At 40.6% G+C, this 288,358-nt stretch overlaps 1 protein-coding gene and 1 pseudogene across 6 annotated transcripts; one reads left to right on the top strand and one right to left on the bottom strand.

The window, feature by feature from the left end:
• Positions 1 to 127,100: 127,100 nt before the first annotated feature.
• Positions 127,101 to 130,091, bottom strand: LOC135269716 (small ribosomal subunit protein eS4, X isoform-like; annotated as a pseudogene).
• Positions 130,092 to 150,880: 20,789 nt separating this feature from the next.
• Positions 150,881 to 281,523, top strand: LDAH (lipid droplet associated hydrolase). Of its 6 annotated transcripts, none has more exons than XM_012453347.3 (7): positions 150,881 to 150,945; positions 171,311 to 171,466; positions 184,203 to 184,346; positions 199,499 to 199,668; positions 232,867 to 233,101; positions 265,122 to 265,204; positions 279,495 to 281,523. In XM_012453347.3, the coding sequence occupies exons 2-7, from the start codon at positions 171,313 to 171,315 to the stop codon at positions 279,684 to 279,686; spliced, it is 978 nt and encodes a 325-aa protein (XP_012308770.1). In that variant the 5' UTR covers positions 150,881 to 150,945; positions 171,311 to 171,312; the 3' UTR covers positions 279,687 to 281,523. The 6 variants fall into 6 exon arrangements, with proteins under 6 accessions (XP_012308770.1, XP_012308771.1, XP_064219957.1 ...); XM_012453348.3 differs by lacking the exon at positions 150,881 to 150,945 and adding an exon at positions 151,448 to 151,664; XM_012453349.3 differs by lacking the exons at positions 150,881 to 150,945; positions 265,122 to 265,204 and adding an exon at positions 155,964 to 155,981 and having other exon boundaries at positions 279,495 to 279,612.
• Positions 281,524 to 288,358: the final 6,835 nt, after the last annotated feature.

Genomic DNA, 288,358 nt, shown 5'->3' with positions numbered 1-288,358 from the left:
GGGTAGACTTCAGAAGTGGCCCCCATAGTATCACCATCATCATCATCACCATCATCATCAGGAATACTTTAACAGGACTCAGCTCTAGATCGCTTCTTGCAAGTTCATGTTAACGATACTGCAACAAACGCACAGTAACATCCTATGCCTTTATTTTACAGATGGGGAAACTGAGGCTCAGAAAGGTTAAGTACCTTCACTTTTAAAACTTATGAACAGCCGCATCCTTTGTAGGGACATGGATGAACCTGGAAACCATCATTCTCAGCGAACTGACACAAGAACACAAAATCAAACACCACATGTTCTCACTCATAGACGGGTGTTGAACAATGAGAACACATGGACACAGGGAGGGGAGCACTACACACTGGGGTCTGTAGGGGGGAAATAGGGGAGGGACAGCGGGGGGTGGGGAGTTGGGGAGAGATAGTATGGGGAGAAATGCCACATATAGGTGAAGGGGAGGAAGGCAGCAAATCACACTGCCATGTATGCACCTATGCAACAATCTTGCATGTTCTTCACATGTACCCCAAAACCTAAAATGCAATAAAAAATAAATAAAAAATAAAAAAATAAAAATAAAAATAAACCTATGAACAGCCAAGTAGACCTAAACTCCAGATCTGTGTGATCTCCATAATCATACCCAGAAACATTTACTATGCCATTTTATAATAAAACGGATGACACCAATAATAGTAACGACTTCCACAGGCCAGGCACAGAGCATGGGTGTAAGCTCATTCTGTCTTTACACCAACCTTACACGAAGGTGGTAGGATCATCCCAATTTTTCAGGGGGATTAAATAACTTGTCTAGAGCCAACAGAGTACTTGAACTTATCAGATTCAATTGTGTCATTCCTTTTGTTGAAAGTCAAACATTAACCAGGACACATCTTCCTAATCACTTACTCAGGTTTATTTCCGATGACAGAAGAACTGATATTCTCCCAGTTAGCACAAAGAAGGCCATGCCAGCCATTAAAGTATTGAAATACTTTTGGACCAATTGGTATATAGGGGCTGCCCCCAAGCTCCCCAAACTCCCACACATACCCCAGTCATTCTGGCTCCTCCCATGGGACCTTCTGGCCTCCCAAGGCTCCAGCCAATGCTGAACTACTGATAGTGTTTATTCTGATTAGTCAGTGACTGTGGTAGGCTGGGTACTAAACATCCTGAGTAGGTCCCTTGGTAACGGTAACCAAAGCACATAGACACAAGCATGTAGGTGTCCACATTACATTGGTCCCTGGCCCAACACATGCATACACAAGACACAGAAATGCAGAAATTCCTACATACAGACACAAGCCTATGCACACACAAACACATGCAGTGCAGATACACATATTTGCATGAATGTATGTATGCATGCATGCACATATACATGAACAGATGCACCTCCACACATGCATACCCCCAATATCCTCCAAATTTCAACAGTTTGATCCTATGACAGGAAGAGCCACCCCATGGACCTGCTCAGGAGACAGAGGGTTCCAAAGAGCTCAGCACACAAAAATCACTGCACTAGAAGTCTAGCAACCGGGCTCTTGCTTGTTATATGACCTTGCGCAAGTCAGATCCGTGGGACTGTAGGCTCCAAAAGTTTTACAGCATGACTTAATCTCTTCAAGGGTGAAACAGAATCATAGCCCCCATGTGCCAAACACCATCCTCGTGGTGTTTCTGTGAGATGCCAACATTTTGTTATCCCCATGTTTTCTTCCCTACCTTTCGTCCTCCCTGGGAAAAAAGCAAAAGAAAGTAGGGCTCCAGATGGACAGAGAAGGGTGAGCAGGGGAGCAGGGGACTCTTGCTCCACACCAGAGTGGGAAATAGAAACTGAACCAGCACCTCTCTAATCCTCCACTTGGTCTCTTTTGCCCAAAGTGAGGTCCAAACCATGAGGATTCAAGAATGTGCCTCACAGGCATCCCAAGAACCCAGCTCCTTATTAAACATTTCCATACTCATTTGGGCACAATCAGAATTTTTTAATCATCTCCTGAGCATCAATTTATGGGGATAGATCACTTCCAGATGTTATTCAACATACCAAGAAAAAACTACACTCATTGATTAACAAATGATTTCTAGATGGAGAATAAATGTGACCAGCAATTTCCAGTGGAAATTCTTGCATCCAATTTTTTTTTGAGTGGTAGAAAAGCCAGGAGTCTCCTTGGCCTAGCCTGTCTCCTTTAAGCAGAGCTTTCTTCCCCAGGCTGAGTCCAAATGCATCTGTTTCTGACCAGATCAAACAGGAGCTGAGAAAGAACACTGGCCTTTACCAGATCCTTCCTCTTTCTTCTACCCTCCTTTTGTTGGTGATTTCTCGCAGGCCCCATGCTTTGAGTCAAGAGCTAGAGCAAATCATACAAGGGGAAAGAATTCACAGCTGCCAATCCAAAGACTGCCATCTAGTCTATGCCCTCGACAAACTGCTCGTGTGACCTGCATCAATGTTGACACTGAGAAAGCCTCACCTGTCTGTTTCTACTCTTTATTCATTTATTTGGTTTTTTGCTCTACAAACATTTCTAAATCACTTACCAGGCACTAGTTCCTGGCTAACCTATGTAGTGTGTGCCCCAAACCATGGAAGATATTGCTAATAGAGGATTGCACAACTTTCCCAGAGGTCCTTCACTGGATGTGCTAGGCACCCACTAAAAATTTGCTCTTGCAGCACAGTTTACAATAGCAAAGACCTGGAACCAGCCCAAATGCCCATCGATGATAGACTGGACAGGAAAAATGTGGCACATATACACCATGGAATATTATGCAGCCATTAAAAACGAGGAGTTCACATCCTTCGTAGGGACATGGATGAACCTGGAAAACATCATTCTCAGCAAACTGACACAAGAACACAAAATCAAACACCACATGTTCTCACTCATAGGCGGGTGTTGAACAAGGAGAACACATGGACACAGGGAGGGGAGCACTATACACGGGGGTCTGTTGGGGGGGAGGGGGGATAGTGGGGGGGTGGAGAGTTGGGGAGGGATAGCAGGGGGAGAAATGCCAGATATAGGTGAAGGGGAGGGAGGCAGCAAATCATACTGCCAGGTGTGCACCTGTGCAACAACCTTGCATGTTCTTCACATGTACCCCAAAACCTAAAATGCAATAAAAAAAAAAAAAAAAAAAAAAAAAAAAATTTGCTCTTGTCTCAGGAATCCAAGTCTGGGTGAGACTTGGGGTCTTTAGCCTGGGCTGGCAGTCCAGTGGAGAAGCGACATCCAGGTGCACCTGCTACAGAAGACAGCATGAAAGCAAAGCTTTCCTGGGCAGATTCTCAGGATTCCAGAAAGAGAGGAACTGGGCTTGGTATTTGGGCTCTGATATAGGAACTTAATTTTTCAAAGAGGGATGTGCCCATCCTAGAACAAAAATAAGAAGAACTTAGGAGAACGATCCAGATTTCGTCAAAGCCACTAGAGCTTTCATTCTGGCCACCCTTTGGCAGCAGACTTCTGTCCACGTGGGGATCATTTTGCTGCTTTTCTTGGCTTTTCGGAGCCCCTGCAGTTCCCCTAGATGCTCCACATTCCATTAGTTAATTGGTTTGTTCCTTATACTCTGTGCGTAGCAGAGATCACATGACATTCGCATTGTTCTCAACCCTCTTTCAAAGGGTATCAGTTCCTCCAATGACCATAAGTGATTCTCAGTTCCTAAATGTTTTACTGGGCCACTGGAGGGGCGAATATGACTATCAAAAAGGAAAATGTCTGTATCTTATGCTGCAACCAAGCCGCAACTTAATTTTCTCCTCTGGCTGTACTTCTTGAGAAGTAACAAAGAAAAATGGGTTGGGGGTGTCTTTGTCTCTGATAAATAGGCCACACTCTGTAGCAGGACAAACAAGGTGCTGGGCTGAAAATAAGATGTTTTTTGGCTGGCATCTCCAAAATGTGACAGATTCTTCACGGATGTTATTTAAAGTACGCAGCTAGCTCTCCTGCCTCCATGCACTGCTTATGCCAGACTTTGAGAATCTAGCAGACTGCAAATGTAGCACCAGCAATGTTGACACTAAGAAAGCTAATGCTTTTTGAATGCATACTAGAAGCAGTATTTTGTCTGCATTTTTTCCACTTAATCTGTACCACAACCCTCTGATGTTGTGTTATTATTCCATTTGACAAATGAGAAAACCAAGGCTCAATGAGATTCAGCAAATTGCCCAAAGACACACAGCTAGTAAATGGTGAAGCAGGGATTTGAACCCAACTCTAACTCCAGAATCTGTGGTCTTAATTGTTCCAGGCTATGTCTATGGACTCCCGGTCCATCCCCTGCCATCCACCTCATGCCCAGTGGCTTGAGCTCATCACCATGACAATAAGCATTTATTCAGGCCACAGCAATCCCAAGATGCTCAACCAATCAAAACTGCTTTTTGTTCTTCTTCTAAAAGGTTCTGGGGCTGAGTTCCATAGGTGGAGCTTCTGCCTGGCCAGAAACGCAGAGGGGCTCCAATCCAGGCCTCTGCCTCAACAGAATTGTCATGACTCCGACAGAGGGACAGGAATGTTTCTGATCAGCATGGAGCAGACTGAGAGGGGGTAGGTGGCTAGTTACTGCCTCACAGCAGGGCAGGAAATGCAGCGTGAAGGCTGAAACACAGACAACTGACAGTCTGTCGCTTTCACAGCCAAAAACTACTTTCTCAAACAGAGCAGGAATTCTATATTGACTATACTTCTTTGTCACAACCCAGGATGATGACTTTCAAACACAAATATAAGATAATAACATGCAGAAATTTGTCATGAGGTCTCAGTTAATAATTCACGTTGGCCCTCCAGACAGATCCATTACCACCGACAGGCATTGCTAGCTAGAGTTTCCTTACATCTTCCCCTACAAGTCCAGGGCCCTGGGGAGTTGCTCGAGCCAAGAAAGAGTCAGGGCTGGTGTCTGCGCAGGTGCTTCTGGGCTGGATGCCCAAGAACTCCCAGACTGGGGGAAAAGCTGCACCCATTTTGCCCTCTGCATTATCATTACCTGAACTGGGTGGATTTTTCCAGGAGACAAATAGCTGCTCAGTGTGCCATTGGTTTTCTTCATGATACCAGTTCATTCTCTAAAATGTCTTCTGAGTTAAAGTGGGCTCCTCTAGCATGGGGCAAAGTTCCTCCTGGACAGTGTTTTGAAGGCATAGGCTCAATCTTCCCTCTGAGTTACTTTGGTCTTGGACGTCACTCCAGCCCTAGAGAACAATCCCAGTGACCTGTGACCCTGGGCTCCCATCCTGGAAAGTCATGGATTCCAAGCCCTAGGACTTTCCCTCTTCCTCCAGGACCCAGTGGCTCACACGCTCTTCTTTACAGTTGTAGATCTTGCCCTGCTCGTGATTCCTCGATATCTCTCTCTGCTTCTTGGACTTCTTCCTTGTCGTTACCCTCTTACCACCAAATTGGCCTTGAAACTAGGGTTTCCCCAACTGTTAGCTGGGCTTCCAGCCACACTTCAGATGACCTCAATGAGTGGAGGTCTTCTGGGGGCTCCCAAAACAAACAGACTGTTTCCATTTCAACGGTCTCTTCTCTTAAGGAACTCGGAACACGTTTTCTGAGACTGGACTAGATTAAACCATGTGGCCTGATGCTCTCCCCACTCACAGTGAGTGATTGTGGTTTAACCTTTTCGAGTCTACATTTCTGTGTCCTGGGCCACCTGTCCCAGGTTTCTGTCCTGGGAACCCTGCCCTTATATCCCAGCATCCTCCAGAGGGGAGCGTGCATGCAGCTTCTGCACCCCCACAAACTTCACTCAATTGAATTAAGCGCCTATTTCAAGAGTATGTCAAACTCAGTGAGTCCCAAACTGACTTTCCCATCATCCCCCAAACACTAACCCCTGAACCTAGTGAACTTCCCACTCTCCATACTCCCCATTTCATGGGTTTCACACTTCGGAGTCCTCCCACCATGTCACAGATCAGCCAAAAGTCCTGGGAATTCCCCTCCCTCATTCAACATGCTTTTGCAGTGTCTCTTGCATCTGTCTTTGCTGAAATATTCCCACTGCCCATGCCCCTTTCATATGAGTTTCAACATAGCCCCAGCTGTGGGCCTGGGTGACTGGGATTGGTAGTGGGAGGGGAGGGGGCAGCATCTGATCAAGGTAAACCAGTCTAATAGATCTCTCTCCTTTTTCCTACTCGCTCCAGAATTTGAACTAAGAGGTACAGAAACTATAGCGCAAAAAGCTCAGGGCACTGGCACAGAACGATCACGTAGAGTTAGGGCCACACTAGGTGCCAGAGCAACCCCTAATCCTGAAAGCACTGAAATTCTGAAATTCTAAGAGCACAGACATGAAGTTCCTTATCGAGGAAGCCCCAGAGAAGGAGCCTGAGCTGAAAGAAGCAGAGAAGGGTGGCAATGTCATCCCAGAGGGAGACAGAGGGACAGATGGACAAGCACCACCTGATAGTTTGCCACATTCCAGGAGGCCTGGTAGCACTTCAGCAACCCTCTGTTCTTACTCTTTATCCCTCTGTTTTGCCTCAGTTCATCTGAGTAGTTTTCGTTTCTTATCATCAAATAATCCTCAATGGAGCCAAAAGCTTAGTGTGACTATTTAACTTTTTATGTGCTCATGATCTGACTCCCCAACTAGGATGTACCTACCTCCCATGTCCCATGCATCCCAGTCTCCTCCAACCACACCCAGGCCCGGGAAACCACAGAGGCATTTGCCAGCAGCAGCATCATTCTCTGAGAAGACTTTCACCTCTTCAAATCTGTTCACTGTCCCGACAGTCCTGGAATATTGGCCACGGCCCAGCATGGTACTTGGCTCTCTTCCTGACACTCCTTCTCTTCCCATTTCAATCCTTCCTGTCACCCAAAGATGCCCTGGGATGGGAGTTACCAGGAAAAGGAAGCAAATATCATACACCCTGCAGGTGGCCAAGAAGTGTCTTGCAGAGTTGTTCATTCTTTCATTACAGATGCATCCATCCATCCATCCACACTTCCACTGATCCACCCATGCATCCATCCATCTATGCAGTCTTATATAGAGCACCATTCCTGGACTAACTGGGCTTGGAGACACAAAGTGAAATAACACTGAGTCCCTGCCTTGTACTCAAACAATTCACAATCTGACCCCACATGACATCCCTCAGGGGCCAGTGTTCTTAAATCTCACCCAAGAGGTACAGCCAGAAACAGAGGAGAGATAAGCTACTGGGGTCTTTCCCAGGAGTCTTCATGCTGACACTGACTCTCTCTAGAGTAGGAAAGGATTTTCAGGCAGCAAAAAGGAGGGCGGGTGTGGGAGCAGGGCACTCTGCATCTGCTGACACCATACGTCAGGGTGACTCCTTTCCTTGTCCAGGTATAAGGCCAAGCCCATGCATTCAAGGGTTTATAGTGCTGGTCAGTCTCTATTTGCAAGGTGGGCCCTGCAGCTTCCTAACCTGCATCCCCTTCCCAGAGGGACAGGTTCTGAAAGCTCATTCTATGTGGTACCCCAGGGAGTTGCTAGACCAACCTCAGCTGCTTCTGTTTCTGCAGGAGGATGAAGGGGAGAGGAGGGATGCAGACCTGCAGATGTTGTGTCCTTCATGTTAATTAGCCTTGCATGATGAGGCAAGTCACAGAGGAAGGGTTATAGAGTCCATAGTGGTGATGCCCCTGATGTGATGGTGGGGATGGTGACACAGGCGGCGGTGGCAGTAGGAATACTTAGTATACAGATGACAGCAGGAGGTAAGCATTCTATAGATGACCCCCCCCGACTTAAATGCACAAGGAAGAAGCCCTTTAGAGCAGAAATGCAGCAAAGAAGCCCTATAGAGGAACTTTTTTAGCTTGCTGGTTGTTGCTGCCATTATCTGATTCCCAGGCACTTCCTGGATTAAATCAAGCTTGAAATGAGGAGTCTTCATTCAGTGCAGGCCCTCGGGAGGAAATGTGAACTCTAAAATGCATTTTTGGAGGAAATGTTAAAGCCTCTTTTAATATCCCAGTTGAAAGAGAAAAATGAAAGTTACATGCTGCTCCATATTTTATGATAAACTGATGCTAACATGAGTTTGGCTGACAGAGGTGGCATTAGAAGTGGGACTCTCCAAGGAGGGCTGGAGGGGATTCATTTCCCCGGTCTTCATAACAGCCTTGTGCTTTAGAAGTGTGTGGTTGCTCACCTGGGGAGAGCACTCTGCAGCCCCCAGAGCTTGTCCCACTGCTACCCCAAACATCTGACAGCGTGCTGGCCAAGTCACGTGGTTGGATGATGAGTGTCCCAACACAGGAACGTTTTTACCATTTTTCATTTTTGTTCCCAAACATTTGTCTTTGCTTATAAAGCGAGGGATATCTGTAGGTGGTGGACGTGAAGCGGCAAAGATGGAAACCATTGATGAAAGAGGCCTGTTTCTACCTTGCTTTGATTCCAAAAGTCTTTTTGTTCACTATTGAGAACATTTGGCAGGAATGTTTTAAAGAGTGCTATTTTACAAAGCGGTAATGGTCTTTTGTCAGTTCAGATGACAACACTGTTCAATTGTATGCCTTTGCTGGAAATATAGGAAATGAAATTACATCTGTCCCGATCTCTGTAATTCAGCAGTCATGAGCCATGAGCAAGCTTGGGAAGGTTCTCTGAGCAGCTCTTGATCACCTGGCTCTGCTAACCTGACCTAAGCTTCTCAGCACCTTCACTTGCCTTCATCTACCAAACCCCCACACCCGTGAGTTCTGAGAACTGCTGCTTCACAGCAACTTGTTTGTGACCTTACTGCTTCTGTGGAGCTCCGGGTGGTCCATCAAACCCGACCATCTGACTCCTCCTTCCCTGTCTTTCTTCTCTTCATTAATCTATGACTCCCCTATGCCACACTTTTTCACTACACTATAATTATCTGTTCATGTGTTGGTTTCCTGTACCAGATTTTATGTTGGGAGAGCAGAGACCGTGACTTCAACATTGCAGCTGCCAGAGCCTGGCACGCACAAAGGTCAAATGAATATGTCTTAATTTGTTAAGCTAATGTGTCTTAATCAAGATTGCCAGAAAAAAAAAAATCCACTCAAATTGGCCTAAGTCAAAAGGGAGATGATTTGGACAGTAATAAGTATCTCATAGCATCAAAGAGCAGAAGCATAGCTTGGCTGCCAAGACAACCGAGAAGGGGAACGCCCATGGAAATGGAGACCCCAGCTCTTTCCTGCTCTCTTCCCAGCTCCTTTCCTGTGGTCTCCTGCCTCTGCTTTGCCCTGCATATGTAAGGAGGCTGCACCACAGGGTGACTAGGCCCTAGGCACTCACTGGGATGCCCTGTCCTGGAGTTGGAGGTTCCTAGAGCATTAAACCCACTGTCAAATTCCCAAATGTGAAGCAGGGATGTGCCAGCCAAGGTTTTTCAAGGGACGTGCCTCTCACAGTCAATGTTTTTCCAACTGAGGAGGTGGCTCTACCACTGCCAGGAGATTAGGGAGGGGCAGAGCAATAAGATCAAATAGAAAGATGAAGGAGAAAGAGACAGCAACTAGATTTTATTTGTGCCTGGCCTGGAAAACACATCTTTTTATTGCCACTCATTTCAGCCTTGATCTTCCTAAAAGGGCCTTTTCAATTCTCATTTCTTTGCAAGAAACCAGAAGCCCAGAACTGGGGAGAGGACTTCCAGTCTCCCACTGCTGTTCAGTGGGCAAGCAGAGCTGCTTCCACCTCCATACTCTGGTGAGGGGTTGCAGAGTAAGCCACCAGTAGTGACCACACACTGTGTTCCTGCACCCAGGAGAATTGCATCTTAACCCTGGAAATTGTAAACTTGAGGTGTAACTTTTCCATAGGGGAATTTCAGACCTCACTGACTGGTTTGATGGAAAGATGGTTTGGGAGTCAAGAGAGTGGATATAAAGGACCCAAGGCAGTTTCTAGTGCAATCTCCACAAATGGAAGGTGCATGTAAGTGTCCATGGTCCAAGGGGACTGGGATGCATAAAATTCAATGACATTAGATCAGTTCTTCATTTGGTCTAGAACCGTGGTTCCCACCCTAAGAGCTCTGGATTTTTATCATATCTCAGAGCTATTATTAATACAAAGGGCCCATGAGGCTATTTGCACATTAATCTATGCCTGTAGCCTTACTATATCTTACTTGATATAAATGTTAACTACTACTTTTAATACATACTGATGATGCTATGATTAAAAGATGCAAATTTATTTCAAAACTTCCTCAAATGTACAGGAACTTTCGGTTATTAAGTAAGTTTTCAAACTCTAGGAGTGTGGTTCCAGAGTTCATGTAGAAATTCATGAACTATTCTAAGGGTCTTGGAAATATTTTGACATTATAAAGGAATTCTTATAATCTCTCAGACACAGGGGTTCTCAGATTTCCCTTTCGTGAATGATCTGATGGACTTCAAAAGGCTGGAAGTAAATCCTTAAAGCTAACAAAAGCACAGAGGACACCTGTGATCGATTGCAAAAAATTGCCACAATTCTTTGCAGCCTCTCCCATCGAGAAGTAGGATCTATTTCTTGACTTCGTAGTTTGATTTGGATAATAGAATGGAGAGAGTGTGACATTGTACAAGTCCCAAGCCTGGGCCTCAAGAGTCTTTGCACGTTTCCACATGTTCTCTTGGGATTCTACCACCACTGTCATTTAATAAAGTCTAGATTTGCCTAATGGAGGATGAGAGACCACATGGAACAGAGTCGAGCCATCCCACAGAGCCATTTAGACAACCAGCTCAGGCTCTGATCGTAGATGCATGGGAGCATCCAACCAGAATCCACCAAGCCGAGCTCTGCCCAGATAATCCCAGTCCAAACCGCTGATCCACAGAATCATGAGGTAAACAAATAGTTGCTGTTTTGAGTCACATTTAAAATTTAAAGTTTCAGAAGCTCTGTCACAACTTTGCCTGTACTTCTCCCATGGGCATTTGTGACCGCTCTTTAGTGCATTCACATCTTGCTGCCACTATGGGAAACTACTCAAACAGGATCACTGTCAATCACAAAATGCCACAGATATCCAACCATACCAACAAGAGCTCTGCAACGCTCTGGAGAGCAGCTTGTAGGGCCCTGTCACAGCCAAAAACACTATTTCCTTTCCTTTCCTTTCCATTCCATTCCATTCCACTCCAGAGACAGAGTCTCACTCTGTAGCCCAGGCTGGAGTGCAGTGGTGCCATTTCAGCTCACTGCAACCTCCACCTCCCAAGTTCCATGGATTCTTGTGCCTCAGCCTCCCAAATAACTGGGATTACATGTGTGTACCGCCACTCCTGGATAATTTTTGTATTTTTAGTAGAGATGTGGTTTTCCCATGTTGGCCAGGATGCTCTCGAACTCCCGATCTCAGGGGATTTACCTGCCTCGGCCTCCAAAATGCTGGGATTAAAGGCGTGAGCCACTGCGCCCAGCCAGGAACACTGTATTCTTAAGGTTGGCTCACACTAACCCCTCAAGACAGAGCCTACACAATTGCCAAGAAAGAGTCCCCAAGATTTTAGAACGAAGTTATGTGATTCATTGCACTTAATGTTGGACATCTCTACTTGCTCACTGTCTAATGGGATCAAAGCTGCATTCAAGCTAGCCAGACCAGAGACTCTGCTTCAGAAAAGTCAGCATTATCTCCTCCTCCCCCTGGTCCCATACATTTCACCTGCCCTTTCCTGTGACTGTGCGTCTCTTTTTAATTCTCTCATCCCTCTTTCTGGGATTTCCTTTGTGACGCATTGTGTCTAAGGTTGAGATTATCCCAAGCCATTCCCAGGAACATACCTCAGATTTTCTCTCCATAGAAGACCTTAACTCCATAGAAGTTAAAGTCTCTAATGCAATTCTGAGCAAAGTAGCTGGGGTCACTGGACCACAGCAGAGTCTTGGGTCCCTGGAGAGAGCTGAAGTCAACACAATACACATAAATTCTCTAATCAATTCAGGTCAGTGTTAGTAAGAAATCTGTGTCCCCCCAGATTGTTCACAGGCCATATCCTCGCTACAGTCAGCTGTTGCAGGGCTAAGAACCAGAACACAGCCTTCCTGGGGAGAGGCCACTGCAGTTCTCAGACTCAGGCCTGGGTCTTACTCTAGGGCCTTCTTGCCTAGATGTTCCGAATGCTTTGTTTTCTCCCACGAGGTCACTACCCACCCAGCAAATCCTTGAGTCCAAAACCCACAACATTTAGGAAAAGTCTGTTGTAGAAGCAAATAAGAATTTGGATCAAGCTTGCTTTAATTCAAAACCAAAAAGAGCTCTGGGGGGCCCCAACCTCCCTCCATGGACCCCCTGCTCACTTCCTCCCACCATGTTCACCCCTAGCAGGACACAGTCCCCTCCTGACACAGGAAATGGAGTGCCTTTTTGTAACTTTTTAATTTTTCCCCACCAAGGAAACCTGGCAAGCTAGCTCTGACCACTGTTCTCAGGACACAGAGCCTGGCAGTGGGACATAACCATTCTTTCCCAGCCCTTTGACCGCCCTGGTCAACAACTTCCAAATATTTGGATAGAGAGATATTTTAGTTATTCACACAATAACACAGGCAGCCTACTCCCAGGAAGGAATGAAAGTTCATAGCCAAAAGGAAAGAGTCCCTTATGTCGTTGGAAATTTTACCACGTGAGTCAGTTCAGCATTACATGGGCCTCCCAGTGGTCCTCCTACGCTTCACAGATCTTTTGAGACCAGCTCTGTGCCCAGGCCTGTGCTGGATGCTGCCAGGCACAAGAGAAGAGATTATCTTCATCTTCCTCATCACATTGTCATCATCGCCCCCACAAAACGTTACATAGCAACTGCTACATGCCAGGCAGAATTAAATATTAACTCATGTAAGCATCTTTATGAGGCAGAGATCATCAATATTCCCACTTCAAAGATGAGTAAGTTGAGGCATGAAAAAGCTTCAGTAACAGGCTCAGGGTGACCAGTTTCCAAGGGATGGAACTGGGGTTCAACTCTATGTGTCCATTTCTCTGCATCTCGAGACAACCTTGAGATAGATTCACGAGCAGCTCTGAGCCAACAAGACCTGGGGTGGGAGATGCTGAGGGAAGATCCAACACCAGAAAAAACAGTTACTAAATAAATGGCAAACAGGAAGTGCTAAATAAAGACAGTGTGCACTCTTAAGACTCAAGTTGGTCTTTTGAGAAACAACACAGTGATTAGCATCCTAACTGTAGCTTTGTACAATAAAAGTTGTAATTTTATTTAAGAACTAATGTTTACCAGACACTTAGCTAAGATTTACAAACAAAATAGCACTTAATCCATCTATAACCCTCACAACAACAGCACAAATTGGTTCTAACTTGAATAAAGTCTGGTTTTCTGACACCATCCTAACACAGAAAATCTTTGAAAATCATCTTCTTCTCCTTCCCTCTATTATCATGTCTCGCATGCTTGGCAGATGCCCCCAAATCCTCTCCCTTGCCTCATTCCCTAGTGCCAAGAAAATTGCCCCCAACTGAGCCTGCCTTGGCTCTTTCTCCTGTTCACCTTCCCCCTCTGGCTCTGTCTTTGTTCTCCATTTGTAATAGAAATCCTCTAAGCCTCCATGTTTTGCTCTCACCCACGCTCCCGATCTAGATAATAAAGACCCCAGAACTATCAGCAAAACACAGACGCTTCTCAGCCAGGAAGGGCAGGACGCAGGGAGCCATCTGATGGTGGTATGCAGTAAGCTTCTGATAGTTCTGGGACCGTTATAAATAAATTCTCAATGCTAATTTTCAGATCAGGAAACTGAGGCTCAGAAAAATTTATTAGCTTTTCCAAAACAAACAAATGGATTTGAAACTAGGTCGTTTGCAAATAAATTATAAAAAGCTACAGATAACTGTGGCCTATCTCCATGATATTAGTTCATGTGACCAACACTAGATTTGTGAAATGAGCTCCTCTCACTGACTTTCCCTGGGTGATCCACAAAATGTCCTTTCCCATTTTCAATCTTTGACCTCTGGGGTATATTCATAGACACAGATATACGCCTGAGGCACACATACAGACCTGTACACACACACTCACCGTGATTCACACTCATGCAGAAAAGGAACACTCACCCAGCCTCGCCTAGTTGCATGGGTGAAACCTCTGGATGCTTCTACACTGGCAAAGGAGAGCCTGTTCATTAAAATGGCTCCTGAGAATCCAGCGCTTCTGCATTTAGCCTTCTCTGCTAACTTGCAAGAAAATAAATCCTGTTCACTAATGCACAGATAACCTTAGGTAATGTTTGCACCGCAGGGAAGCAGGCAGCTGACTATCTCAGTTACCAGGGTCAGTGCAAACAGGCCAAGCAGCTAAGGCAGGTCCTGTCACCCACTGGGAGAAAAGAAGGGAGAGCGGGGTTTGCCTCTTGGAGGAAGTGATGTTTCCTTTACATTTCATAATAAGTGAACACTTTGTATGTTTCCACTTGCAACAGAGCACTATTTTGAAAAATAACAATTTAAAACTATTTTTATTCTTTTGCATTTTCCTGTACATGACCTATTTCTTATCCAGCTAAGGCAAGTATTTACTGGGTGGGATGGGGTAGGGGTGCCCAGCATTGCTAGAACAGTAATGCATAGAGGGTTAATATTCAGCTCATATTACTGAAATAAGATTTCACAGTAAAACAATTAGCCTCAAAGCAAGGCATTGACAAGAAAGGATATGCTAAATCACTTTAGCTTCTGTTCAACATATTAACAACCAATCAGTCAAGTAGTCAGCAATATTCATTAGGCCCCTTCTCCACACTATTCCAAAAGAAGAGTCTTATTCTCAAAAAACTTAAGGGAGAAAGACAAACCACAAATGAACAATCAAAAGTAAGATAATCTTAGCTGTTGACAAATGCTATGAGGAAGATAAAATTGGGTCTGTGGTGGGTGAGCGTGTTTCCAGAGAAACGGGCAGAAGGGGCTGATTGATTAACATAGGAAGGTCGGAAAGATTCATTGACCCGGGGCCTGAGTTATAAGACAGAAACCAAGCAAAGGTCTGCAGGACAGTGTTCCAGGAAGAAGTGGCAGCAAGTGCAGAGGCCTTGAGACAGGAAGAAGTTTAGCAAATTACAGAGGAGACAAAGGATCGGTGCTGCTGGAATACTGTAAATAAGCAGAATGGAGAAGAAGAAAAGAGAAGTTTAGGCCGGCGCAGTGGCTCACGCCTAGAATCCCAGCACTTTGGGAGGCCGAGGCAGGCAGATTGCCTGAGCTCAGGAGTTCGCTACCAGCCTGGGCAACACAGTGAAACCCCATGTCTACTAAATACAAAACGTTAGCCAGCATGGTGGCATGCGCCTGTAGTCCCAGCTACTTAGGAGCGTGAGGCAGGAGAATTGCATGAACCCAGGAGGCAGGGGTTTCAGTGAGCTGAGATCGCACCACTGCACTCCAGCCTGGGTGACAGAGCGAGACTCTGTCTAAAAAAAAAAAGAAAGAAAAAGAAAAGAAAATGGAAGTTTATGGGGGTGGGTCCTGTAAAGGCCTTGTAACCAGCAAATGTTTTCAATTATATTCATATTGCCATAGAAAGTTTTATTCTTTCCAGCATGGGAATGACACAATCTAATTTACACTTTAGCAGACCAGGAGTTTGAGACCAGCCTGGGCAACACAACAAGACCCCATTTCAATAGAAAAATTAAAATAAAAATTAGCTGGGCATGGTGGTGCATGCCTGTAGTCCCAGCTACTCGGGAGGCTGAGATGGGAAGATCACTTGAGCCCAGGAGTTCAAAGCTGCAATGAGCTATGATCACCCCACTGCACTCCAGCCTGGGTGACACAGCAAGACCCTGTCAAAAAAAATGTTTTTTAATTAGAAAGAAAAATCCCCCTGGCTACTGTCTTGGGAGAGTAAATTCCATGGCAGTTGCTTGGTTCTATTGACCTTTTGGGCCAGTTAACTCTTTGTTGTGAGGGGCTGTCCCTGCCCTGTCCACTGTAGAATTTTTAGCAGCATCCCTGGCTTCTATCCATTAGCTGCCAATCGCCTTTCTTCCCCTTTTCTTCAGTAGTGACAGCCAAAAATATTTCCAGATATTGCCAAATGGTTCCTGGGTGGCAAAATGGCTCCTGGATGAGAACCTCTGCTTACGGGGACAAAAGAAGAAGTAGGAATCCCAGTTAAAAGGCCGTAGCTGTGGTCCCAGTGACAGAGGTGGTAGCTTGGAATAAGATACCAACGGTGAGTATGGTGAGAAGTGTTCTGGATTCACAATATATTTTGAAGTGCAGCCAATGGGATGTGCCAACTGGACGTGAGATGTGAAAGAAAGAGAGGAGTTGAGGGTGATTCTTCCATTTTTGGCCTGAGCAGCTGAGTCGATGACAATGCCATTCACCAACACTGAAAACTGCTGGAGCAGAGGGAGGCTGTGGGGTTGCAGGGACGGCAAAGCAGTCTGATTTGGCGATGTTGAGGTTGAAATTCCTGTTAGATATCAAGTGGAAAGGTCAGGAAGGCAATTGGATATTCAAATCTGGATTTCTGAATGGAGATTTAGGCAGAGGATATGTATAAATGTAAGAGTGATCCACATATCCATTGAAAAAACAGATCATGCAATTTTTTGGCAGAAGAATTGCTTGAACCGGGGAGGCAAAGATTGTAGTGAGCCGAGATCGTGGCATTGCACTCCAGCCTGGGCAACAAGAGCAAAACTCCATCTCCTGTATATATATAGGCTACGAGACTTGCTGCCCAATTCAGGAGGAGAATTTATGTGGAGGAAAAGAAATGCCAGAAACCCACCCCTCTTGTCCAGAAGGATTAGGGACAGAAGGAGGAATATGCAGAAAAATCTGGGGCTGAGATGGGTGGGTTATAATATGTTGGAAATTTGGAGAGAAAGGCCAGGAAGAAGAGACTTTCGCCTTATTTCCCATTGCAAATTCTGGATTACGTTCCTTGCAGTCTACTGGTGCACCAACATGGTGGCAACTATTTGTCAATCTAATTGTGCTGTGTGCTAGAGCTGAGGGACACCCAGACATGGATTATCTTCTCTGAGCCACCATGTTTCCTTGTGGCATGTCTGGGACCAAGACATTCTCACAGGCCCTCCAAGGGGGATTATACAGCAACGGAGTTGGGAGCCAGGGAGTCTGTGCGGCCACATGGCAAGTGGCACAGCGACCCTGCAGCAGTAGCACATAGGTGGACCTTTTAGGCTTCAGCTGGATGAGGAAGGCAGCAGACCCTGAGTCAGACAGGGAGGGCAACCAGGAAAAGAGAGGTAAAAGTTGCAAGCTTTGTCAACTGCTGACCTCAGCCACCAAAGCCAGCAAGGCAGGCAGTGACCAGGCTAAGGGACACTGCCTTGGAAACCAAAGGCTCACCAATGCCTCGTGTTCCTCCCTCCTCACACACCCAAATGCCATGTGGGGTGAGACAAAGGGCAAGGGAAGAAGCTGAAGGACAGGGCATGTAGCTAAAGAAACTCTTCAAATAAAGGAATCAATTTGAAATTCTTGAATTAAACCAAATTTTAGTTTTGTTTTGTCCCAATACCCAGTGAATAGGAGTTCATGTGGAATATCAGGTCAGTTTTAGGAAAATAAAGAAAGAATCACGTCTTTTGTTAGTGTGGTTAGTATGAATAAACTTATCGTCCCATGACATATTAGTCAAATGTCTAATCCAGTGCTGTTTAGCAAACAATTTTTTTTTTTTTGAGACACAGTCTCGCTCTGACGCCCAGGCTGGAATGCAGTGGTGCAATCTCGGCTCACTACAACCTCTGCCTCCTGGGTTCAAGTAATTCTCATGTCTCATCCTCCCAAGTCGCTGGGACTACAAGCACAACCCACTATGCCGGGCTAATTTTTGTATTTTTAGTAGAGGCGGGGTTTCACCATGTTGGTCAGACTGGTCTCGAACTCCTGACCTCAGGTTGATCCACCCACCTTGGCCTCGCAAAGTGCTTGGATTACAGCCACCACGCCTGGCCAACAAACAATTTTTGAGTGCCACCTGTGGCAACTCCTGTGTTCGCTGAGGAATTAACGGGCTTCCCATCATTTAGCAGGGATCCCATCATTCAGAAGCATGCAAGACGCCCACCTTGGTAGGAGAATGTTGTTCAGGACAGTCCAGGGAGAAATGCCAGGCTGTGGGGCACACCTGTAGCTGAATGTCCCTGAACCGCAAAGCTCTCTGAAAGGGCTTCACACCCCCAAGATATGAGGTTCAAGTAGAAAAAATTGTCACCATGAGCCTATTTTACTTTTCAAATAAGAAAAACAAATACACAAAATGATAGAGCCACAGATTCCAAGAACGATGGAACTGGAAGAGATTTTGGCACTTTCCCCTCTTGTCCCTCATTTAACTCACGAGGGCACTGAGGCACAGCAAAGGAACCAGACGCCTTCTTTTTTTTTTTTTTTTTTTTTGAGAAGGAGTCTCGCTCTGTTGCCAGGCTGGAGTGCAGTGGTGCGATCTCAGCTCACTGCAACCTCCGCCTCCTTGTTTCGAGCAATTCTCCTGCCTCAGCCTCCCGAGAAGCTGGAACTACAGGCACGCACCACCACTCCCAGCTAATTTTTGTGTTTTTAATAGAGACGAGGTTTCACACTTCTTCTGTGTGAACAAGAAGACACCTTAAGTAAGTCACAGGTGGAGCTGGGACTCAAAACAGTGCACCGCTCCTCAGCAATGGGTGGAAATAAGCCAATTTTAAGGAGATACTGAAAAACTAACTGAAGCACACAGATGTTAAGGAGATAAACTTTAAATAACACCACCTCTTTGTGGTTCTCTGGGGCTGGGACTAGGTTGAAGACAGATGGTCTAGGAAGACATGGTCAGAGAGGCTGGGCACCCCGCCACCACTCAGAATCGTGGGACCATCCACAGAAGCATTCTGCCCCCATCGTGGCAGAAGCACCTCTGTGCTCTCATGGCTCTTTCCCCAGCAGCAAGCACCAGCCTAGCTGGATTCGCTGGAGGAGGGCAGGGTATAAATGGAACTAATACTTGGAATGCTAGCTCCCTTAAGCTGCATCCTACAAAATGTGTACCACCTAATTATTTTGATTTATGACTTTCTATTCTTATTCTACTGAGATACCTTCTCTGTTCATAATATGGAACCAACTTGCTGTTACATGCCAACAGTTACAATCTTTCAAAGAATCAGAAAACCAGAGCCCTGGTTCCTTTCTTAACTCTAATACCAACTTGCTCTGGAACCTTTGCGGTGTTCTTTAACCTATCTGGATCTTTCCTTCTGGGCAATGAAGGTATTAAACCTCATACTCTCCACTAGGCTTGCAGCTCTGCAAACCTGTGCTTTGATGAATGATGCAAGAGCTGGCATCCCACCTACCCTGTCTTAACTGCACAGACAGCAGATGGGACAGCAAAACCAGCTGCCCCCACTCTTGGACTTAATTCTTTGGCCTTCAGGAAATCTTGGCTCTCGCTTCTCTCCTCAATGTCGTTTGTAGCCCTTCAGTGCTGGCCTTGGGGGCTGGGAGTGGTAAGGAGTGGTAAGCCAGGAAGACTTGAGAACATTTTCCCTGGCAGTCAGGAAAGCACATCAAAAAGGACACTGTTTTCCTTCTTCTCTTTCCTCTGTGCTTCCTTAAAGCTGAAGTGAATGACATCACAACAACACAAAGTTGCCAAGACATACTCTACAAAAATGTCCTCACATGGTTACATTTTCTGCAAATTACAGCGTTTGGAGTATAAATCAGAGTAATTGTTTAAATCAGAGTGACTGTTGAAACAGATTTCCAGTGATCAAATCAAAAACACAATCATTCTTGCGGTTCCTCCGGTGCTTGGAGCCCCACGTACTTCTGAAACTGTCGGTTGTCAGTTACATGGAGTGTTTATATTAACATACTGCCTGAACAGAGAAAATATATATTTTAAGAAGAAAATGGGAATCCAGGGTTACAAGAATATTTCTGAAACAGCTAAGTCATCTTGTTTCAAGTAAAACCAGATGTTTGCATCAAGAGAAAGCCAATCATTTCTTTTAATTATGCTCAATGGCCAGGCCACCAAGAATACCCACATGTGTACACATAAGCCGGTGGAAATCAAAGGCTTTGCGACAGAGAAAGCAATCAGCAACTTCCAGACCACCAAATGGCATCCCCAGCACCAGCTCTGGGCACTGTTTGAGCTCCTTCTCTAGGAGAGCACTCAGTGAGATGAGACCTCCACTTACACCCCCCAACCCAGCGTCAACATCTCATGTCCCACCTCTCTCTCTAAAGGGTCAAGCACAAGGTCAGGGGTGAATTCCCTACTCAAGATTCAAGATTCAGGATGAGGATCCACAGAAAAGGAACTTGGACAGTTAAGCTGTCTTCTTAAATGCCCTCCTAGGCGACTTCTGTATCACGAAAGCCTCAGGAACGTCTTTATGCTGAAAGAGATGCAGTGAGGCTCATGCTGCAGCCTGCATGCCCAGGTGGTAGAGGAGCCCGAGTTTATGGGAAACATACCTGCTAGCTTGGCCTGCACTCTGAAGCACTGTGGGGTTTGATGGTACTGGTGGGAAGTCACACCTCTTGCAGGTGGGCAGAGGGACATCCACCTGCCAGGCAGGTGGACAGGGCAGGGCTTTGGGGATGTCCACTTCCCTCTGAGAGCTTCTGGGCTCAAGTCTGGGAAAAAGCCCACTTTCCAGTGTGGAGACTCCAAGCACAGTCATTATTGTCTGCTGGGGTCTTCACTGGTGGAGCACAGAGACTCGGCACTAGAAAGACTGTATTGTCAAAAGGTTCCCTATGAAAAGAAGAGACTGGCCATGCCCCCGGGGCTTCCTCCCTGCGCAACCACAGTTCCTGAGCCTTCCCTATGCGGTAGTTTTGAATGTCTGTTCCAAAAGTCACTGCAGAATCATACTGCAGAGTTGCTCCTAATAATACTGCAAAAACATAATGTCCCCTTTGAGTCTGTTCCCCGAACCACATTCTTTAAGCACCAGCTTCACAGTTTTTACCACCAACTATTATTGGTCTTAAGTTAAAATATCTTCTTTTCTTGTCTTTTCTTTTTTGTTTTGTATTATTTTTACTCAGTTTATTTAATCTTTTCTTAAGCAAAATTATTCATGAAATCACAGGTAAGGTGTGTTAATTGTATATATTTGTAATATGTGTTAAATACATAACCATTAAAATAAAAATATTTATCAATGTTTTGGCTAAAATCATCTCACAAACCACTATCAGTACTTGATGGTTTTGGGAAATGCCGCTCTAAATTATATTGTAGAATTCTAGTATTTCTTTCAAACCTTTAATCAGATTCCTTTAAATGACACAGCAATAAATGATGTTCAAGGCAGTAACACTGATCCATGCTCTGTGGGCACTGGAGCCGGCTCTCAGTATATTGATTTGTGTAAGGGAGGAAGTAAGCCCCCGCTTTGTTCTGTTCCATTATAAGCAGTGGCCATTTCCTATCAAGCAAATAAGGGAGGGACACTTCTCCAGGACGCATTGTAAGGATTGTGGACAGGAACGCAAACATCCATGTAATGTTTTCTCCCCATCTCATTTGTTTCCCCAAACTTCCATGGTTATTTCTGTTTTTCTCAAAATAGTTCCAGCATAGGAAGTTTTCAGGGAAAGCTAATCCTGTATCATTATTAAACTCTAAGAACTCTGCTTTGAACTTAGCCCAGAAGTCAGACTCATGTCTATGGAGCAGGCATTTACTAATCACTTCTTGGCTGTGGTTGACTGATAATGTCCTCAAAACCAAACCATCATGGGAATTCTTGAAGTCAGAAGGGAAGCGAATTGTTTAAAAATAAAACGCTCCCTACTTCGGGCCCCTGACTCTATAAGATAGCAGTTTAACAGTCTAAATGATTGTTTTGAAATGTGTTTTAACTCCGGTTTTACTAAATGTTTACTTGGGTCTTTCAACCTCATCGATTAAATACGCTGACTTGATTCCAGGCCAACCAATCCTACCACATAATAGTGGGGTTCCCTTGCCCGATCTGCTTCGTGCATGGTGCACTGTACACTGTTACTTCATAGCTCAGAAACTCCATCTGAAGTGCCATTTCTGAGACTCCACTCATTCATTCATCCATTCAAACTTCTAACACACCATTATTAGGCAGCTATTAAATGCAATGACCCAAGATATTTGCTATGGGTGATTTGAAAATGCATTGACCATGAATATGAAACCTCTAACCTTGGAGAGACCTCAGGTCTATATTTCTGCAGACAACTGACCTTTATCAAACCCAGGACAATGCTGGGGGACATTCAGACCCCTTTTGATTTACTATAAATAAATCTCAGAACAATGCAGCATGCTGTTTAAGTAAGAATTTTTTTTGAAAGTCACTTCTCTTGCCTCTTGCAAGAGGTTGAGTCAAATACTGAAGGGAATTGCACTAGAGTCTTAATTGGAAGTGCAAAGAGGTGCTGATACCATCAAAAAAGGAAGAGGCTGAAGGAGTGACAAGACAAACTCCTCTTTCTAAACATCTGGTTCCACTCTCCCAGCAGCTTCATAAAACACTATTCAGAGCTGGCAGATGCATCCAGAGTACCTGGCATACGGCTAAGTACCCTGAAGCAGGTGGACCTCATCAAACTTTGGCTACAAAGTAGCTCCCTATTAGCTATGCCCTTTCCTCTACACTCTCACGAGAGTATCTCCAGGCAGGGCACTTGAACAGCAGGGGCCTTTGCAGAAAACTCACAACACACATGTGACATGCTACTCCACCTAGGGGTAAGGTTTACCTTGTTAGAACCAGAAGACCAGACCGGAGAATCTGGACAGCCACAAGCCAGTCAACAAACCCAAGCTGGATGTCACGGTTGCAGTGAAGTGTGGCGCTCACCACCAGAGGGCAGCAGTGCACACAGACACACTGGAACCTCCCCATTGGAGGAGAAAACAGGTGGAAGAGGGATTAGCAACGTGCCCAAGGCTCACAGTAAGTACACACAGATGGAGGCTCCGAACCCTGGCCTCTTGCTCCCAGCCAGTCCTCCTCCACTTGCCCTCAAGGTCTCAGGAGGAGGTCGTTGTGGATGGTTAGGCATCTTTATTTCACAATTGAAGTTGCCTGGTCAGACCTCAGCATCTCCCCCCAGGAAGCATGGGAGCCCTGAGCAATTCTGAGATGCTGGATGCTCTGACTCTTTTGACCTTGACCCATGGTAAGAAGCACATTTCACATTGCAAACCACTTTTAGTATACTATCTATCCTGTGCAAAACTGCAACACATTTTTACAAAGCAATACCCTTATTCCTCAATTCTGTCTTTTTTGGTTTTTTAATGCTAGACTGGTCTTGATCCACTACTCATATCACACCACACTAATTGGTCACCAGTGCTAATTAAAAAGTGGCCCTTCAAAAAAAGTAGGCTCTCCCAGTCCACTGCTCTGTTATCCCTAGACTTATCGGTGGAAAGTATCACAGATAACCTCAACGGATAATTTAGCTTCATTTCGTCTGTGTCATTCCTTCATTCATTCCCTCAGCAAACATTAACTCACCACTGAGAGTTTAGTCCTGTCCTTAGCCAGCCCCTGCCAGGAAGTGGTGACCTCTGATTTTAAACATCTGCAGGCTTCCCCAGCAGCCTGTGAGTCCCAGGGCCTCTGTGGGGTCCTGATCCTGAGGCTCGTGTGAAGGAGAGGATGGGAAGAGTGAAGGGGAACAATCTGAGGTAAGAGGATCAGCAGCTGCTCACAGCTCAGGGGCTGGACCAGGCAGAAGCTGCAAGAGGAATTTTCTGACCAGAGGCCGGATTCTCAATGCATAGGCTCAGAAACAGAGGCTTCATGATGCTCCCTCCTCGAGCCCATGCACCTCCCAACTCAGGAGCAACCCCCTCCCCCTGGAGCACAGCTCATAGATCTACTCATAACATCTTTTCTGAGACTCTGCCAAGTATTTCACTTGCTCAATTTCATCCCCTTGCTCCCTGCATGTTATTTTATGAAGAAACTCAAATGAGGAGACATCTATCAATAATCAACCCCCAAGTGATCCTAAAGCCCTGCTTGAACTCAAGGGCGGGTTTTTAAATCTAATTCCCCGATGTCTGGGGTGAATTCCTGGTGAGGTCCCACAGCTAAACAGAGAGCTTCCTGCTTCAATTTTGGAATTCACCTCTGCCAGGGGAAGAAAATGCATGACAATGAAGAAAATCTGCCAAGCCCCAAAGCTAGTGCTCTGCCCTGAGGATGCTAGCTCAGCCCTCTGGCTTGACATTGGTCTTTCATCTTTCATCTGCAACTGTAGCCAGAAGAGAAAAATGACTCAGATAGAACAGAACTGGATCATTGCAAGTGATATTTATTGGGTGTCTACAGGTTGCAAAGCAGTGAATTTAGCATCAAGGAAAAGAAGAGGATGAGTTATACCCAGTTCCTTCTTCAAGTTTTTCCACAGTCTGGTAGAGGAGGTAAGACAAGCATTGGCTTGAGTAGCAGCCCTCTGAGAACCCATCCCTGACTCACCCAGGGTACTGGGCCCTTGTTTAGCCATGCTTCCTTTCTGAACCTATTCTTTACTTACCACATGAGATTGTATTCGTTGGCTCACCTGTCAGCTACTCAAATAGAATGCTATATCCTTGTGAGCAGGTTACTGGCTTCAAGAACGGAAGAAGGGGCCAGGGGCCCAGAAATGTAGGCTCTTTAAGGTGGAAAAGGCAAGGGAATGAATTCATCCCTGTATTAGTTTGTTTTCTCATTGTTGTAAAGAACTACCTGAGACTGGGCTATTTATAAAGAAAAGAGGTTTAATTGACTCACAGTTCCTCAAGCTGCGCAGGAAACTTAACAATCATGGCAGAAGGTGAAGGGGAAGCAGGCACGTCTTACACGGCCAGAGAAGGAAGGATGGAGGTGTGAGATTGCTACATACTTTTAAACAACCAGATCTTGTGAGAACTCACTCACCATCAAGAGAACAGCAAGGGGGAAGTCTGCCCCCATCATCCAATCACCTCCCTCCAGGCCCCTCCTGCAACACTGAGGATTACAAATCAACATGAGATTCGGGTGGGGACGCAGAGCCAAGCTGCATCAGTCCCAGAAAGGAATACAGCCTTGCCAGCACCTTAACTGCAGCCCAGTGAAGTGCGTGTCAAACTTCTGCAAAACCGTAAGATCCATTTAAGTTGTTTGAAGCCAACAAGTCATGGTGATTTGTTACAGCAGTGATGGGAAGCTAATACGGATTTTGGTCATCTTCTTTGAAATGAGTACTTGTGATTCTCTTCTGTGCTTCAAAGGAGATATCACCAGGTGAAACAAAGATGATCTTCTCTTGGAAAATCAAGGCCATAAAAAGAATTGTCAGGTTCTGACCTAGCTGGGAAGGAATTGAAGCTGGTTCTTTAAGGGGCAAAGAGAAGAGGCCTGCCCCTAGGGAGCAAGATTCTGAGGCTGGATGATGAAAGGGTCCCCATCCCAGTTACACGCAGAACCGGGGAGCAGCTGGACCTACCAGGGGTGCCATGGAGATGTGGCCAGGAGCATCAGGGCTGAGCCTACCCTGGAAGCACCCCTTGCAGAGTTTGGCAGAGTAAACACAAGGCTGACAGTGGAGCCAGCTGTCTTCTAATGAGCCACATGGCCTGAGCAAGAAACCACAGCCGTGCAACCATTCACATCTGCAGCCCTGGGCTCTTCCACACTTCTGAATCACAAAGCCCTGAGGTTCTCATATGACAGTGAGAGACAGAGAGCCATGAAAAGTAACAGATATTAGACATCGACTGTGGTACAAGGGGTCCTTTTACTAGACTTAGTTGTGCTGTAGAAAAATAAAGAATTACCACCTTTTCGTAGGGGGCTAGGGAATGTACACCTGATACATAGTCCCCTCTGATCTTCACAGGTGTGAAGCCCGGTCCGAGCAGAGCCACGCTGAGCCCAGGAGAGATGGTAGGTACAGGGGCGCTGTGCCTCTGGGGTGTCCAGAACCTGCAATGCTGCTGCTCGCACCCACCCTTGCCTTTCTCCAGACACCGGCCCAGGGCACATCACGGAAGGACTCAGCGAATAAATAAAGCGGAGCAGAGTGAGCAACTCAGTTTTGACTCTGAGCCCTCACTGAGCTTCAGACGTTCTAGGGCTATGCCTTCCCCAGCATTGTAAGCAGCATCACAGTGCCAGGGAGGACCCTGTGGGCATCGGTCACCAGCCCTAGCTGGCCCTACCCACATGCCCACCACACCAGGCCACTCTGCTGCTCTGGTGCCGCTCCCACCCCTGGAGAACCCCAGTGCTTGGTCCCTACCCCCTCTGTATACTGGCCACCTTCTCAGCATGCTGTCTCATGGGTATGTGGGCATCCGCTGCTGCTCACAGAACCCTCGGACCTTTCTCCTGCCCTATCCATCGCCAGAAATCTTTTTTTGGATTCAAGGAGGAGGAAGACCGGAAGTCCCTCTTTCTTCATGTTGCTTCCAAAATCTCTCTCCTTCTCTCTCATTTTCTTTTGCTCCTTAAACCTTCCAGACAACTAGCACAATCTTTTCAATAATTTCGGACTCTTTGGGAATGAAATCCAGGAAGGAAAGTATCTTGCAGCAACTTCTGTTTTTAAGCTAGCCACAAACATCCCCTGAGACAAGGATGCCCGGGGCCTCTAACTGCTTGAAAAGGGGATGGAAAAGTGGGAAAACACAGGGAAGGGTAAAAAACACCAATACATACGTTAAAAAGTTACCCTGACACAATAAAAATAATAGCCGTTATTTCTGCACTCACTTTTTCAATAAATCTTTCTCGAGTGCCCTCTCTCTGCCAGCATCGTTGGGCGCCGCAATTGCAGTGTTCCTGCTCTGGCAGTCTTTCCTGCTAGGAGCAGGAGTCAGACAGCACACATAAACAAACAAGCAAACATCCCACCATCGAAAGGGAAGAGAGGGACTGATGAACCAGAGCTGGCCACTGCATTTAGAGGGGGCATCACACCCCTCTGGCGTTTAAGCTGAAACCTGAATGGGAAGAAGGACACATAGATAAACCCTGTGCTGGACACCTGCGATCGTCTTGCTCATCCTCCCAGCCTATGTGTAGAACCTTATCTCCATTTCTCAGACAACAAAACTGAGGTTTGTAGAGATGAAGTTTCTTACCTTAGATAACACAGCCAACCACCAAAGAGCGAGAGCCGACCTGGGGTCTGTCTGGCTCTGAAGCCACAGTCCCTTTGAAAACACTAGGAGAGGGAAGGGGATCAGTTGCATCCCTCTTGGACTTTTCCCAAATGTTCTAGGCAGAAATTTTTTTTTCCCCACCAGGTGCTGATATTTCAAACTTTCCTCCCTAGTCCACTGGCAAAGGCAGCCGTCCCCCATGTGAGAGGATAAAGTTGTCCAACAGCCCCCGGCTGGCCCTGCTCTGGCTCTGCCTGGCCACGGGCTCTCCCTCCCCAGCTCTGCCCTGTGGGCTGGCTGGGTGGGGTGAGAACCGTGCAGGCCAGATGGGCTGAGTGGAGCCCAAGGTGGCTGGCTGGGGGTATTCAAGCCTATTTTTATTCACAAAAATCTGTTCTGGATTTTATTCCGCTTTGGGGCAAGGAGAGGTCAACTCTCTTCACCTTCGCTGTAAGATGAGAATACGGCAGGAAATGAAGTGACAGGGAAGCCAACCTGGGAGAGGGAGAAAGGGCAAATTACAGGGAAATTAGAAACCTGTGTTCAGATCAGAGGGGAGGGTGTCAATGCTCCCCTCCCACCATGGCCCTTCTTCCCAAGGCCAGGGACGCAGAGACGCTTGACAAACTCCAAGTGAGGGGTCAGTGGCTCTGGTGCTGGCAGCAGGGCACACACATCAACCCAGCCTAGGCCTCCAGAAGGAGGTCCCAGCTTCCACCTGCTGCCCAGTTGCCTGTGCCTCCCAGCTCCAGTGGGGTCACTGGAAGAACCTCCCCTAGAGAACAGAGTCAGCCGCCCAGGGTTGCTGGCAGACCACCCGTCTCCAACCTCATCATGTGGTTAGAGTCCCCTGCATGTGCAAGGCTCAGTCAGTGTTCAGGTCAAACACACATGCAGTTACAAGGAAACTCAGATACACCAGCTCTCTGCTCCTCGCTGTCACTGAGGCGTGACTTCACCTCTTCTGTGCCCTTCAAAACCCATCTCAGAAGCTCCGCACCCCACAGCTCCCTGAGCCAGGGCAGAGACTGCAGTCTGGGTCCTGGCATCACAAAAGCTGGAAGATGCCAGGCAGGCACGAGGAACAGTGGAGGTATAGTTTTCATTGCGTCTGGGACATAATTATTGAGTACCTCTTAAAAGTGGCAGGCATCGTGCTAGGAACTGAGACATAGATGAGTTCTGCCCCAAGAAATCCAATAGTGTGGTGGCAGGAGCCACTGACCTTCCACAGGCACAGAGAGGGACTCCCTTCAGCTGAACGGGCCAGGGAGAGCTCATTGGATGAGGAGGCATTTGAGCGAGACCTTAAAAGACAAGCAGAATTGTATTTTATGATATGTTAGTTTTGCTCGGTTTTTGCAGAAAGAAATAACGGTGGCAGAGCACAGCATCCCAGGAGGAAGGGATCATAAGCATATTATGGGATGGAACACTTTGGGTCCAGGGTACCCTGGGGAGTGGGCGTGGCACAGAGGGATCAGTCAGCACTAGCTGCCATCACAGAGTACTGCAGACTGGGGGGTTTAAACAACAGAAACTTCCAGTTCTGAAGTCTGGATGTCCAAGATCAAGGTGTTGCAGGGTGGGATCCTCTGTCCTCGCCTTGCAAATGGCCACCTTCTCCTGCATCCTCCTGGGGTCTTTCCTAAGTGCACATGCAGACCTTTCATCTCTTTCTTTGCCCTAATTGGCTCGTCTTATAAGGACACCAGTCATATTGGATTAGAGCCCATCCTAATGGCCTCCTTTTAACGTGAACACCTCTTTAAAGGCCCTGCTTCCAAATACAGTCACATCCTGATGTACTAGGGGTAGGGCTTCAATGTGTGAATTTGGGAGGACACAATTCAGTCCATGACACACAGCATGCCCAAGGAAGGGGGTCCATGGGGCCTAGGAAGGAGGGGCAATGCAGGGGGTGAGAAGGGGAGAACCTTAGATTGAGGCCAGATTTTATGATCAACTGAATGCAAGACCACTTTGGCTTTTTTTTTTTTTTTGAGATGGAGTTTTTTTCTCTTGTTGCCGAGGCTAGAGTGCAGTGGCTCAATCTCAGCTCACTGCAACCTCCACCTCCTGGGTTCAGGGGATTGTCCTGCCTCAGCCTTCCGAGTTGCTGGGATTATGGGCACCTGCCACCACGCCTGGCTAATTTTTGTATTTTTAGTAGAGACAGGGTTTCACCATGTTGGCCAGGCTGGTCTCAATCTCTTGACCTCGTGATCCGCCCACCTCAACCTCCCAAATTGCTGGGATTACAGGTTTGAGCCACCGTGCCCGGCCGACTTTGGTTTTTATGCTATGGGTTACTGTTATCAAACTATACCCCATACTCTGCCATATGCAATAGGGGTTAAGAGAACAAAAGACAGGAGCTAGCGTCCCGCGGTCAAGCTTGGGAAACCCATTCCGCTCCTGCAGGACTCCTCAGAGCCCTTGGGTTACATCCTCAAGAGGGAAGCACTCCCTCCAAAGCCAGCTGTTAAGGAACATCTCATGGGACAAATGTACCTTGGCATATACTCCAGGAAACACAGCTGAAGCTACAGGGGACCCTACAAAGGTTTTTGAACAAGCGGTAATACACTCAAATCTTTCTGTGTCAGGCTATGGCACTGGAGTTGGTGCCTGTCGAAGAATGTCAGACAGCAGCTTCTGGGCAATCATACGTTTCAGGAGGCCAGGCCGCCACACACAGGGTAGCCTGGTGCCTGAGCAGAGCTCACTGGAATCCAGGGAAGCCCCTCTGCTGCCTCACCAACTCTCTTCCATTCAACCCTTCCAATAAGGGTGTGACTTAGGCCCATATTGCGTGCAGGCACGCTGGTCTGCACAGCCTGCTAGTCCTCCAGCCTGGACAGCTCTGCCTGGTGCATACCTCCTTGCTCCTCACTGTCTTCGTCTCTGGGCAGGTTTATGGTTCCAATGAATGAAGGAGCTCCAAGGAGTGGAACAGCCAGAGCAGGCTGGGTCTGATGCCCAGGACAGTCTATCTTGCCCTTCAAGTGTATGCCAAGTCCCAAGCAAAGACCTAGGATGCTCAGGAGGGGGCTAGGGCACACCCAGTGCCACAAGGCTAAATCTGAGGCCCTGTTGCTCTGACTCAATCACTTTACCCAAATACAGTCCTTCCTGAGATGAAGATCTCTGTCATTCAGTTCCAGGGGCCCAAGCCCAGTCAGGCCACATGGACATATCCCTAGAGACAGTCATTCTCAGTGATTCTCTTCAGAATCAGCCGAAGGTCCAGGACATATCACTAGTGCTGATTTTGGAGAAATGGAACCTAAGAATCAGATCTGTGTGGCCCTACAGCCAGCAGAGGAAGGGTTAACCACCACAGTAGCCTCAGGCACCCAGGCTGACATGCTTGTCCAAAGTCTTTCACGCCCCCTCGCCCCACTGCCTTTCCAACTCACAGCCTCCCTTGAAGACCCCAGTGAAAAACCAATCAGAGGAAGGAGTCCTGCGGTAAAGGAACAAGGGCTTAATGGGGTGAGTGGGGTGCAGAGGTCTGAAGAGGGAGGTGAGAGCCCTGCTGCTGGGCACCTGCCTATTGGTAATGGACCCAGGAGGGCTGTTGGGCTGCAGCCTCTCAATTGGACTTCCCCAGAGCTGCCAGCAGGCTGAAGCCTGAAGCTAGAGATTTAGATGCAGCTGTTTGGGACTGCCGACTTTTGGATGGAGTCCCTTCCAATATATCAGAACTCCATTTTCCATTGTCTTTTTTGTTTTGTTTTTATCAACTAATATATGTGACTAACACCTCTGTTTAATACCTAGGTTCCAAGCTTCACCTCACCTGTGTCTGAGCATGGGTACAGATGAGCACTGTTACACACATGTCTCAGGAATTTAAAATCAGAAAGGCTATGCATTTCATGGTATTTTCTTAATGCCACTGCAGCATGTCTCTATGTCAAAATGGCCCCATCAAAATGTCCTGTGCCCTCCATTGCCAAGGGGAATCTTCTTGCCCTGTACCAACACACCCCACACACACCCCACACACATTACACACATACATACACACACACCCCACATGCACACATACATATACACACATGCACATACACACATACCATATATATCACATACACATGCATACACACCTGCACATACCACATACACCACACACACACCACACACAAACACATACACAAACACCCACACATATACACATACACACACATCACACACGCACACCCCTACACACATGCCATACACACATTACACACAGGTTCGGCTCTGTGTCCCCACCCAAATCTCATCTTGAATTGTGCTCCCCTAAGTTCCGTATATTGTGGGAGGGACCCAGAGGGAGATACCTGACTCATGGGGCAGTCGCCCCCATACTGTTCTCGTGGTAGTGAATAAATCTTAGGAGACCGGATGGTTTTATCAGGGGTTTCTGCTTTTGCGTCTTCCTCATTCTCTTTGCCTGCTGCCATCCATGTAGGACAGGACTTGCTCCTCCTTGCCTTCTGCCATGATTGTGAGGTTTCCCCAGCCACCTGGAACTCTAAGTTCAATTAAACCTCCTTCTTTTGTAAATTGCCCAGTCTCTGTTATGTCTTTATCAGCAGCATGAAAATGGACCAATACACACCCCATACCCATACACCCCCAACACACATACAACACGACACACACAAAGACACCACCCAGACACCAAACACACACAAACACACCACACCACATACACACAACACATACATACATACACATACACACACATACACCACACACACCACACTGCATATCACACACACACACCACACACCACATACACATGCACACCACACTGTACAAACACACCACACATCACACACAAATACACCACACACACCCTACACCACATACACACACACAAAGATACCATGCAGACAACAAACACACATGAACACACCACACCACACATCACACACACACCACATACATGCCACAAGCACCACACACACATACATACACACACCACACCCATACATTACACACATACGCACGCTACACACGTCATATATCACATGCACACACACCACACAAACATTACCAACACACATATACAGCACACACATGACACACGCTGCTGGGAACTGGCTGATGCTCTGGGGACAAGCCTGGCTCTGAGGCACCCGAGCAGAGGAGAGCCACTCCCGCTTCCCTCATGGCTTTCCTCCTTCTGGGCTTCCTCAGCCGTTTCTGGGCAGCTTCCTGTTGGCAGGAACAGTCTGCTGCCTCCTTGGCTGCTTCACAACATGCCCTTTCCTTGCCCAGTGGGCACTGGCATTTGCTGGGGACCATCCGCAAAGTCTCAAATGTCAGAGACTTAACGGAGCTTTTTCTTCCTAGTGGGACCCATCTTCTCTCTTGTTCTTTGAAAAATGAAAATAGAAAAAGTACCCTGCTTGTCAGCACAAGCTTTTCTCTACCTTGATCAAGACAATGGCTGAGTGCCCCAAGTGGCCTGGAAACCTAAGGAAACAGCAACCCCCTGGGCTCTCATTAACCCCTGGCAGTCTGTGACCAAACCACTTGCAGTGTTCAAATGGAAGGCAGCAACTGCCTGGACAATTTCATATGTGAGTCCTCCTGAAATACAGCAAGAAGGCCCCAGAAGATCATGAGTTTTTATCCTGGCTACAGCCAAACAGCATCCCTCCTTGGGCCTCAGTTTCCTCATCTACAAAATAAACACGAAAATTGCTTCCAGTCCCCAGATTCTATCATCCTGTGCTCTTACTGCGGAGTATATGTCATGCTAATCTGAAGGGGAAGGGGATTATATTTTCAGGCACTAAACGTTGTAAGCTCAAACTCATAGTAATTTTGAATGATGTCACATTAATTCATGTAAGTAAATAGCTACACTACTTCTTTAGTGTGTTTTCATAGGGAAAAGTGAATGATTTGGGAAATTTCCCATCCCTAGAAATGTGTGTCTTGAGCACATACCTTCCTTCTCATCTTTACAACTAAAATGGAATTTTGTCCATTTCTTTCCAGACTAAGGGGCCAGGCTAGGGGACCCCCTCATATTTTCCCTTGACATGCAGAAGCCCACAGTCCTCAGCAAATGGGCCAGGGGGAAGCAGGTGGTGAAAACAGAAGGCAAGGGCCTCTGTGGGTCAGAGATCTGGCTTCTCCCTAGGCAACAGTGCCCGGGGGCACGGGGAGAGCTTTGGGCACGGAGGGATCGTAACCGACAAGCTCCACACGCTATTTGGGGCCATGACAGGTGATGACAGCTAGCCTTTTAACCCTTAGTGTCAACTTAACCTTTCAGCTTTAAGTTCTGATAGATATGGCGGTGGAGGGAGTAAACTGCATGAAGAGTGCCAAAAACACCTGGAGATACCAGCAAATAGCAGCTAAACTAGTATTCTTGTGGGGAAAGAGTTGAAATGAAATAGAGTGAGATTAGTGTGGTTCATATTGGGTTGGTCCAAAAGTAATTGTGGTTTTCGCCACCACTTTTTAACAGCAAAAACCGCAATTACTTTCACACCAACCTAATACATTTAAAAGTTGCTCCTGAAGGCCTCCATTTCTATGCAGTGTTTTAGGGTTTGATGTTGAATCACTGCTTTTGAGAGGCAAAGAATGGACTGGGTATTTAAGAAGTGGACTGGGGTGTCCCAGATGGGGTGAGTGACATCCCCTAGGGCTTTGGAGTTTCATCCTCAGCCCTGATTATAGGCTGTTCGATGGGCTGGCTGGGAACCCACAGGACATAAAGCATCAGGTGCTTCAGAGCTCCAAGTAGGGCACCTTTGCTGATGTGTACAGAACGGGGGCTCTTGAAGGTCAACGAGCTGTTTATGGGGCTTTTCTGACGTGAATCCAAGCAACGATTCCATGTCTCCTCTGTTTCTCTCCGCAGCCGACCAACACATTAAGTCTCAGCAACAAACCTAAACCCACATTGTGAATTTCTAGGTCACAGGAGGACAGGGCTTAATCAGACTATTTGCAAAGCCCTGTCAACACACACCAGAGGGAGCAGGCCAGCCGATGCCAGTGACATTTTGTGGATTTCTTGCGGCATGTCTGGTCCATTCTTTTCCTATTAAGCATTCAAATCCCCTTCATATTCTCTAAAGCAGGATTCTGCCATCTGCTCACCCACTGAGGCTCAGTAATCGAAGACACATGCCTGGAGCCACACTAGATTGGATGTCCCCAAGGCCTGTTTCCACCACATCATACACAACACACAGACACACGCACCAGGCATGCCTCACGCAGAGGCTCCAAGCATGCGAAGCTAGGAGCTCCCGAGACCCAATCCCTCAGCCTCAGCCCAGAAGTCTTGAGCTCTCTCTGCAGGGCTGGCTCACCGTGACCTCAGCACAAAATGCCTGGTTCTCACAAGAGCTCTCTGATGTTAGCATGGCAGGTGTCAGCCCATTTTTCTGTATGGAAAAACTGTGGCATAGGCCGAAGAAGCAGCTCGTCCAAAGTCACAGAATCCTATTTAGTAGACAAAGTTGAAGGCAGAGGCAAAGACAGATTTCCTCCCTACCTGTGGAGGAAAGAGGCCCTTCCTAGCATAAAGGGTTGCCCAGCAGCCTGGGTCTTACACAACTCTAACGCCCCGTTCACAGCCTGAATGCTGCTCACCACTACCCTTCTTGCTCTCTGTATTAGTCCCTTCTCATCCTGACATTTTGCTCTTCTTCCCTTGATTCAGCTTAACTCAGAGAGTAGGAGTAACTCTTAATCACATGCATGAGTGGGAGAATCAAGCATGGATAATACAGAACAGCAGGTAACCCCAAAAATACCTCCATGTGGCTCTGGGATATAACCTATGAGTCATTAATTATACAAAGGAATTGGAATTGCTTATGTAAATTGTGACCACACGATGGATGGAAGGAAGCAGGGCTGCTATGATCCTCAACTCCAAAGATACCTTCCAGCATATAGATTATAAAATCAATGGTACTCCCTGGAGTTGTGCAGTGCACACCTTGTGCAACTGTATATAGAGGCCTTGGTGGAGACTGGTCAGGGCTACCTGAGCAGAAAAGGAAGATAGCAAGGAAGAAAGAACGACCAGAGGTCACACAGAATTGATCACTGCACTTGGAAAAGAAAATATAATATTTCAGGCTGAGCATGGTGGCTCACGCCTGTAATCCCAGGACTTTGGGAAGCCGAGGTGGGCAGATCACAAGGTCAGGAGTTCAAGACCAGCCTGGCCAATGTGGTGAAACCTCGTCTCTACTAAAAATACAAAAATTAGCTGTGCATAGTGGCACAGGCCTATAGTCCCAGCTACTCAGGAGGCTGAGGCAGGAAAATTACTTGAACCCAGGAGGCGGAGGTTGCAGTGAGCTGAGATCGTGCCACTATACTCCTGCCTGGGCAACAGAGGGAGACTCCATCTCAAAAAAAAAAAAAAGAAAGAAAGAAAAAAGATAAAAGATTTCATACATAAAATGTAAATGTATTAAAAAATTTAAATACAAGATTTAATACACACAGCACATGAACATCTGTAATAAGGCATTATCACATCATGCAGACTCATGCTAATTTACATAAAAAGCTTCGGAGAGCAACCAAAGAACTCAGTGTTTAATTATGCTTAGGAAAAACAAAAGGTTAGGTATTATATTTTTTTATTCAGGGACAGGCCAGTGGGAAGAGTAGGGGCCTGCTAGTACCATGTGAGCAGCTACCCACCGAGCTGCTCATCACCTGTTCTTCAGCCTATTGAGTACCCAGGACTGAGAGGAGAGAGGCGCACAGTCCACTCTGCTTCCCTGAAGGTGTGCCCCTTTATAACATGCGAAAGGAACTTAGAGCAACAAGTACCTGACACAGGAAGACTTTGGTCTCTAAATGATCCCATGTTTGCGACTTGTTGTTGATTTTAGTCAGAAGAGAGGAGCCACAACACCCCTTTCCTCTTAGAGGCCGCAGGTCGCAGCCTGGCCTTGGTTTTCTGGTTGTCACACTGGAATCAGCATCCACAGCAGGAGTCTGAGGTGGGCGAAGCCCAGGCCATAAAGCAGGACTTCCCAGGGCATGCGATAGGGCCCATCAGCCTGAAAGCTGGGCCTGTTGTCCCCTAAGCTTTCGGATTTAACTGGAACCAAGCTGGGTTTAGACTCCAGTGAGATCGGAAAACAAGCCCCAAGCCACACACCCCGTGTGTGGTGTGTGTTAGGAGACCTAGGCTTTAGTCCTGCCAGCACCCCAACTCACAGAGTGGGTTCAGAGAGCCCCTTCCCTTTCTGGGCTCCCGAGGGAGGCTACTCAGGCTTTGCATTCCAACTACAGCCGCCCGCCAAAGTGCCCAGACAACTCCAGAAGCTGCACCTGAACACATAACTACATATCACCAACCCGAGCTCTCACTAGACCTGGCTTGCCCCAGCTGGGCGAGGGAGGCAGGAGAAGTGTCCTGCATGACCAGGAAACAAGGGTGTTTCCCTCGGGATAGTGTGTCTTCCTGGTGGCACAACAGTCAAGCCAAAGTGAAGCTTCCAAGGGACAGCCAGTTTCCTCTCCTGAAGCCAGTCCAGGCCAGGCCAAAGGAGCCATAAGTGCAGAGGGAAGATGAGCAAAGTTTGGCCACAGTGTGAGTGGCCTTTGAGTTTTAGAAGGTTCTAGAAAGTGTTACAGCAACTCAAGACCAGTTGTGATCATAGACCCACCCAAGCCCTTCATTCCACCACCCCACATCTATTCTTCCCACACTTCTTCCTTTCATGGTTGACCCGCGAACAACACAGGTTTTAACTGCACAAATTTTTTTCAACAAATACACTAGAAAATTTTTTGGAGATTTTGCAACAATATGAAAAACACCCAGACAAACCGCATAGCCTAGAAATACCAACAAAAATTAAGAAAATGTTAGGTATATCATAAATGCATAAAGTATATGTAGATACAAGTCTCTTTTACAATTTACTGCCATAAAACAGACACAAATCTATTATAAAAAATTAAAATTTATCAAAACTTACACCCACAAACTCTTACTGACAGTATATGACACCATTTGCAGTGGAGAAAAATGCAAACAAATGTAAAGATGCAGTATTGAATCATAACTGCCTAAAATTAACTGTAGTACATATTGTACCACTGTCATTTCACAGTCACTGCCTGTTGCTGTTGTGGTGAGCTCAAGTGTTGCAAGAATCCACTTAAGATGCCACGTGACGCTGTTCACCTCTCTCCAGTAAATTGTGTATTGCAATAACAAGTGATCTCTTGTGGTTCTTGTGTATTTTTCATCACAGTTAATGCAATACCATAAGCCTTGTATAACACCATGGGACCCATACAAAGTGTCACTGGTGATGCTGGAAGTGCTCCCAAGGAACAGAGACAAGTCATGACATGATAAGAAAAAGCTGAATTGCTTGATATGCACCATAGATAGAGGTCTGCAGCTGTGTTGTCCACCGTTCAGACAGACAACTCATCTTGCAAATGGGAGACATCAATTACAGTATCAACAACTACAGTACAGTACTGTTAAGTGTGTTTTCCTTATGACTTGCTTAATAACATTTTCTTTTCTTTGGCTTACTTTATTGTAAGAATACAGTATATAATACATACAATATAAAAAATATGTGTTAATTGACTGTTTATGTGATCGGTAGGCTTCCGGTCAACAGTAGGTTATCAACAATTAAGATTTGGGATAGTCAAAAATTATATGTGGATTTTTGACTGCACCGAAATCAGTACCCCAAACCCCCAACACTGTTCAAGGGTCAACTGGACTTGGTTCTGCCACCAAAAACCTCCCTAGTTAGGATCCATTCCATTGATCAATCTCTAAAGGTTACAAGGCCTCTTAGGATGAGTAAAGTAGGCCATCTGTCCTTCTCTGCTTAGTGTAAGTTTTCTCCGATGCCTAGCTGGGCTCTCTTGCCATCAAGAAAGGGAATATGTGCAGGTTGATTGGGGAAGAAGCTTTTGGAGCTGAGGCACTTGGGGGAAGAGGGCAGGCCTTATGGGGCATCAAGATGGTGGGTTTTGAGCAGCCAGAGGCCAAGAATAAGCATATGGGAGACAAAGCAAAAATATATATATATATATTCAAGACAAGGACAAATCTTGCCAACTAAAAGGCAAGGCCTTTTATCAAATTCTTATGGAAGAGACAGACACGTCTGAGGAAAAGGACGTGCCTATGCTGCTTCCCACAGCCTATGATTCAAAGCTAGCAATGAAGACAAAAGGCCTTTAAGCTCACCGCTTCCTGACAGTTCACTTCCCAGCTACTGTGGCAAGTGTTGAAATAGTCTGTCCATCCTACTAGAATCTGGAAAAAATCAGCCTCAGAGGAAACCACAGCAAAGAGAAATTACTCATGGTGGGCCATTCATCAGCAGGAAGCTCCAGCCCTAGAGCTCCACGCCTGGAGCTGATGACTGCCCAAAAGAGAGAGCACCTTGATGTGGGAGCAGCAACATCCATCACCACCAAGGGATCAGATGGAGCCACTGAAGAAGTCATAGAGCAGCATGCAGCACCCTGGGCTGGGGATGCCATTGTGGGGGCACGGGGGCATCTGTGTGCATGTGGGTGCATACATGTGAGCTTCTACGCCCAGGCAGCCACTGCTTGCAGACTCTTCTGGCTCCTGTCATTTCCGCCATGGGCACTGGGTGCAGCAGCAGCAGAAGAGGAAGGGATCTGGCCTCACTTTTACCGTGGTGCACTCCAGAAATGGCTTCACTGACTTTACTCATCGCTTCCCTTGTCAGAGATCTTGCACCCATGAACACTATGTCCTCTTTGGTCCAGTTTAACTCCCTAATAGACCAGAAGTCACAAACCTACAAAAGAAGGGCCTACAGAGAGCCTAGCTGGTAATGTAAGTGTCAAGGAACTATGGCAAGCCAGAGAGTGTGTGTCCCATAAAACACATTCGAATTCGGATTTGTGTTAAACCCTATGTTGACAAAGTAGAACAAACCATGTGTACCCTCTAAAGGCTATAAGCTCTCCAATGCTGGTTACAATAAGCACTAAAGTTCAGATAAATAAAATGGCAAATAACACTGCATTAATAACCAGGACTCTGAGATAGGCAGAGAGAGAGATAGAAAAAGAAAGAGAGAGCGTGAGATAAAATCCTCATGACAATCTCATAAGGTAAGTACTACTATTATTCATTTTACAGGTGAGGAAACTGAGACCCAGAGATGTTAAGTACCTTGCCAAAGTCACACAGCTAGTAGTACCAGAGTCAGAACTTGAACTTAAGTAGGCTGTCTACAGAGCAAAACTCAGGCTTCCTGTGAATTAAAAAGCTACATGGGGGCTGGGCACAGTGGCTCACGCCTGTAATCCCAGCACTTTGGGAGGTCGAGGCAGGCGGATCACGAGGTCAGGAGATTGAGACCATTCTGACCAACATGGTAAAAGCCCGTCTCTACTAAAAACACAAAACAATTAGTGGGCATGGCGGTGCAAGCCTATAGTCCCAGCTACTCGGGAGGCTGAGGCAGGGGAATCGCTTAAACCTGGGAGGCAAAGGTTTCAGTGAGCTGAGATCGTGCCACTGCACTCCAGCCTGGGCAACAGATGAGACTTCGCCTCAAAAAAAAAAAAAAGCTACAAGGGAATTGAGCTCTGCTACGTAGGGGCATGACCATTTATGTCTCTAGCTGTGTCTCTACTAAGTAGCCTGGAATCACAAGCACAGACCCAGGAATTTCCAATTTCTATAGAAAACAAAACCCTGCCAAGAAATTCCCTCTTTCCTCCATGGGGTTTGCTTGGTGGATTTGCTGGGTAATTGTCTCTGTTCTCTCCTTTTCTCTTGTAGATGGACTTGGTGACCAATGAAAGCCATTGACTTTCTGATTTAAGAACTAAGGTCTTTCCATGCAGTCCACATACACTGTGGAGGGAGTTCTGTCACCTATCAGCTGTTTGACCTTGGGCACATCCCTAAGCCATAGTGATTGTCACCTGTAAGAGGGCCAGGCTGTAGGAGATGATCACTTAGTTTCCTCCAGGCCTTCAAGACAAAGTAAAAATGGGGTCTTAGGGCTTTTCTTAGCTCAGGCTGCTATAACAAAAATACATAAACTGGGGTGGCTTAAACCAGGGGTCCCCAGTTCCCAGGCCATGGATCACTGTGGTTGGTGGCCTGTTAGGAACCCAGCTGCACAGCAGGAGGTGAGCGGCGGGTGAGTGAGCAAAGCTTCATCTGTATTCACATCACTTGCGTTACCACCTGAGCTCTGCCTCCTGTCAGATCAGCAGTGGCATTAGATTCTCATAGGAGCAGGAACCACATTGTGAACTGTGCAAGCAAGCCATCTAGGTTGCATGCTCCTTATGAGACTCTAATGGCTAATGACCTGTCACTGTCTCCTATCACTCCCAGATGGGACCATCTAGTTGCAGGGAAGCAACCCCTGGGCTCCCACTGATTCTGCATTATGGTGAGTTGTATAATGATTTCATCGTATGTTACAATGTAATAATAATAAAAACAAAGCACACAATAAACGGAATGCACTTGAATCATTCCAAAAGCATTCCTCCACCCTCTGTCCATGGAAAAATTGTTCCTGGTAAGTTGGGGACCACTGGCTTAAACAGCATACATGTATTTATCACAGTTCTGGAGGTTGGGAAGTGCAAGGTCAAGGTGCTAGCAGATTCGGTGTCTGGTGAGGTGATGAGGCCTCTCTTCCTGGTCTTCAGGTGGCCATCTTCGTGTTATATCCTCACATGGCAGAGAGAAGGTATGCTCTGCTCTCTTCCTATTCTTACAAAGGTGCTAATCCTATCATGGAGGCTGGGTTCTTATGACCTCATCTAAACCTAATTATCTCCCAAAGGTCCCACCTCTAAATGCCATAATATTGAGGATTAAGACATCAATATATGAATTTTGGGAAGACACAGACATTCAGCCCATAGCAGGGCTGATAGATATGCATAGCCCAACAGCTGCTGCACAATGCATCTTAAAAGAGCATACGTGGTTGCTTATCACACAGCCTCATTACAGCACCCCCCTTCCTTTCTGTCTGACCACCTGCTTGCTGGCTGAAGGCATGTATTATAATTGTGAAGAACCTCAGTCCTCTCTTCCAAGTCTCCATTCCCAGACCATTGCGTAGCCTGAGCCTTCACACCCATTCTTCAGGGAGAGTGAGGACTTTGAACACAAGCCAGAGGGTAACTGGAAACCCCTTTACTCTTGTGATTTGCAGATTCACCCCCTGAGGACCTGCATATTCTAACTTGTTATTGTATTCATTCGCTAAAAGCCAAATAAAGAACATGCACCTGAAAAACACTGAACCTTGTATGGTACTTGGAGTTCCAGGGTGTGAAACTGGAGGTTAATCCTATACTCCTGCACTGGAGAGAGAGCTGAGGAACTGAGGGGCAGCCTTCCAAAGCACACAGCTGGCCCTGGATTCCTTCCCAGCTCTGCTGGAGAAGGAAGGGTGGGTCACCCCACAAGGGCCAGGCAGCCAACACCTCCCTAGGCCAGGGGTCCAGCCAGAGGAATCCCACAGCCCAAGGTCCCTGTCAGTCCTGAGGCCTGGCATGCAGTCAAGGCAGGGGTGTTGCTACCACCTGGAGCCACCACCCATCCCCAGCTGGTGGTGGCACTTTAAGCCTCTCCAGGGGGCATGACTTGTGACTTTGGTGACTATGACAATAACAAAAGAGCTGTTTAAGTGATCAGTGATCTAGGTATTTATTGCTGTTCAACAAGCCACACCCCGGCCTGATAGTACTTAATGATGATCATTTGTTATCATTATTCCTCATGTTTCCAGGGGTTGGCTGGGCTCAGCTAGCAGGTTCTCATTCAGGTCCCTCAAGCAGTTGGTCAGGCACTGGCTGGAGCAGAAGACATACTGGAGGCTTCCTTATTCACAGGTCTAGCAGTGGAGGAGACAGAGACCCCGCACTGTGGCTGCTGGCCTGAGGACCTCCAACATGGCCTCTCTTCATGGCCTGGGCTTCCTCACTTCGGTCTTTATTAAGGTTCTTCTCGGTGACAGGAGATACAAGAGGTTTAAACAGAGAGGTTTAGGCCATGGTATCCACTTCTCACTAATTCATCCTCACTCGGGAGATGGTGCTCCCAAATCAAGAGAAACTGAGGAACCCCATGGGAGCTAGCACAAGCCAGGCAATGTGGACAAAGAGGCTGAGATGAGTCGACGTCAGCACAGTGGAAGGCGATCCACCAGGAAAACGCACCAGGAATGCATCATAAACGTCACAGCACTGGCGCTGGCGCTCGTGCCGTCATTCTTCCCGTGGCTGTTAGCAAGTGGTTTGCTTTCTTTGTGTTTGTTTTCTTCTGCCTTGACATCAGACTGCAGTGAGTAAAGCAGGTGATGAAAGAAGTGTTTTGACCCCAGAATAGGAGCGGAGGGAAAAAATATAGGATGAACTTCTCCCTCTCCACCTTTAATCATTTATTCCTCCCATCAGGTCTTGAAGTTGATCCCACCCTCATCCCTGAGGGCAGCTGAACAGACCAGAGCTGGTATCTGGGATGCAGGGAATGGAGCTAGCATGGAAGGGAGGGAAGACTCTGGCTGAGGTATAGGAGAATGACACAGCTGGGGAAATCCAAGCCAAACCCTTAGACAGTCTTGAGTCACTCAAACATGGTAAAGCCAACTTGTAGGCAGAGCCCAATGCATATGAGTTGACCAGGAAGTGAGAAACAAGCCCAGGGTTAGTGATGGGCTGGAACTGGAATTAAACAAGGGCTTCATCACGAGCAAGGTAAGGAGGGTATGGATGGCTTGGCTTTGCTTTTATTGGACTTTAGCTCATGTGGTGTTTGGGTGAGACAGACTACAAAACAGCCTGATCTCTGCTTCAATAATAGCGAGAAGAGTAAAGGTTCGTTGAGCTCCCACTGTGAGGCAGGCAATCCGCTAACACTTTCTGTATGTATTTCCTTTCATCCTCTTAATAACCCTATGAGGGGTTATTATTCTTATTCTATAGCTGAGGAAACTGAGGCTCAGAGAGGGGAGAATGTCTGTTCAGAGATCAAGGATTCAGTGGTAGATCCAAGATTATGACCCTCAGCAGCCTGGCCCTGCCCTAGCAGTGGCTGCCACCTGGCCCACTTCATGGAATGCCAACAATGAGCCTGTGATGTTAGTGTCTTTCCTCCTTTTCTCCCAATGAGAACATAGAAGACAAATGACTTGTTTGGTAAGCTGGTAAGTGGCAGAGTAGGGATTTGAACCCATTTTAACTCCCCAGTCCAAGTTCTTTTCACTGCTCCAAAGGCTCTTATTTGGGGCTGGGGGTGGGGCATTGAGATATGGAATTAAGGAAGAAAAGACTGTCAAACAGAGCTCTGCATCATCCCAGAAAAAGGAAGAAAGCAGATTGTCAACAGAGGTGAAGGCCAGGGCAGGGAGCAATGCTAACCATATGCCATCTCCTATTTCTCATTTAAAAAAGAAAATCTCCTATCATTTTTTAAAAATTACCTGTCCTGAATGGCTGAAGGTGCAGGCACTCGGAGCTAGACACCTGCTTCCCTCACAGTCTGCTTCCAAACTGCTATCTAGCCTGGCACATGTCTCCTGGTCCCGGGACATCTGAAAGGGGCCTTCCTAGCTGGGTCCAAAGAAAACACTCATTTTGATTACAGAAAGAGGCGCATCTGCTAGCCTGGATTTGTGGGAGAGCCCGTAATCCCTGCATTTTACCTCCTATTAGCCTTCTTCTCCGGGAAAGAAATGTCCTGCTCTTTAAAGTTGAGGCCATAAAATTTTGACAGCTCGCTTGCAAACAGAGCCGATTCTGGAACATGAAACAGCCCTTCAGATAAAATATACAACTCAGGTGTGGGAGTGAGAAGGCCGGGGTCTTAAAACTGAATCAGTTGTTAGTTACATTTTGTTTTATGGATCGAGCTGGGCAGTTCCCTACTGTACAGCATCACTAATTCCAACATTTTGGACATATTTCCCATTAGACCTTTATTTGAAATTTTATGCTTCCCCTCATAAAAACCTTCAGCAGATTAATGTGCTTGGGATGTTTATTTATAAGTACAGCTGGTCTCCCTTCGAGTTGTTTTTATTATTGGGTTGCCTGAACGTGCCCTTTGAGCAGGAGCAAAAGGGTGGGACTGCAACCCAGCAGCCGGCATTATCTCAAAGAGATGCAGAAACACATGATGGGGGTGGGGTGGGGATGATGGAGGACATGAGATGGCCGCTGAGGTTTGCCACGCAGTGAGGCACTTGATGGCTCCCTTTTGCTGGTTGCCGTCATATGCATCAGGAGCAGGCACGTGTGTGTGGCAGGTACAGAGGGGATCTCAGCCAGCTTTCCTGGTCTCCCAGGGGGCCTGCCTTGTAAACCTTTCCTTTCAGGAGCCATCAGGACTGGCTTGACTCTGTTCCAAGAGGAGCTCTTCTCCTTTAAGCTGAGAAAGAGGATCAAATTCTGATCAAGATTGCCAGTATCTTACTCTAACCTTGGATGAAAAATCATTGCTTCTTTAACAAGAGACAAGATAATCAAATGTCTTGTAAATTTCTAAATGTGTACCATTCTTTCCTCTATCCCCCTCCTTCATTATTTTTGCACTAAAAAGGAACAATACCATTAAAATGTTTAAAACCAGGTGTGTGTTGGGGGAGGGGTGGATTTTACTTAGGTTCACCAGACTGCATGTTTTTATTGCACATTTGGCTTTTTAGGTCTCTTGCCTTACAGGAAAACTCTTTCGAAACATCACTAATGAATATTCCTCCAGCTTCTGTTGTCTTTTCCCAGGACTGGAGGTATCCCTGCTCTTTGATTATTGGGAAGTTCTGCTTTCCATTGGCAATAGATCAGCCTCTCTCCAAGTTTCCTGTCAGCCCTACCCCTGCCCTCTGGGGCCACATAGTCTACTTCCTCTCCTTCTTCCCCAGGAGAAATCCAAGGACTATGACTAGTCCCCCCAAAATCATCCTTTCCCCAGGCAGTATGTCCTGGTACCTTCCCATCCTCTGAGTGAGAACCCAAATGAGTGTTTGCCAAATTAAATCTTTTTCGTCTTCCTGGGACTAATGGGTTCCACTGTCAGTAAGACCACTAAGCATTTGCTACACATGCCAGCCATTAAGCAGTTATGTACTCTTGGCAAAAACTGTCTTTGAACTCATGATTCTGGGCTTCAGGGAGAATTTTTTTTATCAGTCAGATGTCCTTCAATTACAGACATTATCCAAAGCAGAAGTTATTGAACCCAAAGAAAGAAGGGGAGAAATCTTCCTAACAACTGGCAAGAGACTGATATTTATCCTGCTCTTACTTTCGAAGATGTTTGGTGATGTCCAATAGCATAAAAAACTACAGTCCAGGGATTAAATATTAAATGTTTGTCGTCTTTGGAAGGACAAATGCCCCAGTCCCCACTGCCTTATATTCTGTGAGCCCTTTGCTTCTAGCTAGTCATCAGTGCTCAACAGCCCTCTGAGTGTTTGGAAACTCTGGCCAGTCCCTAAAATCCCAGAGGCTACAAGAAAGCAAGCGTAAAAGCAAGTATGGTCATGGTGTCCAGTCATTTAGGGGAAAAGCTGTACAGTTGGTACAAATGACCTCTTGAAAATACTAATGATGTTAACAAAAGATGTAGCCCTGGGACCTAAAACTTTCTGTCATAACTGTGGCGAGACAGAAAGCTCCGGGAGGTTGGGAAGAACCCATCCATCAAGCAGCTGGGACCTGGCTTATGCTACACTTTTGAATTAAGCTGGTCAAGGCAGTGCTGCATTCCTGAAGAGGTGTTCTGATTTACACACAGCCTCATTTCTGTCGGGCCCCACCTACCTGGGTAAGCTCCCGGGTCCAAGTCCTTTGTTTCCCCCAAACTGACCAAGCTTACAGATGACAGCTGCTTAGGAGAGAGGAGGCCTTCGGTAAGAAAAGTCCGAGAGAGAAGCTGGGCTATTTCCTATGCTCATCACCAAGATGAGCACTCAGAGAGGTGAGAACTCCCACCAGTGAGGGCTTGGGATGGACAGGGAAGACTTCCAGAAGAAGAAAAGGATGAGTAAGGAGGGAAATTGAAGAGGCAGTGCTTGGGGAGTGGAAAAGTGGGAAGACTCTACTCATCAGTTCACAGCATATTTGCAGATGGGGAAAAGCATGGGTCCACTGTGTAAAACGGTCTGACTCAGAAGAAGATTTGGAACACGCAAACATCTTCCTGTACATGGCTAGGTTAGGCTCCATGACACAGGACTCCAGTCTCTGCCATCCCCTCTGAAAGACCAAAGTCTGTTTTGGTCCTTCCCACCCTGCACCAGGGTTCATACCTTGCCCTCCCTGCACAGGATGGCACCTTGGAATTCTTGGCTTTGATTTCAGGTGAAATGAATCCTGGGAGGCTCCTTCTTCTAGCTGGTACAACCCAAGAACTGGGTCCCTTCCTTACAAAAAGGAACAGAACTACAGTTCTATAGTTCTGGTGCTGTGGAGCCCTGACCAAAGTGGTCTCCACCAAACTCAGATGATTCATCCAACTCACAGGAAGAGAGATGTGTAAGTAGGGAGAAATTAAGATCTTAACTGCTGGCCCTGCATACACAAGCCTTTTTTCCCGAATTGCTTCTGACTGGTGGTATTTCTTCTGAGAGATAACTTAGGACAGAATTTGATTTTTTCTGATAAAGATTTCATAATTTGAATGTAAGGACTTTTATTATCTTCCACCTGGCCCTGAACCACAAACTGCTGAGCAGGAACAGGTCTTTATAGACCATCAAATCCTTCCCCTGCCACTGGGCAAATCGGGGGGCCAACAAACATTCCCAAATACGTGAGAACTTTTTCCAAAACTGGGATTTATAGAATGAGAGATGTCTTCAAGGAGAGGTGTCAAGGTTCTCACTCTCTCCCAGGCCTCAAACCCTGCCATGTGTCAACTGAAACATCTCATCCAGCTTTCTGCATGTAAGTCCACTCAGTGAAGGCAGAGAGGGTTCCCAAGGTTCCCATGAGGAAGTCACATGCACACACACACACACACACACACACTCACGCTCAGCTCAGTGTGTCCTAAGATCAATGGCATTCCCTCAACTTACCTTCGGGGAATTCGTTCATTTGCTGAGCAAAGGTAGTTAGTTGATGTGTCTCAGTTATGAGAAAGATGCCAAATGAAAAAAAGCCAAACATCCTCCCACAAAAGATTCCTGTAGCCAATACAGAGTCTCCGTGAGTAATGTGGATTTGTATGGAGTGAGGAGGGGTGAAGATATGGGAGGCAGGGTGACAACATGGCATGAAGACCTGTGGAAAGCAGGCTCCAGACAGACCTCGGGACTGTATATGTTCTGCATAACACACCCAGGCCAAGCTCTAGGGCTCCCACAACCTTGTGGACAACAGGCTGGTGCCACAAGACCAGGAGGAAGGGAAAGGACAAACCTGTCTTGGGTTCTGGAAGGAGTGGCTGCAGCCCTTGGAAGTGGCCTGGAAATACCCTGTGGGGTCCGGATGCTGCCCATCTTGATGTCTCTCTCCTCCAAGGAGGGGCAACTAACAGCTTTGGGCTTCTGTCCCATGCAATGCAGTCCATTGTGGCGCTATTCTCTAAGAGGAGCCTTCTCATCCCTGATTCAAGCTCCCCAAACCTCAGACCCCTAGGCCTGTTCTCATGACCTTGTCTGTACCCAGCACATTTGTGTTCTGATTTCACATAGTCAACGTTCTAAAAAACAGGTTATGGCCTTAATGAGACTGGAGGTCTTGTTTGCTTGCTTTTTTCCATTATATTGTCCCTTTAACATGTACGGGCCATTAGATGTATCATTCCTTCCCATCCAGACAGACATATTTGAAATGATCTGTAAACTATACACAATTAATGGAATATGAGGATGTGTGTCAGTCTCAGAGGATGTTGGGGTTACCAATGGGATTACACATGTTGGGCATGCTGAAAGTGTAGGCACCATTTTTCCCACCAGGCCTGCGATCTGGTGGGAATCTCCACCATGGGCTCTCTTTCCTGCCACAAAGTTCTGCCTGGACTCCAAGTCCCCTTCACAGATGGTTGACCAGAGGAAGTACCACCAAGTTCTGTGAGGTCTTGGGAAAGCTGCTACACCTCACCAGGGCCGTCTCCTCTCTGAAGCCAAGGAGGGATTCCAGAGCTTCCAAAAGATGGGACAACTCTGAGTTCCCTTCCAGATGCATGTTCTACAAAGCACTGGTCCTGTTTGGTCCATTGATTCCCTGAGGGATCCTGGAGTTTTCGGGTATAGCTGGCCGGACCTTTCAGGTAAGTGCAACCAGATCTGAGTAGGACATATAACGTTCACACATGTGAAATAGTCACCAGGCAGCAATAAGGACCAATAGCACCTCCCTTGCAGGTTCTGGGTTGCAAAAGGTGAAGGGAACTCCGCGAATTCTCTAGTTCACATTTCACTTTAGATTAGAAGAAAAACCGCAGAAAAATAAACCGTGTCAATCAGCCCTGCTGTGTAAACAAGTGGTTGATGATAAGTCATGAGACAGTTCGCGTTTCTTTACGGAGTGGCCAGCGACAAAGATCCAAAAACAAACCTACTCTTTTACGGTTATTTGGAAAAGGAACAAGAAAAGCATTTGTTTCACCCCTGGGAGCGGCAGCAACCAGCCCCTGGCTCCCTGAACAGCCTCTCTTGAGAAACAGGCCTGTGACTCTTCTACTGCTTGGAACCGGCTTGAGAATCCAGCAATAGCCTGCAGTGGGCTGGGGTGAGGCCAGGCAAGCCCTGGCTCCCCTGAGGCTTCCACCGTGTCAGGGGCATTCCTGGGATCTCCTCCTTAAGGCCTTGCTAACCCCTAAGGCACCTTTGTGCAAATTAGAAAAGATGCAACTCGGAATTGGCAGGAATTGGCAGGAAGAGAGCACCTTTTGCAAATTAGAAAAAGATGCCGCTACCTCAAGATCAGTTATCTGCAAACTTTTTCTGCTAAGGGTCAGATAGTAAATACTTTGGACCTTGGGGACTATAAGGTCTCTTTCACAACTACTCAGCTGTGCCACTGTAGCACAAAAGCTGCCATAGACAACACATCAATAAATGGGCCTGAATTCCAAAATACTTTTGTATTTACAAAACCAGGTGGTAGACCTGATGTGACTTGTAGGTCACAGTTTGCCAAGCCCAGCTCTGAATAGATGCCTAGCCCCAGGGCTTAGCAAATGGAACACAGGTGAAAACTTGTCCATAGCTCATCCTTTTGACCGGATGTACTTGTATATGACCTTCACAACTCTACATGGCGGTCCTGTTCCTGAGTCCCCAAGAAGATGGGGGCTTAGGAAAACAAACTCCTTGCACCCGAAATGGACCACCCCTGTGAGTCTCACCATTCTTCATCCCTGCAATTCTCCCTTGCTTCTTGCTCCAACACCCTCCAGATCTCAGGGTTGTGTCAATCAGAATGCCAACTCCAATAAACCCTGAGTCCTTTTGCCATTCCACTGAGTAGCCCCAGTGCAGTGAATTGCTCTAAGCTTAGCTTTAAAAATCAGACTCATTCGAACATACAGACACAGGGAGGGGAACATCACACACTGGGGCCTGGGGTATGGAGGGCTAGGGGAGAAATAGCAGGGGTCAGGGAATTGGGGAGGGATAGCATTAGGAGACATACCTAATGTAGATGACGGGGCCATGGATGCAGCAAACCACTACCATGGCACATGTATACCTATGTAACAAACCTGCACAATTTGCACATGTAGCCCAGAACTTAAAATATAATAAATAAATAAATAAATAACAGACTCATTCTATTACTTGAAGAGGTAAAGACAAGATCTGCAAAGACAGGATGTCCAATAGAGCCAAATCACTGGGATTCTCAGATGAGCAAAGCAGCCTGCCTCCTTAAGCCTCTTCTTTGGCCAAATGCCAATTCACCAATCAATAACTGGTTAGAGTGGAAGATTAAAACCATTGGCAGAAACGAGTTATTTCTGGACATTTTTCAGCTTGTTTTCCCCAACCAGTCATCCAATTATAATTAAAATATGGTGGTTGTTTCATGCAAACCATAAACAGCCCACAACCTTGTAATACAAGCAAAGTCTACGGAAAACCCATTTCTTACAGTACTCAAGAGCAGCAGCAGCAACATTTCCCAGGAACACTGGTATGACTTTAAATGGAATACTCTGTTATATTACTCACCCTTGATTTGACCTTCATAAATACCAAAACCTTGCCATCCTGCATCGTGACATTTCATCTAATGAGGCCATATTTTGTTAAAAGGTCGTTGTCATTTACAACTCTGAAAAAGACATATCATTTTAATGAAGCTCCTAACTCAGACTGAGCAATGAAATTGTGGACAAGATTACAACACGTGCTGGCCTGGAGACAATGGAGGCCCTTGGACTTAGCCAGGCCTCTGTGAGATCGTACTAAAAGAATGAAAAGCAAGAGAGGGAGGCTGGCATTCCTGCAGAAGCCGCAGATTCTGGCTGGTGTCACCCTAAATTCAATTATCCAGAAGAAAGTGTGGATTCATGTTAATATATTTTACAAGGTCATATAATTTATCATCCTTTGTTTTTCTTTATGAATAACAGATTTTTCCCTCAGTTACAAAGCACATTGGGGGTTGGTTGAATGGAGAGAGTCAAAAAGTCACTTCGTTTTTTGTTTTTCCTGTGCTGAACAGAAGGGCATGCAAATTCTTCTCCCTGAGACAGTCTGGCAAGAGTTCTACAGGCAGAGGTGCTAGGGGAGTGCGTGGCAGGGACATGGATTGCAGACGCACCCATACTTTACACTGGAAGGGCAGAATGAGGCTAATGAAATGGCTATAGACACTAAGGATGGTTGGCGAAGACCCCAATCCCTGCCCTGGCTCATGGAACGTGAGGCAACAGCCTTTCTGAGCAGCAATGGGAGCTGGCCAGACACCTCTCAGAATGCAGCTTAGATGGGCAGGAACCTGCAGGTAGAAATGAGGATTTAATTGCACAGATATGAAGCTTTGACTTGCTTAGGGAATGCAAAGTCCTTTCAGATAACTCTTTCATGACACACTATTTCATCATCATCTCAGACCCATTTCTCTGGCATGGACCAAAGTTTGTCCTAAAACCTCTGACAGCAATGCTTCCTGCCATACTCCCCCTCTCTGTAACATTCATACAGGAAAAGAAACTGCACACTGGTCTCCTTCACACCTCTGAGGTTGGTGTCACCTTCTGTTTTGGTCAGGAAACGGCATGCCATGTTGTAGCTGATGCAAATCTGGCCAAAGTGTCTGCAGAGGCCTTTAGTATAAGAGTGTGAAAAACTGCTGGCAGCTCTTTTCTTGAACAGAGAGGTAAAAAGGAAGGACAGGGAGCTTCAGGGAAGGGAGGAGACTCTCAGACCCTAGCTGATGAAGACCTTCCAGGGAAGGAAAGGGACAGGACTTCAGACAGCCTGATTTCCAGTCTGGTGAGGTTTTCCAGCAGTGATAGATTATCAAAAAATGAATATCTCCCACCTGATCTGCTCTTCTGCAATGTGACCTTGACCTTGGCACTCTCCCATGCCCTTGAATTTAGGAGGGCTCTTGACCACTTTGACAAGTTGAGCACAGTGGAAATGACACAGGACCAGCTCTGCTTCCTGCCTTTGGCATGTTGGTTCTTGGGATGCTCTCTTTCTGGAAAATCAGGTGCCCTGCTGTGAGAAGCCAAAGCTACTTGGAGAGGCCAAGTGTAGATGCTCCAGCTGACAGCCCCACTGAGCTCCCACTAATAGCCACCAGCAATGGCCAGCAATGTAAACAAGCTCTCAAATGTCCAGCCCCATTGAGCGTTCAGATAACTTCAGTTCCAATCACCATCTGACTGCACTCACATCAAAGACTCCTATGGGGAACAAGCCAGCTGAACCTGGTCAATCCACAGACCTTTAAAAGATAATCACAAATAATAAGTTTCAGGGCAGTTCGTTGCATAAAAAGAGTTAACCAAAACAGTGATATTCAAAATATATTATATGATGGGGCACCAACCATGCTGAGGAGCAGTGGGCCTGCAGCAGGGTCCTTAGAGACCTCCTGCTATGTCAGATATTTCTCCTTTAATTTCTGTATTGTGAAAAGGTCCAACAATCACTGGTGGAGGGGCCAGGGTGGCAGAAGGGCACTCAGAGAATTTGGGGCAGCAAGTGTTGCAGTTTTTAACAATTACAGACATAATCCTGAGCACCAGCTGGGCATCAACCCTGGCATCCCCCACCCTGCAATTCACACCCACGTTGTTGCTGAACGGCATCAAACACGAAAGAGCAACCTACAGCTGATCCCAGGTCAGGACATGTAAGTAGGTGCCACTAAGGCTCCAAGAGGCCTCTGAGAACCCAGCAGTGTCACCTTTTCAGAACCTTTATCATTGCACTTGATTTTTACAGGGGTCCTTAGAGGGAGATGTCACTGGTTCTCATTTGACAGTGGAAAAAACGTGAAGTCTAGAGAAATTAAGGAGGAATGGAGGCAATGATTGGGCAATACATAGGTTGGGATAGTTTACTTTTAGTTTTGCCTCTGCCGCCACCTCACTTTGAGACCTTAAGTCAGTCCTGTGGATTCCTGGAGCTCCCCCAACTCTAAAATAGGAGAAATAGAAAGATGATTCCCATAGGCACATCTGGCAATCACTATTCTCTGACTGAGTGACTTGCCTGAGGTCACCAGGAAGGGAACAGCAGAATCAGCACATGGTCTCAAGGCAGTTGACTTCATAACTAGAGCTCACATGACTATCCCCACAGCTGCCTGCCTGGGATACCTCCACCTCAATGTGCAAATCCTATCTCCAGTTGCTGAGCAGGAGAATGTTTCTAAGTCCAAGCTCAGAGACGATTTTCTCTGCTTGTGCTTCTGGCCATGGGGCTTCCGTCCAGACTGCCAAAGACTAAATCCTCACCCTCACTCTGTGAGCAGCTTTCAGTCATGCATATGTAGAAGCTAACTATGGGATGAGGAAAGAGGAGGGCTGAGGAGAGAGGAGATGAGGTGGGGAGTTCACTCTGAATTTCAGCCAGATCTGCCCAGGCTAGATCTGAATAACTCCTGCAGCCACCACACAGGAAGCCACTAATCAGGGCAGACACTGTCTCATTCAGGGGTTCAGGGCCCCTGTCCTGACCTAGTCCAAAGGCAGCACCGAGAGGTGATGGATCTCTCCCGAGATTGTGTGGTTTCCAGTAAAGCGTTCCAGAATGTGAAACCGGCTTCAAAGGAATGTGTATCTGCTCACTCCCTCCCTGGCTGGGAACCAGCCCAGGGCACCTTATTCTTATTAGGCTGGAGATGTCTGGGACACTAAGCTTGAAAAATGTGCTGAGGATTCTGACACAGATGGAGAACAGTGTGGCTATGTAGAAAACCCCACTGCTGGCAGCACGAGACTTGCTTTGAAAGATTTTGGGGGCAAGTAATATAATTCTTTTCCATTGGACATTTTCCAGCTTCGAAATGGAAATGAGAATTTTTCTGTCTCATAACCTTCCCATACCTGTGAGGGACAGTGTGGGAGCTGAAGAATCCATTATTTGCTGGAAGGGGCAATGTGTTCCATACCAGCATCAAATATGAGAGATAATTTCCAGGGAGAGAATGAAGACTGTCCAAAAAGTAATGTCAGAAGAAAGGGGTTTGAAGTGAGATTTGGGCTGGAGAATGTGGAAGGACCAGGTTTGAAGGAGCAAATGTGATTGGATAGGAATGTGGACAAATTTCTGAGAAGGGTATCAACATTTCCTGTTCTTCCATCCTTGAGTGCATGCCTGTGGTGAGCAGAGTGAGAAGGAGGGACACTTTGGCCCTTAAAGAACGAGGGAAGTTATTTACCCACAGCTGACATGGGTGTGAACAGGCTCACAGCAGGTGTCCCACCTGAGGATGGTTAATTTTATGTGTCAACTTGGCTGGGCCATAGTATACAGATATTTGGTCAAACAATAGTCTAGATGTGACTTTGATGGTATTTTTTTAGATGTGATTAACTTTTAAATCAGTAGGCCTAGCACAGTGGCCCACATCTATAATCCTAGCACTTTGGAAGGCTGAGGTGGGCAGATTGCTTGAGTCCAGGAGTTGGAGACCACCCTGAGAAATACAGTGATATCCCCACCTCTACAAAAAATACAAAACCTAGCCAGGCGTGGTGGCACACGCCTGTGGTCTCAGCTACTCAGGAGGCTCAAGTGGGAGGACTGGTTGAGCCTGGGAGGCAGAGATTGCAGTAAGCCAAGATCATGCCACTGCACTCCACCTGGGTGACAGAGCAAGACCCTGTTTCAAAAGAAAACAAACATTTAAATCAATAGACCTTGAGTAAAGCAAATTACCCTCCATTTGCTCCAGGAAGGACCAAAATGCTCCAGGAAGGACCATTTGCTCCAGGAAGGACCAAAAGGCAGTAGACTTTTTGCCCAATCCAATGGACTACAATTGGACTACAATGCCCAATCCAAAGCCCAAGGCCTGCAATGGTCCAGCTCAGACACAGCAAGGGATGAGGAGCTCACTGCCTCCAGAGGCAGCACTTTCCATTTTGGGGCAGCTCTTGTCATGTGATATGCTTTGCCTGTGCTCCCACCCAAATCTCATCTTGAATTGTAACCCCCATAATCCCCATATATTGTGGGAAGGACCCAGTGGGAAGTAATTGAATCACAGAGGTGTTTTCCCCCATGCTGTTCTTGTGATAGTGAGTGAGTTCTCATGAGATTTGATGGTTTTATAAGCATCTGGCATTTCTCCTGCTGGCACTTTCTCTCTCCTACCACCCTGTGAAGAGGTACCTTCCACCATGATTGTAAGTTTCCTGAGGCCTCCTTAGCCATGCAGAACTGTGAGTCAATTAAACCTCTTTTCTTTATAAATTACCCAGTCTCAGATATTTCTCCATAGCAGCATGAGAATAAATGAAAATAGTAAGTTGGTACTGGGAGTGGGGTGCTGCTATAAGGATACCAGAAAATGTGGAAGCAACTTTGGAACTGGGTAGCAGGCAGATGTTGGAACAGTTTGGAGAGCTCAGAAGAAGGCAGGAAAATGTGGCAAAGTTTGGAACTTCCTAGAGACTGTTGAATGGCTTTCACCAAAATGCTGATAGTGATATGGACAATGAAGTCCAGGCTGAGGTGGTCTCAAATGGAGATGAGAAACTTTTTGGAAACTGGAGTAAAGATGGTTCTTGCTTTAGCAAAGAGACTGGTGACATTTTTCCCCTTCCCTAGAGATCTGTGGAACTTTGAACTTTAGAGAAATAATTTAGGGTATCTGGTGGAAGAAATTTCTAAGCAGCAAAGCATTCAAGAGGTGACAGGGCATAGAAATTTAGATAATTTGCAGTCTGAGGATGAAGTAGAAAAGAAAAACCCATTTTCTGGGGAAAAATTCAAGCCCGCTGCAGAAATTTGCATAAGTAATGAGGAGCCAAATGCTAATCACCAAGACAATGGGGAAAATATCTCCAGGGCATGTCAGAGACCTTCATGGCAGCACCTCTCATCACAGGCTCAGAGGCCTAGAAGGGAAAAATGGTTTTCTGGGCTGGATCCAGGGTCCCTGCTGTGTGCTACTTGAGACTTGGTGCCCTGTGTCCCAGATGCTACAGCCATGACTAAAAGGGGCTAAGGTACACTTCAGGTCATTGCTTCAGAGGCTGCAAGGCCCAAGCCTTGGTACTTTCCATGTGGTGTTGGTCCTACAGATGCACAGAAGACAATAATTGAGGTTTGGGAATCTCTGCCTAGATTTCAGAGAATGTATGGAAATGTATGGATGTCCAGGCAGAAGTCTAAAGCAGGGGTGGAGCCCTCACAGAGAACTTCTGCTAGGGTGGTGTGAAAAGGAAACCTGGGGTTAGAGCCCCCATAGAGAGTCCCCTCTGGGGCACTGCCTAGTGGTGCTGTGAGAAGAGGGCAACCAACCTCCAGACCCCAGAATGGTAGATCCACTGACAGCTTGCACTGTATGCCTGGAAAAGCCACAGACACTAAACATCAGCCTTGAGAGCAGCCAGAAGGGGGGTTGTATCCTGCAAAGCCATAGGGATGGAGCTGCCCAAAGCCATGGGAACCATCCTCTTACATCATGTGAGATTTGCATCATGAGACATGGAGTCAAAGGAGATCATTTTGGAACTTTAAGATTTAATGGCTGTCCTATTGGATTTCAGACTTACGTGGGGACTGTAGCCCCTTCATTTTGGCCAATTTCTCACATTTGTAATGGGTGTATTTACCCAATGTCTGTACCCCATTGTATCTAGAAAGTAACTACCTTGTTTTGATTTTACAGGCTCATAGGCAGAAGGGACTTGCTTTGTCTCAGAAGAGACTTTGGACTTTGACTTCTGGGTTAATGCTGGAATGAGTTAAGACTTCAGGGAAATGTTGAGAAGGCATGATTGTGTTTTGAAATGTGAGGACATGAGATTTGGTAGGGGCCAGGGGTGGAATGATACGGTTTGGCTGTGTTCCTACTCAAATCTCGTCTTGAATTGTAATCCCCATAATCCCCATGTGTTGAGAGAGAGACCTGGTGGGTGGTAATTAAATCGTGGGAGTGGTTTTCCTCATGCTGTTCTTGTGATAATGAGTGAGTTTGCATGAGGTCTGGTGGTTTTTTAAGTGTCTGGCATTTCCTCTGCTGGCACTCTCTCTCTCCTGTCACCTTGTGAAGAGGTGCCCTCAGCCATGATTGTAAGTTTCCTGAAGACTCCTCAGCCATGCAGAACTGTGATTCAATTAAACCTCTTTTTTTTTTTATGAATAAATTGGTCCTGGGTATTTCTTCATATCGGCATGAGAATGGACTCATACACCATTGATGTTCTTTAATACACTGAAATCTGAGTTCATCTGACTGGTCCTGGAATTCATGGGCAAATGGGTGCTGAGGTGACTTTCATGCCCACAGAATCCTGGCTACCAGGAGGAAACCATATTGATAGCTTCCTCTTCATACATACCTACAAATGTATCAATATTTACTTTCATTTTAATCTTCCTCTCTTCAATCTCCAAGGAAAATGGCTCCCTCTTCCTTTTCAAAGATATCACAGTACTCTTGACTCATCCTCTTTTCATCTTCTCCAGAACTTCCCTCACTTGATTTTTCTTTATTCTCCCTTAATACCTGTCCACCTGGCTAACTCTGGCTCTTCAACCAAGGCTCAGATTCCTATACGAAGCCTTCCATGACCTCTACGGCCTACAAAATACCTCTCTTCTAAATTCCCATAGCTTTTGGCATTTATTTCTCTAGTAGAATGTCTCTTTTCAAAAGTATGTATTCATATCTATATCTCCCCCTTTGGATTATAAATTCCAAAGTTATAGAGATCATGTTTATTATTTATGCCCCTGTTATGTACTCCAATTCCTGACACAGAATAGGTGCTCCATAAGTATTTATTGAACCAAAGCTCACAGTTTCTGGTTTTCATTTCCCCTATAATGAGGTCTTTACCCTCAGGGGGTTTATACCTTTGTTGGGGAAAACTGATGGTAAGAATGTACAATTACAATCATCTTTCAATGATAATAGGTGCTACAGGGTAAATAAAGCGGGTTTCTGAGGTAGAGCAGGACTTAGTAGGATGAATACTACCTAAATAAGTTTTTCAGGGATGGTTTATTTGAGCTGATACATGAATAATGAGAAAGAACAGCTATGGGAAGCAATGCAGTAAAAACTTTCTTGGCAGAGAAAATAACAAATGCAAAGGCCCTGAGGCAGGAACAAGCTTGGTGTGTGGGAAAAGAAAGGTCTCTGTGGCCAGAGGAGAGTGAAAAGGAAGTGACTTGAATAGTGTGAGGTTGGCAAAGTGGTCAGTGAGAGGATGATGACAGCCCTGTGACAGTGTGAGAACCTTATGACAGCCAGAAAATGGAGACATCCCATCACAATCCTGTTCTCCACTGTCTTCTCCTTTCACTCAACACATTTTCCCTGTTTGATTTCTCTCCTAGCACTTAAACCATAACCTCTTTGCTGATGATTCTCAAGTCTATAACAGTAGTCCAGGCCTCTCTGCTGAGCTCCCTAACTGAATACTCAACTCCTATTGGACAATCCATCTGGAAGTACCACTGGCACCTCACACTCAGCAGTTGTAAATTTAATTTATCATTCCCCTCCCAAACCTGTTACTTCTCCTGCTGGATGGTATTATCATCTCTCCAGTTTCCCAAGACATTAACTTAATAATAAAAGGTCACTTCTCTCTCTCCCTCCCCTGCCACATCCAGTGATCACTAAGCCCTGCTGGGATGGGCTCTTAAGATCTTCCAAGTGATAAAGTCACTGTCCCTAATTCAGTGCTTGTCTCTGGCTTGAACTACTCAAACAACCTCCAGCTGGTTTCACTGGTCATGTCCATAGTCTATTGAGAGCATGCCCCAAGTATCTACCACCCTCTGCCTGGGTTTAGAGTCTCACCAAAAGCATCATTTTCCTACTTCTCAAAGGTGATGAGAATGTACTGGTGTGGACATAGCTGGCTCTAAGGTAGCTACTTCCAAGGCTTTTCCCAAGCCAGACTCCTCCAGGCATCTTTATAGGGCATGATCCTTATGTGCTCAGGTCTGCTCAAAAGCTTTGGTCAGTCTTCTTATAGCAACCTGGAATGCCTAAGTGGCCTCTTCTTTCACTCAAGCCTATCAGAGTGTCCTCCTTGTCACAAGAAGGGAGGCAAAGAAATGTCCCCAGGTAGCCTGTGTGGGCTTCAAGGCATAACTACATTGTAATGTGCCCTCTGGGGGAGTTGGCCTGGCCATCAGCACCTTGGAGAGCTCCAGCTCTGACCTTTATTGGGGAGCTGACTGGACCAGAATCCTGGATTCTTCTAAGAGTGGTGGGGGATGGGAAAAACAAAAGAGCTGAGGCTGATCACCTCCATTAACCAGATACTCAGCTCAGTGAGTTTAAAAATCTCAAAAATACTAATGGTCCCAACCTGGGTTTTGGAGGCTCCACAGCCTCTGTTTAAGTGGTCCACGAGTGGCTGGTGGTTATGATGCTGAGTCCTGTCTAAGCCAGTTTAATGCTAAAGACTAAGATTCTGGGCCTAGGCTGCACAGAAGTCATCAGCTTTCATGATTTCATTTCAGGGTAAGTGCCCATGGAAAAGCTAGCCACCCTCAATGTTACCCATCTTTCCTTTTCTGTGCTCCATACAGTGAGTCCCACTTCTGCTGCTCTCACTGTGGATGCACCAGCAACTCCTGCTCCAGCACCACAGAATGAACTGGGCAGCAGGAACTTCAGGGATGAGGAGGCTTCAGCTGACTTTCTAGGTCAGTGCAGCAGGGCCTTACCCATTTTTGGATGTTTCCTCTGATCACGTGCTCAGGGAACTCTAAGGAGATCAATACACTCGGTTGGTCTCAGCAGTGACCTTTTATTCCTATCGGACTAGAATCCTCTGAGCTGGAATAGAAGCAGGGCTCAGGTCTCTAAGTGAAGATCATGTACCTCTGTGGAGACTGAGAAAATGTCTCTCTCTGGAATTAATTCAAGTGTTCCTCCACTCCTCTTTCCTCAGATCTCACCCTGCATGGCTGCATTCCCTCCACCTTGTCCTGCCCCTGTAATTGTAGCCTTCTATTTGCTTATGAAGTGTTTCACATTTCTCCAGCAGACCATCCAATCTTCACAACAGCTCAGGGGTGTATGAAGAGCTTTTTCATTATCCCAACTTACAAATAAGAAAACCATGGATGACGCTTGGGTGACCTGACAAACAGGGCTTCTGACTCCAGGCAATTGCTCTTTATAATGTTTCAAAAACTGCCATCGAACCACGGTCCCACCATAGTGCCACGAAACTCTTTATCCCAGGGTTGTAATGCTGCCAAAGAGAAAACATTGCCTAAAAGTAAGAAACCTATCTTTTTAGGATTATGCTTATCTGTCTGGATACGTCAAAGTCCATCTGCTATTCTCTGTCTGCAGAACACAAACAAAAACCCAGTTCTCTGGAAGTCTGTCAACAGCTTCCTCTGAGGTTTTTTAAGATTTCCTGGGGACACTTCTACCCCCTCATACATAAAGGCCAACCAAGGCTCCAAGAGAAAGAGCAATTAAAAAAAAAAAACTCATTGGCAACATTTTGATCCTTATTTTGTCAGTTCTGCCTTTAACTCTTTGTATTCGACTTCCTCAGAAAGAAGATTCTGAATCCAGGAAAGGGAGAGGCATTCAGCTGTGCCCTTGTGTCCAAATTCCTGAGAGAGGTGGCCATGCAGGGAAGATGTTCCTAATTAGCCAAGGAAATTGTGGGTGGGTGGGGAAGGGCTCTATCATCTGCAGCTGCAGTCAGGAGCAGCTGTGCTGATGCACATGTTGGTCTCAAAGGATTCAGTTTTCCTCTAAGCTTAGTTACAGTGTGTCACTCCACATTGTAGCTATGCCATAGTGGACCACCTGAAACTTGAGGCCACATGGGGTACCTCAAGCTGAAGACCAACAAACACTCTCCCCTTTCTCTACAGCAACACAATTAAGAATTAGCAAACATTATTTGTATGGCAGGGACCCCTTATTCGCTAACAGGGAAAAAAATTATTTTTGGTTGATTACCTTTGAAGCCCAATTACAATTTCACTTTGCATAACAGACGTGTTCTTGAGGTATGAGGGTAAATCACCTTCTGTGTAGGCAAATCAAATCCTATTTGAAATTTGTTCTATAAGAAAGCTCAGCTCTCAACCCTTTTACGAAGAGAGAATCTCCATTGAAAGTTAAGGAATCACTCATCACCTTTAATAGTTAAGCCTCATCAGACAAAGAGCTTTCCTTTTCCCAAGGGGTACAAGACAGCCCCACCTCAAAATGTCCCGCCTGATTGGGCTCCTTCTTTACTTTCTTTTTCCTAGGGCAAAATAGGTCAGACAGCCCAGTCCATCTGAGCACCTCAAACTTCCCCCATTTCCTCTCCTCTCTTCTCAGGGGTCCTGCCCTACAATTGCAGCCTCCCAGAGCCCTCATGCTTTCTGCATTCTGTGGAAATGTCTGCTCTGAAAGAAAAAGCAACACCAGCCACTTACCGCAACAAGAGAGTCAGTCTCCCTCTTCTGGGGTATTCATTCCTACCCTGAATTCTAGCCAGGACAGGAAAGGTTGTCTTCTGAGAATTGGTTTCAAGGCTTGTAGGAAGATCAAGTGGAGGAAGAATGTCTGGGGACAGAGGAGTCTGCTGGGGACCGTTAGTCCATTCTCCCTACAAGTAAAAACAACCCCAGAAAGGGCTGCCTTAATACAAGGGGGGGCCATCCTTAAAGTGTTGTCTGGAATTGGGTGCTGAGCACTTGCCAGATGGAATCTGCAGTCAGGAGGGAGAGGGTGAAGAGAAGACTGCAGCAGTCGTGAGTGAGCACCCAACACCCAACAGCAAGGCCTTTTCTTGCCTTTTTTTTTTTTTTTTTGAGACAGAGGCTCACTCTGTTACCCAGGCTGGATTGCAATGACATGATCTCAGCTCACTGAAACCTCCACCTCCCAGGTTCAAGAGATTCTCCTGACTCAGTCTCCCAAGTAGCTGGGATTACAGGTGTCTGCCACTACAACCAGCTAATTTTTGTATTTTTAGTAGAGATGGGGTTTCACCATGTTGGTCAGGTTGGTCTCTAACTCCTGCCCTCAGATGATTCACCCACCTTGGCCTCCCAAAGTGCTGGGATTACAAGTGTGAGTCACCACGCCCAGCCTTGTTTTGCCTTCTTAGGTGAAGAATGGGCAGGGTGGGTCCCTCTCTGACATTCCCTCCCAGGTCATGGCTCACTGCATAGGTGCCGTCTGTGGACTGAGAATTCATGGAGGCCACTTCTGCAGCCTGCAGGAGGCACAATATGAGATAGCCCAGCCGGGAAAAGCAGGAGTTTGGGAAAGGAAGCTGCACAGCTCTTGATATTCAAGTTGAACACTTAGAAAATGACCCATCGTGTTCGCCTTAAACTTTTCCATACGCTCAACATCATTAGAATTTCTTCTTAACGACACAAATTATCCTCAGGATCCGGGACAGCTGGACGAAAAAATGTTCTGTTCCCCACCCTTTCCCTTGAGTTCTTATAATGAAGGTGCTTAGTTTAACACAAATTACCAGCTTTGCTTTCTACTTTTCTGACAGATGAACAAACATAAAGTCATCATTTTATGTAGGCCCTGCTGGCCAAATCCATTCCAATTATCTATCACTAGGGCAGAATCCTCCCGGTGAGATGGAAAGACACTGATGGAGGTTTCCGGGTTGTACTATTGACTCCAGTAAGCAGCCTGTTTCACACTAGAATGTAAGAAGGCCTCAGCTATAAACCAAACTACAGAGTTGGGATGTCTAACTTATTTTTTTAAATAACAACAAAACACTTTTTTACTAGCATAAATTAGGAAAAAGAGGTAGAGAATACAGTTGAAGGAGGCCTGGGGTAGGATGCAGGAGGCCTAAGGTCTCATCCCAACCCACCAACAATTCTCAGTGTGGCCTGGATGTGTCCTTGTCACATTCCTCAGTTTACTCATCTGTAATGTACAGGGGTAGACTCAATCAGTGTTTTTGTATCATGTGCTTCGGATCCCAAAAACCCATGAAGTTACTTTATGGGTTTCGGAAATGTTTCATTTCAAAACTTAATATTCAAAAAATATTTTTGTCATTGATAACACTGTGATTTAATACAATTGATAAGATAGCCAGTCCTAACACTGTGCAGATGAACAGCTAAAAGACTGTGTGACCAAGTGAACTCATTTTTTTTGAAGTCTCATCACAGAGCTCCTCCTGCCACTTATCTGATTAATGGAAGGGCCATGAGGTTGCAAGACAGACTGTCACAGAACAATAATCATCTACATCTACTCAGCACTGCAAATTAGGATTTTCTCCAAGCTGTGAAACAAAATAAAATATGCAAGCAAATTGGATTCTGAAACTGAAATAAGACATGGATCCCCATAAATGCCCCATTTCTAATTTTGGTGCTGATTAAAACAGCTTAATTGTGCTTTTCTATTTGTTATAAGTTCGAGATAATAAAATAAATATATTTGTCAACATGATAAATTAATTTATTATTAATCAATAATTAATATAAATAATAGATAAATATGCGTATCTTCATAAAATAATGCTCTGTTTTGGTAGTTTAAGATTCCGTATAAAATTTCATTTGCAAAAGTGGTTCTCGTCCTTTACGAAGTCTGAAAACCGCTGAACTAATTACCTCCTATTTTCCTTCCCACAGGAGGATACTTTATTCAAATCCTTCTCTGGGGATAGAAGAATGGTATGACTTCAGGAAGTTTCTAGCTTAATCAGCGTGTTTATAAGAAAAACAAACAAGCAAACAAACTCGGTCCCCACATCTCCAGCTCGCCCTGCTCAGCGTTGTTCCTTCTCCTTGTGAAGGACTTCAAGATGGCCCTAGCATAAGCCCGTGCTCTGTGCCAGTCAGTTACTGTACTAGATGCAGAAGATGCTAGAAACCTAGACTCCTCCGATGGCTCACACAGCCTGGTGGCAGAGACTTACCTGTCAATGCGGAAGGGAAACTATGCTCAGGAAGGGAGGCAGCCTAACCTTGTCTGAGCATCTCTTCCACGTGAGGCTTCGCAGTGAGCACATTACACATGCCATTTTTAAAATTCAATTTCTTGCTACTCAAAGCTCTTTGTAATATTGTTTGCCTCTTACAGAAGAAGCAATGGAGGTGGTCACACAGGCAGTGGGTGGCACAGGCAGATCTCAGGCCAATACTACCCACACTCCCCTGCCAAAAGTAAGCTCCAGGTAGTTGGTAAACAGCATCAAACACTCCCCAGTGTGTAGTCCAGAGGGAGGGCCATTTATGCAGACCCCAGCAATCAGGGAAGGCTACAAGGAAGAGTGGCATCGAGCTCGATCTTGAAGGATGAGTAGAAATTCTCCAGGGGGAAAAGAGAAAAACTTTTCCAGGTGGTGGAAACAATGTGAGAAAAACATAAAAGCTTTAGGAGAATGGCCGTTCAGCTGGGAAAAAAAAAAAGCATCTTGTGTGGCAGGAATGAATGACAGGTGTGGGTGAGAACACAGGGACCAACCAGGCAGGGTGGTCACAGCCAGGGTCCTCAGTGCTAGAGACTTAGCCCAGTATTCTGGGCCTCCACACCACCCTGGTCTCCCAGCCTCATTTTCTACTGCCTTGGCACAGGGACCCTGGCTACCAGTAACTCAGACTGTCCTCTATGCCTTTGTTTCCACTGCCCTGTCGACTTGGAGAGCCATCCCTAGCCCACTTCTGCCTGAGGAAGTCTTTGCTGAGGTTCCAGCCCTGCCAAATCCCACCTCTTATCCGCAGCCTTCCATAACTGATCTCCTCAACCAGATGTGATTTCTTGCCTTTGAAGACCCAGAGTTCTAATATTAGATCAAAGTAGAGCCTCAGTGGATGATCACACAGTGAATGTGTTGTCTTGGCAAGAAAAAGTCTTGGGGAAAGCGAAATAGGCTCTGGGGCATCAGCCTCAGTAACATCTTCAGGCCATCTTCACAATCCAGTTAGCATTTCAAGGCCAACAAGCTCCGCACCCAGACTCTCAGCCCCTGCCGTAACTCTTATAGCTTCAGACACTGAAATCCCTCCCCTTGAAGCCAGGCAGGACCCTCGTGGATTTGGGCATAGCCCTGGCTATAGCATCCTCCAACCCTCCTCTCTCTGCAATTTCAGGATGTTTCCTTTCCCAATGGCAGGGGTCCTAGCTTTTGGAGGTGCTTGGGAAATGTTTGAATGTTGAACCTAACTGAACTGGAGCTGGGGCCCAGAACTCTCTTCCACTGGCCCTGGGGGAAGCATTCAGAGCAGCCCTCCAGAACAAAGCCTGGCCTCGGTGGCCAGCTCGGTGTGCCCAGAACATCACATGACTGGACATGAAAGGGCTGAGGAGGATGCTTGCTGGTGAGGCACTTAGCCTGGAAAACCTGAAACCATCCCCTTGACTGAGAGCCGCTAACCACAGCCTCAATGAATGATTAATGATTCTGACCGGAGCTTATTGCAAACAGGCATGTGACAGCAGAGCCACTACCCACCCGCATGACCTGCCCATGTGATTGATGAGCCACCGAGGTGTGCAGGAGGCTGCAGGGGGAAAGGGCCAACTCAAGCTGCAGCCACCGGTGGGCACCAGTCCTTGGGGGGAGCCAGAGTGACACCAGCGCCTGTGTTCTGGGCTGCAGCTCATCTCACAAAAGCCATACCAGCCAACCTGCACGATCTACCCAGGCGACGACAGGAGGGCGTGGGGGCCCTGCCCCAACACTAATGAGGAGGGAGGCACAGAAATGGATGAGATGGCCTGGAGGGGTCCCTGGCTGGTACGTGCATCAGGCAGGATAACTGCAGTTTTGGAACTACAAGGAGTGTGCAAGGTGCTCTGAGAGAAAACTATATGCTCTGTACGGACAGAGTGGCTGCAAAAAACGTGTTAACTGTCCTAAGACACTCCCCTAGCCCTCCACACAACCACTGCCGGCCAGAGATAAACTTTCCTAGGACCCTATACCGCTTTTCAACAGGATCTGCAGAGAGGAGAGGGTGGCTGAAGTGAAGTCCCCATTTTGATGCTTTCTCTCTCCTCTGCAGGGCCAGGCCACAGCCAGAGAGTTAAGTTAGCACAACGTCCTCACACCGCTGCCCACTCCCAGCTAGAACCCTCCAGGATGCCTAAGCCGAGCTTTCTGTTTCTCCTTCCAAAGCCAGGTCTTGGCTCTCTGATGGGATTCAGGACAGGGGACAAATCAGCCACATTCATGGAGCAGGGACTGTGGGAGATGAAGAAGGCACAGCCCCTGCCTTCAGGAGTTTGTGTTCTTGTTAGCAAGACAAGCTTCCCTCCTGAGAAACAAGCTCAGACTGAACAAAACATCAGCCCTGAATGTGCTGCCGAGAGGAAGTGAGAAAAGGGACAGCAGCACTGGGTTGAGAGGCCTCTGGGAGAGGCCAGGGAATCTGAGAAAGGCCCTTGAGGCCTGTGCTGGGCTGCAGATCTCTACCCACAACAGAGCCACTGCCCAGTCTGGGCCACCAAAGTATCCAAGGCCACCATTCCCACCCAGGTCTCCAGAGGCACCTCTGAGTGGCCCTGAGGCAGTGGCAGCAGGCGAGTTCAGCAGGGAACTGAGACTTCTTTGAGACAACGCAGAGAGCCAGCCGGGAGCCCAGGGACGACCCTTGTGGGGGCTGGGCTGCTCTGCGGATCTGGCTCCGTTTCATCTTAATACACTCCTGCATGTACCTGATATCTGATACTCGTCCTAGAGCATGCAAATCTAATAAATTCTTGGCTCCTGCAAGTTTCTTCAAAAATATAAAAGAGGATCACATATAAAGAAGTTGATTAATATACACCCTGCTAAAACAGCCTGGAACATCTGTGTATTAAGTTCATTTATTAAATTACACCAATCTGTATTTTAATGAGTGAAAGATACAGTACTTATTCTGTCATCCATCAAAATAAACTCAGGAAATACTTAACATTATAATCATTTTTCTTGTTTGAACACGAGTTATGAAATATGAATCCCACACTAAGAATGCTGGGCTTGCCATCATGATCAAATATGTTTTCACAGGTGCAGCAAATATTCAGTTTTCATTTCTTTCTCCAACTGTTGAAAATATAAACCATGTTTTCTATTCCTTCACTGGGTAACGTTGCCTTCCCTCCACATGGCACCCATTATTGCAGACTTATTACCACACCGTCTTTTTTTTCTTTCCCCAAACACACTCCTCCTAAAGTTGCTTAGTAATGAAAACATGGGCTTCTGTGGGGCCCCCACAGTAAGAGCTCTTCCCTGATGGTGGGGGGGGTCTTTGGGCTCAGGCTGGGGCACTGTCCTTTACTTTTATCCTAATGGCGCCCACGTCCTCTTGGTTGGACCCTGAGTTCTGAAAGCTGTTTGAAACAAACAGTCCATCTGGTCAAAAACACAAAAGGCATGGAGCCCTCCAGTCACAGCGAAGCCAAGAGAGAAGCATGGAGGGTCTCCATGCCCACTGCCTGCCTCCCAGAAACTATCCCACTAAGACAAGGGGGCAACTTTAATAGGAGCTGAAACCTCAGGGGTGAGTCCAGGGTTTATCTGGGTTCAGCTATCCTTGGACCAGAAGTCCCAGGACCCTTGGAACAAAACTACTCACAAAGCAGCAAGTTTCCAGGAGCTGAGGAAGGCCAGTCCCTGTGTCCAGTGTCAGTGGGAGCTCACTGGGAAATGTTCAGTGGGAAATGTTCCAGCTATATAATCTGTTGAGCAGAACCAGCCCTATAGGAGGCAGATGAACCCAATGACAAGCTGACCAGGCTTCCCTGCATAACTCACTCCACGGTGCCCCATCACCAGCAGGGAAGTCACACTTCCACTGAATGGCTTCTGCCTCTCTTGGATTTCATTTCTGGCCACTCCCACTTGGTCTGCTCACACATGCATGACTCACACACTTTATCATCCAGCTCTCCTGAGCTACTGCCTGCTGAGGCACAAATCTTCCACACTCTCTCCTATCCCAGGTTTTGCTCATGCTGTTCCCTCTGCCTGGAATACCCTTCTTTGTTCTTCTTTTTCTTCACCTGGTTAATTGTTTAACTTTGATCCGAGGACTTATGCCATGGGAAAGCCCTGTGGAGACAGTCACTCATTTTAACCAATAGGAGTCAGAGAAACCTTGCAGAGAAGGTGACATAGACCCACAAGCCAGAACCATCCAGGAAGGAAGGATGGGGAGGCATTCAAGGCAGAAGAAAGCCCGTGAGCAAAGGCACAGGGTGCAGAGCACTAGAGCTATTTGCAGATGGGGGAGAGGCAGAGGTAGATGGGTGGGGCACAGGAGATGGGGCAGGGATGAGAGTTTGGGGCCAGGTTAGGGAGGATCTTGTGTGCTGGGCCAAGGGATCTTATGCTATAGATAAGGAGAAGCTTTTGAAAGTCTTTAAAAATTCAAGGGATGTGGCCAGGCACAGTGGCTCATGCCTGTAATCCCAGCATTTTGGGAGGTTAAGGCGGGTGAATTATGAGGTCAAGAGATCAAGACCATCCCCGCCAACATGGTGAAACCCTGTCTCTACTAAAAAATAAAAAAATTAGCTGGGCATGGTGGCATGTGCCTGTAGTCCCAGCTACTCAGGAGGCTGAGGCAGGAGAATTGCTTGAACCCAGGAGGCGGAGGTTGCAGTGAGCCAAGATTGCGCCCTACCTCTCACTTTCCCTCCCTCCCACTCCCTACCCACCTTTAACAACATCCAGAAACCTGAAACAGCATCCTCCTGGGTGATTTGAGAGTGAGCTTTTAACACCCCACAGAAAGATGGGAACAAGTCATAAATAGGCAATTCACAGAAAGGAAGCAGCAGGAGCTAATACTGCCTATGATTTTCTGAGTGGTTCACAGCAGATATGGCATAGATGCCAAGCAATTCGAATAGGCTCAGACTGCAGAGTTGTTGCAGGGTTGTGGAAGTGCCCCTCAGGGTCAGACACCCTTGTGAACACTGGATTACGGGGAGGCCCGGGGAGGGGGCGGGTCCCAGTGGAGGGGCTGGGTTGGGGAAACCAGTGTGGAGGAACATTTGAGGACTCAGACAGAGAATATTTTAACAACTGGCTCCTGCTGGCTGAATATCAGCTTTACTATTGAGCACATAAAGAGATGTTGAAGCTCACCCATGATTAGGGAAATGCAAATGAAAATAACAATGAGTTCCCACTTCCAAAGGTCAGATTGGCAGGGAGATATCCTCCAGATGCCCATTCAAGGAAGGGAGCACAAGGCATGCAGTCAGCAAATAGCCTCGCTGGGGGTCGGCCCCAGCTGCAGGGGAGAGATGGACTATGACGGCCTGGCCATCTCAGCAGTGCTCACTCCAGGGCCCCTCAGGGTCAGCCGAGGCTTTGCAGTGCCCACTTCATAGTTCAGCTTCTTCCTCCACTCAGTCTCACTTCCTCCCGCTTTTCCCCATAGGTGCTGATCCCTTACAATCAGCTTTTTGTTCACCAAACACCCTCTCAGTGTCTCCGGAGAACCCAGCCTGTGAACCAGAGGGAGTCAATGCTCACACATTGCTGGTGAGAGAATAAGCTGGTGCAGCCACTTTAGAGAGAAGTCTGACAACACTTAGAGAGATTAAGTGTGCATATTCTCTGAACCCCAGCAATCCCACACCTGGGTGTATGCCCCAGAGAGCCTAGCTCACCCACCTCACCCACTCACACAAAGAGGTGGCCAAGCATGGCTGGCCCAGCGTTGTGTCTGACAGCAGACAGGCTACGGGCAATCTTGGCATCTGTTGCCAGGGATATGGGTGTGTAGCATGTAGTGATGAGCACACGTTGGGATTCCGTGTGACAGTCAGACACACTGAAAATGTGTCTGCAGAGAGCAACATGTGGAGTTCTCAAGTACAAGATAACTCAAGAGCAGAACACAAGACAAGGATTTGAGTGCAACTCGTTTGCTCAGGTGATGATCTCAGGAAGCGTGGGTGGAGAGCTGGGTATTCTCGCCATGTTAATTGAGGGTCACTTCCAGCCTGCCTTTCTCTTAACACCAGAGAGAGCCCTCAAAGTCTCCTAGAAGTACACAGTAAAAGCCACTGGCACATCCAGAATAGTGAGTGACAAAGAGATGTGGGTGCAGCCCTGAGACCAGCGCTCAGATGAGAAACAGTGAGATGTAGAGCGCAGAACCTCGTGCAAGGTGCAAGCACGCAATGTATTTTAAATGGCTACGCAGATGTCTAAAGAAAGTATGGAAAATGGTCTGGAAATGCAAGCATTAACACCCTAGAGTAGTGCTCTGATCACCTACTACTCAGGCCTTTGGTGAAGGAGGGATCTCCAACACCAGACAGGTGATACTGACGCAGCTTAGCCATGTACACTCACAGCCAGGAGAAGAGGACATGGCAACCATGCAAGGCCATATGGGGGTTGTACTTGGGAGCTGAGTAACCCAGAGGGGCAGCTTTGTAGTAACAGGAGGCTGGGGTGCTCCCTAGTTACTGGGGAGGATGTGGTTGGCTTATTTGAATAATTTCCTGGGCTGGCAGGGAGGTGAAACTCCTTGGGCTAAAGATTGGGTGGGGCACAGCTGGTACAGTTGATAGGGGATCTAGCCAGGCAGGGAGCCTTTCTTGCTGGGTGGGGGCATATTTGGCAAGAGCAAGGGTCTATGAGGCTGAAAGGTGTCGATGTGAGACCTTACAAATGGGTTCCTATGGAAAGAGAGAATGGGACAGAAATGGGGACAAAATAAAGCAAAACAAAGACAGGTCTTGATGCTAGTGTCACTGAACCTCATTCTATGCACTTGAGGCCTTCAGAAGTAACAATACTATTTGCTTTAATTATAAGAAGGGAGAAAGAATGAGGTTCAGGTTGGGGGAAGGGACGGACTAGGCTCTCAGATACAAGCAGGCTGCAGGCCAGAGGTCTGTGTTCTCACAGAATAGAAAATGCTATTTGTTACAAAATATCCTGGGAGTGATTGCCCATTGAGATAGTGAGAATAGAGGGAAATAAAACTTCAAACAGAGTTTAATGGCTGAGCTAAGCCAATTGGGTGGTGAGGCAGGCTGCTCAGAGTGAGAGCAGAGCAGGACAAGAGTCAGAGGCGGAGGCTGCTAGGGGACGCAGTGGGGCTCAGAGCTTGTTTTCTCTGTCACTCAGACACTTTCCCCTGGCAAAAATGGTAGAGTTACCTTCTAGTATCCAGAGGGAGCAGTGCACAGACCTGGACACCTAATAAAATATAATGAGGCAAGTTATAATTACAAAGCTTTTAGACATCAGGACTTTTCAGAAACTTTGACAGGACAAGGCTGAGATCAGCAACTGCAGATACCTCCCGCTGGCCTGTGTCACCAGGGTGGAGGATAGCAGGAGGCCGTGTGTCCTCTGAGCTGTCATATCACTCTTCTGAAATCCAGCAGGAAACCGAGGTTAGACTGCTACACCCACAGACAGCACCCCCAAATCAAAGCCTGCTTTTCTATCAAGGGAGACCACTAATCAGAGGTTAGTAGCTCCCGGTCTGCACCCTCTGCTTCCAGATATGGCAAGGAGTATCCTGGGCTGGCTGGAAAGCCCTCCAGAACCCTAAAGAAGGTCTTTCTGTGTAAAATTGAAAGGGTAGCACTCTTCTGTCTCCTCTCTCTCTCTCTCTCTCTCTCTCACACACACACACACACACACACACACACACACACACACAATCATGGCCTAAGGAACCCTCAGAGCACACACACCTGGTAAAGCGGAGAGCTGAAATCTGGAAGATTCTACACTGCAGTCCCACATCCACTGCTGTCTGTGTCCTTGGAGAAGTTACTACAAGACCCTATTATGGGGTCTTGGGAAAAGGCTCTTCCCTTCCAAGCCTCTATTTCCTGGTGAATGAGAATAAAGTCTGCCTCGCTTAGCCTTCACAATTGGGTGAAAAATCCAACCGGATAACGAATAGGAAATAGCCTAGAAATACGAAGCCCTAGACAAATGCAGTCCAGACAGCGACCACAATCTGCCCTGTGTGAGATTCTCACGGAAACTGAGGCTAGGACTCCAAGTGGCCAGAGGGAAGAGAGGCTGGTTCTGCAGTTGCTCAGACGGGACCGGGCTTCCCCTGTCACCCAGCTCTTAGCCAACTGCAACCACCCTACCCCAACCATGTGGCCACATTTCCCTCGATGACACCTCCCGCTGACCCTCCAGCTATCGGCTGATCTCACTGGCAATAGCGCTGACAGACATTCGTCCTACCATCTGCTTTGATGTGGAAGCCTCAGCAATGTTCCTAATTGTTTCCTGAACCACTCGGTCAGCTCCATGGTGTTTCCCCTAAACGGGATGTGCAGAGATGCCATAAAACAAACCCGTCTTTGAAATCAACCCGCAGAGGCTGCTCTCTGGAAGTGGCCTGGTTCATTTTTTTTTCCTACAGGGTCATGGACATAACTCAAACTTAGATGTGTCCAAAATGAATTAATGTGTACATTATTCTTGAAATATGCAGTTCCAGATTGTGTTTCATTCACATAGGCAGCAAAACACCAAAGCCAAGACATTAGACTCTAATCCTACTTAATTCTAGCCTAGAAGTTCCTAAAGTGTGGTCTGTGAGGCTATAGGGTCCCCAAGACCCTTTTGAAAGTTCCAGGAGGTCAAGACTTATTTTCATGGTAATACCAGGACAGTATTTACCTTTCTCTGTGCTGACATCTGTATCAATGATGTACAGGACAGTTGAATTCTTCACCTCCACACATTCACAGTAAATTTTTTTAAGATAGCTTGAATTAAGAATGTTCTTGAAAAGCCCTATTTTCTAGGCTAAATAATACATTAGTCCTATGTGGCTGCTGAATACTTTTTATAGTCTGAATTTAGAAGCGCTATGAGAGCAAAATGCATAACAGATTTCAAAGGCACACAAGAAAAGAATGTCAAATATCTCATTAACAATGACTGTATTGATTATATGTTGAAATAACATTTTGAATATACTGTGTTAAATAGAATATGTTATTTTAAAAAACTGTTCTTGATGAAACCATAAAAGTTATCAATTTTATTGAAGCCAATCTTTTTTAACATTCTGTGTGATAAGACGGGAGATACTTATCTTTAACATTCTGTGTGATAAAATGGGAGATACTTATCTTGCACTTCTACTGTGTCCCCTCGACTATGGTTGGTCCAAGAGAAAGCACTTGTACCATTGTTTGAGTTGCAAACCGAACAAGCCTTTTTCTTTTCTTGTCTTTTTTCATGGAGAACTACCTTTAGTCTACAGGAAAACTGACCATGGGTATTCAAACTCAGGTTTTTTGCAGATATTTCCTTGAAAATGAATAAAGTAAGCCCATCATTTCAAGAAAAACTAATGGCTTCTTGTTGCTACTGATAAAATTCAAACTTTTAATTGAAAATTAAGAATTTGGAAAACTTGTATCAGTCGCTATGGGCTTGACAGCTTTCCAGTACTAAGTTTTCTGATGAGATGGTGTATTAGGGTTCTCTAGAGGGACAGAACTAATGGGATAGATAGATAGATGGAAAGGGGAGTTTATTAAGTATTTACTTACACAATCACAAGGTCTCACAATCGGCAAACTGCAGGCTGAGGAGCAAGTAGAACCAGTCCAAGTTCCAAAACTGAAGAACTTGGAGTCCTAAGTTCAAGGGCAGAAAGCATCCAGCACGGAAGAAAGATGTGGGCTGGGAGGCTAGGCCAGTCACTCTTTTTACATTTTCCTGTCTGCTTATAGTCTAGTGAAGTGGCAGCTGATTAGATAGTGCCCACCCAGATTAAGGGTAGGTCTGCCTTTCCCAGCCCACTGACTCAAATGTTAATCTCTTTTGGCAACACCCCCACAGACACACCCAGGATCAATACTTTGTATCCTTCAATCCAATCAAGTTGACACTCAGTCACATTAACAATCACAGATGCGTAGCAGTATTAATGAATGTGATTATTTTATATTAATGAAATATCTTGGTCAACATTTAGAAGATCTACGTAAGTCAGTGAACCAATAGTTTCAAAATAGCCAGTTTAGTATGGTACAAAATATACATGCGTAATATTTCTATTTGAAGCAAGATAAATCAATAGATTCTAGTGTAACAGACTAAAAAAATTTCATTAGCGTAGTTTCAGATTTCACATTGTAATTAACTCCTAGGTACTGGCTGAGTTTGGTATAGTATCACAGAAGAATATCCACAATTATCTGAAAAGATTAGTAAAACACTCCTCCCTTTCCAACTATAGATCTGCATGATACTGGCCTTTCCTCATGAACTGACATGTCTCTTAGAATAATAACTACTTAGAGATGTGCCCATCCCCCTGCCACCCAGATCCCGATGTGCTACTGTCTGGACATAGGATTGAGTTAGTGTCAAACTCCTCTTCATCTGTGTCTGCAACTTGATGGGGCCACAGAGAAGTATCAATGATAGGAGGAGAGAAGCTAAAAATACTGAAAAGTGCATAGAAAAGGTTAATTTTCTGCTAGCTTGTCTCCTATCCCTTATTACGGAAGCAGTCTCTCTCTTGCCCACTGTTGAGTCAGATTGCACAAAAAATATTTTACTCTATCAAACTTAGGAGGCACCAGGCTTAAAGAAAAGGCAGTGGGAAGGAAGAGCTTACATTCAGAAGGAGAAAATGTTGGCAGTGTGTGCACCAAATCCTAATAGTGCTTCTTTCTTGGTGGTAGCACTATCTATGAGAAGTATTCTAATACACCTGCATTCTACATAAATTTATGATATTTGACATTTGTAATTAGAAGAACAGCAAAAATTCTTCATGCGTGTGAAGGCATGGAGTGATGCTTAAAGTGTGGTCAGTCATTTGCTTTGGTCCCTACAAATGTGCATGGAAATGTGCATGAGAGAGCTCTTAGAGGACAGCTGACAGGGGACAGGGTGACTATGTGCAGTGGGGCCAAGGGCTGGCCCTGGGCAAACTCAGAAGCCTCTAAGGAAGAAAGAAAGAATTAGAAAGGCAATCAAGAAAGAAAGGAGAAAAGGGGCTCCATGACAGCAGGTCCTGAATCCGGGGACTCACACGGGCTCATTGACACGGAGATATCGTTTTAAGCTGGAACACCCTGTTCACATGGGAGACATTGCTGTTGTCATTATTAGGGGAAGGGGATTAAACCCATAGAAATCTATAAGTGTATAAAAGAAGCAACCCAAAAGAATAAATGTCAAATGTTGTCAGTTATAGACATTGAAGAGCTGAATGAAACCTCATAAATTATTCAAGGCCAATCCCCTCATTTCCCAAGGATGCATCAAGGACTTGAAGAAGTGTGGGAATGTGTTCTGACATACTGCAAGCCAGAGCCAGGACCACAGCCAGGACCAGAATCTCAGGGGCCTGCCCCTTGCCCTGGGCTCACTTCCTTACAGCCTCGGTGACAGCTGGTATGTACCAGCTCCAGTGGCTGTGAAGCCTGCCTGTGTAAAGTGACCTTCGTTTAGAAGCCAGAGCGGTGGCCCTGGATTCCAGAAAGCAAAGAAGCCTCATCCAGACCCTGGAGACAGGGCATGAGCCTCCACAGAGCAGATACCAGAAGTGGCAGGGGCTGGAGAAATCCTTGCTCCGTGTTAAAATGGCAGACCCACATCTTGTCCTGACCACAAGGTGAAGGAGTATGTGAAGTCCTGAGCTAAGCTGACCCTCCAGCTAGTTTTATGTTCAGTGACACCTGGCCTCAGATCTGTAGCCCTCACCCCACCCAGCAGCCCCACAGCACTCACCGGCTTTTTTCACAGATAGACTCTTAGAAAGGAGGCTAGAGAGAAAGGAGTGGGTGGAGTAGAAGGGAAAGAAGAGAAACGGACCTGTTTTATACCTCCCTCACCATACTTCCCAAACCCACCACTGAGGTGTGCAATTCATCTGTTTTTTGTAACTTTGTGTGTATTTGGGGGATGGTAGAAGTTTTAAACTCCAGCATTCCTTATGCCCCCTCTGGTTTCCCCAGGATTGTGTCTGTGTTCTGGGAAGCTCATGGTGCTGAGGGTCTGGGAGGGGAGGTAGCATCGTGCCCACGCAGGCACTGCTGAGGTGCCCATTGTCCCATCTGTTCCACAGCTTTTAGTCCATACCAGTCCCCAGGAGGGCAGCCCTCATTCCAGGCATGAGACCTTTTAGATCCGACTAGTCTCTCAGCTTCGCAGTGCCACTCTTGAGGGCACAGGACTCACTTTCTGCCATGTTGGAGCACAGAAATCTTCCCAGAGAGACTTGCCAACAGGTACAGCCCAGAGCTGCCTATTAACCCCTCCTTCACCCGGGGGCATCTTCCCCAAAGTGGGAAGGCGTGAAACCTCCGCTGTCACTCAGGATGTCCCTCCCATCTTGTATACACATGGAGTCTTTCCACTCCCTTAAGAATATCAGCTTCTGGAAATGCCTGTTAAGACAACTCTTTGTTTCCTGCTTCCTACTTCTCCCATATGTGTCCTGAGGGACTGAGCATCAAATGGCTTTGTCACTTAAATTGGTTGAGTGGAAGAAGAGGAAAATATGGCGGGGTAGGGGGGGAATCCCACATAAGTTAACTTAGCAAAATTTGTCATGCTATATTTCACATTCTTATAGGGTTTGGGTGTGCAATAAAATTCCTCATGTGTGCTGAATATCTGCAGGCAGGAATGTCAAAAAAGAGGCTGAGAATAAATAGAGGTGATCATAGACTTGGGAGAAGTGGCCCTAGAGGAGAAATTCCTCCACTTCCGGTCTTTTCTTCTTGGGTGGCAATGGAGAATTCTGAGAATCACCTGGAGGCTGAGGGCACTGATGATCCTGGACATGGTGAGGGGCGTGGTGGCCCTGCAGGGCTGCTTAGCACATGTTGTGCAGTGCCTCTGGGCAAGAAGTTGCCTCTTTGAGATTTCAAATTACAAAAGGATGTCCCGTCCTTTGGTCTGACACAGCTCAGGACCAAACAGCGGAGCCTGGCAAGCAGGAGAAGGGCTGCATTCCAGCCTGACAAGCCCCCTCGGCCAAGCACCGTTATGCCTCACACAAACTGAATGACCTTAAGTGGGAACACAGATCCTTTTCATTACAATACCAGGTTGTATTTTAGGTAAGATTACAAGGGAACCTGCAGGAGGGCATGGTCCTATATTCAATAATCATGGGTAGTTAGGGAAGTCAAAACCCAAAACAAGGCAATCAGGCATTGGTTCTGCACCTGAGTACCTAGCTTGGGTTTGTTGTTTTGGTTAAAGGAATCTCCACCCCTCAAGTAATATGCCAAAGCCTGAGAACGAACTAGTCAAGGAAAATCCCACACTCAAAAGCTCCCTTGCTAGTCTAAATGGTTTTCATGTGCCTATGTATCTTGCTTCTCAATGTAAATGTCATGGGACACTCTACAGGGACCACAGAGTTTTACAATTCACCTCCCAAGGTTAAAAAATGATATACAAGAGAAGGGAAAAGAATAAAGAAATTAAGCCAGGCCCCACATATGCCTGATTTTCTGGTAACACAGATCATATCTGAAGCAAAAGCTGCTTCCAATCAGAAATGGTTGCATAGCTGTTATAATACTTTCCACATTGGACATTTTAACTAGTGCACAGTGCATTAGGAGGCCTGTGCATACACTGACTGTCAGGGTGAGGAGATGTGCTCTCTAAGGAAAATCTGCATAAACACATATGGATCAATCAACCTGTAAGAAACACCTCCTACCCCTGCTCATCACAACCCAGTGCAAAGTTGTTGTGCAAGTTGCCAAGCTAACCCGATTTCAGGCTGCTGTTCACACTGTGAAAACAAACTGCTCTACCTGAGGAGCTTTCCAACATCGGCTCAGAGAGGCATTGGTAACATGGCCTCAGGGCACTAGACACTGCCAGGAAAATGCCCAGTGGGGCACGTCACTGGGGGCTCAAGTTGGAAGCTCTCTGGAATTCATATGTCCAGAAGATGGTTTGCTTACAGGGAAGAGGCTATCTGGGCCAGAGCTCATTAGTCTCATCCCAGATCCACCAAGGGCTCCCTGGTTAGTCGGTCTCTCTCAAGAACCTGTCCTGTGCAGCCAATGACTTCTTCCCTCACCTCCAGCTGACTCCTGGGCAGACACTGGGAAGAGCTGTCCATCTGTATTCTCAAGGTGATTGCAGCAGAAAAACACCACTGTGTTTGCCACATACAAGCCACAGCACTTTCTAGCCTCCCCTGCAGTGAGGGAGAGGCATGTGGCTGAGTTTATCCAGTGGAATATGAGCAGAAGTGAAATGTGGCACGTCTGTGTTAAGGCAGTCAAAGGTCAGTGTGCTTGCATCAGGGTTTCTCTCTTCCTTTCAGAGCCCACATATTTAAGATTGCAACATCATAAGGTAAAGGAGCCAGGATTCCTGAGTTACTGCATGGGGAAGTATAGCCAAGAGGAGCCATTTAATCCACATGCGACTTTGGAAGTAAGAAATAAAACTGTCCTGGCTGGGTGCAATGACTCACACCTGTAATCCCAGCACTTTGGGAGGCCGAGACGGGTGGATCACCTGGGGTCAGACATTCGAGACCAGCCTGACCAACATGGTGAAACGCTGTCTCTATTAAAATTACAAAAATTAGCCAGGCATGGTGGCAGGTGCCTGTAACCCCAGCTACTCAGGAGGCTGAGGCGGGAGAATCGCTTGAATCCGGGAGGCAAAGGTTGCAGTGAGCCAAGATAGCACTGCAGCCTGGGTGACAAAAGCAAAACTCTGTCTCAAAAAAGAAAAGAAAAGGGGAGGGGAGGGGAGGGGAGTAAACCTGTCCTGTAAGAAGCAGCTGAGTCTGCAGTATGCCTTGTTATAAAGTTAGAGCAGGTGATGTTGACTAATCCAATGGCTTTCTGAGATCATTAGAACCAAAAGTTAATCAGCCCTTCCTTCCACCTAGTCCTGCTTTCAGCACACTTTCACTCAACCCCAAGAATGCCCCAGGACTTGACACACTACAGGGCTGAAGAGGAGGTTTCCATTAGGAGGGACTTCCTGAGAAGGAGGCTTTCAGAAAATAAGAAAAATATGTGTTCTTCTGCCTGGGAAATTTTTTTTTCACTTCCTCCTCCTCCTAGAGGCTAAAAAGACAACTTGGAATAAATCAGTTTATATTGCCAGACTGATAACAAATAAATAAGTAACATGTGAGGTGTTGATAGAGTCTCTGAAGAAACATAAAAGAGGGTAATGGGATAAAGAGCAGAGGGAAGGGAATTACCATTTTATATAAAGCAGTCGAAGTCCCTCTGATAAAGTGGCATTTGGACAAATATCATAAGGAAGAGCATGAGCCATGTGAACACCTGTGGGAAAGGTGCTCCAGGCAGATGGAACAGCAGGTGCAAAGGCTCTGGGGCAAGGGCAGAATTTCAGGAAAATTAAATCATCTAGTGTAGCTGGAGCAGAGTTAAAAAGGGGCCAAGTGCTAAGATATGGGGTCAGAGGGGTGGCCAGAGGCAGATCCTGCAGGATCTCACAGGCCAGGGAAAAGATTTGGCTTTTCTCTGAGAGAAAGCTGGTTCTGTTCTTTCCCACTTCAAATTCTGTTTCAGTTTGTACCCAGCAGCCAGAATGACTCTGTTTCAACCCAAGTCATGCTCTGGCACCTATGTGCTCAAAATCCCCGCTGCATCTTCACTTCAGAGTAAAATCCACAGTCCTCACAGTGGCCTTAAGGTCGGTTCTTCAGGTCCTTCCTACACACTGTGCCCCCTCCCCCCACCCCATTGCCTCTCTGACCTCAACATTCCCCAACTCTGCCTCAGTCTTAGTGCCCCCTGGCTGTTCCTCAAATTAAAATAAAAGAAAAAAAGTGACATCACCAAAAATGGCAAAGACCTCTGAAAATTCTATCTTAGAAGCAATTGGGAAAAATGGAAAAATTTGTCAAAATCAGCTTTTTCATAACTCTGGAAATAAACTAAACATTGGCAGCAATCAGGGGAGTATTTATGTGAAAAACATTGAATTTTGAAAAAGAACAGAGTGATTTTAGGCATTTTAACCTGCCCTTTTTCCATCACTCTTGCTCCAGCTCCATGGAAACGTTGAAAACCACAGCCTTAAATCACTCTAAAAACCATCAGCCTGGCAGCCCATGAAGGGGTAGATTGGTGATGGAGTTCCCTCAAAGTCTAATTCCCAGACAATTATCATTACCTCACCTGGATGTGGTGGTTTTCTGGAAGACCCCATCTACAAAGCTGTCTTTATTTGACCTGACACAAAACTTACCAGCTACAAAAATCCTTCTCCCTAGGAATGTTTACCAAAAAAATTAGAGGCAATTGATCAACTTTGCTGCTTTGAGGCAGTGGAAACAGTTGGGGGAAATAACATGCTAATCAAAGAAGTTTACAAAGAAAAGCTTGGGAAGGAACTATCCATAGGGGAATTAAAAAGTTATGACATATACCTCAGATTCTAGAAGGTCATATGCATGTGTAGGGCTGTGCACATGCTCAGGAAAGACCTGAGAAAGCCTTAAACTCTCTGTGGGCTGACCTTGGGCTCTGGACAAGCATGAAGTGAAGGCAAAGACAGAGTCATCAACGATCTGACTGCGTTTTTGGAGACATGCACCAACACACACAAAGAGCCCCTAGGCAAAGGCTGGAAGAATTATTGGTTCCAGACATTTAAGAAAATCTCCATCCAATCATTCGCTGACATCTAAGCTAACCAAGCAGAGATATCCGTGTTCACACACAACAAAGAATACAGACTTTACAGAATTAGTTCAGAAAAGTCCCTGAAGAAACAACCACAAAAAGAAACAGCAACAAGCCAGAGGAAGGGGAGATAACCTGATTTCTAGAGTTGCCACATTGTATTATTTAATTTGTCTGGTTTTTAATAAAATATTATGAGAGATGCAAAGCAACGCGAAAAAATATATCCTATACAGGGCGAAGGGAGTAGGAAAGCAGCCAATAGAGAAAGTCCAAGCATTGTACTTACTAGACTACCGCTTTAAATCAATTATTACAAATGAGTTCAAAGAACTAAAGGAAATCATGTCTTAAGAACTAAAAGAAAGCATAAGAAACATATTGCCCAAAGTAAATAATATCTATAGAGATAGAAATTATTAAAAAGGAGCCAATTGGAGAAACTGGAAGTAAAAAGTGTAATAATAAATTAAAAATTCACTAAAGGGGCTCAGTAGCAGCTCTGAACAAGCATAAGAAAGAATCAGCAAACTTGAAGACAGGACAATTGAAATTACTCAATCTGAGAAACAGAAAGCCAAATGAATGAAGAAAAATGAACAGATCTTCAAGTCCTGTGGAACACTGCCAGGCATACCACCATATGCTTGATATAGGCAGAAAAAAATATTTGAAGAAATAATGGTTAAAAACTTTCCAAATTTGATGAAATACATGAATCTGCACATTCAAGAAGTTCAATGAACTCCAAGCATGATAAATTCAAACAAATCGACACTGAGTTACATTGTAGTAAAATTGTCAAAAACCAAAGATAAAGAGAATTTTGTAAGCAGAAAGAAAAAAAGTGACTCACCATGTACAAAGGACCCTCAATAATATCCATAGTTGATTTCTCATCAGAAACCATGGAAGCCAGAAAGCAGGGGGATGAACTTTTGTTTTTGGTTGTTTTTAGACAAGGTCTTGCTCTGTTGCCCAGGCTGGAGTGCAGTGGTGTGATCATAGCTCACTGCAGCCTCAACATCCTGGGCTCAAATGATGCTCTCACATTAGCCTCTCAAGTAGCTGGAGTCCCACAGGTACACACCACCACATCAACCAAATTTTCTTATTTTTTTGTAGAGATGGGGTCTTGTCATGTTATTCAGGCTGGTCTTGAACTCCTGGGCTCAAGCTATCCACCCACCTCAGCCTCTCAAAGTGCTTGGATTACAGGCATGAGTCACCATGCCCAGTCCTGAATGAACTATTTAAAATGCTGAAAGGGGAAAAAAAAAGTCAACCAAGAATTCTATAGATAACTAAACTTCAAGAATAAAGAAAAATTAAGATATTCCTAGATAAAAAAAAGCTAAGAGAGTTCGTTTCTAGTAGACTTGACCTATAAGAAATGCTAACAGGAGTCCTTCAGGTTAAAATGAAAGGACATAGAAACTCAGAGTCATATAAAGAGATAAAGAACACTAGTAAAAGTTACACAGTAGTTGTATGTGTCAATATAAAACCCAGTTTCACTTGCTTTGTAATACCTCTTATTTTCTATATTATTTAAATGGCAAAATTGTAATTATAAATCTATGTTAATGGGCACACATGTATAAAGATGTAATCTGCAGTAGTAACTATATAAAATGGAAGAGTTGTATAGGAATATACTTTTGAAACTAAGTTCATATTATTCAAACTAGGTTGTTATAGGTTTAAGATATTAATTGTAATTACCAGGACAACTACTAAGAAAATAAGTAATAATCCCAGCACTTTGGTAGGCTGAGGCAGGTGGATCACTTGAAGTCAGGAGTTCTGACCAACATGGTGAAACCCCATCTTTACTAAAAACACACAAAAACATTAGCTGGGTGTGGTGGTGGGCACCTGTAATCCCAGCTACTTGGGGGCTAAGGCAGGAGAATCACTTGAACCCAAGAGATGGAGGCTGCAGTGAGCCAAGATTGTGCTACTGTACTCCAGCATGGGTGATAGAGTGAGACTCCAAGTCAGAAGAATAAGAAGAAGAAATAAGAAAGAAGAAGAGGAAGAGGAAGAACAAGAAGAGGAGGAGGAGGAGGAAGAGGAAGAGGAAAAAGAAAAACATATGAATATATACAAGTATGAAATGCTTTACAGAAATAAAAGGGACTATTGGTAAAGAAACAGCAGGGAATTAAAATGAAACAGTAGAAAATATCTATTTAACATCAAAGAAGGCAGTGATGGAAGAATATAGGAAAATAAAAGACATAAGACATATAGAAAACAAATAATAAAATGACAGAGGTAAATCCCAACATAGTAGTAATTACATTAGATGTAAATATATTAAACATTCCTATCCAAAGGCAAAGGTTGTCAGATTTTTTTAAAGGATCCAAATATATGCTATCTACAAGAGTTACACCTTTTATTTAAATTTTCAGCTTTTATTTTGGATACAGAGAGTATATGTACAGGTTTGTTACATGGGTATATTGCACTCAGGTAGTGAGCACAGTACCAAATAGTTTTTCAATCTATTAATCCCTCTAATATTCTTCAGTATCTATTGTTCCTATATTTATGTCCATGTGTGCTCAATGTTTAGCTTCCACTTACAAGTAAGAACATGTGATAGTTTTCTGTTCCTGCATTTATTCACTTAGGATTATGGCCTCCAGCTGTATCCATGCTCTGCAAAGGACGTGATCTTATTCTTTTTTATGGCTGCATAGTATTTTGTGGTGTATATGTACCACACTTTCCTTACCCAATCCACCATTGATGGGCACCTAGGTTCCTTCCATGTCTTGCTGTTGTAAACAGCACAGCAATGAACATACAAGTCCATGTGTGTTTTTGGTATAATGATCTATTTTCTTTTAGGTATATATGCAGTGATGGGATTGCTGGGTTGAATGGTAATTCTGTCTTAAATTTTACTTATTTATTTATTTATTATACTTTAGGTTCTGGGGTACATGTGCAGATCGTGCAGCTTTGTTACATAGGTATACACGTGCCATGATAGTGGTTTGCTGCATCCATCGCCCCATCATCTACATTAGGTATTTCTCCTAATGCTATCCCTCCCCAATCTCCTGCCTCCTGCTATTTCTCCCCTAGCCCCCCACCCCCCAGGCCCCAGTGTTTGATGTTCCCCTCCTTGTGTCCATGTGTTCTCATTGTTCAACATCCACTTATGAGTGAGAACATGTGGTGTGTGGTTTTCTGTTCTTGTGTCAGTTTGCTGAGAATGATGATTTCCAGTTTCATCCAAGTCCCTGCAAAGGACATGAACTCATCTTTTTTTAAGGCTGCATAATATTCCATGTTGTATATGTGCCACATTTTCTTTATCCAATCTATCATTGATGGGCATTGGGTTGGTTCCAAGTCTTTGCTACTGTGAACAGTGCCACAATAAACATACATGTGCATGCATCTTTATAATCGAATGATTTATAATCCTTTGGGTAAATGCCCAGTAATGGGATTGTTGGGTCAAATGGTATTTCTAGTTCTAGATCCTTGAGGAATCGCCACACTGTCTTCCACAATGGTTGAATTAATTTACACTCCCACCAACAATGTAAAAGGGTTTCTATTTCTCCACATCCTCTCCAGCATCTGTTGTCTCCTGATTTTTTAATGATTGCCATTCTAACTGGCATGAGGTGGTATCTCAATGTGGTTTTGATTTGCATTTGATGAGCTTTTTTTCATATGTATGTTGGCTGCATAAATGTCTTCTTTTGAAAAGTGCTGTTCATGTCCGTTGCCCACTTTTTGATGGGGTTGTTTTTTTCTTGTAAATTTTTTTAAGTTCTCTGTAGAGTCTGGATATTAGCCCTTTGTCTGATGGGTAGATTGCAAAAATGTTTTCCCATTCTGTTGGTTGCTGGTTCACTCTAATGATAGTTTCTTTTGCTGTGCAGAAGCTCTGAAGTTTAATTATATCCCACTTGTCTATATTGGCTTTTGTTGCCATTGTTTTTGGTGTTTTAGTCATGAAGTCCTTGTCCTTGCCTACATCCTGGATGGTATTGCCTAGGTTTTCTTCTAGAGTTTTTATGGTGTTAGGTCTCATGTTTAAATTTTTAATTCATCTAGAGTTAATTTTTGTATAAGATGTAAGGAAGGGATCCAGTGTTAGCTTTCTGCATATGGCTAGCCAGTTTTCCCAACACCATTTATTAAACAGAGAATCCTTTCCCCATTGCTTGTTTTTGTCAGGTTTGTCAAAGATCAGATGGTTGTAGTTGTGTGATGTTCCTTCTGAGGCCTCTGTTCTGTTTCATTGGTCTATATCTGTTTCGGTACCAGTACCATGCTGTTTTGACTATAGTAGCCTTGTAATATAGTTTGAAGTCAGATAGTGTGATGCCTCCAGCTTTGCTTTTTTTTTTTGCTTAGGATTGTCTTAGCTATGCAGGCTCTTTTTTGGTTCCATTTGAAACTTAAGATGGTTTTTTCCAATTCTGTGAAGAAAGTCATTGGTAGCTTGATGGGGATAGCATTGAATCTATAAATTGCTTTGGGCAGTATAGCCATTTTCACGATATTGATTCTTCCTAACCATGAACATGGAATGTTTTTCCATTTGTTTGTGTCCCCTCTTATTTTCTTGGGCAATGGTTTGTAGTTCTCCTTGAAGAGGTCCTTCACTTCCCTTTTTATTTGTATTCCTAGGTATTTTATTCTCTTTGTAGCAATTGTGAATAGGAATTCACTCATGATTTGGCTCTCTCTTTATCTATTATTGGTGTATAGGAATGCTTGTGATTTTTTCACATTGATTTTGTATCCAGAGACTTTGCTGAAGTTGCTTATCAGCTTAAGGAGATTTTGGGCTGAGATGATGGGTTTTCTAAATATGCAATCATGTCATTCGCAAACTGGGTCAAATTGTCCCTATCTGTTTTAAGTTCTTTGAGAAATCTCTAAACTGCTTTCCACAGTGGCTGAACTAATTTACATTCCCATCAACAGTATATAAGTATTCCCTTTTCTCTGCAGCCTCACCAGCATCTGTTTATTTTTGTCTTTTTTTTTTTATTTTTACTATTTTTTTTTTTTATTGCATTTTAGGTTTTGGGGTACATGTGAAAAACATGCAAGGTTGTTGCATAGGTGCATACGTGGCAGTATGATTTGCTGCCTCCCTCCCCTTCACCTATATCTGGCATTTCTCCCCATGCTATCCCTCCCCAACTCCCCACCCCCCGCTATCCCCCCTCCCCCCCAACAGACCCCCGTGTATAGTGCTCCCCTCCCTGTGTCCATGTGTTCTCCTTGTTCAACACCCGCCTATGAGTCAGAACATGTGGTGTTTGATTTTGTGTTCTTGTGTCAGTTTGCTGAGAATGATGGTTTCCAGGTTCATCCATGTCTCTACGAAGGATGTGAACTCCTCGTTTTTAATGGCTGCATAATATTCCATGGTGTATATGTGCCACATTTTTCCTGTCCAGTCTATCATCGATGGGCATTTGGGCTGGTTCCAGGTCTTTGCTATTGTAAACTGTGCTGCAATGAACATTCGTGTGCATGTGTCCTTACAGTAGAATGATTTATAATCCTTTGGATATATGCCCAGTAATGGGATTGCTGGGTCAAATGGAATTTCTATTTCTAGGTCCTTGAGGAATCGCTATTTTTATCTTTTTAACAATAACCATTCTGACTAGAACGAGATGGTATCTCATTGTGGTTTTGATTTGCGTTTCTTTGATGATTAGCGATTATGAGTATTTGTTCACGTTTGTTGGCTGTTTGTATGTCTTTTGTGATGTGTCTGTTTCTTGCTTGTTCATTGGTTTAAGTTCCTTATAGATTCTGGATATTAGATCTTTGTTGGATGCATAATTAGTGAATATTTTCTCCCACTCTATAGGCTGTCTGTTTTCTCTGTTGATGCTTTCTTTTGCTGTGCAGAAGCTCTTTAGTTTAATTAGATTCCACTTGTGCATTTTTATGTTGCAGCTGCTTTTGAGGATTTAGACAAAAATTCTTTGTCAAGACCAATGTCAAGAAGGGTATTTCCTAGGTTTTCTTCTACAGGATTTAGTTTGAGGTCTTACATTTAATCTTTAATGCATTTTGAGTTAATCTTTTAATATGATTAAAGATAAACATATAGTTTTATTCTTCTGCATATGGCTACCCATTTATCCCAGCACCACTTATCGAATAGGGAGTCCCTTCCCCATTGCTTATTTTTGTCAGCCTTGTTGAAGATGAGATGAGCAGCTTTATTTCTAGGTTCTGTATTCTATTCCATTGGTCTATGTGTCTGTTTACCATGCTGTTTTGGTTACTATAGCCTTATAGTATAGCTTGAAGTTGAATGTGTGACTAGAACTGATAAACAATTTTAGTAAGCTTTCAGGATACAAAATCAATGCTCAAAAATCAGTAGCATTTCTATACAACAATAATGTCCAAGATAAGAGTCAAACAAGAACACAATCCCATTTACAATAGCGACAAAGAAAATAAAATATCTAGGAATACAGTTAACCAAGGAAGTGAATGATCTCTACAAGAAGAACAACAAAGCGCTGCTGAAAGAAGTCAGGGATGATGCAAATAAATGGAAAAACATCCCATGTTTATGGATCAGAAGAATCAATATCTTTAAAATGACCACACTGCCCAAAGTAATTTACAGATTCAATGCTATTCCTATCAAGAGTTACACTTTAGATTCAAAAATGAAAATAGGTTGAAATTGAAGAGCTTTTTAAATGTCAAAGGTAACAGAGAACTAGAATATTACACAAAAAAGAGTTTAAGACAAAAAAATGTTAATAAAGACAAGTAAGAACATTTACAATGATAAAAGGATAACATTGATAAATATCTAACAAAGCCCCATAAGATGTGAAGCAAAAATTGACATAATTAAAGAGGTAAATAGACCATTTAACAATAATGTTTTGAGACTTCCACACCCCACTTTTAATAATGAAAATAGCAACTAGATGGTATATCAAAAAATAAAAAATATAGATGACTGATAAGACCTGAATAGCACTATTAACCACCTAGACTTAGCAGGTATCTATAGACAATTTCACTCAATAGCAGAATACATAGTCTTCTCAAGTGCTCATGGAATATACTTCAAGATAGACCATATATTAAACCACAAAACAAGTCTCAATCATTTTTAAATGATTACAATAATAAAAAGTATTTTCTTTTACTATATGGACTGAAATTATAATCAATAAAAGAAAATGTAGTATGTTTACAAATACACGAAAATTAAATACACTCATAAATAACCAGTAAACCAAATAAGAAATTATAAAGGAAATTATAAAATACTTTGAGATGAATGAAAATATAAATACAACACAACAAAAAAAATCTGACCATAAAAAACAAAGGCAGAAGACTCAAATTACTAAAATCAGAAATGAAAAATGTTAGAGAAATAAAAGGATATATAAGGGAATCTTATAAACAATTGTATGACAACAAATTAGATAACCTAGATGAAATAGAAAAATTTATAGAAAGACACAAACTACTGAAATGTCTCAAGAAAAAGATAGAAAATCTGATAGTCGTATGAAAACTACAGTTTGAATAAGTAACCAAAATGCTTCTCTCAAAGAAAAGCCAAGAAACAGATGTCTTCAGTGTTTAATTCTACCAAACATTTAAAGAAGAATTAACAACAATCCTTCACAAATTTTTTCAAAACACAGAAGAGGAAGAAGAGCTTTTCAACTCATTCTATGAGGTTAGTATTTCTCTGATACCAAATCAAAGACATCACAAGAAAGGAAAACTACAGACTAAAATTTCTTATGAATATAGATGCAAATATTCTCAACAAAATACTAGAAGACCAAATCCAGTAACATAAAAAGACCAAGTGAGTTTTATCCCAGGAATAAAACATTGAGCCAATATAGGAAAATTCAACAGTATAATACACCGTATTAACATAGTAAAGGACAAAAATGCATAATCATCTCATTTGACAAAATCTAAAGCCCTTTCATAATAATAAAAAAAAACACTCAACACTCTAAGAAAGAATAGAAGCAAACTTTTTCAACCTGTTAAAGAGCATCTACAAAAAAAGAGAGAAAAAACCTAGAGTTAACTTCATACTTAATGACGAAAGAATAAAAACTTTCCCCTGAAGATCAGGAACAAAAAAAGGATGTCCTTGCTTATTACTTATATTCAGCATTGTACCTCACACAGGGACAATCAGCAAAGAAAATGGAATAAAAAGCATCCATATTTGAAAAAAATGAAAAAAACCATTTGTATTTGTAGATTATAATTAATATAATAATAGACACACATATATATGCACTCACATGAACTATTAGAACTAATAAGCAGGTTCAAAAGGTTGAAAGATACTAAGTCAATACACAAAACATAAAATACAACATACAAAAAATCAAGTGTATTTCCACTGTAGCAATAAACAATCCAAAAATTAAATTAAGAAACAATTCCATTTTAAAAGCATCAAAAAGAATAAAATAACAAAGGTGTGCAGGATTTGTACACTGAAAACACAATTAAAAGAAATTAAAGACCTAAATAATTGAGAAGATATTCTGTGTTGCTAGATTGGAAGATTTGATATTAAGGCAGCACTACTCCCCAAATTGTTCTACAGATGAAATGCAATTTCTTTCAAAACTCCAGCTGAATTTTTTGCAGAAATTGTCAAGCAGATTCCAAAATTCATATGGAAATGCAAGGGACTCAGAATAACCAATGCAATCTTGGGAAAATAAGAACAAAGTTAGAGGACTCACAATTCACAATTTCAAAACCTACTACCAAGCTATAGTAATCAAGACTGTGTTGAACTGGCATTAGGATATACATAATGTGGTGAGAAATGTCAGGTATAGGTGATGGGGGGATGGAGGCAGTAAACCGCCTTGCCATGAATGTACCTGTGCAACAATCTTGCATGATCTGCACATGTACTCCAGAATCTAAAGTACAATAAAAAAAGAATAAAAGAAAAATCAAATAAAATGAAGAGTCCAGAAAGAAATTCACATATTCTACCAGTAATTAATTTAAGACAAGAGTGCTATGACAATTAAATTTGGAAAGAATAATCTTTTCAGCAAATAGTATTTGGTCAAGTGAATATCCACATGTAAAAGAATGAATTTGTATCCCTGCTTCACACAATATATAAAAATTACCTCAAAATGTATTAAAGACCTAAATTTAAGGGTAAAAACTCTAAAATTCTTCAAAGAAAATATAGGTATAAATCTTCATGACCTTGGATTAGTCAATGGTTTCTTAGATATGATACCTAATGCACAAGAAACCAAAGAAAATATAAATAAATTGGACTTTACTGAAATTAAAACATTTGTTTTTGAAAGTACTTTAGTGGTTGCCAGGAGCTAGGAGAAGGTGAGAGAATGGAGAGTGACTGATAATGGCATGGAGTTTCTTTTATTAAAGTATTTTTTAAACATTTAAAAAATAACTTTATTGAGATAATCAATAATGATGATATCTTTATTGAAATATAAAAATACATCTTTTTTGAGATAATAATAACAGGACCTGGCATGGCAGGTCACACATGTAATCCCAGCACTTTGGGAGGCTGTGGTGGGTAGATCATTTGAGGTCAGGAGTTCAAGGCCAGCCTGGTCAACATGGCGAAACCACGTCCACACTAAAAATTAGCTGGGTGTGGTAGCATGTGCCTGTAATTCCAGCTACTCAGGAGGCTGAGGCACGAGAATAGCTTGACTTGGGAGGCAGAAGTTGTAGTGAGCCGAGATCTAGCCACTGCACTCCTGAGTGACTGAATAAGGCTGTCTAAAAACAAAATAAAAAATATTATATAATATAGATTATATCTTTATAATAACCTTAAGTTAGTATATAATAACCTAATAATATGTTATTATATACTAACTTAAAGTTATATAAGTATTATATAAAGATTATATATCTTTAATAATATTATATAAAGATTATTTATATAATACATTTATTATATAATAAAGATTATATCTTTATTAAGATACAATCATTCACATTTTATACAATTCACCTACAGTGTACAATTTAATGGTTTTTAGTATATATTTCAGTTGTATAGATACTAAATATATATATACAGTTTAGTATATATTTAGTATATATTTCATCACTACACAATTTTAGAACATTTTTATTATTCCAAAAAGAAACACTGCACCCCTTAGTTATTACCGCTCAATTCCCCTTCCTTTATAGTTCTAGGTAACCATTAGTCTATGTTCTGTCTTTATGGATTTGCCTCTTCTAGACATTTTATATAAATAAAATCATACAATATATGGGCGTTTCTAACTGGCTTCTTTCACTCAGTGTAATATCTTCAATATTCATTCATGTTGTAGCATGTATCAGTACTTCCTTTCTTTTTATTGCCAAATAATATTCCATTGTTTGGATATACCACGTTTTATTTACCTATTCATTAGTTGATGGACATGTGGATCATTTCTGCTTTTTGACTAGTATGAATAATGCAGCTACAGGTGTTTTTTTGGAGTGAAGAATACTTCCTGAAATTAGGTAGTGGTGACTTTGTGAATATACTAGAAACCACTAATTTGAAGACTTTATGATAGGTGAATTATATCTCAAACAAAAAAAGTCACACTCTATGGCCTTTACACTTGCTGTTTCCTCTTCCAGAATCATCATCCTTAGATGTCCATCTGGCCTCCTTTCTACCTGCTTTAATTTCACCTTTCAATGTGGCCTCCCCTTGCCATATAAAATACATTGTATGTATTTATATATCCTATAGAGTTTAGTACTTCTTTTCTTTATTGTCTGCCTTCCCCCATTAAAACAGGACTTGGAATAATGCCTAGCACAAAATAGCCAATAAATTGGTTGAATAACTACATTAGAGGATTTTGTGCAGAGTTGACAAGACCTATCTTAGGTTTTAACAGAATCACTCTGGGTATGTGTGGCAGATAGACACCAGGAGAGAGAGAGAGAGAGTAAAAACAGGAAGACCACTTAAGGTTATTGCAATATCTCTGTTGCAAGATGTTGATAGCTTAGATTACATGTTCTAACAATTTTTGAAACAGAAACAACTGGTCTTAACTTGTCCTGGGACAAGTTTGCAAATATTTTCTCCCATCCTGTAGGTTGTCTGTTTACTCTGTTGATGGTTTCTTTTGCTGTGCAGAAGCTCTTTAATTAGGTCCCACTTGTTAATTTTTGTTTTTATTGCAGTTGCTTTTGAGGACTTGGCCAAAAATTATTTGCCAATGCTGATGTAAAGAAGAGCAATTCCTAGTTTTCCTTCTAAGATTTTTAGAGTTTGCATACTTACATTTAAATTGTTAGTGCATTTTGAGCTAATTTTTGTATATTGTGAAAGATAGGGATCCAGCTTCAATTTTCTGCATATGGCTAGCCAATAATCCCAGCACCATTTATTAACTCTGAGGTCCTTTTTCCATTGCTTTTGTCGATCTTGTCAAAGATCAAATGGTTGTAAGTGTGCAGCTTTATTTCTGAGTTTTCTATCTGTTCCGTTGGTCTATGTGTCTGTTTTTGTGCCTGTATCATGCTCTTTTGCTTACTGTGGCTTTATACTACAGTTTGAAGCCGAGTAATGTGATGCCTCTGGCTTTGTTTTTCTTACTTAGAATTACTTTGGTTATTCGGGCTTCTTTTTGTTGTTCCATGAGTCAACCCAGGGGCCCATCAATGGCAGGGTTGATAAAGAAAATGTGGTACATATACACCATGGAATACTACACAGCCATAAAAAAGAATGAAATGTCCTTCACAGCAACATGGTTGGAGCTGGAGGCCATAATCCTAAGTAAATTAATGAAAGAACAGAAAACTAAAATTGCATGTTCTCGCTTATAAGTGGGAGCTAAACATTGAGCACATATGGACATAAATATGAGAACAATAGACTTTGTGGACTACTCGAGGATGGTGGAGAGGGGCTGGGTTAAAAAACTACCTATTGGCTACTATGCTTACTACCTGGGTGACAAGATCTGTACTCCAAACCTCAGCATCACACAATATGCCCATGTAAGAAATCTGCACATGAACTGCCATATCTGAAATAAAAGTTGGGGAAAAAAAATCCGAAAAGCATGACTAAGAAATTTTGGAAACTGCGAGGGTGGGTTAAATGTCAATGAAGGATTAAGATAATTTTTCACAGGAGACACAGGGCCTGGCATGCCTTTGAAGGAAAATGTAATCAGTGCCCAAATGTGAATTGTTTCCATGTGTTTGTCAGCAACCTAATAAAATAATACAAAAGTGGTGACAATGTCCCAGCCCTAGATCTGCCAACTCAAGGTGCTAAGCAGCCCACCAGGCTTGAGGGGTCCAGAATCTATTTCTTTCTACTGCTCTGGGACAAACCTTCAACCCTCAAAGTCAGGATGATAGGAATTCACTTCAGGGGAAACTTTGCCTTTTTCTCCACCAATCTGTTTCTCATTCTTCCCCAACACACACAAAACATGAATGCCTTCTCTTCTTTGCTGGGGCCTCCTTCTTTTATACAGAAAAGGGTCCAAATTCCCTGTCACTGAAAGGGTTATGAGAAAGGGTTTTATTTTTTTAAGTATAAAAACAACTGGTTTAATAATGCTCAGTCTATAGGCCAACACTCTGACCCTCTGGTACTATGGAGACGGGTGTTACAGAGGCAATCCTGGGCTCAGCCTCAGACAGAGTAATGGTCTTCACCAGGACAAGTGAACTGATATTGGCCACAGTCATTGACAATGGCCAAACTCAGGACTTACACTTCTCTTCTAAATCTATTGTAGAGTTCAGTGGGTTATAGGGATGCTTTTATCAGAGATTCCCTCCTTAAGGTCATCAGTCTATTTGGGGAAGAAATAAGCACAAGTGTCCCTGTTTAGCTCAATTGTTAGGTGTTTCTAAGCCATACATTGGACACAGATTCCCACCATAAACTGCCCAATATTTTATCCTGGTATTTCACAGAGAACATCTGATGAAATAACGTGTGCTTATTCTGGAAGGACTAAACTACACAATCCCATGTGTCCCTTGGTTGGTACCCACCTGATGCTTCTAAGCCTCTAAGGCTTCACACACACACACACAGCAATGTGTGTCCATTATTAGAAAGTGACTTCCTAGTCCCATTCTGAGAACCAGTTACTTCAAATATTCACTTATTTATCTATCCATTCATTCATTCGTCACTCATGCATTAATTTATCCAAAATTTCCTAAGGGGTTTCTGAATGTCAGGCATGATGATAAACATCAGAAATAGATGTGCTACCCTCAGGGAGCATGCAGTCCAGTGGATGAAACAGAAATATTATATGACCAAAGGGCAGACACAGGGAGCACAGGGAAGGGGCTGTAAAATTCAGTCTGCCAGGGACGGGAAGACCTCACAGAGGTCCAGGCACTTAAGTTGTGTCTTTAAAAAATGAGTAGGAATTGTTGAGAGAGAAGATTTAAACAGTGTTCTCTGGTGAGGATCATTAACCATTTTCAGGTGTTTCCATTTTCCTATTCTTTGTGGAACCTGACCATACAGCAGTTTATAATTAACTAGATTAACTCCTCAAGATTCCCTAAGAGGCTAACAGTTACCACCAGCATTGGCTGTTTGTAGCTACAATATTCTCGTATTGGGTGGCTGTTGTTTGTGCTGTAAGCATCAGACCCTGAGTCAGTCGACTCCAGGGGAGTCCATCTCATTCCCCAAGTCCATCTCATTCTAGAACAATCTCTGAGCCCCCAGTGTGAGACAGGGCCTGTGTATTCTCAGTTACTATATGGCTATTTATTGTTCAATTTAGTAAAGAAGCAGTGGGTCCCTAGGGGCCTTTCAGCAGTGCCTACACTTGCCCTTGCCTGTCCTTAGGCCTCTTTTCTTTGCCTTCTAGGATGGCATGTTAGTCCATTCTCATGCTGCTATGAAAAAATACCAAGACTGGGTAATTAATAAACAAAAGAGATTTAATTGACTCACCGTTCTGCATGGCCAGGGAGGCCTCAGGAAACTTACAATCATGGCAGAAGGCACCTCTTCACAGGACAGCAAGAGGGAGAATGAGTGCAACCAAAGGAAATGCCAGATGCTCATAAAACCATTAGATCTCGTGAGAACTCACTATAATGAGACCAGCATGTGGGAAACAACCCCCATCATTCAATTACCTCCCATCAGATCCTTCCCATGACAGGTGGGGACTATGGGGTGTATTAGTTTTCAAATGCTGATAAGTCATACCCGAGATTGGGCAATTTGCAAAAGAAAGAGGTTTAATGGGCTTACAGTTCCAAGTGGCTGGGGAGGCCTCACAATTAGGCAGAAGACAAGGAGGAGCAAGTCACGTCTAACATGGATGACAGCAGGCAGAGAGACAGAGCTTGTGCAGGGAAACTCTGCCTTATAAAGCCATCAGATCTCGTGAGATTTATTCACTATCAGAAGAACAGCACAGGAAAGACCTGCCCCCATGATTCAATTGCCTCCCACCAGCTCCCTCCCACAAAGTGTGGGAATTCAAGATGAGATTTGGGAGGGGACACAGCCAAACCATATCAGGTGGTGAAAACCTTTCCTCTCACACTGCATTTCCCTGAACACAGTGTCTCCTCTGCACCCACCCCCCACCTTGTTTTCTAATATAATAGATTACAAGGCTGGCAGCTAGAAGACCAAGTCTCCTCCAGCTTATAGGAGTGAAGATTTTGAGGATGGTGCAAAGAGGAGAGGACAATATGTTTTCCCACATGGGGGAGACCATCTGTTTTGCCCATAGTTAGTTGGGGATTTCTTCTTTGCTTCATAAGAACTTCAAAATTAATTTATCTCTAATCCGTGCTGTCAGTCACCAAATCTTCCAACTTACTCAGGTCCTCTACCAACCAGACACTTCAGTTACCTGCAGCTATTGGATACAAATACTTGAGAAGCTCCTTAGAGGGGAAGCTGGTTGTATAATGTTTTCTGGAGCTCCTCTCAAGTGCAATAGGCCTCTAGCTCAGGACATTCACTCTCAGAACATGGGTGTCTTGTTATGCCCTTTCCTACAGAGGGCTGGCCAAAGTACCAGGTGATAATTGGCAGGTGGATGGAAGAACAGGGAGCTATGGATGGATTCCCAAGGAACTATGATTTCTAAGGCAGAGGAAAGTACCCCACAGTGGAGAGGGGATGTAGCCAGATGGTTGCAGGGGAATGAGAGGAGTGAACGGTGACAAGGCAGTCTTTCCACAGGGAGCAGCAGCACCAAGTGTCAGATGCCACAAAGAGGTCAGTTAAGCAAGACCTGAATCCTTGAGAAATCAGGAGGCTGCTGATGAGCTCTGCAAGAGCAGTTCTAGTGAAGTGGTAGAGGTGGCAGGCAGGGTGCAGGGAATGATAGAGAGAGTGAATGGCAGGGGTAATGGCTACACAACAATGGAATTTTCTTAATGCTGCTGAAATGTGAACCTAAAAATGGCTAAAATGGTAAATTTCTTGCTATATACATTTAACCATACACAAAAAAAGACTAGAAAATGGTCGAGAGAGAGAGAGAGAGAGAGAGAGAGAGAGAGAGAGAGAGAGAGAGACTGATGGGACATAAGGAGAGAAGAGAGCTAGAAAGAAAGAAGATGAAAGCGATTTGGTCATCAATTTCTATTTTACCTTAGGAAGGGAGCAACTTGAGCAAGTTCATAAGCCAAGTGGAGGGAGTTGCTAAACATACATGACAGAGGACTTGATGGTCTAAAAGAGGGAAATAGGGAAAATGAGGTCAAGGGCAAGGTAGAGTGACTGGCCTTGGAAAGGAACTGGATTTGCCTCAGCTTCCAAAATTGGAGGGGAAGCTGGGAGGATGTGGAGCAGGAGAATGCAGGCACTGAGGTGTGGAGGAGAGGGGAGAGGGAAGGCTGGGCTTCTGAGCTTAGCGAGCTGTGGTGATAAGGGGTTGGTGGGGTGGACAAGGCTGAAACCACCACTGTGGGGCTGGATAAGGTGATCACCCTTCAGTATGTAAAAGGCCCTGATTTTTTTCTGTATTGAGTTTATCAAGTTGCAAAAAGCAATGAGGAAATGTTTTTTTCTGGTGAGCTTTCTGTCTTTTCTTGGTCACTCACTCTCAGCTGTTAATTAGTTGTCCTGACTCTAGCTGCCAGTCTCTTCCGGAGAAAACCTAGACAAATGTTCTTCCCCCATTAGGCCAGTGTCTCCAGGAGCCTCCAGGCCAACTTAGCTAGACAGTCACCAACAAAATTCAAACTGGACTCCCAGGCTAAGCTCTGGGCAACCAGACACAGGCGTGAGGACAATCCCAGGAGCAGCCTTGGCAGCACATCCAGCAGAGCTGCTAAGACCAGGAGGCTTGCAGTCACTGGGCCCCATAACTTGGGCTTCCTGCTTAATCAACAAAGACAAAACACACACACACCAGGCTGGGCAAGACTAGTGACAGGATTCTCCCTTTGGTTTCTGCTTTTTCTCATTTATTATCACATGGTTGTCATGATTGCTATTGTTACTGTTATCATCACCATTATTACTGTAGTTGAATTCAACCCAATGAGATTTGGAGTCTAACAGAGAAAATAGATGCAGCATTAAAGCATTTTTATCTAGCCTGCCTCGTATATTAAGTTTCAGCTTTATGGGATTAAAACCAGCTGAGGTCTGAGGGCTTCCTCAGGCCCACTTGACTACCTTCAGGTGCCCTGCTGTGGTTTGTCACCCACAGTGGAGAAGACCCTTCTAGGATACAGACAGCAGGGGATTGGAAAGGCCGGCAGGAAGGCAGTTGAAGAAGCCTCTCATTATAGCTTCTCAGATCTGCAGCAGCCATGGGATCCTAACCTCTGCTGCTCAGTGTCAACATTGTTCAAATCCCAGACTTTAGGCAAGACTCTGAGGGACAAGAAACCCAAGAGGCAAGAGAAAGGAGAAGGATAAGGGCCCTGGAGGGAATAGGGGCTAGTGTTGGGAAGTGGGCTAGGCCTGGCTTAAGGTGAACCTCACCATCATTTGTAGACTAGAGGCATTCATGCTAGCCTAAAAAAGGTGCAAAGGGGGAAGAAATCAAAAAGCAAAAGCCAACATCTTGGTCTGGGTTTGACCAGCAGGAATAAGCCACTGGGAAAATGAACACTAAATGGCCCCACCCTACTCCCTGTGTTTCTCTTTGGAATTACGGTGGCATCCCTGGGGCTCCTGGCAGAACTGATGCACCTTGTGGCTAGGGTTCTGGAGCTGGAAGTCCAAGACAACAAAACACTCTACTTCAAACCCTCCTCACTCCCCCAGCAAGGCCTGCTATGCTGAAAGTCTCTCTCTGTGGAATAATTCCCTGTTGGAAACATTCATTTATTCAAGAAAACACATTTGTCAAATTCTCACATGCACTTGCTTAAAACACGGAGGCTCTGAAGGATTTTACCCTTAGTGGCCATTAGAAATGGTTTTCACACTGTGAATGAGTTTCAATTCTCTGTATGATAGGCAGTGTCTTCATCCCATCGAGCTGCTATAATAAAATACCATAAACTGGGTAGCTTATATAGAACAAAAATTTATTTCTTTCTTACAGTCCAAGATCAAGGTGCTGGCAGATTCAGCATCTGGTGAGGACCCATTTTCTGGTTCACTGATGGTGCCTTCTTGCTGTGTTTTCAGAAGATGGTAGGGGTGAGCTAATCTCTCTGAGGTCTCTTTCCTAAGGGCACTGATTCCATTGATGAGAGCCTTGTTCATATGACCTAATCACCTCCCAAAGTCCCCACCTCCAAAAGCAATCACCTTGGAAGCTAGGTTTCAACATAGGAATACTGAGGAGACATAAACATTCAGATCACAGTAGGCAGAGAGCTGGGCGTGTGTGGTGGTAGAGTGGTGGACTGGGAGCTCAGACAGGATAAAGGCCTTGACACTATTCATAGGCAAAATTCTTTTGACTTCATAACGATCTCCAGAAGACATTTAAAGACTACTTTCAACTCTAACTTTCCAGAGGCTGTAATGAGTGTCACTTAGAATCTGGAATTCAACCCAGAGAGCCCTGATTTGAAAGTATATGTTCTTCCAGCTTTACTTCATTCTGTAATTATCTTTTGCATGCTCCTCCAGGATGGCTCCTAGGACAGTCGTGTCCCCTGGTTATCTTAGGAGATGAGTGTTCCCATTGTATCTATTTAGAAAATTGATTGAAATAACCAAGTCTGCAGAAATGAAAACAAAGGAAATCAAGCCTGCTGGTGCACAGATCCTTGCCCTTCTGACCCAGTTTGTGTTCCTCTTTCCTAGAGGGAAGGATCCAGGCAGAACCCAAGGGCCAGAGGACACCAAGTTTTCGACTAGAGCTTTAAGATTAGAGTCAAGAGTAACAGGCTTTAGAAGCAGTGATTACATTGTTATTCTTTTCTCAAATTGATTTTTAAAATCAACTAATAACTTTCAATTACCCTCTTAAATCTAAGAAAAAAGTACTTTTTGTGTAATTCCAAACTCTTGACTCTGTATGAGGGTGACACGCTTTTCTTTTCTTTTTCATTTCTTGTTTAGTTTTTATTTTCTTCTGGAATTTTTTTAATTTTTAATTTTTGTGGGTACATAGCAGGTATATATATTTATGGGGTACCTGAGATGTTTTGATAAAGTCATGCAGTGTATAATAATCACATCATGCAGTGTATAATAATCACATCATGAAAGACAGGGTACCATCCTCTCAAGCATTTATCCCCTGTGCCACAAACAATCCAGTTATACTTCCCCAGTTATTATTATTATTTTTTGAGACAGAGTATCGCTGTGTCACCAGGCACCAGGCTAGAGTGCAGTGGCGCGATATCGGCTCACTGCAGCCCCTGCCTCCCGGGTTCAAGCAATTCTCTTGTCTCAGCCTCCTGAGTAGCTGAGACTACAGGCATGCGCCACCACACTCAGCTAATTTTTGTATTTTTTAGTAGAGATGGGGTTTCACCATGTTGGCCAGGATGGTCTCAATTTCTTGACCTCGTGATCCACCCACCTTAACCTCCCAAAGTGCTGGGATTACAGGCGTGAGCCACTGCACCCAGCCTCCCCAGTTATTTTTAAATGCACAATAATATTATTATTGACCAAAGCCACCCTGTTGTGCTATCAAATACCAGGCCTTATTCATTTATTTCAACTACTTTATTTGTACCCATTAACCATCCCCACCTCCCCCTCACCCTGCCATTACCCTTCCCAGCCTCTGGTAACCATCCTTCTACTCTCTTAAAGTGCTTTTAAGTCTTCGAAGTTCCTCTTATTTTTAGATTATCTTTCAAGCAAAGGGACTTTCTGTAATAACTAATAAGGGCATCCCAAATCTAGTGTTCCAGAATTAGAAGGCAGAAGATTTGGAGTTGTGTTTCATTCGTATTACAGAAAGAATTCACCAGATATTTTTGTAAAGTTAAGATAATTGAGCTAATGTTTATAATATAAAATACTGATAATAATTTAAAAAACAGAGCATCTCTCTGCCAGCTTCATGATTTATGTGAGACAACATGGTGAAGGAAGAATGTTTTACAATTCATCCAACCCAGCTGGATCCAAGGAGGAGAAAACACACGTCTGTGGTTAGAGTTCAAGATTATGCAGTGAGAATAATATGCTGCTTGCTGACTTTCTCAACTCCACAGAGGCTCTATGAAGATCAAACAGTTAAAGCACTTTGAAGACAACAAATGCTTAAGTATTAAGCATTGTTACTGTCTGAAGCTATTACTACATCAATTTCTTGTGTAATCAAGTATTATTACTGGAAACTCTGCAAGAAAATCTAATCTTTGGAGATTTTTGACCCTATTTGCAGAACAAAGAGGCATCGGTATCATTTATCCTAGTACTTTAGACATGTGAATCAAAGACACCTAGACATTGAGTGAATATTTCTTGTTTGCCCATATTTCAACTAATAGGAACTTTGTTTTATTGGCATGACTCAAAAAGCAGTATGGTACTTTGGGGAGGAAATAATACCCAAAATGATTTAAATTCTAGAATAAGGAGAAAGTAAACTGGAACCTACTCAAACATTTTACCGAAGATTAAAACCCCTCCTGGATATTCAAATAAATTGCTCTTTAAGTAATTAAAACTATAACCGATGATCTTTAGTAAATTCTGATAATTTATCTGTACTCAGTTTCAAGTATTTTCTGGCTGGCTTCTTTCCAAAGAGTACACCTGCATGTTAGTTGAACAATGTCTTACTGAAAGATGAAATTAACAAATTTTGTTTGATTTGGACCTTGGTTAAAGCTCTGAAGTTAGATACTTACATGCAGAGCTACATAAAGAATACTAGCTTAAATTATTCCACCAGGGACTATAGTAAGATTTGCATTTAGCTAACAGAACATTAGAATATGCTTAGCTAATGAAAATGATTCATCTCTATTTTTCTATCAAACATAAGAGTTGGAGGAGGGTAAATCCTATTATTTGGGTATAGAACTTCTGGTATTTTAACTTTCTTCCCTTCCATGCTACATTCTCTTCTTAAATTTATTCACTTTGTTTCTGAACTTTGAAAAGTTCTTGACCTATTTTAATTCATGAAAACCCAATAAAACATTGTTTTGATTTTAAATAATTGGTCTTTAATGCCTTTGATCCCATTTTCCATGTAAAATAAAAGCCTAATGATTCTCATTAAATGGAGGGAATAAAGTTTACTCCAGCAACTATTTTCATTTTATGAGGACAATTTAAAGTTTTCACTTTTGTACATTAATTATATGGGACTGTTGCAAATGTTGGAAGAAGGGATTTGTTTCCAATTTTGATCTCGATTGCAGTTACAGCTTTGTACATAAGTAGCACGTAACTAAAGAATGCACCATCTGCCCCCTTCACCCTCCAGAGTACAGGTGTGTTCAGTAAAAATCTGGTGTCCTTCACAGCCGTGCTACAATAGCTGAGCAATTACACATTCCAGTGAGGCTTGTGCCAGAATGACCCCCATCTTGCTGTCAGAGCATGCAAACTCTCCTGACAGTCCAACATGTGGACTTACCCAGCCTTGACAGGAAAGAACGTTGCTGGCTTTCCCTGCCATGCTCTCTGAGGCCCAAAACCATGATGTAGTCAAGACTGGGAAAGAAACCTCAGTAAGAAAAGAGCCTTTGGTTGTACCTAGCACGGCTCCTAGGTTGCATCTCAAAAGTTTTGCAAACTGCCTTGGAAAAAGTAATGAATGTTTGAAATTTTTTAAAAAAGATTATTCAATTCTACAATAAAATATTGGAAAACAAATAAGGACAATAGAAACTAAGCATAGAAGTAGGTATCATGTGGGAAACATTAGACAGGAAAGACGTAGAGCATACATGTGCAAAACATGGACTGAAATAGAAGGAAGGACCAAGGAGGAACTCACTATTCGTGGGGCATGTGATGCATCAAATTTTCATGAGGTGCTAAATATTCATGAGATATTCGAATATGCATCTGGTGGTGGTACCCATTTAACCTCCACTTTTTCTCAACCTACCACTCAGTTTGGAGTGCTTTACTATGCAGCAATAGTATTTGGGGACACTGTGACCCACAGGACACTAATACTCTGCAGAACCACTGCTCAAAGAGAAGAAGTAGTATCTGCATCTTTGAAGGCCATATGTCTGTAGTTTATATATTATAGTATATATAGTATATATCATAATTATATTAATATAATATACAAAGAGCTCTTATAAATCAGAGAAAACATGAAACAATAGAAAAAAATTGGCAGAAGTTATAAACATACAAGCTCACAGTAAAAGAAAAATATGCATTAAAATGTGTTTTAAAAGCAGTGAATGTGTAAGAGGAAAGGAAGAGAAAGGGAACAAGGGAATAGTCTGGCTTTCACACAGCTGCCCTCTTCTGGCTTCTCCAGCAGCAAGGTAGAAGGAGGAGTAAGGCGGCACTCCCTCCATGGGTTGTTGGAGCAGGCAGGTGACACAATGCTGGCTCCCCTGAGCAGTACACATGTGGTTCTTAAAGGGATACATATTTCTCTAACTCCCATCAGGTGTGCCAAAAATATAGATATTTCTAGGCATTCCCAGGGATGTCTCCTGTATGCTCAGTTATCCACTTAGATTTCATCCAGCCTCTCCTGTTTCAGGCCTTTGGAACAGAAATGCTTATCTCTGATGGGAGTGTTTCACAATCACAAAGCCGTGGTGTTTCCCTCCACAAAATGGGGAGAATGAATGACTCCAACACTCTGTGTCACTGTCACACAGATTTGAGGAAAGTTTGATTTGAGGCTAACATTCTTATAACAAAGAATTCTGTCATGAACCCCACTTAAAGAGATTTAGTTGCTGAAGAATCCAAAGGATCCCTCCATGGAAGTGGTCCCAGGACATGACAGTCAGGGAGAGTACTGGGGTTTAAGACCCTCCACCCACCCTCATTTCCTTCTTCATTCTTTTACTACCTTATCTTCCATTTATAACCTCAATACCTAAAGTGGGGTTCAGCAGCATCATATTACCTGGGAGCTTGTCAGAAATGCAGCATCTCCATCCCACCCCAGATTGACTTTGTCAGAATCTGCATTTTAACAAGATCCCCAAGATGTTCCTAAGCACATGTAGAACTGAAGAGGTACCAATGTATAGGGCAGAATTTGTGAGTTCTCCCACTCCACTTATTTACATCCACATTCATTTTTAGCTGGGTGGCTCTAGAAAGAAAAGCACTATTCTTCTTTCTTTCTCTTTCTTCATCAAACTCCACCTTACACAAAGCTGTAGTTGGCAGCATTTTACTCCTGTGGCCATCCTTTCCCATTTGCTGTTCCCTTCCTGTGGATAAATGTCTGCACAGGCTCCTTGGGCTCTATATACCCTCCTCCAAGAGAGGCTGGAAACACACCCTAAGAAGCAGCTGTGGTGGCTTGGTGAGGCTGCCCTGCATCTTCTTGCATCGGCTGTCATCATGCCCAGGGTACAGAGGTTTATGACTTGTTTCTTGTCCTTCCAAATGCTCAGTCAAGATGCCACAGTGTTGAGGTGGCAGAACTGATGGCTTATTTAAATATTTTCCAACTCTGCTCTTTCAGATCATTTCTTCCAGGTTGATGTCACTTGTGTGGGAATATGAATGTAGTGAAATCATGAGGATCATTATCAAGTTTGTCTTTCAACTTTTATATTGATTAAGTCAATAGACTGGCAGTTTCCACCAGATTTAAATCTACTCTGAAAGGAAGAGTACGTGGAATTGGCTCCCAGATCTTTTCATAGGTGTTTGGATGTTCTCTAGGTATATGCTTTTGCTTCCTAGACATTGAAAGAGATTTTTTTTAAGTGCAGAAAGGGTAAAGACGTCTTTTGGAATCTGGGGTACTTGGAGAATCCATCTGCATCCACAAAGTTAACATGCTTTCATCTGAATGCACACACACACACACACACACACACACCCCTACATACAGGCACACAATTTCTGTGCTGTATCGTCCACACTTATTATCCCTGAAGAGCAAAAGATGAAAAATAAAGAAACACAAAGTTTATCTCTGGGAAGAAAACTAACCATGATGGTATGCATAACTGGTGATGTTATGCATCTCATAGGCATTAGAATACTAAGGACAATTCAGCTGACAAGACATCGCTGCTTATACAATCCACATGATGTCCTCTTGTTGATACAGAAAACAGTAGTTACAGTTGAAGTTATGGTGGTTAGAAGATTAAATTTAACTGATGAAGAGTAAAAGAGAAACTAGCCATTGTTCATTCTCTTTGGGCACAGGTATCTCTGAGAAGGTAAAAAGCAGAGAGTAAGAGGGAATATCAAAGAGATGTAAAACAAGCTGAACATAATTTTCTCCCATAATTTGGTCAGTCACCTAGATAAACTAAGAACATCTGGGACTCTGATTAAACAAATAATGGTTCCAAAGAGCATTTCTTGATGAGACCAAGGAGACATTTGGGCTCCCTCTGCAGACTTCCTCTGTCACCCCTCAAGTGGATATCTGTGCCCTGGATCCACCTCCAGAAAACAGATTTCTCTAGTCTAGCCATGGGAACAGAGTTACTCAAAGATTTAAGTGTTCAGCAACACAAACCCACACTGTTTACCCAATATCAGTGAATAATCAAACTAAAGATCAAAACCAACACTCACACAGGCAACAAAAGAAAAGTAGATATATTGGGCCTTATTAAAAGTTAAAACTTTTATGCATCAAAGGACACTATCAACAGAATAAAAAGCAATCCACAGAATGAGAGAAAATATTTGCAAATTATATATCGAATAAGTTAATTTTCAGAATATACAAAGAACTCCTATAACTCAACAATAAGAAGACAAAAATCCCAATGAAAAAGTGAGCATAGGACCTGAATAGACATTTCTCCAAAGAAGATACACAAGTGGCCAATCAGCACATGAAAAGATGCTCAGCCACATTAGTCATTAGGAAAACACAAATACAAACCACAATGAGGTACTGCTTCACACCTACTAGGATGGCTATAACATTAAGAAGAAGAAAACAACAAGCATCTGTGAGAATGGAGAGAAACTGGAACTCTTGTGGATTGCTGGTGGGAATGTAAAATGGTGCTACAACTCTGGAGAACCATTTGGTGGTTCCTGAAGAAAATTAAACAGAGAATTACCACCACTGATGCAGCAATTCCACTCACAGGTGTATATCACAAAAGAATCCAGAATGGGGACTCAAACAGATAGTTGTATGTCAATGTCCACAGTAGCATTATTCATGATAAGCAAAAGGCGAAAACAACCCTGGTGTCTATCAGTAGATGAACGCATAAATAATATGTAGAATATGCACACAATGTAATATTATTCTGCCATAAACATACTGCAGTTCTGATACATGCTGCCACATCGATGAGCCTTGACAACCCTATGCTAAATGAAATCAGCCATGGCAAATATTGTATGATTACACTTACATGAAATATCTAGAGTAGGCAAACTCATAGAGATGGGAAGTAGATTTAAGGTTATTCAGGGCTGGGGACAGGGAAAATCAGTTATTGCTCAATGGGTACAGTTTCGGTTTATGAAAAAGTCTAAGAAATAAATAGTGGTGATGGTTGCATGGCATTGTGAATGTAATTAATGTCACTGAGTTGTATATCTAAAATTATTAAAATGGCCAAATTTTATCTGTGTATATATAGATTGTGTGTATATATGTATATATGTGTATATATACACCCACATATAATCTATATATACATATAGATCCATCTATAATATATACCCATATATATATACACATATATACATGTATATCATGTATATATACACATCCATAATTTTTTTTTAACACCAACACTTAGCAGACCAGGTATCTTCATAGCATTACTGATGTCTAAGTACCCAGCATTCTGGTTAATTCGGCAGGTGATATGAAAAAAGACATCAGATAAGAAGACTCCAGAAGATAAGAAGACCCCAGAAGATAAGAAGACTCCAGATCAGATAATAAGACTCCAGATCAAATAATAAGACTCCAGAAGAAAGCACTGTAGATAATTTATGCATTTGCAGCAATGAACAGTATCTCTCAAATCTGCTCCCGTCCTCGTGGCCTCATTCTAGTTTAGACTTCATCATCTCTCACCTGGCTACCTCCAAATAAGTAGCCACATAAACCATCTTTCTACCTCTGGTCTCTCCCTTTCTCCTCAACTCATCCTCCTCAGTGTGAGTCAGATCACCCCAAATGAACTCAAAGGCCTTTCAGAGCCTTCAGGATCCTGGGAGAAGGGGCCAGGTGGGACGAATCCACAACCACAGCTGTCTGACCCTAGCCCTGCCACCTCCACCCACTCTCCCTACAATGAACCACAGACATTAACCACTGCTTCTAGAGGAGCTTCTCTCAAAAGGTGGAGGGAAGTACTGCAGGACAGAGGCTACCAAACTGCAGCCATAGGCCAAATCTAGCTCACTGCTATTGTTATATGGCTTATGAGTTAAAAATAGTTTTCAGGCTAGGCATAGTGGCTTATACCTTAATCTTCCAACTTTAGCGGATCACTTGAGTCCAGGAGTTTGAGACCAGACTGGGCAGAACTTGATCTTTACAAGAAGTACAAAAAATTAGCTGGGCATAGTGGCACACACCTGTAATCCCAACTACTTGGGAGGATCACCTGAGCCTGGGAGGTCAAGGCTGCCATGAGCAGAAATTGTGCCATTGCACTCCAGCCTGGGTGACAGAGTGAGACTCTGTCTCAAAAAGAAAAAAAAATGAATGGTTTTCACATTTTTTGATGTTTGGGGAAAATATCAAAATGAGAATAATATTTTGTGACACATAAAAATTACATGAAATTCAAAACTCAGTGTCCTTAAACAAAGTTTTATAAAAACGCAGCCATGCTCATTTGTTTACATATTGTCTATGGCTGCTTTTGTACTACAATGGCAGAGTTGAGTAGTTGCAGTAAAAAACCAAAAATATTTGCTTTCTGGCCCTTGAGAGGAAAATTTGTTGACCCTTGCTGTGGAATATCAAAATTTTGATGGCATGATGTGGACTCCCAGTTTAAATGTTAGATAAAGTTAAGATGTTACTATCTTCTTGTCTTGGTAATCACCTCAAAGCAATGAAGAGAACAAAAATCAAACTAACATTTAAGCTTCATCTTCAACAAAAGAGGAAATATCTGTAACCCTGAACCACAGTCTATGAAAAATGCAGTGGAGATCAAACAGGGTCATGGGAGAAAACAAGAGATGGTGCTTGTGCTTGGACATCTCAGAGAAAGGTGGCAGAGAACGGTTCTCCAAAGCGGATGGCCCATCCTTGGAGGCAAAATCAAGTCCTTACTGGGAGCAACGGGAATTTCCTGAGCAGAGTGATGGCAGAGGTGCTGTTGAACATGTAACACCAAGGACAGTCAAGGATGACAGGGCTATATCCAGCCATATTATTGTAAGAAGGGTGGAGGAGAGAGATGTACTGTGCACCACCTGCACTCTCCAATCTCTATTGGCTGGAAAAAGTAAAAGCAGAAAACTCACCCACTCCCATAATCCTGTAATCCTTTGAAGAGTATATTCATTTCTTTGGTTTTCTATACAAATTATCACACACTTGGTAACTTAAAACAACAGAAATTTATTCTCTTATAGTTCTGGAGGCCAAAAATCCAAAATTCAGATGTCAGCAAGGGCATATTCCCTCCAAAGGCTCTAGGGAAGAAGATTTCCTTGCTCCTTCCAGCTTCAGTGGTTCAGGCATTCTTTGGCTTGTGGACACGTCACTCTGGTCTCTGCCTCTATCGTCACACGCTTTCCCTAGGTCTCTGCATCTGTGTGTCTCAAATGTCCCTTTTCTTTCTTCAGCAAAAACACCAGTTATCTTGGCCAGGCGTGGTGGCTCACGCCTGTAATCCCAGCACTTTAGGAGGCCAACACGGAGGATTCCCTGAGGTTAGGAGTTTGAGACCAGACTGGGCAACATGACAAAACCCCGTCTCTAATAAAAATACAAAAATTAGCCAGGTGTGATGGCACACGCCTGTAGTCCCAGTTACTTAGGAAGTGAGGCATGAGAATCTCTTGAACCCAGGAGGTGGAGGTTGCAGTGAGCCAAGATAGCACCACTGCACTCTAGCCTGGGCCATAGAGTAAGACTCTGCCTCAAAAAGAAAAAAAAATCACCAGTTACCAGATTTAGGACCTACCCTAAATCCAAGATGATCTCATATTGAGATCTTTATGTTAATTAGATCTGCAAAGACCCTATTTCCAAATAAGGTCACATTCATAGTACTAGCAGTTAAGACTTGGACATATTTTACGGGACACAAATCAACCCACTAAAGAGAAGTGGTGGTTTTAAAATATGGCCCCAAATTATTTGATAGTTCTTTCCATCAAGGGGCGGGGGGCAGTCTATGGCCTCTGCCGATGAATCTGGGTGACTTTGCGACTGCTTTAAACTCTAGGGTACAGAAGAACTAATGCAACATAACTTTTGAGGATTGTGAAAGGTGTGAAGCTTCTGCCTTGCTTGTTGGAACACAGACCCATTGGGTAAGCAGGCTATCCACCCTGAGCAGCTGTGCTGGAGAGACTCCAAAATCCTGAGGGAGAAATTACACAAAGGACGCATGAGGAAGATCCTCCATCTGATTGGCCAGCACCAAGTGTTTCTCTGACATCTCGCTTGTCACGAAAGCCATCACCAGCCACATGTGGCCGTCAAGCACTGGAAATGTGGCTGGAGCAACGGAGAAACAGAATTTTACATTTTGGCTTCTTTTTATTAATCTAATGTTAGAATTACTATATCATTATTCATTTTTATACTGATTGCATATTGAAATGATAATATTTTAGATATATTACATTAAACAAAATATACTATCAAAATTAATTTGGCCTTTTTTAATGTGGCTATTAGAATACTCTTAATTATTTATGGTTCACATTGTATTTCAACTGGAAAGTGCTATTTTAGCATCATGTCTAAAAGTTTCTGGAGCTTTGAGCTGGTGGCCTTGCATAGGTGTCCCCCACCTGGGCCAGGTCAGTCACTTGAACCCAGTGACCTTCCAAGGGCCTTCCAGGGCTCTTATCTGCACCTGAACAGACCAAAATATCACAAGAGAAACTGGTGGAATTTTAAGAATATTTTAGAACAGAAAGAAAGGCCTTTCTTTGCCTGATGTTCATTGCTCCTTTGGGGCACTATGGCATTTTGGAAAGACTTTAGTTCACCCAACTTTAAATACTAGCTAAGCTAATTACTACCTGTGTGATCTTAGGGTTTATTTCTGAAACTCTCTGAGCAAATAAAGATTTATTGTGAATACATTTAACCTGCCCGGCTAGACCTGTGAGTTTCTTGAAGATGTAACATGATCCTCATTTTGCAAAGCTATTGTGAGGATCAGGGATCAGGGCATAAGAGGCTCATCAGCTAATGGCTAAATAAACAAATATTGATTATAATTTAATACTTTTTAAATTAATACTTATAATTATTAATAATTTAATAATAATTTTAATGCCTAAGTATTCTGACAAAGAAAAGCCCTGCAGAAGAGAATAGTAACTGAAGACTTTACATTCCTGTACATGTGTATGCATGCATGTGTGCACAAGTGTGCGTCTGTGTGTGTGTGTGTGTGTCTGCATATGTGTGTGTGTTTCTGCAGGGGGTTGAGGTGGTACAGGAGATCCATAATAAGCAAATAGACAAACAAATATGTAACTCAGGACATGACAAATACTGTGAGAAAACAAATAAGGCAGGATGAGGAGCTGGTAAGAGACAGGTGGAGAGATTAGTTGGGAAGGTATCTCAGCTAAGGGGATCTCCACTGGAGGTAAGGCTCAGCCATGTCTCCATTTCATCAAGTGCCAGGACTACAGGATACAGTCTTTGGGCAGAAATCCATGCTTTCAGTCTGCCTTATTTCACTTTTCCTGTATCTGCCTAACTTTTTTTCTTTTTACTACAAAAACTGACCTTCTAACCTCAGAATCAACATATCAGTAGTTTTCTAAGAAAACAGCTTAACTAAAGCCAGTTGGCCTAAAATTAATGCCTTTAAAGTCAATTTGCATCTAGCCAACTTGCTCATGGTCTGTTTGCCGTAAGCTGCTTTCACTTACCTTTCTTTTAAGGTTTCACCTTCAGAGCAGCTCCTATGAACTATGTCAGTTTCAGCCTCTTGTGAAGTTTTGTATTTTTTCTAAGTGTTTTTCTGATTCAGTTCCTTGCTAAAAATATTTCTGTTTTATTTTCCTATTTTTATTAAGAATGTATGTAGTTATTCACATATTGATTCAATGGTTATAAATTCATTAATCAATTTAGTTCATCAAGTTGAATCCTTTTGAGATTTCTTACCTCTCTTTTACTATTTTCTTTGTTTTTTCCATACCTACATGTCTCTATGGGTTCATCAATATAAATTAGTCCCACTCATGTTTGATACAATTCATAAGGTATTACTATTTTGAGACAAAGGCAAACTACAGAAAACTTCCTAGTGACAACCTTTTTGCTTTTAGGTTCATAAAAGTAGAAAAATAAAATGATATTACCACAGTAATGTACCACATGACCACATTAAACCCATTAGGATCATAAGGCGCTAAGCTTGAGTTGCCATAGCCCACCCATGTGAGCAGAAAATTAACAGCGTTTCTGATTCCAAATTCAGTGTTTCAATTAAGGGCTCTACACTGCTTCCATCAATAAATTTGCAAATGTGCTAATTATACATTCTAATTAGTTAAATAAGACACAGTTTATCTACCATTTGCTCAAACACTGTCTCATCTAAACCGCCAAAATGTCATTTCTTGTTAATTACCACCTTAATGAGGAGGAAACTTGGTTAAATGGATGAGAAAATTAATTATGTAAAGTGGCATTTAAAAACTTATTCCAGTGAGAAAAAAGGAAAAACTGAGATAAGGAAATAGTTGAACAAACTAACAAAGAAACCTTCTGCTTTAGAACATTTAAGCCAATAGATCTCGGCTGGGGACAGTTTTACACTCCCATTGAACATGGAAACATTTTTGGGTGTCACAAGTGGGGAGAGGGCACTACTGGCATCTCATGGGTAGAGGCTAGGGGTGCTGCTAAACATTCTGCGATGCATAGGACAGAACTTGGCCCCAAACTGTCAATAATGCTGAGGCTGAGAAATCCTGTTTCAAGGGCTGCTTGTTTTTCTTACTTGTGTTGAGATGGGATCTTCCTATGTTGCCTAGGCTCATCTCAAACTCCTGAGTTCAAGAGATCCTTCCACCTCAGCCTCCCAAGTAACTGTGGGATTGCAAGCGCTCACCACCACACCTGGCAGCACTGCTTTTTTGAGGAGGTAAAAACGGAGTGTACTTCCAAGATGAACACTGACCTTGAAAGGACTCAGCTTCTTCGTACACTGTCTTTCCCCAGTAGGGCTTTCACATATTTTGCCATGTACGCCCACACTCCTGTTTCAAAAACAAATCTATGCTCCTATGTTCCTTTTCTCCACCTGAAGTCTTGGGTGGGGCTCTGTTTTGTTCATGTTTCCTCTGGCACAGTCCCTCATCCACCAACTCTCTTTATGAACTTGACTCCAGCCATCAGTGAAGAAAAAGGCCATGACTGCCTCAGGTTATGTTCTTGCTCCCAGATCCATTGCCTGGGAGAGGCCCCCAGGTCACACCAAGCAGGCTGGGTCTCTGGCTCAATCTCCTGGTTCTCCAGGCCAAGCCCAGCTCAGGAGCCAACTGAGGCAGGAATGATGTTCTATCCCTTTCCATCAGTCTTTCTTGCACTGTGCTTTGTGGTGTCTTCCTCTTCTCTCCTCCCTCGCTCCTCCTTCAGACCACTGGACCTCAAGACTCACTTCTTTTCATCTTTCCTTTAGACCCCATTCCCAGAGAGAGTCATAGGGAACAATTCAAAAAGTTAATGACTGATAATAAGTTCAGATCCCTTTCAGGCAAAGCTGCCCATGACAAGCTCCTGCAGGGTGCAAGACATGATAATACAAAGCACTTTTCCATCCTTTACGTCACTGGTTTTCAGAGCTTCCCTCTAAGACTCAGGCACAGGAGATTTCTATGGCCCCTTAGAATGATGGTGAAACAGGCTCAGAGCTCCAGGTTACCTGGTTGGTTGCTGGTGGTGCCTGCGTGAAAAACACAGGGCTTCAGTAAAGAGGTCCTGCCTGCTGGGGTAGCGCAGACTCTTGCAGTGCACCTGAGTCTCTTCCTCACATGTACAGCCCCTCTTCAGCAGCCATCCCAGTGGGGAATCCTGTTCCCCATTTGGGGGAAGGCATTGTTCTATTTACCCCCATCTCCTGGCCTATGGAGCTGCCTGGTTTGATGCAGCTCCGAGTCCTGAATAGCTCTTCCTCGTTAAACCCTGACTTATAATGATGCAGTCAACTTCTTCCTTCCTAAGAAAGATCCTCAGCAGATGCTCACCCCTTTATAACGGACCGTCAAGCTGTATTTGTTTGATGTTTGTATTTCATCTCATTCCTTTCTGGCATGGGAGGACTCCAGTTGAAACAGTTCACATTTTTCCTCCAAGTTCTTGCTCTGCCCTCTTTCCTCATTAAGTAAAGGTAATTATAAAAAGGCAAAACAAAACTTGGAATTTCATTGTTGGAGGAAATGCAAAAACATGTAAGGAATGTTTTTTTGAGAAATACTCAGTCTAGAGGAGAAACAACACAATTAAAGGGAGTCTGGAAAATGTTGTAATTGATATATGCCCATGAGACTATGGGAGCCCAGAGAAGAAAGAGACTGCCTGGGCAGGGGGGCAGGGGACACGAGATGGAAGCAGCTGTACAGAGCAGATATCACCTGACCTCATAACTCAGTAACATCTTCAGGTGAGACATATTTACTTGTTTCAATGACACCACAGTTTTCAGTGGCTGATTTTATTTTCCACTGTCTGAATGACTTCAAGTGTCAGTATGACTTTAGTGTGCACTGCTTTACTAGAAAACCAGAGTTTTCAAGTGATTTTCTACATATTCCAAGAGGTAAACTATACATGAGAAAATGTAGCTTTTGTTATTGTTTTTCCTTATTTTCTATATATAGACAATTCCCTAGAGATAATCAAATTATGCTCTATTTCCTATATTTTTCCAATCTGTTGATTTTTACCTGGGACCAAACCTCCTCTAACTCCATGTGAAGTTCTAACACTACCTACAACCTCTGTTGCATCATGTCATGTTTTTGTGCAATAATCATTGCCAAGTTATTTTGCTTCACACCAGCTGGGACAAAGTAGGACTATTACCTAATGTACCCTAACAAACGGCATGAAAATCACTTAAGAACCTGCCTTGATGTTATCAGTGCTCTAGTCATTGCATTTTATTATTCTCTCCAGCTAAACCTCCCTAACCTAGTTAGCCGTTAGCCACTCCCTGCCCTTTTTCTTTAAACTCCCACGATGATTCTTCCATACTTCATACAAGGTTTGGCTTTGTTTTGTTTTCACAGGACATTTATGTGTTCCAAATAACTTTTTCCTTTTTAACTAAATCAAGCAGCAAAGCTCCTGGAGGGGCATTGGTTTGGGATGCTCTCTCTTCACAGATTCAGAACAAAATAACCCAAGATCATAGGGATTATGATCAGTTATATAATGTCCCATTCGAAATTACAAGTGGAACCAGACGTATGAACTGTAGACAGAGCTTGTCTTCTCTAGCACTCACAGTGAGCTCCCCTGGGTGCCTTGACTACCACAATACAAAGGAAGCCCTCTGAAAGTAGGAGGGAAGGAAACATTACTATAGTCTAAGGAGATACTGAAAAACTGTAAAGATAGGAGATGAAGCTGGACCTTTAAGGCTGGGTAAGATTTCAAAGGGAGGAAAGTCCTCCAAGGAGATCAACACCTCAAGTAAGATGCTATGGTAGAAAATATTGGGGCATATTTTTTTAAAAAAATAAGTCAATCAGCATTGCTGGAGATCAAGGTTCTGGGGTGGGGAAAGGCACAGAAGGATAAAGCTACATAGGTGGGTAATCACCAGATCATTTAGGACTCTGGAGGGCAAACTGAGGATAGATTTCATTCTGCAAGAAAGAGGAGCCATCAGAGACTTCAGACAATACTCTAGAAGGATTGAAGAGGAGAAGACATTCCAGTGGTAAAAATGAGAGATTTTGAAAACTTTAATCAGGACACTGGCTATGGAGAAGAACAAGAGGAGGAAAAAGAAACTTTGTAGGAATATTGAAGTCAGTCTGGATATGGGGAAGTGGGAGTGAAGGACTAGTATAAAGAAGAAGGAAAAAACAAAGATCAGACAATGTTTATCAAAATATTCTCTGAGTGCAAGGTCCAAGGGAGACACTCAATAAATATTCCCTGAAGTTGATGATTCCAGGGTTTGGAGTAGACACGACTGGTGATGACATTTCCTGGGATAAGGGAAAAATATCAGGCACTGGGAGGAAAATAACAGGGTCAGTCATGGGCATGTTGCATTTGTGGGTAGCGATGGCTAATTGGCATTGGATATACAAATCAGGCGAGAGATCTGGGAGAGATAAAATGGTGAGTGCTTAACATATAGATGAAACCCCCAAAATAAATGAGATCTTCCAAGAAGAATGTATAGAAGACAACAGAGGCTAGATGGCAAACATCTCCCAAGGATTCACTCTTGCCTTGTTCTCTTCCACACATTCTTCTAGGAAAAGAGCCTAGCACAGGCCTGGCAGAGAGCAGATACTCAACAAACGATTGTTGAGTAAAGTAATGAACAAGTTTAAGGAGAATGTAAATTGCATTTCATCAGACAAGTGCACAGAGATGTGACCTTATTTATTGAGCATCAACTATCTGCCAGATACTCACTTTACATGTGGTTTCTCCTTTAAGAGAATAAAATAACATCATCCAAAGTTTTACGAAGCTTTAAAGTCCAGGATTCTAGTAACCTCAGCTTTTTCAGTGTCTGCAACTCTCATGCCTTCCCTTGGCCTCTCCCCTACCCTCAACACTTTTGTGTTTAATCTTCACATAAGAAGTCAGGACAAAATAAAACTCCTTTGAACTTGGGACGCTCTTCACATTTTCTTCTGTAAAGAGAACTCCCAGATAACCAGAAACCTTGTGGTTCTTCTGGGACTGTTGCATTTGTTTCTTTAGTTTATTAATTAATCGCTTTCTAAGAGCTGCTACTGTGAACATGTGGAAAGAAGATGACTCTCAGCCAGTGAGAAGCTCAAAATATAGTTCAAATGTGTGTGTGCACACATTTTGAGAACCTCAAATCAACTGAGAGAACACTAAGGTTTCCTTGGATATAGCCTGCATAAAATCTTTGCACTTTTGTATAGACCTGCATCACAATTGCCATGTAATATGTAACTAAGTACTGTGTTCTGTGGGCACACTCAGAAGAGTGGGCCTAATTCTGCCTTAGAAGTACAAGTAAGAGTGGAAGATCACGGAAGTCTTCACAGAAGAAAAGATATGAAAACAGAGCCTTGAAGACTAAATAGGTTTGTTTCTTTGCTTCTTTGTTTTTCCAGGTAGAAGGGGCCACATAAGCAAAGATGAAAAAATATAAAAGAGCCTCAGTGTGGACTATTTGAAAGGTGGGAGATGAAGCTGGGGCAGAATACCAAAAGGGTTTTAAGTGAGTGTGGCATGATTGGATTTGTGTTTCAGGAGGACCATTCTGGAAGCTAGTGAAGACAATGGAATTTAGCATGGAAATATGCCCAAACAGGGAGCTTTAGGCCAAGGTGCCTTCTTTTCATCCTCATCTGACCCCAAAGGCCTTAAAAGGGCTGGATCTTAAAGACTGACGTGTGTAAATGCATTGAACCATTAGAAACTTTTCCCAGGAAATCTGTTACAAAGTTCACCGTATTTATTATATTTAAAAATACTTTTTCATATGTCTATCATCTGTAACAACCTATGAAATTAAACTTTTTTCTTTTTTCTTCTTATGCTTTCTTTTCTCCTGATGTTAGAATGAGAAAGAGCACTTGATGAAGAGTCTAGAAGTCTACGTTTCAGTCCAAAACCTGCCAATAATGCTGGAAAACCTTAGAAGGTCAAAAACCCTCCTGAGGTTAAAATTCTTCACCCCTCAAAAAGGCGGGGACCTTCTGAGCCTCCTGCCCCATAAGACTGTTGTGAGTTTCAGACGGAAGCAGGTCAGTGAATACAGTCTAAAACCCACCATGAGCCAGAGCAAAGGAAGGAAGTTTCCAATTTTCCATAGATATTTCATATCAGACATCATGTAGTTTCAGTATACTGAGTTTCCTTTGATGTTATTCATAGCTTTGGCCTTCAAATATTTCACATTCTTATATTAATTTAATCATAGTCTGGCACTGCTGCCTATGTGTCCTACCATATCCACAGCCAACTATGAAGACAATAACCTTCTCACCTGAGAACTAAAGACTTACACAGATATAGCTCCATATTATAATCTACTTAAATTATAAATTATATGGTATCAGACCATCATCTGAACCATTTTAGATCTATGAGACTTGCCATGTCCTCATATACTGTCTATTATAATCTGATTCTTCTTTCAGGCCACAAATATTTATTAAGCAAACACTCTGCAAAGTTCCAGCTACAGAGACCCTTGGAAGTAGCTAGAAACTAGGAAATTAAGGAGGAGTACACCTTATAGAATGTGAATTTTAGGAAGATTTTGTGGGAAAAAATTTTTAAGCAAAGATATGTTTTCAGAGTTTCTCACTTAATTATTAAAAATTACAATGATTTTCAAAATGTATCTTTGGCAGTGGAGATTATGTTTTATCTGGTAAGCTATCAGCTGTCTCTTTTAACCAACAGTTCATCTAAAACACTTTACCAAATCTAGAAGATAAGAGAATTTACAGTGCAGTTTGGAGGGAAGGGAACCCAAAACCAACTGATAGAAAACTAAGGTTTCCTTGGATACAGCCTGCATAAAATCTTTAGACTTATGTATAGACCTGCTCAGTTCAATGTCTGTGAAATTGACTTCAAGAGCTCCAAGTACCAGAAATAACAACTGCACTAGATCAAGTCCAGGAACAGATATGGGACTAGAAAGAGGGATTTTCCAAAAATCTGAGTTTCATTTTCATCTATAACATTGTTGACAAATGGAAATGCTACTATGTGAAATTCTGGCACTTTTTGACTATAAAAAAGCCATGTGTACAGTATGAGCTATCATGCCTTATCAAGTCTAAGGCACGGAGAAAGCTGTATGGGTACCTTATAGTGGTTAATAACCTCCTACTAAAGTACATTTGTGCATTGATAAGAACTATTTTAAATTTTAATTAATTATTAAGAGTATTTGAATTTCATTTCTCTGTTAAACTAATATTGCTGATTATGAATAGCATACTTCTGTTTGGGTTCATATCTTGAGAAAAATTTGAATTGTCTTAATATTTTGTTAGTCACATAAAGATTCAAGTACCATGTTTTCAAATTAAACTTGCTCTTGCTTAAAGTCTTCCTTTAAAAAATATAGATTCATCTAAGTAATCTATATTTAAGTATTTAATCTAAATCTATATTTTATTTTAAGCAAATACAGAAAGCATCTTTTAGAAAAGTTATGCACCATTTCACAACATAAAATTTAATCTTTTTTCTTTGATAAATCCAATTTTATACATAATAGTTCACTCAAAAAATCAACAAGAAAAAAAAAAGATAGGGGAGAAAAGTAACCTGCTGGTGTTATAAGTAAATTTGTAAGGCAGCTAATCCATACCTCTTCAAGAATAAGCCTGTCCACTTAATGGACCTGGTTTTAGCAATAGAGGTAGTGAGTTAAGTGTAGTTTGCCTATTGTCGTGTAATGGTCACTTTTATTTTCAATAGCTTTAAAATAAAATAGTATGATGATCTGAAAGCGTATTTCTAAAATGATTGACGTGTTGCGGTAAGAATATGGGTTTAGGAATTGGATGAGTAAACTAATCTTCTTCAAGGGCTGCAGAGAAAAGATTAGCTTATTTATATTTCCAGCGCCAAGACAGACTCAATACCCTGAATGATTCCCCTATAAATACCACTGAAACAGCTAAACAAAATGCTTTATCTATTTCTATGCTCGTTTTATTTCACTTAGTTTTTATTTTAAAATATTTAATCAACGAAGATTGAATCTTTCCAAGCTGTACAACATAATGATTTATGTATATGTTGTATAATAATTACCACAATCAAAGTAATTAACACATTCATCAACACCCATGACTTTTTCAAAATGAATAGCTGAACTAACAAAAAAAAGTCAGGGATCTTCAGAGGAAAACTAAAACAAAAACACCTTGGGAATCAGGTGAATGCCAAAGTCAGCTAAAGAAAATCACATAAGTACTAGAAGAAAACATGGGTGAGTTTCACTTTAACCTTAGTGTAGGGAAAGGTTTCCTAACTATTACCTGAAATCCAGAGGCAATAAAAGTAGGAGAAAATATTTGTAACAAGTATCACAGATAAAGGACTAATATCTCTAAAGAAATTCAAAATTTGAGAGAAAAAAAGACTGAAAAGTCTTAGAAAAATGAGCACAACACAGACAATTCACAAACAGAGATATAAAAAATGAACTTAAACCATAAGAAAGGATGTTTGCCCTCACTCATAGTATGAGAAATGCAAATTAAAACTATACCGAGATACCGTTTCTTACTCAATAGATTGGCGAACATTCAAAAGTGTAACAATATACTCTGTTGGTAAGACTGTGGGAAACAAGATGTTTTGTACTTTGCTGGTGGATCTACAAAATGGGATAGTTCCCACATGGAGGAGAATTTGGCAAGGGGAAAGGACTCCCTATTCAGTAAATGGAGCTGGGTTAACTGGCTAGCCATATGCAGAAGATTGAAGCTGGACCCGTTATCTACACCAGATACAAAAATTGACTCAAGATGGATTAAAGACCTAAATCTAAAATTAAAAACTATTAAAACCCTAGAACATAGCTTGGAAAATTCCTGGCAAAGACTTCATGATAAAGACACCAAAGCAATCGTGACAAAAACAAAAATTGACAAATAGAACCTAACTAAACTGGAGAGCTTCTGCACAGCAAAAGAAACTATCAACAGAATAAACAGACAACCTAACAGAATGGGGAGAATATTTGCAAACTATGTGTCTGACTAAAGGTCTAATATCTAGAATCTATAAGGACCTTAAATTTACAAGCCAAAACCAAACAACCTTATTAAAAAGTGGGCAAAGAACGTGGCAGACAGTTTTCAAAAGAAGACACTCAAGTGGCCAACAAGCATATGGAAAAAATGCTTAACGATATTAATCATTAGAGAAATGCAAATCAAAACCACAATAAGATACCATCTCAAACCAGTCAGAATGGCTATTATTAAAAAGTCAAAAAATAACAGATGCTGTCGAGGTTGTGGAGAAAAGGGAACACTTCTGCACTGCTGGTGAAAATGTAAATTAATTCAGCCATTGTGGAAAGCAGTTTGGCTATTTCTCAAAGAACTTAGAATTACCATTTGATACAGCAATTCCATTCTGATGTGTGAACCCAAAGGAATATAAATCATTCTACCACAAAGACACATGCAGGCACGTATTCATCACAGCACTAGTCACAATAGCAAAGACATAGAAACAACCTAAATGCCCATCGATTATAGACTCTATAAAGAAAATGTGGTATATACACACCATGGAATACTATGCAGCCATAAATAAGAATGAGATCATGTAGGACTCGACTTTCAATTTGGATTAACACTACAAAGTCATATTCCAGACACCTGGACCCTGAATGTCTGATTGGTTCATGTCCACGGTAGACATATCTCACATGCAGAAGAGTATTGACCATATCCACAAGGCCCCACCTCTTATTAAACACCTTCCGTCTGAAATCCTCTCACTTTTTTCTCTGAGCACTCACTCATTATCCTAAATTCCTATGGTACTTGTATATTATTTCATTATTTTATCCACTTCTTTGATCAAAGACCAAATCAGTCTAAGTTGGGTCATTTTCCTGAAGTTTGAATAAATTATTTTGTTACTTACCATCCCTTCTTACAGCTTCTTCAACCGTAAGAATGACAGTTGTAAAATGACAATTGCCATGCCTTCCTCACAGATTGCTGTGACTACCAAACGAGAGAAACTGGGAAAATGCCTCAAAAATTAAAAAACAAAGAAAGACAAACCTATGATATAAAAGATTATACTGTCAGATCTACTCAGAAAACAGAAATTTAGTCTCTCCTGACTTTCATCAACATCACACATCCATTGTTCCAAACTCCTAAGGTCTAACTTACTTAGTGCTGCGGTACGATCTCGGCTCACTGCAACCTCTGCCTCCCGGGTTCAAGCGATTCTCCTGCCTCAGCCTCCCAAGCATCTAGGATTACAAGTGCTCACCACCACACCTGGCCAATTTTTGTATTTTTAGTAAAGATGGGGTTTCACATGTTGGCCAGGCTGGTCTTGAACTCCCAACCTCAAGTGATCTTCCCACCTTGGCCTCCCAAATTGCTGGGATTACGGACGTAAGCCACCACACTTGACCACCTAAGGTTAAACTTTTGAAGTCATCTTTAATATCACATTCTTTTTCATTTTCTGTTCCATAGATCACTAAACCTTTGAAAAACCTCCTTTATCCTTTTCTCACTTTCCAAGAATATCTTTAATTTGCTCCCCTGCCCTAGCCAACCACCTCCAAATCCAATCCTTTTGACACATTACTGTCATAGTATTCTTCTTAAGCCATGTATGTTTAAATTCTTACTCCAGAATTATCAATATCTTCTCAATTTCCTGTAGGACAAATTTCAAAGGCCTTCATTTAACTCATCCAGTCTTATCTTCCACCTCTCTTCCTTAGAATTTTCTGCCCAAGCAGTAAAGTGTTCCTTCACTTTTGATCATTACAATGCTCATAACCTCCAATACTTTTCTTACACTACTTTTTTATACTGGGTGGCCCTTGCCTTATTCCATATTAACAAAAAAGTCTAATGTGGTTTATAGGACCCAGCTCAGGCATAATCATTAGAAAAAGGAAGATATATTTAGTCTACTCTCATAATGCTAGTTTCATCAACATTTGCTAATGTCCAGCCTCTCTGTACACATGAATCTGGGCAAATTACTTAGTTAGATTTACAAGTACACCTTGTCCCATAATACTAAGCCAAAAGGGGTAAAAGCCATTTGAACAGAAAAGTCCTATGATTTAAAAAAATTAGTGCATGTGGCAATCAACCAAATTCCTCTGTGTTTACATCTAATGTTATGACCATATAGAGCAATAAAAAATTTTACAACATTTTCCATATATATGTGTATATGGAATTCATATAGCTGAAATACCTTTAGAATGCTGAAATCAATTTTCTAATAGATATAAAACTGATTAATATTCTAAAGCTCAATAAGGTATTCCCTTTTCCACAATACAGAAATCAATTTTATCTCTACCAAACAAAATTAATTTGCATTGCTATGGACAGTGATCACATGCATTAACTTCTACTTATGTGTTAACTTCTGCTCTCACAGAAAGTTGATGAAAAAGCAGTTAAAGGAACACACCTGTTTACAATCAGACCATTCCCCTAGTGTACATGTGACAACACCCAGACCTCCACTGAAAGGATGTACATCAATCTCTTTTGCCCATTTCCATGTCTTGGATCATTTTTATGAGGATCCCAACGGGGAACTTTACTTAGGGGGAAAGGTAAGCAGGAGTGGTCTCTAGTTGGATGGGCCATGGCTACAAAATGGGTAAAAGGGAGAAGAGTTAAAGCTGAAAAAAACTGATGCCCAACTAAAGTGCCATGGATGGGCACAGATGAACCCTCACCAACTTATGGCAGCTTCATGTTCAACTCCTTGATTCTAGGACCTTTCTGTCACTGAAAACAATAACTCTGATTCCTATTTGCAACTCCATAACAACTTCCCAATACAGTCAGACCACCAAGACGTGCTTTACCACAGCCCAAGATGTGGTGGAGATTTTTGAGCTGATTGTGTCCCATTCAACCTAAACCTAAGGTCATAAGTCTGGCTCACACTCACCACCAGACTTCCAGATCAGGATGCTGCTTCCACTTCAGAGGGATTGTGGCTGTCTTAAGAGATCAAGTGAGAAGTTGACCCATACAGAGTAGATTTGGTAGAAGCCAATCAAAAGCTCTGAAGAATGTCAGTAGTACTCCTGCTGAGGGACATAGCTGGCATGCTGACCACTGCCCAGGAAACTTCTCATTAGGCAGCTAAACCCAAAAAACTTAGCATAGCTCTTTAACCCAGGGAATACTCCAAGGGAGAGCAGACACCTGGGCACACTGACTTAACTCCTTTATGACTCATGGGTAGTGAGTATCTTGGCTGCTTACTCAAGTGGGACACCAAATGCTCTCCAATGCCATCTCTTTCTTTCCCCATGATCCATTCCAGTTCCACCACGCTCCTCCCTAGTTAACTGGATCTTCTCCCATTCTCTGTCAGCCCTCCCAGCCCAAGGAACTTTCCTAAGTTTCTCTCCTACCATATTGTCGTCCAAATCCATAATCTAGTAATTTGATTTCCTCCTTTTTCACCAAGATTTAGAGTTTTCAGACACAAAACAAGGATTGTCTTCTTTCTGTTTTGTTCTATCTTTTCTCCTTTGCTGCAGGGAATGTGGAATGCCTGCTTCACTGGGTAGACAGGGCCATAAGAACACACCAGAAACAAAACTGGATTCCCCAGTATTTCAAAAGCATCATGTTTCACATGTAATGTCAAAAGCATGGAGCAGATTTGAGACACCACTAACACAGTCAAGATGAGTGGCAACTTAGTGGCCTCCATCAGCAGCTACATTTAGAGCAAACACTTATTTTTAAAGATGTTGTTCATTCATTCACTCACTCAGTCACTCACCAATGATGTTAACATTTTGAAATTTTATTAAGTTGGTTAATTACTCTGAATGAAGAAAATGTTATGCATAGAATATCAAATAATGAAGTTTAGAAACTCACTCTGGAAATAAACATAATATTCAGAGTCAACATAGGTCAGAAATCATAGTAGCTGAACTAGCATCCAAGTTCAAATTGTTAGTTTGAACTGAGAAAATACTTGTGAAGAACAAGTAAAAATATCAGAACCGAGGAAAGAACACCAGGCCTTTCAATGCAAGCAATGGCAATGAAAACAAACTTTCATCTTTATGCAGGTTGGATCAGAGGCATATGCCTCTGAACTAAGCATCTACTTTAGTAAAAGCATTTTTCCTTCAGAGCCTTAAGTACAAGCAAGGTGAACATCAAAGGAGGAAGGAGAACAAAGGGTACTTTCCTTTAGGAGAAAACTGGTTGGTAGGTGGAACTGGGGGCTTTCCTGTTGGAATTTCATCCTCAAGAGCTTGGAAAAATAGACGAAATTGTGATGAAAACTGCCAGTCCCAGCCATAGTTACTATTTGCAGCTATAAATAATGGATGCCCTTGTAAATTTGATTTTAAAAAAATAATTTCTTCTCCAAAACAATGCACAAATGCCTAAGTTTTAAAATTTACTTTATTTCATTGAAAATTGATTTTGTTCTGCGACTAATACAGGCAAGTTCATGTAAACTCAATGGATCTCAGCTTCTCATTTGTAAAATGAGAGGGTTGGACCAAATGACTTCTACATGTTCTTTCAGAATGATCACACATGTTCATGATTGAAGGGAAAGTTAGCATTCATTAATGGGGGATCTTGTGCTGGACGCAGGCACTCTTGGTACAAGGGGTTACTGGCCTTTGACTTATCCTTTCCTCTTGAGTTCCCCTTACTCTTGTGGTCCCTGGTTGATTCCCACTGCTACCCTTATGCTGACTTCAGAAGAATTCTGAATATGCTCACACCCAAGGTGAACACGAGCCCTTGCCTTGGCTCTCCCAACCAGCACTTTGATAAAGTTGAAATTTTTAGAATGGAAATACACAGAGTAGGTTGTACACACCTAGAATAAACTGACTTATAAGCTATGACTTATCCTTACTCTGTGATTCACCATAGTGATCCCACTCAGATTAGGCCTCTATCTGCCTCTAGGGATAAAAAGGCATGCTTGAACATGTCTCCCCTGAAAGTGTTCTTAGGGAAACACAGACTAGTCAAAACTCAGGTTGAGAGAGAGTGAGAAAGGCCCAATCAACTGAGGCCCACCTTACAGTGTTCTGGTCCTATCTGAAGACTTTGCCTCTTCTAGAGATGAAAGACACCAAGAATGGCCTTTTGGAAGAGCCTGTCCTCACTTCCCCACTCCCCTACCACCAGTTCAAGAGTCATGCCCTAGCAGGAATCAGCATGATAGCCATATATTAGAACAAAACACGGTAACCCCAGCACTCTTGTAATGAAATAATGCAATAGGAAATATATATAAGAAAATGTACCTATGACCACAGCGGCTCACATCTGTAATCCCAGCACTTTGAGAGACTGAGGCAGGCAGATCAATTGAGCCCAAAAGTTTGAAAACAGCCTGGGCAACCTAGCAAAACCCTGTATCTACGCCCCCTCCCCACCAAAATACAAAAATTAACTGGGCATGATGGTGTGTGCCTATAGTCCCAGCTACTTGGAAGACTAAGATGGGAAGATGGCTTCAGCCCAGGAGGTAGAGGTTGCAGTAAGCCAAGATCCTGACACTGCACTCCAGCCTGGGCAGCAGGGCCAGAGCCTCTCTTAAAAAACAAAAATGGACCAATATTATACACTTTGGTAATTGCTATAATTCAGATGTATTAACCAAGATTAGAGTTGGAATATGTAAGAGAAAACCAAAATAAGGGTAGGATAAACAAAATTAATAAACCTCTATCCCTCAAGTAAAAGAAATTCAGAGGTACATAGTCCAAGACTGGTATGGCAGCTTCATAGTGTTAGTGTCAGTCTTGGGATTTATCTTTCTGCTCTACCATCTGTAATGCATAGTATTCATTCTCAAGGAAGCCCCACAGTCCAATATGGATGGTGGAGCTCCAGCCAACACATTCACATTCCAGGCAGTGTGAGAAAAGGGGAGGCATAAAGACAAAAAGAGCCAGGACCAGGTATCTGCCCTCCTTTGAGATTTCTCAGAAGTCCCATTCAGCATCTATTTGTATTTTGTTGGCCAGAACTTGGTTGCTTAGACACAAGAAGGTTGGAAATTGGGCACACTGGCACTCTAGATAGTATCAGGAATCTTTTAGTGGGGAAAGAGGAGGGAATGGATGTTGGATTGTCTGTCAATTTGCCATCTCTGCCTCAGCAAGTGTATACGAAGTACAGTGAGAACACAGGAGGGTACCTGGGACAGACAGAAAAGGACTCACTGAAAAGGGAACATTTGAGCTTTAAGGAACTAATTCACCTCCTCAGTTCGCAAAGAACATTCCTGGCCACACAAATAGAGTGTGGTAAAGACAGAGACGTCAGATTGTAGCTTGTAGGGAAACTCTAGGTTGTTTAGACTCTTGGAGGAGGGAGATAGACCATAAAGGGAGATTAGAACCAGATGATGAAGACCTCATAAACTGGAGACAGAAGTGTGGGTTTCATCTTGCCGATAAGAGGGAGTTGATTAGCAATTTTCAGCATGAGAGTGACACCATCTGACTTTTCAACTAAAAGATATTTCACCACCTACTCTAGGATATAGCTATCAGTGAGTGATGCAAGTGTCTAATCCCAAATGGATCATCCCAGTACAGAGTCACTAACAGATGCTAAGAACATCTCTGGTGGTGAGAGAAAAAGGAAGGAGGAGCAAGGCAAATAACTGGAACTCCCTTGCAAGGAGAACACACACACACACACACACACACACACACACACAGACACCCACACACACACCCCAAACAAATCCAGTTTAGACACACTCCAAATCTGCAGAGGTCTTAGAGTAAACATTGGGGCTTGAATAAGCAGAAAAAAGGGAAAAGATTTAGAGATGGATTTTAAAAATTAACAATTTAACGCTGATCTATTCTTTTGTTTTGTCTTTTATAGATCAGTCCTCTACCCCTGCCCGCCCACACACACTTAAATCCTATCTCACCCATAACATAATGGAGAGCCAATTTTTTAATCAGAAGCCATTTTTAGGATCAAAGAGAAACATATAGTGTGTTAGTTATATCTTGTAACCTCATATGGTGAGGAGTATCCAACTAAAATTAGAGATGATATTCACTGAAATTCTCCAAAAATCAAGTGCCTCCAAATCCAGGGGGGAAGGAAATGGAATCTTTTTTCTTACGAGATATTTTTCTCAAGTACTACCGGAAGTGCTAATGAGAGACAGGCCTCCTTGCCATCCAGTGACAAATGTAATAGGTCACATGAAACCACAGAAAATGAGTCTATTTAAAATGTCAGGTACAACACTAAAGGAAAATTTGGTCTTGTATTTTTTCCTCTTGATCATGGTCTAACAGAGACAACTCAGAAATGATTTCTTCTGAACTTTGTGATACTCATGATTGAAATAGTGTTGCTAATGGTAACAATGTGTAGAATTATTGCACGGAAAGTACTAATAATGCAAATCATATGATCCATAGTTGCAGTTCCCCTATAGATTATTTTTTCCTAGGCATATTTGATTGCTCAGAGATTAGGAACAAATCTCAGATTTGTACTAACAGAGAATTGGGGTTCATAAGAACAAAATTAGAACATTCACCAAATTTTCGCTTATGCCAGTTTCCCCATAATGGCAATGTAATGCAGGGGGCATTAAACCAAAAAACATTCTTTTCAAATAGTTTTGGCATTCGATATATTTTTGCTTAGATCTATCTATGAGATACGTGAAAACAAAACATTACATAAGTACTTGTTAAATCAAAGGCACAAGTCAATCTTTGATTAAAAAATATAAGATTCACTTTGTAATCTAACTTCTTAACTATGTTTTCAAGAAAAAGTTAAATTGTTTCCCCCTATTTAGAAGAATTTTAAAAATTATCTTCATATCTCATACTGTTTGTGTATCTGTTAGTTCCCAGAAACTATCTTTCTCTTCTGTAAGAAACACTTAAAAAAAAATCTTGGTAGAAATTTTTATTTTTAAAAATTATTTTATTTTAAAAAATTATTTATCTTTGACTTCTTTGGGCATATAGTAGGTGTACATATTTATGGGGTACATGAGATATTTTGATACAGGCATATAATGTGTAATAATCATATCATGGTGAGGTCCATCACCATAAGCGCTAATCATTTCTGTGTTACAAGCAATCCAAGTATACTCTTTTAGTTATTTTTAAGTGTACAATAAATTATTTTTGACTGTAGGCACCCTGTTATGCTATCAAATACTAGATCTTATTTATTCTATCTATTTATATTTTTGTACTCATTTACCATCCTTCTTCCTCCCTCCCCCATCCACTACCTACTACCTTTCTCAGACTCTCGTAACCATCCTTTTACTCTCTAACTCTGTAAGTTCAATTATTTTAATTTTTAGCTCCCACAAATAAGTAAGAACATGCAAAGTTTGTCTTCTTGTGCCTGGTTTATTTCACTTAGGATAATAGCCTCCAGTTCCATCCATATTGTTGCAAATGACAGGATCTCATTCTTTGTATGTCTGAATAGTACTCCATCATGTATATGGTACCACATTTTCTTTATCCAGTTGTCTCTAGATGGACACTTAGGTTGCTTCCAAATATTGGCTATTGTGAATAATGCATAAATAAACATGGGAGTGTAGATATCTCTTCAATACACTGATTTCCTTTCTTTGAGGTATATATTTAGCATTGGGATTGCTGGATTATATGGTAGTTCTATTTTTAGTTTTTTGAGGAACCTCCAAACTATTCTCTGTAGTGTTGGCACCAATTTATTTACATTCCCACCAAGACTGTATGAGGGTTTCCTTTTCTCCACATCCTTGCCAGTACTGTTATTATTTATCTTTTAGATAAGATTCATTTTAACTGGGTTGAAATGCTACCTCATTGTAGTTTTTTTTTTTCATGCCACATGATTTTTAATTACGCATAAAGATCTAATATATCACCCAGGGACCATTTCACCCATTGCTCTGTTTGGCTGCCAGTCTTTTGTCTCTCTCTTCAGCAATGGTGAGGTGGATACCCTTTCCTCAGGGAAGAGAAATCCATGGTTTGTTGCCCTTGCCAATAACAAAAATATTGGAAAGTCGAGTGGCAAAGCTGTTGCCATTGGCATCTTTCACATGAACCACATCGAAAGATCCAGGGTGCCTCTCTCTGTTGGTAATCACACCAATTCTTCCCAGGTTAGCACCCCCAGTCACCATACACAAGTTACCAGTGTCAAACTTGATGAAATCAGTAATCTTGCCAGTCTTCAAATCAATCTGAATGGTATCATTCACCTTGATGAGGGGATCAGGGTAGTGGATGGTGCGAGCATCGTAAGTCACCAGATGAGGGATTCCTTTTGTGCCCACAAAGATTTTTTGTACTTTGCACAATTTGTACTTGGCCTCCTCAGGTGTAACACGATGTAGAGCAAAGCGACCCTTGGTGTCATAGATCAGATGGAAATTCTCTCCCATCTTGTCAATGCTGATGACATCCATGAAACCAGCGGGGTAGGTTATATCAGTTCGGACCTTGTCATCGATCTTAATGAACCGCTGCCATGCAAATCTTCTTTACTTCATCTCCTTTCAGGGCATACTTAAGTCTGTTCCTTAGGAAAATGATGAGGGGGAGACACTCTCTCAACTTGTGAGGACCGGTGGATGGACGAGGAGCAAACACACCGGTCAATTTATCCAGCATCCAATGCTTTGGAGTTGCCACCTGCTTCAGATGCTTCTTGGGACCACAAGCCATGGCTGTGTTAGGCAAGGAAGGAGCCTCATTGTAGTTTTTTAAGTAAAACAGTAATAGCTTAGGTAGAGGTAAATCATGGTAGCTTTGATTTGCATTTCTCTAATGATCAATGATGCTGAAACAACACTCATTTTTCTTTTCCTTTGTATTTGTACAAATGTATGGGGTATATGTGCAACTTTATAAATGCATAAATTGTGTAGTGGTCAAGTCAGTGCTTTTAGGGTATTCATCGCCCAAATAACATACCTTATGTCCATTAACCAACTCTTCATCATCCTCCCCCTTCTCACCTCCTGATTCTTCCAAGTCTCCATTATCTATCATTCTAGTCTTTACAACCATGTGAACAAATTTTTAGCACCCAATTATGACTGAGAATATGTGATATTTGTCTTTCTATGTCTGGCTTGTTTCACTTATGCTAATGAAACCCAATTTCATCAGTGTTGCTGCAAATAACATGATTTCATTTTTATGATTGCATAGTATTCCATTGTGTATAAATATCACATTTTCTTTATTCATCTGTTAATGGTCACTTATGTTGATTCCATATCTTGGCTATTTTGTATGGTGTTTCAAAAAACATATGAGCGCAGGTATCTTTTTGATATATTGACTCCTTTTCCTTTGGGAAGAGAAGCCTAGTAGTGAGATTGCTGGGTTGAATGGCAGTTCTATTTTTAATTTTTAGGAAATCTCCATATTACTTTCCATAGAAGCTGCACTAATTTTAATTCCCATGAACAGGGTATAAAGCCTTTCCTTTTCTCCATATCCTCAAAATATTTGTTATTTTTAAAGAGACATTTATAAAGATATATGATGTCATTCTGCTTATCGGATTATTTTATTTTATTTTGTTTTATTTTAAGACAGTGTCTCACTCTGTCGCCAGGCTGGAGTGCAGTGGCAGGATCTCAGCTCATTGCAATCTCCACTTCTTGGGCAATCCTCATGCCTCAGCCTCCCTAGTAGCTGAGACTACAGGCATGCACCACTACACCCAGCTAATTTTTGTATTTTTAGTAGAGATGGGGTTTCACCAATGTTCGTCAAGATGGTCTCAATCTCTTGACCTTGTGATCCGCCCACCTTGGCCTCCCAAATTGCTGGGATTACAGGCGTGAGCCACCGTGCCTATCCTATCAGTTATTTTTAACTGTTATAAGGACTGATATCATCAGAACTTGAATATTGCAAACAAGAAAAAAAATGTCTTTTTTTATATTAATGTATTTCTAGAACTATGTCCCAAAGCTGATGGGCATAGAGCAATGGGATTTCCTCAGAAAAACAGAGCTGTAATAGGGAAACTTTTTTGACCAAAATCTTGGCATCAAACGAATCATGACTGTCTGCAAAATGCATCATAAAAGCAAAGACACAGCTATAAATTTTTATAGTAATAATTTAAACAGCAAAAATTGTGTTTCAAGTTGCAGAAAAAGTACTGAAACATTATTGTTCAAAAGATGTTACTATATCGTATTTAGATGTAGATTAATATTATATGTTATATATAATACAATATTTAAAGGTATATACAAAATATATATACATATATATTTGACATGTCTTGTATTAAGAACTTTTGTTAGCTTTTGCTGCAATAAAAAAAAATCCCAAAGTCTCAACAATTTACAACAAAGATTTATTTCTTGCTCCCATTACATGTCCTTCCCAGGTTGGCTGCACCTTTACTCCACATCTTCTTCATTCTGGGACACAAGACAAAGGAATACCACAATCTGGGACGTGCTGATCTTATCTTGGGAGCGAAAAGAGGAATGGCAGAATTCCATAATGGTAGAATCCCACAATGGACCATCTGTTAACATTCCATTGTCTATGACAAGCCACAAACCCAAGCTTGATGTCAATGGTGCACAAAATACAATGTCTCACTGGGAAGGGCAGAAAATTATTAGGAGTAATCTTATTGTTTAAGAGACTTTCTGAAAACATATTTATCCAAAGGACAGATCACCCAATTATCTCAACAGGAGAATGATCACTCAACTGAATAAATGTGCTTGCTTATCAAATGACTGTTTACTTGCCAGTACATCAGAAAATGGGATATAATCAAAGCAAAGCTCAGAGGAAAATTCACAGCTGAAAGATTTATATTTACAAACAGGACTCAAGTTAGAAAAAAAATCCCAAGGAAAGGTGAAAAGAAGAATCATAAATTTTTTAAAAATCAGTATTAAATTTAACAAGAGAAGCTTATAGAATTAATATGTAAATTCAAAAACTGCTTCTACTGAAAATCTTAAAAATATGCAAACATAAACCATTACTTAACAAGCGGGGAAATAGGCGATATCACAAAAGCACAAAAGTTGAAATGCTAATAAAATAACCACAAATATATTAAAAAATTGAAAAATCCAAAAGCAACTACTTTGCTCAACTCTAAGCAAATAAATTTCAGTACCTGAATTAAAAGGGTGATTTTTAAGAAAACATAAATTGCTGATAGTCCCAACATTATTTAAACTTTTCCAAAGCATAGAATATAGAAGAAGAGAAACTTCTAAATCCTTTACATGAAGCTAGTATGATATTGGTAACAAAAATCCTAAAAGAAAGCCACAAATATATCTTACTTTAAAATATCAGTATAAAATCCTATATAAAATACTAGCAAGTAGAATATAGTACCATAATAAAATAATATTTTACAATTTTTATATTTTTAGAGGACCCCCAAAATAAGTACCCTTCATCCCTCTCTGAGTTCTGAAAAAAATACTGAACGATCAGACTGGGAATAAAGCATCTGGAGACCAAAATATCATCTTTATGTCTGATAAAGGTTATATTAGGGTCCATGGCTAGTACAAGAGTCAAAAGGGCCTGCAAAGAAAACCCCAGAATTAGACAGACTTACCTAGACAATCACAGACAATGTTCTCCTGGGTTGGAGACTTTCCCAGGTTATTCTTAGATCCTGGAGAAACAAAGACCTCCCACTTCCTGTGGGAAGCTAGCTCCAAGAACAAGACAACAGATTATTTAAGCATAGTTATGCTTCCAAACTTTAGATAGCAGGCAAGTCACTTCATTTTCCCTGGGGCAGGGTGAGGAAGGGATTGAAGCCAAGATCATTCAATTAATTGAAGTCACTCACCATTAAAAGAAACACTGGAGATCAGGTGCAGTGTTTCACACCTATAATCCCAGCATTTTGGGAGGCTGAGGCAGAAGTTTAAGACCAGCTCAGGTAAACAGCGAGATCCTGTCTCTACAAAAAATTGTCTGGGTGTAGTGATGCATATCTGTAGTCTCAGCTACTTAAGGGGTTGAGGTGGGAGGATCTCTTGAGTCTAGGAGTTAGAGGCTACAGATTATGATTATGCCACTGCACTCTAGCCTGGGTGACAGAGTGATAACCAGTCTTCAGGAAAAAAAAAAGAAACACTGAGAAGGGAAAATATATTCCAGCTAATTAGTTTTGTTTTTATTTGGTTTTTTAAAAACCCACTTGGCTTAACCATTACCTTATGGTCTATATCCCTCAAGAGACAGACTCCTCAGGAGAGTCCTGCTCCTACCCTCCACAGGCTCTACACCAAGAACTGTTCTGTGGGTGTCCTTCAGGAACTGCTAATGGGCAAGGTGGGGATTGCCCCCTGAAGGCTATGAACTGACCCGGAATACATATTTGATAAATCCAAGGCCATTCTGTGCTCAAGATGGAAATTTTATTCTCCATTCTGTTTTCCATTTTAAATTTTGTCCTTGCTGTGTTGTCTCAAATAGCCCATTAGAGCTCTGCAATGAGATTAAATGACAACATCAAGGTACTCCCATAGTAAAATGTAAACAATTATTCCTGCCCCAGAAGCCTCAGACTGGAACCATGAGGATGCAGTCAGCCAAATCCATTTTCGAGATTGAATGTCTACTGGATATTAGAAGATATTAGAGTTATTGTTAATTTTGTGAAGTGTGACAATGGTATTGTTGTTCTACTTTTTAAAGTCCTTATCTGTTAAAGATTCATACTGATGTATTTAAAGTTAAAATAATGATATCTGAAATTTGCTTTTAAATATTCCAGCAAACAAACAAAAAACAGTAATGTGAACATACTGCAGATGTAATAAGTATATTATCTTGACATCCCAAGAGCCTAAGTCTTCCTGGGAAACTCAGGACAGTGATATTTGAGGATTAAAATATGTGTAGGAACTTTCTGGGCTAAAAGGGGTAGGGAATTATGGAAAACAACAGTATTCTAGACAGACAGCATAGGCTATGTAAGGGTACAGAGGTTCGGAAAAGAATGTTGAAACAGACAAAACAGCTCTGCAGCACAAACTATGTGCAACTCTAGTAAAAACATGTGAGGTAAAAGTGTTATTGATCTTGATTGTACAGAGTTGGGACCAGTCCAATTTTCTTCACTGGATCATGCTTTTTCAGACTATTTTATGTATTTGTTAAATTAATCTCCTCAACTAGAATGCAATTTTTTCCCCTTTATGCAAATACTCTTTCCAGGCAGAATTCAAGAATATTCTTCAGTCAAAAGCCCTTCCTAACCATTTATAGTTCGATGGACTCTCCTTCTTCTGACTCTTAAAAGCGTGCTCTACAATATAGTTCTTGATGATGAGCTGGTCGATAGAATGAGTACAATTTTACATGGGCTAATATCTTCTCACTAAGAAAGAGTTTTCTCAAACCAAGCCTACCACAATGCTTAGGATGTTATAGAACTTATCACATAGGGGCACTCGCCAAACAGAAAGAGAGCCATATCCACACGTGGGCTGACAAAAAGTTAATGTACCTACTCAATCACAACAGACACTCTTTGGAGCTGATATATCAACCCCACCATCTTGGGAAAAGAAAGAAACAAAAGGGAGGGAGAGGGGAGGGAGGGAGGGAGGGAGGAAGGAAGGAAGGGAGGAAGGGAGCGAGGGAGGGAGGGAGGGAGGGAGGAAGGATGGAAAGAAAGGAGGGAGGGAGGAAGGAAGGAAGGGAGGGAGGGAAGGAAGGAAGGGAAGGAGGGAGGGAGACAGGGAAGGAAGGAAGAAAGGAAGGAATGAAGGAATGAGGGAGGAAGGAAGGAAGGGAGGGAGGGAAGGAAGGAAGGGAAGGAGGGAGGGAGACAGGGAAGGAAGGAAGGAAGGAAGGAATAAGGAAGGAAAGAAGGAAGGGAGGGAGGAAGGAAAGAAGGGAGGGAGGGAAGAAAGGAATGGAGGGAGGGAGGGAAGGAAGGGAAGGAGGGAGGGAGACAGGGAAGGAAGAAAGAAAGGAAGGAATGAAGGAAGGAAAGAAGGAAGGGAGGGAGGGAAGGAAGGAATAGAAGGAGGGAGGGAGGGAAGGAAGGAATGGAAGGAGGGAGGGAAAGAAGGGAGGGAGGGAGGGAGAGGGAGGAAGAGAGGGAGGGAGGGAAGGAGATAGGGAGGGAGATGGGGAGGAGAATGGGAATGGAAAGGGGAGGGGGAGAAGCAGGGGAGGGGGAAAGGCAGGGGAGGGGGAGGAAAGGAAGGAGGGGGAGGGAAAGGAATGAATATGATTCCCCCAATTCTCTGAAATGTTACACAAAAGGGATGACTCCAAAACTTTAATAATATTAGAAATTCACATTTTAAAAAGATTTTAGTTTAACTCTGAATTTCAGCTAAGAATTCTAAAGCAAAAACATGAATGAAAATGAAATCTAAGAATGGATTTGAACTCTGTGCTACAATGTAACTATATTTTGGTGATTACAAACTGACTCTGAAAAGGCAGGCAAACATGAGACCCCTTTAAAGGTATCTAAATCCAAGAAAGCAGAATTGTAACAGAGAAACCATAATAGTATTTTGGCAACAGTTAGTACTCTGAAGCTTGGGATCTACTAGCTAATGTCATTCATTTGTTTTCAAAACAGAAACGGTCTGAGCCTTCATTTAGTTGGTTTATTAGTTTCCTATGGTTGCTGCAACAAATTATCACAAATTTAGCCCGTAAAACAACACTAATGTGTTATCTTACAGTTCTGGAGGTCAAAACTTTGAAGTCGGTTTTAATGGGCTAAAATCAGGATGTTGGCGGGCCAGTGTTCTTTCTGGAAGTTCCAGGGAACATTCACTTTCTTGTTTTTTCCAGCAATTGGCTGCCTACATTCCTTGGTCTGTGACCCCTTCCTCCACCTTCCAGTCAGCAGCACAGCATCTACCAGTCCCTCTCTTTGACTGACAGCTGCCTCCACCATCACATCTTCTCTCCCCCTGCTTCCAATATACAGTATCATCTCTGATTCTGACCCTCCTGTGTCCCTCTTATATGGACCCTGTGGTTATATTAAGCCCCCATAGATAATCTTGGATAATCTCTCCTTTTCAAGATCCTTAACACATCTTAATCACATCTGCAGAATCTTTTTTGTCACATAACGTAGCATCACAGGTTCTAGGTATTAGGACACCGTCATCTTTGGGGTGCCACTATTCAGTCTACCACAGTTGGATAGGTGGATGGTATGGAAAGGTGTTTTGTCTATAAAAAATTTTATTCTTGTTTTACTGGGGAATATAAAGTCTCCATTAAAAAATAAAAAGGAATGATTTGTGAAAAGTCCTGTAACAGTATTATTAATCCACAAAAACTCTGTTGAATAGACAACAAGTTTCTGAGGAATCCAATAAAATGGGAACATACTGTACTCTAAAGGGATATTCATCTGCAGCTAATCCTACAAATCTCTACTTTGTTTTTAATTTATAGGGATAGTTGAGCTACATCTCCCATATTTTTCTTATCCTCACCCTACCCTGTCCTGCCACTAAAAGCTTCTTTATGATGTGGTTTCATTGAGGAGGTCTAATGGGTCTTATCATGGATTAATACAAAACATTTGGAGTTGCAGTTATACTGAATGGTGAATTACCTTGAAAGGCTTAAATATATGATTTTAGTTTCTCTATAATATATATATAAACACATATACAAATGTATGTGAGTATATCCATATATTCGGTATAATTTTTGATGGCAGGAACATCTAAATGTTAGTGTTTGCCAGGTTTTCTTATTCATTTTACAAGCCAAGTACATCTATGAAGGCAGTACTATCAATGAACAGTCTGCCAGCAAGAACCTCCAAGTCTCACAGCTCAAGTGTGCTGGCTTTCAGGACCATCTATCTCTTTGGGTCTTAGCATAATTAAATGATAGGAGGAACAGCTTAGCTATAATATGGGAGTTAAATATGGCTTTTTCAAGTTGTAGCTATTGTATCTATTCTGTGTAGATTTTTAAAGACTAAAATAATATACGTTTATAAATTTTAAAAAAGAATGGATCTTGATTTTTAATTTATGCTTAAGATGAATAATTATGTGATCTGCTTTTGTGACTCAGTGTTTGAAACAAGAATTAATGTGGATCTCAGAGTATGCCAGTGCCATTTTGTAGAGGGTGCATTAAATAATCATACGTTTTAAAGCATGTATAATCATTTCTATTTATAAATGTATAAATAAGAAAATTCAGTGTTAGAGCCAGTGGGAAACCATAATTCAAAATTCACTAATGTTTATGACTCACAGTCTTTAGAGTACATATTGAAGAGAAATCTTTGTCTTCTATATTATAGAAAAAATCTTTATTTTTTCTCTCATCTCTTTGTTATTTCTTTCCTTTTTCTTCCTCTTTCTGCTTTTTGTATAATCATCAACCACATATACTAATTCAACAGATGTCTAAACCAAGAGTTTCCACTTTCTGTGGAATGGAATAATAAGGAAGAGGGGAACATTTTAAATTAATGAGCACAGGTCCTTGTAGCATTCTAATATCCACCAGATTATTCTCTCCTACCATGAAGATCTGAGTATTACCCATTTCTCTGGCTTTCTGTTATTGTGACATCATCAGCCTTGCTATGAAGTGTCCCCAACTAATCCCTCACCCCCACTAAATGTTCTCCAGTTGTGGCAGTTCCTAGGGGTTTCCTTCAAGGGTCTCTGCATAGTTGATCTCAGACATATGAGAAATTAGCATTTTCCCTCTCTTTCTTCTCAGTGAAGCTGCCCGTGAAATGCCAAAAGGTTCTGTACTATTTCCACTGTAATTCCCTCCCTGTAAGTGTTGCACATGGTGGGTGGCTGACAGACCTCTAAAACTGTTTCATGTTTGTGGGACACTTTATTGGATTTCTCTGTTCTACAAGAGGTAGTTTTCTCCTTTCTGCTTTATTCGTTGGTACCATAACCTGTCACAGTGGTTCCTGTCACAGAGGATTGCCTTGGGATCCCAAAATCTCTCCTAGATTTTGTGAAAGAAGTATTTCTTTCTCCCTACTGCTAGAGTTTTCTCTCCATAGGACTCAGAAATGAGTCCATATGAATTAGGTAAAGAGGGGCCATTTATGTCTGAGACCATCATCCTCAACTTGCCCTCAAATTTCTTTGCCCCATCTAGACCTATGTAAAGCATTTTGACATTTCTCTGTCAAGTCACAGAACTTGACATGCAGCAAATATTATTATTTGACAACAGTCTCTCCTTCTGATCATTTGCACATTCCTTAACATTTCTTAATTTGCCTATTTTTTATGTCTCAATTTACATTCTGGAGCTTCCTTTCCATAAGTTATTTCCTATCACCCAATTGTGAAGTTAAATAATCAGGAAACCCTTCATTGCATCTTTTTGTGGCCACTGCTAAACCAAATGAAATGGGCAGTCAGCCCTTCAAGGCTTTTATGATGAGTCCTCAGATACCCCTGGAGTAGGTAAGGATGTATCAGTTAGGAGGCTGTCTGCTGGAAATAACATAACACAACTGAAACTGACTTAAAAATAGGGCTTTCTTGGCTCACACAACTGGAATGTCCAGATAGTAGCAGACTTCATGCATGATGATCAGGACCCTGCCTCCCTTTCTCTGTGATTCTCTCCATGTCTTTACTACTCCTTATTTTAACTTTTGATCATGGAAATAAAAATGTCTGCAGCAATTTTAGGCATCATATTCATATAGCACATTATCTGGAAAGACAAAAAACACAACTTTGCCAGCATTCCAAGCTTCACCCTGACAGAATGGGCTTAGGTTACACATCAAGCCAGGGACCAGTGACTAACGCCACAGAAGGGGAATATGATGATTGATAAAGCCAATCAAGGGCCATCCCAGAGCTTCCCCCTAAACATATGAGCTTCTTGGGAGAAAGAATAAATATTATTAGAAAGGAATAAGAGGGCCAGGCACTGTGGCTCACACCTGTAATCCCAACACTTTGGGAGGCCAAGACAGGAGGATCGCTTGAACCCAAGAGTTTGAGATCAGTCTGGGAAACAGTGAGACCTTATCTCTAAAGAAAAATAAATTATCCAAGCTTGGTTGCTTGCACCTATAGTCCTAGCTATTCAGAAGGCTGAGGCAAGAGGATTCCTCAGCCCCAACAATTGAAGGCTGTAGTAAACCTAGATTATGCCACTGGACTCCAGCCTGGATCACAGAATGAGACATTGTCTCAAAAAAAAAAAAAAAAAATAGTGGGGTATGGGGCAGGAATAGATAACTAGACAACAGAAAAAAAAATGACCACCATGTCATCCATTGCTTCAGTTTTGTTTATTCAAATGCCATACTATCTCAGCCAAAATGTCATTTTCTATTCCATTTCTTAGCTGGAACTATGCTCAGTTTTGCTATCCAGCCAAATACACCACACAGGATTACACATTTCTCTATGTGCCTGTATTAGTCCAGTCTCACACTGCTATAAAGATGCTACCAGAGACTGGGTAATTTATGAAAGAAAGAGGTTTAATTGACTCACAGTTTCACATGGCTGGGGAGGCCTCAGGAAACTTACAATCATGGCAGAGGGTGAAGAGGAAGCAAGGCACATCTTACATGGCAGGCGAGAGAGAGAGAAGACAGGGAAAACTGCCAAACACTTTTAGAGCATCAGATCTTGTGAGAACTAACTCACTATCAGGAGCACAGCATGTGGGAAGCCACCCCCATGATCCAATCACCTCCCAACATGTCCCTCCCTTGACACATAGAGATTAGAATTCAAAATGAGATTTGGGTGGGAACACAGAGCCAAACCATACCAGTGCCTTACACTAAGATCTATATTAGATTCCATAGATTTAGTTAGTATTAGGAATAACAATCATCATAATAATAAACCAATATTTTGAGTTGAATACAAATCAATAATGAATTAGAGCAACTAATTTAACTGCATGATTTTTACCCCTAAAAGTAGCAGCATCTCCTAAAATTTACAGTTTTAGAGAAAACTAAAATGCTTAAAAATTCTAGCTGGGCGTGGTAGCTCACGCCTGTAATCCCAGCACTTTGGGAGGCTGAAGGAGCAGACAACTTGAGCCCAGGAGTTCAAGACCAACCTGGGCAACAGGGCAAAAACATATCTGTACTAAAAATAGAACAAATTACTGGGTGAAGTAGTGCGTGCCTGCAGTCCCAGCTACTCGAGAGGCTGAGGTAGGAGGATTACTTGAGCATGGGATGTCAAAGTTTCAGTCAACTGTGATCAGGCTACTGCACTCCAGTCTTGCAAACAAGAGTGAGACCCTGCCTCAAAAAATAAAAAATACAAATAAATGAGAGAATAAAATGCTTTAAAATTCCATGTGGGTGTTAAATAATTCAAAATAATACTACAGAGAGAGTATCAAGGGAGTATTTGATTATCTTATGATAATTTAGAAAATATGAGCCATGAGTTCAAAATGAAAGCAAGAGACATGTGAGATTAGAGTATTTCAGGATTCCCCCACTGTCCTTATCCCACATTTATTTCCTAGCTGCATGGAGCTCTCTTCTCAAAATTACCCAAGACAGGATTTTTCCTGCCTGCACAATATAAAGTAATGCACCATTGTGGCAGCCCATCTCCAAAATGGCCCCCAATGGTCCCAGCCTTTTAGAATTCACATATCTTCCCACATTAAATAGCATATAGACATGATAAGTGATTCATGTCACTGAGGGAATGATGCAGTATGCCAATTCAGAGATTACGTTATTAAAGACTGGTGGCTTTTGTGTTGGGTGCTCTCTCTCTATCCTCTATCTCTTCCTTTGATGGAAGAAAGCTGCCATATTGCAAAGAGCACTGTGGAGAGGTCTTCATGCTGAAGAACTGTGGCCAACAGCCCGTGAGGAAGTGTGACCTGCCAACAACCATATAATTTAGTTCGATTCTTCAGCCCCAGTCGAGCCTTGAGATGACTGCACCCCTGAGCAACTGGCTTAACAGCAACCTCATGAAAGACTTGGCTAGAACCTTTCAGCTAGGCTGCTACTGGTGTCCTGACCTCTTGAAACTGTGTAAGATAATAAATGTTTCATGTTTTAAGCTGATATATTTTCGTGCAGTTGGATAAAGAGATAACTAATGCATCCCTCACTTTCTGTTTCTAACCTTGCCTTTTAATTCCCCTTGCTCTGTCATTATATATTAATTTCTTTAGTTTGTTTATTGTGTCTATGAGAACAATGACATTTCTCTTTGAGTTTCCTTTGTATTCCCAGCCTGGAAGAGTGTTTGGAATGTAACAGACAATAAAAAAAGGGATGAGCAATGAGAGCCTAAAATTTTTATGCAAAAGGTGATAGCTTTTCATTTACTGTTTTTAAATCAGTCTTCAGTGGTCCAACTTTAGCCATCTGTGTAGTAGACATCTTTATGGAATGTCTGCCCTATTCACTATGAATGCTCTTACCTATTGCAAAAAGTCAATATGACCACAAGCACTTGTCACTAATGATTGGATGATTGCTGGACACCAGACCTGCTATGTTGGTGACTGGATGATGAGGGATCTGCTGTTATGAATGGATTAATCCATTCATGGATTAAGAGACTAATGGGCTAATAGACTAATGGATTATCATAGGAGTGGGACTTACCAGATTCAGTCTCTTGACCTTGAACTTCTCAGCCTCCGGAACTGTAAGAAATAAATTTTTTTAAAAAATAAATTACCCAGTTTCAGACCGGATACATAGCAAGACCTCATCTCTCTATATATAGCTCTCATGTGAACTAAGAGCAAGAACTCATTCACTCCTGGGAGCATGGCACCAAGCCATTATGAGGGATCCACACCCACAACCCAGACTCAGAAACCGAAGCCCCATCTCCAACATGGGGGACCACATTTCAATCTAAGACTTGGTAGGGGCCAAACAAACCATATCTAAACCATACCATTCATGTTGAAATTTATTTATTTTTATTTTAAATAGTTTACCTTATTTTTTATTTTTGTGGGTACATAGTAGGTGCATATATTTATGAGGTCCTGTTAAAATTTAATCCCCAATGGGGAGTATTAAAAGATGGGACCTTTATGATGAGGTGACTGAATCATGAAGGCTCTGCTCTCATGGACAGATTAATTCATTCATAGATTAATGAATCAATAGGTTAATGGATTAGATTAAGGGGTATCATGGGAGTGGAATTGGTGGCTTTTCAAGAAGAGGAAGAGAGACCTGAGCTAGCACACTAAGCCCACTGGACAAGTGAAACCCTGTGCTGCCTCGGGACTCTTCAGAGAGTCTCTACCGCTTTCACCAGGTATAGTCCCTTGACCTGGGACTTCTCAGCCTCTATAACTGTAAGAACTAATTTTTTTCTTTATACATTAGCCAGTTTCCGGTAGTCTACTATAAGCAACAGAAAATGGACTAAGACAAGATCCGAGCTGAGCCAATCAGAAATTCTCCCCTGGGTATTAGGAATTAAAAGTAAAAGAGGGAGAAAAAGGAATCTCAGTGTGGCTGTCCCTCTGCATCAATCTGGACAGGCTATGTTGCACTGTGGTAAGAAACAACAGCAGGGGAGAAGATCCAAGATGGCCGGTTAGGAGGAACTCGGGATTGCAGCTCTGAGAGAAAGTGCAGAAGGTGAGTGGATGCCACATTTCCTGACGGATTTTTACTGCCCACAGACCAGGAGATTCACAGGCAGAGGAGCCCCACGGGTCGCCAGCACTGCTGGTTTGACCGGCGCGGCCGCTTGGCCTGCGCCCTGGGGCAGCAGCTCCCTGTGCAGAGTGAGCGAGACTGAGTCCCCTCTAAGCCAGCAAGGGGACCTGAAAAGGGGAGCCAGGCCAGGAGATTCCTGGGCAAAGAAGCGTCACGAATCTCAGAGCCGCTGCTTCAGCCGACGCAGCGGCTCCCAGGGCAGTGGATTTTTACTGCCCACAGACCAGGAGATTCACAGGCGGAGGAGCCCCACGGGTCACCAGCGCCGCTGGTTTGACCAGCGTGGCCGCTTGGCCTGTGCCCTGGGGCAGCAGCTCCCTGTGCAGAGTGAGCGAGACTGAGTCCCCTCTAAGACAGCAAGGGGAGCTGAAACAGGGAGTCAAGCCAGGAGATTCCCGGGCAAAAAAAGCGCCATGGGAGACACAACTGAACCCAGGATGGTCCAGCTCTGTGGAGGAGGGGTGTCCTCCATTACGGAAGCACCCTGCAGTTCCCAGGGCAATCTGCCATAGTCAAGGCAACCCGCCACTACAGAGACTCCGTCACTACAGGGGCGGGCCAACATAGCGGAAGCAGTTCTAACTACATCCATATCAACAGGACTGCAGGGAAGTTCACACAGAAGCTGGGCGGAGCCCACAGCAGCTCAGCAAAGCCTCTGCAGGCTGACTGTGACTAGGTTGCCACCTTGTGGGCAGGGAAAACGGCAGCAGGACAGCAGAAAATCATAAAGCCCTAACTCCCTGGGACAGAACACCTAGGGGGAAGAAAAGGGGGGTTTATGAGTTCTGCTGTTGCAGACTTAAAATTACCAAAATCAGAAAGACAGCAACTACAAAGTTGACAGGCGGATAAATCCACAAAGATGGGAAGAAACCAGTGCAAAAAGGATGAAAACACCCGAAACCAGAACACCTCTCCTCCTACAAGGGAGCACAACTCCTCACCAGCAAGGGAACAAGACTGGATGGAGAATGAGTGTGATGAAATGACAGAATCAGCTTTCAGAAAGTGGATAATAAGAAACTTCCGTGAGCTAAAAGAACATGTTCTAACCCAATGCAAAGAAACTAAGAACCTTGAAAAAAGACTTGACGAAATGCTAACGAGAATGGACAACTTAGAGAGGAATATGAGTGAATTGATGGAGCTGAAAAACACAACACGAGAACTTCATGAAGCATACACAAGTTTCAACAGCCGAATTGACCATGCAGAAGAAAGGATATCAGAGGTCGAAGATCAACTCAATGAAATAAAACGAGAAGGCAAGATTAGAGAAAACAGGGTAAAAAAGAATGAACAAAGTCAACAAGAAATATGGGACTATGTGAAAAGACCTAATCTACGTTTGATAGGTGTACCTGAATGTGACGAAGAGAATGCATCCAAGCTGGAAAATACTCTTCAGGATATTATCCAGGAAAACTTCCCCAACCTAGCAAGGCAGGCCAATATTCAAGTCCAGGAAATACAGAGAACACCACAAAGATATTCCTCTAGAAGAGCAACCCCAAGGCACATAATCGTCAGATTCACCAAGGTTGAAATGAAGGAGAAAATACTAAGGGCAGCCAGAGAGAAAGGTCGGGTTACCCACAAAGGGAAGCCCATCAGACTCACAGCAGATCCCTCAGCAGAAACCCTATAGGCCAGAAGAGAGTGGGGGCCAATATTCAACATCCTTAAAGAAAAGAACTTTCAACCCAGAATTTCATATCCAGCCAAACTAAGCTTCATAAGTGAAGGAAAAATAAAATCTTTTGTGAACAAGCAAGTACTCAGAGATTTCATCACCACCAGACCAGCTTTACAAGAGCTCCTGAAGGAGGCACTACACATAGAAAAGAACAACCAGTACCAGCCACTCCAAAAACACACGAAATGATAAAGAGCATCAACACAATGAAGAATCTGCATCAACCAATGGGCAAAACAGCCAGCTAGCATCAAAATGACAGGATCAAATTCACACATAACAATATTAACCCTAAATGTAAACAGACTAAATGCCCCAATCAAAAGACACAGACTGGCAAATTGGATAAAAAGGTAAAACCCATCAGTGTGCTGTATCCAGGAAACCCACCTCACATGCAAGGATACACAAAGGCTCAAAATAAAGGGATGGAGGAAGATTTACCAAGCAAATGGAGAGCAAATAAAAGCAGGAGTTGCAATTCTCATCTCTGATAAAATAGACTTTAAAGCAACAAAGATCAAAAGAGACAAAGAAGGACATTACATAATGGTAAAAGGATCAATGCAACAAGAAGAGCTAACGATCCTAAATATATATGCACCTAACACAGGAGCACCCATATACATAAGGCAAGTTCTTAAAGACTTACAAAGAGACTTAGACTCCCACACAATAATAGTGGGAGACTTCAACACGCCATCATCAATATTAGACAGATCGACGAGACAGAAAATTAACAAGGATATCCAGGACTTGAACTCAGACCTGGAACAAGCAAACCTAATAGACATTTACAGAACTCTTCACCCCAAATCCACAGAATATACATTCTTCTCAGCACCACATCACACCTACTCTAAAATTGACCACATAATTGGAAGTAAATCACTCCTCAGCAAATGCAAAAGAACGGAAACCATAACAAACAGTCTCTCAGACCACAGTGCAATCAAGTTAGAACTCAGAATTCAGAAACCAACCCAGAACCGCACAGCTTCATGGAAAATGAACAACTTTCTCCTGAATGTTGACTGGATAAACAATGAAGTGAAGGCAGAAATAAAGATGTTCTTCAAAACCAAAGAGAACGAAGACACCACATACCAGAATCTCTGGGACACATTTAAAGCAGTCTCTAGAGGAAAATATATAGCAATAAGTGCCCACATGAGAAGAAAGGAGAGATCTAAAATTGACACCCTATAGTCAAAATTGAAAGACCTAGAGGAGCAAGATCAAAAAAACTCATAACCTAGCAGAAGACAAGAAATAACTAAGATCAAAGCAGAATTGAAGGAGATAGAGACACGAAAAACCCTTCAAAAAATCAATAAATCCAGGAGCTGGTTTTTTGAAAAGATCAACAAAATAGACAGACCACTAGCCAGATTAATAAAAAAGAAAAGAGAGAATAACCAAACAGATGCAATAAAAAATGATAAAGGGGATATCACCACAGATTCCACAGAAATTCAAACCATCATCAGAGATTATTACAAACAACTCTATGCATATAAACTAGAAAACCTGGAAGAAATGGATAAATTCCTGGACAGTTGCCTCCTCCCAAGCCTAAACCAGGAAGAAGTTGAAACCCTGAATAGACCAATAACAAGGTCTGAAGTTGAGGCAGCAATTAAGAGCCTACCACCCAAAAAAAACCCAGGTCCAGATGGGTTCACAGCCGAATTCTACCAGACATACAAAGAGGAACTGGTACCATTCCTTCTGAAACTATTCCAAATAATCCAAAAAGAGGGAATCCTTCCCAAATCATTTTATGAGACCAACATCATCCTAATACCAAAACCCGGCAGAGACTCAACAAGAAAAGAAAACTACAGGCCAATATCCATGATGAACATAGATGCAAAAATCTTCAATAAAATACTGGCAAGCTGATTACAACAGCACATCAAAAAGCTTATCCACCATGATCAAGTAGGATTCATCCCGGGGATGCAAGGCTGGTTCAATATATGCAAGTCTATAAATATAATTCACCACATAAACAGAACCAAAGATAAAAACCACATGATTATCTCAATAGATGCAGAGAAGGCCTTTGACAAAATTCAACAGCCCTTTATGCTAAAAATTCTCAATAAACTAGGTATCGACGGAATGTATCTCAAAATAATAAAAGCTATTTACGACAAACCAACAGCCAATATCATACTGAATGGGCAAAAACTGGAAGCATTCCCTTTGAAATCTGGCACTAGACAAGGATGCCCTCTCTCACCACTCCTATTCAATATAGTACTGGAAGTTCTAGCTAGAGCAATCAGGCAAGAAAAAGAAATAAAGGGTATCCAATTAGGAAAGGAGGAAGTCAAATTGTCTCTATTTGCAGATGACATGACTGTATATCTAGAAGACCCCATCATCTCAGCCCGAAATCTCCTGAAACTGATAAGCAACTTCAGCAAAGTCTCAGGATACAAAATCAATGTGCAAAAATCACAAGCATTCCTATACACCAATAACAGACTTAAAGAGAGCCAAATCAAGAACGAACTGCCATTCACAATTGCTACAAAGAGAATAAAATACCTAGGAATACAACTAACTAGGAACGTAAAGGACCTCTTCAAGGAGAACTACAAACCACTGCTCAACGAAATAAGAGAGGACACAAACAGATGGAGAAACATTCCATGTTCATGGTTAGGAAGAATTAATATCGTGAAAATGGCCATACTGTCCAAAGTAATTTACAGATTCAATGCTATCCCCATCAAGCTACCAATGACCTTCTTCACAGAACTGGAAAAAACCACCTTAAACTTCATATGGAACCAAAAGAGAGCCCGCATAGCCAAGTCAATTCTAAGCAAAAAGAACAAAGCAGGAGGCATCACACTACCGGACATCAAACTCTACTACAAGGCTACAGTAATCAAAACAGCATGGTACTGGTACCAAAACAGAGATATAGACCAATGGAACAGAACAGAGGCGTCGGAGGCAACACATCTACAACCATCCGATCTTTGACAAACCTGATAAAAACAAGCAATGGGGAAAGGAATCCCTGTTCAGTAAGTGGTGTTGGGAAAACTGGCTAGCCATATGCAGAAAGCAGAAACTCGACCCCTTCCTGACACCTTACACTAAAATTGACTCCAGATGGATTAAAGACTTAAACATAAGACCTAACACCATAAAAACCCTAGAAGGAAACCTAGGCAAAACCATTCAGGACATAGGCGTAGGCAAGGACTTTATGACCAAAACACCAAAAGCATTGGCAACAAAAGCCAAAATAGACAAATGGGACCTGATCAAACTCCACAGCTTCTGCATGGCGAAAGAAACAGTCAATAGAGTGAATCGGCAACCAACAGAATGGGAAAAAATTTTTGCAGCCTACCCGTCTGACAAAGGGCTGATATCCAGAATTTACAACGAGCTAAAAAAGATTTACAAGAAAAAAACAAGCCCATTCAAAAATGGGTGAAGGATATGAACAGATACTTTACAAAAGAAGACATACATGAGGCCAACAAGCATACGAAAAAATGCTCATCATCACTGGTCATTAGAGAAATGCAAATCAAAACTACATTGAGATACCATCTCACGCCAGTTAGAACGGCGATCATTAAAAAATCTGGAGACAACAGATGCTGGAGAGGATGTGGAGAAATAGCAACACTTTTACACTGTTGGTGGGAGTGTAAATTAGTTCAACCATTGTGGAAGACAGTGTGGCGATTCCTCAAGGACCTAGAAATAGAAATTCCATTTGACCCAGCAATCCCATTACTGGGTATATATCCAAAGGATTATAAATTGTTCTACTATAAGAACACATGCACACGAATGTTCATTGCAGCACAGTTTACAATAGCAAAGACCTGGAACCAACCCAAATGCCAATCGATGATAGACTGGACAGGAAAAATGTGGCACATATACACCATGGAATATTATGCAGTCATCAAAAACGATGAGTTCGCGTCCTTTGTAGGGACATGGATGAACCTGGAAAGCATCATTCTCAGCAAACTTACACAAGAACACAAAATCAAATATCGCATGTTCTCACTCATAGACGGGTATTGAACAATGGGAACACATGGACACAGGGAGGGGAGCACTATACACTGGGGTCTGTTGCGGGGGAGTGGGGGGGACAGCGGGGGCTGGGGAGTTGGGGAGTTTCTCTGGGAGAAATGCCAGATATAGGTGAAGGGGAGGAAGGCAGCAAATCACACTGCCACGTGTGCACCTATGAAACAACCTTGCATGTTTTTCACATGTACCCCAAAACCTAAAATGCAATAAAAAAAAAAAAAGAAAAAAAGAAACAACAGCAACAACCTCCAGAGCCTTAAGCAACAAAGGCTTATGTCTTATCACAATATGTGTTGTTATGGTTTGGATATAATTTGTCTCCAACAAAATTCATGCTGAAATTCGATCCTCAATGTGGGGATGTTGAGAAGTGGGGCCTAGTGGGAGGTGTTTGGGTCATGGGTGGATCCCTCATGAAGCAATTGTTGCTGTTTTCACAAAAGTCAGTTCTTGTTCTGAGACAGGGCAGGAATCCCTCTTAAGGGCTTGCTGGGGATCCTCCACCAAAACATGAAAATTAAAAAAATCTTGACTTCCTTAAAGAAAATTCCAGACATCTAGCTAGTCCTAAAAAACAAACAAACAAAAACTTAAAAGCAAGATGATAATAATAGCTTATAACAATAGCCAAAAAATTAATGTCACAGGATATTTTATTTCCTATAAAAACTAAAGATAACATCTTAACATATGTCCCAAGTTGTTTTTCAGAAACCCAGATCCCCACTAAATGGATCCACTGGCACATAGCCCTCAAATAGGGGAGAACTGAAGACTAAACTCTGACTACTATTCTTTGTTCTAAATTTCTTCTTGAGGGGCCTTATGGAGACCATGCCCATGAGCCCAAGCTGACATTCTTTTCTGCTTATCTCAAATTTTTAGACAGTTTCATCTTATTAACCAATCATAAATCAGAAAATCTTTAAATTCACCTATGACCTGTGGGCCCCCCTCTTTGAGATGTCCCGCCAAAGTATGGCAGGCAAGTCCCAAATTGGGGATTTGCCCAGGAGAGTTCTTGGCTTCACCAAGAAAGAATTCAAGGGTGAGCTGGTGGTGTTAAATAGTAAGTTTTATAGAAGTAGTAGTGTCTAGAAGAAGCAGAGATACCGCTCCTTGCAGAGCAGGGCTACCCTATAGGCAGTGTGTCCAGAGCAGCATCTCAAAGGCAGTTCTTCAGTCATATTTTTAGCCACTTTTAATTACAGGCAAATTATGGGGTGGATTATACAGAAATTTCTAGGAAAAGGGTGGTAGCTTCTGGGTTGTCGGGTTGTTGCCATGGTAAGGGGCATTAACTCCTGGCTGTTGCCATGGCAATGATAAATTGACATGACACCCTGGTGGGTATGTCTTATGGAAAGCTGCTTCCTCCCTGGCCCTGTTTTAGTTAGTCCTCAATTTGGTCTGGGGTCCAAGTCCTGCCTCCTACCTCACTGCATTTTTAGGTTAAACCAATAATATAACCTCCATATATTCATTTATGACTTTGCCTCTGGCATCCCTCCCTTTAAAAACCCTTACCTGTGGCCAGGCATGGTGGCTCATGTCTGTAATCCCAGAACTTTGGGAGGCTGAGGTGGGTGGATCATGAGGTCAGGAGTTCGAGACCAGCCTGACCAACATGGTGAAACCCCATCTCTACTAAAAATACAAAAATTAGATGGTTGTGGTGCTGTGTGCCTGTAATCCCAGCTACTCGGGAGGCTGAGAAAGGAGAATTGCTTGAACCTGGGAGGTGAAGGTTGCGGTGAGCTGAGAGTGCGCCATTGCACTTCAGCCTGGGCTACACAGCAAGACTCCATCTCAAAACCAACCAAACAAACAAAAACCGTAACCAATAAACAACTGGGGAGCTCAAGACTTAAGCACTAACTGTCCAATTCTCCTTCCTTGACACCCTGCAATAAATGTCTCACTTTCTTTCACTACAATCCTGATGTTGGTGTTTGGCCTTGCCGCATAGGGAGATTGAACTCCAGTTTGGTTTTATAACAGCTCTTGAGAGATTGGAAAAGAGAGAGTCCCTGAGAGAGTGAGTTGTTACACAGTGAGCTTCCACCTCGTTTGGTCCCTTTGCACATGTATCAGCTCCCACTTTGAATTTCTGCCATGTTGTGACACCAAACAAATAACTCTAACCAGAAGTTGAGCAGATGCTGGCACCATGCCCCCTGAGCTTTCCAATGTGCAGAACCATGAGCTAAATAAACGTCTTTTTAAAAAATCCAAGCATACCTTGAAGATATTGGGGGTTCAGTTCCATACTACCACAATAAAGCAAATATCACAATAAAGCAGTTCACACAAAGTTTTTGGTTTCCCAGTGCATATAAAAGTTATGTTTACATTGTACTGTAGACTACTGTGTGCAACAGCATTATGTCTAAAAAATGTACATACTAGGAAAACAAAACTAGGTCACAGCAGTCTGAGCTACGTGAGGCATGCAAAATTTACTAGACCCAGACAGATGTGAATACCAGGCTTTGGCCATGGCTTCCCATGCCTAAGGGCAATTGTTTAAAGGCATTTTGTTTTTGACTAGCTGCTTCACCCACTATCTTTATGTTCCTAGAATTTGTGATGCAAGGAAGAAAGCATAGCCAGTCAATAGCTTATGATTTTTAAATATAAATTCTTGGTAAACAAGTTAAGATCTGCTTCTTCTTCTTTCCTTAAAAACCCACTGTGACTGCTGGTAATTGGTGTGTATATTCAAGGCAACTGGAATCTAAGCTCCTGAGTGGCCATTCTCAACCACTGAGCCCAAATAAACTCTACACTTAATCGTATTTATTTTCTGAATCTTCTTACTTAAACTTGGCAATACCTTAATTAAAAAATACTTTATTGATTATGCTTATGAACGTAGTCAAATGAGAATTAACTTTCCTGTGTATGTGGGGATAATATGCAACTGTTAATGCAAAAAGAGGGAAACGGGAAGGGGGAAAAGAGGGGCAGACATGGAGAACAAAGGGAAGCCAGAAGTATATCAAGGATAACAGAAAATAAAAGGCGGATAAAATTCAAATGAAAAAGGGAAAACCCCTACATCCTCCGACAGGTCTCTCCAAATCCAGACCACAGGCTCCAAGGCACAGTCAGACAACCCCCAGCCCGCTGTGCGCCGCGCGTCCGGCTGACATCGGCTTCCAGGACCAGCTTGCGGCGCGGTGCTGTGACGTCACCGGAAGCAGGCACTTCCGGTCCCTTGCAGCCGGCACTTCCTGTCCCTTGCAGTCTTCCCAGGACCCTCAGGGAGAGCCGGCCGCCTAGCAGGCGGACAGGTGAGGTACAGATTCCCGTGATTAGGGTGACTGCTCAAAGGAAGGAAGGGCGGGCAGGCACGCGGGATCTGGTGTCCCTTCTTCTCTATGGTTCCTCGCAGAGCCCTGTTGCCCTGGAACAGATGGTCCATAGCAGCGAGAATGTTGCTCCGACAGCTCGCGGGTTCGGAGCCAGTTGGCTTAGGAGTCCTTTTAGCTGCAGGCCGGGCAGTGGCTCCCCCGAGCGCGGGAATGCAGCATTTGAACCACTAAGTGCAGCCCACCTGTGGGGGAGTCTTATGGCACCCTCATGGTGGAGTACCAAAAGATTGGGCAACCGGCAGGGAAGAAATGGCTAGGAGGGGTCAAACCCTGGGCCGGGAATGTTCTTTGCCTCCGGCGTTTAGTGCTCACGCCGCCTTTTATTCACGCCGAAGACCTTAACTGTAAACTCTCTCCCTTGGATTTTAGTTTGGTTTTGTTCCCCACGCAAGACAGGATGCATATTGGAACACTTTATTCCTTGATTGATTGATTCGTGTCTTCCCTTGCAAGTAGTTACCGGACACCTGCTTTGTGTCCTGTATGCCAAACACTGGAAGAGTTGGTAGTCCTTTAGTTGGAAGAACAAATCTGTATGGAGACAGAGATACAACCAAAAGAAACCCAGAAGATTTAGGAACATCTCCAGAATGTTTATTCTCAAAAGCTGTTTTTTAATTAAACTTCTTTCTGAAACTGTAAGTAGGAGTGTCTCTGTTGTCTGTTTCCCTATTTTTCCATCTAAAGGTGAAAGGCTTGGAAACCTGCTAAGGCCCCTCTTTCCAGCATGTAGCATTCTAGGGGACAATCATTGCAACACGATGGGTGCCCATCTAAATTTTGTATTTTAATATTTTGCTTTTTGATAACTTAATGCCTTTAGACTGGAGGACTTTTTTCTTTGTTAAAATATTGCTCTAATTTCAGCCTTTTGTCCCTTGTAGTATTACCATGATATATTTAAGGTTAAGCACTTAATTCTGAAGTCTACTTTAAGTATACTTTAACCAGAGTGAAATTAGTGTATTATTTCTAATGAGTATATTTAATATAGATAAGTAGTTTGTACACTGTGAAATTCTTGGTTTTAACTGATGTCCAGGAGCTGAAAGCTGCTCTCTGGCACATTAAAAAAATATGTGTGATTCTACAGTCTTCTGAGACTACAAGAAAATTTGATGTCACAGTTGCCACCTTAGACGTAGCAAAGGAGTTGTGCAAAACAAATTGCCTTTTTCAAGTAAAGATAATTCATCAAGTTAATCGTGAGTGTAGTGTGTGCTTTAGTTTTTAATATGTCCTCAGCAGTAGTCATGGATTTTATCTTCATTATTTTAGCTTGATTTTGTGACCCACTTGCACAAAGAAGAATCTCACTGGGGTTAGTATGCAGTCATTCAGATAGCAAATATAGCAAAAGTAGGTGAAATGTGAAAGTCATTTTTAAAAAGTTGTGAAATTGCTCGTCTCGCAACCAGGAGCAAAGACAACTACACAGAATCTTGGTGTAACATATACTCATTTTCATTTGAACTTTTTGTTTACAATATTTTGCAGTTTGTTTTTTGGGGGTTCTTTAGTGTTATATAATATTTCAAAGTAATATGTGACTGGAAAATATTGGAATAAGTCTCAGAAGACTGTAGAATTTATTTTGCCACTTAAACGCTTATGACCTTGAACAAAAAAATGTAAACATCTGACCAGGTGTGGTGGCTCACACCTGTAATCCCAGCACTTTGGGAAACCACAGCAGGCTGATTACAAGGTCAGGAGTTCAAGACCAGCCTGGTCCATATGGTGAAACCCCATCTCTACTAAAAATATAAAAATTAGCCAGGCGTGGTGGTGGGTGCCTGTAGTCCCAGCTACTCGGGAGGCTGAGTCAGGAGAATCACATTGAACCTGGGAGGTGGAGGTTGCAGTGAGCCAAGATCCTGCTATTATACTCCAGGCTGAGTGACAGAGCAAGACTCCAGCTCAAAAAAATAAAACAAAAGAGAGTAAACATCTTTGACATTCAATTTCTTGTTCTATTAATTACGTACATTTTAGTCTCATTAAAAAGAATATAATTGAGAAAGGAAAAGAATATAATTTGCAAATGAAAAGAAGTGAAAAGCAGTGGTTTTGTTGCAAGGGGCCAGATGGTGATCAAGTCAGGATACAGAAAACAATTACTTGTTCTTACATGTTATTCTGGAGAAAGATGTGACGGATACAAATAGTTAAAGCAGACTGTAAAAAAAATTTTGTTTATGCATCATCTATATTATGTTGACTTTCACCTGTATATTTTCAAGTGTACATAGGGCTAGGTACTAAGATTCCCAATTTTCCCCTTTCATACCACTTATACCGATTGCAATTAAATATGTATATAATTATTAATAATTTTTTAAACCTTTTTATTTTGAAATAATTGCATATTCATAGGAAGTTGCAAAAAACTTTACAGGGTTGTTCCTGTGTACCCTTCAGCCCGCGTCCCCTGATGGTAACATCTTGAATAACTATGGTACAATATTAAAACTGGGAAATTGACATTGATACAATTCACAGAGTATATTTCCATTTCACCAAGCTTTATAAGGACTCATTTGTGTGTGTACACAGGTCTCTGTGTAGCTTCTTATAATTACCATAATCAAGATAAGGAATTAATTCCATCACTACAAGCCTCCCTTATGCTGCCTCCTTATAGTCAAACTATCTTGTCCCAACCATGTTCCTAACCCATGACGACCACTAGTCTATCTCTATAATTTTGTTATTTCAAGGATTTATTGCTGAGTAGTATTCCATGGGATGGCTGTGCAACAGTTTGTTTAACCGTTCATTCATTGAAGGATGTTTGGGTTAGTCTATTATAAATAGAGCTTCTATAAGCCTTTATGCGAAGGTTTTTGAGTGAACATACATTTTTCCCTCTCTGGGATAAATGCCTGAGAGTACAGTTGCTAAATCATATGGTAAGTGTATGTTTAGTGAATTAATACTTCTTTAGCTTGTTGATATGGTGAGTTAACATTGATTTTCAGATGTTGAATATAACTGGTATAAATCTCACTTGGTTATGGTAAATAGTTTTCATATATTTCTATATTCTATTTGCTAATATTTTGTTAAGGTATAGGTATGAGAGGTGTGTTGTAGTTTTTTGCTGGTTTCTTTTGTACTGCCTTTGTCAGACTTTGGTAGAGTAATAGTATTCTACGTGGTTTTTAGTGATAACCCTTGTTTCATTATTGCTACTATATTAGTAATTTGTGTTATTTTATCTTTTACAGTGGTGATTTGCTGATTTTAGTGATCTTTTTCAAAAAACTAACTATTTCATTTTTGTTTATTTTTCTGTTTTCACTGTCATTGATTTCTGCTTATATTTATTATTTTCTCCCATCTCACTTTTATTTTGCTTTTCTTTATCTAATTCTGTGATTATTAGTTTAAAATCTTTCTTTGTTTCTAACGTAAGCATTTATTGCTATAATTTCCCTCTTGGCATTGCTTTAGTTGCATCTCACACATTTTGCTGTCTTGTATTTTCATTTCCATTCATTTCTATATATTGTAAATTTTTCCTTCGAAATTTCCTTGATCTATGAAAATATTTAGGAGTATGTCATTTAGTTTCCAAGTGTTTGGAGATTTACCTGTTGTTTTTCTGTTGTTGATTTCTAGTTTTTTCCACAATGATCAGAAAACATAAGCTGTATAATTTTTAATTTTTAAATTTGTTTTATGACTGAGGGTATGGTGTATCTTGATGGATGTTCCATGTATGCTTGAAAAAAATATGTATTCTGCTATTGTTGGTTGCAAGTTTCTATACACGTCAGTATGTTCTGTTTGTTGATGGTATTGTTCTGTTCTTTTCTGCCTTGTTGTCTGTCTAATAGTTATTTCTGTTGCCGAGGGTCCCAACTATAATTATGAATATCTCTGTTTTTCCTTTTAGCTCTGTTGATTTTGACTTCATATGTTTTAAATATCTGTTGTTTGGTACACATATATTTAAGATGTTTTCATGATGAATTAATCCTTTTATCTTTGTACAATACTTTTCCTTGCTCTGAAGTCTACTTTATCTGCTGGTAATATAGCCATCCCTACTTAAAAAAAATTAACCTGACATATCTTTTCTGTACTTGTATTTTCAGCCTACCAATGTCATTATGTTTTAGTGAATTTCTCATAAACACTATATCCTTGGGTTTTTAAAAAAAGAAACTATTCTGCCAATCTCTGTCTTTTAACTGGTATAATTATATCATTCACACTTAAAAGTATTTGTTGATGTGTTAGAGCGTAAGCCAGCTATTTTATTATTTGTTTTCTGTTTATTTCCTGTTTTTCATGTCTGTTCCTCTTTTCTTGTCTTTCTATAGGTTGACTGAATGTTTTCAGAATTCTATTTGATGTGTTTATAGTGTTTTTGACTATCTGGCTTAGTAAGTCTTTTTTAGTGTGCTTTGGGTATAACAATAGACATAACAACTTATCACAAGGGTTGCTTGTATTGCCTTTCGCCAATTGAAATATAGGGATCTTACTTTCATTTAGGTCCTTTTACCCTTTCCCTTTTTAAAATTTAGTAGTTGTATTTTCTCTATACACCTTGAACACCACATCAAATGTTGTTATAACATTTACTTCAGCTATCAAATATGATTTTAAAAACTCATGAGGGGAAGAATAGTTGATTTTATATTTACCACTACTATTACCCAATTCAGTATTCTTCCTTTACTCAAATTAAACCCTATTCATGCGTCATTTCCTTCTTCTTTTAGGAGAACTTCCTAAGGATATGTCCATAGTGACAAATTATTTTAGTTTCCATCATCTGAGAATGTTGTTCCCCTTCGTTCCTGAAGGATGCTTTTGTTCTATATGGAATTGGCCTGGATATTTCTTTTTCTTTAACATTTGAAAAATGTGCCATTTCTTTCTGTCCTCCATGGTTTCGGGTGATAAATCTGATGGCAGTCAAATTATTGTTCCCCTTAAAGGTAATGTGTCATTTCTCTCTGGCTGCTTTTAAGATTTTTTATTTGTTTTCAGTTTTCTAAAATTTGACTTACGATGTATCTTGTATTTTTTTTTCCTACTTGGGGTTTTCTCAGCTTCTTGACTCTATAGATTTATGTATTTTGTCAAATTGAGAAGTTTTCAGCTATTATGTCTTTATTTTTTCAGCACCATATGTTCTCTCTTCCCGTAGAACTCTGATTGTATGAATGTTTGTTACTGTCCTACAAGTCCCTGATGTCCTGCTTGTTACTTTGTCTGTTTTTCTCTGTTCAGACTGAGTAAATTCTGTTGATCTGTTTTCAAGTTCACTGATCATGTTCTCTGTCAGTTCCACTCTACTATTGAGCACATCCAGCAGGTTTTTAATTTTAATTAGTATTTTTTTCAATTTTATAACTATTTTTGGTTCTTTTTAAAACATTTCATCCTTCAAGGAGAGCTACTTTCGATATACATGGACTTTCTTGGAAAAACTAGTAACAGTTTTAGGTTATTTGTATTTATGGACTAATGTTACTCAAGACTTTAAACCTTCTCTGCAAAGTTGTCTCTGTAATTAGCAGATGAAGAATGAACAGATATAAATGTTTTTCTTTTTGTCTCAAGTAATTCCTTGTTAGAGACACTAATAAAAGGGAAATGGGGAAGGAATTGGAGAAGATAATATAGGCCTTAGTAAATTGAAAATCATCTGTAGTATCTCACTGACAGGTAAAAGTAGGAATTTTGAAACTCTAGCAAAAAGAAATCAGGAATGAAGATGAAACGAAAAATTTATATTTACTTCATTAAAACTTTTAAAGTTGTCATATAGTTTCAGATTTTAAAAGCTCTTTCTTTCAACCTAGGCAACATGGCAAAACCCCATCCCTACCAAAAAAAACAAAAAGTCAGTCAGGCATGGTGGTGTGTGCCTATAGTCCCAACTACTTGTGGGGCAGAGGAAGGAGGATCACTTGAGCCCGGGAGGTTGAGGCTGCAGTGAGCCAAGATTGTGCGCCTGCATTCCAGCCTGGGTGACAAAGTGAGATACTATCACCAAAAAAAGATAATAAAAATAAATTTAAGAAAACAAAAGCTTTTTCTCCTTTCTTTCTTTTCCCTTGAAGAGTACTGAAGATTTTACATAGTTGACAAATGAGGTAAATCTAAGAAAAAACAAAAATTAAGTAAAACAGGTAACATTCAGTGGCCATATTGACTGCTGAGGTTTATCAGTTTGATTCCTATCCCTATGATATAATTAAAAATAAACCATGGACCCCAGTGCCAGGCTCACTGACAGTATAACATTGTGATTCAAAAACTGTTTCTCAGTAAGTATGAAAAGTTAATGCATGAAAAAAAATATGTTAATTTAGTGGAGGAAAAGATGGTTTCTGTATTTCAATGGTATTAACGCAGTAGATTTCCATGTAAAAGAAAATAAAGCTGGATCCTTATATACTGGATGAAATGTTTAGAAGTAGAAATTAATAAAAATTAAAATAAACATCTGGGAAGCAATATAGAAGACCAGAAAAGAGTTAGTATCTGCATTATACAAAGTTTTCTTACAGACTGATAAGAAAAAGATAAATAACTCACTTGAAACATGGGCAAATGATATGAAGAGAAAATTTACAGAAAAGATAGTCTAAAAAGCTAACAAATGTGGAAAAAAAATGCTTAAACACACTTGTAGTCAGTGAAATGCAAATTAAAGAGTAAGGTATTTTATATCCAAAGACTGTAAGACTTAGAAACAGTGGTATCACTTTGTGATGATAGGGTTGTAGAGGGAAAGATAGCTTTCTACATTGCTAAAAGAATTACATCCTTTTGTTGAGAATAGTCTGGCAAGATCTATTAAATTTCAACCAGTAATTTTACACTTGGCAAACTGGCCTGTAATAACAAAAGCACCGGTAGATATGAATATATATAAGAACATGGGTATTTAAGCATACTTATTGCTCATTGTTCTGAAAAAACTGGGAGCTAGTTGAATGCTTGGCAACAGGGAGGTGGTCATATAAATTATGGTATATCCACATTATGGAACTATTAAAAAATGAATTAGTTACATCAACTCATTGACTTGGCAGGATATCCATATGTTACTAAGTATGAAAGCAAAGTGCATAGAAGTGTATATAATATGCTACTATTTGTCAAACACTGGTAACTCATGAAAAAAATACATAAATGCTTAATATATATTTGTGTATAATTATAGAAGAATATGGAAGACTTTATACTAAGTTAATAACATGGATTTGGGAGTGATATGAATGGAGGTAAGGAGTAGAGGTAGAGTGGAGGCATAATGCAAAAGAGTAAACAATAATTGTTTATAAAAATCACAGCATGCATTATATATCATGTATCCATATAAGTGAAATTATAGGTATGCATAGAAGTAAAATTTTAAAAATAAAGAACATGAGCTCTGGAATCTTTCAGACATTTCTGTGTTCAAATTCTGATTCTGACTCTGACAGTTTACAACTTTCTAGCTGTGTGACTTAGGCAAATTGTTTAATGTCTTTCAATCAGTTTCTTTTCACATATTTCCTTGGGGTAGGAGGATGAAATAATAGCACCCATCTCATAGGGTTGTCATCAGGATTAAATTTAGATAGTATCTGTGAAGTGCTTAGCAGAGTGCCTGACTTACAGAAAGCACTATCAGATGTTAGTTATTACTGTTGCCTTGGTTCTTATGCTCTTGGACATTTATTAATATCTATTTTTAAAACTTTATCACCATCCCACAACTTTCTTGAAACACTTCTCACTGGCTTACATTACTTTACATGTCTTAGTTAATGCCTATTTCTAATTGTTCCTTTTTATTCTTTTGCTAATATCTTTTATTCCTTACCTATGGATATTGCTCCCAAAATATAGCAGGAGTTGTCAAAGAAGCTGTTTCTTTCTTTTTTTGCGGGGGGGGGGGGTGGGGCGGGTACAAAATCTTGCTCTGTTGCCCAGGCTGGGGTGCAGTGGCATGGTCTCGGCTCACTGTAACCTCCACCTCCTGGGTTCAAGCAATTCTCCTGCCTCAACTTCCCAAGTAGCTGAGATTACAGGCACCTGCCACCACACCTGGCTAATTTTTTGTATTTTTGGTAGAGACTGTTTCACCATATTGGCCAGGCTAGTCTTGAACTCCTGACCTCATGATCCACCTGCCTCGACCTCCCAAAGTGCTGGGATTACAGGCGTGACCCACTGCGCCCAGCCCAAAGAAACTTTTGAATTAGGGTGACTGGGAAAATAGTAGTTTTATATACAGCACCAGAGAAGTCATGATGTAGAGTTTATGGGGTTGATTTTTAAAACAAGATGATTTTTATATTTGCCATGCAAAAGTTGTATGTATCAATGAGACACCCAGATGAAAATGCTCAATAGTTGGAAAATCAGGATAGGAGCTTGAGAAGTAGATATAAGGATTCTTCCATGTGGCTAATTCTCAAAGTGGATGTAATCTCCAAGGGAGAGCATATAGAGCAGGGAACCCAGGGTAGAACCTTTGGAAACAGGAAATAGGGGAGGAAAAGGTTCTCAATGAGGACTGGAAGGTGGCATTGAAGCCAGGATACAGGAGTTGTTTAAGAAGCAGCCAGAGAAACTGTGTGTACTTTGTTCTCTCTGGAGCTTTAGTTCTGTGGCTCACATTGTCTTCTGGCCTTGTTCTTTATTTTCGTGAAACTTAAACTACATTTGTAGCTAATCCCGACTTCCTTTCCTCCCACTAACTTCCCCTTCTTTTATATTTCCCCCTACATGTATGTGAGTAGCACTTCATTCCCCTCGTCTTTGGCATCAAAATCTCATCTCTGCTCCTTTCCCTTCCCTCGTTCTCCATATCATTACCAAGACTTTAGACTCTCATTCACTCCTTTTTCATTCCCACTCTTGCCTATATTTGATTGATTATTATCAAAACAATCTAAGCAAGATGATTTTGATAGCTTCCAAACTCTAGTGTAGTCTTGTGGTTTTTTTCTGTCTTTCATAGTCTTCTTAAAAGAACTAGTTTAATCCAATCCCTCTCCCTTTTAAAAGCCACCAGATTCCCTTTCCTCTAACATTTTCCCAAACTATTCTGAGGAAGGAGATGAGTATTAATGAGAGAGGTTAGTAGGATCACCTTTGATGAAATATGGTCAAATCAGTTTTTAAAAGATTGCATTTTTGGTATGAGGGACAACTTTTGTGGAAGACAATTTTTCCACAAATGGTGAGGAGTCGGGATGATGGTTTTGGGATGAAACTGTTCTACCTCAGATCATCAGGCATTAGATTCTCATAAGGAGCACACGACCTAGATCCTTCACATGCACAGTTCACACTAGGGTTTGTGTTCCTGTGAGAATTTAATGCTCCACTGATCTAACAGGAGGCAGAGCTCAGGCAGCAATGCTTGCTCGCCACTTAACATCCTGCCATGTGACCCATTCCTAACCAGTTCTGGTCCATGGCCTGGGGTTGTGGACCCTTGTTGTATGCTATGTCCCCCTCTTCAACATTCTCAGTTCTTATCAGTGTACTTTGAAAAAGTTCTGCAGAACTAAAGCTTATGTGCCTTTGTGTTTAACTTAACTTTGCAGATTGTGTTTTCCAAAGATGGCCACAATAGTAACTCCCATACCACATGTTCTTTTTACAATAAGACTTTGGTACTTCTACTGACCCTCTCAGTAGAAATGTCAAAGTCATATTGTAAAAAGAACATGCTGCCTTTGAATGTTGATGGGCTTGTATCTAACATGGAAGTTATGCTATGTGACTTTTGAGGGCAGGTCATATAAGGTGATACAACTTCAATCTGGTACTCTTGAGACATTTGCTCTTGGAACCCAGCCACCATTTTCTGAAGAAGCCTAAAGTAGCCCATATTGGCAGGCCAAATGGAGAAGGCACATGCAGGTGTTCCAGGCCAACATCAGTCAAGACAACAACATTAGTCACCAGACATATAAATAAAGATACTTCCAGATGACTTCTGCCCCAGTGATGAAATCACACCCAGCTGTTGAGTTTTCTCAGCTAAGGTCCCAGACTTTGGATCAAAGATAGGCTATCTTTGTTGTGCCCTTTCTGAATTCCTGACCCACAGAATCCATAAGCATAGTAAATGGTTGTCTTAAGCCACTAAGTTTTGGAGTTCAGATTGCGAGAGTAACAGGAACACCCAATATTTCCTGAGAACACTTTGTTTTCTTAAGTGTAGTAACTAGTACCTTGTGATACATGTTTCTTGGAAAACCTTTTTGTGGAATTACTGGTTTTCTAATTTTTTAGCTTGCCATTCAAGGCCTTCATAGTGAACAGTAGGATAGCTTCAGTACTGGCCTATACATATCCAGTAAATCAGTCTCCTCCCTGAATGGTATTTTCTTTATAGTTTCTGTATCAGTATTCTTTTACTCTTCTAGAAAGCCTTTATGTTTATTGGCTATCTGATATTCTCTTTTGTGAAGTGCCTCTTCAAATACTTTGCCCATTTTTCTATTGAGTTGTCTCCTATTGATTTGAAGTTCTTTGTGAATTCTGGATATGTACATGTTGTGAGAAAAATCTATATTTTATATCCTATGTGTATATATATATGTATATATTTCCCAACAACAGGCTTGTATTCAGAATACTATACTTGTGTGTGTGTGTGTGTGTGTGTGTGTATGTGTATAGTGTTCTCCCACTCTGTGACTTGCCTTCTGACTCTCTCAATAGTGTCTTTTGCTAAATACAAGTGCTTAATTCTAATGGAGGATGCAATTTGGAAGTTTTTTCCTTTATGGCTAATGTGTACTATTACCTTGTTTAAGAAACCTTTGGCCACCCTAAGCTCATAAAGGTATGTTCTAATGTTGTCTTTTGTTTATTGTTCACCTTTCACATTGAGATCTGTAATATACCTAGTACTATATTTTGTCTATGGTGTGAGATAGGAGTCAAGATTCATTTATTTTCCACATGGATATCCAGTTGAACCAGCATCATTTATTTAAAAGACCTTCTTTTCCTTACTCCTCTGCAAGAATACCATTGTCATAAATCATGAACATATATGTTTGGATTTGTTTCTGTATTCCCTGTTCTTGTGTACCGTTTTGTCTTTATATTTAATAATGGCATATTTTTATTAAACCTGGATACAGGGTAAAGTCCTCCAACTTTGTGGTTCTTCTTCAAATTTGTCTTGAGTATTCTTGACTTTTTACACTTCCATATACATATTAGAATTAGCTTTCTAATTTTCATTTTTAAAAAAAAAAGGAAAGGGAAAAAGCCCGATTTGGATTGGAATTTTACAAATCTAAGAATTAATTTGGAGTTTATACTACTGAGTCTTTGAGTTCAGAAATATGATTTTACCCTCATTATTTAATTTCTGTCAGTAATATCCAGAAAACTATATAGCTTTCTGTGTAGAAGTCTTGCACATCGTTTGTTAGATTTATTCCTAAGTATTTGATTTTTTTGCTGCTGTTAAAAGTGGTGTCTTTTAAAAATTTTTTTATTTTCAAATTGTTTGTTGCTGGTATATAGAAATATATTTGATTTTCATATATTGGCCTTTTAGCTAATGACAATGTTGCATTCACTTATTACTTCAAATAGTGCATATATAAGAGGTTTTTTTTTTGCATTTTCTGTATATCATGTTTGTGAATAATAACACATTCTTCCTATCCAATCTAAATACATTTATATATTTTTTTGGTATCTTATTGCATTGGCTAAGACCTCAGGTATAAAAGAGTGGACAGCAGACCTCTATATCTTGATCCCAAACTCAGAGAGGTTTTCAGTATTTTACCCTTAATAAAACATTTACTGAAGGTTTTCAATATTTGTATTATATGAAAAATATATATTTCATATTTATATTTTATAAAAGAAGGTTTCTTTATTTCTCACTTTTTAAGAATTTTTTTGTGACTATTGGATTTTTTTTTTTTTGATTGTACTTTAGGTTCTGGGATAAATGTGCAGATCATGCAGGATTGTTGCATAGGTACACACATGGCAATGTGGTTTGCTGCCTCCATCCCCCCTGTCACCTACATCTGGCATTTCTCCCCATGTTATCACTCCCCGACTTCTCCACCTCCTCATTGTCCCTCCCTTCCCCGCATCTGCCAGCCCCCAACACCAGACTGCAGTGTGTGATGTTCCCCTCCCTGTATTGGATTTTATGAAATGTTTTCTTTATCAGTTGAGATGATTATGTAAGTTTTCTTTACCCTGTTAATGTTGTAACTTCAACTGACTAAATTTTGAATATTTAAACAACTTTTCATTTCTGGTATATACACAATTTGGTTGTCATCTATTACCCTTTTATATAGCACTAGATTTGGTTTTTATGTCTATCTCAACCTTAATTCTAATGTTCATTTTAAACTAAAAATTATGAAGGCTTGCTATTTCATAAAATGAGTTGGGAGGTGGTCCCTCTTTTTCTGTTCTCTGGACAACTCTATGTAAAATTGGTATTACTTCTTCCTTAAGTGTTAATTTCATGTGGACCAAGAATTATGAATTCAGTGTCTTAAGATATAAGTCTATTAAGAGTCTTCTAGTCTTTTTGTATCTGTTGGGTTTGGATTTTTTTTTTTTTTAATTTAACCATGTGAAGTTTATTGGCATACATTTCTTCATAATATTTATTATTTTTTGATGTCTGTAGAATCTGGAGTGATGTCATTTTTTCACTTCTGATAGTGATTGATTGTGCCATCTCTCTTCTTGAAGAGTCAAGTGTTTACTTATTTATAGGTCTTTTCAAAATACAAATATTTGGGTTTGCTAATCCTCTCTAATGTAAACTTTTTTCCTATTTCATTACTATCTATTCTTCATTATTGCCTTTTTTCTATTTTATTTTTTCTAATTCCTTCAGCTGAACGGTTAAGTCCTTTATTTGCATCCTTGTTTTTGAATATATGCATTTCAAAACTTTGAATTGTCCTGCATTCATATCTTTATCTGCATTTCATACATTTTATGTCATATTTTTTATTCTCTATTGCTTCTCTGCTTTCTGCTTATTTCTATATTATTTTCTATATTTTATTCATTTGTTACACAGTCTTGCAAATTCTTTCAGTGGTCACTGATATTTTTAAACAAATTTTAAAAAAAGTTTTTCTGGCTTTTCTAAGTGTTCTCAATGGAAGATTATTTGGAAGCAATTTAATCTGTCATTGCTAAAGCAGATTCAAATTTAATTCTAATGTACATTTTAAATTAAAAATTAAAAACTCTTATTTAAAATAACTTTCAGACTCACCTGCGTTGTATACCAAACATTTAATATATACAGATCAGCAGCATGTTTATATTGGCTGCTAGGCCAATTTTAAAAAACTACTAAAGTAAAACCTCTGATGCCACTTATATTTTCTATTTCTTCCCTGGGCCTTCAAAAGTCAGACCTGCATTTGCCCAGTTACCAAATATTTTCCAAGTAGGTTTAATACTAGTGCCTAGGAATCGCACTAATGAAGATTCAGACATATGCAAAGTGTATGCTCTGCTTTGTATCATTGTGGCACAATAAGAGTCCACACAATTGTCCATGTTTGATATTATTACGTATAAGGTTTCTGGCATTTGAGGAAGTTCTGCTGTGTGGCACTGTGGGACAATAACATAGTCCACATAAGTTGTCCACATTTGATAATATTAGGTATAAATTCCACATAAGTTGTCCACATTTGATAATATTAGGTATAAATTTTGGCATTTGAGGAAGTTTTAGAAGCTTCCTGTCCATCTTACATATGTAATAAATAATGTAAGTTATTATTAGATATTGTTGGTACTTTAACTTTGAAAGAAAACCATCTTATTACCTCTTTTTCAAGTTTTATTGAAAAACTGTCTAGACATTGAATTGAAAACTATTTGGACATTGCAACACAAAGTTTAAAAAGAATTTTATCATCTACCATCCTTACATGAATAAAGCAGTATACTTACCAAGTAGCCAAAGTAAAATGCAGACATTATTTGGAGGCTGAAGCTGATTAAGATATATTATTTCTAACTTCACTTTCAAATATTTATTAGTACAGTCTTACTGTTCTCAATAGCTAACTTTATAATAAATATTATAAATATTTATATACATAGACTCACTTAATGTATATTAAGTATATATTTAAACATATAAATATAAATCAACCCATGACTTTATATGTTTATAAAAACTAAAATAAATATTATAAATTTGAACCTCTGAAATTTATACTAGTCAAATTATCTAGGTTTGTGTGAGATTTAATTGGAAAAAAAATCTCTTACTAAATAAAATTAGATCTACTACAAGGCTACAGTAATCAAAACAGCATGGTACTGGTACCAAAACAGAGATATAGACCAATGGAACAGAACAGAGACGTCGGAGATGACACAACATATCTACAACCACCTGATCTTTGACAAACCTGAAAAAAACAATCAATGGGGAAAGGATTCCATGTTCAATAAGTGGTGTTGGGAAAACTGGCTAGCCATATGCAGAAAGCAGAAACTGGACCCCTTCCTGACACCTTACACTAAAATTGACTCCAGATGGATTAAAGACTTAAACATAAGACGTAACACCATAAAAACACTAGAAGGAAACCTAGGCAAAACCATTCAGGACATAGGCGTAGGCAAGGACTTTATGACCAAAACACCAAAAGCATTGGCAACAAAAGCCAAAATAGACAAATGGGACCTAATCAAACTCCACAGCTTTTGCACGGCAAAAGAAACAGTCAATAGTGTGAATCGGCAACCAACAGAATGGGAAAAAATTTTTGCAGCCTACCCGTCTGACAAAGGGCTGATATCCAGAATTTACAATGAACTAAAAAAGATTTACAAGAAAAAAACAAACAAGCCCATTCAAAAATGGGCGAAGGATATGAACAGATACTTTACAAAAGAAGACATACATGAGGCCAACAAACATATGAAAAAATGCTCATCATCACTGGTCATTAGAGAAATGCAAATCAAAACTACATTGAGATACCATCTCACGCCAGTTAGAATGGCGATCATTAAAAAATCTGGAGACAACAGATGCTGGAGAGGATGTGGAGAAATAGGAACACTTTTACACTGTTGGTGGGAGTGTAAATTAGTTCAACCACTGTGGAAAACAGTGTGGCGATTCCTCAAGGACCTAGAAATAGAAATTCCATTTGACCCAGCAATCCCATTACTGGGCATATATCCAAAGGATTATAAATCGTTCTACTATAAGGACACATGCACACGAATGTTCATTGCAGCACAGTTTACAATAGCAAAGACCTGGAACCAGCCCAAATGCCCATCGATGATAGACTGGACAGGAAAAATGTGGCACATATACATCATGGAATATTATGCAGCCATCAAAAAGGAGGAGTTCACATCCTTTGTAGGGACATGGATGAACCTGGAAAACATCATTCTCAGCAAACTGACACAAGAACACAAAATCAAACACCACATGTTCTCACTCATAGGCGGGTGTTGAACAAGGAGAACACATGGACACAGGGAGGGGAGCACTATACACGGGGGTCTGTTGGGGGGAGGGGGGATAGTGGGGGGGTGGGGAGTTGGGGAGGGATAGCATGGGGAGAAATGCCAGATATAGGTGAAGGGGAGGGAGGCAGCAAATCATACTGCCAGGTGTGCACCTGTGCAACAACCTTGCATGTTCTTCACATGTACCCCAAAACCTAAAATGCAATACAAAAATAAATAAATAAAATAAAATAAAATAAAATAAAATAAAATTAGAAGCCCGTTAAGCAAGTTAAAATGTGTATTTGGGAAAACAGGCTTGCCTAAGTTGCACAAATTGTATCCACACTTGGTTTTTATCCAACACAAGTCTTGCTGCTTTCCAAAATTTATTTTATTAAAGATTGCTTATAGGCTGAGGCTGAAGGCGTGCCATTATCCTTTAACAATATATAATTACCACATATTGTCCTTTGGTAATCTGACACTTATTGCATAACTGAACTACCTTGGATTCTTAGGTAAGGAAGTGTTTGAATTCTTGTGCCTCACATTTTCCTTTGCTGCTTTTACTTGGATGTGTGAGATTCAGAAATATGAGAGTGAAACAAAGTAAAAGATGCTTTATAAATACATATGTTAATTCCATATTTCTTAGTTGTATTTTATTTGAGGTGTTAGAGTTGTACTTTTTTGTTTTCCAATTTTTATAGACTGAGCTTGATTTTCATATTCACTTGAATTCTCATTGATTTTGTGGCTAATCAAACTCCCAATATGTCATTTACTTGAAGTTAAGTATTGATATTTACGATTTGAATATATTTAACAACTTTATAGTTAATAACTTTAAATTCTCTTGTGGTGAAAGTATTCAGTTTGGCCAATGTCTTTTCAGTCAGTGCTCTAATTTAATACTGTATTTATAGCTAAATCTAGTATTGTTTCTAACACATTATAAAGAGCGGAGCTTATATGAGTAAGTTTCTGTTTATTTATATAGTAAATAAATACTAAAAATGTAGTTTGTGATAGTTTTGGAGATTGGGCTGCAGTGACATTTATTAGTGAAGTAAAAAATCAATCCATAAGAAAAGATGAAGTGATACTTTATTTAGTCCATAAATTTTTAATGGGCAGGGGTCTCCACTTTCTAAGTGAGGATTTTTCATTTTTCTAAGTATTCTTAAGAAAATCAGTTTCAGACTTTTGGCTAAACATAGAGGTTAGAATAAATATATTTATTTGTTCTTCCTAAAGTCACTAAATTGATAGAATAAACAATAAAGGAATAAACAGAGAATGGAAGAGGCAATATAACATCAGGCTAGAGAAGTGAAATTTTAGAAATGTTAGAAGAGAAATGCATAAATTATAACCAACTTAGCAAAGCAGTTTGATGGAATCATAATATTTGATCATTATATTGAGTTATAGTTTATTTAATTAGTCCCTAATATTGAGTCATATATATAATTTTTTAGTATATGATAATGGTTTATCATAATTAACCATTCATCCATTAATGACCATTTAGGTTTTTCGGCTTGTCACTGTTAGAATTAGCATTCCATGCATCAGTCTTAAAAGAAAATACTTTAGGTTTTTTTAGAATTGAATGGCTGAATCAAAATTTATACCTTTTATGAGTATTGATCCATGCTGCCAGATTGCTTTGCAAAGCCATTTTCATTATTACCATCAATGTGTGGAATTTCCCATTTCACTATATCCTAGCCAGCATTGCGTTTGCCTTATAATGTTCAATCTGGGGAGGGACACGTAGCCCTTGCATCAATTGCTTGACCGTGGTGCTGTGGGAAAGTGTGGCATGACATGACATGACAGATTTTACCAGGTGAAGCTTAGCTGTGTGCCTTTACCACTGCCACCTTATAATAAAGACAGATGCTGTGAGTTTAGAGGAAGAGGTGATTTCCTTTATTTACCTGGGGTGCTCAAGGAAGGCTTCATGTAAGAAGTAGAATTTGAGCTGTGTATAATGTGGGAAAATTTGTAAAGAAAAATTTGCAGACAAATGAGAGATGTATAAGTCTGGATCAAACCAGAAGACAGAAGCCACATAGTGACTAAAATTGTTAGTTTAGCCTAAAGAAGTGTTAGGGTTTGATAGGAGAAAAACCATGGAGTCACTCTGTAAAGAGAACTCTAAAAGGTACCCTAGGGCTGAAGAAAAGTACCCAATGAAGGACAGAATTGAAATGAGGGTTCAGACCTCATTGAAAGTGTGGTTATGGCCCATTGGATGGGAGAGAAATTTGCTGGGTTGCCTAAGTCAAAGCTGGTGCACAATCACAATGTCAGCAGGTAAGCCAAGACTGGTAGGAGGGCATGCAGAGGGAATCAGGGCAGTGCTGCAGGGCTGAGGCATGGAGCACAGGTGTCTGTTAGGAAGGCCACAGTAACAGCCCTTGGGGTGCAAGTGAGTTGAGGTTGGTTAGTGAGTAGAGGGAGTTGGAGCACCACTTTAGGTACTACTGGAGTTGCAAGTCAGAGAGGCCTCCCCGTGTAGCAGTCTAGAGCACTGTTGTGTACAGCTTGGGGCAGGGCAATATACGAAGCTGCTGTGTGGAACAAAGGTCAGGGGGCTGGCTGGCTAAGCCAGTGCATGTGGCTAAGGAGAGGGGACAGGGAGTAGCCACCTGGTCTGGGGCTCCTGGCTGTAGTGCTGCTGCTACCTGAGTAGAGGGCTGGAGAAAAAGCACACAGCAGCTAGCTAGATGCTGGAGAATGCTTTCCCCTGTAGGCACCTAGTATTAGTGTTGTTTTACAACCTTGGCATTATTGACCTTCAGGGCTGGATAATTATTTGTTGTGGGAAGCTGTCCTGTGTATAGTAGGATATTTAGCAGCATCCTTGGCCTCTATTCACTGTATCCCGGTAGTTCCCCAAGTTGTGACAATGGAAAATAGCTCCAGATATTGCCACATGTCCTCTAAGGGCAAATTGTCTCTAGTTGTGCACCACTGCAATAGAGAAATCTTACAGCAGTGGAACAGTGGAGGGGGTAAAATATAAGCTCTGCAGAAACCTGCTGAGAAAACGCCTTCCTTCTGCAGAGCTTCTCCAGTGCACTCTATTGACAGAGCTTAGCATCATGTCAACTAGCAAAGGAAAAATATTTTAAAGGCCTGGATCCACTTTTCCAGATAAGACAATGAAGGATGAATTTGGAGTGGAAAGGCAACAAACTGATAACTGCACAAAAAAGTGCAGTTATAGAATTAAATATGCTTGGAGAATTAAATATGAGCAAAGTTACAGAAGCAGAAAAGCATAGGGACACTAGGGAAATTCAAGGACAAGAAGACTGAATACAAGGTTGGCCACTTTGGGAGGCCAAGGCAGGTGGATCACGAGGTCAGGAGTTCAAAACCAGCCTGGCCAAGACGGTGAAACCCCATCTCTACTAAAAAATACAAAAAAACAGCCAAGCGTAGTGGCAGGCGCCTGTAACCCCAACTACTCAGGAGGCTGAGGCAGGAGAATCCCTTGAACACGGGAGGCAGAGGTTGCAGTGAGCCAAGATAGCACCACTACACTCCAGCGTGGGTGACAAAGCGAGACTCTGTCTCAAAAAAACAAAAAGTACAAGGCTGGTGTAAAGTGTAAGAGGAGAAAAAGCTAGAAGGGCCCTTTGAATCTTAACTCCGGAGTGCTTTGAGTGAGAGGAAGAGAGGGGAAGAGAAAAATAGACCAATGAAGGTTTGAGATTTGGTGCTGTCAATAGATGATTGTCATCTATTGACAGGCAGAGGTGGAGGAGTGATAGAAATAATTGGGGCCTACATTTTTACATATAACTGATATTCAGGAAATGGTTCTTGATAGTACATCCTGGGTTTTTTTCTACCTATCCATTTCATAATTTAATGTAGTGCTTTATTACATAAAATATGCTTATCGGGGCCGGGCTTGGTGGCTCATGCCTATAATCCCAGCACTTTGGGAGGCTGAGGCAGGTAGATCACCTGAGGTCAGGAGTTTGAGACCAGCCTGGCCAACATGGTGAAACCCCGTCTCTACTAAAAATATGAAAATTAGCCCGAGTGTGGTGGTGCATGTCTATAGTCCCAGCTACTTGGGAGGCCGAGGGAGAAGAATTGCTTGAACTTGGGAGGCGGAGTTTGAAGTGAGCTGAGATCACGCCACTGAACTCCAGCCTGGGCAACAGTGAGAATCCATCTCAAAAAATAAAAATAATAAAAAATAAAATATATATATATATATATATATATATATATATAGAGAGAGAGAGAGAGAGAGAGAGAGAGAGAGAGAGAGAGAGAGAGAGAGAGAGAAAGAGAGAGAGAGAATTTGGGACAAGAGTAATAGGAGGAAATAAGAGACCATAAGGAGTTCATTGTCCCCCTTATTCTTCTATGGAGAGAATGCAAGGGCAAGCCAGAACCTCTGCACTTTCTACGAGGTGAAGTTAGGGGGATTTGTCTCGTGGTAATGCTCAGAGCTAAAAGAGAATTCCAGCAGGGGGAAAGTGGAAGTTATGGTTTTGATTCAAACCCCTCTATAGTCTTTTATTTTGCCAAGGATGTGTCTCCCCCTTTCTAAGTACTCTTGTGGTTTTTTAAAATTTGTCTTGCAATCTTAGAATCCAACATCACTGAATAGTCTTATAGTTTCCCAGATGTCTTTGTGGCATTTCCTTCTAGGTATATTGAAATTTGCCCTTTTTTTATTCTTGAATTTTGTCCTTGGCTCAAGGTTTCAGATTTTACTGACTCTTTATACTACTTTTCTCCTTTTATTTAGAAATGGACTCCGAACTCAAGGAAGAAATTCCTGTGCATGAGGAATTCATTTTGTGTGGTGGAGCTGAAACCCAGGTTCTAAAATGTGGGCCCTGGACTGACCTTTTTTATGATCAAAGTGTCAAAAGGCCTAAGCTGCTTATTTTCATTATTCCTGGTAAGTATAAAAGTCTGGATGAGGAGACTTTAGGTAGATGCTTATAACTCTGTCTGAGTTTTAAAGTATAATTATAGAAAATTTGGCAAATATAGAAAACCTTGTAGAAGGAATTAAAATCATTTGACCCATTGTTAACAACCACCTTTAATATTTTGATGGCTGGACTTTTTGTTTTTCTTCTGCGTATTTATATTATGTTGTCTATTATATGCATGTGTGTATGTCACAGTTGGAAGCGTATACCATATATGCAGTTTTGTAATGTGCTTTTTAAAACATTTCTTAATATTTAAAACTTCATTAATATTTTTGCCAGTTTTCTAAATGTTTTCTGCCTCATTTCAAGATGAGTATGTGTTTATTATAGAACATTTATTCTGAGAATTGGCATCTGAATCACTGGTAACTTTTGCTAGATCACTGTCAGTAGAATGTTGGGGACAGATGCTTGAGTGATTGCAGGTATTCGAAATGCATTTTAAATTGTAAGTTTGAATATACATGTTTATAATACATTGAAAGTTCTTATTCTGTGAACTGCTAATTTGAAGCCCTCACCCATTTTTCAGTTGTGTGTTCAATGTTTTCCTTATTGATTTTCAGTTGATTCTTACACAACTGTAAAATTGTGTTGTGTTTGTCATATGTGACAAGAATCTTTCCTGGTTTGTCTTTTGACATCAATACAATGTTTATTTGGTTGTACAGAAAGTGTCATTGTTATGTGGCCAAAATGCTAAGTCTCTTCCTTTAAGACTTCAGGGTTTTATGAGTTTCTTAGAGAGGGCTTTCCTACTCCAAGATTATAAAACAATTCTTCCATATCTTCTAGTGGTTTTACAGTTTCATTTGTAATCTTTAAGTTGATGCATCTAGATTTCAAGGGCAGAGACTAAGGAAGGGATCTAGTTTTCTTCTTCCTCTCCTTTGATGGCTTAGTACTTGGTCCACAACCATTTATTGTATAATCTGCCTTTTCCCTACTGGTTTGCAATGCTAACTTTTTCTTAAAGTAGATTATCCTGTGGCTGGGAGTCTCTTTCTGTGATTTTTGCCTCTTCATGTGTTCTTCATGTTTTTTATTTATTTTTTATTTATTTATTATTTTTTTTTGAAAGAAAGAAAGAAAGAAAAAGAATAAAGAAGAGGAAGAAAAAGGAAGAGAAAGAGAGAGAGAGAATGGGAGTATTGCTTTCTTGCCCAGGCTAGAATGCAGTTTAGTAATGGGTATTGAAAACCTCTTTTATACCAATAAGTATACTTGATGTAAACAGGAAGGAATAAGGGAAGAAAATAGCAAACGAGCAGCCAACCAATATTTCATTTAAACCTATGAAATGCTATGCGATTACTGAGGAGTGATTTACTTCCAATTATGTAGTCACTTATGGAATAGGTATGAGGTGGTAATGTATGTTTTATGTATTTGAAGTGGAGAGTTCTATAAATGTTTATTAAGTTTACTTGTTCTGGGTCTGAGTTCAAGTCCTGGATGTCCTTTTTAATTTTCTGTCTCGTTGATCTATAAAATCATTAGCTCTTCTTGTTACATTGATCCTTTTGCCATTATGTAATGTCCTTCTTTGCCTCTTTTGCTCTTTGTTGCTTTAAAGTCTACTTTATCAGAGGTGAGAATTGCCTCTCCTGCTTTTTATTTATTTGTTTATTTTTACTCTCTGATTGGTTGATAAATCTTCCTCTTTCTCTTTGTTTTGAGTCTTTGTGTATCGTTACATGTGAGATGGGTCTGGATGCAGCATACCAATGGGTTTTGGCTTTTTATCCGATTAAAATACATATAACTTTAATACTGGCATTTGATGCTAGCTGGCTGTTTTGCCCATTAATTAGTGTAAATTTTTCGTTGTGTTAATGTTCTTTTCTTTTTGATATATTTTTGGAAAGGTTGATATTGGTTGTTCCTTTATATGTATAGTGCTTCTTTCAGAAGCTCTTGTAAAGCAGGCCTGGTGGTGGTGAAGTCTCTAAGTACTTGTCTGTTCGCAAAAGATTTAATTTTTCCTTCAATTATAAAGCTTAGTTTGGCTGGATAGGAAATTCTGGGTTGAAAGTTCTTTTCTTTAAGGATGTTAAATATTGGTCCCCACTCTTCTGGCTTGTAGGGTTTCTGCTGAGAGATCTGCTGTAAGTCTGATAGGTTTCCCTTTATGGGTAACTTGACCTTTCTCTCTGGCTGCCCTTAGTATTTTCTCCTTCATTTCAACCCTAATAAATCTGGCAATTATGTGCCTTGGGGTTGGTCTTCTTGAAGAATATATTTGTGGTGTTCTCTGTATTACCCGGAGTTGAATATTACCCTGCCTTGCCAGGTTGGGAAAGTTTTCCTGAATGATATCCTGAAGAGTATTTTCCAACTTGGATTCATTCTCTTTGTCACATTCAGGTACACCTATCAAACGTAAATTAGGTCTTTTCACATAGTCCCATATTTCCTGGAGACTTTGCTCATTCCTTTTCATCCTTTTTTCTCCATTCTTGTCTTCTCGTTTCATTTCACTGAGCTGGTCCTCGACATCTGATATCCTTTCTTCTGCTTGATCAATTCGACTGTTTAAACTTGTGCATGCTTCGCGAAGTTCTCGTGTTGTGTTTTTCAGCTCCATCAATTCACTTATATTCCTCTCTAAATTGTCCATTCTCGTTAACATTTCGTCAAACCTTTTTTCAAGGTTCTTAGTTTCTTTGCATTGGGTTAGAACAAGTTCTTTTAATTCACAGAAGTTTCTTATCACCCACGTTTTGAAACCTGCTTCTGTTATTGGAACACACTCGTAATCTATTAAGCCTTGTTCCGTTACTGATGAGGAATTGCGATCCCCTGTAGAGGGAGAGGCATTCTGATTTTGAGTATTCTCTGCCTTTTTATGCTGATTTCTTCCCTTCATTATATATTTATCCGTCTGTTGTCTTTGTAATTACCGACTTTCTAACTAGGTCTCTGAGCAGACGTCCAACTTGTTGATTCCCAGCGCCGAAATCTGAGCAATCCACTGTTCCGGCCAAAATAGCGGTGTTAAGATTGATGGTGCTTTTCTGCCCGGGAATCTCCGGACTCTGCACCAAAAACTGGCACGCTAAGGCACCAGCAAAACTGCCGCGCCGGCCACAAAAGCCGCCCTGGCGACCAGTGGGGCTCCTCTGCTGGGAATCTCCTGGTCCGTGAGCAACAAATATTCGTCTGAAAGTGTGGCGTCCTCTTGTTATCTGCGCTTTCACTGGGAACTACGAGCCCGAGCTGCTAGTGATCGGCCATCTTGGATCTCTCTCCCTATGGTCACCTGTCTTTACTCAATCACCATCTTCTCCTCATGTTTTTTCATAGCTGTAGTTTCATGATACTTTTATATATTTTTTGGAACTTGTTCATTTTTATTCTTTTCCAAAGTATTATTTGGCCTCTTTTCTTTTGGCTGCAGAATATATTTCTTGGCTTCATTAGGAAGGGAAAAATAAAAGCTTAAATGAACTTTAAAATCAACTTTCCTAAAATTGATCTCATAAAGGCAGAGAGTAGAATGATAGATACTAGAGGCCAGGAAGGGTGTGGGGCTGGGAGGAGGGGTGAAGAGGTAGGTTAACAAGTACAAAAATACAGTTAGATGAAAGATATAAGTTCTATTGTTGGAACTTATTTATACCAACAGAGAGTTGGATAGTCAGCAGACTAGACTGACTATAGTTAACAATAATGTATTGTATTGGTACAAACTAGCTAGAAGAGAGGACTTGGATTTTTCTCAACACATAGAAATGATAAATATTCAAAATGAATGTATTAAAACACCCTGACATGATCATTACACATTCTATACATGTAACAAAATATCACATGTACCCCATGAATATATAACATCAATATTAATATCTTTAAAAAATAAATAGTAACCAAAAAATCAGCTTTCTAATTCCAACAAATGTTCTCAGAGGCAAACAATTTTAACACTGCTATATTCCTGCGATATTTGCCCCACATTCCTCCTTTTTTGTTTTTTTTGAGACAGAGTCTTGCTGTCTTGTCCAGGCTGGAGTGTAGTGGTGCAATCTGAACTCACTGCATCCTCCGCCTCCTGGGTTCAAGCGATTCTCCTGTCTCAGTCTTTCAAGTAGTTGGGATTACAGGCACCTGTCACTATGCCTGGCTAATTTTTGTAGTTTTAGTAGAGACGGGGCATCACCATGTTGGGTAGGCTGGTCTTGAACTCCTGGTCCCAAGTGATCTGCCCGCCCCAGCCTCCCAAAGTGCTGGGATTACAGGCATGAGCCACTGTGCCTGGCTTTTACTTCACATTTCTAAATGAAATCTTTATATTTCTTTTTCTTGAGTTTTTGTTTTTGTTTTTGTTTTGTTTTGTTTTTAAATGGAGTCTCTGTCTGTCACTTAGGCTGGAGTGCAGTGGTGTAATCTTGGCTCACTGCAACCTCCTCCTCCCAGGTTCAAGTGATTCTCCTGCCTCAGCCTCCCTAGTAGCTGGGATTACAGGTACACATCACCACGCCCAGCTAATTTTTGTATTTTTAGTAGAGATGGGGTTTCAGCAGGTTGGCCAGGCTGGTCTTGAACTCCTGACCTCAAGTGATCCACCAGCCTCCCAAAGTGCTGGGATTATAGGTATGAGCCACCATGTCCAGCCTTGAGGGTTTTTTGTTTGTCTTTGTTGTTGTTTTTTTTTTTTTGAGACTGAGTTGCACTCTTGTTGCCCAGGCTGGAGTGCAGTGGTGCAATCTCGGCTCACTGCAACCTCCGCCTCCAGGGTTCCAGTGATTCTCTTGAGTTTTTAATATTAGATATTATCTGTTATCTTCCTCCTGAAAGAAAAAGATTTGCTTCCTTATACTTTCCCTTCTCCATACACAATCATATACCCCTCCTTCTCTACCTATCTTCCTAGTATGGGAATATTGCAGTTTTTGGTTAGATCAATATGCAATGCTTTTATTATTTTGACTATTATATCATATTATATATAGCTAAGCCTATAGGGAATTATACATGTGTTTCCTTTATTATATATTTTTGTTTGGTTTCCCTGGATTAATGGTGTTCTGTTATTTTTTTGCTTAGTTTTTAGTGCTTTAATCACTCATTTATCCTAGAACTATTCTCTACAAGTGAGAAAATCCTCTCAATGCATTTGAGTAATCAGTTAGTTTTCAGAATGTTCTGTCCTGTGGCTCATCTGGACTGATTGGTCCCCAGGCCTGCTGCACAGTTGCCATCCTGGGGATTTCTGTCACTTTCTCTGGCTTAGATCCCCCATTTCTCAGATCCCACATTTTTATCTTTCTTAGTTTATTCTCTTGTTTTTGGTGGAGCACACCTTCTAGTAGCTTCCTCAGAAGAGGTGCAAGGTAAGTAACACAGCATGCTGGAAAGTGTCTTAGACTCTGGGTTGGAAATAATTTTTCTTTAGGAGGAAAATGGATGACATTAATGGAGGGCATTAATCATTGTTTTCCAACACTCAGAGCTGCTTATAAGAAGTATTGGTATCATTTCTGATTTTAACCTTTTGTATGTGAAGCTTCTCTACCCACATTTTGGAGAACTTTTCTTTGTTCTGAGATTCTGAAATTTTACAGTGAAGCATCTTGGTGTGACTATTTTTTTATACAATGTACCTGGGTTTTGGTGGGCCATTTTAAGCCAGAAACTCATTTCATTCTAATACCTCTTTGTTTTTCTTTTTTTCTTTTTTTTTTTTTTTGTAGTCTCATGTTTAATGGATCATTTACTTTTTCTTTTCTTTTGTGTGTGTCAGAATTTTCACTGTGTTCCTTTTTCTTTTTGTACAAGTCTATAGTTTTCCTCAGATCTCTGGCAATCCTTGACTAGCTATTCATGTTTAAGAGGAGGACAAAAAACAAATTGGAAGCTTTGGACTCAGAGCTGGGGCTTATTCAGAGGTGTGTCTAGGGTGATTAGCCATCCTGGCCTGCCTAGGACCAAGAGGTTTTCTAGGACATATAACTTTCAGTACTAAAACCATGACAGTCTCAAGTGAAACAGAGGGGTTAGTCACCCTAGGTGGGCCTAATCCTAAGGTTATTGAGTAGGGACCCAGCATTTCATTGAGGGATGTCCAACTTTCAATGTCTGAAGCTCTTTCTTTTATTTTTCAGTTTTCCCAGGGAGAAATCATCCAGGCTCCTGTTTGAAGAGTGGAAACCTGTCTGTTACTGTTCAGAGAGAAACAGGGGAAAGGAGATATTAGGAGTTTCAGTGTTTGGTTATGCTTAGTCTAACTTCTTCTCAGTATAGTACTTCCATTCTCAGCTGGACTGAGATTCTTGATTCAGAATTTCTCTTTGTTTTAACCACTTCTGGGAATAAACTTTTCTTCTGCCGAATGCAACAGTCCTAGCAGCTTAAGTTTAATGTAGGTGAGGTTATTTGGATTTGCTCACAATAATGAATTATGGGACAGAATTTTTGGCTCAGTCAATCCAACTGGATTTTGAAATGTCCTGACATGACATGACAAATGAAACTGTAATTTAAGGGTCAAGGCTTTCAGGGAGTGTGTGAGTGACTAAAAAGTTGATAGATGGAAACAGATGACTTGAGTCTTAAAGGAGTAGAGGTTGTTCTAATAGTAAGGTGAAATAGTAAGTGGGACAGAAAATGCACCCACTTCCCCACCGGGAGATAGTATTTATTCCCTCACTCTTTTATCCTAGGTGCTAGGAATATGTGTTGCATAAGTCTTTGCTCTCATTGAGTTATATGCGGTGTTAAAGAAGAGTGACCAAGGCCTCTGCTGAAGAGGATTGAAAGGAAGAGAGCCCATTACAGGGGAGAGCCAGATTTCAGAGAAGTGATAAAGGAAGCATTCAGTGAAGACACTGAGGACGGAGGGAAGCATAAAACATTTGTAGTTTGATAGTCTCATTGTTTACAGTGCTTTGACATTTTCAGATCACATTTCATTTCCTAGTGTTCTCTTATGTTTGCTCTGCTCATGTGGGATTCAGAACTATATATTTTTTTTTTGGCAGGTTTTGTGGGCAGCTAATTTATTTACACTGTGGGAATAATCAAGATAACAGTATTCCAAGGATTGTGAAGCCACTATGGGCACCATGTTATGTCCATCTCTGTTAAACCGACATAGCATTTCATTTTAAATCACGTTACTTTTGCAGTTAGCAAAATTAATTCTTCACTTCTAAGTTAGTAATGATGATGAGTGATTGATCAGAATCTATGGATTGAAGAACTTGCAATTTAGTTTCATCTTTTCCAGTAAGTAATGTTGTCCTTTGACTTTCTTTAAACAGTGAAATGAGCAAAGGGAGGCAATTTGAGAACTCATTGTAGAGCACTGAATCATAATTCTTAGGTGGTCATATGGAGATAATAGAATCATGTGAAATATCGAGTGTTGTGAGCACAATGGTTGGAGATCTAGCAGACAGGGCTCCATGAATGAGTCCAATAGGTCTGTACATGTGGCAACCTATTATATAGATACTGTGCCGTATTAACTTGATATGTGGTAGTTTTTGTTCCCCTACAAAATTAACTAGAAGACATAAGTCTATACTTGCAGTGTTGTATAGTTGGAGTTTATTACCAGTCAGGGCCTATAGATGATCACTACAACCTCTGTTATACTTTGCTTGGGTATTTGATTGATTTGACTGTTGTGAGTGTGTTCAAGTGCGTGTTTATAACACATTTTGATGTAAACTTTTGATTAAATGTTTTACTTACATGTCTGAATTGGAATGTTTTCCAGCATCCTTACACCTGGACCTCCCCGGTACCCTTCTGTGTGTATGTCTTGTTTAGTTGCATAAACATGGCCCTTTTAATTTTCTTTGTGGTTTCTTAACAAGGAAGTTTAAGTGGTGAAGTATGAAGTACTGCATGGAATGGTATTTAAGCATTTTGCATTGAATTTTCCACTTCTGTCTCCAAGTTAGACCTTTATGTTACTTGCCATGCATTCAGTTTGAAAGGATTTATTGTATCCGAGTGCCATGTGCCCAATCTAGTGCTGCTTGGTGCCACTGGATACAGAGAACTATATCAAGTGATGGCTACTTTTAAAGAAGTTAAACTTTTAAGTTTGGTACATCATTACAGGCTACAATATTAAGTATATTTCTGATAGGATAAAACTTCCATTTTTTTCTGCATCTGTTGAGGATCTATGTTTTTTCTTTTATGGTTGGTTAATGTGGTGGATAATGTTAATTTTTGAATGTTAAACCAGTTCAGCATTCCTGTGATAAATCCCACTTTGTCATGATATATTATGCTTATAACATTTTAATGGACTCTGTTTGCTAAAATTTTGTTTAGAATTTTTCCATCTTTGTTCACAAGGGATAGTGGTCTGTAGTTTTCTTTCTTTTTTATTAGTTTTGCAACGTCTTTATGTGGTTTTGGTAGGAGGGTGATGCTGGCCTCATAGAAAGAGTTAGAATACATTTCTTTCTTGATATAGTTTGGCTGTGTCCCCACCCAAATCTCATCTTGAATTGTAACTTCTATAATTTTCACGTATTGTGGGAGGGGCTCAATGGGAGGTAATTGAATCATGGGGGTGGGTCTTTCTCATGTTGTTCTTGTGACAGTGAATAAGTTTCATAAGATCTGATAGTTTTATAAAGAGGAGTTCCCCTACACACGCTCTCTCTCTTTTTGCCTGCTGCCATCCATGTAAGACATGACTTGCTACTCCTTGCCTTCCACCATGATTGTGAGGTGTCCCCAGCCATGTGGAACTATGAGTCCATTAAACCTCTTTTTTTTTTTTTTGGTTGTAAATTGCCCAGTCTCAGGTATGTCTTTATCAGCAGCATGAAAACAGACTAATACGTTTCTCTTCTATTTTCTGGAAGAGTTTGTATAGATTTGGCATTTTTCTTCCTTAAATGTTTGATAGAATTCACCAGTGAAGCTGTATGGGCCTGGATTTTCTTTGTGGAATATTTTAAACTTATATTCCAATTAATTCAATCAATATCGGGCTAGTTAGGTTGTCTGTTTCTTCTTGAGCGAATTTTGATAGTTTGTGTCTTTCTAGAAGGTTGTCTATTTTCTCTAAGTTGCTAAATGTATTGCTATGAAAATTTTTGTATTTTTCCTACTCTCTTAAGATAGAAAAATGTTTTTAAAATTTAAATCTGATTATGCCTTAACCCTGCTCAATCTCTTTTAATATTACTTAGATTAAAAGCCAAATTTCTTATCATGGCCCAAAAGGTATCACATGATTGTATTTCTCTTACTCTTCAACCTTATCTCGTACAAGATTTGATATCTCTCATTATGCTTTAGCCACACTGATAGATTAGATGCAAAGGGAGGAACCAAGAATTATGGACTTTCTTCAATTTCTTCAAGAGCTAAGATCTTTATTTCTTGAGGACCTTTGAATTTCTTCTTCTCCTTCCTTAGTATTTACTGTTCCCTCAAATTTTCCCAAGATTTACTTCTTGCTATTTTGGGGTTTCAGCTACATGTCACCTCCTGAGATCTTTTTTTCACTCTAATCTCTTCCCTTCTCTATCATGTGACCCTATTTATTTCTTTTATAGAAGTTTTCACACTCTTTAATTATCTCACCTATTTAGTTATGTGTTGTATATTCTCCCACTAGTATATAAATTCCAAAAAGGCCTTCATCTGTCTTTTGCCTGACATAGTGACTTTCATACAGTAAGTGCTCAATAAATAATTGACAGCTAAAAGAAACTGTAATTCTGAATAGAATAAGTGAACATAAGTAATTGACATCATCATTTACTTGATGATGATAAAATAGTGGATCAGAAAGCTTAAGAACTCAGGTTTAAGCCCAAAGATAAGGAAAAAACTTTGTTTTATTTATTCTTCTTCACTTTTATTTTTTATTTATTTATTTATTTATTTTTGAGATGGAGTTTCACTCTTGTTATCCAGGCTGGAGTGCAATGGCGCGATCTCGGCTCACCGCAACCTCCGCCTCCTGGGTTCAGGCAATTCTCCTGCCTCAGCCTCCTGAGCAGCTGGGATTACAGGCACGCGCCACCGTGCCCAGCTAATTTTTTGTATTTTTAGTAGAGGCGGGGTTTCACCATGTTGACCAGGATGGTCTTGATCTCTTAACCTCATGATCCACCCGCCTCAGCCTCCCAAAGTGCTGGGATTACAGGCGTGAACCACCGCTCCCGGCCTGTTCTTCACTTTTAAAAAAAAATTTTACATCAAGTTCTGGGATACATGAACAGAATGTCCAGGTTTGTTACATAGGTATGCATGTGCCATGGTGGTTTGCTGTACCTATCAACCCATCATCTAGGTTTTAAGCCCCGCATGCATTAAGTATCCATTATCTAGTACTCAATGTTTTTTGTATATCCTGTCATTGTAACACATCTAAATCATGGGGTTATCTTTGGCATCTCCTTAATGTTACACCAGTTTTTAATTGTTGTAATAGCTGTAGTTTTAATAGCTGCCATTTATTCAGCCCCTAACATGTGCCAAGTTTTATGCAAGTGGCTATCCATTCATTATTTCTAATGAAAGTGCCAACTACTTTTTAGAGATATCGTAAGACTAACTAAAACAAGTAATGCAGAAGATCCTACACCAGATTAAATGATGTTTTTAAAAAATTCAGTATTACGATTTTCTTTTGTATATACTTTCAGTCATCAAATATTTATTTAGCACCTACCATATATGTGATGTTGGGCAAGTTATTTAACCTCTCTGTACTCAGTTTCCTCATCCACAAAATGGAAGTAATAATAATACTATCTCATATGATAATTAAATAATATATGAAAAGCACCTGAACACTGCCTGGCATGTAATAAGTTATAGCACCTAAAAATATTAATTATTATTATTTTCAAGCCATATGAAGAAATCTATGAGCAACATAAAACATGTGAATATGAGGTATAACATATTCCCAGAAGGTTATACTCAGTAATATAAAAAATACAATTTTTTAATAAAATAATACATTAATGAGATAAAATTTTGGTCAGAATCCCAAAGGGATTTTTAAAAATTGAAACTAGTGGAAATGACCCTAAAGTTTATGAAACAGCCTAGAAAATTTAGAAAAAGAAGAATAAAGAGAAGAGATTTGCCCTACAGGTTACTGAAACATTTTTTAAAAATGTAGTAATTAAGACAGTATGATCCTAGCAGAGGAGAAAAGGAGAAATAAACTGAATTATTTGGTATTAGATTTAGCAAGCAAATGTAAAAAGGTAGTGTTGGATCAGAAGATATTTCAAATCAATGCAGAAAGAATGGATTATATAGTAAATGGTCTTGGAACAATTGGCCAGTCACTTGGCGAAAAGTTGGATTGCTATTTAGTATATTATACTAAAAACTATTGTAAACTTATTGAAGACTAAAATGCATAAAACATGAAACAGTGCCAACCACAGCTCCCATCGATGTTACTTGTACTGGTATGCCCTTCCTTCCTTCTTTCTCCCTTAGCTATACAGTGCCCAATAAACTGACCAAAGAACATATTTCTGCATTTGAGGAAGTTTTCATGCTATTTGACAAAGAGGCCAAAAGCACCATCACAAAAAGGAGTTTGAAATTTAGGTCACTAGGTCAGAATACAACAGAAGCAAAATAATATGGATGCTAAGGTCATTGTATATTACCATTTTAGCTAGGCATTGTTGTACAGGTTTGAATACCTAGCATTTATTAGTACTTACTATGTTTCAGGCGGCATAACAATGCTTTACATATATTGATTCGCTTAGTCTCCATATGAGATAGTACCATTATTGCACATTTTCGATGAGGAAACCAAGGCACAGGGAGGTTAAATAATTTGGCCAAAGCCCACACATTTGGTAAACGGCAAAGCCAGGATTCCAACCCAGGCAGTCTGGCTTCCAGGGCCTATGCTCTTAACCACTTTACTACACTGCTTATCTAGTAAATGGAAAGATATAAAAAAAAAAACAGAAGAAATCAGCAACATTTGACAAAGATGGCAGTGGTTATTTACATCAGTGCTCCAGAACCACGTCGTGTAATTGCAGAGAGAAGATAGCCTAACAACATGAAGAAATAGATAAATTGATCAGAGAAATAGATATTGATGGAAATGCTTTGAAGACTTTATATAGATGATGATTACAGGATGAAAATCCCGTTTCACTGTAATTTCCTCCTACAGGTATATCAGATTGAATGTTTTTAAAAAGATCATTTATTTATTCTGTTTCTTTATAGCAAACTCATGTCAAAAATACCTTCTGTACACACATAAGAAAAATCTACACGTACTTGTAGACATTTGTTTCCCCAAAAGATCAAGCTGTACACCTGTTTACAATTATAAGTACTGGTGATAAGTGACAAGGAAACACTTAGTAGACTCTTTAAAGCTCTCCTTGTGCATGCTTCTTAACACTATTTTGCTGGCTTGTTTTTCTGGTTTTCATGCACCTTGTTAGCTGAGCATGACCAAATCTTGAAGTGCCTTATATGTAGTATTACAGATTATAGACTTTTTCGAGATGACTTCATCTGGAAGCCACTGAAGGGTGTTTAAATAGGGTACTGCTGTGATTTTAATGGAAGTTTGAAGATATCTCTCCCTGCGTACTCTGAAGATTTCAGAGGAAAGTGTGAAGAGAAACAGACCCATCTTTTCTAGTCTGCATGACATCTTATGCATGTCTATTACTTTGATTAATCTAACATCTATGTTTCTTTTATTAGGTAACCCAGGTTTTTCTGCCTTTTATGTGCCATTTGCAAAGGCCTTATACTCTTTGACAAACAGACGCTTTCCAGTTTGGATTATCAGTCATGCTGGGCATGCGCTGGCTCCAAAAAACAAGAAGATTCTTAAAACATCAGAAGGTATGTCCTTGTTAATATCTACTTTCCTTTACAGTGAGTGGAGTGTTGTGTTCCTAGAAACCCTGCTAAGGTTGAGTTACACCAGTGGAAACCTCTGCTTGTGTCATTAGGCCTGTGGTGCCATATTTTGGTAAACAGGATTTTTGGGGACTTTTTAACTCTTCAGGTAATTTTCTGTAAGAATATGGGTAGATAAAACAACCTATGATTTGCCTTCTTTGTTTATTAATTAGTAATCAACTGTGTGTTTACTGATTGTTTATTAATTTTTCTAGGGTTGTACTAGGAGGAATGGTGGAGAAAAGTATTATAAACTAGCATTCCCCAATCTTTTTGGCACCCGGGACCAGTTTTGTGGAAGACAATTTTTCCACGGACCGGGACCAGGGGGATGGTTTTCCGGATGAAACTGTTTCACCTCAGATTATCAGGTGTGCAACCTAGCTCTCGCATGCACAGTTCACAACAGGGTACTCCTATGAGAATCTAATGCTGCCGCTGATCTGACAGGAGGCAGAGCTCAGCGGTAATGCTCACTCGCCCATCACACACCCACCTTCATCTGTGTCGCCGAGTTCCTAACAGGCCACAGACGGGTTGGGAACCCCTGTTATAAACCATGTTCTTTACTTGAAAGAAGCTTTCTCTCTCATATTTAGAGAATGATTAAGTGATAAACTGTGGCCTGCTAATCATGTAGACACCTCAGGAGTAAACAAAGGAGAAAATACAGTGTGGGTTAGGAGAGACTTTGTGGAGTAGGTATGTGTCTTAGTCAGTTTGGGCTGCTATAGCAAAATACCACAGACTAAGTAGCGTATGAAAATAGAAATTTATTTCTCATAATTTTTTGAGACTCGAGCTCCAAGATCAAGGCACTGGCAAATTCAACATCTGATGAAGACCTACTTTCTGATTCACAGGTGGCATTCTTGCTGTCCTCTCATGGTGGACAGAGGAGGCAAGCTCTCTTGGGACTCTAGAGGGCTTCACCCTTATGACCCCAACTAATCCTAATTACTTGCCAAAGGCACCCCCTCCATCTCTTAATAGCATCACATTTGGGCATAGGGTTTCTCCTATGGATTTGGGGTCCATGTAAGCATTCAGACCGTAACAGTTGGTTTTGACAATTGAATAAGATTTGGATTTAGGGTGTGGAGGTGGGTGCAGAGGTCCAACAGACAGAAGGAATAGCACAGAAGGGAGCAAAATTTAGTAGGGATGTTACTGCTAAGCAGGGCCAGTTTGAGAGGAACCCTGAAAGCTGGGGAGAGACCAGGACTCCATGCTGCAAGACTTCTAAATGGAAGAAGTAATACCATGGAGATGCAAACTACCTCCTTTAAATTTGTGAGAATTCTAGCATGTTCACAGTTTCAAAAAATAAAAAATGAGAAAAAAAAAGACAAACATAACTTAAATATAACTTCATAAAACATAAACATAACTTTATAAAAGTACAGCACATCCAAGAGTTGTGGGACAGTTTCAGAAAGTATAACGTGGAATGCTCCCTAGGCATTCCATTCAAGAGTGTTTTGTTCTAAGGGGTTTCCTTTAGTTAATTTGAGATGAGATCGAGGTGGCTGTGACATCATTGTCTAGTTTGCTTCTGGTTCTTGTGCATCTCTCTGGTGATATGTGCATCTTTTTGTGTTTATTGAGCTTCTAAGTTTTAAAGATATTATACGATAAAGTTACATTTTACATCTGTAGTCTTCATTATTATATATGCATGATTCTTTTAGACAGTGATGTACAAGTTTGAACATATAAAAGCCTGTGCTCTGTGAATTATCTCAAGTGATATTGAAGGCTGGTTTGATTATATTTAATTGTATTTGCTGACTTCAGCCTCTGAGCTTCATATTAAACACAATTTTTTGTCTCTATTTTAAAATTTGAATATGGTGGCAATACATACAATTGCATATGTGAACTCTTCTGAAAACCTGAAAAAGATTAGTTTACTAATCTGTTATAAATTTGGGTAAATATTGCATGTCAGATAAACCGTATCAATTTATCTAGTTTTATCTAATTGTTAACCTTGCATTTTGCAGCTGACCATTTAGCTGCAAGGAAGTATATTGTATAATTTCAAAATGGATTACCTTCCTTTATTGTATTATATTAGAAAGTTATATATTCTTATTTAAAAAATTAGTATGGAAAACTGAATAAGAAAATAAAAAATCAGTATCCTATAAGTTAAAGGTTGAAAAGGAATACTAAAACTTCATAATGTTTTGTTTCAATTATGCTTAAACATTTCAACCTAAAACCTAATAAACATTAGGACCTTGGCACTAAGAGATGAGATTTTCCAATGACATTAATGCTTTGTGTAATAGTTCAGATATTTTCTAGGTCGAAGTAAGCAACTAGGAATAGTATCACCAGGGACCATGTTTTTAGTGCTTTTACCCCTATGACAATATCATGATGAAGTATGTGTCTTAAACCTTAGTGAAATAGTTACATTTAGATTTTTAGGGTATTTTTTTCAGCATTTATTTGCTTCTTACTACCTATTCAAAACTTATAGTTGGCATATGTTATGCATTAAGAAAATATTTAGTATAGAATTTTTTAAAAATAAATAGTGGACTTCCAGTTTCAGCTCTGACACGTAGAACTTGGAATTTGTCATTCTTCTCCTTGCAATAGGAGAAAAGCTGAGGCTGAGTGTGGTGGCTCATGCCTGTAATCCCAGCACTTTGGGAGGCCGAGGTGGGCGGATCACATGAGGCCAAGAATTTGAGACCAGCCTGGCCAGCAAGGCAAAACTGCACCTTTACTAAAAGTACCAAAATTAGCCAGGCATGGTGGCACTTGCCTGTAATCCTAGCTACTCGGGATGCCAAGACATAAGAATTGCTTGAACCTGGGAGGTGGAGGTTGCAGTGAGCCAAGACTGTGTCACTGTTCTTGAGACTCTATCTCAAAAAAAAAAAAAAAAAAGAAAAAAAAAAGAAAGAAAAGAAAAAAAGCTGAACAAAACTAAAAATAATTTTTCTTAGACCTTTCAGAGAATTGAGGTCACAGGACAAATTGTTACCTGAAATCTGGAGAGACAAGGCAATACAATGAAGATCAGCTTATCCGAAGCAGAAGACACTAGTGCCATTTATGTAGAATACATAAATGGTGATTTGGATGAATTGCTGAGGGCAAAGTACAGACTATTTTGAGAGTAACAAACTTCTGCAAGCCTATTCTTGGGGGACTTCCTCACTTGCATGGGTATTGCCTCTAGGAAGCTTATCAGGTTCTTTTGTGAAAATTTGAGAAATGTCCCCTATGGTTTTTGTTAGGGGTAAAAGAGAAGTAAGCATTTTGCAGTATGTCCAGAGTATTCTCAATAACATGGCTTACTTTACAAGGGAAAAAGAGTTCCAGAGCTTTATCCAACCTAGGAGAAGGACAGTTAGCCAACTCCATCTTCCTCTAACCTTCCTGTCTCACATGCTGGAGGGAAAAAAAAAAAGATGACAAACACTTTTGAAGATCACAGCACAAGCATTCAGGCCCACTGAAAGACTGAGGTTTAATCATTACATTATAGGATGCTTCCCTCCTCATTTTACCACCATGTATGTCAACAGGCCTCTACCTTAATAATAGTACTGTAGGATAATAACTGTAGGAGCTGCAAGACACAAACTCTATTTAAGAAGGAATTCTTAGGGAAAACCAAAGACAACAGAGAGAAAAAAAACAAGAATATTAGAGGAAACTGAAGTTTCTGATACCTATAGCTGCAACAAACGTTAAGTATAGCCCTGGCTGGGTGTGGTGGCTCACGCCCATAATCCCAGCACTTTGGGAGGCTGAGGTGGGCAGGTCACTTGAGGTTAGGAGTGTGAGACCAGCCTAGCCAACATGATGAAACCCTGACTCTACTAAAAATACAAAATTAGCCAGGCATGGTGGTACACGCCTGTACTCCCAGCTACTCAGGAGATTGAGACGGGAGAATTGCTTGAACCCGGGAGGCAGAGGTTGCAGTGAGCCGAGATCGTGCCACTGCACTCCAGCCCGGGCAACAGAGTCAGAGTGACACCCTGTCTAAAAAAAAAAAAAAGCATAGCCCAGCTTCTAGCCACATTAACATAATTGACACATAGCTATTTACTTTGTTCCTACTAAATACATCACGTCCAGCTTTAAGCAAAAAATAAAATTAGAAGGCATTGTAAAAGGTAAGAAAAAAACAGCCAGAAGAGACAAAGCAAGCATCAGAAATAGAGTCAGATATATACTTATTACTAATTTTAGAATTATCAGATCAGGAATTTAAAGTAACTATGATTACTACGTTGAGGACTCTAATGGAAGAAGTAGCATGCAAGAACAGATGGGTAATGCAAGCAGAGAGTAGGGAACTCTTAAGAAAGACTCAAAAAGAAATATTAGAAAACACCGTAACAAAAATGAAAAATGCCTTTGATGGACTCACCAGCAGGCTGGACGCAGCTGAGGACAGAATCAGTGTGCTGAAGAAATAGGTTAATAGAAACTTTCCTAACTGAAATGCAAAGAGAAAAAACAGTAATTTATAAAAATACAGCATATCCAACAGTTGTGGGACAATTTCAAAAGGGGTAATACGTATGCGTAATTAGAATACCAGATCAAGAAAAAAGAAACTGGAGCAGATATAGTTGAAGTACTTAATGCCAGATGACAAAACGCAGGTCTAGGAATCTCAGCGCACACTAAGCAGGGTAAATGCTAAGGATGTACACATACATATGTCATATTTAAGTTGCAAAAAACCAAAGGCAAAATCTTGAAAGTAGGCAGAGGAAAAAGTACCTTACCTATAAAAGAACAAAGATTAGAATTACAGGGAACTTCTTGTCAGAAATCATTCAACAAAGAGGAGAATGGGGTAAAATATTCAGTGTCGAATGAAAAATACCACCAACCTGGATTCCTATCTCTAGTGAAATTATCCTTCAAAAGTAAAGGAGAAATAAAGACTTTTTCAGACTAACAGCAGCTGAGGAAATTTGTTGCTGGAGACCTACCATGCAAGAAATGTTAAAAGAAGTTCTTGAGGGGAAAAGATAGTGATAGAGATCAGAAACTCAAATCTGTATAAAGAAGAGCATGGGAGAAGGAATAAAGGTTCAAAAAGTTTATTTTTCTTATTCTAAATTGATCTGATAGATAGCTGTTTATTCAAAGTAATAAAAGTAACAGTATGTTGGGTGATTATAACATGGATAAATAAAATGAATATCAGTAATGTTGTTGGGATGGAAGAGAGGAATTGGAAATACTCAGTTGTAACATACCTGGACTAAAGATGAAGTGGTATAGTGTTACTTCAGATGAACTTAAATTAAGTATATATGGCAAATTCTAGGACAACCACTAAAAAAAAAAATTTTTTTTTATTTTTTTGAGACAGGGTCTCACTCTGTTGCCCAGGCTGGAGTGCCTTAGTACAGTCTTGGCCTACTGCAGCCTCACCCTGCCAGGCTCAGGTGATCCTCCCACCTCAGCCTCCTGAGTAGCTGGGACTACTGGCACGTACCACCACACCTGGCTAATTTTGGGATTTTTAGTAGCTGCAAGGTTTCGCCATATTGCCCAGGCTGGTCTTAGAACTCCTGGGCTCAAGCGATCTGCCCACCTCAGCTTCCCAAAGTGCTGGAATTACAGGCATGAGCCACCGTGCCCAGCCAAAAAAAATTTTTTTAAATAAGCATAATTATTATGAGAAAAAGAGAGAATGTTAGATCATTTAAAATGCTCAAAGCTAGAAATGTATAAGACAGTAAGATTTTAAAAAGAAAAAAGCGGTATAACAAACAGGAAACATTTATAAATATACTAGATATTAATTCAACTATATCAGTAATCACTTTATTTATTTATTTAGAGACACAGTCTCACTCTGTCACCCAGGCTGGAGGGAAGTGGTGCCATCGCAACTCACCCAGGCTCAAGTGGTCATCCCACCTCAGCCTTCTAAGTAGCTGAGACCAGAAGTGTGTATCTCAGCATTTTGTATTTTGTTATAGGGACAGGGTTTTGCCATGTTGCCTGGGCTGGTCTTGAACTCCTGGGCTCAAGTGATCTACCTGCCCTGGCCTCCCAAAGTGCTGGCATTACAGGCGTAAACCACCACGCCCAGCCTCAGTAATCACTTTAAATGTGAATGGTCTAAATACACCAATTAAAATACACAGATTGTTGAAGTAGTGGGGGAGATCCAACTATATGTTGTCTACAAGAAACCCACTCTAGGGCCAGGCACAGTTATACACACCTGTAATACTAGCACTTTGGGAGGATGAGGCCAACAGATTGCTTGAGCCCAGGAGTTTGAGGCCAGCCTGGGCAACATGATGAAACTCTATATCTGCAGAAAAATGCAAAAATTAGCTCGGCATGCTGGCATGTACCTGTGGTCCAACCTACTCAGGAGGCTGAGGTGGGCAGATCACTTGAACCCGGGAGATTAAGGCTGCGATGAGCCGAGATCATGCCACTGCACTCCAGCTTAGGCAACAGGGTGAGACCCTGTCTTTTAAAAAAAGAAAAAAAAACTTTGAATGTAAAGACACAGATATGTTTGCTAGTAAAGGGATATACAGAGATATACCATGGTAGCACTAATCAAAAAAAAGCTGGAGTAGCTATTTTGATTTTAGATAAAGCAGGCTTTAGAACAAGGAAGGGATAAAAAGGGGCATTGCATAATGACAATACCATTCGTTTTTCAAGGAAACATAACAATCCTTAACAAATATGTACCTAACAACAAATGTCAGCATGCAGGAGGCAGAACTGATAGACTGTACTATTATAAGTGGAAACTTCAGCAATTCTTTTTCTATAATTAATAGATCCAGCAAACAGAAAGACAGTAAAGATATAGTTGAACTGAATTGCACCATCAGTTGAATTTATTTAATTGACATTTATAGGCTACTTCATCTAACAATAGCAGAATACACACTCTTCTCAAGTACACATGGAGAATTCACCAAGATAGACCACATTCTTGGCCATAAAACATACCTTAACAAACTTAAAAGAATATAAATTATACAAGGTATGCTCTTAGGCCACAATGGAATTAAACTAGAAGTCAACAACAGAAACATAGCTCGGAAATCCCAATATATTTAGAAATTAAATAACCCACTTTTAAATAACACATGAGTTATTGAAGTCTCAAGAGTAACATAAAAATATTTTGAACTAAATGAAAGTGGAAATACTATTTATAAAAATTTGTTGGATATAGCAAAACTAGTGCTTAGAAGGAAATTTATAGCATTGACTGCATATATTAGAAAAGAAGGAAGATCTAAAGTCAGTTACCTAAGTTTCTGCCTTATGACACTAGAGAAGAAGAACAATTTAAGCCTAAAGCAAAGAGAAGAAAAGATGATAAAAATGGGAACACAAATCAATGAAGTTGAAAACAAGAAACTATTAGAAAAAAATCAACAAACCAAAAGCTAGTTATTGAGAATGACTAATAAAATTAATAAACTTGTAGCCAGGCTAACCAATGGGGAAAAAAGAGAAGACGGAAATTATAAGTATTCAGAAAGAAAAGAAGATTCATTGCTGTGGATTCCATAGATAATAAAAGAACCATAAACTTAGATAAAATGGACCAATTTATTGAAAGATACAAGCTCCCAAAACTCACACAAGGAAAAAGAGATAATCTGAATAGACTATATCTGTTAAAGAAATTAAACCACCAAAGCTGAATGAGAAAACGAGAAAAGTATAGATCAATATCCTTGAGGGACATACATGCAAAAATTCTCAATGGAATACTAGCAAACTGAGTTCAGCATACATTAAAAGGATATGGTCATGATTAAGTGAGCTATCTTAAGTCATACTAAAGACAGAAGCAAACATTTGAACAAAAAGTGAATGGTAACTTTGAAAGTTGAAAACAGACTATCACCCTTGATGCGGTGTTTTTTGGCATGCATCAAAATCACCTGGAGGGTTTATTAAAACACAGGTGGCTACCCTCTGAGTCGTTGATTCAGTAGATCTGGGGTGGGACCGAAGAATTTGCATTTCTAATAAGTTCCCAGGTAATACTGATGCTGCTAGTCCTGGGACCACATTTTCAAAACTACTGCCCTTAGATCTTCACCAAGAAACACTAATGAGGAAAACCAGTAGAAAGTATCTGTCGTGTGTCTGAATTTTTAGAAAACACCTTAAATTCTTATTTTAAATTGACGTCTTATTATTTATAACTTTACTTTGACTGTGTTTATCTCTATTTGGCCTGCTTGTGTACTATTGGGTTAATAACTCAGTAATTAGAACCTAAGTTCTTTGCTACCTAATGAGAACAGTGCCATCTAGAGGCATTAGCCCAAAGGGCCACCATAGGGCCAAAGGAAGCTGTGGTTTCTGGAGAGGGTGAAAGAGCAACTCGTTATCATCAAAGACTTATTGACAACCTACTAGGTTATTAAGTGTCCTGTCACGAGGGTATCCAAAGAGTTAGAATTGCTTGCCAGTCTCCACCTTTTAGGTTTGTGACTTTCTATATTCTGAGTAGCTCAAAAGTTCTATGAAGGCTAAGTAGGGCTCTGGGCCTTACCAGCCCCCCATTCAGCTAGAATAGTTCTGCTCTCATCTTTTGTATACATTGGAGGTTATGTTTGCAAATATATGCTATAGTTGCTTTGGAAAGGCAGACAGATACATTATTCACTGTCCAAGATTATCCTAAGGTACTGGTTTTCTGGCATGCAAAAAATGGTGTGAGAAATATGTCATTGAGAAAAAGGGCATAAGGTATAACCACCACACATCAAATGTTGAAAGTATGTTTTGCTTCATATTAGCACATGTTAAAATTATGAACAGTTGGAAATAATATTCTAGTAGACCACATTATCACAATCATAAGTTGAATATAATTGGAAGAACAGATGTTCACCAATGTCAGAAGGAGATGATTCAGGGGGAAAAAAGTGTGAAAAGATAATTTGAGGAGTTGGGAGTGTAAACTGTTTTCTGGATTTGATTTGCTATAGAGTCAGCATACATGATGGAAAATTCATTATCAACTATTTCAAGTCATTTGTTTAGAAAGTATGAAATGAAAGCTAGACATCATGGTGGTTTCGTTTTAGCGCTAAAAACATTACCTAAAAATGATACACAATCTTGTAACCAATGATGAATTTGAGTCGTGCTTATCCAAAGAAACAATAAACTATTCTCACTGAAGTCCCCCAAATAGAAAGAAATAGAGAAAACCCAGTGGAGCTTTCTCTCTTGCCAGGACTGGGAGTGATAGGGCAACATGGAGGTAAGATGGAATGACCAGAAGAGCCCAAAGCCGAAACAACCAGTCAAGTCTCAGGGCTCACCGTCCCTAGAAATGAAAGCAAGTAAATCTGTGGTCAGAAAAGCAAAAAAGCAAAGTGCAGAGCAAGAGAAGAAGTTAGGAATTAAGCAAATTGTTAGAGTCCCAGGGCAGACAGAAGAAGTAGGGAGAGTGAGTATTGCAGTTAACGTCCATAACGCAGACCAGACTGTGCGCTCCTCTCTTGGCAGTCTGTAGGTATCTTCTCACTGATCACAGAACCGAGTCACAACTCCTTGGTGTGAAGCTCTATTTGGAGGGCCACAGTGAGAGTAGTTTATTGTTTCTTTGGATAAACATGACTCAAATTCATCATTAGTTGCAAGATTGTGTAACTCTTTTAGGTAATCTTTTTATCTGCTAAAATGAAACCAGCATGATTTCTAGCTTTCATTAGACTTCATCTAGACTCAGCCTTCCTTTTTAACCTTATGCTTCACCTCTCCCTATAACCACGAGTAGCCACAGAACTCATTGCTTTTTCCAAGTAACACTTTACAATAAAAAGTAACACACGTTTTAGGCTTTTTGCTTTTATTGTTTGCTAAGTCTATAATATTATGTTCTCCTTGCTGAATCGCTCTCCTGTTTCCTGCTAAGGACTGTCGGTCGAGGTCCTTAGCAGATAATTGGTTTTAGTTAAGTGGGAAGCATAATTTGATGACTGTGCTTTTCACCATCTGTTTGGAGAATAATAATTAAAAATTATTTTATAAGACATATGCTTGGGGTTTACAAATTTTAAAATTTGTTTTCTAAATAAGATAGCAGTGTTAAATAGAATGATTATCTCCCATCCGCCTCACTCTGATGCATACTTTAAGAGCTAACAGAGTTGTACCAGAGTTTAGTTACAAGGAGCTTACAGAATACTTAGGGAGGGAGTTTAGTTACAAGGAGCTTACAGAATACTTAGGGAGGGAGCTGGCAATTGATGATGTACTCTCACTTTAGCTTAGTAACCTCAGGACAGATGTGAAAGGAAGGCCTTTTGGATCGATCAACTAGGCAAGCATACAGAATTAGGGACCACAGTTCTCCCTGAGCCAATTCACTGATACTTAGTATGAACCCAGAAAATCCTTGGGGGCTTCTGTTAATTTATTTTAAGAAATTTTTAAAACCATAGAAAAACACAGTTACGTAACAGTCAAAGATTCTATTACTCACAATTGACAGTTAACATTGCCATAATTACATAAATTTTTTTGTTAACAAAATAAGTGAAATAAAACAATACAGAAAAAGTTTCGTTCTTTGTATCCCATCTCTAGTTCTATCATGAATTTAGAGTAAATCCTTCATGTCTCTTTTTATATTTTTAGTTATATATATTTATATACATGTATATATATGGTGAACAGCGTATGATTTCTTGTGTGTATTTAAAAAAAAATTCCTAAAGAGGAAACTGTATTTTCTTTTTTTTTTATTTCTTCTAAAAAGAAAAAAGGATAAATGTGCAGAATGTGCAGGTTTGTTACATAGGTATACATGTGCCATGGTGGTTTGCTACACCTATTGTCCTGTTGTTCTCTAAGTTCCCTTCCCTCACCCCCACCCCTCAACGGACCTGGTGTGTAGCGTTCCCCTCTCTGTGTCCATGCGTTCTCAGTGTTCAGCTCCCACTTAGAGTGAGAACATGCTTCACTAGGAAACTGTATTTTCATCTTGATCAAAGAATTCTTTAAAATATGAAATATTATTTTTAGTCTTTGATTTTTTACATGTAAGTTGTTGAAGTTATTAAGATGCAGCTTTGGAGTAATGATAGGGGCAAAATGGAAGAGTTTAGTAGCTGAGCAAATTCTGGTGTAAGAAGTAGTTACTGTCTGCAGACTCAGTCCTACCAAAGGCATATGTAGTGCTAATCTCCAGTCTTGTCTGTTCTGTGGTCAGAGATGACCTATAAATACTGTTTGTATGAAAATAAATAGTTGGACTTATGCATTTATAGTCAAGATATAGCCATTTATATATATGAATGGTAGTTAAATATACAGTTAAATTTAAACCGTTTTGCTTGGATTCAGATACATAGTTAAACATATACATTTATAGTAATGTGCATGTAGTATAGAATATCTTCTAGTTATTTATCTTTGGTAGAATGGGGAAAGATGCAGTACTTTTTATGAATCTAAGGGTCATTACCTTTGTATTGTGATCCAGTAAACTCTGTTCTTTCCTCAAGCAAATGCTTGAGATACTTAACTTTGGCATTTAATAATTGTGTTTTTATCTATGTGTGTTTCCTCTTAGTAGATTATGATCTCCTCGAAGGCAAAGGTAGTATATTTTATTTATGTCTGTACTTCCAATAATACCAAGGGCCAACTAGTCACTGTTTTCTGTTAGACTAGTCAATTTAGTTCATGTAAAATGAAGAAAATAATCATCATCAGATTTATCTGTGTTCTGAGGCTATAAGGGAATTAAAAACTGAAAGCAATTTTAATAACTGCTTAATAAGTTTAATAACTGGAGCAGCAAATTTGAACGATTAGACAAAAAGTAAATGTGAAATACTGATATTAATTTCTCTACTATTTGAGAACAAGTTGTGTGTATCTTTTGAAATAAACTCTAGAACCGATAGATGAGCTGTGAAGTGATATCTAATAGAGATGGGTCTAAGAAATGGGCTCAGGTTCCAAGAGGAAATTCTCAGTGTGATACTTAGGACTATTTATTGTTAATGATGTGGTGGATTGGATTGTCAATCACCAATTCGGGTAGTTCTCAATTTAGAAAGAGATTATGCTGCAAATGTGCTTCATTGATTATAACTTGGAGTATATTTTCCTTATAGAAAGAATGGTACAAATGATTTCCATATTAGCATTCTTCTGGTTTTGATACAATTGAATGTGTTTTTTCTGCATTTTATGAAGAGTAATAATTACTAGCATTTTTTCATAATACATTACTATTAAAATAAGAGGAATGAAAATATATATTCAAGTATATGTTCTTTTAACTTTTCATTTTTTGCTAGTAAAATAATATCCAGAATTTTATTCACTAGTAAAATTTAAAAAGATAGGCTGGGAGTGGTGACTCACGCCTATAATCCCAGCACTTTGGGAAGCCGAGGCAGGTGGATCACCTGAGGTCAGGAATTTGAGACCAGCCTGGCCAACATGCTGAAACCCTGTCTCTACAAAAATTCACTGGACCTGGTGTGCACGCCTGTAATCCCAGCTACTTGGGAGTCTGAGGCATGAGAATTGCTTGAACCCAGGAGGTGGAGGTTGCAGTGAGCCGAGATTGTGCCACTGCACTCCAGCCTGGGCAACAGATGAGACTCTGTCTCAAAAACTAAATATACAAGATAAAAAATAAATTTAAAACGATAGCACGTTTGAATTTTCTATCATTGTTTATTTTTAGAAAGTACTTTCCCCATTAATCTTACCACTTCTGCAAACACTAACAAGTAGTGTGTTCTTCTTGGAAATCTACTGAGTAGTTCCCAGAGGTAAAGCCAGATGTACCTCTGAAATATTCTGATTTATAATGTCCTTTAAAGTTTATCTGAAATATAATGTTTTAGGACCTCATTTATGGTGTCAATGACTTTTTAGAATATTTAGCTCATTTTCTTTCTCTTTGCTCTAACCATGTAAATGTTCTTGGTATATATTTGGAGGAGGACTTAAATAACAGGAATTGAAATGATGGCAGTCATAGCTTTTATTTATCTGTTTATGTCAGATACTTAAACAGAAGCCATTATTATCTCTATTTTGTGTATGAGGAAACTGAAGCCTAGGTTAAAGGATTTGCTCAAGTCACACAGTTAGGGAGATGCTGAGCTGAGATTTAAACCCAGGTTTATCTCATCTCCAGAGCCTGCGCTCTTTGTACTGCACCTACTGTCCCAACAAAAGGAAGACTTGGACATTTCCAAATGCTGCATATTTTGAAAAGAACTTGGGATGCAAATATTAATATTGTTGTGTCTTTTTCATATCGAAGAATGATATGATAACTTTTGGGTAGAGTGATTAGAGAAGCAGGGTATAAACTATTCAAACCTAAGTATAATATTTTGTGCATAAAAAGGTGGATTTGGAGCCATTAGAAGTCCTATCAAAGTCAGGTTCCAGATTCTCTCTCTTCTCATTCTGTTTCATGCTGAACTTTCTTGTTAAATGGAGGATGATTTGTAAGCTGACCTGGGAAAAAGAGTGAGAGCAGAACATGTTTTACCTGGGAGATTAATAGTACTACGCAAATAGGGAAGTAAGCCTCATTGAGTCAATAAAACGCTTTCAATAACTGTATGCTGGACTTCGGGGAGCACTGATAAGCAAGACCTGAATTGTAAACTAGGAGTGAATTAGGAGTAGTATAGTGAGATAAATAACAGGGACGTTGTGGAAACTGAAAGGAGAGCTACTTTACTCCTCATGTAATGAATTATAAAAAGGTCTCTCAAAGGAGATAATGCTTGTTTCAAGTTTGTAGGATGAAGAGGACTTAGACTAAAAGGGGAGATGAGCAAAAAAAAAACCATGTACAAACAAACGGAAGAATAGTTTTTCAGAGTTTGGGGTGCCTTTTGAATGAGCCATACCGATTATAATTCCCATCAATGCCTTGCAAGTCATGAGAGCAAGAAATTCAATGTTCAGTCATTCAAATTTTAGGAAGCAGTTGACTGTCTTGTGATATTTTGAAATATTATACCCTGTCAATGGGTTGTGTATATGTTCATAGGGAAAACCTATTCAAGTTTTCTACACTCATAGCAACCAGCATCCTCAGAGATAATCTAGTCAGTTCCAATTTTCATTCAACAATAACATTTGCTGTGTACTAGTCACAGGACACAGATGAAAAGATGGATGGACCTTGCCTTCAAGGAGCTCACAGCCTAAGAGAGGAAATAAACATACAAACAGACAATCAACAAGTTTAATAAAGTGCTATAATAAAAGAGTCAGGTACTGTTTAGGCACAGAGGAGAGCTCATTACTTTTTTTGAGGATTAGCTAGGTAAAGTTTTAATTAGATCTTGAAGAATCTAGAAAAGCAGTTCATTTGTGACAGGGAGGGAGAATATTTCAGGTCAGGAGTGTGTTGGTTATTTAAAAGATACAGTTTTTAACATTTCTACTTAAGTTTTTCAGTCTGGGTTCTTTAAACAAATAAACAAAGATTATCTAAAATGATTAAACCATGTCATGGACTTTTTTAGTTGTCTATTAATAATATAAGTTAGCCTAAGCATCTGGTTCTCAATGTGTGGTGCTGGGACCAGTGCATCAATATCTCCTGGAAACTTGGAAATGCAACCTCTCAGGCCCCAACCTAGACCTACTGAAACAGAAACTCTATGGTGTAGAGCCCAGCAATCTGTTTTCACAAGCCTTCAAGGGAATTCTGATGCATGATCAAGTTTGAGAACCACTGGCCTAAGCTAACAGTAATACATGGAATCATTGAAAGTTCATGGACTTTGAGAATTTGGAGACCTGAATTTGAATCTCACCTCTTCCACTTAAGTTTGTGACTGCTAATCTGTCACCTGACATCTATGAGCATTGAGATTTTCATCTATCAAATGCAGGTGATAATGCTTTCTTCCCAGATTGTTGTGAAAATTGGTTAATATAATGAGTGTCTAATATTATAACTGGCACACTGTAGGCTTTTGATAAATGGTAACTACTTTTATCATTATTGTTATCTTTCTCTTGATATTTTTTCAGTGATTACTTACTGAATGAAAACATCCTCATATTTTTTCTTATAGATTCAAATGCTCAAGAAATTAAGGACATCTATGGCCTGAATGGACAAATAGAGCACAAACTAGCTTTCCTGAGAACTCATGTGCCAAAGGACATGAAGCTTGTGCTCATTGGCCATTCGATAGGCAGCTATTTCACTCTTCAGATGCTGAAGCGAGTCCCTGATCTCCCAGTAAGTAGGCCTCTGGAGGTGACTGGGTGCTTGACTGTGTGTCTGCACAAATCCTCCTCACCTTTCCTATGCTCTTATGTCTCTTGTTTAGTTGATTAATAAAATAGGGAGAGGGATATTTGGTTGCTGCCTTTACTCTTACCTCCATATTACCATGGGCTTATGTGAATATGTGTTCATAATGTTTCAAAGAATAATGCCTGGGGAGATAGGAAGTTTCTGAAAGAATGTTTTTGAATCTAGGGTTATCTGGAGTTCTTATGTTACATATTACTTGCTGTTTTTTATCAAGAAATATTTAAGAATAGTCACTAGGTAAGACCTAAACAAGAATCTGTCTTTTATGGGAGGGTATTTTATAAATATTCTTGCTTTCTCTCAGAAGAAAGAAATGTGTCATTATCATCACTGATAGGCAAACAGCTGTCTTTATGGAACACTACGTCTTTATTAAGACATAAATCCAGATCCTTACCTGTTCTGTATCTTGGAAGCCTTTTTGAGACACACATTCACAAATACTCAAAAATATTTATTGGGTACCAGTCTGTGCCAGATACTGAGTGAGGCACTAGAGACACAAAGACCTATTTAAAGTGCCCAGGAAAGCAAGTGAACTGTAAGAGATGTAAAGCAAAACAAAAACTTATATTTTCACTAACATATACCATTGAAATAACTTACTGAATGGATGCAACTCACAAGATAATTCATTTCTTTATTCAACAAAAGTATATTAAGCCCTTTCCGTGTGTCAGACCCTGTGCTATGTTTTGAGGACATCCCTGTGAGTAAGAGAGTCTTTGAAGTAGGAGAGCATGGAGTCTGAGGAGACAGTCTAACCAATTGATATGATACCTGCTGCCCTGTTCAAGTTCAGGTGGTGTGGGAGTATGGAGTGCTGTTAAACCTAGTAATCTGAAGCCAAGATAGGACATGATCCCTTTGTGGCTGCTTTGTGCTAGGATTTTGACCGTTTCTCACTCCATGGGATAAAATACCTTCAGTGGGGTCTCACAGCTCACTAAGTGTTCACTCCTTTTCTCGCCAGCTTGACCTGCTTGCTTCTTACTCATAATTGTCCTTGGAAAATGTACAATTATAGCCTCCCTTGCTGTGGTTTTTAATACCAAATGGAGGTTTTAAATTTTCTTTTATTGGGTATAAGAAAACATATTTTTCATTTCTACCTGTGAATTCAATAAATTCAAGGTTGTACTCCATTCACTGTATTATTGTCTACTCTGTGGGGTTTCTTCCCTACATAAGATGTCTTAATCAGAATGCAGGCTTTATTTTTGCTTTTAGCATTTTCCACAGCTTCTAATCTCTTTTGTGCCTTTGAAGCCTCCTCTATTACTGTGTCATGTGGTTGCCATCTTTATGGTGTCCAGCAGCCCTGCCTCTTAGTGGTTCCACTTGTGTAGTTGCTGTGAGTTCTGGCACTAGAACCAGGACACCTAGGTTCCAATATTTATTGTCATTTTTTTTTTAGTCTGTCTGATCTTAGACAAATTATTGAGTCTCCACCTCAGTTTTGAGTCTCAACCTCAGTTTCCTCATTTGTAAAATGGAGATAATAATATGTTCTTCAAAGCATTTTTGTGAGGAATTATATAAAGTATTAAGAATGACATCTGGAACTTTAAAGTTCCAAATAAATATTAGCTATTATTATTATTGTTGTGGAATAACTCTAGAGTCATTGTCTCAGTCATTAGGTTAACTACCATATTAGGTATCTACTGCTGTGTATCAAATTGCCCCAAAACTTAGCAGTGTAAAACAATACACATTTCTTCACTCATAGTTTCTGGTCAGAAGTCTGGCCACAGCTTAGCTGGGTTCTCTGCTTCAGGGACTCTCCCAAGATTTTAACCAACATGTCTTCCAGGGCTGCAATCTTATCGGAAGGCTTTAGTTGAGACGGATCTGCATCCAGGCTCACTGCTGTGGTGATTGGCAGGATCCTGCTGCTTGAGAGTTGTTGGACAGAGGGTCATCATTCAATGGTGGCAGTTGGGTAGAGACCACCTTCCTTAACATGTCGGTCTGTCTAGCTTGCTTTATTAGAACAAGCCTGGAAGAAGAGCCAAGGAGACAGCCTGCTAGCAGATGAAAGTCACAGGCTGTAACCCAGTTACAAAGTGACATCCCATCACGTTTCCTGTATTCTTGTTTGAATCAAGTCACCAGGTCCAGCCCGCACTCAAGAGAATTATACAAGGGCATGAATACTAGGAGGTAAAGGGCATTGGGAGCTGTGTCAGAGCTGCATACCCCACCACTCTAAAATTAGAATTTCACTGTGTGTTGTGCAGTCAAGCACATGGACATGGGATGTACATTAATTAAAGTACTGCATTTATTTTCTGGTATAGGCAGTGACTTGGTCCTGTCAAAAAAAATGTAGCAAACTGACATGAAATATAATTATTTGTTGTTAGTTGTTCCAGGTGTCCTAAATGCTTTAAAAACATTAAAAAGGATACTTATATATTTGGAATAATAGCATTACTATTCTGTAAGCATAGAGAAGAACACGCTCATTTCTGAGCTTATCACAGGCTAGTATTAATCACAGATCTGTTTAGGTTTTTGTGTTTGCTCCAGATCTATTCTGCATGTGATGTGTGGTTTCTCTTTTGTGTATTTGAAAATGATCTTGAACCCTTCTCTCTTTTGGGCTCATATTCACAATGTCTATTGGGAAAGAAGTAGAATGCATCCCAAGGTTAATGTGCTTTCTTATAGCTTTTTCAGCATCATAACTTTCTAATTATTGTCCTGCCTTCAGGTGTCCTTGCTCTTGCAGGAACAGTGGTGAAAAGGCGAAACAAAGATGGAACACGAGCTTAAGCTACTTTATTTGTGGAGACACAACTGAAACTGATTATAGAGTTTTCAGAAAGATATGTGAAGCTGTGTTTTATCTTCTTAAAAAGGGTGTAGGCTAGAAAATAATGTGTGCAATAAGTTGTCCAAAAGGTCACTTATTTTGGGGGATGGTGGGAGCACTGAACATCTGTATGATTTTTAAATTATTATTCAGAAGCATTATCTGGTTTCAATTAACTACATTGTCGAAATTCCCCACCCCATCCCCAGCCCCCATTAAACACCTGGGTCAGTGAATATTGGTGGTGTGATCCCAGCCAAAGTGTCGAAATTTCAGTGTCTCTGGGCTGCGCTAAGACACCACAGTGCCTGCATGCCTGAAGTTAGCATGACATGCTCCATTTAAGATGCATTTGACAAATAAGTTTGTGTAAGCCAGAATGTTACAATCCTTAATCATTTTGCCAAAAATAAGTTAGCTATTATGTTTTATAACATATGAAGTGTGATAATAAGAAACTTGTGTTTCCATCTCTTCTTTTATTTTTACTGGAATATTTGACTCGTAAGATTTTGAGGACATATGTGTAGTTTAGTAGCTAGCTGGTTTATTTAGTTTTATTTTGGTTCAGCTCTTTGCAGTATTTTCATAACTAGTTATAGGCAACTTGGTCTTAGATAATTTTAAGAGACTTATTGTATATGTCAGATATATTGTCTGACCTGTATTTTAATATACTAAAAAAAATTGCCCGTTTAAAAAAAATCTGGTATTTAAAATTATTTGTTTATCTAAACAAATTCCATACATAGAATTAGAGATATTCTTCATATATTTTGAAAGTAATGCTCAATACAGGGAATTTAAGGAGAAACTTGAGCAAATAGGTAATTGGAAGTCTGTTAAATAGTAGCTATCATGACTTACAATAATAAACATAATTGTTTTTAGAGTTATAGGATCTTAGAACTGAGATAGGCTTCAGAGACAATCTGACCCCATCTTTCATTTTATCAATGGAAAGTGAGAAAAAGGTCCCTTGCCAGGATTCAGCTTTGGTTCTGAATCTGGGGTGGGGTATACTGGTATTAGCTGTGAGTATAAAAAGAATCTAAGAAGGTGTCGATGGCTCCTTCAGCCTGTGGCTGATAGCAGTCAGCGTGTCCTGCAGTACATACAACTGCTAGGGTCGTGTGACTCATTGTGTTGGTGCTTCAGGAGTAGGAAACCCCTGAAAGCTCTAGCAATTTCAGGGTTGTATGTTGGGGTGAGGGGAGACTAATACAGAAGGAGAGAAGTAGTAATCTTATCCCTGCTATCTAGAATCTTCTTTTTCTTATCATCAACCCTCTATATGTTAAAAATGTGTCACCTGATTTTGCCAGTAAATCTTTTCCATAAAGTTCAGTTCAGTGATTCTGCACTGAGTCTTGGGGTGAACTTCAAGTAATATAATTTTGATTTTCCTCTAATAATTTATATAACCTTTAATGATAACATGTCCTCCTCTTCCAGGGATATCAGATCCTTCATAAACTTAATTTTTTATATTATTTGGCCTTCGTGTTTCCTTTGTGTGGTTGACAAAAATGTCTTCTCTCTGAATGAAATTTCCAGATTACTTATAAAGTCACTGCTTTAAGGACCAGACTGTTTTTTCCAACTGGATAAAAATTTGTCTAAAATATATTGTTTGCTTATCTGCCTTCTTCAGCAATGCATATTGACTATGGAGGAATTTTTTCGTAGTTATTTAAGGGCAGTGGTAATAACACTATTATTTGGATAGTGTTGTACCAGAATAAAATGTAATGAAAAGGAATGTGCCTGTGTCCTGAAATTTCTTAAGTGATAGTGTTTTTTCATTTAAAAAAAATGTTTCATGTGTGTCTATTTTAGTTTTTCTATCTCCCCTCTCAGTGTTCAGTACCCCTTCTCTTCCCTACTTCTAATTTATTGCTGCTAATTTGCTATGGGCAGAGAAAACTGATAGCCACATTATCATCTTTTTCAGTATGAATGAACAGGTCCTAAATAAAGATAAATGAGTAAATTTGACAGCATTAAATGTGTGGGTGTTGTTATCACTCATAGCCTTTTTGTCTCTTCTTTTTAGATCCTCAAAAAGGATGCTTTAGGGCACTTTAAAACTCAAAATTTTAGAGACTCAAAATACAACTACGCTGAGAATCTTTCAAAACTTTACTAAAATAATTAGAATAGCATGTTAATCATGTATATGTTGATTCAGGAATATACCTCATCCATACTAGGGAAAAAATAGCTTCAGTGTTCTCCAACAATGAGATTATTGAGATTGTAGTTTAAACGCTATTCTGCTGAACCTTCATGTCTGCTGTCAAAGTTAGACATGCTTGTAAGAAGTATTCATATAATGTCACTCGCTGTGTTCAACAGTTGAGATAATCTGGAGCGGGGGAGAAGAATAGGAAATAACTCATTTGTCATAGTAAATTTTGTCAGAGTCCTATCCCTAGATTAAGTGACAAGACATGAAATGCACAATGAGGCAGTACTGTAACACTCTGAATGTTTTGTGGAGAGAGGTGTCTTCTACCTTGGAAGCTCAGAAAAAGCTTCCTGGAAGAGCTTCAGGGCCACTGAAGGAGGAGTTGTATCTGGAAGTAGAGGATTTGATATGGTGGCATGAGGGGGGTGGTTACTGTGCATTCTAAGCAAGGGGACAGCATGAAGAGAAATGGTTTTTATCACTGGGCACAGAGAGAGGGCAGTAGGTGTGGGACTTGGTTGCAGCAGAGTGTGCCTGGAGGGATCAGTCGGATGTGAGATTCCAGGTCAATAGAGATGGACAAAAAGCTGGGCTAGGGAGTGTGGAGAGTGTGGCAGAAAGCCATGAAGGATCTCTGATGATAGCAGTCATGCATCAGATAAATTAATCTCTCCTAGAAAAGGAAAATGAGAGGGAGAGAGAAAAAGTGCTGTATGAAAAGTGCACATCTAGGTGACAGGAAAGTTTACTAGTCCAAGTAAGAAATAATAAAGACAGTGTAAGGGATAAAATTGCCTAGGGAGATTGTTGAAAAAAGAGAGAGGTCATAAATGTATATTGAGAGAATTACTTTATTTGCCATAAAGGGGTGTTACAGGATCTTTGAAGTGTTGCTTTTCTGGCCGGAAACCTGTGGCTGGCGGCACCTTTGCCTGAGTTTTGCTCAGGCCCACTGGGCTCATTGCACCCACTCTGCCTGACAGGCTGCACTCAGCTCATGCTGATGACCTGGATCCCATGCCTCCAAGGGAGACTAGGGTCGGGCATGGAGTGATGGGGGGTGTGTATGAGCAAGCGTGGGGTCTGACCACTGCACACTCAGACATGCTGGCTGCTGCCATGAGGCAGGCAACTCCACGTGCCAGCATGGGCACCAGCTTTCTGCAAGGCTGCGGCTGGACCAGGCGCACCACAAGCAGCTTCCCCAACTGGCACTAGGGAATACGGTGGCACCCAGAAGCTTAGAGATGCCAGGAACCACAGGGCCCCAAAGAGGGAGTCACAGCTATGGCTCGGGGAACTCCTAGGTCTGGGCTCCCTGAAGAGCTGCAGCTTTTCTCTCCTTCTCTTCACCCACAACGTGGCAAGCAGTGGGCATGTTTCAGTCCTGTCTGTGTAACAGAAACTCTTTTAGCCTCACCACTCATCAGGTCCCGAGTTCCTGTCCTGCGACCAGGAAGAATGAGGTATGCAGACAAGTGGAGGGTGAGCAAGACAGAGAGGAGCTTTAATTGAGCAATAGAGCAGCTCAGAGAAGACCTGCAGTGGACAGCTCCTCTCTGTAGCCAGGGTGTCCCAATTAGCGTTCAGCTCCTAGCAGAGAGGGTAGCTCCTTTCTGCAACTGTTCGGCCTGACAAGTATGTAGCTCTCAGCAGAGACAGCAGCTCCTCTCTGCAGCTGGTCATCCCATCCTGAAGCTCTTGGCAAAGAGAAGGCCCTAGAATAGGTGGCTCCTCTCTACAGGCAGGTTTTCCCTTTGTCTGCCTCTCTTGGCAGAGATAGTAGCTCCATTCTGCAGCAGGTCGTCCCTTTGTCTCTCTGTCCTCTGCTCTGCTCTGGCTGAGCACAGGTCTTTGATGGGCCTCAGAAGGAAGTGACCATTAATTGGTCCATGGGCAGCCACGGGTGGGTCCAGAAAGGGCACCACAAGTCCCCCACCCTGGTCTATGGGACTAGCAGCCTGCCCCCTTGCCTTCAGGCCCTTCGTGGCCTGAAGGTAGCACTTCATCAGGGATGCTTCCCCTTTTGCCCAATAGTCCATCTGTCTCCTGCCAGCATCCCTGGTGCCCAGGTTGCTCATACCAAGGGGCATCTGCAGGCCAGTGCTGAGCCACTCTCAGCACCCTCCCTTAACCTCCCCCCATGCTTGTCAGTACCCGAAGTCCAGAGGGGGCTGAGGTAGCAGGGAACTGCCATGTTATTGCTGTCTTAAGTGTGCACAGACCTGGTTGGGCTATGACAGTGCCCAGGCTCGGCCTCAACTCTACTCCAAAATCAGAGCAGGTACCAGGAGCAGAGAGAGGCCAGACAGTGGGAGCAGGCCTTTCCAAGCCTTCAAGGGCAAGGGGAGGACAGAGAGGCCTGGGTCCAAAGCCCTGACTTGGGCTTCTCCCTGCTCCCGGCTCTGGTGGCTCCGTGGAGCATGAAGCCCAGCTGCACCCGCTCACAGCCTGGGGCAGGGGCTCTAGGTCCTTGCTGGGCCTAGACCAGTGTCAGGGCAAGGGCAGCATCACAAGCTCCCCTAATGGCCCTGGCATTCAGGGGCAGCCAGGAGCTCCCCCTTGCCTGGATTGTGGCCCTGCCAAATGCACACCTCCAGGAGTGGATTGCAGGCCCTGGCCTGGCCATCAGGAGTGTCAGGCCTGGTGGTCACCCTGATGCAGGGCAGACCTTGGGGACAGAGCCCCAGGCAGCCCTGTGCAGAGCCTCATCCCAAGGCACAGGGACCCTGCACTGCTGGCTGGTCTCCAAAGCGGGCGTTGCAGTCAGCTCCCTTGGGGACATGGAGCACAGGGGACCTACCACCGCCATTGCTGCTCCTGCAGCCACTTCTGCCGCCACCACCCGTGCCTCCCCACTGCAGACGGCCTGCTGCTGCCATCAGGAGGAGGAGGAGGAAGAAGAAGAAGTCAGAAAGAGGCAGAAGGTATAATAATTTTCGAAACTATTGGCTACAATCCATTAATGGATCCCCAAATCACTTCAGTGGGTTGCAACCAATGGATCAGTCAAGGCAGAGTAGACTGTGCTATAATAACACAGTGTCAATGGCTTTTAACAACAAAGATTTGTTTCTTGTTCGTGATGCAAATCCTTTGAGGGTAGGCTGTCCCTATGAAGATCTCTCTATGCAGACTTTCTCCAGAATCCAGATTGAGGGAGTAGTGTCTATCTGGAATATTCAAGTCCCGTGGCAGAGGATCTAAAGGGAATAGTGAACCATACCTGCATTTTAAAACCTCTTCCTGGAAGTGACAATTGTCACTCCTCAAATTTTATTTGACAGAGCAAATCATATGACCAAGTCAGTCATCTATGAGGCTGTGAAGTACAGTCCTCCCCAGAGAATGAAAGCATATGTTTGTGACCAATAAAACAGTGTTTTTAAACAATGTATAATAAAATAGAGGAAAATAGAATAAAAATATATTGTAGTAAAGGCATTGTGAAACTTTTGTTTCACTTTTTATGTGTGTGTGTTGATAACTTAGATTATAATGTCAAATATATATTTCGCTGTGAGTCAAGGTAAAAAAAAGTTTGAAAAGCATTCATCTGGACTACAGTACACCACAGCAACTAAGAACAGAGCAAGAATATCAAGGAAGGGGTAGATATATGAAGGATTAAAAATGGTCACAGATTTTTTTTTTGTCATTCCTCTCTCAAGAGATGAAGCCTGTTTCCCTTCCCCTTTAAATTTAGGCCAAGCATGTGACTTGCTTTTACCAATAAGATACAGTGGGTACTTCTTTCTGGTACCTTCAAGTCCAGACCTTAAGAGGACTGGGAGCTTCTGTTTCCCTCCTCAGAAGTCAGCTACCATATAAGAAGGCCAACTGCCCTGAGACCACAAGGCTGAGGGAAAGCCCAAGCTGGCTATGGAGGATCATGAGGCACCAGGCCTGAGTGAAACCTTCTTGCGCCTTCCAGCCCATCTCAGCCCAGCCCATCCATCACTGAATGCAGCCAAGTGAGTGACCCCAGCCCACACCACATGGAGCAAAAGTACCATCCAACTTTGCCCTACTTGAGTTCCTGACCCACAGAATTGTGAGAAAGGATAATCACCGTGATTTTAAACCGTAAGTCTAGAGATGTTATGTTATATAGCAGTAGATAATTTAAACAAGGTACAGGGTTGAGTGTAACACATGTTGACGGCTTCAGGCTTCTAGAGTAAAAAGTTCTTGATGACCTTGAAGACAGACTTTTTAGTGAAATAATAGGACAAGAGGGTTGCAGGAAGTTAGGTGATAAATGGATGGTGATTCCATTGGCCAGTAAAGGGGAGAAGAATACATGATAATTTAAGGAAGAAGCTGGTCAAGGGAACTTTTTTGCCCTATAATTGGGGGAGAATTTAACTTATGCTGAGGGGAACAGCCCAAGCACAGATGTTGAAGATGAAATACATAGGAACTTTTCTTAGAACAGGTTTCCTTCCATTCGTCTTTTAAGGCTACACACTTGAAAACTTGGAAAATTGAATTTTTCTTAATATTTGTGTCTTTGCATAAATGGTTTCCCTTTTCCCTGGGGTGTAAGGGGAATATATATTACATATTTGGTTCTCCTTTTCCATCTAGAAAAAGTCTAGCTCAATTTTTAAAATTGATGTTATTGTCATTACTAACAGTGAATATTACCTAACATTCATTTGAAATTTACACAACGTGTTCACATGTAACAAGTTATTTTAACAATCTGATTTCTCCCATCTTAAAGATGAGACTGAAGTTCCAAGGAGTCATGTGTCCAACTCATATGTCAACTAGTAGAAAGTAGCAGAGCTGGGACTCTGTGTTCTGTTTTCTAATTTCCCTTTACCTGTTTTCTAGGTGAGTTAATTAGAAAGGTAATGATTACAGATGGTCAGAGTAAGTTGCTTTCACAAATCACCAAACTATTTGGCCTAAACTTAAAATTTCTATTTTTGCTTTTTTTTTTTGAGTTGGAGTTTTGCTCTCGTTGCCCAAGCTGGAGTACAATGGCGCAATCTCAGCCCACTGCAACCTTCGCCACCCAGGTTCAAGAGATCCTCCTGCTTCAGCCTCCCAAGTAGCTGGGATTACAGGTGTGCACCACCATGCCTGGCTAATTTTTTTGTATTTTTAGTAGAAACGGGGTTTCACCATGTAAGCCAGGGTGGTCTCGAACTCCTGACCTAATCTGCCCCCCTTGGCTCCCAAAGTGCTGGGATTATAGGCGTGAGCCTGCGCCTGGCCTATTTTTAATATTTGAGTTCTTCAGATACACAAGGAGTGTTTTAGTAAGAAGCAGGTGAATGCATTGGGAGGAGTTCGGAGAGAACAGAGAAATGACAGCATATGTGAGTGTTCTGGAGCATAGGGGATAAAGGGAGCTGTTAAGGCCTGGACCAAGGGCAAAAATGAAACTGAGAAGATAGTAAATCAGAGTCCGAGAATTCAGCTGGGGACAGAAGGGGTATGAAGGAAATTGGAGGATTCTGCAAACATAGTGCATAGCAGTTTGGCAATTACCTCTATGTGACCCATTAATAAATCCTGCTGTGTGAAAAACACAGGCTTAGACAATCAGCAACTAATTACTCTGATTTGTGAAAGATATTCCATTTCAGAAAACAGTTGATCTCTTACTCTTAAGAAAAGTTTGTATCGTATATGATGAAATGCTATTTTTCCAGTCACTTATGCATTTATTTAAATATATATCTATCTGTATATGTGTGCACACACACACATTATCTTTTCTGAATTACCCAGGAGAAACCTTGCTAAAAACTAGACACATGGAGAGTTTCAACTTTTCAACTTCAGCCATTTTTAGTTATCTGCGTATTTTTTTAAATCCTGAAATTGCTTTCAAAGTGGAAAAATTGTGTGGGCTTTTTTCATCTTTTCATAACTCAAAAACGACTTAATATGTTTTTCTGAAACTTTGCAAAAAAAGAAAAAAATCACCTTTGGGCTGAAACCAAGCATGGAAAATTTCACCACAAAGGGCTAATTTTTTGGAAAGCTGCAAGAAAGTGAAAACAGGACTTTATAATAGAGCATTCTTCATGCATGTTAATACTTAGTACTTTATCTAATGCATTTCATCTGAGAATTCCTGAACACTTTTCAGATTTAAATATTGAGCCATTTTAATATTTGTGTACCCATGATATACTGTCAGATGTCAAAGACTTCCCCCATCCTCTCAGATGTCCAGTAGCTTGGGAATTAGTGAGATGTGTTTAAAGTGACAGGTAGGGCAAATGAAGTTAAGTGACTGCTGGCCAGAGAAAGCCATATATTTGCTGCCCAACACATTTTATCACTACCTCTTCTTGGCCCAGGAGTACTGTAGTTGTAAGTAAAATACAATAGATGACACTAGGCACTAATTTGAATAAGCCAGCATGCCTCAAAGTAGTATCAACATCACTTGTGCTCTTGTTAAAAATGCAAATTCTTGCCCCTCTCCACACCCCAGGTGGTGGGGCTTCCCCACCAGCACTTAACTAGCACTGGAGGTGATTCTGATACATGCTTAAGTTTGAGAACCACCTACCTAAGCTTTCCAAAAGCTTGAAATGCTGTGGACAATTAAATCTGTCCTCGGTCTTTCTGTGATGTCAGCTCTGTCTTCTCATATCCCTTGGAAGCAGGAGGAATACGAATCAAATTCTCTGAAGGGAAGATCTTCTATATTAATGTGTTCTAGCTCTTTCCACCTATGATGTTGTCCATAAGCACAGAGACTCCCTTGAGTGAAGGTGCTGATATCAGCTTGTTCGGGGTAACAGCACTATCAAGATGTATTTTCTCATTTCCTTGAATTATCAGGGTTAAAACTAGAATGGGACTATATATTTCTTTCTTACTTCTTTGAAATCTTTTAAGTTCTAAGATGTAAACAGCAAGGTATCAGATCTGTCAGCGGAAGCTGATTTAAGCCCTGCTCTTTGGTGTTTAAGTTCTTGATCTGATGCTTTGCAGTAGCATTCTGCAGTTCAGCAAACTCCAAGGTCTGGATTGTTGTGTCTTGAGGCACTGAAGTAGTTGTTTAAGAATGTTACTGTGGTGATGGAAGTCACTAGTCTGTGGTATGTGGACCTTTAGCTAATTCTTTTAGCCTAGGTTAATGTCTTACTATAAATAATTTGTAGAAATTCATGAAAAGGACAGCAAGTTCTCAAAGATGCAAAGGATGTGAACAGATAATTCACTGAAGAACTAGCTAGTTTATCAAAAAGTGTGTGCCTACCATGATGTGTGATACAGTGTTTAATAAATTAGTATATAGTAATATACTTAATGATGTATATTAAGTATAGTAGTATTTGCTAATGTTCATTTGATGAATGAACCTCAACAGTTATCAAAATTAACTATTATTATTACATAGTCTAAAATTACATAGGGAACCTAAACTTTAGGTTAACCCAGAAGAAAATTTATGTTGTGTATTTGTATACTTATATACATTTTTAGAAAGTTTGAATAGGTAAATACCAGGTGGCTTATAGTAGTTTTCTCTGTGGTGGTTAAGGGTAAAGCTTGTATTAGAGTGAAAACTCTATATCGTTTCTCCTTTATAATGACCATGTATTATCAGAAAAAAAAAAAAATTTCCATTAAAAAAAGTATTCATACCCTTTGAGCCTATTAATTCTTTTCTTTGGAATTTATATTAAGAAAACAGTCAAAGATAGAGAAAATCATGTGCAAAAATACTATTATAACAAAAAATTGGAAACATCCTAATGTCTAAGCTTAGAGGCAAGGCTAAGTAGAGTATGGAATGTATAGCCATTAAAATTATGTTTTCAAAAGGCGTTGTAATACATAAAAGTTAATTATAGAATATTAAAGATGTCAGAATACATAAAGAATATGTGAATACAACTGTATAAAAATTACACATGGAAAAGCTTGATATTAAAATTATAAAATAAATTTAGTGATTGTATTTAAGTGATGAGTTTGAGGATTATTTACTATTTTTTCTTTTTGAATTTTCTGTAATGGCATATATTTATTCACTATTATAGTCATTTAATGATCATCTTTCTTTTTCTTTTAAAGTGATTTGGTCATATTACTTTATAGCAGAAAGTTGTTCCAGGAGAGATCTTTGTTTTTAAATTTAATTTAATTATAGATTCAGAGGGTACATGTGCATGTTTACTACACAAGAATATTATGTAATGGTGGGGGATTGGGCTCCTAGTGTACCAGTTACCCAAATAGTGAACACTGTGCTCAATAGGTATAGCTTATGTTTGTGTTGTATTTTGTCAAGTTCAGTGCAATCCTTCTTAGGGCTCAAATTGTCCTACAAGGCCCATATTAAATACTAACCTTCTTAAGTCCTTTTGGGTACAAGATAGTTTATAAATAGACAAAAGAACAAATAAGTCATTAGCCAAATGTCACTTTCTTCATGAAAACTTTGCTGACTGTTCTGATAGAATATAACTTCTGCTACTTCTGGGCCAATCATATCGTCTCCTATTAGCTTTTCTGTTGTGACTTGTAGCTTAAGTGTAATTTTTTTATAGCCACAAAAACAAGAGCTGGCTCTTTTTTTTTTCTTTGTACCTTTGCAAGTTCTAGCATAGGGTTTTATACATTCCAAAAGAAAGACATCCTTTTTTTTTTCATTTAATTAAATTAAACTATATAAAAGTTACATCAGCAGCTTCTGCTGGTAAAATTCTCACTTGGTTCATAAGTGCCGCTGACGACTTCTGTTCATATAGATTAACCACTGCATTGACCTTAAGGAAACAAATTGTCTTGTTTGACGGTGAAAGAGAGTATAGATCAGCAGCAAGAGACAGCAACTATATGCATCCAAAGGAGCAATACTAATTCAGCTTCTGTAAGACAGAATTAAAGAATATTATTATGGTCTCAGAATAGTTGAAGATTTCTCAAATTGGACCACCCAAATGTTTGTACAAAATATTGTTGTACGTGAAAGGAAAGAGCTTAGGGATGTGGTGGGCAGACTTTAGGGTAGGTGGCGCCCCATGATCCTCATCTCCTAATGTTCATTTCTACATATAATTCCTTCCATAAGTGGATATGACCTATGACTTGCATCTAACCAACAAAATATGATAAAGGTAAAGCACACGATTATGTATATGTAATTTACATACATAAGATTGTGGACCCTGACTTGCTGAAGTCTCTCTCCCATGCTGGCTTTAAAAGCAAGCATGTTGTGGGTTGTCTATGTTGAGGGACCTATATGGCAAGAAATTGCAGGTGGCCACTAGAAGCTGAAAGCAGCCTTCAGCCAACATCCAACAAAAAAACTGACATCCTTGATCCTATGCTACAAAGAACTGAATCCTGTCAACAACGTTAGTGATTTGTATCCTTCCACAGTCAAGCCTCAGATGAGATTGCAGCCCTAGCCGACACCTTGATTGCACCTGGTAAGATGCTAAAGCGGAGAACCCAGCTAAACCAAGCCTGGACTCCTGATGTGCTGAAACTGTGCAATATCAAGTTTATATTATTTTAAGCTACAAAGTTTTAGTAATTTATTACATAGCAATAGATAACAAATCAAGAGAAAAGTAAAGGGTAATATCAAACCTGTGTTTTCTCTGCAGGAAAACCCACCTCTAAGATCAGTAGTGGCCCTGAGTTAGTATCAGCATTGTAGCAGTAGCAGTTAGCTTTTTCCCCTGCCACTTTTCCCTCCTCTTACCTTATCTTACCTACTCTTCCTACTCCACCCAATTACCTCGGCTTTTGGCCTTCCTTGCAATTTTTTAAATTAACATTACTTCTCTCTCCACCTCAAAAAAAATAATGATTTGGGTTGTTAATAAGTTTGCCTTTTGATAGCTTGATTGGTAACTGTTATTTGATGTAATAACAAAATCACAGGTTGTGATTAGCATCATTCATCCTACTCTAGGTTGAAGCAGATCTTATTTGAAAGTATGGCCATATTCAAATCTCATCTGACCAAGAGGTTAATAGTGGATATTGAGAGGCTCTGGGGTATGAGAGAGTGGCCCATGCTAAGGCAGAGGTGATACCTTTGTGAATTCCCTTGCAACTGGGTGGATATGGATCTGAAAAGTATTGCTTGTACCTGGCCACACTGAAGCCTTGTTCATAGAAAAACACCCTCATAGAGCCTTAGTGGACAGAGCATAACTATCAGAAAAGACATAACAGGGAGGGGAGTGGGAACAGATAAACAACATTCTGTGAAATTGCTTCTTTTTGGCTTTTGTTTATTCAGATAGAAGCTTGTTTCTAGGTCTGTTTTTGGAGATGAGAAGTATGATTGTGATCTTTAAGAAAAGAAAAAGCTCTCTAATATGGTTAACCAGAATGTATGAGGTTATTTTACGCTCACTTCTTGCTTGTATGGAAAATCTGTGAACAATATGCAATGTAGGCCACAAAAAGTTCCCTGAAATGGAAAACGCCTAGCAGGCACTAAATGAAAGATGCTTCACAAGAATAAAATGTGGTTGCTTTGAGATCTCACATTCCAGGCCATTTCAGACTACTTGTATTTGTTTGGGAAGAAGCAAGATTGTCAGGTATCAGGAAGGTGTATCGATAGATAAAACATGGAAGCCAGTGTCATACTGCAAACCTCTCCCTAGGAAACCAGACAGTAAATCATTTTCCAGGATCAGTCATGTAGAGACCACAGGGAGTATGCATGAATGCAGACATAGTCCAGAAACTACATTTCAACAAATAATTTCTCCCCTCAACAGTATTGTCATGGGAGCTTCTTCAAAAAGCCAAATTGAGTGTTAGAGATTCAGCCTTTTTCCCTTTCATAATCTACTACCCTCAAGAAGATGCTGAGGAGCTTCTTATACCCTCTTACAAAGGAGAACGTCTAAGAGCATCAGTAATACTATGTTAATGTCGATTGACATTTTTTTAGAAGAGATTTCATAAAAACTTAGGGACATATTCTGGTTATCTGGGTACCAGAGGGGTTCTCCTTAAGACCCTTGTTTCCTTCCATTCGTAGTTTCTGTGTTTGCCTTACAGTCCCTGCACATAGGGCTCCATCCTGATGATGATAATTTCTCATTGTCCAGATACGTATTTTCCTGTCTGTGTGCCTTTGTTGAACTGCTTCCTTTCTGCTTTGTCCCACACCATCTAACTGATGCCTTCTATTCTTCTGGAACATCCTGTCAAACATAAGCTCCTGTATGAACTGATTCTTCCCAGTCATTTTCACTCTGTCCTTCCTTTGTAACACTTTTTCTCATAATTCTTCTATTTTCCACCCTATGTTATAGCTAGTATGTATTTCTTTGATTTTTGTTAGATTTTTCAGCTTTCCTTTTAATTGAAGTATAATCTACATACAATAACTCTTTTGTTCATCTCCCTGCCTCATTGTAGATATTTCTTCTGACTTACATTCTACTTCACTAATCTTTACTTGAGCCATGTATAAACGCCTTTAAACCCATCTGTTAATCCTCAATTTTAGCTATTATATTTTTGGCCTATAAAATTTCCATTTTATTATTATTATAATTACTAATTCCTGCAAAGCTCCATCTTGTCATTTAATATCTTGATCATATTTTAGTGATTTTAAACTCCCTATCTGACTTTATTCTCCTTTGTACCATCAACAATTTTTAAAAATACCATTACTTTTATAAAAGTTCAGAGATGATATATTTGAAATGAAAATAAATAAAGATTGTGTCTGATAATTCCAACATCTAAATCTCATATGGTTGCATTTCTACTTATGCTTTTTCCTTTTTTGTTTTGGTTATGTTATCTTGTCTATCCATGTGTTTGTGTATTAGTCCAGGTTTGCCAGAGAAACAGAACCAATGGGATGTATGTATATAGAAAGAGGTTTATTGTAAGGAATTGGCTCACGTGTTTATGGAGGTTGACAAATCCCAAGATCTGTAGTCAGCAAACTGCAGACCCAGGAGAGCCAATGATATCATTTTAGTTTAAGTCCAAAGTGCTGAGAACTAGAATTTCTGATGGTTTAATTCCAGTCCAAAGGCTGGCAGACTCAAGACACAGGAAGAGTTGAGTCTGAAGGCAGAAAATAAAAAAGTCCCAGATTGAAGGTGATCAGGCAGAAGGAATTATCTTTTATTAAACCTTTTGGTTCTATTCAGGCCTTCAGCTGATTGGATGAGGCTCACTCACATTAGGGAGGGCAATATGCTTCACTCAATGTACCATTCAAATGTTAATCTCAGCCAGAAACACCCTCAAACATCTAAATTGATTGACCAAATATCTGGGCACCCTGTGGCCCAGTCAAGCTGACATATAAAATTGACCATTACAGTTTGGTAAGTTTTTTTTTTTTAACTAAATACCTGGCATTATATGTGAAAAATTATTGAGATAATATTAGAATCCTATCTTCCTCCAGGGAGGATTTTCCTTTGCTTTTGCAGTTATACTTAGGGTAGATCACTTTGATGCCATTGGGAATTGGGCTGAATCAAAGCTCTCTTTGGAGGGGCTGGCCCATTTCTACTTCATTGCTACTTCTAGGGTATAGTCCTTTAATAGTTTCCACTAAAAGCCTAGAGTGCCTTCTCTTTAATGGGCACAGAACTCCCAAGTTTTTCCCTTAAGCCCACAAGATTTTTCAGAAAGTCTCTTCAGCTTCTTGCCGTCTTAGCTACTGCTTGCAAATCAGCAAATAACAAAGAAAAGCTATTTCAGCACTCCTCTCTGAAGTTCTTTTTTCCCTAGCATTTTAGCTTTCAAATCTCCTCTGCCTCTGATGCCTTCAAAGGGACTTTAAAAAAATTTCTCAACTTTTCTAATTGTTCTTGGCAAGAAGATTGCTCTCCAACAAGATAGCCTGCCATCCTCACCTCCCATCAACACCATTAGCATCTGGTGCTGAGCTTTAAGTTCTTCCAGCTCTGCTATTGCGAAGTACGTCATTTTGAGTTTTTAATTATTTTTGTGAACTGTTTTCTTTCTCTGGAAAATTTTAGAATATTCACTTTATTCTCAGTATTATATTTTATGATGATATTCCTTGGACTGTTTATCCCTTTTAATCCAGAAACTGGCATACTTACATACTGGGAACTCTTGTATTTTTTTTTCTCTTCTTTTTTTCTCCTTATTTGTGTGTTATACTTTCAGAAAAGATTTTCTTGATTTATTTTCTTTTCCATTATCCATTTCTTTGGATTTTTGGTTTTCTACAATGAGAAATATGGGATATTTTCCCAACTTTATCTTCCAATTCATCTAATTAAACTTTTGATTTTGGCATCTATGCAAATAGTTTCTAAGGAATTTCTTGTTCTTTTCTTACTTTTTGTAATATCCTTTTTATTTTTATTTCATGGATCTCTCTCTTTCTCTCTCTCTCTCTCTCTCTCTCTCTCTCTCAGGAAAACACATATTTTAGAATTTTGTTAGGCTCTCACATTGTCTATGTTCATTCTGAATTCCTTTTCGAATGCTTTTAAAAAAAAATACTGATCTATTGTAAGTGAAACTTTACTCAGATGTCTGGTACTTCTTCATTATCTTCATATTTAAGAATGAGGCACCAGGACAGACATGGTCGCTCACGCCTGTAATCCCAGCATGTTGGAAGGCCGAGGCCGGTGGATCACCTGAGGTCAGGATTTTGAGACTAGCCCAACCAATATGGTGAAACCCCATCTCTGCTAAAACCACAAAAATTAGCCAGGCATGTTGGCAGGCACCCATACTCGCAGCTACTCGGGAGGCTTGAACCCGGGAGGCGGAGGAGGTTGCAGTGAGCTGAGATCGTGCCACTATAATCCAGCCTGGGTGACAGAGCGAGACTTAGGCTCAAAAAAAAAAGGATGAGGCACCAAAACTATAGGGAGGTTTTGTATGGGAGTGGGTTTTGTCAGCTGGTCAGCTGTACTACAGGGTAATTGGACAGGTATCCAACTTTTTTTGGTGTGGAATTCTCCAGTATACATATTTTTTCTGGAGTGATTAAGTTTCTTCAGAGAAACATTTTCAAAGCACTTGTCTAACACACAGCATCCTGAAGCAAACAGCTCAAGGAGCTGGAGTTTGCATGTGAGAGTGTCTTAGTATTTAGTGCTTTGGCTTTCACTTATTCTGTTTTTATGATGTTCCCCTGCCTCTTTCTATGCCCAGTGTGTCCAGGTCAGGAGCCTCTTTCTTCTATTTCTGCACAGAATTAACCTCCAGGCCATGCTGGGGTTGTGGAGGAGTTGCTTGAGGGTATTGGATGAGGCAGGCGTCCTAGGGGACTGGCTGCCTCTCAGCCAGCCTTGCATTATTCAAGTCTGCTCTGTGCCCTGAACTGTTACTGAGACCTGTTATGGTCTTGGATGCATTTGTGAACAAAATAGGAAAAGAAACAAAAACAAATTCTGCTTCTGCAGAGTTTACAGTTTACAGGAGAGATGGTAATAAGCATAAAAATGAGGAAATTAATATGTTTAAAGGTGATACTGCCTTGATACAAAGAGTGGAGCAAGATAAAGGGGATTGGAAGCACCATGGCTGGGGGATAGAGGGCAGTGGTGGACTGCAAGTGATTTTAAAAACTTTTTATTTGGAAATAATTTCAAACTTACAGAAGAGCTGTAAGACTAAGAATAGTGCAACAACACAAGATACGCTTTTATCAGATTTACCTGTTGTTATTGTTTTACCTTATTTGCTTTATTTGCTCCCCTACACACACACACACACACACACACACACACACAATTTCTACTTGAACCATTTAAGAGTAAATTGAATATATTATTGCCATAAACCACAGTACAGTTATCAACGTCAGTAAATGTAATATTGATGTAATACTTTAATCTACATTGCGTATTCCCATTTTATCATTTGGCTCACTAATGTCCTTGATAGCATTTCCTCCCTCCACTATGTCTGGAGAGGTAGGTTTTGCCTTGAATTCTCATGTTGCTTTATTTTCCTTTAATATGAAACATCTCAAGAGTATTCCTTTGTTTTTTCATAAAACTGACATTTTGAAGAATATAGTTCCTTTCAAAAAAGGAACTATAGTTGTATTTTTCTCATGTTTTCTTATGACTAGATTGAGGTTTTGCATTCTTAGCTGTAATATAATTTGTATTTTTCTCATGATTAGATTGAGGTTTTGCATTCTTAGCTATAATACCTCATAGGTGATGCCATATCCTTCTCAAGGTACGTCATCTACAGGCACATGGCATCCAGCTGCTCATCATTGGTGATATTAATTTCAATCACCTAATCAAGATGTTATCCAAAATTTCTCCACTGCAGACTTTACTTTTTCTTAGCAATGAATGAACAATCTGTGGGGAGATACTGTTTTTTTTTTCCATGTCAATATCCTGCTCTTCAACAAAATTTTCTCCTAGATTCAATATCCATTATTTATCCTTGCCTGATCCAATCTTCACTATGATTTTCTAACTGTAGTACTTTCTCCACATAAACCCATTAGAACTCAGTATTTTATTATAAGCAAGAACCTTCCTTTCTTATGTATGTATAATTTGTATGTATATATGTATGTATGTATTTATCAGCATGGACTTATGAATTTCTGATGTATTAAAGATATATGATTCATTAGTATATTGATTTTGGTGATAAAATTATTCCATATTTGGCCACTGGGAACCACTTAAGTCTGGCTCCTGTTGTAACTGCAATTTTAAGCAAGATGTTTATTAGGCATCATAGAAGTGACCTGCTGGCGGTAGTTAGCCGCATGGCTATCTAGGGTACAGGGTTCTAAACAGCAGAATACTTATTACAAAGGCTTTAAGGCCAGGAGTATGCCTGTTTGAGAAACAGCAAGGCCAGTGTGACTGGAGCAAAGTGAATAAGGTGTGAAGTAATAAGAGAGCAGTGTCAAAGACTGCTTGTACTCTGAATAAGCAGGAGTGACATGGACTTTGGTTTTGAAAGGAACATTCTGGCTGCTGTGTTTGGAATAGACTGTAAGAACAAGAGTGGAAGCAGGGAGGCCTGTTACAAGGCTGTTGGAATAATTCAGGTGAGTGATGCGGGTGTGCATGGTGATTAGACCATGTTGAGGTGAGGAAGAGGGATCCGATTGTGCATGTATGTTGAAGGGAAAGCCAAAGAATTTCCTAATTGATTAGATGTGGAATGTGAGAGAAAGGGAGGACCTAGAGTGACTGTGAAGTTTGGAGCTGAGCAGAAGGAAAGATGGATGAGTTGCCATTAACTGAATTAAGGAACACTGGATGGATTAGGTTGGGGGAAGATCAGAAGTTTAGTTTTGAAATAGAAGTTCAATATGTTGTTTAGACATCTCAAGTGGAAATGTAGAATAGGAAGTTAGTGAGTTTTTTTTTTTTTTTCAGTCTGAGATGTCTGTTGTCAAAGGAGATTGAAAAGGAAAGACCAAAGAAGTGAAAAGAAAAACCAGTGATGTATTATTCTTGGAGCCAACTAAAATAAGTGTATCAAGGAGAACAGTGACCAGCTCTGCTGTATACATCATACAGGTCACATTAGATAAGGACTGAGAACTGACTTTTGGATTTAGCAATGTGGAGATCTTTGGTGACTTTGAGCAGTTTCAGTAGTGTGGAAGAAATGAAAGATTTTCAGCCAGTACCTCTGTTTTTGCCTCAGTGCATGTTCTCCACCTTCAAAGGTTCTGTGAATGAACTGTCTTTATTTGTATCCCCCTCTCTGGAGGCACCAGTTACTCGGCTATCATTCTGTTTGTTCCTCCGTCTACTTTCCAGCTTTTTAAATTCTGTTGTCACCTCTCATCTGCTACCAGTATTCTCTTGTTCTCCTTGTTCTACTAGGATTATATATTTTTTATTATTTTCTTTTACATGGATTTTGAGAAGGAGCAGAAATAAGTGAATAGGTTCTGCCTTATTAACTAGCAAGTGGAAATTATCCTTTAACCAGTAACAATTATGTTCTCTAAGTAGAATTAGCCTAGAAGGCCATAGTTAGTTGACTGGGAAACTTTCATTGCATTATATTATGTGTGTGTGTGTGTGTGTGTGTTTGTGTGTGTGTGTGTGTATGTGTATGCATGCTACTTCTTTGCCCTCCCCACACTCTTCTATATCCTGTGGTCCAGAAGAAACATTTAAATATTATGCCAACCAACAAATGAAGTAGTAAAACCTGCCATTAAGCCAACTTCTTGAATGTATTTTGTATATTAGCTACATATGGATGTATACTTTTTAAAAATATATCCTGTCAGCCAATGATATTTGTATTTCCATGGAAGTTATTCCAGTCACCTGTATTTGAACAATTCTGCAGGATCTGACTGTAATTAGAAAAGGGAGATAGGGGCCAAGTCAATCTAGTACAAGTTTGGATTTCACATTTTAGTTAATTGGTTAAAATAAATAAAGTGAAGATGAAAATGTTTCTTTTATTAAAAAGATTTAAAAATATAAAATTGGAGCTTTATTAATTTATATATAGCTCAGGAAATAATAGTCACAGAGAAGTAGCAGACAGTGGCATGCAGTTATTAGCTTCTCACATTATTACATGACACTGGAAACATGGGCTATTACTGTACAGTGAAACTAGAGTTAGGTGGAGAACCAGACTGACCTGATATATGTGAGTGTTTATGAGTTTCACATTGAAGGTAACTGGTTTTTTGGGGTTTTTTTTGTTCCCTCTAAAAAAACACACACACACACTTAGAATGAGTGAGGTGAGCTCAAGTCATGTAGCTGTAACTATCAACTTGATGAATCTCTGAGTTACCAAAAAGTGAAACTCTGGGCATGATGAGGCCATAGGCCAAGGAATATCAGCAGCCATCAGAAGCTGGAAGAAGCAATCTCCCCTAGGGCTTCTTGACACAGTGCAGCAAGGGCATCTTGATTTCAGCCCAGTGATACTGATTTGGCCTCCAAAATTGCCAGAGAGTAAATTTTTGTTATTTGAAGCCACCCATTTGTAGCAATTTGTTACAGCAGCTGCTGGAGACTAATACATTGCCATTGACAATTGATGGCTATTTCAATATGAAGACCTATGTATCCGTCTTGTTCAGTTTGGAGGAAACTTTTATGTATTATTTCTATCATTAGAAATAATGATAGAAATATTATTTTTCCCTTTTCCCTTTCCTCCTTCCCTGTCTTTTCTTTCTAGAACTCATTTAATAGGACATTAGTTTTCCTGGATTGGGTCTCTGATTTTCTTTCCACCTGCTCATCTCTATGCTTTCAGTGGAAATTTTTTTCACTCTTAATCTTCTAACCTTTTCACTGATTTTTTTTATTGAAGTATAAAAAAATTTTTTTAATACTACTATCTTGACCAGGCACAGTGGCTCTTGCCTGTAATCCCAGCACTTTGGGAAGCCAAAGTGGAAGAATTGCTTGAAGTCAGGAGGTCAAGACCAGCCTGGGCAACATACTGAGACCCTGTCTCTACAAAAAATACAAAAATTGGCCTGGTGTGGTGGTGCATGCCTATAGTTCCAGCTACCTAGGAGGCTGAGACAGGAGGATCTCTTGAGTCCAGGAGGTTGAAGCTGATGTCAGCTATGACCGTGCCACTGCACTCTAGCCTGGGCAACAGAGCAAGACCTTGTCTCTGTAAAAATAAATAAATAAATAAATAAATAAATAAATAAATAAAATACTGCTTTGTTTATTGAGTATTCCTTTTATATCCCACTCATCATTGATATAGTATTTTCTCTTAGCTCAAACCAATTATAATTTCTTCTGATTCTTCATTGTCTTTTCCTCTGAGTTTCTTTCATATTTATTGTGCTATCTTTCATGTGACTTTAATGTCTGTCAATCTGTTGTTTCTTATTTATATTAAGAAATCAATAGATGAATGGGAATTCAATTTTTAGCTTATTGAATAAGTTAAAAATGTGTAAATAGAATAAATATGTTTGCAGGGCATTTACCCTCATAAGACTGAGGGAGAGTGTATTGCGGCTTCTTGTTACAACTGTCTCCTAGATTCATTAAAGATAGAGGTTATGTTTGTTTCATGACCTCCTCATTGCTTTGGAGTAATTTTTCAAAAGAAGAAACATTTTTTTTTACCTTACAATAAAAGTCTGAAACCGCATATTTTATGGTGATCTATAGGAGGACTAACTGAAGCACTCACAGGGTACTTTCCCTAACAGAATGTGCATCTTTTCTGCAGTAATTATACTTTACTGGTGAAAAGTATATTCCAGGAAATCTTTACATAAAGATTTTACAGTGTTGAAAATAAAAGATATGCTTTTTACCTTTAAAAAGAAAGGTGGAACTTAATTGAGAATATTATAGAATTATTTCAAAATCAGATTGCTTTTTAAAAAAAATTTCAACTTTTATTTTAGTTACAGAGGGTACATATGCAGGTTTGTCATGTGGGAATATTGGGTGATGCTGAGGTTTGTGGTATGGATCCTGTGACCCAGGTAGTGAGCATGGTACCCAATAGGTAGTTTTTCAATGCCCCCATCCTCTAGTAGTCCACAGTGTTTATTGTTCCCATATTTATATCCATATGTGCTCAATGTTTAGCTCCCATCTACAAGTAAGAACATGCAGCATTTGGTTTTCAGTTCCTGCATTAATTTGCTTAAGATAATGGCCTCCAGCTCCATCCATGTTGCTGCAAAGGACATGATTTCATTCCTTTTTATGGCTGCGTAGTAGTCCATGGAGTATATGTACCACATTTTCTTTATTCAGCCTACCACTGATGGACACATGGGTTGTTTCCATGCCTTTGTTATTATGAATAGTGCAACAATGAACATATAAGTGCATGTGTCTTTTTGATAGAAAGACAAAATCAGTCTGCTTTGATTTAATGGTGACAAATGTGCTTAATAACTTAATGCAAATTTTTGCTGTATGCATTTGAATACTATCAGTCGATTCTATTAGTTGGAAATATTAGCTGTATTCATTGAACAACTGTCTAGAAGCATTGAGTTAGGTGAATTTCTTAGTTACTGACTAACACAGAGCATATGATCCCCAGTTTCATCATAGAGCATTTTCAGATACCATGGGGGCACTTTTGATGGACAAAATCCATCAGAAATACTGTCCAGTCCCATTAGGGAAGGTAGAGTCTCCCCAGAGTCAGCTGTCCTTTCTCTAAGCTCTGCAGAAGCTGAGATCCCAGAAGTTTAGTAAGTCAGGGCAGGCGCAGTGGCTTATGCCTGTAATCCTAACACTTTGGGAGGCTGAGGCGGGTGGATCACCTGAGGTCAGGAGTTCGAAACCAGCCTGGCCAATGTGGTGAAATTCCCTCCCTACCAAATTGTAAAAATTAGCTGGGTGTGGTGGCACATGCATGCAATCGCAGCTACTAGGGAGGGTGAGGTGGAAGAATTGCTTGAACCCGGGAGGTGGTGGTTGCAGTGAGCCGAGACTGCACCACTGCACTCCAGGCTGGACGACAAAGTGAGACTTCATCTCAAAAAAAAAAGAAGAAAAAGAAGTTTAGTAAGGCAGCGGTAGAAATCAGGAATTATATTTAGGTTATTGCTGAGCCTGGGAGATACCATGGCACCACCAGGAGGGATGCTACCCTTATAAAGCTGTTCTGTCTGGGAGTAAATGGGAGGAGGAAACCCCCTTCAGAGACTTGCAAGGAAGAAATAAACATCAGATACGTCTTCCTTTCTGAACTAAGCAGGACAGATCCAAACCTGTTCCATTATCAAAGCTGATATGGAGATTTACACACTTCTTCAGTCATTTGGGCCTAACCTTTTATCTGTGAGTTAACTGCTTATATTCCCAAGGTTTAGTCTCTATCTCATGGGGTCTTAGCTGCCCTAACTGATGGATTTGCTTCCTACTAGATAAAATGGAACCAGAAAGCTGCACTCTTTGCTTTCCAGTTGACTTCTGAGAAGCTGGGAGTGTCCTAGGGCAGCTTCTGTGGCAGAAATCCCTTGTGGCTGGTGCTGTGCTGTGTGCCCTGGACATACCTCTGGCTATGGGCCTTTGCATTATATCATTCATCCTTGGTCTAAAACCCTGTCACGGATACTTTTGCCTCATCTTAGTAGTGGTATAAAAATGGCATTTTAGTGTCCGAAACTGAAGTGTGCATGTTTCTCAGTGTCTTTCAGCAAAGTTAAGTAGGGAATAATTTTTTTTTACTGGTTTCACTGAATAACCCTGTGTTCTATCATCAGCAGTTTGTTCATGTAGATGCTCAGTGTTTGTCAAGAAAATTTTTTTCTGAGCTTCTTTTCAAAGGTTCCTGGACCCTTACAGAGAAGAGGTTTTGAGTGCCCGTTTTGTATGTTTCTATTTTACTCTTCATTTCCCATGTCCTGCTACCTCTCTAAATATCTCTCTCACTAGACTTTATGTTCTCTGAAGGCAGGGACTTTGTCTTGTCACCCCTGTGTCTCCAGCACTCAGCACAGTACCTGGCATACTGTAGATATCTTCATGAATGAACAAATGAACAAACCGATGAACAACCAGTAGATCTAATGAATGGCTCCCCCTCCCAGTCATGCTAGGCCTGCACTTTTAAATATTGGGGGTTTTAATTTAGAACAGTCCCAGTGCCATTGCCAAACATATTGGTGGTGTGTGTGTGTGTGTGTGTGTGTTCCTGATCCACACATAACACTCCAGCTCCACGTTTATGCCAAGTAGCAGTTTCTTGATTAGCAGAGCCGTCCTGTCACATTCTGCGCAGCGTTACTTCTAGGAACCATGAGAAAGGGCCGATACTGCCAAAGGCCATAGTAGTCATGTGAGAATTTTGTAGCTATAGACATGAAAATGTGTTATTCATTATTCACTGAATTCTGAGGCTACCTGGAAAACACTGTTCGATTCAGAATAACAGGTGCTCCCTAAGAGATAGTTGTACTGTGGAGCAGTGGGTAAAGAATAATTTGCAGTGAGCTTGTGAGCCTCATTGTTTTCCGAATGACCTCTCAGTGTTTCTGAATTGGAACAAACCAAAGCAAAGTGGTTTCCATGAGATTTCAAGATGAGGAGAACAGGATTTTGCATTCAGAATAAGTGCAGATATTATAAAATGACAAAAGCTTGAGAAGAATGGGCTATAGGAAGATACTGAAGCTAAGTTTTAGATGTTTGTGCAGTTATAAGTTATGTAAAGGTCTCCACAAATATGCAAACATTCCTTATAATTAACAATCCTGACATGAAGATTAAACTTATGAAATGGCTTTGTTTTTTTTCACATTGAGGTAATTAAAGTGTAGAAAAATATCTGCCCCAGGAAGCCTGAATATAATTCACATGAATGGAAAATGGCAAAAGTGGTTAGTTTCTTGAGTACCGTCTTAACCGAAACATACTAAAATGGCATAATTTTGTTTCAGTAATCAGTAGTTGAAAGACCTCATGCTTTACTTCTTAGGATATGGGTTTAATTATTTCTGGAGCTAAATGATTTGAGACACTTGTAAAGATTAGTCCATATCTAACAATAATAGTAGTAATTGGTTGAACCTAAGAAAATTGCCTCCAAACGATAATGATTACAAAGAACTTATTTTATATGTAAGTATATAGTGTATATAACAGTTAATGGCATGAGCTCAGAAGTCATCCTGCTTGAATTCATATCTCATCTTTGTCACTTTGTGGCCAAACCTCAGTTTTCTCTTCAGTGGAATAAGGGAACTTCATAAGGTTTTTATGTGTATTAAATGAAAGAATATATATAAAGTGCATAAGTGTAGTACCTAGAAAATAGTAAGCTATCACTCCTACTGTTAATCTAAGTACTTACCTGCGAGGCATATTCTCATCTTTCTGACATACAAAGTTTTTAAGACAGAGTAGAAAAATCTCAAAAAGCAACCTCTTAATTAAAATGTAATGGCATTTGCAGTTTATAAACTGCATACTTATTAAATAAGCTGACTAGGCTTGTGTTTCCAGTGTGATCCTAAGGAGAGGAACACATGGCCATATGCGGGGAGGAGATAAATTAAACTAGGATTACTTCTAGACCTATGTTTTGACAGCTAGCAGCTTTATCTTTGAAGGCTGTCTGGTTTACATTGCATGTTGCCTAAGACATGCCTTACAAATGTTGCAATCATATAAAAAGAGAAACTGTGTACTATGTTCTTTCGTTTTCTGCTTGTATAGTGGGGGAGCACCCTGCCATTACTGCATCAGGCGGGTGAAACTAATACATAAATAGGCAGAGTGGCAGTGATGATGTTCTTTTGAAGATGTTGAAGTACTACTTGTCGTGGCTTCGTTTAGTCATAGCACATAGGCGTCATTGCTGCTCTCCCAGAAAACTAGTTGCATCTGCAGTAAGCTATGTAAACAGGACAGGTGAAGTATTTAAAGGATTCTTAAGATTTACTGTTTTTTTTAAAGCCTGTTTAATGAAACAGATTGCACACAATCCACATCTGAGCACCATACTTACATGTGGCTATACCTCAAATTGTTTCTTAGCTTCTTTTCTGAAAAATGATTAACAGTAATAACAATAAATTCCAGAAAAATAAGCATCAAAATACTTTCTCTAACCCCCACAAATGTGTCCAGTATAAAAGGTCCCAGTGTGCATATTTACTTTCCTGTACTGTTCAAGAAAACATAGTTGTGCTTCATTATCAAAAGTTGATTCTGGTAGATATCAAAAGAGAATGTGAAATATGCAAAAATGTTTTCTTAGGATAGAATGAATTGGCTAACATGGGAGTTCTTTTTTTTTAATGAGATAGTAACATAAGAAAATGTTTTGTCATATACACAGATTTGGAAACCTTCACCGCACAGCTGTGTTATAAAATTAGGCATACTTCCTTGACCTGGGTGATTTTTTTTAACCAATATGAAGAATGAAAGAAATTTTTCTTACTGTGACTTATCCTATCAAATTTGGACTATAAATTTCATTGAAATTATCATTACGATATCTAGGAAAAATTTCACCCAGCAGGTAATAATTGTTGTTCTCCAAAGGCAAGAGAGGAAAACCAGTCTCATCAACTATTAGTTGTGATGAAGTCTTTGGTCTTCTTATATTATTACAAGGCAATGATGCATTCAGTGTACATATTAGAACTTCCTTATTGTTTTGGTCCATTTCCATGATTTCAGAGTGCATTTTAATTCTGAATTTGTTATTGATATGGATCAACCAAGTATAACCCTGTGGTTGCTTATATAGTTTTAGAGTTTCCCTTACATACAGTTTTCCTTAACCTGGGTCACAGTAAAGGATCATTTATAAAAGTAATGGATTGTTTCCTGTTTCTGCCAGCTGATTTGATCAATCTGAAGTTCCTTATGTACTATGGGTTACATAACTAGTATGGAATCTGTGTGGTACATTCTTCTTTTAGTGTGGTATTAACTGAATTAACCATTTATATTCTCTAAATCATTGAGGACATTTTTTAATAAACACTTGAACTGTTCTCTTCCTCACACACCCTGCTCCAGCAATACTGTTCACCTGGCTCTTACTAAAACACACCACATTAGCTCTCCGTGGCCTCTGCACATGCTCTTCTCTTTCCCCCCCTCAAAAAACTTACTTTTCTAAGCATCTCTTAGCTCACTCCCTTTGCATAATGTCACCTTTCATCAAAGCTGTCCCTAAACACCCCATTTAAAACTATACCACCACCCCTAGCAATTATAGTCCTCTTACTATTTTATCTGCCCCCTTATAGAACTTGTGACTTCCTACCATTATACATATTTTATTCAATTATATTTATTGCTTAAATTGTTATAATCATTTATTATGGCTAATTAACATAATATTAAACTCAGGCATTTAGTTGATTAGTTATTAGCCTCAATTATATTTTGTTTTTTAATTTATATTTTTAATTGACAGCTAAAAAGTATATAGATTAAGTACAATACAGTGCTTGGAAATAGGCATATATTGTGGAATGACTAAATCAAGCTAAGTAACTTACGCAGTACCTTACATGCTTATCTTTTTTTGTGGTAAGAACACCTGAAATCTATTCTACTGTCTTAGCAATTTAAAAATGGGCAAAGGACTTGGATAGACATTTCTTCAAAAAAAAAAATCACAGATGACCAACAGGTATATGAAAATGTGCTCAACATCACTAATTATCAGAGAAATGCAAATAAAAACCACAATGATATATCACCTAACTCCTGTTAGGATGTCTGCTAGAAAAACAAAATGTAACAAGTGTTGACAAGGATACGGAAAAATAGAAATCTTTGTACACCTTGTACACTGTTGCAAGAGCACTGGTAGAACTACTTTGGAAATTCTTTGTAATTATCTACTAAAGATGAAAATACGCGTACTATGTGACCCAGTATTTCTACTTTGAAGTGATGTAGCCAACAGAAATACATGCACCAAAAGACATGTACAAAAATGTTAATAGGACTTCTGGTTTTCAGTTCCGCATGTAGGGAGCTTAGAAGTTGCCACTCCAACCCTAACAAGTAAACCATTGAGCAAACTGAGAAATTACCTCTTATTGGACCCAGGATAGGGGAGGACACAGGGAAACCACTGTCCCCAAAAGACTAGAGAGACAGACTGGTAAATACTGAGAGTCACAGCTTACTAGAGCATACAGTCACAAATAGAAATCCCACAGGAAGCAGTGCCATGGTAGAAAAACCTGAACTGTAATTGACGAATTACAGGAGGTTCAGTGTGAACAACGCTGAAAGTTAAAAACTCCAGGGGGACCCAGTCATGGGGAAACCCCACTATTTAGTTAGACTTACCTACATGAGCTCAATTAGATACTCATAGTAAATATTGCAGAAAAATCCCTGTGTACTTCTGGCAGCAGAACCATTTTGAAATATACCAGAGCACTGTACTCTTCTTAATAAGGTTTGTCCCCAGGAGAAATTAGTTAGCTAAATCCTAACCTGCTGGGGTATTATTAGAGCCTGACTCCATGGAAGGGAAATACCTAACTCTTGTCAGCTTTAACCTTCTGCATCAGAGAAGGGAAATACTAAACTCCAGACAACTCTAGCCATCCTGTCCTACCAAAGAGGGGAGAAGAATACTGAGGAAACACTTACAAGTTTGTAGACCGGAAGCAAATGCTTACTAAAAGACTGAGACTTAATCATAGGATGATAGAATGTCTCCCCTCCCCTTTACCACACCTAACTACTACATTACTAAAAGCTGATTTACAGAAGTTCCTTTTACCTAGTATATCATGTCCAGCTACCAAGAAAAAATTACAAGGCATACCAAAAGGCAAATAATACAATCTGAGGAGAGTAGAGCAAGCTTCAGACCCAGACATGTAGGGATTCTGAATTATCAGATGAGGAATTTAAATCCACTGTGATTAATATACTAATGGCTGTGATAGATAAAGAAGGCAGCACGCAAGAATAGGTGGACACTGTAAAAGAGAGATGGAAATACTAAGGAAAAAGCAAAGAGAAATGGTAGAGAGTAAAAACATTGTAAAATAAAGAATGCCTTTGATAGGCTTATCAGTAGATTGAACATGGCTGAAGAATGAGTCTCTGAACCTGAGAATATCTCAACATAAACCTCCAAAACTGAAAAGCAAAGAAAACAAAGACTGGGAAAAGAGAAAAAAAGAATATCTAAGGACTGCAGGACAACTATAAAAGGTGTAACATATGCATAAGGGGAATACTAGATGGAAATTGTGATATAATCATACAATGTGATATAGTCATACAATGGGAGATCATATAGCAAGGATAATGAATAAGCTATTGCTATACACATCAACATGGATGAATCTTCTAGGCATAATATTGAGTGAAAGAGATAAAACCACAGAAGTATACAATGTGAGATTGCATTTATATAAAGTTCATCAACAGGCAGAAATCAGCTGTGCTATTAAGAGATGGTAAGTATTAATGTAAAACAAGATAAGGAAGTGATTAAACTATTAAGAGATGACAAGTATAGATATAAAGACAAGGTTACCTAAGATGGAAGCAGAAGAAGGACCTGTGATCAGAAGATGCACATGCAGAGCTTCTGGCAGTGTTTATTTCTTGACCCACTTAGCTGTTCATCTTAAAATTATTGTTATATTGGAAATTTTGTTTTATACAGTTTTTATGTGTTATACTTATTTTAAAATACGGTCAAAAAAACTATTGCGTCCATTCTCATTTCCTGCACTACAATCTGTTAACATTATTGCTTTATTTCACTTTTACTCTGTTAATAGGGATTGTGCTTAACTATTTTGACTTTTCTGATCCCCATTAAATTATTTTTATATATGAGTGTTGAAAATAATGATTTTTTTCCTAACTAAAGCTGGAAAAAATACTAACATAGCAAACAATGTAGATTTAAATGGTTTTAGTGATTCTTTTCTACTACAATATTATTAAAATATATTTTCTGATGAAATGAGTTGAAATGCTATTTTTGTCCTTAAACATTTTCCCACATAGATGTAGATTCCTAGCTTCCCTTGTACCTGGCCCTCACTTGATTCAGGTTGAATCAGTTGTGAGAAGCATATCTGGTCCTGTTAAAGATTATCTTTGGTAATATTAAGGAATAGAAGAGCTTTTCAAAAGTGAACTATCTTCAAATATAATCAATAAAAGATGCTGATAGAAATAGGGTCTCTCTCTCTCCCTTTTTTTAAAGAGGGTGGTCTCGAACTCCTTGCCTCAAGCTGTCCTCCCACCTCAGCCTCCCTTCCCTCCCAAGTGCTGGGAATTTAGGCATGACTCACCACACCCAGCCAAAACTGAGTTTTTTTTGTGGCTGTACTTTGTTCTGGTATCATTAGTCAATCAAATTGGTAAAATTGCTAAAATGCTATATTAGTTCCTACTTTCAACAATCCTTCAAAGGAATTGTGAATTGCTAATACAATCTAAGAGTTATTTAGGAATCTGATTCCTTCCCACCCTTAAAATTAACTCCAATATCTCAAGGGACATCCTTATATCCTACTCAGACTAGTTGTAGGCTGAGAGGGTGGTGAGTGGTGGTTCTTCTCAGTCTGAACAGATCTCTAGTCATTCTAAAACCCAGTCATTTGCCATTACTGTATAGAAGAAACCATAAGTAATGGACTATCCCTTAAGAAAACCTCTCATCAAAGTATGCTTCTTTATTGTAGGTAATTCGTGCCTTTCTTCTCTGTCCAACGATTGAACGAATGTCTGAGTCACCCAATGGCAGAATTGCCACTCCACTTTTGTGCTGGTTTCGATATGTTCTCTATGCTACTGGCTACTTGTTATTTAAACCATGTCCTGAGAAAATCAAGTCCTTCCTAATCAGAAGGGGCCTTCAAGTAATGAACCTGGAGAATGAATTTTCGCCATTGAATATATTAGAACCATTCTGCCTTGGTAAGCACAGATTTTAAGATGTATATGTTTATTCTTATATCACAAAGTGTTTACACAATACTCTCTGACAGTGGACAAATACTGAACAAGCAATTATTTATTAGTTGTTTTTCTCTTCCAAAAGTTTAAAACTAGAAATAAATAAAATTAGAAATAGAATGAGGGAATGTTTACATGAGAAATTAGACAGGAAAGTCTCATCAAGCTTTAATTTTACCTTATGTTTCTGATTCTTCACTCTAGCTGCAGGATGTTGAGAAATACTTCTTCTGCACATAGTACATAGTACATATGGAGTCCTTACAGGAATCCTGGGTGTGCCTGTTAGCTCAGTGGGAGTACTTTGCAAAAAAACAGCACAAGGACACAAAGCCTAATATTCTTGTAGAGTTAATAGGTTGTTTTTAATTTTCCTTCTTTAAATGTTTTGGGAGAATTTGAATTATAAAAGTAACAAATAGTTGTCATGGTAATATATTTTAATACTGGATGCTTTGCTGATTGTATTTTATGAATATGCTAGGAAATGTTTTTGTGACTTTACTTTTTGGCTTCAAAAGTTGTTTTAAAATCTATCTTTTTAGATTATACTATTTTATACTGTATTTATAAATGACTTTCATAATAAAGTAAACCTAGTTTCTTAATCTATAAGGTGGTGATAACAATACCCCATACTTCAAAAGGTTATTCTAGTGTTAAATGTGATAAAATATGTAAAGCTTCTATCTAGTATTTTATTTATAACAGACCTCCAATGTACAATATAACAGTTTCAGCAGCAGCTAATGGCACTTTCTAAGGTTTTACCTGTGGTCCTCAGAAGAACTAATAAGGTTTAATATTGCTATTGTTCCCATTTTAGATGAAGCAACTGAGGTACAAAGAAGTTACATGGTTGCCCAAAGTCATACTGCTAGTGTGTAGTGTTCAAACCCAGGCATTCTGCCGCTGTATTGCATTTCCTTTAGCTGCTGCTGTTGTCTTCTTGCCGTAGTTAATGATAACAGCAGGACTCCTGAATGAAGTTTTCTATGCTCAGCTATAGTAAGAATGCTATAAGGTCACATGCATAATGAACTAGAAACAAGTTAACAGCCCTGCCTGTTCAATTGTACAGCGGCAGTTCATATGGGAGGTGTTTTTCTAAATATGTAGCAAGAAGCAGTTCTCACAAATACAGGGTTCAGTATATTTGTCATCTATAGATCTTTTCTGTTTCCATTTGCCCCCCAATTTCCATTCTTTAATATAACCTTAGCATAGTGGTCAAAAAAGACGCGATAGGAAGAGGGGAAGCAAGGCTTAAGGACAGTCCTAGAAATTGCCAGAGGTTGAGTTGGAAATATCCCTGAAAGACCATTTGCTGCAACTCCTCATCTCTCCACCATATTACAGTAAAGGGTCCTGATGCATACCCCACGAGAGGGTTCTTGAACCTCACGCCAGAAAGAATTCAGGGCGAGTCTGCAGTGCAAAGCAAAAGCAAGTTTATTAAGTAAAGTGGTGAAAGAACAGCTATTCCATAGACAGAGTAGAACATTCCTAAAATTAAGAGGAGCGCATCCACCCTAGGTACAATGCTTGTATGTATGGGAAGATGTGCTCTGCTGCAAGGGTTTGTGATAAAGGATTAATTTTCGTAAGTACTGTATTTTGCAAGAATTGGTATTATTATCTTTAAAGCAAAATTAGAAATGCCTTTGTTCCCCAGGTATCGGGATATCTGGACACTCCCAAGTCTGGGTCTGTTTTAATAAACATTATTAGTTTATTCCCTTAACCGTAAACATCTAGAGGCTAGGAATGCCTTACTTTCTGAGAATGCAGCCCAGCAAGTCTCAGCCTCATTTTCCTAGCCCACACTCAAAATGAAGTCTCTCTGGTTCAAACACCTCTGACTGTATAATGGAACAGATGCTTACTGGTGGTGAAAATGGTACTGAAAGGAAGTCAGAAACCTCAATTCTCATTTTGGTTCTGCCCTAGACTCACTCTGTAGCTTCAGTTTAGTTACTTCCCCTCTTTGGTTTTCAGTTGTTGATTAAATCAGGAGTTAGGGCCAGTCTACCTCTGGAAATCACTTGAGACCAAATGGAATCAACATTTGAAATTCTGGCAAGTGTATGTAAAATTCTCCACATATACTTTGATAAGATCATTTTACTTCCCTTTACAGGTTTGTTTGTCCTGCCCAGTACCCTCCACCCCACCCACTGCTGCCCCATTGCTTTTAGCCATTTCTTTTTGCCTTATAGAATGGATTTTTAAAAGCCTTCTTCAGTTAGGGATTCCAATTTCCTCCTGGGAATTCTGCTTCCAGGAAGCTGGAGTAAATGGACTTTCTACTGTTTCTCCTGCTAAAAACCCTAGATGTTATCTATAAAACAACATCAAGAAGACTGTACAAGGTAGAGAACAGAAAGCAGGCTATGTAGGGACGTTGGGATCCAAGGAACAAACATGGTGGTGAGTTCCCTGGGTTTTCTTTTTAACACATATATCCTAGATGTGGAGCCAGCAACCCAGAAAAAACAAAGAGTAGACACTTTTAAAGGCCCCCACAAAAGCCTACTCTCGCTAGCCCAAAGACCAGGAAAAGAGCAATGTTTTATAGAGTAGGAAAAAATAGTCTTCTCCCTACCTTGTATAGTTCTTAGTTGGGGCAGATCTTTGTTACAAAAGACATATTAACAAGAAAAATACATAAATTTATTAACATTTATACTTCGTATGTACATGGGAGATACCCAGAGAAAAGAGTAAATCTCAAAGAGGTGGCTTCTGAGTTCAGACTTAAATCATCTTCAACTAAAACAAAGGAGGTCAGTAATGGGAGGTGACCAAGAAAAGCACTGCACGCAAGACAAAAGTTTGTTTTACAGATTTAAGTTGGTGCCCTTTGCATTGACGATAGAGTCCTTGGTTATTTAAAGTCATCCTTCATGGTACAGAGAGGAAGACACCCATACGAATGGAAATATCCTTTATAGATGTGAATTTCCCTTTAAAAAGGGAACTTCTCCATTTTTAGATCTTCTCCTGTGTCTCCAATTTCTCAAAATACTCAGTTTAAAATAATCCTTTTGCCCAAGAGGCATCTTTAGGGATGGCATACTTCGGTCCCCTACAGTCATTTTGCAACAGTGTATTCTGGTCTTCAATACTTCCTTTCTGTATTATTATTATATATTTTTTGAGACAGAGTCTCACTCTGTCACCCAGGCTGGAGTGCAGCGGCTAAATCTCAGCTCACTGCAACCTCCACCTCCCAGGTTCAAGCAATTCTCCTGCCTCAGCCTCCCAAGTAGCTGGAACCACAGGTGGCCGCCACCACTCCCAGCTAATTTTTGTATTTTTAGTAGAGACAGGGTTTCACCACGTTGGCCAGGCTGGTCTCAAACTCCTGACCTCAGGTGATCCACCTGCCCTGGCCTCCCAAAATGCTGGGATTACAGGCGGGAGCCACGACACCTGGACTCTGGTCTTTAATACTTTTTAAAAGAAACCTTTAGATAGTAACTGCTGTACTCTACTCCAGCCATCTCCAGTCACGCCCACAAAGGTTGCATGGACTTTACCCTCTCCCCAGCAGCGACGAAGCACCCCTTTCTTTCCTTGCTCTAGGATACTGTCCCAGAAGAGGCTGAGTAGACAGCAAAGACTTTCATTACTGCCCTGCAGTAACGGAGCCACCATCACCACTACCCCCATGATATAGGTAAAGGTTCATGTGGGGAGAAGTAGCAAGGGACTCCCACTTGTCCTAGGCAAGAGGTTAACAGTGGAAGCCTAGTAAGGAGTCAGAATTTCTACCCCTGCCCAGCAGCTGTGAGGAGCCACTTCTGTCCTTGGGTATCAACAGGAGTCAAATGGGTAACTTAGACTCTACCCTATGTGGCCATAATGAAAAAACAGCTAAAACATAAAGTTTGAATAAGATCCAGAGTCTCATAATACTCAAACTGTCCATGTTTTAGTTGAAAATCACTTGTCTAACAAAGTCTCAACTTGTCTGGAAAAAAAAAAGTCCCAGCTACTCAAGAGGCTGAGGCAGGAGAATTGCTTGAACCCAGGAGGCAGAGGTTGCAGTGAACTGAGATCATGCCATTGCACTCCAGCCTGGGTGACAGAGCAAGACTCCATCTTGCGGGGGGAAAAAATCAATGCCAACATCAAAATGACAGATATTAGAATTACCTGACAAAGACTTTAAAGCAGCCATTATAAAAATTCTTTAATGATCAATAATAAACATGTTTGAAACTAACATGAAGATAGAAAAATCTCAGGAAAGAGAAGTTTAAAAAAAAACTGAATGAAAATTTTAGAACAAATTTAAAATCTCAATGAATGGACCCAGTAATAAAATTGGGGACGAGGAAAGAATCAGTGAATGTGAGATTAGATCAGTAGAAATTACCCAACAGAGAGAAAATAGACTAAAAAGGGGAAAAAAACTGAACAGAACCTCAGGGACCTGCTGGATTACAACAAAACATCTAACATTTGTGATAACACGAGTCCTACAAATAGAGAGTAGGTCTGAAAAAGTACTAAGAAAAATTGGTTAAAAACTCCCAAATTTTGCAAAAGATATGAACTTACAGATTCAAGAAGCTGAGCATATTTAAAACAGAATAAATCCAAAGAAATCTACACTAAAACACATCATAACCAAGCTTTTGAAAACTAAAACAAAGAAAATGTCTTGAAAGAAGCCAGAGCGAAGTGATGCATTATTCATGGAAGAAAGTCTATTTGAAGGACAGCTGGTTTTACATCAGAATCCGTGGAAACCCGAAGGAAATGGCAAAATACGAAATGAAAATAGCTATCAATCCAAAATTCTATATCTAGCAAAAATATCTTTTAGGAAAGATGGGGAAATTCAGCATTCTCAAATGATGGAAAACTAAAAGAATTTGTCATCATTAGATCTATCCTAAAAGAATAACTGCAGGAAGTTCTCTCAACAGAGAGGAAATGATAAAAGAGGGACTCTGGGAATGTCAAAAAGAAAGAACAATGGAACAAGTTAAAATGTGGACGAATGCAACTTTCTTCATCTCTTGAGATTTCTAAATTATGTTTAACAGTTAAAACAAGAATTATAGCCCTGTCTCTTACGGTTCTAAATGTACACAAAGGAAATATTTAAGGCAACGATTTTATAAATGGGGGAGGGTACAAGGACATAATGGCAAGTAAGGTTTCTATACTTTACTTGAACTGTAAGATGTAACCATGTATAGATGGTAATAAGTCATGTGTATCTCTAATGTAGGACGTAGAACAGTCATTTCAAATGCTATTCAAAAGAGATACTCAAAATCACCGTGGATAGATCAAGATGGAATTCTATATTTAGTAGCACATTGATTGGAAGACCAGAAAAAGAACTCAGAGACATACATGACAGAGAACAAACAGAAAATAAATAATAAAATGATTGTCCATTATTATATTGAATGTAAATGATTTAAATACACAATTAAAAGAAATTGGCAGGGTAGATTAGAAAATATGACTCAATTATATACTGTCCTTGAAAATCTTAGTTTAAATGTAAGTAGCTTGAAAGCAAAAGGATAGGAAAAGATATATTATGCAAACATTTATAAGCAAAAGAAACCAGGAATAGCTTTATTAATATCAAATAAAGTAGATTTCAGTGCAAAGAAAATTAGCCAATAGACATTTATAGAACACTCCACCCAAACAGAATTGATATCAACATGTTAATATCGTTGAAACAGTAGAGTATGTTCAGTGACCACAATGGAATCAAACTAAAATCAACAACAGAGTAACAAAAGTTAGATCTTTAAATATTTGGAAAGTAGACCACACACTTCTAAATAACTCATGAGTCAAAAAATGGAATTACAAAGAAATTTAAATAATGCTACATGTAAATAATAAAACTATGGCTCACAACTGTAATCCTAGCACTTTGGGAGTCTGAGGTGGGAGGATCACTTGAGCCCAGGAGTTCTAGACCAGCCAGGGCAACACAGTGAGACCCTGTCTCTAGAAAAAATTTAAAAATTGGCCAGGCACAGTGGCTCATGCATGTAATCCCAGCACTTTGGGAGACTAAGGTAGGCAGGTCACTTGCATCCAGGAGTTCAAGACCAGCCTGGGCATCTCTACTAAAAATACAAAAATTAGCTGGGGATAGTGGGGCACACTTTTAGTCCTAACTACTTAGGGGGCTGAACCAGGAGGATTGCTTGAGCCCAGGAAGTTAAGGCTGCAGTGAGCTGAGATCGTGCCACTGCACTCCAGCTTGGGTGACAAAGTGAGATCCTGTCTCAAAAAAAAAAAAAAAAAATTAGCCAGGCATGGAGGTGCATGCCTGTAGTCTCAGCCTCTTGGGCAGGCTAAGATGGAAGGATCACTTTAGCCCAGGAGGCCAAGGCTGCAGTAAGCCATGATCATGCCACTGCACTCCAGCCTGGGTAACAGAGCAAGAGCCTGTCTCAAAAATAATAATAATAATAATATTAATAATAAAACTGAATTAAAATGAAAATATAGCACATTAAAATATGTGGGACAGAGCTAGAACACTGATAAGACAAAAATGTATGCATTATATTAGAAATGATTATATTAGAAAAGGAGAAAATTTTAAATCAGTAACCTAAGCTTCAACCTCAAGAACTTAGAACAAGAAGAGCAAAATAAACCCAAAAGGAGGAAAAGGAAAGAAATAACAAGAATAGAAATAGAAATTAGGGCTAGGAGCAGTGGCTCACATCTGAAATGCCAGCACTTTGGAATGCTGAAGCAGCAGGTTTGCTTAAGGCCAAGAGTTCAAGACCAGACTATGCAACATAGTGAGACCCTGTCTCTACCAAAAAAAAAAAAAAAAAAAAACACTGAAAACAGAAAAACAGTAGAGAAAAATCAATGAAACAAAAAGCAGCTACTTTGAATGAGTAATAAAATTGACAAACCCCTACCAAGACTGACAAAGAAAAAACAGGTGAAGACACAAATTACCAATACCAGAAATGAAATAGAAGATATCACTATAGAGCCTGCACACATCAAAAGGATAATAAAGGCTACTGTGAACAACTCTACACATATAAATTTGACAACTGGGATGAAATAGACCAATTCTTCAAGTGTGGACACTTTACCACAACTCATCCAAGATGAAATAGGTCATTTGAAGAGCCCTATAACTTCGAAGAAAATTCAGTTTGTAATTTTAAAACTTCCAAAAATCACATTTACAGGCCCAGATTTTCTCTGGAGAATTATACCAAATGTTTAAAGAAATGTTAACACAATTCTACCCATATTTTAATAGAAAATAAGAGGGAACACATCTCAATTTATTTTTTGAAGCTAGTATTATCTTAATATCAAAACCAGAGAAAAACAATACAAAAATGCCACAGGCCAGTATCCTCTATGAATATAGAGACAAACATCTCTAATAAAATATTAGCAAATAGAATTCAGCAACATATAAAAATAATTATATACTGTTCTATTACCAAATATGGTTTATTCCAGGCATGCAAGTCTAGTGTAATATTCAAAAATCCATTAATATAATCTAACATATTAACAGGCTAAGGAAAATAAACCAAATGATTCTATCAACTGATGCAGGAAGAAAAAGTATTTTGAATGCTTTTCTTCTAAGACTAGAAACAAGACAAAGCTATCTGCTCTCAGCACTTTTATTCAACGTAGCGCTGGAAGGTCTAGTCAGTCCTGTAAGGCAAGGCAAGGAAATGGAAGATAGACAGATCAGAAGGGAAGAAGTTAATCTCTTGTTTGTATGGCATGATTGTCTATAGAGAATATCCCAAGGATGGTTCTGTGGCTCTGCCAGAAAATAAAAACATATCAAATTATTTTTAAAAAACTAAAAGAAAAAAAGGACAATCCTAAGGAATGTACGAAAAACAAACTTTGAGAATTAATACAAGTACAACAAGGTCACAGGATACAAGATAAGCACAAGTCAATATTATTTGCATACACTAGCAATAGAAGCCAAAATTTAAAATATACTACCCTTTATAGCCAGTCAGAAAAATGCTTACACATACATTTAGAAAAACATATACAGAATTATATGCTGAAAATGATGACTATTGACAAAGAAACAAAAGAAGACCTAAGTAAATGGAGTGACATACCATGTTCATAGATTGGAAGACTCAACATAGTAAAGATGTATTAGTCCATTCTCATACTGGGTAATTTATAAAGAAAGAGATTTAATTGGCTCACAGTTACACAGGCTGTCAGGAAGCATGACAGCATCCACTTCTTCAGAGGCCCCAGGTAGCTTTTACTCATGGCAGAAGGCAAAGCGGGAGCAGTTATCTAACATGGCAGGAGCAGAACTGAGAGAGAGCAGTAGGGGAGGTGCTACACACTTTAAACAACGAGATCTCAAGATAACTCACTCACTATTGCTGTAATAGCACCAAGAGCAATCGTGTTAAATCATGAGAAACCATCCCCATGATTCAGTTACCTCCCACCAGGTCCTACCTCCAACGTTGGGGATTACACTGGGGATATGAGATTAGGGTGAGGACACAAATCCAAACCATATCAGATGTCGGTTCTTCATAAATTGATATGCATATTGAACATAATTGCTACCAAAATCCAAGCAAGGTTTTTTTGTAGCTATTGACATGATTATTCTAAAAGGTATATGGAAAGGCAAGGAATAAGAATTAGCAATACAGTTTTGTAAATGAAGGATAAAGTGGAAGGAGTGAGTCTGTCTGGTTACAAGATTTATTATATAGTTACAGTAATCAAAACTTTATAATATTGGTGATGGGATTGATACATAGATCAATAGAACGGAGAAAAGAACCTAGAAATAGACCCATACAAATATGCCCAACTGATTTTTGACAAGAGGGCAAAAGCAATTTGATGAAAGAGGAATTGCCATTTCAACAATGTTGCTGGAGCACCTGGCTCTCCTTAGGCCAAAAGAAAAAACAGAAGAAAGAAAGGAAGAAATGAACCTTGACCTAAACCCTAAACCTTACACCTTATAAAAAAGTTAACTCTAAATGAGTCATGGATCTACATATTAATCTTAATCCTTTTAGAAAAAAGGGAGAAAATATGCAGGATCAGGATCTAGGACAAGGTAAAGACTAGCTGGGTGTGATCACAGTGAGATACCGTTATACACCTATCAGAATGGCTAAAATAAAAAAAAAAAAAGCAACCGCAAATGCTGGTAAGAATACAGAGAAACTGGATCACTCATACATTGCTGCTGATAATGTAAAATGGTACATCAACTCTGGAAAGCAGTTTGGCAGTTAAAAACCTAAGCATGCAGCTACCCTGTGAACCAGCAGTTATACTCCTAGGCATTCATCCCTTATATATGAAAACTGGTGTTCAGAGAAAAGCCTATATATGAATGTTTATTGCAGTTTTATTCATAATAGCCAAAAACTGGAAACAACCCCGAGGTATTTTCAGTGGGTAAATTATTAAACAAACTGGTAAAGCCATACCATGGAATGCTACTTAATAATAAAAAGGAACAGATTTTAATACACACAGCAACCTGTATCAATCTGCAGATAATTATGCTCAGTGAAAAAAAGCAATCCTTAAGAGTTACATACTGTATAATTCCATTTATGTAGCATTCTTGAAATGATAACATTATAAAACTGAAGAACAGATTAGTGGTTGCCAGGAGTTAAAAATGAAGGGGGGACAAAGAGGGAAATGGGTACAATTATAAAAGAACAACAAGAGAGATTATTATGCTAATGGAATTATTTTGTATCTTGTCTGTATCAATGTCAATATCCTGGTGGTAGACCAGGTATGGTGGCTCATGCCTGTAATCCCAACACTTGAGAGGCAAAGGCAAGAGGATCACTTGAGGCCAGGAATTTAAAACCAGCATGGACAGCATAGTGATACCCTATCTCTACAAAAATTAAAGATGAAAATTTAGCTAGGCATGGTGGCACACGCCTGTAGTTCTGGCTGCTTGGGAAGTTGAGGTAGGAGGATCGCTTAAGCCCAGGAGTTAAGGTTACAGTGAGCTATGATTGCACCAATTCACTTCAGTCTGGGCAATAGAGGAAGACCCTGTCTCTTTAAAAAATATGTATATATATCCTGGCTGTAACATTATACTGTGGTTTTGCAAGACGCTACCATGGGAGAAACTGGGTAAAAGGTACATGGATTTCTCTATATTATTTCTTATACCTGCATGTAAATCCACAACTATCTTAAAATAAAAGTTGAATTAAAAACAAAAAGCATTCTCCAGCTAGAGGCACCACTTTCCTTTCTGGAATAGGTGTTCCCTTTATCCTGACTGCCTGAATTAGGTGCTCCTTGTCCTTGAGACATTGAGAAGGTTGAGGACCCAGAGCCCCAGGGCTGAGGACACTATTAGATATGCAGCTGTGCTTATGCCACTTTAGAAATATTTTCTAAACCCAAATCAGGACATGGGATATAAGTTTTATACATTTATATATGTATAGATGTAAAATTATATATGAGATTTATAAATTATATGAAAAGTCTACCTATGACAAATTATTCTTAACAATATGTTTACTGAATACATAGTATGTCACATATATAAACAAGTGTTTAATGTTTTTAATTAAAACAGGAAATTATGTAAAGATATTTTCCACTTTTTCTGCATTAGAGTTATACTTCAGGAGAAGTAGGCTTCAAAAGCTGCATTTGAAAGAAAGGGATCTTCCTTTTACTTGCAATAATTGACCTCTTGCTACATCTTCCAGGAGACCCAAGTACAGGCAGCAGGGAGCAAGACAGTTTAGGCACAAAACATATTTCCCTTCCCAATCCAAGGCAACCAGAGTTTTACACTACATTGTTGCTTGAGGAACCCTGAGCTTCCTTTCTCTCACAACCATAGTAGAGTTATTACTGTGCAAAATAGATTTTGTAAATCAGACTGAACGTTCAGCTACATTTTCTTCATCTCTGTTCTAAACAACAAACTAGCAAACAAACTTTTGGAGCACAGCCCTCCTATTCTTACATCCTTTCCTTTCTGATCTTTTAATCCCTTGGCTCTAATCTAGCCTTCTGATATCCAAATAACTACTACTTCAGTGGTCTCTGATTTTTGTTTTTCCCATAACCTACCCAGTCTGTGTAACCTTGAGTAAAGGAAAATGAGGCAAGAGTTACCTGTCCTCTTTCTTCTTTGGGTTATTGGTTCATTCCCTACTTGGGTACGTAGTTCATTTCCTAGTAGTGACTCTAGGCTGATCATTAACTAAACATCTCAGATATCCTAGCCAGCCCCTTCCCTCTAGATCCCCAGTACCACCCCTGCCTCCTCTTGCAATAACCATCACAGAAGCTGCCTTTGCCGAGGCTTGCCCTCGCCATCACTTTGGTGATTCCTAGTACCTTGCTTCCCACAAACAGAAGGCCCCAACCGAGAAAGAACAACACTCAACAGAAGACCCTAACTTTGGGAGAGTATTAGTGGGCTCTGCTAGAGCTTACAAACTCCATGAATAGTGAACATAACCAACGTTCATACCAGCTACTCGAATTGGCATAATTTTCATGGTTACATGAAGCGAGGGGTTATCAAGGGAAAAGAAGATGAGATCAGAGATCATTCTCAGCTGGGAATCTGGTCCAGCTGGATATTTCCCCCGGCCCCCACAGACCTGTTTCTCTGTGGCTTGACTGTCATCCAGACGACGACCTTTTAACCTGCCAGCATGCCTTTTAGGAGGCCTTGCGGTGTTTGCACATTATGTAATGTCTGTGCTTCAGTAGAAATCTTACAGAAACAAATGGAGGAAGTTTGCTAGTCCAAGCAGTGGATAATAAATCCTGCCCTATCTAGATAGAAACTGGTTTTCTGTATCCTTTAGTTTATACACACATTTTGTTGTTGTTGTTGTAAGCTCTGAAAAATTCAAGGAACCAAAATATTCAAGTATTTCAAATCCTGCTGCCCTTTTGGCAAAGATGATACATCTTTTTCTGTAGGCTTGAGTTCTGTGGCATTAGTGTTCTTCTCCAGTATGCATGAGTGAAATGTCATTTCCTATGCGACATTCAGAGAAGAGTAGCCCTGCTTCAGTTAGCATACATGATAAGCTTTACCACAGTGTTCATCAGTGTCATTTTGTTAACTAGGTTGCTTTAAATGTTATTTTTAAAGAACATATATGGATTTTTTTCTTCAGTTTTAATTTTGGAATGTTGCTACTATGTTTTCTTTAGATGTTCTTTCACTTCATGAAAAATAGGCTTTTTCACTGAGACAGCTAAATTGGATTTTCTGATCAAGGCTAAAAGAAAATACATCTTATTTCAGCAGTACAACAGGTCAAAATAATTAACTTTTTAAAATATTCTTGGGTCTTTTCGTTAGTTAGGCCAAATTGATATTTTAATTCCTTTCAGTTACTTAACTAGAAAAATAGCACAGAGACATAGGGAACTTTCTGGTAGATTGCATTATGTTGTTGAATATATTCTTGTAAAAGAAACTTACATAATTTTTTCTTTCCTTAATATGGAATTAATTTTTTAAGATAGTTACAGTGATTAAAAAATGAACTATTTAATGAGATGACAACATAAGCATATGCATCACTAAAGAATCAGAAATTTCTTCCTAGAATGTTAATCCCAAAATAATTTTTGAGTATACAAAACCAGACTCTCATGTTACCTATTCTGTCACTTAAATGACCAGCTTGTGAAAATGTGTTTAGAAACCCAACTCTGGCTTTATTTATTTATTTATTTTTATTAGAGACAGGGTCTTGCTATGTTGGCCAAGCTAGTCTCAAACTCCAGGCCTCAAGTAGTCCTCCCACTTTGGCCTCCCACAGTGCTGAGATTACAGGTGTGAGCTATTGTGCCTGGCCCCAACTGTAGCTTTTAATGATTCATGGAAGTGTAACTTAAACTTTGGGAATGAAGGAAAAGGTTTTTTGGGTTTTTTTTTCGGTCAGTATTAGGATTTAGGACAAAAGGGGATTAGTGTAGTACTAGGATATAATCTGTGGTTTAGAAGTAAATAGCCCAGTGAATATCTTAATATTTTTTCTAAAGAAATTTTTGTATTTTAAAATTAGTGCCAGTTTAAAAAGTCACATTTTTTTAAAAATCATACAACACTTCCAATTGTTTTTCACTTTGGTGAACTCAGTGTCACTTAGATAAGATTATCTGTTTGCAGACTATGATGATCATAATGACCACAGTCCTGGCTTATAGACAAACACATAATAAACTGTGTTGACTAGGAAACATTTCTCCAAAATTTTAGAATGGGAGAATTATTTTTTAGGTCTAGTTTTCACTTTGTTATAACTGGAAAGGTGGAAAACAACCTGGAAATAAATAATTAACTGCTGAAAAATGTTCCCTTGTAAGAAAATTTCAGCTGGGTTTCTAAGACTATCTGGTCCTACTTAACCTTTTGACAAACCCTGCTGGTATAGCCCTTCTGAGTATCCAGCCTTACTCTGCCTACGGCTCCATTGACATGTAGGGCTGCTCATGTCTCTAGAATCTTCTAGTCTCACAGCCTGTCCTGAACCTCAACTTTTGCTACCACACAGCCCTACTTGCCTTGAACCTTTCTAACTTCCCTACACTCAGCACATCTCTCCAGCCTCAGGAATAGTCAGAAGATGCACTAGGAGGGGCTTTCCTGAGAAAGGCTCTCTTTCAGTCAGCTCCTACCCTACCTCCTCCAGGCAAGCCCTGGTTATGTGAAGATATGGCATGATGCCACCTTCTTCCCCACTCAGTTACCAGAGCCTGATAAGCAGTTAAGCACGTCAACCCCTGTGCTATGACCAAAAACACCAGAATATTCAAAGGCCGTATTTCTATTCACTTTTATCAGCTGGAATTGAGTTTGACTGTAGATAGCACAAAACCAAAGTACAGTGTCCTAAACAGATAAGGATCTATTTTTCTCATGTGCCAACAAATCCAGGCATAGGCAGTCCAGAGGTAAATAACATCTCAGCAGTGCCGACAGGGACATGGATCCTATGTTTCTAGTCTGTTTTCCTTCGCACATCACAAAAACCTTTATCCTTGTGCTCATCATCTCAGGGTCACATCATGGCTCCTGCAACTCTAGGCCTCATGTCTAACATTCAGACAGAAAGAAAGGGGAAGGGAAGAAAGGCAAAAGGCCTACTCCTGATTAGGCTTTGGTTTACTTAAAAAGATAATGTCCTCCCCAGGAACTTTTAGATTAGTAGCCAAAATATCCCTTACTGTAAGGAATAGAGAAAAGCCATATGTTTTGATTTCCCCATGTCTCAGTAGAGGCAGTCAAGGGAAATGAAAATTTTTGTTGGCTTTTGGGTAGTTACACTGTATCTACTACATCCCCACTGCAAGATGATCTTGAGCGTCAACATCCATGGACTTAATCACAGAATAGGCCACCTACCAAACACTGAGGTAAGACAGTCAGTCCACCATAACTGAAATCCATCATTGCTATGTTCCTGCAGAATGCCTTCTGGCATTGTAACCCCTTGGCAAGATAAGCTCACACTGAGATCTACAGTTTATTTCTTAATTGTAATGGGTCTTCTTCAAATCTTATCTAAATAAGTGCCATCGCAGCTCCCAAGATTATTATATTTTTTATTTTAAAGAGATTTTTTAAATGTTTGGCATTTCACTTGTATTAATGGGCTTACTAATGTCTATTCTCCCCAGCCACCCCGCCATCATGGAGGTGAATCTACCAAAGCCTTGTTCTAACATGTCGAACCTTGTAATGAGTACTTTAAGAAACTAATTTTTCCTTGTAAACATCGTGGTATATTTTGGACATGTATAATCTGTCAGCCCTTTAAAGGAGATCAAAGTGACTAGAAGTAGTATCTCAGTCAGCGTAGACCAGGAGTAAAAATCACATTTATATTGCAGTGTATATACCCACAGTGGTTGATTTCCTACCTCCCAAATTCACCTGTCCTAGTGAAAACAATGGCCACCTCCTGTAATGCCCCTTACTTCTGTACCACCAAGTCTCTCTCCTCAATAATGGCAAAGCCAAACTGGGGCATTCTAGCATGAATCATACTAGTGGTACTAGGCCATGTGCCACCAAAACAGCAGGACAGTTTGGCTTGCCACCTTGTAGTCCTACTTTAGAAAACTACTCATGCATCACCTTCCATTTTGTCATTAGTTGTGGTTTAAATTGCCTCCTCATTGTCTCTGACTGCTATGACTGGTGTGTATGTGGCCTAGTTTCTGGCTAGTCCCAACAGGAGCTCTCAGACTTGTACTCTGCCTTCAATTATTCATCTCACTTTTATACCAGTACCTGCCAGCTTGGCTTATCAGTGTCAGTGTGCTTCAGCCTCTAGATCTGGCCTCCATCATGATGTCAGCTCTTGGACACTTCAAATAAGGCAGTAGCCTTTTCCTCCTCACCCTGCTTTCCAAAACACTAGCTAAGTAACCTTCTTTGTCAGTCTCTTCCCATTTATTTAACAATCCTTCCTTACTGATATCTGCCGTGAGCTAAGTGTTCAGCTAAGCACTGGAGAGAATAGTTAATGAAATATAGTTCCTGCCTGTAAATTACTTACAGTGAGGTAGGAGAGAAAAAATATGAAGAATCTTAATATATCATAGTAAGGGCTATCATAAATCAGATACAAGGTAAGGGTGGTAATGAGAAAGGAGAGATCAGTTCTATTAATACCTAGGTAAGTAATAGAGGAGAAGATGAATGAATTTGGACTTGAAGAAGAGCTGGGAGTTTTTCAGACAGACAAAATGGCACCAGGATAGGCAATTAGAAGGCAGCCTTCAGTTATGGATTATGTGTACTTGGAGAATTGTGTGATAACATTTGACCTGTGAGATGAATGCCCTATTGGTCTTTCAGCTTTAGCCCTCACTCAGCGATTTCAAACCTTTTAACCAGTCTAAATTAAGGTCCTGTAGTAATATTCGTAGACTAAGCAAATCTTAGAAAATAATGTTAGTAAACAAGGTTAGAGTCTTCAGTGAGTCTTTTTTATGCCTATGTTTAGATTTGTAATGAAGCAAAAATAAAGAATTAACATTCTTCCAAATCATTCCCTTTCCTTCATGTTTTTGTTTCCATTACTACTGCTACTAGACATTTCCTTCACTGTAGTACTTGAAACTCTGAGTTCTGCTGGATTTCCAGGAATGCTGTTGACAATCATTGCCAAGAGAAATGTGTTTTCTACTTAGGAAATTACATTTCTATTTGGTATTATTATTTCTGACCACTATTATTGTATTATGAGCATTTCTGAGGAATGACAAAGATGGCTTCCTTGGAGCAATTACTGGAAAAGAAGCTGATGTTCTATTTAAAAAAAAAAAAGTATACTTAGATGGGAAATTACCAAGAAATAAATAAGGGTAGTAATAAAGGTGGAATGGAGTACATTCCCTGATGAAAAAATTTACTTTCAGAAATAAGACTCCTTACGAATTATTTGAATTTTTAAGTTTTTTTTAAGAATGACAAAAAAATACTTAAAATATAAATGTATCCCTTCATGAATTATCACAAAACAAACTTCCATTAACTGCCACCCACTCAAGAATAACCATTGCTGGAGTCTCAGAAGACTACCTTCTGCTTCCGCCCATCTCGCTTACTCCATTTTCCCAAATGTAACTACTACTAACATCTAGATGTGCCTGGCTTTCAACTTTAAATAACTGGAATTAATATGATGTATACTTGTTTGTGTCTGACTTCTCTTAATCAACATTGTATATGTAATGTTGCTTACAGCTTTAATTATTTCATTTTCATTACTAAATACTTTTCCAGTGAATTTATTTATTCTACAGTTGATGAGTACTTGGGTGGTTTCCAGTGTGGTACTACTGAAAATAATACTGTCAAGAACATTTTTATGCCTGCCTTTCAGTGAACTTATGCACATTTTTCTCTTGGGTCCATCTAGAAGAGGAAATGCAGAGTTCATATGGTATGCATATGTTTAGCTTCAGGAGACAATACTAAATAGTTTCCAAAGTGGTTGTACCAGTGTATACTCCCACCAGCAATATATAGAGTATATGTTGCTTCATTTTCTTTTTCTTTTTTTTTTTTTTTTAAAGAGAAAGAGAGAGAATGGGGAGAAGGAAAAAGGAAGAGAAAGAGAGAGAGAGAATGGGGAGGAGGAAAAAGGAAAAGAAAGAGGGAGAGAGAATGGGAGTATTGCTTTCTTGCCCAGGCTAGAATGCAATTTAGTAATGGGTATTGAAAACCTCTTGTATACTGACAATTATACTTAATGATGAAGTCAGGAAGGAATAAGGGAAGAAGATAACAAACAAACAGCCAACCAATATTTCATTTAAACCTATGAAATGCTATGCGATTACTGAGGAGTGATTTACTTCCAATTATATAGTCACTTTTGGAATAGGTGTGAGGTGGTAATGTATGTTTTGTGTATTTGAAGTGGAGAGTTCTATAAATGTTTATTAAGTTTACTTGTTCCGGGTCTGAGTTCAAGTCCTGAATATCCTTGTTAATTTTCTATCTCGTTGATCTATAGAATCGTTAGCTATTCTTGTTACTTTGATCCTTTTACCATTATGTAATGTCCTTCTTTGCCTCTTTTGATCTTTGTTGCTTTAAAGTCTACTTTATCAGAGGCGAGAATTGCATCTCCTGCTTTTTGTTTATTTGTTTATTTTTACTCTCTGGTTGGTAAATCTTCCTCCTTCTCTTTGAGTCTTTGTGTATTGTTGCATGTATGATGGGTCTGGATGCAGCATACCGATGGGTTTTGGCTTTTTATCCAATTGAAATATATACAAGTTTAATACTGGTGTTTGATGCTAGCTGGCTGTTTTGCCCATTAGTTGATGTAAATTTTTCATTGTATTAATGTTCTTTGCTTTTTGATATATTTTTGGAAAGGCTGATATTGGTTGTTCCTTTATATGTATAGTGCTTCTTTCAGAAGCTCTTGTAAAGCAGGCCTGGTGATGGTGAACTCTCTAAGTACTTGTCTGTTCGCAAAAGATTTAATTTTTCCTTCGCTCATAAAGCTTAGTTTGGCTGGATAGGAAATTCTGGGTTGAAAGTTCTTTTCTTTAAGGATGCTAAATATTGGTCCCCACTCTTTTCTGGCTTGTAGGGTTTCTGCTGAGAGATCTGCTGTGAGTCTGATAGATTTCCCTTTGTGGGTAACCTGACCTTTCTCTCTGGCTGCCCTTAGTATTTTCTCCTTCATTTCAACCCTAATAAATCTGGCAATTATGTGCCTTGGGGTTGGTCTTCTTGAAGAATATCTTTGTGGTGTTCTCTGTATTACCTGGAGTTGAATATTACCTTGCCTTGCTAGGTTGGGAAAGTTTTCCTGAATGATATCCTGAAGTGTATTTTCCAACTTGGATTCATTCTCTTCATCACATTCAGGTACACCTATCAAACGTAGATTAGGTCTTTTCACATAGTCCCATATTTCCTGGAGACTTTGCTCATTCCTTTGCTTCATTTTCTCACTAATACTTGGTGTCGTTTCTTTTGTTTTTGCTATGTTTAGTACTTTTGGTCAATCTGGTAGGTATATCATGCCATCTGATTGTATTATGGTTTTTTAAAAAATATTTTTGACATGGTTCTTTTTCATTGATTACCTAATAGTTGTATATATTTTGAGGTACATGTGACATTTGACTACCTGTATACACTGTGTTATGATCAGATCAGGTTAAATGGGGTATCCATCACTTGAAATATTTATCTTTGTATTGAGAACATACAGTTCTTCTAGCTATTTTGAAATATACAATAAAGTATTGTTAACTATAATTTTTCCACTGCATTATCAAATACAGGAACTTATTTCTTACATCGATTCTATTTTTGTACCCATTAACCAATTTCTCTTCATCTGTTCCACCCTGCTTCCTTTCCAAGCCTCTGGTAATGACGTTTCTACTGTGTACCTCTGTGAGATTCCCTTTTTTTTTTTTTTTTTTTTTTTGAGATGGAGTCTCATTGTGTCACCCAGACTAGAGTGCAGTGGCACAATCTCGGCTCACCACAAACTCCATCTCCTGGGTTCAAGCAGTTCTCCTATCTCACCCGCCGATGAGTAGCTGAGATTACAAGCGCATACCACTATGCTCGACTGATGTTTGTATTTTTAGTAGAGATGGGATTTCACCATATTAGCCAGGGTGGTCTCGAACTCCTGACCTCAGGTGATCTGCCTGCCTCGGCCTCCCAAAGTGCTAGGATTACAGGTGTGAGCCACCGTGCCCGTAAGATTTACTTTTTAGCTCCCATGTAGGAATAAGAGCATGTAGTATTTGTCTTTCTTTGCCTGGTTTTCACTTAACATAATAACCTCCAGTCCCATCCATTTTACTGCAAATGACAGGATTTCATTTTTTTGTGGCTAAATAATATTCCATTATGTGTATATATCACATTTTCTTTATCCATTCTCCTATTTATAACACTTAGATTCATTAGTATCTTGGATGCTGTGAACAGTGAGTGATGCAATAAACATGGGAATGCAGGTATCTCTTTGATACACTGATTTCCTTTCTTATGGATATATACCCATCAGTGGGACTGCTGAACTATATGGAGTTCTAGTTTTAGTTTTTTGAGGAAACTCTGTACTGTTTTCCATAATGGCTGTACTTCTTTACATTCCAAACAGTTTACAAGTATTCCTTTTTCTCTGCATCCTCACCAACATTTGTTATTTTTCTGTCGTTTTCTTAGTAGCCACTCTGACTGGGGTAAGATGATACCTAATTGTGAGTTTCTTTTAAATTTTTTATTTCCATAGGTTTTGGAGAACAGGTGGTATTTGGTGACATGAGTAGTTATCTAGTGGTGATTTGTGAGATTTTGGTACACTCATCACCCAAACAGTATACAGTGAACCCAATTTGTAGTCTTGGTTTTTATTTGCCTTTTCCTGATAGTGATGCTGAGCATTTTTTATGTACTTGTTGGCCATTTGTATGTCTTTCTTTGAAAAATGTTTATTCAGATTATTTGTCATCATGCTATTGAGTTGCTTGAGTTCCTTAAATATACTGGTTATTAATCCCTTGTCAGATGGATAGTTTGCAAATATTTTCTCCCATGCTGTAGACTGTTTCTTCACTTTGTTGATTGTTTCCTTTTCTATGTGCAGCTTTTTAGCTTGGTGTAAACCTGTTTGTCTAGTTTTTGCTTTTGCTGCCTGTGTTTTTGAGGTCTTATCCGAGAAATATTTTTGCCCAGACCAATGTCCTGTAGCATTTTCCCCAATGTTTTCTTTTAGTAGTTCCACAGTTTCAGGTCTTATTTAAGTCTTTAATCCATTTGAGTTGATTTTTGTGTGTGGTAAAAGATAGGACTGATCTAGCTTTATTTTTCTGCATATGGGTATCTAGTTTCAATAATGTTTATTAGACAGACTATCCTTTCCCTAATGTGTGTTCTTAGTGTCTTTGTTGAAAACAAGTTGGCTGTAAGTATATGGATTTATTTCTGAGTTCTCTGTTTCATTCCATTGGTTTGTTGTGTGCTTTTATGCCTGTATCATGTTGATTTAATTACTATAGCTTTGTAGCATAATTTAAAGTCAGGTATTATGATGCTTCCAGCTTTGCTTTTTTTTTTTTTTTCTCCTCAGAATTCCTTAGCAATTCGGCATCTTTTGGGGTTCCATACAAATTTTAGGATTGCTTTTTCCATTTCTGTGAAGCATGTCATTAGTGTTTTGATAGAGATTGCATTGAATACATAGATTGCTTTGGGTCATACAGACATTTCAACAATTTCAACCCTTCCAGTCCATGAACATGGCATATTTTTTCATTTTTGTGTGTGTCCTTTCAATGTCTTTCATTAATGTTTTATAATTTTCCTTATAAAGGAAAGCTTTCTTTGTTAAATTCACTTTTTTTGGTTAAATGTATTCCTAGGTATTTTTTTTAGTAGCTATTGTAAATAGGATTGCCTTCTAAATTTCTTTTTCACATTGATCACTGTAAACATATATAAACACTGCTAATTTCTGTATGTTGATTTTGTATCCTGCAACTTTACTGATTGTATCAGTTCTAAGAGTTTTTTGATGGAGTCTTTAGCTTTTACTGAATACAAGATCACGTCATCTGCAAACAAGGTTAATTTGACTTCTTCCTTTCCGATTTGGATACCCTTTGTTTCTTTCTCTTGCCTAATTGCTCTAAGACTTCTAATGCTATGTTGAGTTGAAGTGGTGGAAATGGGCATTCTTGTCTTGTTAGATGTTAGTGAAAAGATGTTGAATTGTTCACTGTTCAGTGTGATCTTAGCTGTGAGTCTATCATACGTTGCTCTTATGATATTGAGGGAGGTTCTTTCCATACCCAGTTTGTTGAGAGTTTTTATTATGTAGAGATGCTGAACTTTATCAAACACTCTTTCAGCATGTATTGAAACAATCATATGGTTGGTTTCTGTTCTTGATTCTATTAATATAATGTATCATGTTTATTGATTTGTGTAAGCTGAACCGTCTGTGTATCCCTGGGATGAATTCCACATGATCATGGTGATCTTTTTAATGTGTTATTGAATTCAGTTTGCTAGTATTTTGTTGAGGATTTTTGCATATGCTTATCAAGTATATTGGCCTGTAGTTTTCTGTTATGTTCTTGTCTGGTCTTGGTATCATGGTAATGCTGGCCTCATAGAATGAGTTTGGAAATATTCCCTCCGCTTCAATTTTTTTGAAGTAATGTGAGTAGAATTGGTATTAGTTCTTCTTTAGATGTTTGGTAGAATTCAGCAGTGTATCTATGAAGGTCTGGGCTTTTCTTTCATGGGAGACTTCTTATTATTGCTTAGATCTTCTTACTCATTATTTGTCTGTTTTTCTCTTTCTTTATGTTTCAATTTTAGTAGATTGTATTTTTCCAGGAATTTATCCATTACTTGTAGGTTTTCTAATTCGTTGAAATGTAGTTGTTCATAGTAATCGCTAGTGAGCCTTTCTATTTCTGTGGTACCAGTTGTAATGTTTTCTTTTTTGTCTCTGATTTTATTTATTTGGGTTTTTCAGTGTGTTGGTATTGTCTATCTTTTTTTAAAAAACAACTTTTTTTTAATTGATCTTTTGTGTTTTTTTAGTTTCAATGTTATTTATTTCTGTTATTATCTGTGCTGATCTTTATTAATTTCTTTTATTCTACTAATTTAGGTTTGATTTGCTTGCTTTTCTAGTTCCTTGAAGTGTATCATTAGGTTATTTATTTGAAGTCTTTTTATTTTTTTGAAATAGGCATTTATTGCTATAAACTTCCCTCTTACTACAAGCTGTATCCCATAGGTTCTGGTATATTGTGTTTCCATTTTCATTGGTTTTAAGAGTTTTTTTAAAAATTTCTCTCTTAATTTCTTCATTAACTCATTGGTCATTTAGAAGCATGTTGTTTCATTACCATGTATTTGTACAGTTTTCAAAGTTCCTCTTTGCAAACATTCTGGTTTTATTCCATTGTGGTCCGAAAAGATACTTAATATGATTTCTACTATTTTAAATTTGTTGAGACTTTTTGGTGACCTAACATATGCCCTATGCTGGAGAATGTTCCATGCACTGATGAGAAAAATGTGTGTTCTACAGGAGTTGGATGAAATGTTCATAAATGTCTGTTAGGTTCATTTGGTCTAGAGTGTAGTTTAACTGCAATGTTTCTTTGTTAATTTTCTGCCTAGATAATCTATCTATTGCCAAAAGTGAGGTGTTAAAGTCCCCTACTATTACTGTATTTCACTCTATCTCTTTATGTTTATTAATATTGGTTTTATATATTTGGGTATTCTGGTATTAGGTTCATGTATATTTACTAATGTAATATCCTCTTGCTGAATTGATCCCTTTATCATTATATAATGGCCTTCTTTGTCCTTTTTATTGGTTTTGAGTTAACGTCTATTTTATGTGCTATAAACATAGCTATTCCTGCTCTTTTTGAAGTTCCATCTGCATGGATATCTTTTTCCATCTCTTCACTTTTAGTCTATGGATGTTTTTATAGGTAAGATAAGTTTCTTGTTGACAGCATATAGTTGGGTCTTGTTTTTCAGTCCATTCAACCACTCTATGTCTTAATTGGAGAATTTAGTTGATTTACATTCTATGTTATTGTTGGTAGGTAAGGACTTAGTACTGCCATTTTGCTTGTTTTCTCAGTGCTTCCTTTCTTACTGTCTTCATTTTTGGCTGTGATTTTCTCTGGTAGTGTGTTTTAATTCATTGCTTTTGATTTTTATTATATTATAGGTTTTTGCTTTGGGTTACTATGTTGCTTTCAAAAACATTTTATAGTTATAAGTTATTTATAACTGAGATTAGCCAGCTAATCTAATGTTTTTGTAAGCACTCCTGTAGTTCCAGCTAATCTAAGGCTAAGGTGGGAAGATCGCTGGAGCCAAGTAGGTCAAGGCTGCAGTGATCTGTGATTTTGCCACCACACTCCAGCCTGGTTGACAGTGAGACCTTGTCTGAAAACACACGTACATACACACACACGCGCGCACGTGCGTGCACACACACACACACACGAGAGCAACCTAACTTTGATCACAAAAACCAGATAATCAAAAAAAATACACATAAGTTCCCTTCTTCACCCGTATTTTGAATTTCTGATGTCATAAAAAATAATAAAAGAATTTACTTTTAAATTTGATAATTTTTTTCTTTTCTAGAGGCAGAAAAGCATATAAATCAAAGATTGGCCTGTTCTTGTGGTAATCAATTTGTCTGTGAGTCTATTTGGCACTCCAGCATATATAATATTGGAAGAGTTTCAGATTTTTAAATTTATATTTCCATGATTAACTAATGAGGTTGAGTACCTTTTCATAATTTGACTAACTTCTGAAATTTCTGCTCATGTCTATTGCCCATCTTGATGTTTGCTTGCCATCCTTTTTGTTATTGGTTTGTAGAAGTTTTAAGATACATTCCAGATGCCAGTACCTTTGACATATGGCTCATATCTTCTTCCACTCTGTAGATTGTCTCTTTACTCTCTTAATATGGTCTTTTTGCTAGAAAAAAAAATTCTAATTTTAATGTAATTTAATTTAATGATCTTTATGGGTAGTGTTGTAGTGTCCTACTAAAGGAATCTTTTCCTACCCCAATGTCATGAAATATTCTATGTTATCTTCTGTAAACTGAATTATTTTGCCTTTTACATTGTGATCTACAGCCTGCCTACAATTATTTTTATGTAAAGTTGAAGGTAGAAATCAAGTTTATATTTTCTTCTTCATAGTAATATCCAGTTGACCCATCATCATTTAGTGAAAAGACCATTTATTCATTTTCTATTGCTGTGTAAAAAATCATCATAAGCTTAATATCTTAAAACAACACCTTTTTATTGACTCACAGTATGTAGATAAGAAGTTCATGCTGAAATCAAGTGGTCAGCCAGGCTCTTCTTGTCTGGAGGTTCTGGGGGAAAAAAATCCACTTCTGAATTTTCTCAGATTTTTGGCAGGACATTAATTTTGTGTGGCTTTACAATTAGGTCCCTGTTTTCTTGCTGGCTGTTAGATTTTAAATTATAAATTCAATTTCTTTAATATATATAAGCCTGTTCAGGGTATCTATCTCCTTTTGAGTAAGCTTAACATTTTTGTCTTTGTGCAGACTTTGTCCATTTCATCCAAGGTGTTTACATTCATAATGTAAAGTTGTTCACGGAATTAGCTGATTATCCTTTTGATATCTGGAATTTGGAGAGATGTCACCTCTCTCTTTCCCGATATTGATAATATCTTAATATCTTTTGTCTTCTCACATTTCTTCCCTAATCAGTCTGGTTAGAGACTTACCAATTTTATTGTCTTATTGAAGAACCAGCTTTTAGTTTCATTTATTTTCTTGATTATTTTATTGGTTTCAATTTCACTAATTTCTGGTGTTAACTCTATTTCCTGCCTACTTCAAAGTTAATTGCTCTTCTCTTTCTAGTTTCTTGCAATGGAGACTAAAATAATTGATTTTTTACTATAAGTTTTTAGTGCTATAAATTTCTCTATAACTACAGCTTTGGCCCTATCCCACAAAGTTTGATATGTTGGGTTGTGACTTGCTTCTTTCACTTAACCTAATGTTTTCAGGGTTTATTCATGTTTTAGCATGTGTCAGTACTTCACTACTTTTTATTGATGAATAATATTTCATTGTATGACTTTACCATATTTTGTCTTTCTGTTTATCATTTGATGGACATTCAGATTATTTGCACTCTTTGGCTATTATGAATAATACTGCTGTGAACATTCATGTACAAATTTTTTGTGGACTTACATTTCTAATTCTCTTGTCTACAAGTGGAATTGCTGGGTATATGGTAACTCTATATTTAACGTTTTAGGGAACTGCCGAACAGTTTTACAAAGTTCCTATACCAATTTACAATTCTACCAAGAAGGTATGAGGGTTACAGTTTCTCCACATCTTATCAACAGTGGTTATTGTTTGCCTTTTTTATTATAGCCATGCTAGTGAAGTAGTATCTCATTGTGGTTTTGATTATATTTCCCTGATTAATGATGTTGAACATCTTTTCGCATGCTTATTGGCCATTTGTACAAATTGAGTATCCCTTATCTGAAATGATTGGGACCAGAAGTGTTTTGGATTTGGGATTTTTTTAGATTTGGGAATATTTGCATATACATAATGAGATATTTTGGGAATGGGACACAAATCTAAACACAGAACTTACTTATATTTTATATATACCTCATATGCATAGCCTAAAGAAAACTTTGCATGATATTTTTAATAATTTTGTTCATGAAAAATGTTTTGACTGCAACCTATCACATAAGGTTGTGTGTGAAATTTTCCACTTGTAGCATCATGTTAGCACTCAAAAAGTTGAATTTGGAGAATTTCAGATTTTGTATGTTTATTAGGGATACTCAACCTGTATATCACCTTTAGAAGATAATTAGAAATGTCTGTTGCAATCCTTTGCCCAGTTTTAATCGGATTGTCTTTATTGTTGATTTGTAAGAGTTTTTTTATGTATTATGGCTATAGATCCTTATTAGACATATGATCTTTTCTCATTCTGTAGGTTGTCTTTTTACTTTCTTGATGGTGTCCTTTAAAGCACAAAAGGTGTCAGTTTTGATGAAGTCTAATTTATTTTTTCTTTTGTCACTTGTGCTTTTTCCTGCTCAAAAACTTTCAGTAGGTCACCAGTGCCTGAGGAAAAATTTGCAGCAGATTGATGAGTCTGACATTCTCAGCCCTTCATGATCTGGCCCTAATCTGCCATTTCATTCTCAGGCATCACCACATCATTCCTGTGGATCTTACACTCCTGCATACCAAATTCATTCAGCTAGGCCCCTTTAAAGAACCCAGGCAAGCTTGTCATCTCATCAGTATTGTTTCCATGGTGAAACAAGTACCAGATTCAACCCAAGTGGCCTAGAGTTGAACTTTTGCAACTTTTGTGAGTTCCAGACTGTCTATAATGGCATTTTTTAGAAGGGCTAAGTAGGAATGTGTTGTTCTATAGACATTTTGTGTTTCTGTTAAAACTACTATATATACAAAAAAACAGAAATTGAGATACCTTGATTGTGAACATAATTTACAACTGTAATCTCTGTGAAGGAATCTGGAAAGGTAAATCTACTGTTTATGCTTTATTGATTGATGGTTAGAGTGGTCTGTGTTGAATTTCAGGTGCTCTGAATTACAATGAGAAAGATCCCAACTAAGAAGACATGGACCACATGAGTCATTCTTGTGCCTAACAAGGCTTGCCACTTGGGGTTATTCTGTCATGTACAAGAAAGCACTTGTGCTTTCACTCCTTGGGACATAGTACTCAGCCTCATGGTAACAATAGAGAACTCAAACCTGCTATGTCTGCAGGGAAGATGGGGAAACAATTCTTGTCCACCAGTCTTGGCTACACTGCAGATAAAGTACCTTTGAAACACTGTATCAAGAAATTAGAATCTTAGCTGGGGCTGACCTGTCCATATTGCACTCAGTGATAGCCACATTACACAGGAAAGCTGGTAAGTGCATGGCTATTTATCAGGGCCTGCTGTAACAGGAAAGAAGCAGGTCATTCTGACTGCATCTAAAAGGAAAAACATTCTTCCCATAAGCAAAGAAGGTGTCTCACATCCAGGAACATAGAATCTGAACTCTCAGAAAGTCAAGGCTAAAGGAGAAGGCATGAAGAAATTATTTTCCTGAACTTACAGGATATAGAAGCCAAGTTTATCAAAAAGAAAATAGAAAACAAATATCCTAATAGGAAAATGTGGCCTTTCCTCTGACAAGTATCTTAAATGAAAACTTTTCAAATTGGCAAGACAGCCTTTCTTCATGAGTTCACAGCTAACAAATACAGATGAGGGCATCAGACATAACTTGTAGAGAACATGGCTTTATACAGTGCAAGTATATCAAACATTCCTCAATATAAAAGAGAGACCAAAACAGAAATACAGACTCGGGGGAGGGGAGGTCAGTAAAGAAATAATACCATGACAGGAAAAAGAAAAAAAAAACCTTCATTATGAAACAGCCCTCTAATCTCAGAAAGATGATATAACATCTGTGAAACAAAGAATGCTATAAAAAAGGAAAGAGAGCAAGAAAATGTTCTTGGAAATTGAAATGTTCACAGCCAAAATAAAAATTCAATAGAGAATTCAACACAGAAGAAAAAGTTGAAATCTCTTAGAAAGCAATACAAATTGAAAAAGAAAAGGGCTATAGAAGAAAACTATGACTTAGAGGATTAATCTAAGAGATCCAATATCCTACTAGTAGGAGTTCCAGAAAGAGAGGATGGAGAAAACAGGGAAATAAATTATCAAAGAAATAATAAAAGAAAATTTTCCAGAAAGAAAGTTGGTAAGTCCAAACAGTGAATGGGCCTACTGGATTTCCAGTCCAGTTAAGGAACAGAGGATTTGTATTAGGGCATATTCTTATGAAACATAAGGATTCTAGAGCTAAGAGAGCTGAGTCTGAGGATAAGGAGATAGGATAGGGATAGGGCAAAGGAAAGTAGTCACGTTCCAAGAAATTAGAATTGAAATCATTAACCTTGGATGCTGGAAGATAATAAATTTGGAGGGTAAGCCTTTTTCAGCTTAAAATTCTATATACAGCCAAACTATGTGATTCGTGTGGAAAAAGAAACAAAAATTAGATATGTAAACATTTATAAAAATTCCTGTGTGTCTTTTTATTAGTTACTGGAAAATGTGCTTCAGTAAAGTAAGGGAATAAACCAAGAAAGAGAAAGTCATGAACAGAATCCATAAAACAGGGAATCCAGTCCAGAGAAGTGGTAAAGGGAAGTCCAAGGATGACAGCTATGTAGCAGGCCTGGAGAGCAACCAGTCCAAGATTGGATCAGAAGAATGGAAGGCTCTGTGGGGGGAGGGATGGAATAAAGGAATTATTGGATGTCTTTGCACATTTGGGAATAAAATCTGATACATTTTTAAGAAAGTAGGGAATTTTCATTGCCTACCCATGAAAAAAGAAAACAAATAAAGGCAATAAATAATTCTAGGAAAGACAAAACCATGTACAAAGAAAGAAACTATAACCTATTGGAAGGGAGGCAGGGAAGTGAGAGAAGAAAGGACAGGCAGATCACCTGGGATTCCATCAACCAGAGATAATGTGTTATTATTTTGTTTATCTTTTCAAATAAATCTGTACCATACACATATGTATCTTTATAACAGTGGGATCATACTATACTATTTTGTGGTTTGCTTTTTGTCAGTGACTATTATTTTTAAATATGTATTTGACATTATATATTCTGCAGGATAATATTTAATAGGTTATAGAATAATTAATTTAGTGAATAGACCATAATGTATTAACCAAATCCCTGTTGCTTTGATTTATTTGGTCCTTGTAAGTTCCCTGAAATATAGTAAAACAAAAACAGCTCCGATTTTGGAACCAGGACTTAGAGTCTTAACTGTGACTAAATATCCTGTCCTGATTTAGGAGATTAGGCCAAGAAAATGCAGAATATTTACTCCTATATGTATTCATGCTAATATCACAGACAGACGAGAATGATGAAGGTGCCACTTTTGGCCAGGCGCGGTGGCTCATGCCTGTAATTCTAGCACTTTGGGAGGCCAAGGCAGGCAGATCATGAGGTCAAGAAATCGACACCATCTTGGCCAACATGGTGAAACCCTGTCTCTACTAAAAATACAAAAACTAATTGGGCGTGGTGGCACGTGCCTGTAGTCCCAGCTACTTGGAAGGCTGAGGCAGGAGAATCACTTGAACATAGGAGGCGGAGATTACAGTGAGCCGAGAGCCAAACTGTCTCAAAAATAAATAAAAAATAAAGTGCCACTTTTTAGTATTACATCATGGCTATATTTAAGGGAACATCTCCTATCCCCTTCTCTGTCTAGAGTGCTGCTAACCCAAGTATCTGCATGGTCCATTTTCTCATTTCATTCAGGTCTCTCGCTATTCACAATCCCCTTATCAGGGAGGCCTTTTTGGTGCACTTTACATAAAATAGGCCACCACTGTCACTGCACAGACTTATCTGCTGAGCTGATTTTATTTTTTTCCATAGCACTTTCTCACCATCTGTCATCCCAACACTAAAATATAAGCTCAAGAATAGTTTTTCTGTCTTATTTGTTTCTCCATCTCCAGTGACTAAAATAATGCCTGGCATAAAGTAAGTAGGTGCTCAGTCATCTTTGAATGAACAAACAAATGAATGAGTTAATTAACTGGGACTTAGAAAACCATGGGAACAACCCAAGAAAGCAGTGAAGGGAAATTCTAAGTCGACAGAGGTCCAGGTCCAGATTAGAGCAGAAGGTCTAAGGGTCCAGGAAAGGAGGTCTCCAGGAAGAATTGACTCAGAAAAATTTCGATTGAGTAGAGTTAGAAAAAAAAGGGGGCGGGTAACTTTAACAAAAACAAATATTGGAGGACAGAGACTTAACTTGTAAGAATGGAAGTCTGCTTGGCTCAGCAGTGAACAATATGTAGAAGTAAAAGCATATTAGTAAGAATAGAAGAATTAAAATAAGATACGACAGGAAGGAATGGTAGGGCTGTAAATGTGAGCTAAACTCTCATCTCTCATTGCAACTCAGCAAGGGTAATGAATAAGTTATCGAGCAATGGCAAGATGGTCATAAATGTTTGGAGGTTTGGTGAAAACTGGTGGAAGGACAGCTAAAAGAGTTGAGAGAGGCTTCCTCTAGGAAATAGGTCTAGAAGTGGGAAATGATGGAAAAGGAAACTATAGGTTTGCACTACAGGCATTTCTGTGATATTTGATATGAAATTATATATGTGTGTGTGTGTTACCTTTATAAAACTGAAACTATATATATATGTGTGTGTGTTACCTTGATAAAACTTTAAACAAGGAAAGTAGAGGCCAAATGTAAAAGTTAATAATCTGGGGGCTGGGCACAGTAGCTCACACCTGTAATCCCAGCACTTGGGAGGCTGAGGTGGGCAGACCACTTGAGGTCGGGAGTTCGAGACCAGCCTGACCAACATGGCAAACCCCCGTCTCTACTAAAAATACAAAATGAGCGGGGCGTGGTGGTGAGCACCTGTAGTCCCAGCTACTTGGGAGGCTGAGACAGGAGAATCACTTGAACCCAGGAGGTGGAGGCTGCAGTGAGCCAGGGTCGCACCATTGCACTCCAGCCTGGGCAACAAAGAGCAAAACTCCATCTCAATAATAATAATAATCTGGAACTAAAATTCTAGATAATTGAAGCCACAGGGATGGAGGCAGGATGGGAGGAAGGCGTGGGGAAAGTGCGAGTATGCTAAGGGCCTGCCTTGTTTAGATGAGTGATTTCAGACAGCAAGAGAAAATGTAAGTTTGCAGTTTTTAGGTAAGGCTAACCACTAGATAAATAAAAATGGAATTTATGCTTTCAGATTGTTAATGAAAAGAAATTTGTTAAAGCCTGGGTGGGGAGGAAAACTCATCATTCACACTAAAGATAACAGTCAGAAATAACAAGAAAGCATACGGTATATAAAACAAGATGACTGTAGTCAGACCAAATAGTTCCGACCTCAATATATGTGAATATGTTTAGTCTCTCTATTTAAGAAACAGAGACTTTCAAACTACATTTTTAAAGAAGTCAACTTACATGATTTCAAGACACATACTTAAAACAAAATGAAAAAAGATTGAAAATGAAGGGAAGGGCATATACCAAGCAGATGCTGGCAAAGATGAAAGCAAGATAATAATAATACCAGCCAAAATGGAATTGAAGGCACAAGCATTGAATGAAAATTTTCTTCCCAGTACAAGAAAGCCACATATATTCATGTTATCTCTGGCTTTCTTCCTCTTTCCTAGGTATTTGACATCTTGAAAGTAAGCATCACTTAGCTGATTTTGCAGCCAATATAATGGGACCAACCCTTACTGAAAACCCCTGGAGATCTTCAAACGTATTTTTAAAAATGAATATTCCTTTGTTTTATTTAAAAAAAAAATCCAGTATGCTTTCATGTTAATAACTGTTTGCATTTTCTTGGCATACATGATTTATTGGTAGCAATTTGTGCTTCTAAGTCTTAAATTGAAATAGCACATATTGGTCTGGTACAATTATACACATCATCTGCTGTGGTATCTGACATTGGGCTGTGGAACCATTGAACATTTGCTATGGAGAAGCCAGATGAGGTTGGAAGAAGGTTCTTTTAAAGTAAATGCTCTTGTTTCCAGAGACTGTGTGCATATTGCCTGACTCACAGTCCTCTCTTGGCCTCACCAGTATCTCTCATCAGATAGCATATGCCAAAAGAAAGGAGGAACATGAATTTACTAAAATTAATTTGAAATTTGTGTTTGTTCTGTGTATTCTAAATGTTTGATTTTTTATTTTTTAATGTAGCTAATGTTGCCTACCTTGGGGGCCAAGAAATGATGGAGGTGGTGAAGAGGGATGACAAAGCCATAAAGGAGCATTTATGTAAGGTAATCACTTTAGTGCTGCAGGGGGATAAGTAATACATAGATGGGCAAAGACTTTTACTGAGGGCAAAGGACTAGAACTAGTTAGAATCTGTAAGACTTTAAGGGTTTGTAGAATGACATAGAACTCTATTTCCAGTTAAAATTATAATTATCCTTGAAAGTTGCATAGAGAGTAGTAAAGCTGATTACATAGTAACTTAAATATATTTTACCACCTGTTTTTGTTGAATTAATTTTAGAATCAATAGTTTTCTATTTTGTCAATGCATTTTAGCCTCTCTAGGTCTTCTATTGAGAAGACTCAATAATGTTTATAGAATAAATGAATTATATTGGAATATAAATGAAACAGTGAAAAATAGCTTACATTATATATTATATGACCTCATGACTAGTGAGCCTGTCTTTCTTATTCTCTAATGTATTAGAGTAGGAATGTCCTGCTCTGACCTTAAGACCAGTTTTCTGAAATATTCACCATTTGGGAGTTATCCTGCAAATACTAGAAGCTTGGCTCAAACACATTGGGAAGCACCAATCTCTGAAACCATAAGATAAGACTATGGTTTAGTATATGTCTAAGGTCACCTTCGAATTTGGGTGACTATGGTACTCCTGTGGCATCATTCATCTGGCTGTCCATTCTGAGTAGGATAGAGCTATACTGTCTAATATTCTAGCAACATGTGGTTATTTGTGGCTAGCCTGAATTGAGCTGCACCATAAGTGTAAAACATGTGGATTTCAAAAGCTTAGTACCCCCCAAAAGCAAAATATTTCATTAATTTTTATATTGATTATCTGTTGAAATGATACTACCTTACATAGAGTGGATTAAGTAAAACATATTATTAAAAGTAGTTCCACCTATTTCTTTATACTTTTTTAAACACCTTTACTAGGAAATTTTAAAATTACATATGTGCCTTGCTTTATACTTCGGTTGGACAGCACTGATCTTGAACTTTACAATTGGTGCCAAACTCTGATACCTGCTGAACTGATCCCTGCTGAGTGGCAAACTCATATAGGGCTCAGGAACCTATAATCCACAAGTGAGATATGAGATAACCCACTTGACTTAGAATGTCTTTATAAACCTTGATAATTTGACTTAAACTTTCCTATAGTGTTAATTCATAATTCCATAACTTCCCAATACAATTATCTTAAAGCAAGAAATGGATATGTTCTTAAAAAAATTTTTTCAGAATATTGAAAATATTCACCAGGAGAGGACTTTTGAAAATGCCAGTGTGTCTTTGTCTCATGGCTGTAGTGGTCATTATATTTCTAAAATAGCAATTGGCTAGAGATTGGAATTTGGAAACCAGAAGGAAGCCCTCACTTGCTGAAGGGAGAGTGCTGGGGCCTCAGGTGGGCCCACTCCCCAGGGCTTTCAACTACTTCCAGTCATTGAACGATGTGAAAATACAAGAAAAACAGTATTTTATTCTTCATTTAAACTATAAGTGAATCTGTTTCAAAAATGCATTTAAGTTCTTCCAGGTTGGGAGTTCATAAAAACAGCTCAACTCTCAGTTAATAATAAGACTGGCAGATGCTCACTTCCAAAATTCACACTTGCTGAGTGACTAGACCCATCATGTGTCAGAGCCTGCCTTACCACCTGTGGAAGCCAGCTGCTGTAAAATACTCATCATTTCTGGATTCTGCTTGTGTGTTGTGCTTAGAAAAAGGTCAAAGAAAGGTGCTAACTTATTCCTGTCCTAAGTTAAATCCATATGCAAGTGTAATCATTCCCAGATAGAGGGCTGTTCATGGTAATTGTGTCAGGACTGTAAGTTTACTGAAACTTTTATGGGGAAATATGGGGGTATAATGGTAGATGGTAGACATTTCAAGGTTAGTATTAACACACAGTCACAGGAATAAACTTTTCCAACTCCAGGCAACAATTTAGTTTTTGATATAGCGTTAAATGTACTTGTAGAATATGGGGAAACAAGGCATTGTTTCATTTAATCATGCAAAACTACCTTGCAGTTAATTCATTATCCTTTCTACCAGCAAAATTCAAGCTCTCCACTAGAATAATACAATTACAATTCCTAAGTGAAACTAGGTACAGAGAGACAGGAAGTTTATTGCAACTTTTTGTTTCTGTAATAAAAAGAGGAAACATGCTGTAATTTAATATTGGTAAAAGTTGAATCAACATATGTCCCGGTCTGCTTGAGAAAATAAGGAAACTTAAAAGTGCACATAGTTCTAGGAAGATAGTGAGCATCACCTCCTGCCTTCCAAACACCACTGATAACTAGGCAAACTAAAACCACTGTCCAGGATTAGAAGTATTCCTAGTTTAGGTATCTTAATCGATGATACTCTTTCCCATTTGTTGTTGAGCCACACATTTTGTTGAAAAATCATTTCCTAGATCTCAAATTATTCAACTAAAAATAGTTCTGAAAAATATATCTTTGTGCCATCCAGCCAGGATGCCACAGGATAGTCTAAAAATAAGCTTTCTACCATATCATGCAGACAGCTCTCTACTTCTTTCTCCTTCCCAAGAGAACTGTCATACCACCTGCAGGCTTTGGTTCTAAATCCAAATTTTCTACCACTGGATATCCATTGGACACAAGAAAAGAGTTTTAATATGCTTGTGGCAAATGGGCATTTTTAGCTTTAAAAGATCTGTTGGGCTGATTGTCCTCCTTCCAAGGTCTAGTCACTTTATACATAGTATTGGACATAAAACAATTTGTTTTATTAAAATAAGGTAATTAATTTTATTAAAATAATTTTTCTTTCCTGAAGCAAATATTGCAGACTCATAGTTGTTTCCAAATGAGTATACCCAAGTTTATGGCATCATAGGTTATTTTCTCTTTTCGTTTTTTGAGACAGAGTCTCGCACCGTTTCCTGGGCTAGAGTGCAGTGGCACAATATTGGCTCACTGCAACCTCCACCTCCTAGGTTCAAGCGTTTCTCTTGCTTCAGCCTCCTGAGTAGCTGGGATTACAGGTACCCACTACCATGCCCAGCTAATTTTTTTGTATTTTTAGTAGAGATGGGGTTTTACCAAGTTGGCCAGGCTGGTCTTAAACTCCTAACCTCGTTATTCACCTGCCTCAGCCGCCCAAAGTGTTAGGATTGCAGGCGTGAGCCACCACGCCCAGCCTATTGGTTATTTTGTCATCTGACTAAATTCTCCTTGTCCAATGTCATTTCCAAGAGGCCTTCCCAGTCTTGGGTTTTCGTTGGATGTCACTCCCTATGTAAAGTTATCATATTGCATTTATCACATAGCGTTTAAACAATCAACCTTTGCCTTTCCCCACTTTGAGGTAAGGAACTGTGTCTTCCTCATCTTGATATCCCCTAGGACCTAGCATAATTCATACCTGGTAAACAGTCAATAAATAAGTGCTAGACAGATGCATAGATAGGGAAGCCATTAATTAGAGTGTGGATTCCAAACCTGTTTTGTGCCACGTATCCCTTTCGCTCTCTCGTAAAGCTTTTGGATTCTACTCACAGTGACGTTTTTAAGTGCATAAAACAAATACACAAGATTACAAAAGAAAGCAATCGTTGGATAATGAGATATAATAGCAGTCAGAATTACTATTTTAAATTTGTAATGATGAGTATAAATTTTTAGTCACCTTGAGCAAGTTAGTGTGATTTGAAAATACCATTTTTATAGGTGAAAAAATACAGGCATTACTAATACTATGGCTTGTTGCCTGTATTCATAACTGAAGGAAATACTAAATTTTGATTAGAGATTAACAAAAATAAACATTTAAATTTTTTTTCAAGTTTACATAACCTCCCCCTGCCCACCAAGCCCCTGGACCTGTACACTGCAAACGAAGAAGTCCTGCCTTACAGAAACTAGAAAAGGTTAGGTAGCATGATGTTGTGGCTTAGGCACTGGCGGGCGAACAAGACATGATATGCTGCACTAAAGAGACTGTTTTGGGGAGCTATTGAAGGGTTTAAGCATGGGGGTAACAGGGTAACAGTCAAAACATTTGACAACCATGTGATATAGCCACTGACCAATCAGAATGTATCCCAGCTATGAACAACCAGTTCAGAGGCACCAGTTCATATCAGTTAACCCTAGGAATGTAGGGAGATTAACAAATGAGAGGGATTATTTTGGGGGAAAATGTGTGATGTAATACTAGGAAAGGACAAAATATGAGTTGGGGAGCCTGTTTACAAGGCTTTTATAAGAACTAAGGCGTTGGGATTGAGGATGGAAAGATTTAGGAGGTAGAATCAAAGGTACCAAGTACTAAGAGGATATCAGGGAATAGAGATGGAGGAATCTAAGATGATTTATCTGTATCTGAACTTCGTAATAAGATAGGGAAGATGGGAGGAGAAGCAGCAGCAAGTTGTGGGAGATGGCTGAACAGGTGGTTCCTTTTGGTACTTTTATTTGAGATGCCTGTGGGACATGCAAGTGGATCTGTGTATGGGTATGAAGCTTAGAAGAGCATTTGGGGCTGACTTGTGGTTGGGGAGTGATCAGGCTATAGTTAAAGCCAAGAACTTGGGTAATAGCAGCCTAAACAAGTGCGCAGAACAAAGAAAGAAGACTTTTAATGATTGATCGTTGGGGAACCCAGCTCTAAGGGTTGGGAGGAAGACGTGGAGCCAATGAATGAATAAGATGGGAGGGGAGGTAAAAAGGGTGGGAATGAGAACCAGGATGAAATAAACGAAGGGAAGAGAATCAACTGTGCATTTTCACCACCCCAATCCCAGTTTGTCTGGAAGCCTCTGGAGTACTCCGCTTTATGAGGCACCTGGTGTGTCAGAGGCAAATAAGAGGTCAGCACTCCCTTGTTCTGTCACTATTCTAAGCCATAAGGGATGCATGTCTCATTCATTGAAAAGTGAACTTAGGTTTGGTTTATAAACTTGAAGTTTTCATTTCAATCCCACTTATGGGGGAAATTCTAAACTGCCGTGACCACGTTTGGCCCAGGCTTATGGAAACAGCTGGTGTGTGCTACTGCCAGATTGAATCTGAGCATCACTATCAGTCAGTAGGAATCTGAAATGCTTCCAGAGAGAACACATGGAGTGCAGCTTTCAGATGAAAGCAGGCGGTGGCGGAGGGACTGCCTGCTAGGTGGTGCTGCCCCTGCCCCCAGAGGGCCAGGCCAGGGCTACAGTGTGGCTTGGGAAAGGGGCAAGTGTCCTCAAGAACAGGAACTCCTCTGCTATTGCTCTCTCCCCATCCCTCTTAACCTGCCTTAGCCCAGAGGTGTATGTTGCCTTTGGGAGCAAACCTTGTGCAGTTATTTGCAGATGGGGGCATGCAAATCCTTCTGACATGCACACATCCTGCCTGGTGCAGCATAGGAAGTGCTCCCTGGACGAGCTCACCAGGCCTGCCTTTCCGCCAAGCCTCAGTATTCCGAAACGGATTGTTTTAGTTCTGCCTGTTTAATTTGAAGCCTGTCCAGAATGTCATAATCATCCTGAAAATAGATAGGTTTGTTTTTATCCCAATCATTTTGCCCTTGAAAGCTTTATTTGGGCAATTGTGTTAACATACCCTGGAGTTCTCCATTGGAGCCTGGTGACTGAGGGGAGGTGAACGTGCTGGAGAGCCGGGCTCCCAGAGTCCCAGCTGAGCTTCAAACACCAGATCCACACTTGCTCATGACTCTGCTTAAGTTAGTGGACTTCACTGTGCCTCCTTTGTTCATCAGTAAAATGGTTTAGTAATAGTATCTGGCCTCATACAACTATTCCAAAACTATGCTATAATTCATACCCTGTAATTCAGACCTTATCAGAGCATCTGGCATGCACTAAGCATTCAATAATAAATGTTTATTACTACTATTACAAAGTTAGTTATAGCCTAGTTATACTTCTAAGTACTTTAAAAAGACTATTTGCCTAACTGTTCCTCCTCTCACATCCCCCTTTTCAGGCATTTTCATTGTGTTAATAAAAGGTGTTAGCGATACTGAGTATGTGGCCAAGAGACCCTGGAATGCCCAATGCCATTCTAAATAACAGCCACCACTCCCCATAAGATACCTCGAGGAGCTGTTGCATAGGAACCATAATGAGAGAAAACACAATTGTACTTAATGTTTACCAAGACTTGGGCCCATTATTCTAGTGCAGAGAAGTCTGATGAACTGATCCTGGCCTTTCTCTCAGTTGAGTAAAACCATTCCAATACATCTGCCCCCTTCTTGGGGCATAGATCCAGGGAAAGACAGAAACACAGGAGGAGAGACTGGCTCCCAGAGCCTCTTACTCTGCCAGAGGGCCTTGCCAGAGGAAAGCAGAGGCCCTGGGTTAGCTTCTCACTGCAGTCCCACGTAAGAAAGAGACAAGCCAGTCACTCTGTGGCCTCGTGGCTTGTATGTGGGAGGGAGTGCATCCTGGCCCTTTACCTGTTAGCCACACAGAAAGGAGAGAGTGCTGCTCTGCACACCACTGGATACACAGATGGTTGTTCCAGCTACTGGAGAGTGAGCCACGCAGTGCCCCGTGGGACCTACTCCTGCTCCTTTGGCGCTCCCATTCCCGCCACTCCCCTGGGTGCCTGCAGAGAGAAGCAGGTTCGTGGGCCGGAAGTATTGTGTTTTCACCTCCATCCTCAGCCACTTTTAAAAAATCTTTGGAGATTTCAGTTCTCATTTTCTCAGGAATGGTAATTGAGCCACTTAGGAATAACAGAAGAGAGGAAACAAGGTAAATGGAAAAATTAAAGTTCCTAGACCATCTCCCTTGCTTTAGCAATTCTGCAAATTCCTAAAAACGGGGGCTCAGGAAGACCGCAGTGAAATGTTGACACTTTGCAGCTGCCTGTGTTCCCAAAAGGGATAAGATTTTTAAGTAACTGAAAGGAGATGCTTATATCACAGAATCCGTTTCCTTTAACATTGCAAGGTTGGGGCTTACGTGTCTTTGACTCTGAGGGGAGGGGAGAGGTGGAAGCCTGCTGCTGTCACTGAGACTGTCTGGACTCTCCCCAGAAATGGACATGCATTGGAGGACCTAACAGTTTCTATCCTGAGCCTGGGAAAGCTGGCAGGGGATGAAAACAGGGAGATGAAAGCAGGGCAGGGGACCCTAGCTGGGAAGTAGGGGGCCTCTATGTGTAGGTACTCATTTAATCCCTTGGTAAGCAACTGACTGCTTTATGCCTGACCTTTTGTTTTTTTCACAAACAATGATACAAGCAAAAACCTAGTCTAGTGGGAATTATCAATCAAAGAAGTTATCGATCAAGGTATCGCTAACACCTTTTATTAACACAATGAACATACCTGAAAAGGGGGGATGTGAGAGGAGGAACAGTTAGGCAAATAGTCTTTTTAAAGTACTTAGAAGCATCACTAGGCTATAACTAACTTTGTAATAGTAATTATCAGTCAAAGAAGGGAAGAAAACCTGGAGAAAGCAGGAATTACATCATTTTTCTTAAATCTCTGCAAGAGAGTCTCAGCAGATAGGTCTCTCTGAGCATCTGCATCACTCTTTGGTCACCATCTCTGGTGCTGGCCTCCTGGTTGCCCCGCCATGCAGCGTAAGCTGCCAGGGAGCTACAGCTGTTTATGAAGTGCTAGCAGAAAGCCTTGCATCGCTCCGAAAAGCGGTGGGCATTACCTTCACTGCTGCAAGAACCCACAGTGAGCCCACCAGGAAGAAAAATAACTCCCAGAATGTCAGTGCCTTTCTTCATTTGGAAGATGCTCAACCAAGGATAGCCACAGGGCACTGTAGCTTAGGCTCCAGGTCTCCTTTATGAGTAGAAGTAGGTTTTATTATAAAAGTAGAAATAGAGAATCCACTCCGGGAGCTGACTGTTAGTGGCAGCTTGGGGATAGGGGATGTGCTTCACTGGTTATTTGGTTGGCGACTTATATCTTCTACCCCATATGTCTTTCTCCACAATCATGTCTGAGGAATATGACATAAACATTTTTTAGTTAATGAGTAAGTATATGGTAAAACAACTTTGCTTTAGATTTTTAAAAATTTTTAATACTTACATATTTTCTGAGCCTGACTGTGTCAAAAGCATCTTAACAGAAGAGCATATATTTTCTCAAAGGTGAATTTAAGGTCATGTGGATTCTTTTTCCTTGACCAGGGCACAGCTCCCACCCCACCCCACCCCACCATTGCCCAGTCTGTGTCGAGGAACTCCCTTTGTCCTCACCTGTAAAGCAGCAGCCTTTAAGAGCGCTCGCTCTGTGTAAAGCACTTGATACACTTTGTTTTCCAGTCCCCAGCACTAGCCCACTGGTAACTAGTTCTGTCTTACTTTACAGATGAGTAAGCAGGCACAGGGAGGCTAAGTTCCTGGTCCAGGCTTACAGCACCAATAAATGGCAGAACCAAGATTCCCATCCAGGTGGATATGGCTCAGGGACCTGTACAGTCTGAACACTGCACTCACTGCACTACGCTCTTCCTGGCTGCATAAGGAGCTTGAGTAGTTCCACAGATTACTTTAGCATAATATAAACAAAATTATTTACCACACTGTGATATAAAGACATTATGAGAAGCCCTTTCACTCTCAGCATGACACCCGCAGAAATGCCATTTACCACCCTGCTCAGGCCTGCACTATATCACAAAACAGGCAGCCCACAAATTGACTGTCCGAAGTAGTCCGTGCCGAGGGCTCATGAAGCTGGACTTCTCATTGGAAACATTTCACGTTGTATTGATAAGATCTCATTTGTACCAGACTTGACTTCGTGGTGAATTATGTTTTAAAGAGCTTCTAAAATTCAGTTTATCCATAAGGTTAACAACAACAGCAAATATGTATATTTGTTTTGCATATGTATGAACAAAACTTTCATTTTATGAGACCTTTTATTCCTATAATGCCTGTATTGTAATTTCAGTACTGTCCTATTGAACAGAGAGAAATAATTGAGATAGAGATTTCTATGTGTGGCTTTTAAAATTTTTATTATTTTAAGGTGTTACTATGTCATTGAAAGGGAATTTTGTCAGTTACTAGCTAAATCATAAGATGCTTTCTAATATTTCTTTGTTCTTACAATCAATCTTCTATTAGTAATGCAAAAAAGCCCGCAACTCCAAATGTATACTAAAACAAAGCTTTGTTCACGTTCACTCCCTCAGGGCAGAAACTGGGTTTTCCTGCTTTGAAGTCCTGTAGTGCTTTGTCCATACCTCTGTCTACCTATTGTGTTTGACAGCCAGTTTATATAGGCCTGTTCTCTCCCCTAGTCTGTGAACTGCTCCAGGACAGAGACCATCTTACACGCTTCTGAAGGTCAGCCACTTAGATATGGGATGGATTCAGAGTCATTTTTGGTGGAACTCATTTGACTCTATCAGCTTCAGCAATTCACTGTCCAAAAGTACCTGTTTGTAGATCACCCCACCAAAAGGTGAAAAAAAAAAAAAACACATGAGGAAAGACAGATGTGGGGACAAGCCGCAGCAACTTGCAGGGATATCTTAGCGGGGACATGTCTCCTTCGGCGCATACTGAAGAGTTAAAGGGAAGTTCATCTATAAGCACAGAGACTATAGTCACCATAAATCCACTTTCTGCAGAAAACACATGAGGAAAAGCTAAAGTGTGGTCCTGGAGAATCAAAATCTAGAACTGAAAAAGTTAAATTTTGTGCTTAATAGAAAAAAAATCAATGGGTTACTTAACATGACAATTTGGAAACAGAAAAATTTCCATCTCAGTAATATATAGTTTTTATCATCTCTCATGAGTACCAAAAAAAGTGCTAAGGAGAAATAAACTACAGGAAATGCTTTATTTTCTTCTTTTGAATATAAACGTCCTGCTGATTGCCTGCTATTCTTAGTTAACAATTCCAGTACTTTCACTGCGGTTATCACCCCCATGACACGCAGTGCCTCAGAAGAGCTACACAGACTGTGAGAAGGCTTTCAGTAAGGTAGTTGGAAAGGCTGGGTGCCTTGGCTCATGCCTGTAATTCCAGTACTTTGTGAGGCTGAGGTGGGTGGATCACTTGAGCCCAGGAGTTGGAGATCAGCCTGGGTGACGTAGGGAGACCTCATCTCTACAAAAAAAATTTAAAAATTAGCTGGGCATGGTGGCATGCGCTTGTTCTTCCAGCCACTCTGGAAGCTGAGGTGTGAGGGCCACTTGAGCTTAGGAGATCGAAGTTGCAGTGAGCTGAGATCACACCACTGCACTCTAGGCTGGGCCCAGAGTAAGACTGTCTCAAAATAAATAAGTAAATAAAACTAAAGGTGGCTAGGTTCGCTCCTGTTGACAACTCTCACGTTGTTAGTTTTCATATCCAGTTTAAGACCTGCCAGTTGTCAGGTTTTGTGTTTTTACAGCATGGGTCTGTTTACTGGAATTGTAAGTAGTAGTTAAAGGTACAGGTGAGAAATGTTGTCTCTGGATTTGTAGCCCAGCTCTTCAACTTACAAATTGCTTGAAATAAGCAAGTTAATCTTGCTAAGCCTCAATTTCCATTTCTGTAAAATAGCGATACAAGACTTTCCTTAAGAGTATTGTTGTGAGGATACAATGAGAAAATATATAGAAAATGCTTACTCAGCACAGAGCCGGCCATTACTCTTGGCCTATCAGTTCATCATGGTGCATTGCGATTCATTTTTACATCCAGCATTATAAGACTTGCACTCTTAACCACTGTGTTTTTGTGTCCAGTTATTTCTCTTTCTTTCTGCTTCACCCCTCCTCCCCTACACCCCACCAGTGGCACCACACACTCCATACTTTCTCATTTTCCTGTTCAGGGTTGCAGGTGCAGAGTCCTTCAGTCAGATCTATTGCCTGTGATTTATAATTTATAGGGAAAAGGAAGTATCTCAAGCCAGGTTATGTAAAGGCATTAGATAACCATGTGTTTTACTTGTAAGCCAAGACTTTCATAGGAAGCCCTTTAGAGAATATAGCCTGAAGAAGAACTTGTAAAAGAAAATAAAAGTTTAATAAACGTGAGCCCACCCCCATCATCAATTAGGCAATTAACCAAATGAGGCCCGCTTCATATGGTTACTGTTTGTAGAGAATTGAGAAATAAAATCAGATAAGCATATGAGAGGTCTAGATTCCTCACTGTTCTGCTGTCTTGAACACTGACACTACTTTTTGTTGAGATTCCTAGCACATGCCTTGGACAGCGTGTGCCCCATAATTACCTGGACATATTTGTCTCTTGATATGCCAAGGTGGGTATCAGGTCCCTTAATCCATATCAGTCATCCCTGTTCAACTCACTGCCTTAACTGCATGCATGGGGATGGCGCTTACTCAGTGCTGAGGGCTCATAAAGCTGGATTTCTCATTGGAAACATTTCAAATTGTAATTGCATCACAGAAAAGTTAATGGTACATTCTTCATGGAAACAGTCTGAAATGTCAGGCAGAAAGCAACAGCAGGTGCATACAGTGACGCTCTTCTTGTCCAGGAGACTGTATCAGGTGATGCCTTTTCTATATGGCTTTCCTTTGAGCTGACTGCCGTGTTACGGTTATCATAGGACTTCACACTGTAGCTTGTACTGGAGTGAGGGTCCTAGAGTAGCTTTCTCAGGGTCCAGGGATCTTGAGGCGAGAGCATGTCCTGGAGCAGAGGAACAGATCTGATGGGCACGAACCCAAGTCTGACTTTATGGATTTCTCAGCAGTATTCCTTGCTCTGAGGAAGCACTAAGTGACTGCATAGCGACTGTTCCTATGCTATTTCCTGAATACAGTTGAAAAGATTGCCGGTGGTAAGTGTAGGTGGTAGTTTAGTGAGAGCCTAACGTTATCAGCCCTATTGGTAGATAATTAATACCTGCGAATAGTTTGTACTCTTGGCAGTATTTCAAGGCAAAGCTATAGCAGGATAGTTGCTGAGAGATCCTGAGAAACATGTTTTTCTACTGCTGGATGGAGTAGTCTCCCACTGGTTGTGAGGTTGCAGCATTTTAGAGCTATAGAAAAAGCTGAGACCAGGAGGAAGAACTAGGCAACTGCTAGGCTCTCATATTCTCCAGGAAGCAAAAGAAGTTTTTACTCTGCTAAGAACCATGACAAAATGAAATTTGGCTTTAGGGACTTTGGAATGCCCAGAAATGGTTGAAGTGAGCAAAAATAGGAGACTATGAAGAATGAATTAAGTGATAAATCTGTAAGCTGCAGGTCCTCTGCAGCATGTAAAACTGGAACCCCAGGTAACAACCAAGAAAACCTCCCTGAAGCTGGAATACTATGTAGTCATGAAAAAGGATGAGTTCATGTCCTTTGCAGGGACATGGATGAAGCTGGAAACCATCATTCTCAGCAAACTAACACAGGAACAGAAAACCAAACACCACATGTTCTCACTCATAAGTAGGAGTTGAACAATGAGAACACAAGGACACAGGGAGGGGAACATCACACACCAGGACCTGTCGCGGGGTGGGGGGCTAGGGGAGGGATAGCATTAGATAGATGACAGGTTGATGGGTGCAGCAAACCACCATGGCGTATCTATACCTATGTAACAAACCTGCACATTCTGTACATGTACCCAGAACTTAAAGTATAATTTAAAAAAAGAAAAGAAAGAAGGAAAACCTCCATGAAGCAATTGAGAGTAAGCCTGCCACTTGAGGTTACTTGTTCAGAATTTACTTTCTGAAGCACTACATTAAATTTTTTCCTCTATAGAGTGTTTTTAACCATCTCTTTAAATATTGGTTAAGGCATCATGTTATCGTAGTGAAGGCCATTGTTTTTGTAAGATCAGTCTTATCTGTCCCATATTCAGATCGTGGATTTAATAATTGATACACTAAAACTATCCAGTGAGCAATAATGCCTATTTCTCCACACCCTCCTCCCCCGCCACTTGATCCCCTCCAATCCCTCTTCCTGTTGTGGCCAGAGTGGTTTTCCTGACATAGGGATCTGAGCATGTCACTTACTGTGCAGTCTTTTTTTGCTTGTGGACTTCAGGATAAAGTGTAGCCTCCTTAGCATGAATAGAAGATGCTGTCCAAGACCTCATCCCTCTCTGCCTCTCCAGTCTTAATCTCCCACCACCCTACATTCCAGCCATGTGGAATTCCAGTTCCCTGTACATGCCATGCTCTTTCAGGCTTTGGTTTGCTTGGTCTTCTCCCCACAGTGTGCTCCCCCAGCTGGAAGACTTAACTCAGGCATTAACTCTGGGGAATCTTTCCTGCCCACTGCTTCTGACCAGCTGTGCCTCTCCTGAGCTCTCAAATTGTCTTGCGTATATGTGGTCTCCTTCTCCCCTCCCGCAAGACTGTCTTACCTCTGTTTTCCAGGTTCCTAATACAAAGTAGGTGCTCCATTTGTATTTGCTGAACAGATGAATGAGTAAGCGATTCAGTGTCTGAGTGAGGGAGCACATCTGTGTATTATGGAAGCTGCAAGTGACTGTAGCTGGCCAGCTAGAGGCTGGAGCTGCGCACAGCTCTTTCTTTCAGTGATAACAGAGGTCAAAATATCCTTACGATTTAGTTCCTGGTTTTTGTAGAAATTACCACTATCTATTCTTCTGAATATAAGATGTTGCTTTGTTGCCTTTATTTTTAGAACTAACAGAACTAGAACATAGTTTTTCAGTGAAACACAGCAGCCGAGAGCAATATGTACATATATATCCCATGCAGGTTTAGGTAGATACCCAGTCAGGGTCTTAGTAATGCCACAGAGGAGGCTGTTTCTCCATTCAGCTGCTTGCTATCAGCTGAAGTATGATTATCGCACTTCCTCACTCAGTCAACATACAGGCTGCATAGAGCCTTTTCTTAGAAATGCCATAAACTCTCTCAGGTTCTGATCACATTTCATCAGCTACATTGGAAAGCCTGAGTCCATGTGATCCGTGTTTGTATTCATTCAACAAACACATCCCATATATCTACCATGTGGCTATTTGGAAACAACTAAGTTTATTAACTGGTCACTGGTCATTCAGTGACTGTCTCAACAAGTGTCTTTGTCATCCTCGCCGGCCTTTATTCCAGTGTCCACCCCACCCTTAGTATATAAAACTTTGCTGGTAAGTCCTTTTAGTGAATTATGAGTGGTCTGTCATACCAGAGTCTCCTAGATGGGGTATCTTCCCACCAAATTCTTCTAAGTGCACTCCTGTAAATTGTGAAGGTTTGCTGCCTTGAGAGAGCCACACTTTGGAGAGAGCTTGGGCTAGGCATATGTGCTGTCCTCAGAGCACTGCCGGCTGCTGGTGTCATATCTGTGTCGGGAAGGGAAGGTGTTTTCTAATAAAATGTTTTCGTCTTGTCTTTCAGCTTACATTTTATTATAGTACTATAGATCCTTGGTGTCCAAAAGAATACTATGAAGACATTAAGAAGGATTTCCCAGAAGGAGACATTCGACTCTGTGAGAAAAACATACCTCATGCTTTCATCATCCATTTTAACCAGGAAATGGCAGACATGATTGCTGACTCCCTAAAGGATGATCTGTCCAAAATGTAGATGGGCCTGAAGAACAAGCGCCCCCTGCCAGTACATGGAGGCAGTCAGTGTACTAGACTTTGTAGGTAAATGTTTAATTTTGAAGACTGATACTAGAAATGAAGAAAGTGAGAACCTCTTGGCTTACAAATCAACTCTCAGCTCCCCATGTAACAGGCTGAAGTAAACACAGTTGATGAATCATTCCATAGGTTTAACCAAACATTTTCCAAGACTCAAGGAACACAGTGATCTACCCAGAGTCTCGTGTTTGCATGAGATGCCTAGTGGCACCATATGATTTATTTTGGTAGGCAGGATCTTTGCAGATTAAAAAAAAAATCTACATGTTGATTTTAATTGGATTACATTGTAGAATAGGCTCTTCTGGAGGAAATCATGAAATACCTACTAGAAAATGTAAAGGTAGTCGGTGAATGTTAAGATTATAGTTAGATATGTGAAGTGTATGAGATTATGACAAGGGTACACTCATGTTCCAGGAGCAGGAAGTGAACCTGGGTCTCCTTTAAGACAGAAGATGAAGATCAGCCCAGACTAACTTAGCACAGGTCTTGGCCAGGATCATCAGTGTGACGTCTAATCTACCTGCACTAGACAGAGAATAAAGTTCACCAGACATTACTGTGGTCAGCTAACCAGATAAAGAGTTGTTGAAGGACCCCAACTGTGCCTCCTGCCACAGGACAACCAGCAAGTTCTGTGTTGAGCCTTAGCCTGCCAGGTTATGAGCTCCCTGCAGGCTCCTCCTCTCCAGAGCCAGGATGGAGAGGCGCCAGGCTGTCCCGAATCAGACTTGTATGTGCCAACATGCAGTTGCTCCTTCTGTAATTCTTACACTAAAACTCCATTGAAGACCAGCAATGAGCCAAATAGTGTGCTGGCCATTGAGGACAGAGTTCTTAGCTACTTAATGATTCTTTTCTTCTGGAAATCTTCTAGTGAATAATTTCTGAAAGTGTCTTTTAAACTGCTGAATAAAACATTACCATACATTAGTTCTCCATTTCTGCATTAACGTCATTTGCTGGAAGGAAATTATTTTGTTAATGAACCAAACCCAGCCATTAAGTTACATGAATTCACCTTCTCTAGACACATGGTAGAGAAGACACATGTTCCCTGGCCTAGAGTGGGCTGACAACATTGCTGCCTTCCCTAACTTGACTCAACCCCGAGAACCACATACTGCAGTTACAGTGGAAGATGGATCCGAAATATTCCTTTTTCTCCTAGAGGAAATCCCTCATGGCATTATCATTCCCTAAGGACAATGAGATGTCCTTCCCCTTAAAACCTAAAGCCCCCTGATGAAAGATTCAGCTCTGATTTGCTGCCAACTTTTTGGTAAGTGCTGAATGAGTTACTGTGCTTTGGCATAGCTTCTACATCACAACAAATGACTTCTCAGAGGGGAAAAGACAAGCTCCGGACAAGGAGTGCTATTAACCCAAGGGGAAGAGCTAGTAGATACAGAGACCATAAGCACAGGGCTGTACACAGAGCTTTTATTGGCATCTGCACAGGAGGCCTAGAAATCTGATGTTAGAAGCTAGGACTCATGGCTCTGAGTGCCTTGCATACAGGAGATACCCAATACTACTAAATCAAAGCATGTAAACAAGTACTGAGTAAATCATACCTACTGGAATAAAGAGCAGCATTCAGAGCTTTTCTTTTAGCTGTTATTTTAGACATTGTTCCATATTTCAAAAGTCTGCATCTATGAAATTGTGTCTTATTTCTGATTTTTAGAGCCTAAGAAAAATACTGGTTCTTAATTCCTGTTTATCATCTGAACACCAAATGAATTTTCGAAATAAATGTTTCACCAGCATTTCTGACTTCATCTGGCCTGATCTCTTTGTTGAGGAAGAGAGGGTATCATTTGAGCAGTTCTCCTGTGTTAGACTCGGCTCCAAGTCTCTCTTTTAAAATGAAAAGTCACCTTTCTCATTGTTTTTTTTCATAGGTGGAAGAATCAGATTTCAAGAGACTGAAATTCATTTTCTTTGATTAGGGATTAGAAGACGAAAATGAACAAACAGTAGATGAAATCCATTTCCCAGAAGCAGCCCTGCCTGAATGTCCCAGTCAACTACATGGATGGTCTTTGTGAAAGTTTCAACTTCCTACAGAGTTACCTAGGGCTCAGCAATTGAGCCTTGACAACTGCCCATGTTTGTTCCTAGTCTGTTCTGAGCCATAGGAATCTTCACAAGCCCTCCATGGCTTGTGTGGCCTGATATCCATGGCCACCACGGGCCTCTCATCATCCGCTTCTCCACTCAACCTTTGGAGAGCCGGGGACCACCAAAGGCTTGATTTTTCTTCATCCTACATTATATTCAAAACAAAAACAGGCTGGGTGCCGTAGCTCATGCCTGTGATCCCAGTACTTTGGGAGGGAAGATCATTTGAGGCTAGGAGTTTGAGACCAGCCTGTGCAGAAAACGAGACCTCTGTGTCTAAAATAATGTTTTTAAAAGAGCAAAAAAAAAAAAAAAAAAATTTCAGATTAAAGGAGACTAAAGAGACATGACAATTTCACAAAACATCTGATTCAGAATTGGATGTTTTTGTTATAAAAGACGTTGTTGGGACAATTTGCACAACTTGAATGAGGCCTGAAGATTAGCTGGGAGTGAGATGCCACTGTTAATTTATTTATTTCAGTGGTTTTACTGAGGAGAAGTAAGACAGTGTCCTCGTTTGTACTGGAGACACACTGAGGTATCTGAGGGTGAGGGGCAGCATGTCTATTTACTGTCAGATGGTTCAGAGGAAAATAATGTTCTTTATACTTGCAGATTTTTTTGGAAGTTTGAGATGTTTTAGAATTTGTCACAATAATTCTTTTTAAACCCCACCGTGCTCTCTCCCACGTCAGTGTCTCGTTGCTTCTTTTCCAGGATGGCTATTTCTTCTTCTAGGCAGTAGATGAAGACCTAGGTTCAAATCCCAGATATGTCATTTGTTAGGTTTGTGACATAAGACTTCACCTCCCTGAGTCCCCCAGCTCCTCATCTGTGAATTTGGGATAATATTGATATTTAGCTCAGTTTTTTATTTGGGGAGGGTTTTTTTTTTAAATGGAGATAAAATGAGGCCATCATACAGCATTTAGTACCTTGCCTGGCATGTGGTAGATGCTCTATAAAATAGTACCTAAAGGAGGATAGCAAACTTGTTTTTCCTTTTTTTCTGTCATTTATCTTCTCTTTGGTATAGCGGAGGACCCTGTGGTATCTCAGTCCCTGCACTGTTTCACCAGGCCTGTAACTTGATTCTAGCAGTCAGCATTTTGGCTCTTACACAGGGATAATGCTTGTTCAACTGGCTCAGCTTTCTGGACTCAGCCCATGTAGGCCTCCCTACACACAGCCCAAGATGTCCTAACAGTCCATTTAGAAAAGATGTGGGAAGCAAAGCATCTCTTAGATGGCATCAGACATCTTTGTCCTTTGCCTTCTCTTGCAGAAGAGAAGAGGTGAGGATATATGGGCTGTTCCTTCCCTTGGGGGTGGGCCTTAAGGAGAGGTTGGAGGCTGGGACTGAGTGTGCTCTGTGGGACCTTGAATGAAGCTCTTCTGCAAGAGTGCTGAGGACAGCAAAGTTTGTATGAGTGTGTTCTTCTAATCACTTTTTAAGGGGATTGAGATTTCTTGCCTGTGCCCCATACAGACATGGGTAAGTGCTCACATTGGCCCAGGTGGGGAGTAGCTGTGAGACGTGGATCTGGCCCCTTCCACCAGGCTGAAGGCATCTCTCTAGAGCAAGACTGGTGTCACCAAGAGTGATGCTGGGTGAGCATCCTCAGAGCATGAGCAAGGGCCAAGCTCTGGGTGGTTCTGTGGTTCTGTAAAGGGCTCTATAAAGAGAAAGCTCTTGGAAGAGAGAAGAGGAAGAGGTTGCCCCTAGTCCTAGAAGGACAGGCAGAACTTGGGTAGGTGGTTTGGAATAGATGAGAGCTAATCCCGATAAGGAGTCTGCTGCTCACCCCTGCACTTTCACAGTGTCTCACTTAGGCTCCTAGTCCTGTGATGTTCTGACTATGCCCATTTTACAGATTACCACTGAGGTGCCTTGCTAAGGATCTCACAGCTATTGGATGACAGAGCTGGGATTCTGCTGTAGTTGCGTGTGTCCTCCAAAGTTCATGTGTTAGAAACTTAGTCCCCAGTGCAACTGTTGGGAGGTGGGGCCTAATGGGAAGTGTCTGAGTCATGACGGCTCTTCCCTCCTGAATGGATTAATGCCAGTGATAAAAAGGCATGATATAAGGCTGCGAGTTTGATCTCCTATTCTCTCATGCTCTCTTGCCCTTCCACCTTCTGTCAGGGAGGATGCAGCACAAAGGTCCTCACCAGATGCCAGCCCCTCGACCTTGGACTTTCCAGCCTCCAGAACTATAAGAAATAAATCTCTTCTTTATAAATTTCCCAGTATCTGATATTCCATTATAGCAACTGAAAATGAACTAAGCCAGATTCCAATTCAGGCCTCTACTCCAGAGCCATCACTTTATTCTCTCTTTCCACTGCATCGTGCTGCCTCCTGGAGGCCACCATGGGCAAGCCTAGCAAAAGTGGAGAGCCGGGAGAGTCCCGCAAAGGGCAAATGAGGACCCGACTGGCAGGGAAAGTGAAGAGTAGATAGTTGGTAACAAATGAGTAGTTGTAAAAGAATGAAAGCTATAACAGAGACCAGTTTTCAGAGGGGAAAAAATGCATCAGGCAGTAGATTGAGAGAAAGCAGGCCCACATGCCGGGAGCCAGTGCTGTGGCTGCAGTCACATGGCCAGCACCTCTGCAACTCTTCCATAGCCACCTGGTCTCATGCCAGGCATGGGAACTTCCTGTGGGCTCCTCTGTACAGGAATCACTGCTCCAGCTTTGATGACGCCCATTCTCTACCCCACCCCATGAAACGTGGCCCAAAATTCCAACTGCTCCTGCCTCCCAGAGCAGTCCCTCCCACCCTACCATTCCCCGCCAGCCTTCATGACCCCTGGCCTGGCCTGTGTCTGCTGAATGACTTATCATTGCTGCGGGAATTACGTCTCTGCAGGCTGCTCTCCCTGCCTCCACCAACAACGCTTCCCTCAGGAAAGTCCTAGAAGATGGACTTCTGTCTTAATGATCTCGGTACTGTCAGGGCATATCAAATAGGGCCTGCTACACAGGATCGTCTATAAATTTTGTTATCTAAGTTAATAAAAAGTTTCTACCATACCATTCTAGGCAAGCTCTCAAAAAGAGCAGTTCTCAACATTGGGTCAGACTATCAGGAAATCACATCTCAGGGCCTCTTCACCTTAAAACTGACATGTTAGTGGGAGTACAGATATGGACACTTGCTATTTTATCCCTTAAGTGTTTCCCCAGCAGAGCTGTGCACAACTGGGTCAGATAGATTCAAGGATGTCTGAATCCTTGCAGACTGTTTGCGTCTGGCACTGGGGGACTGCAAGAAAGCAAGGCCATTATCCCTTGTATCCCATTCATCTTGTCTGATATGGCCGCAACTGTTACTTCCATTCTTCTACAATTAGAAAACCTCTGGAGTTTGGGTATTAGCAACTACCAAATATGTAGTTTATTATTTGTTGAGCACTAACCCCTCACAGTACCCCAAGTGGGAATCAGAGCAACAATACACAAGACTGTGCTCTGGGATAATTGAGCATTTTCATTTTGTGTTGCATTCTTCAAACATTCTGGCAAAGGGGCCTGTGCTGACCTCCCCACATTGGGATAGATTTCCTTGCTGGGTAAGTCTATGGGAAAATTCCTCTTCCCGGGGATGGGAATGTGACCCTATGACTGGGCGTCCATTATAGCCAGGGGGCGCGGTGCACCTGCGGGGTCTCCCTCCCTCACAGAGGGACTAGAATCCCGCCTCTGCAAATCCACCCAGCTCAGGCTCTGCAGAACATCTGGGCTTCCTCCTACTGGCCACTGTGAAGGGCTGCGCACCTGCATGTGATTAGGACTCAGCAGACACCTACAGCCTATAGGGCTGCATGCTGGTGGCACATCACAGTGGACAAGTTTCTCCCCTGGTCACTGTCCCTTCTGAGCAGATGAGTCACAGAGTTCCTAGGGCACAGGAGCCCATGCATCCATGACCACATTGGGTACCACCCTCAATGGAGCAGTGGTTGGAGGCAGTTCCAAGCAGTCCAAAGCAAAATCCTTGGACTGCTTGGAAATGAGCAGGCATCAGCAGCAGACCCAGGAACTGACACGGCCAGGGAAGGAGTGAAGAAGTCAATCTTAGCCTTCTTTACCGTCAGTCATAGACGGGCCTTTTAGACTTGCTCTTATCAGTGTCTGGGAAATCGGATAAAATTTTAAATGCCACTCCTGACTTACCTTTCTCCCTGTAACTACTCCTCTACTGAATGTGTACTCTAACCACAGAATGCTGAGGTAGGTCAAATGGAGACTGAAAAATAAGAAAATGAAAAATGAACCAAAGATGCTTATAAACAAAGCACAAGAAGACATTACAGTTTTCAGTGGCAGGGTTGTAGAGCTTATACATTTATTGTACCTGCCAAATGAGTTAGTTGAAAAGGGAACACAATTTTCCTTCCAATGAAAGAGACTCCTTTATTTAGTAATATGAAATAGAGTAGTGAAAAGAAAGCAGGTCTTCTTGATCTGTCTTTCACCAGAGAGAGAAAGTCACATGACCATAGGGACCTTCATTAACAAACTGTGGGAAATTGGATTCACCATGAACATGTGCTGCCATCACTGATGAAAAGGTGGGTCACTCTAGCAGGCTCCATCTCCAAAAAGAGGTAATCCTGGCAACAAGTCAGTAATAAGGCCAAGTCCCTGATAGCTTCCTACAACTCCTGCTCTGTCATTAGTCCTCTCCCAGAAATATTTAAGGACCACATGAAATAGATTTCTCCTTCATCTGTAGGCAAAAGTCAACTGCGAGAGCTGGGATGCAACAGCACACTGCGTGGCTGATCCTGTCCTGCTGGATCCTTCGTGGTGACACCGAGCACAGGCTTTTGTACTTATCTTGAAGAGTACTGGGCAGAAAAAGGCCTGTCAAATTTGCTGTAGGACCTTATTGGGTTCTGTAAAGTATGTGATTGGCCTTGCAGAGGACGCTGCCTCCGTGGGACTTTACACCTTGGGATTTCAGATACTTAACTGTGCAGCCTCCAGGTGGGGAGGGCTTATCTTTCTCGAGTGAGATGGGTCCTGCAGCAGCCTGCGATGTATAAACACGAAACTCTGTCTGCTCAAACTGCATTTGGAATGACAGTGCTCACTCTACAAATTATCGTGGTCATTTCCCGAAGAGAAAATGTTTGGGCCTCCTTTCCTGAACACAAGCTTCATGTTTTTTACCTTGCTGTGCAGGGACTTCATGCCCTGTGAGGCTGTATGCAGCAGCATCCTATGCAGTTTCATACCAGTCACCAAGACCCAGGATGCAGCCCCCCATGCCAGAGGCCCCCAGCCTCACACCTGATCTGACAACATGGGAATGATCGCAGGGAATGATCAGCACAAAGACAAATGGAGCTAGGCCTGCTGTCACCCCCACTGTTAAAATGCAGTCAGTCCTATTCTATTAATGAGTTGAGGATTCAAGTAACACAGAAAGGCTGAGTAACAAAAGCTGAAATTGTTTTCCTCTAAAGACCAGTCATGAGCAATTTTATGAATAAAATATTTAATCAGCTTATCTGTACAAAATATTAAAGTGGTTAATGAAGAGTGTACAAGCATGTTTAACAAATATATACTGCTATATAATAGTTAAGAAAAATAGAGATTGCTGTTTTACAGGTCATTTACATTTCACTATGTACAATCTATTTAAATTTGAGAATTCATATACACATAGGTTTCTACCTGCCCTGGTAGGGCTCCCTGCTAGCTGGCCTGGGCATCAGCAATGCTTCACGATGTCGCTTGCATTGCCCAAATAAATGCCAGGCCCGGCAGCTAGGAGACAGCTCAGCCTGCAAGCCTTGGAACTCTGCTCTGGCTACAGCAGAGCTGGAAGAGTGCTGACAATGGAGGTTTCGGTTTGCCTTAAATGAGTTTTAATGTCCCCCACACCCCAGACTCCCTACTCCCAAGCCAAGCTAAGAAAAAATGGGTGTCACTGCGAAGTGAAAGGACTTCTGTCCCCTCACCCAAATAATTCATTTTGTCTTTAGCTGCTGAGCGAATGGCGTGTTGTTAAGCCTTGATGGCATTACCAGCACTTTGAGTTTTATCATTTCCTTAAAATCACAGTACTGGAATCAGATGACATTTGCTTTTTAAGCTGCAGGCCACTCGTCATTTGCAGAATTCCGCTGCCCACCCGAGGCCTACTTAAACAACATCATTTTGTAAGCTGGTGCAGGAGCTCTGCAGTGGCCTTTACAGAGGAAGGATCTGCTACTTTATTTGTATACAAAAAGAAAAAAACTGTGTCCAAACTTTTCAGAATCCCCTATTGTCATCTGCTGAAAGGGCAAGTTGTAGCCAGCATGTTAATCCTTGTAAAAAATGCATTAACTTTTCATTTAGGGTGAAATACTTCCAGCTAAAAGACCTAAAGTGACTCAATTATGATTCTTTGTCAAAGAAAACATAAAAGCTGTTTGCATTACAGTGTAAAGTCAAATACAAAAATAAAATTAT

This window comes from Aotus nancymaae, unplaced genomic scaffold, assembly GCF_030222135.1.
Source record: "Aotus nancymaae isolate 86718 unplaced genomic scaffold, 86718_ANA_hifiasm-v0.15.2.pri h1tg000057l, whole genome shotgun sequence".
Classification (NCBI taxonomy): Eukaryota; Metazoa; Chordata; class Mammalia; order Primates; family Aotidae; genus Aotus; species Aotus nancymaae.
The sequence above is the reverse complement of the archived record's forward strand: the minus strand, read 5'-3'. Positions and strand labels throughout refer to the sequence as shown.

Bases quoted from the DNA above. Each gene is read 5' to 3' on its own strand.
- LDAH (XM_012453347.3), top strand. From the start codon at position 171,313: ATGGACTCCGAACTCAAGGAAGAAATTCCTGTGCATGAGGAATTCATT. The intron at 171,467-184,202 runs GTAAGTATAAAA...TTCTTTTATTAG, and splicing joins GCTTATTTTCATTATTCCTG to GTAACCCAGGTTTTTCTGCC. The intron at 233,102-265,121 runs GTAAGCACAGAT...TTTTTAATGTAG, and splicing joins ATTAGAACCATTCTGCCTTG to CTAATGTTGCCTACCTTGGG.